The sequence below is a fragment of the Dama dama genome, chromosome 5 (assembly GCF_033118175.1).
Source record: "Dama dama isolate Ldn47 chromosome 5, ASM3311817v1, whole genome shotgun sequence".
NCBI lineage: Eukaryota > Metazoa > Chordata > Mammalia > Artiodactyla > Cervidae > Dama > Dama dama.
The window spans coordinates 74,622,412-74,910,769 of record NC_083685.1 but is presented as its reverse complement, the minus strand read 5'-3'; the positions used below and the strand labels follow the sequence as shown (position 1 = coordinate 74,910,769).

The 288,358-nt window shown below is 38.2% G+C and overlaps 1 protein-coding gene and 1 pseudogene across 1 annotated transcript; both read right to left on the bottom strand.

Annotated features, from left to right (window-relative positions):
- Window positions 1-4,011: 4,011 nt before the first annotated feature.
- LOC133055840 (large ribosomal subunit protein uL3-like) lies at window positions 4,012-5,159 on the bottom strand (annotated as a pseudogene).
- A 63,946-nt stretch (window positions 5,160-69,105) lies between these two features.
- LOC133055565 (uncharacterized) lies at window positions 69,106-259,853 on the bottom strand. The gene is given in 7 exon segments (XM_061140722.1): window positions 69,106-69,437; window positions 69,440-69,849; window positions 71,146-71,225; window positions 156,267-156,562; window positions 157,307-157,556; window positions 211,119-211,223; window positions 259,848-259,853. Coding segments are annotated over 7 exon segments (1,479 nt in total).
- Between the last annotated feature and the right edge of the window lie 28,505 nt (window positions 259,854-288,358).

Below are 288,358 nucleotides of genomic sequence, written 5' to 3'. Positions count from 1 at the left end.
ATGTGGAGCATCTTGGATAGAAATTTTTAATTAATTTCACTTTGAGAAGAAACGTTTGCATGGTACAAATCCAAAAGCTTTAAAAAGGAGCACAATAAAAATCTTTCCTTGGTTCTCATTTCCATAGAGATAAGGATGCTTTTACATTTACTATCAAAAACTTTATTGAGGTTAATGGATAGAGAAAATAATAAATTACAACTGGACAAGTTTGACATATACATGCACCTTTACAATCATCACCACAACCGAGATAAACATAGAACCAGCCTCCAAATTTTCTCTGGACCACTCGACATTCTCTCCCTGCTCACCTTCCCTGAATACCCTGGCCTCCAGGAATATGTGTTCTGCTTTCTGTAACTATGGGTTGGCATTCATTTTAAATAATTTTGTATAAATGAGATCATAACCATGTATTCTTTTTTATCTGGTTTCTTTCACTCAGCGTGTTAGTTTTAAGACTTATCTATATTATTGTATGCATTCATTCTTCATACTTTCCTATTGCTGAAAGGCATTTTGTTGTATGAATATGTCACAATTTCTTTATCTGTTAATCTTTTTATAGGCATTGGATTGTTTATAAGTTTGGATGTTATAGATTCCATAAACATCCCTGCACATATTTTCACATGGACTTTTGCCTTCAATTCACAGTTGGCACAGTGGTAAAGAATCCGCCTGCCAATGCAGGGCATGCAGGAGACCCAGGTTCGATCCCTGGGTCAGCAAGGTCACCTGGAGGAGGAAATGGAAACCCACTCCAGAATTATTGCCTGGGAAATCCCATGGAGAGAGGAGCCTGGTGGGCTATGGTCCATAGGATTACAAAGAATTGGACACAATTGTGTGACTGAGCATGCATACATGTTCATGAGTAAACATCTAGGAGTAGAATGACTGAGTCTGATCATAGGTATACGTATAATTTTTAAAGAAAGTGTCAAACTATTTTTCAAACTGGTTGTACATCCCTGAGAGCTTTGTATGAAGTTTCAATTGTCTCACTTTTTTTTTTGCCAAAGGTGATATATTCCTTTTTCCAAATTTTAGCCAGTTTAATAGGTATTCAGTGATATCTCATTACAGTTTGAATTTGCATTTTCCTGATGACTGTCAATATTGAATACCTCTCCATTTACTTGTGTGCCAGCTATACATCTTCCTTAGTGAAGCTTTTTGTTATGTCTTATGCCCATTTGCTATTGAGTTGTGTATACTTATTACTGAGTTTTTGTATGTGTGTATCTGTGTGTTTTAATTTAATTTTTATCTTTGTCCACATTGAGTCTTTGGTGCAGTGGGGCTCTTCGTCGCTGTGCACAGACTTTCTCTACTTGTGGCAGGCAGGGGCTGCTCTGTCACTGTGGAGCGCAGACTGGAGGGTGTATGGACTTCAACAGTTGTGGCAAGTGGGTTCAGCAGTTGTGGTGCATTGTCTTAGTTCTCCCATAGCATGTGGGGTCTTAATTCTCAGGCCAGGGATCTAACCTGCATCCCCTGCACTGGTCGATGGATTCTCAACCACTGAACCACCACCCTCTATTATTGAGTATTGAGAGTCGTCCTTCCATTTAAACATAGTCTGGATATAAATAGTTGATCAAACACATAATTTTATTTATTTATTTCTATTTTTTTCACTTATTTTTATTATCTGGAGGCTAATTACTTTACAATATTGTAGTGATTTTTGCAATACATTGACATGAATCAGCCATGGATTTACATGCATTCCCCATTCCAATCCCCCCTCCCCGAATATATAATTTTAAAATATTTCCTTCAAACATGGGGCTTGTGTTTCAATTATTTGTCTTTTGAAGAGCAGATATTCTCAGCTTTGATGAAGTGTTATTTAATAATTTTAATTAGATCTTGCTTTTGGTGTCTTATATAGCATTGCCTGGGGCTTCCTTGGTGACTCAGTGGTGAAGAGTCTGCCTGCAATCCAGGATACACAGGACACATGTGTTATATCCTTAGGTCAGGAAGATCCCCTGTAGGAGGGCGTAGCGACCCACTCCAGTATTCTTGCCTGAAGAATCCAACGGACAGAGGAGCCTGAGAGGCTCTGGTCCTTAGAGTCACAAAAAGTTGGACACCGCTGAAGTGACTGAGCATACACACATACATATCATTGTCTAACTAGAGATTTTCTCCTATTTTCTTTTAGAAGTTTTATAGTTTTTATTCTTGAATTTAGGTTTCAGTTCAGTTCAGTTGCTCAGTCATGTCCGACTCTTTGCGACCCCATGAACCACAGCACACCGGACCTCCCTGTCCATCACCAACTCCCAGAGTGCACCCAAACCCATGTCCATTGAGTCGGTGATGCCATCCAACCATCTCATCTTCTGCCATCCCCTTCTTCTCCTGCCCTCAATCTTTCCCACCATCAGGGTCTTTTCCAATGAGTCAGCTCTTTGCATCCGGTGGCCAAGGTATCAGAATTTCAGCTTCAACATCAGTCTTTCCAATGAACACCCAGAACTGATCTCCTTTACAATGGACTGGTTGGATCTCCTTGCTGTCCAATGGACTCTCAAGAGTCTTCTTCAACACCACAGTTCAAAAGCATCAATTCTTCAGCGCTTTGATCACTTATTTTTCCTCATCTTGCTCAACCTCTTGGCAATATCTTACTTAGTTGATAACTTCTTCATTAAAAAAAAAAAAAAAATCTATTTGGCTGCACAGAAGTCTTAGTTGTGGCATGCAGAATCTTTAGTTGCAACATGTGGGATCTAGTTACCTGACCAGGGAATGAACCTGGTTCTCTTGCAGTGGGAATGGAGAGTCTTAGCCCAGGAAAGTCCCACTTCTTCATTGTTGAAATCATCTCTTGTCTTGGCCTCTGTAGCACAATATTCTCCTGACTTTTCCTTTTATTCCTCCTTCTCAAACAGATTTATCTCTTTATTTGACCTCAAAATATTAAAATGTCTCAGGTTTAGCTCTATTTCTTCCATTTTTCTATTCTACAGTTTCTCATTTTGTATTCTTCATTAGCATTAAGTCTCATCTGTTTGCTGACATCTATAAAATCTGTAGATGCATAGTCAAAGCTATGATTTTTCCAGTAGTCATGTATGAATGTGAGAGTTGGACCATAAAGAAGGCAACACTGAAGAATTGATAGTTTCAAACTGCAGTGTTGGAGAAGACTTTTGAGAGTTCCTTGGACATCAAGGAGATAAAACCAGTCAATCCTGAAGGAAATCAACCCTGAATATTCACTGGAAGTATTTTTGCTAATGCTCCAATACTTTTGTCAACTGACACGAGAGCCAACTCATTGGAAAAGACCTTGATGCTGGGAAATATTAAGGAGGAGAAGGGGACGACAGAGGATGAGATGGCTGGATGGCATCATTGACTCAATGGACATGAGTCTGAGCAAGCTCCGGGAGTTGGTGATGGACAGGGAAGCCTGGCGTGCTGCAGTCCATGGGGTCACAGGAAGTCAGACATGACTGAGCAACTGAACTGAACTGTGAAACCAGATTTTTCATGATGGACTGTGTGTGACTTCTTAGATTATTTTTGTATATACTTAATCATTGCCTTGTTGATTTTGGTTCAAGGGACTTTAGCTATTTTAGAATATCACTCTAGCAAATCTTTGCAGCTTTAAATATCTAACTGATATTAAAATTATTATGTGATTTGAAAACCATTTTTCTCATCCAATCAGTGATTAAATAGTGCCAAATATAGGCAGAAAACTATAGTGTTATGGTAGAAGTTTTATTCAGAATCATCAATAGCCATAATCAATACTTAAGTATTCCTTTTAAGAGTACTATTGTTCAAATTCATATTTGTTACCTTATTTTCAAGAGTTTTATATGATATTTTCTTTGTTGAAATTAATATATTATCTTGGGAGTGTTTTGCTGATCAGTAACATTAAAAATTTATAGAAGAAAGAACATTTTTACATTTTTTTCTGCACTGGAAAATCATTTTATTGAGATACTACCAGTTGTACAATCTGTTCTGACATTAGGCCCCCTCTTCCTCTGTAATTCTGTCCTTCTTGAGTGGTCCCATGAATGCTTTCTTGTCCTCCACAGCCTGGAAGCTGTGAAGGCCAAATTTGGAGGTGGGATCAATAGACGTGAAGTCATCTTCTCCAGGACTCACCATTTGGTCTGCATCAGTAAGGACTTGCAGGTGAGCACTTGCTTCTTGGTTCCTATGATGCAGTCTTTTAGCATAACAAAGTCATTGGTCATGTCACTATAGCGGACAAAGCCACCAGGGGGTTGATGTTCTTGTCAGACAGATCATAATCAGTAGAGGCATTATTGATCAGTTTGCCCTCCTTGATGAAGTGTCCTTGGTTAATCTTGTAGATCTTGTTGATCTTGGTGTGTGATGGTAGCCTTTCTGCCCAGTCAGAGCTATAGGGGGGTTACCCAGGCAGGATAATACAACTCAAAGAAGGCAACCTTGTGCCGTCTTTGGTGGGTCTTACAGGGTAGCTTATTGGTGTGCCAACAGCTGGTCACCTCTTGTAGCCTTTGCCCTTGGTCACCCCAATGACATCAATCATCTGATACTGACAAATATTTGATTCTCATGGGCATAGCTCAGTTTTCAGCCATAGTGCCTCTGTTAATGTGGGTGTCTCCGAGGTAGGCCTTCTGGCATAGAGGAAGCAGGCACATCTGGGTGTGGGCGATGATATGGATGACCTGGCAGTACTTCTTCATGTTGCTGAAGTCTTTGTTCAGTTGCTTCTTGCCATCTATAGCCTGCCTTGCTTGCACTATTTGGTGAAGGCCTTAGGTTTTTGCCAGTTCCTACAGAAGGGTCTTTTGACCTTGTTGCTAATATGCTCAATGAAGACATTCTCAATGGTCCAGAGGCCTCTAGGTGTTTCCATGTAGTGCACAATGCCCACAGTCACAATGGGCAGCTTCTCCACTATGGTCCCAGCCTCCCAACTTCCTCCTTGCTCACCTTGGACTCTGGCATATCAATCTGCCTCACAATGTGGGTCCTGCCAGCCTTGTAGTTGAGGGAGGCTGTGAGGTTCACAAACTTGCAAGAGTCATCCTTGGGGAAGCTCTTCACCTTCCTGTGGTGCCAGCTGCTGCAGTTCCAAGGCAGGAAGCCCCGGGACTGGAGAACTTCCTGTGAGGCATCCTGCCATCTGAAGGTGCCAGTACAGCAACTTTATGTTACTTTGGATTGGTTTCCTTCCAGGGAACTCATATTGATACTCAATAATCTTCACTTTTCATCATATATGGTCATTGCCCACTACTTTAACAAGCTGTTCTTAAATTTATTAAAAATATCACACATGTTTCCAAAATCTACCATTTTGGAAATGGAGCTATGTATCTGTCTTTGGTCATAACATCATTCACATTTCCTGTGTTTTTCCAAGAATAATGATAGTGGCCATGAAATAATACCTTCAAATTCATTATTCTGAGAATAAATTTGTCAAGGCTGGAATGCATGGATTCATTCAAAGCAGACAGATAATTTCTTATGAGTTTTCAACTTCCTTTGAGCTAAAATCCCTTCTTTCTGATGTTTACTGTTTTCATTCCTATTTAAAAAAAGAAAAAAGCTAGGCTGCAGCAGGTCATAAATCTTCAAAGTGAAAGTACTGGCATGGATGCTACACAGATCTTATTTTGAACTTTGCTTTAAATTAAATTTCAGGTTTCATTGAAGGCAGAGAATTTTAAGAAATCGGATACATTAAAGATAAGCGTATTTCACATGTGAATTATCTTCAACTTTAAACATCACAGGACAGTTATGAAAGATATTGAGAGCAGTGAAATAGGATAAGCTGTTTGTTTTGATTGGTTGGAAAATCAGAGAAGAGGCACTAAGAAGATAATTAAGGGATTAACATTGATTCATTGATCCAGGATACATTGACTAAGTTGGCAAGAGTAATTAAAATGAATTATCTAAATAAAATTTTTTTCAAATAAAATTTTTCGTTGAACTTTAGAAAATATACTCATAAGCAAGGATTTATACAATTCATGAGAAACTTGTGTTGACAAAGAAATAAAATATATGTGAACAAATCAGTTAACAGTGAATGTAACCCTCACCTCCTGACAAACAAAAGTCCACTGACCGTAGAAAACACCAGATTTTGATTGACTAACACACAAAGAACAATTAAGAAAATGTTTTCTGTTAGAGAATTAATTTTATACTTTTTATCCTTTTGACTATTCATTTGCTAGAAATATCCAATATGCTGAAACATTTTCTTCAGTTATTTAGGCACTAACCTTCATAATAATTACTTCTTTCTTCAGTTATGAGCAATATTCATTAATTAAGACTAGAGTGTGCAGTAAAATTGACATGTATAAACATGAGCTCTGGAAGGGTAGACTCAACCATGGTAATGGAAGCAAGATTTCCTAATAAAAAGTCCTAAAAAATATTTTTGTTTGTTAAAATTTACTATGGATTAAATTTTGAGAAGTGTTTTTCCCCTACGTCTGCTTTTCAGTTCATGCACAAGAAATTTATGCAAAGTCTAAGAATTATTATATCATTTATTTCTAAAACTTGTCATGCTTATCTCTAAGTGAATTCGGGAAGGCTCAAGATTTATATAAATAAAACTGATAAACAAATTATAGACTATAAAAATGTGGAGAGAGGGAGGTCAATATGCTAAAACCTATAGTTTAAGATTTAAATAAGTTTCTTGTCTCCTCGAAGTCTTATGGAACATCTGTCCTACTCAGAGTTAGTTCTCATACAATGAAAAAATATCAAAATTTTAAAATACTTACATGTCTAGTATAATACTAGGCTTATATCAACCAAATAAAATAATTGTGTTAAGTATTTCCTGCTCAAATCCCTCTTGTAAAGATTCTGTTTAGGATAATTTACACTGATTGCATATACTAATTAAATTTATGAGATAATTGCTTAAAAAAATTTTTCTGCCATGGTTGAGTCTTAATTTTCCTATCCTTATTATTGAGATTTTCTGAGAATGCTTACTCTCTACCTTCTGATCCTTGCATTGCCACTTAATGAAAAGGTTGACAAGGCTAAATCTCTTAAACAGGAAGAGGAGAAGAAAAATGTAACTCCACGAATTCAATATTGAGAATTCAATTTGGAACTTGAGAGACTAATTTGAGGTCTTTGGAAAGAAAACCCATTAACATTTGAAAAGAATAAAATAAATAAAAACAAACATAGTCTTGAATTTTAAGATTCTATTTATAACAGAAATCCAGAGAATGACCTACAAGCTAGACTGAAAGCTTGCCCTATGACTGTCAGCATTTAATGGCTTTGAGCTGCCATGTTGTGACAGATTCTCATTGCAGAGTGAACAATAAATGCCATCAGTAGGGAAAGTTAAGAAAAATCATAAAACACAAGAAAGTTGCCTGGTTCTGCATGTAAATATTTTTTTTTTTTTTTTTTTTTACAAATTGCTTCTATGTAAAAATTTTCAGTGTTGTTCATCTTGCAAGAAGCCTCACAGAGCATGTTCTGCACTTAAACTACAGCTGTGACCAGCCTCTCTAAAGAGCCGCTGATCTGAGTAATCACTAAAAAGTCACTTTCTTCTGGGAAGAAATGTTTTCATGTTCTGCTTTCCATTCTTTGTTTTTAATTCATTTATTATAAACTAGACTGTGTGTCAATGGGAAGACATTATGAGATTTTTAGGTGAGCAGGCACAGGATCTAGTTCAGAGTGCCTTCAAGGTGAAGTGAAGTGAAAGTTGCTCAGTCGTGTCTGACTCTTTGCAACCCCATGGACTATACAGTCCACGGAATTCTCCAGGCCAGAATACTAGAGTGGGTAGCCTTTCCCTTCTACAGGGGATCTTCCTAACCTAGGGATTGAACCCAGGTCTCCCGTACTGCAGGCAGACTGTTTACCAGCTGAGTCACAAGGGAAGCCCAAGAATACTGGAGTGGGTAGCATATCCCTTCTCCAGTGGATCTTCCTAACCCAGAAATTGAATCAGGGTCTCCTGCATTGCAGGCAGATTCTTTACCAGCTGAGCTATCAGGGGAGATGCCTTCAAGGTGCTGGGTATTATTAAGGTACTGGGGTGTGGTAGGCAGAATTCTAAAAATGATCTGCAAGATTCCCTGAACAGTAGTATGGTAAATGGAATGAATGGATGAATAGAATTAACGTTCTTACTCTAATCTGGTGTTCTGATTTTCATCATTTGGCTTTGTATTATGATTATCTCTCTTTTCCAAGGCCATTAGGATGACCCTTTTGGATCAAGATACTACCTCAACTTCTGCCAAAATCATCTTTTCTCTGTTACTTTCTTCTTATAGCATAAAATTCTCTGCAGCAAAACACAACTCAGCATTTCCTGAATCATCACCCAATACAGATACAGACCATTGCTTCCATTTATTTGGTAATCTATCAATACAATTGGTCTAGTAAAGAAAAGAAAATATGGACAATCAAGCTGGGAAAATAGGAAGGGCAGAAATCTATTGCCCCTAATGAAGCTCTGTAAGAAATTACAGCTCAGGATGTGAGGACTGGAAGGTTAGACCATGAGAAATTGGCAATTTGGGTAGATTTAAGGAGATACAAGGCCATAAACAGAAGAAAAGTGTTGTTAGCAAGAAGTGGATCATAAGTGGGAGAAAGTGCAGTTGACATTAAAATTAGTGGCAATCTCAGAATGTACAGAATCAGCAACATAAGTAAGTAAAGTTGTATCCAATGCAAAAGTCTGCACAGTGTTCAGCTCAGCGCCCTCTGCCTGCAGATTTCTGTGCCCCAGTTCCTAACTGAAATATCTAGGTAGTGCGTGCGTGCATGCTGTCATGTCCAACTCTTTTTGACTTTGTGGACTAGTTGCTCACAGGGCTCCACTGTCCATGGGTTCTCCAGGCATGAATACTGTAATGGGTTGCCATTTTCTCCTGCAGGGGATCTTTCCAGCTCAGGGACTGAATCGGCTTCTCCTGTGTCTCCTGCATTGGTAGGCAGATTGTTTTACCACTGAGCCACCTGGAAAGCCCACATCTATGTAGAAGGCACTTTATAAAATGTAATGTTTGTATTTCCAGGTAAAATTTGAAATGTTTATTGGAGTAAATTAACTTCAATTTAACTTTGTATGGATTTTATTTTTCTTAAAGACAATAAAAATAGCACAACCATACCTCTTCTTAGAAGAATATATTGCTCATATGTGATAGAAGATCCTAAGCATTTTTGTCCTAAAGAATTCTCTTTTCACTTAGGGAAGTTTTAAGTTAAGTAAGGTAAAGCTCCATATGGGAGATTTATTAATACTGATAAAACAATGACTTCTCTAAGGCAACTTTCAATTCTTCAAGCTCCACTGAAGAGTCTGTGAAGAAATATTGCTGTAATACATGAAATAGCTCTCATCTCTCCAACTTAGGACAACTTTTCTAAAGCTCTCAAATGCGGTATGGAAAAAATTACCTAGAATGCCTTTTTATTTTCACTTCCTTCTTTCTTTTTGGGTAAAAATGAGATCTACTGATTTCAAAAACTGTTCATTCTATTAAACTTGAATTTTTATTTTGACTTTCTTTAGTTTTTATATCATTGCTTGGTGCTATATTAATTAATGTTTATTACCGAGTATGCCTTAAAAGCAAAGGATGTACTTGGTAATGTAAGTGAAGTTATCATAGGTTTATTTTGTGCTATCTATAGATTTGCAAGCTACAGGAAAATAGAGCTTTTGATTTCATATTCAAAGTTATCTAGATTTAACTACCCTCTCTGAGCCCTTGAATTCACATTTGCTTGAAGTTTAAGTAATACAGGAGCTTTTAAGAGTCAAGATGTTAAGTTCCCAGCTCTAACCTTTGCTAATTATGTCACCTTGACCAATTAATTTAATCTTCAAGGATTTCAATTTTTCATCTGCAAATTGGGGATTATAATAATGCTATCCTTAGAGGAATTTTTGTGAGGTTTAAATGAGATATTGCATGCTGAAGGTGTCACACATGTATAGCTTTTATTAAGGTTGGTATAACTCCCCACTATAAAGTAGGGAATTCTAGTAACTGTCTTAAGTTGTTATGAGACAATATTGTAGAATATCTAAACAAGTAATGGGTAATATTAATATTTGAATGCTCCTTTTTATTTTTTTTCTCTTCTTGTAGATTTTTTTTTTCATTTATTTTTATTAGTTGGAGGCTAATTACTTTACAATATTGTAGTGGTTTTTGCCATACATTGACACGATTCAGCCATGGATTTACATGTGTTCCCCATCTTGATCCCCCCTCCCACCTCCCTCCTTTTTAAAATGATCCTTCTTTTCTAATCCCCAATGCATGCAAATACATACGTTTTTAAACTACAACACCACAAAATGGATCCAGCAGTGCATTTTACCTCCTTAGTAGAATTCTGCTATGAAATGGTAAGGAGTGATAAAAGGTCTTTTAAAATGAACAGTGCAAAGAAACAGAGGAAAACAACAGAATGGGAAAAACTGGAGATCTTTTCAAGAAAATTGGAAATACCAAGGGAACATTTCATGGAAGGATAGGCATGATAAAGGACAGAAACAGTGAGAACCTAACAGAAGCAGAAGAGATTAAGAAGAAGTGGCGAGAATACACAGAAGAACTATACAAAAAAGGGCTAATGACTCACAAAACCATGGAAGTATAGTCACTCATCTAGAGTTGGACATCTTGGAGTGTGAAGCCAAGTGGGCTTTGGGAAGCATTATTATGTACAAAGCTATTGGAGGTGATAGCATTTCAGCTGAACTATTTAAAATCCTAAAAGATGATGCTGTTAAAGTGCTACATACAATATGACAGCAAGTTTGTAAAACTCAACAGTGGCCATAGGACTGGAAAAGTTTGGTTTTCACTCCAATCCCAAAGAAGGGCAATGCCAGAGAATGTTCAAACTACTGTACAACTGCACTAATTTCACACGCTAGCAAGGTAATACTCAAATCCTCCAAGCTAAGCTTCAGCAGTACATTAACAGAGAACTTTCAGATGCACAAGTTGGATTTAGAAGGGCAGAGGAACCAGAGATCAAATAGCCAACAACTGTCGGATCATGGAGAAAGCAAGAGTTCCAGAGAAACATCTTCTTCTGCTTCGTTGACTACACTAATGCCTTTGGCTGTGTGGATCACAAGAAACTGTGGAAAATTCTCAAAGAGATGGGAATATCAGACCACCTTACCTGCTTCCAGAGAAACCCGTGTGCAGATCAAGAAGCAATAATGAAGAGTATGTCAAGACTGTATATTGTCACCCTGTTTATTTAACTTAAATGCAGAGTGCATCATGTGAAATGCTGGACTGGATGAATCATAAGCTGGAATCAAGATAGCCAGGAAAAATATCAACAACCTCAGATATGCAGATGATACCTCTCTAACGGCAGAAAGAGAAGAGGAACTTAAGAACCTCTTGATGATAGTAAAAGAGGAGAGTTTCAAGTTGGCTTGAAACTCAACATTCAGAAAACTAAGATTATGGCATCTGGGCACATTATTTCATGGCAAATAAAAGGGGAAAAAGTGGAAGCAGTGACAGATTTTATTTTTTTAGACTCCAAATCACTCTGGATGGTAACTGCAGCCACAAAATTAAAAGATAGTTGCTCCTTAGAAGGAAAGCTATGTCAAATCTAGAGAGTGTATTAAAAAACAGAGAGAGTTCAGTTCAGTTACTCAGTCATGTCTGACTCTTTGCAATCTCATGGACCACAGCACGCGAGGCTCCCCTGTCCATCACCAAATCCCAGTGCTTGCTCAAACTCGTGTCCATCAAGTTAGTGATGCCATCCAACCATCTCATCCTCTGTTGCTCCTTTTCCTCCTGCCTTCAATTTTTCCCAGCATCAGGGTCTTTTCCAATGAGTCAGTTCTTCACATCAGGTGGCCAAAATATTGGAGTTTCAGTTTCAGCATCAGTCCTTCCAGTGAACATTCAGGACTGATTTCCTTTAGGGTAGACTGGTTTGATCTCCTTGCAGTCCAAGGGACTCTCAAGAGTCTTCTCCAACACCACAATTCAAAAGCATCAATTCTTCAGTGCTCAGCTTATTTCTTCCTCAAAAGCATCAATTCTTCAGTGATCAGTAAGAATCCCTTAGAAGAAATAAAGTAGCCCTCATAGTCAACAAAAGAGTCCAAAGTGCAGTACTTGGGTGCTATCTCAAAAATGACAGAATGATCTCTGTTTATTTCCAAGGCAAACCATTCAGTATTACAGTAATCCAAAGCTATGCCCCAAACAGTAATGCTGAGGAAGCTGAAGTTTAATGGTTCTATGAAGACCTACAAGACCTTCTAGAACTAACACCCCCCCCCCCCAACAGATGTCCTTTTTACTATAGGGGACTGGAATGTAAAAGTAGGAAGTCAAGAGATACCTGGAGTAACAGGCAAATTTGGCCTTGGAGTACAGAATGAAGTAGGGCAATTGCTTAACAGAGTTTTGCCAAGAGAATGCACTGGTCATAGCAAACACCGTCTTCCAACAATACAGGAGAAGATTCTACACATGGATATCACCAGATGGTCAATATTGAAATCAGATTTATTATATTCTTTGCAGCAAAAATGGAGAAGCTGTATATAGTCAGCAAAAACAAGACCAGGAGCTGACTGTGGCTCGGATCATGAACTTCTTTGCTAAGAAAGGTTCATACAGTCAAACCTATGTTCTTCTTGTTGTTTTTTATCCAGTAGTCTTGTATGAGTGTGAGAGTTGGACAGTAAAGAAGTCTGATGGCCGAAGAATTGATGTTTTCAAATTGTGGTGCTGGTGAAGACTCTTGAGAATTGCTTGGACTGCAAAGAGATTAAACCAGGGAATCAACCCTGAATATTCATTGGAAGGACTGATGCTGAAGCTGAAGCTCCAATACTTTGGCTGTATGATTCCAAGAGCCAACTCGCTGGAAAAGACTCTAATGCTGGAAATATTGAGGGCAAAAGGAGAAGAAGGTAGCAGAGGATGAGGTGGTTAGATATCATCACCAACTCAATGGACATGAATTTGAGCAGACTCCAGGAGACAGTGAAAGACAGAGAAGACTGATGTGCTACAGTCCACGGAGTCTCAAAGAACTGGACATGACTTAATGACTGAACAGCAACAACACAAGAATAAAATGGAATAGCACATGGACAAAGCAGTAACCTTCTTTGCTTTGTCCTCATCATAAAAACATAAATCTGTTACTTTTAGTGCATACTTGATGAAAACTATGGCGGGAAGTTCTACTTCTATGGTCATTTCCCATTATTTTGTTTTCTTTTAACTCACATAAAATAGTATTACTCATGGCATAGGATTGTGTCCGATAGTTGCATAGTTGCACTCACATCCAACTTTATGATTTCCACCCTGGATCTCCTAAAGTGGTGCAGATAATTCATTCAGAAGGAATGCTGGAGGTGCTATAAGCAGTCCACCCCTGGGAACTTATTCCCCTAGTGGCAGGAGTGTCCTCATGTAGTTTCATCAATGGAGGCTTTCAGGAGACATATGACCAGGCTGCTCATTGCCCTAGGAGCTAAAAAATTCACTTTTGGAGATGTGACCACAACCACTACCTTCTGATTAGTTTAAAGGGATTTCACCATCTTTCCTGAAGCTAATGAAAGGGGAGGAAACAGAGTCTCTAATTTGTGCCCCGTCTTTACAGTGTGTAGCAAGGGGAACAAATAACACATATGTAGTTTAAATACTTACTATTATGATTCAAGTACAGTACTCTGTAATTATTTATCACTTCAAAAATCAATTGAAGATGAATATTATCATGTCTCTCCTAAAACTTTAAAGCCAATTAAAATTGTTATATTCAAACAATGCCTGGAAATACAAAATTCAACTATTCTTTTAACAAAAGATATAAAAATAGGGTTTATAAAACCTGCTAATTGGCCTTAAAATTGTTGCTTAGAAGAGCATTACAAATGTCCTCTTAGGAGCATATCAGATCATAAGGAAGAGCCTACGGTCAAACAACTCCCACAGTCTGAAATTTATTGACTTTACCAAGTTATGCCCTACTTGTTACACACACGTGCATATATAATCAAGTAGCATGTGTGATATAATAGGCCAAGAGACTGTAATCATTTATGTACCACTTACTTTCTCTAAATGTCAGCAGAGCTCTGGCTAATAGTCTTGGATCAATTGATAATTGTAACAGAAGGAGAATGTTGTTAATTAAATAGGCACCATAGCATAATCATTAATAATTAGTTAACTTTGTGGGTTTTAAGTGTCAGACAAATCAGCCATTGGGATCCCCATTAACAATTGTGTCATCTACAAATTACCATCTCTGAACTTCAAATTTCTTCACTTATAAACTGAGAATAATACCTTTGTGTGGGGTTATTTTAAAGTTTAAACAATATTACACAGTAAAAGCTTGATAGGTGTTTGTTGTTATTTTTATTAATTATAATAGAATTTGGAACCATTCAAATTTTGTTCCACTAAAATTACATTAAGTAACTAAAGCATTTAAAGTATTGTTTACAAAGGTAGAATAGTTTGGATTCTCTGATTTCAAGTAATATTGAAAATTTGAATTTCTCAGTAGAAAAGGGAAACGTATATTTGATAAAAGAGATTAGAATCTGACTTACAAGTACCAGTATGGATATGTATTGTGAATACATTTTATGTTTATGAAGGAAAGCATTTCTTAACTCTGTACACTGGAAAGGTTTAGAGTTGATTGTCAGCTCAGTAGAAATGAGCAACCTAAGCAAACATTCTGTGGTCTCTAAGTATTATTTCCCACTATGAAGGAACCAAGGCTCATTAGAAGCCTGGCACACAGTATGTACAAGAAATGCATGGATTAATTTATAATGACCAGAATGCAAGCAGTCTATCATAGACTCTATGATTGTATTAAAAAGATTCAAGAGAACAACAGAAGCTTCCATTGGCCAAGAATGGGACAAATTGAGCATTAGTAAGCATAGTAAATCTAAAGGACAAAATATATCAAATTATATAAAACCCATGGGATCATGATAATATTAAAAGGAGAAGTGATACTGTTTAATAGTGATTTCACTTATTTTAAAATTGCCAAGTAAAGTATCAAGCACTTTCCTGAATTTTTATATCTACTCTTCCATTGGAAATCAAGTAGTAGATAATATTTTTCTCTTTATAGATCTATTCTAGCTAATAAAGGAAAAAAGAAATGATGGTACTAGAATATCACCATTTCTCAGCTCTAAAGGATGAATGGATTGAGACATCTATTAGCAATGGCTGCCACTATCACAAAAAAGAGAAACAACCAAATATATCTATACCTGTTGATAAGGGGACACAACACTGTCATTCAAATACCTTTGCAAAATAATTCCATGAAAAAATAAAACTTGGATTTAATCAAATTCTCAACCCAATTTACAGAAAATACAGAGACTTCTGTTGAACATCAATATAGCACCATAGGGAAGTATCAAAAAGGACACAGTATGAGATGCTTAAACTGAACAACCTGTTTCTTCAACAAATAAATGACAAAGTTCAAGAGATAAAGAGATCAAGAGAGGAAGAGAGGAAGAGCAGGGCATCTGTAGACTAAAGAGACATAAGAGCTTTATCAACCAATCAAAATGAACAGAACTTATTTGTATTCTGACTTTAAATAACAAACAATGAAAAAAGAAAGAATATCATTTATGTGATGATTCAAACACTGAGTAGTCACTGGGCGATATTAAGAGATTGGTTAACATTTTTACAAGTGATAATGTTATTGTGCCTGTTTTATTAAAAATGCTAATTATCTTTTGAAATTCCTGTGATTTCTTTTCAGATAAAGTGATAAAGAAACACCGTCTTCCTATAGAAAATTATTTGGCATGTATTTTTCAGATACTTTTTTCACTTAAATTCATTTTTTTAAATGACAAAAATTTACTAAGCTTTTTATAATGTGGAACTAGCCTTCAGACCATGCGGCTATACTTGGAACAGCAGGTTGACATGTGTGCTTTAAGGCTCTCCTCAACTCCCCAAGGACACGGACTGTGGCTCATTCACTCTCTATCCTGAGTGCTTAGAATAAGGCTGTTATAGTTGGTGCCGAAGAAATATTTGTTTGAATTCATGCTCAACTCAGCTGTGTACTAATCATATTATCACAAATAATAAATATTCTTCTATATGAGTGAAATACACACTAAGCTTTTTAAATAGATAAATAAATAAAATATTTTATAATAAATAATAGTAAAATAATATATAACAATTATATAAAATACATAACAAATATAATAAATAAAATGTATTTCTTTTATAATAAATATAATAAATAATATATATTTATAATAAATGAAATGAATAAATATTTTACTTATTTTTGTAAAATAAAGTAAAAAATAAATAAAATTAAATTAAAAGTAGAATAAAATAAAAATTTACTAAGCTTTTAAAAATGTGGAACTAGCCTTCAGACCATGAGGCTATACTTGGAACAGGTTGACATGTCTGCTTTAAGCCTTTCCTCAGCTCCCCAAGGACAAGGACTATGGCTCATTAACTCTCTATCCTGAGTGCTTAGAATAATGCTGTTATAGTCGGCGCTGAAGAAATATTTGTTTGAACTTGTGCTCAACTCAGCTGGGTACTAATCATATTATCACAAATAATAAATATTCTTCCATACGAGTGAAACACACACTAAACTTTCCCATGTATTTGATCACAGGACAAGATGCTTTACAAAAGCAAACATATAAGTTTTCCTACAAGAAAATGTATTTCAATTGTTTTGAATTAGACTTAATTTCTTGCTGTGTATTTTTCAGGACAAGAAAATAAAATGGGAAAAAGATGCACTTAACCCTTGCTCTGAGCTGGGCTCCTTGTGTATAACTATCATTTAATCCTCACAGGAGTGGTTGGTGACATTTTAAACATTCTACAGTGGAGGAAGCAGTGGACTGGGGAGGGGGTATTGGTGAGCTTAACAGACTTTTAAACTTACCGCAGGAGTATTAAGTAGATTCACACCAGTTTGTCTGATTCCATACCTATATATGCTCCTTGCAGTTAGAATAAACCTCTTGGAATAGGGAAGTAGGTGACTATTCTCCTTATGGCAGCCAAAAGGATCCATTAACTGTTTTTCATGTTGTATTAGACATCTACACATGATATAGAACCCAGAAAAACTTGGGTTATGTTTCAAAGGAAACCTGTCCAGAGAGAAGTTGAAGGTAATCATATATTCAGGTAATTTATAGTCATTGTGGACCAGAGTATTATCTTTTCTAATGCATTTTTAAAAATCACAAAGACAAGCAAAATTAGGAAAATGTATATAAGGCCCTTTATAAATATAAGAAAGTCATCATACTGATTCTTAAGGTCAATTATGTCATAAATGAGTTGAAAATGTGATCTTACCAAGAAGCCTATATTTAAAAGCCATATTTCTGATAAATAATTAACCTATTCATAACACAGCCAGCTTTATCATTTGGACATACTTCTCTAGCCAATCATTGCATCACTTATTCATTTAACTAACTTGTACTTTGCCTTGTCTGCAAAGAGCTTGGAGTACATTTATGAAATCCTGCAGTATTCAATCTATGGCAGATAAAACAGTTTGTGGTGTTACCTTCCTGAGGCAATGTTGATTGTTATAAAGATGTATCTATATTAAATTATTTTTATATGAGATAGTCTATGGTATATCTAAGGGTTTTATCTACGTATATATTTGTTCTTTGTCCATTTCTCTATGGCCCAGTTAAGAAATACAATATGATTACAGCATGTTCCCCATTTTGCTGTCTTTACACAAAGAAATTCCCTAGTTTCCTTTTAAAGCAATTAACAGCAACATTGTTAGTTGCTGAACGTCTCAACTTGAGCCAAAAAATATAGTTCATAGTGCAATAAAAGCAATATTCTTAATTTAAATCTGAGGTCCCTGGGGCAGTGTGTTATTGTTATCATTTCTGGATACAAATTTAAAAGCTATATATATATATATATTTTTTTTTTTTTCTCACGCATTATTCCTTGGGCATATATTAAAAGATCTGATTTTCATAAACAGAACTCTCCTACATTATGGTTCAAATAAGATGACATGCTGTGAAAAGTTTCCTAATGAATAATTTGTAATCTCAAGGGTCAATTACACCTTTAGAAAAGGTTCTATAGCTCGATCTGTGGAGTGAGGCAGAATTTTAGGAAATACCATACCAAGTTGTCAAAGGAAACAAAGTCTAAAAACTGGAGAGAAACAAGCCAGTCCGAAATGTGACTTGCCTAATGTTAAATTAATGTTAAGGATTAATTAGAAAGATAAATTGCTTAGCAGTATGTTGCTGTTTTTGCTGTTTAGTCACTAAGTTTTGTCCCACCCTTTGTGACCCCATGGACTGCACATCAAGCTTCCCTGCCCTTCACCATCTCCCAGAATTTGCTCAAACTCATGTCCATTGAGTCGGTGATGCCATCCAACCATCTCGTCCTTTGTTGACCCCTTCTCCTCTTGCTTTCAATCTTTCCTAGCATCAGGGTCTCTTCCAATGACTCAGCTCTTTGCATCAGGTTGCCAAAATATTGGAGCTTCAGCATCAATACTTGAGATGAATATTCAGAACTGACTTCCTTTAGGATGGACTGGTTTGATCTCCCTGCTGTCCAAGGGACTCTCAAGAGTCTTCTCCAGCACCACAGTTTGAAAGCATCAGCCTTTTGGCACTCAGCATTCTTTATGGTCCATCTCACTTATCCTTGCATGACTACTGGAAAAACCATAGCTTTGACTATGAAAAGACTTAATAGTTTGGACTTGTTTAAATTCGATTAACAAATGTGAGTTTTCTATATAAATTTGTATTTTCTTTTAAAACCAAATAACTTTCTTCACAAAGCTGATATACCCAAGTATCACACCTTGGGGGCTTCCCTGGTGCCTCAGATGGTAAGGAATCTGCCTGCAATGCAGGAGACTCAGGTTCAGCCCCTGGATTGGGAGGATCCCCTGGAGAAGGGAGTGGCTACATGCTCCAGTATTCTTGCCTGGAGAATCCCATGGAGAGAGGACCCTGGTGGGCTGCAGTCCATGGTGTCACAAACAGTCAGGCACAATTGAAGGGACTAACACCTTACTTTGTTTTGTCACAAAATGATCACTCTCAAGGACAGAACCACAATGTCTACATTTGTGGGACAGTAACATCTACAGAGATTTTTTTGGTAGCAATTCTGACAACGTGACTCACTGGGAAGATGTGGCTGATATATCCATGTCTATGTTTTGGTGCTCCAGAGAAATTTGGTATCAAAAGCATCCTAGAATTCCTTGTGCTACTGCTTTTAATTTATGCAGCAAAGCAGATTTTGTATTTTAAACAGCTTGAGCCAAAATTCCTCTTGAGGAGAGGACTGTCTTTGGCTATGAACACATCTTGGCTAGGTTTTGAAATTGTGAACACAATATTAACAAAAAGCATGATCTAAAGAAAGATAGCACTAAAAGAAGTAACTAAATACTCTGCATAACAGGTTAAAAGAACAACATGGGGAGCAACATGTTGGAACAACATGGGGAACAGCGTGGGGGAACGGGACATGTGAGCAGAGCAGAGTAGATGAAGGTAAGATGGTGAGAGAGGGAGGAGGAAATAAACTACATGACAAAGGGTTAGAGCTGGCAAGGAAACAGAGTAAGGGAGAAACCCTATGCAGGGTGTATGCAGACATTTTGGAGCAGGAAAGACTTCTTTTCTGGGAGACAACTTAATCTTTCTCTGCCGACCAAAATTTTTAGTGAAATTTGCTACATGTACACATTTTTGATTCAGAGTTATGTTAAGAGGATACTGTCAGAGCGGTTGCCAGGATGATTCAGAGATGAGAGGAGTGATTCATATACAAAAAGAAATTCATTTATACCTGCAGAAAATATTGAGTTATCTGTCAAGCACTTTTCTAAATTTTGAAGATGCAGTAGTGACTAAAATCAATGAAAGTCTCTGCCCTTAAGAGGAGATTATATTCTAGTGCAAAGACAGAAAATAAATACACTGATCAATTAGTAAGTTATCTGCTAAGGCTATGAATAAAAATAAAATAGCATGTATAATTGGAGCTGGAAAAAAGGGGGATAGATGTTTAAATTATGTAGGAAGGATCTCAGAGAAGGTGAAGTTTGAGCAAAGGTTTAAAGATATAAGAGTAAGCCACACTAACGGTCAGTGAGAGCATTTTAGGCAAGGAAAACAACTGTGGTCTGTTAGGATGTATTTCTGGGGCAGCAAAAAATCAGTGTGGTTGGAGTGGAGGGAGTGAGATGAAGTCAGAGCAATAATGAGGCCAGATAATGCAACAGCGTTTCTAAGCTACTATAAGAACTCGGGCTTTTACTCTGAGTGAAACAGGATGCTAGCAAAATGAAAACTACCCTTTTTAGTTGTCCCACCGTCTTTGGATATTCTGTTGTATTATGTTTGTTAGTTTTTTCTCTTTGCTCTTTTCTTTTCTGAGGATTGTATTGATACGGCCTCTAGCTCAGAGATTCCTCAGCCATGTCCGGTTTGCTAATGAACCCACCAAAAGTATCCTTCATTTCTGTTACAGTATCTTTTTTATCTCTAGCTTTTTTTTTTTTTTTTTTTAATTCTTGAGATTTCCATCTCTCTGTTTACATTATTAATACAAATCTGATCCTGCATGCTGTCTACTTCATCCATTAGAGCCCTTACGAAATTAATCGTTAACTGTTTTAAATTCCTAGTCTAAGTCCATGTCTGGTTCTGATGCTTGCTCTGTCTCTTCAAACTGTATTTTTTGCCTTTCATATGCCTTGTAATTTTTTGTTGATAGTCGGACATGATGTACTGGCCCACTATAATTGATCTTCAGTAGTGTTGTGGTGAGGAGCAGGGGTAGGAGACCTATGATTAGGTATCAGTCTTTTAGTGAGCCTGTGCCTTTGGAATGTGAACTTCACGTGTTTCTCAGTTTTTTTCCCTCTTCCCCTCTTAGGTGTAGCAGAATGGCGAGAGTGTGTTGGAGCTGGATATTTTCCTTTTCCCATATGAAAGACTAGAATCAGCTGCAGTTGAGTATTTCCCTTGCCCAGTGTCAGTCCAACAGACTAATATAGTTAAAATGATATTATGGTTAACTAGTTCCCCTGAGGTCAAACCTTGTTAAGAAGAGTGTTCTGATGTGTTTTAAAATGGTTACTTTTCTTCTCCTCCTATTAGAAGCACAATAGAATTTTTCTATAATGTTTCTGTGGCACCTGGTCAAACTCCTGTAGGCAAATCTCACAATATTGTGGGGTTCCCCTCAAGACTGGGTCCCTCTGGAGTTTCAACTCTCAGTTTTGCCTACACTAAGCCTCCAGCAAATCATCAATTATAGTTCAGGCTTTTCTACTCAGGCACTAGCTTGCACTGTGGTTTCTATTGGCAAGCCTGTGTTCCTGTAAGCTAGGACTCTCTGTATTTGCTCCCATATAAACTATAGAATTTTTTTTTCTATTTCTGTGAAAAATGTTATTGACATTTTGAAAGAAATTGCATTGCATCTTTGCTTTTGCTCATTTGTAGATTGCTTTTGGTAGAATGGACATTTTAACAATATTAATTTTTTCAATCCATAAATGTGGAGCATCTTTTCATTTATTTGTGTCTTCTTCAATTTCTTTCATCAGTTTTATTGTTTTCATGTGCAGATCTCCAAAATCATCCCCCAGAAAAAGAATTGCAAAAGGCAAAGTGTTTGTCTGAGGAGGCCTTACAAATAGCTGAGAAATTAAAATGAGCTAAAGCAATAGAGAAAGGGAAACACATACTCAACTGAATGCAGAGTTCCAGAGAATAGCCAGGAGAGATAAGAAAACCTTCCTCAGTGAACAATGCAAAGACATAAAGGAAAACAATAGAATGGGAAAGACTAGAGATCTCTTTAAGAAAATTGGAGTTACCAAGGGAACAATTCATACAAAGATAGGCACAATAAAGGACAAAAACAGCAAGGACCTAAGAGAAGCAGATGAAATTAAGAAAAGGTGTCAAGAATACACAGAAAAAATGCACCAAAAAGCTCTTAATGACTGAGTTAACCACGATGATGTGGTCACTCACCTAGAGCCAGACATCTGGAGTGTGAAGTCAAGTGGGCCTTAGGAAGCATCACTATGAACAAAGCTAGTGGAGGTGATGGGATTCCAGTGGAGCTATTTCACATCTTAAAAGATGATGCCATTAAAGTGCTGCACTCATTATGACAGCGAATTTGGAAAACTCAGCAGTGGCCACAGGACCGGAAAAGGTCAGGTTTCATTACAATCCCAAAGAAAAGCAATGTCAAAGAATGCTCAAATTACTCTACAATTGCACTCATTTCACATGCCAGCAAGATTATGCTCAAAATCCTTCAAACAAGGCTTCAGCAGCACATGAACCAAGAACTTTCAGATGTACAAGCTAGATTTAGAAAAGGCAGAGGAACCAGAGATCAAATTGTCAACATCTGTTGGGTCATAGAAAAAGCAAGAGAATTCCAAAATATAAATCTACTTCTTTTTCACTGACTATGCTAAAGCCTTTGATTGTGTGCATCAAAACAAACTGTGGAATATTCTTAAAGAGATGGGGTTGCTAGACCACCTAACCTCCTCCAGAGAAACCTGTATGCAGGACAAGAAGCAACAGTTAGAACTGGACATGGAACAATGGACTGGCTCAAAATTGGGAAAGGAGTATGTCAAGGCTGTATATTGTCACCCTGCTTATTTAATTTATATAACTTTTGTGTGGAGTACATCATGAAAAATACTGGGCTAGAAAGCATTTCCAGGCTAGAAAATACCTTGGAAGAATAGCTATGTCAAATCTAGACAGCATTTTAAAAAGCAGAGACATCACTTTGCCAAGAAATATCCTTATAGTCAAAGCTATGGCTTTTTCCAGTAGTCATGTATAGATGTGAAAGTTGGACCATAAACAAGGCTGAGTGCTGAAAAATTGACACTTTTGAACTATGGTGCTGGAGAAGACTCTTGAGAGTCCCTTGGACAGCAAGATCAAATCAGTCAATTCTAAAGGAAATGAACCCTGACTATTGGAGATGGTTGGATGGCATCACCAACTCAATGGACATGAGTTTGTGCAAACTCCAGGAGTTGGTGATGGACAAGGAGGCCTAGCGTGCTGCAGTCCATGGGGTTGCAAAGAGTCAGATATAACTGAGTGACTGAATTAAACTGCTTCATTGGAAAGACTGATGCTGAAACTGAAGCTCCAATACTTTGGCCACCTGATGCGAAGAGCTGACTCATTAGAAAAATCCTGATGCTGGGAAAAATTAAGGGCAAGAGGAGAAGGGGGCGACAGAGGATGAAATGCTTAGATGGCAACACTGACTGAATGGACATGAGTTTGAGCAAACTCAAGTAGATAGTGAAGAACAGGGAAGCCTGGTGTGCTGTATTCCATGAGGTCTCTAAGAATTGAACTCAACTTAGTGACTGAACAACAGATCTCTCACCTTTTGGTTTATTCCTAGGTATTTTATTCTTATGCTGCTATTGTAATGGTATTATCCACAATAATTATGATATTTGTCTTAGATATATTTATAGAAGTGAGATCTGTGTATATATTTATAGAAGTGAGATCTGTGTATATTCTGAATTTACTGGATAAAGGTTTGAGAAAGAGAGGACTCAACATAACCATAACTCTCTCTAAGATTTGTACTTCTAGAAAGTAGGCAGTTTGAATTGTCATTAGATAAGATGTGGAAGAAAGATGTAAAGATGAAAGTTTGAGGGAGAAACTTATGAATAGAGTCTTGGGCATGTTAACTTTAATATAACTATTTGGTATTCAAGTGGAGATGTCAAGTACACATTGGATAAATGAGTCTGGAGTTCAGGGAGAGGAATGAGATAAAGATATAATTTTGGGAACTTGGATATGCATATGATATTCAAAGTTTTGAGAATATGTAAGATCCCAAGGGAGTGTAAATAGAGGAAAAAATGCAGAGTAATTCAAGGTTAAGAGATTACAAATTTTGTAAAATCAAAAAGAATGAGAAATAGATACAACAATTTATGACTCTGAGAAAGAAAAGCCTGACAAGAATATTGGAATTCAAGAAAATGAAAATGCGAGGATTGAGCCATTATGACTTTATTTTATCTCTTGACCCTATGAGAATACTACATGAATTAATTGCTAGAGTTTCTTTCTACCTTAACCATTTGAATTCAACCCCAGTGGGATAAATACAAGTTTGTTTGTTTGTTGCATTAGTTCAGTTCAGTTCAGCCGCTCAGTCATGTCCGACTCTTTTGCACCATGGACTGCAGCACACCAGGCCTCCCTGTCCATCACCAGCTCCCGGAGTTTACTCAAACTCATGTCTATTGAGTCGCTGATGCCATCCAACCATCTCATCCTCTGTCATCCCCTTCTCCACCCACTTTCAATCTTTCCCAGCATCAGGGTCTTTTCAAGTGAGTAAGCTCTTTGCATCAGGTGGCCAAAGTATGGGAGTTTCAGTTTCAGCATCAGTCCTTCCAATGAATATTCAGGACTGATTTCCTTTAGAGTGGACTGGTTGGATCTCCTTGCAGTCCAAGGGACTCTCAAGAGTCTTCTCCAACACCACAGTTCAAAAGCATCAATTCTTTGGCCCTCAGCTTTCTTTATAGTCGAACTCTCACATACATACATGACTACTGGAAAAGCCATAGCTTTGACTAGACAGACCTTTGTTGGCAAAGTGATGTCTCTGCTTTTTAATATGCTGTTTAGGTTGGTCATAACTTTTCTTCCAAGGAGCAAGCATCTTTTAATTTCATTACTAATTTGCATTAGTAGTCCTGCCTAAAATGCAGGGTCTTATGGATTTGTTGAAGGCAGCAGTGGTAAAATCCATAAATGCCATTCCCTAGAATTTGTGAGCAAGTTTCTTATCTCATCAAAATAGCCAAATATGTAATTTACTCAGGAATCTAGAGAACATACCTTGCCCTTGATATGGGTTAGAGATAGATAATTTCACTGACTTGTTGCTATATCAATTTCAGAGTCAAATGGCAAGGAATTAGGGGGTCCAGGCAAGTTATTTCATACAATAAATGAGCTCTACTAGATACTGCAGTTCCATAGAGTGCTGAGGTACCACTGATTAAATTAAACTTTATTGTCATTATTTTAGCATTTACTCAAAAGTTTACACTTTATGATTCTTAAGGGGGAAAGCAATACATGTGCTTTCTATAGCTTGAGTGGATTTATCAATAATACCACTATTATTTAGCTCTGACAATTATAGAATTTTAAGCAAATTTTTGTTTTATTTATTTTAATTTACCTATAGGACCGTGTTACTCTTTACTGTGAAAAAGATGAAATAATATGTTTTGGAATGAGACAAGTCTCTGGACAAAATATACAACATGAAAAAAAAGGGGGCTTAGTGTTTAGGGATCAATATTCTTCTGTTAGGCAGAGAAATAAGTTAAAACTATCCTGGGGTGGTCATAACTTCATTGAATAAAATCAGTGCTTTTGTTAACCAGACATTCTCAACCTCAAAGCACTCAAATTTCCCTCTAATTGCCCAAAGGAAGCCTAGGAACATGACCAATATTATTTTCCAATATTGTGAAATTAAAAATAAACATTTTTTGCTGTTTTATATTTCCTTAGTGTGTTACATCTATTTGACTTGTAAAAACACTATCTTGTGTAGATTTTAGCTTGAAATAGTTTTCTACTAACATACCTTGACATATTTTCAATATACATATTTTCTTTGATTGCTTAAATTTGTTCAAGAAACGTGTCAAGAAGATTGGTCAGATGGAAATCTCATTGAAATATTCATTGGACTTTATTTAATTCATTTTCCCTTTGCAGGTTACTGGAATGATTGCATAAGATATGGATCAGAGGGATGAAGTTACGCTCTGATGAATTAAAATGTCCTTATAAAAATACTCAAATTGTGACAAATCAAGATAGTTGACTACAAGTCAGTGCTTTTAGAGAGAAATTAATGTCACTTACAGGTCAGTTTGAAGACTACAAGAGGCTATGTCAATCTTTTAAAACTCTGTTTCCAGTTATTTGGCACCTACTATACCATCAGTAAGTAATTACAGATGAATGAACAAATAAAATACAATGACACCAAATCCAAGGAACAGTAAATGAAGACTCTATGGAATTTGGAGACAAGAATCAAAGCCATACATAAAATCAAATCAGAAAGTGTATTGGAGACAGCCATGAAGACCACAGGGAAAGCCATGGTTTGATTTAGTGGTCCATATATATTGTATCAGATGTGCTTAAAGGAAGAAGGCTGACATAAATAAATTGTGCTACTTATTTTCTAGACTCTTTTTCTCCTGTCATGCAAAGTCATTTCAATACAGAGATAATTTGAAGTAAGTGTTTGGTATGCTTATGAGATTACCAGATATATTAGCATTATAAGTTGACAACAAAATACTAAAGTATAAATGCCACTGTGAATTAAAAAAATATACTCCTTTGAAGAATTACAAATTTTGTATGTTTTTTTAAAATTTTTATTATGAAATAATTTCAGCCTTACAGATAAGTTTGCAAAATTATTACAAAGAATTCTCATATACACTTCACCCAGATCACCCAAATATTTTACCATAGTTTCTTTCTATCTCAGATATACCATTCCCTTACCTGTAAATATGTAATACTCTAATATATTTAACTTAACCATAGTACGATTATCAAAATCAGGAAATTAACAAAGACATAATACTGTTATCACAGGCCTTATTTAAGTTTGACCAACTGCCTCCCTATTGTCCTTAATCACAAAAGATTGTGTTTTTTTTTTTTTTTTCCCTGACATAGAATCTAATCTTGACCATACTTGGCATTTATTTGGCATACCTGGCATACTTAGCATAATATATTTGAAAACTATAGAAAAATCAGAATTACACAAGAATCTACACAGTCAAGGGAACAATGAGAAGACTGCCAATGAGTCATGGGCCAGGGCTCTATTCATCATCTGACCCATTCCTCACACATTTCTATTCTAACTACAGCAGCATCAACTTAAGCCTGTATCCAACAACACTCAAAAGGTCAGGTTTCCCCTCCTCCAGGGCTTGGCTACCGGAGGTTAAAGTCATGGGTCCTTTGGGGGAAATCACTACTGCCTGCTCTTGTTGTAGTTTTGTAGGGTCTTTTTTCACTGAGATGCCACCAGGTTTTCAACTGTTTGGTTCTGGGTTTAAGGACTTCTTAGTGCTGGGGATTGGACAGGGGTCTGTGGCTTTCTACAGGGAAGCTGACCTCAGCTTTCTGCCCAATTATTCTGAATTTCTTTTCATTCTATGTATTAAAAAGTGCCCATGTTGGCCCTTATCTATCTGTTGCTAAGAATGTCCTTTTCTATTAACTGTCTCCATACATCTCTGTGAGTAAGCCTTGCAGCTACCATGCTGATATTGACCATTATAATTACACCCACTTTGCTTCTGACATCTAAGTGTTGCCACCTGGCCTCTGTTTTCCTAGCATCTTATCATATCCACTGTTACTAGAGGGTGCAGTTTGTGATAGTTTCGCCGTTGTTGGATCTGCTTACATAGCTCAGCTACCCCAAGGCTCTAAATCACACTGGCAGCCCTCTCCTCAGCACTCCTTATCAGCTTTGTAAATGGAACGGAATGTACCCTGGGGCCTACTGAGAAATGAGTTAACTAATTCTTTTTGGCTTTTTTTTTTTTTTTTTTGATCTTATACAGCAAACTTATTTTTAAAGGGATCACTTTCTGAGCCTGTTGATCTTTTTCTTCATAGTCTGCTATTGGCACTTCTGGCATCTGTACTTTTACTTGTTCTGAGCTTCCAAGCACCATTCCAACAGCATACTAGAATCCTCTCCTGAAGCTCTTGCTAGAATATTAAATCCTGTGTCACAATGTAGGCAAAGCTCAGGGATATTGACAGTTTTGTTCCATATCACCACAATAAAGCAAAAATTGCAACAAAGTGAGTCACATGCATTTTTTTGGTTTCCTGGTGCGTATAAAAGTTATGTTTATAATATGATGCAGTCTATTAAGTGCAATACCATTATGTCTAAAGTTATTTTTTTACATATCTTTGTTAAAAAGTATTTTTCCTAAAAGATGCATTTGACAATGCAGGGTTGCCACAAACCTTCAATTTGTGAAAAAAAAAAATTCAATATTTGTAAGTGCAGCAAAATAAAGTGCAATAAAATGAGGCACACCTGTGGTGCTCCCATATTAACAAAAATCTTTCTTATCTAGGTATATACTTTAATTTCCACGAGCCAGGTCTCTCAGAATTCACTCTTTGATATACTACCTTGGTTCCTGCCAGTCTATTAGCCAGGAATGGAAGTTCATGTACTTATATTCATTCTTATCCCATAGTAGACCCAGGTAATGCTGAGATTTGACCTTTATTTTGGGTCTAGTAGCTAGGAGGGGAGATGGCAGCACCCTGAGAAAGGCAAGCATTGTGCTATATGGCAACTGTCTAATTGAGGCTTCTGTGTCATCTTTCAGCAAAAGGCAAGGGCTTTATTTTCCAACAAGGGGCAGTGGGAAGTGGGATCAAGATAACAGAATAGGAAGACCTTGAACTTGTTTCCTTCCACAAACACATTAAAACTGCAGCCACATATAGAGCAACTTTCTCTGAAAATGACCAAAAGACTTACAGAATGGCTCTTCTACAACAAAGAATACACCATCCAGACAGAAAAATCAATAAAGATACAGAAAATACAGAACATACAATAAGGAAGCAGTGTATAAAATGGTATATGATACCAGATGTACTTAAGAGATATCTATAGAATGTGCATGTGTGCATGCTAAGTTGCTTCAACTGTGTCTGACTCTGTGAGACCCCATGGACTGTAGCCTGCCAGCCTCCTCTGTCCATGGGATTCTCCAGGCAAGAATACTGAAGTGGGTTGCCATATCCTCCTCCAAGAGATCTTCCTGACCCAGGGATTGAACCTGTATCTCTTACATGTCTTGCATTGGGTTCTTCACCACTGGTGTCACCTGGGAAGCCCATCTATAGAACATTCCTTTCAAAAATAGCAGAATACATATTCTATTCTACTGCATAAGAAACATTCTCCAGAACAGATCACATCCAAGACCACAAAACAAGTTTCAATAATTTTAAGATGGAAATCACATTGAGCATCTCTTCTAACTACATGGTATGAAATAGAAATCAAACACAGGAAATAAATGAAAAAAATCCAAACACCTGGAGACTAAACAACATGCTACCAAAAATCAACTAAACAAAGAAATCAAAGAGGAAGACAAAAATGACTTGAAGTGAATGGAAATAGACATATAACTTTGCAAAATCTATGAAACATATCAAAAGCAGTTTTAAGAGGGAAGGTTATAGTGATACAGGCCTACTTCAAGAACATGAAAAAAATCTTGAATAAAATTAACTTTCACCCTATAGGAACTAGAAAAAGAACAAACAAATTTCAAAATAAGAAGAAAGAGGAAAATAATAAAGATCAGATTAGAAATAAAAAATAGAAACCCCAATAGAATGGACAACCAAGAAAAAAAATGGACAAATTCTTAAAAATGTATACCCTGCAAAGACTGAAACAAAAACAAATACAAAATGTGAACAGACCAATTACCAGCATCAGACAAACAAAACAAAACAAAACTCCCAACAAATGAAATTTCAGGACCAATGGCTGTGCAGAGGCATTCTATCAAAACTTTTAAAGAAGAGTTAATGCTTATCTTTCTCAAACTACTCCAGAAATGTGAGGAGGAAGGGACACTCCCAAACTCATTTTATAAGGTCAGCCTGATGTTAATACCAAAGATTCTACAAAAGCAAAACAACTAACAGGTCAGTATTACTGGTGTATGTAAATGCAAAACTCCTCAACAACTCCTCAACAATATTAGTAAAACAAATTCACTCACATATAAAAAGGACCATAATCATGATCAAATGGGATTTATTCCAGGTTTGCAAGAATGTCAATATTAGGAAATCAATGTGGTACACCACATTATGAAAATGAAGCATAAAAGTCACCTTATCATTTCAATAGAGGCAGAAAAAGAATGACAAAATGACAAAATTTAAAAGCATTCATGATAAAAACCCTCAACAAAATTGGTGTAGTGGGAACATATAACATAGTAAATGCCATTTATGATAAACTCACAGCAAACATTATACTCAATGATGAAAAATGAATGCTTTTCCTCTAAGACAAGAAGCAAGACAAGGATGTGAACTCTCAGTAATTTTATTCAGCATGATATTGGGAGTCCTAGTCATAGTAAGCAGATGATTAAAATTAAAAAAAAAATTAAATGCATCCAAACTTGAAGAGAAAAAATAAAACAGTAACTATTTGCAGATGACACAATATTATTGAAAACCCTAAAGACACTAACAAAAACTATTAGAACTAATAAATGTGGTAAAGTTATAAAATATAAAATTAATATATAGAAATAAGCTGCATTTCTATACACTAAAAATGAACTACCTGAAAGAAAAATCAAGAAAACAATTCAATTTGCAGTCAAACCAAAAATAATAAAATGCCTTGGAATAAATTTAACCAAGTAGGTAGAAGACGTATACTCTGAAAACTATAAGACTGAAGGAAGCTGAAGATGATACAAAGAGATTAAAATATATTCTATATTCAAGGATTTGATTAATTAATATTGCTAAAGTGTCCACACTACTCAAATAATCTACAAATTTAATGCAATCCCTATCAAAATACAGCATTTTTTCACAAAACTAGAACTAAAATTTGTATGGAAACACAAATTACCCTGAATAGACAAAGAAATTTTGAGAAAAAAAGAATAAAACCTAACATATTACAGTCCCTGACTTAAAACTGTATACAAAGTTACAGTAATAAAATGTGTGGTACTGGCACATGTAATGGACGCTAGGTCAATGGAACAGAATAAAGAGCTGAGAAATAAACCCTCACACATATGGTCAATTAATCTAGGACAAAAGAGGCAAGAATATAAAGGAGGGAAAAGACAGTTTCCTCAATAAGTGGTACCTGGAAAACTGGACAGTTCAATTCAGTTGCTCAGTCGTGTCTGACCTTTTGTGACCTCATGGATTGCAGCATGCCAGGTTTCCCTGTTCATCACCAACTCCCAAAGCATGCTCAAACTCATGCCCATCGAGTTGGTGATGCCATCCAGCCATCTCATCCTCTGTTGTCCCCTTCTCCTCCTGCCATCAATCTTTCCCAGCATCAGGGTATTTTCCAAAGAGTCAGTTCTTCTCATCAGGTGGCCAAAGTATTGGAGTTTCAGCTTCAGCACAAGCCCTTCTAATGAATATTCAGGGTTGGTTTCCTTTAGAATTGACTGGTTTGATCTCCTTAGAGTCCAAGGGACTCGCAAGAGTCTTATCTAACACCACAGTTCAAAAGCATCAATTCTTCAGTGCTCAGTTTTCTTTATGGTCCAGCTCTCACATCCATACATGACTACTGAAAACATAGCTTTGACTAGATGGACGTTTGTTGGCAAAGTAATGTCTCTGCTTTTGAATATGCTGTCTAGGTTTAGCATAGTTTCTTTTCCCAAGGAGCAAGTGTCTTTTAATTTCATGGCTGCAATCATGAAAAACTGGACAGCTATATGAAAAAAAAGAAAGAAAGAAATTAGAACATATTTTCTCACCATAAAATTTAACTCAAAATGTATTAAAAATTTACATTTAAGACCTAAAGATGTGAAACTCTTAGAAGACAATATAGACAGTATCCTCTTTGGCAGTCTTAGCAATAATTTTTTGGATCTGTCTCCTCAGGCAAAGGAAACAACAATAAAAAGAAACAAATGGAACCTAATCAAACTGAAAAGCTTTTGTCCAGCAAAGAAAACCATCAATAAATGAAAAGACCACTTGCTGAATGGGAGAAGATACTTGCCAATGATATATAACATAAGGACTTAATATTCAAAATATATAGGGAGTCATACAACTCAACATCAAAAGAAACCAAACAATCCAATTAAAATGTGGGTAGAGAATTTAAATGGGCATTTTTCCAATGAAGATGTATGATGGCCAACAGACACATGAAATGATGCTCAACATAATCATCAGAGAAATGAAAATGAAAGCCACAGTAAGATACCATCTCACACCTTTTAGAACATCTATTATCAAAAGATAAGAAATAACACTTGTTGGTAAGGGTGTGGATAAAAAGGAACCCTAGTACACTGTTGCTGGAAATGCAGATTGGTGCAACCACTATGGAAAACAGTATGGAGTTTCCTCAAATAATTAAAAATAGAACTACTATATGATTCAGCAATCAGACACCTGGGTATTTATCTGAAGTAAATGAAAACACTAATTAGAAAAGATATATGTACCATACTGTTTACAGCAGCATATTTACATTAGCCAATATATAGATGCAATCAAAGTCCATCAAAATATGCATCTATAAAGAAGACATGGTGTGTATGTGTGTGTGTGTACACATATACATATAAAACACATGCACATATATATATATATAATCATTTCAATTCAGTCACTCAGGAGTGTCTGACTTTTTGCAACCCCATGTACTGCAACATGCCAGACTTTCCTGTCCATCACCAACTCCTGGAGCTTACTCAAACTCTCATCTGCTGAGTCGGTGATGCCATTCAACCATCTCATTCTCTGTCATCCCCTTCATCTCCCGCCTTCAATCTTTCCTAGCATCAGGGTCTTTCCCAGTGAGTCAGTTCTTCGCATCAGGTGGCCAAAATATTGGAGTTCCAGCTTCAGCATCAGTCCTTCCAATGAATATTCAGGACTGATTTCCTTTAAGATGGACTAGTTTGATCTCTTTGCAGTCCAAGGGACTCTCAAGAGTCATCTCCAACACCACAGTTCAAAAGCATCAATTCTCTGGTGCTCAGCTTTCTTTATACTCCAACAATCACATCCGCACATCCAACTACTGGAAAAACCACAGCTTTAGCAATATATTTTTTTTTCCCCAGATACTTTGTAAAATCTATTGTAAAATCTTTTGCAATAGATTTATACATATATATCACATATATATTTTATATATGTATATGTGCTATATACATAATAATACCACAATATTTAAACAATATATTTAATATATATTATTATACCAATATACATTAATAATACAATCAATAATTGTATCCTTATAACATATAACAAAATTAATATAATATATTAATATAGTATAATTATATTATTTTATATAATGCACATACATATATAAAACATATATACAAAATATATGTATAAAACTATTGCAATATTTCTCAACCATTAAAAATAATGAAATAGTGCCATTGGTGGGAACATGTATGTACATGGAGTGTATTACACTTGGTGAAACAAGTCACACGGAGAAACACAAACATGCTATGTTTACATTTGTACATGGAATCTAAAAAACAAACAAAAACTGAACCAATATAAGAAAACAGAACCAGACTCACAGGTACAGAGCAAAAACTAGTGGTTACCAGAGGAAGAAGGGCGGAGGGAGTAGTGAAATAGGTGAAAGGGATTTAGAAGTACGAGTTACCAGTTATAAATCAATGCTACAAGGATGCAATGTGCAGCAGAGGGGATGTAGCCAATAAAATAACTTCATATGGCATGCAATCTTTAAAAATTTTGAAAATTACTGTTGTATACCTGAAAGTATAAGTAAGTCATGCAAGCGTGCTGAGTCGCTCCAGTCAAGCATGACTCTTTGCGAACCCATGGACCATATCTCTCCAGGCTTCTCTAGCCATGGGATTCTCCAGGCAAGAATATTAGAGTGGACTGCTATTTTCTTCTCCAGGGGAATCTTCCCAACCCAGGGATCGAAACAGCATCTTTTACGTCTTCTGCATTGGCAGGCAGGTTCTTTACCACTACCACCACAACTAAGATAATGACATATGGTACAACTGAACAAAAGGTGGTGAGGGGGTGAGGAGTGGCTCATTTCTGCAAACCTAGCAGTATCAGAGTAATCAGAGGACTTAACTTTAAGTGCATCTACCCATCCCATGTCAATACCCTAACTCTTCCCTATCCAGGCCCTGACTTTAGCACAGGAGGCTTACCGAGGCTGAAAGTTCAGCCTTCTCTGACATTGTTACTGTTATAATGGAGTCCTGTGCCTAATCTTTTTTTGCCTTTTCATACTGTTTGTGGGGTTCTCAAGGCAAGAATATTGAGGTGGTTTGCCATCCCTTTCTCCAGTGGACCACGTTTCCTGAGAACTCTCCACCATGACCCATCTGTCTTGGGTCATGGCCCCACATGTCATGGCTCACAGTTTCATTGAGTTAGACAAGGCTGTGGTCCATGTGATCAGTTTGATTAGTTTTCTGTCATTGTGGTTTTCATTCTCTCACCCTCTGACAGGTAAGGACAAGGGGCTTACAGAAGCTTCCTGATGGGAGTGACTGACTGGGTCTTTTTCTGATGGGCAGGCCATTCTCAGTAAATCTTTAATCCAATTTTCTGTTGATGGGTGGGGCTGTGTTCCCTCCCTGTTGCTTGACCTGAGATTGAACTGTGGTGGAGGTAATGAAGATAATGACGACCTCCTTTAAAAGGTCTTGTGCTTACTGCTGCACTCGGTGCCCCTGACCTTGCAGCAGATCACTGCTGACCCACGCCTCTGCTGGAGACTCCTGGACATTCACAGGAAAGTCTGGGTCAGTCTCTTGTAGGGTCACTACTCCTTTCTCCTGGGTCCTGGTACACACAAGATTTTGTTTGTGCCCTCCAAGAGTCTGTTTCCCCAGTCCTGTGGAAGTTCTGTGATCAAATCCCACTGGCTTCCAAAGTCAAATTCTCTGTGGGTTCTCAATTCCTTTGCCAGATCTCCAGGTTGGGACATCTGTTGTGAGTCCTAGAACTTTTCTAACAGTGCAATAATTTCTTTGGTATAATTGTTCTGCAGTTTGTGGGTTGTCTGCTTGGTGGGGTTAATGGTGACCTCCTCCAAGAGGAAATCAGTCTTGATTTCCTCCTCCAAGGAAATAAGTCCTGAATATCCACTGGAAGAACTGATGTTGAAGCCGAAACGCCAATACTTTGGCCACCCGATGTGATGAACTGACTCATGTGAAAAGACCCTGATGCTGGGAAAGATTGAAGGTGGGAGAAGGGGGCAACAGAGGATGAGATGGTTGGATGGCATGACTGACTCAATGGACATATTTGAGCAAGCTCCAGGAGTTGGTAATGGACAGGGAAGCCTGATGTGCTGCAGTCCATAGAGTTGCAAAGAGTTGGACATGACTGAGTGACTGAACTGAATTGTGCCTAATCTTTACCCCTGATTGTCCACCAACTGCAGATGGGGATGTCTATAATGAAGCCAAAGAGGCCCTTCTAAACTTCACAAATTGCTTTATACTGCTGATTAGTATATCTGAGCTTATCATTTGCACTTTAAATGAATTAAAAATACTTAACAACACACATCCATTACCATCATCCTTATATTCTTTTCTCTATACTCCTCAAATGCAAGAGACATTCCCCAGATAATACATTCCCTCCACATTTTCCAGTCTCTTTTCACCAGCAATGACATCTTAAAAATTGTGAGCCACAGCGCATCAATACCTCACCTATCACCAGTGACGGGGTTCCCATTACAAGAGATCCAAGCTCATCTTTAGAATCTATTCTTTAAGATTTGTTCTTGTACCAATGGTATTATGTCAAATTCTTGAGTGTCTGAGACAGGTACTTTTGGGCAGTCAATTTATTGAGAGAGTGGTCTTAAGAGAAAGGTGAATGAGCAAAGCAGAAAAGAACAAGATAAAAGCTAAGCAACTGTGTGGCTATAGCTGGAAAGAAACTTCAGCCAGATTCTGCATGGAGCTCTGGAGCACTAATTACCCACAGAGTTGATTCTACATGGAAGGAAGGAGGGGTTAATAATTTTTTTTTTTTTTTATTCTGCTTCAGTCAATGATTGTCTTTTGGTTCTCCCTGGGGGCGCAGGCATAATTTCTTTAGTAAGGTGATTCCTGTTTGGTAAATGCTACAGCAAAGCCAATGCTGTAGACAAGGGGTAGCAGTTTGCAACCAATATAACAGCTGGGGGATGGACACACTATTTCAGTAAAGAGAATTCAGAGCAGGTTTCATTACTTAGAGAGTCACATTCAATACACGGTAAGCAGGAGAAAGGCAACTGGGGACCAAATGACTTAATACTACTCCTACAATTCCATCTTCTACCAGTGCCTCCCATCAGCTCAAAGCAGTTGGTTGCAGAGGGAGACTGTGCCTGTTGATGCCTTCCATAAATGACATCAGCAGGGAGGTGGAGTGGGGAAAGTGATTCTGGAGGGGAAATGAAAACTCTACTACTCAATGTTTCAATCACTAATCACTCAAATATATGTTTTTATCCTAGCAATCAAATATATAAAAACTCAGCAAAATTTAAGTACCTCTATTCAGCCTTCAAACTCAACAGGATAAGTCCATGTTTGAGAATTCTTATACATTTTGATGGGAAGGTGAATTTAAAAAAAAAATTCTGAATGAAAGTTTGGCAATCCATTTCAAATGTTTTAAAATTGCACATACCATTTAAACTGGAAATTATAAAAACATAAATTTACCATATGAAAATGTTATGGAATTTCATAAATATTTATAGGAATTCCATCTAAGAAAAATATCATAGAATTTGACAAAAATTTAAGTCTTAGAGGAGTCATTTCCTATGATTGTTTATAGTAGGAAAATACTTCACAGTAGATATTTAAGAGAAAAAGCATGTCTTAAACAGTCAGTATAGAATTGTCAAATTTCATTAATTTTGAATTTTCAGAAGTAACAAGATTTTTAAAAAGCTAATGTTTGCCTTACCTTTGCAAATGGAGAAGGTAAATTCGGCTTCAGTGTGCAAACTTAAGTTCAAATATTAGGAGGAAAAAAGATAAATAACCCTGACAGAAAATAAATCAAAACACATTTTTTGAGGCAACCTGTGCTAAAAATTTGAACTCTTGATCAATTTTTTTCTCACAACCTGAGACTTACAAAGAAGCCCCAATCCATACCAAGCTTCATATATAGGAGTACCCTCATCAAGATAAGTGCAAAAAGTATTTTCTAATCTCAGAAGCCTGCAAAATGTCTTTAGCTCTTTCAGGTTTTCAAGACATCACGAGAGCAGTGACATTTGTATTTTACCCAGGACTATTTTCCCAGCTTTGCTCAGAAAGCAGTTACGCTTCTTTTCTGTGTCCCTGACCTCCTTGATGCTGCTATTTGTCTAGTGGAGCCTGCTTGACAACAGTGGTATGGCCTTTAATCAGAACTGTTTTTAACCAGTGATATCCCAACCAACAATTTGTTGTGAAAACTTGAGATCCACATGGTCTCTATTTATCTAATTTAATAAATTTCAGCTATACTTAAGTCACTGTCAAAATATTATGAAAATTTGGAAGTGACAAAAGAGATTATTGGGTATTCTTTCAATGCAGTGCTCAGTGTGTTCTTTTGATTGACTGTCTATTGACTGGTATATTTTTTAAATCCAAGGGAGCACAGATTAACTTGCAGATTTATGTAGGGTAGAGATGTAAGTGATTTTTCCACAAGAATAGATAGCCACAGAAGCAATGATTTAGTAAGCTATTGTTCATTAATCAGCCTTGTATCTCATCCAGCTATCTTATGTTAACATTTGTTTATATAAAAAAATCTTTAAATTCTTGACTAAGCCAGCCTTAACATTGTTTCATTAATGAGTTAAATGATATCTCTGATGTGTTCATTTACATTTTTATGAGAGATATAGTATTTCCTTTAGAAAATATACTTTTGCAAGGCTATCTTAGGTGCCATGTCTCTGGTTACTTATTGAAACAGAACAAATCAGAAATTCTGAGTGATAATAAAACAACCTATCATCATGTTGAAGATGATGACAGTGATGGTGGTGTTTGCATGTAAGAAGATAAAAGAGAGACACCAACATGATAATTGATACAAGTTTAAAGAAAATATGCAGGTTGGAAAAAGTAGTGTGTCTGTCTCTTTATCATTTTTGATGATTATTATTTTTATACTGCACATACGAACAGAGTTTTCAGTTACCATTGAACTTTGATAAATTCTACCTATGTGTATTCTTACATATTTTCCTATTGCTGTTTTCCTCAAAACTTTAAAAAGATGTGGGAAGAGTAATTACATCTGCATATGGATGAGCAAATAATGCAGTGATATAAGGTAGTTCCCACCTGCATGGAGGAAAATGCTATAAAAGGATAATATTCCCTTTAAGTCAACATAATTCATGGTCACAACAAAAGTTTTCACAACGAAATTTCTGGATGGGAAGTTATTAAATTACTAGATACTTTTTAAAGCAATAAAGTTACAGCTCTAACCATTGAAATCAATTTTGTGAAATAAATGCATACATAGGCCTTTATCTAATGTGAGATAAGAAAATTATGCACCAAAAACTAATAAGGCTTGAATCTCCATCAGAGGTAACAGACTGAATTTAATGCAAAGGATTTTACTATGTCATCAGCCTGTCCTTTCTGTCAAGTGTTTTAATACTGAAGAGTTTTCCACAGAATGATTACATCTGTGTTTCAAATTTAGATTTCTGTTTCTGGATAGTTAACTATCACAATTGCTTTTAATTTAATGATCTGCCAGTGTCTGGATATTGCATTCGTTCTTCTCCTGGAGGAATAGGGTGCATCTATATTCACTCTTTTTTCATTTGAACAATTGTTTCAGCAGAAGAGGATATCTGCAAACATTGCCTGAAGATGTGCTCATTTAGACTATTTCAAAATTCTTATTTGGCAAAGGTCTTTTGGTTCTTTCTTCTTGCAACTGTTTCACCTCTTCCTGTTGAACAATTCTTTAAGTAATACCTTTTACATTTAAAGCATTGTAAATGGGATATGATTAACCAAGATATTTTGACATAAACATTTAGTAATTTTCTTTTGTGTATGTAGTTTAGGCTTCAGAGTCTTAACAATTCAGTTTTATGACTAATCTCACAAATTATAATACTATGCTTTTAAGAGAATACTGCCCTATTTTGTGAGATCTTTTCCCCTTACTTACCATTTCAGACATTTGATGAAGGTAGATGTTGACTAACTGACAATTACAATCGTGAAAAGAAAAATATCAGTAATGAGGGCATGATGTCTTCTAGAAAACAGAGGGTGAATAAGAGACATCTGAGAGACAAGTGTAATGATACACTTATCTGGTTATGAGAAAGGATGTCAGGGTAAAAACAAATGTTTGTTTAGTTTTTCTTATTTAAACATTGCATTTCAGAACAATCATGAGAAAATGTCTGCTATTTGCAGAACATCTGGAATTGGCTACTTCTGTCCCCTGGTCATGTTAAATAATTAAACTTGAAAAGGTAGAAAAGAGGGATAAGTTATTGGAACCCTGTGTCTTAAAAAAAAAAAAAAAAGTATTTAGGATTTCTGACAGTCACCATCCAAATTGAAGTCTTTGATGGAATGTCATCATTTAAGCTTTTATGGAAGTTGAAAATATTCCCAAGGTTTTGGATAATTCTAAAGTAACATATGTAAAAATCAAAATTTCAAAGTCAAACTTAAAGATCCCACCCTATTAGATGTTTGGATATCAAGTAAAGCATCTCAAATAGTATTTTTTTTTTTTTTCAGAAAGTCATTCTTTTGAACCAAAATATATTTTCTTACTAATTCTCTTCTGCCTTTTCCATATCTGTACCAGAATAGAAGACAGCAAAACTAGCTGATGGCAAACTAATTATTAAGAAGATGCTGAAAGAGAGCAAAAAACAGAGGGACTAATGATAGTAATAATAGTAAAGCACAGACTGAAGGGCAATGAAACCACATTCCAGTTTCTGAATTTCTCTTCTTGGATGATTTCCTGTCTACAGTATTGATTGTTGTAATAACCACCATCCATAATTAACTCCAATTAGTTTTACAAAGACTGTATTCTTGTTAATAACAAAGACCTAGCTAAAACAACCTGAGTACTACTATAATGTTGGACACTAGTTTTCATGTCCCCATGGGCTTTCTCTACCCTACGATAAATATTTCGGGACACTGTAAAGATTAAAGGCAAAAGAAGAAGGAGGCAGCAGAGGGTGAGATGGTTAAGTAGCATCACTGACTCAGTGGCCAAGAATTTGAGCAAACTCTAGAAGATAGTGGGGGACAGAAGAGCCTGTCACACTGCAAACCATGGGGTCACGAAGAATCTGACACAATTTACAGACTGAAAAGCAATTTGCTGCTCAGTCAGATCCGATTCTTTGTGACCTCATGGACTGCAGCATGCCAGGCTTCCCTGTCCTTCACCATCTCCTGGAGTTTGCTCAAACTCATGTCCAAGCTTTGGACCTTAGACTACAGAAAAGGAAACGTCATCTTTTCTTGGGCTGAGGCAATTGGAGGGCTGGACTTTGTGCTGGGCAGATGTCTGGCGGGGTGGGGCTGGACTTCCCTATGGAGAGAGCTGGGCTGAGATATTGATTTCAAGCCTCAAGAGTTGTTGCTCAGTTGCTCAGTCATGTCCGACTGTTCACAACCGTGTGACTGCAGCATGCCAGGCTTCTCTGTCTTCCTCCAGTTCCCAGAGTTTACACAATCTCAAGTCCATTGAGTCGGCAATGCCACCCAACCATCTCGTCCTCTGTCATCCCCTTCTCCTCTTGCCTTCAATCTTTCCCAACATCAGGGTCTTTCCCAACGATTCAGCTCTTTGCAACAAGTGAGCACAATAAAATTATTCTGAATGTATGGAATATGGAATAAAGTGACCTGCTTACTAGACCGAGAAACTCAATCGTAAAGCTAATCAATTATCAAATATCATTATTTTGGATTCAAGGTGGAGAAATATAGACCAATTTATCCACCCATCTAAAGCAATCAAAATGTTGGACAAGATATGTAAAACATGGCTTTTCAGGCAACAAAGGACAGCGATAATGAATGACAGAGCGGAAATGAATAAGGTGAGTTATATGATAGCCCCAGACTACTTCTTGAGAGGCTTTCTAAGCAATAGCATGGGTTGTGGCGGGGGGCAGGTATGGGCAGAATACAGGATCTCCTTGAGTTCAGAATGGAGAGCATTTGGAATTCAGAGAGCCCAAGGCATTTCTTTTCTTTTCTTTTTTTTTTTATTAGTTGTAGGCTAATTACTTCACAACATTTCAGTGGGTTTTGTCATACATTGATATGAAACAGCCATAGATTTACACGTATTCTCCATCACGATCCCCCCTCCCACCTCCCTCTCCACCTGATTCCCCTGGGTCTTCCCAGTGCACCAGGCCCGAGCACTTGTCTCATGCATCCCACCTGGGCTGGTGATCTGTTTCACCATAGATAGTATACATGCTGTTCTTTTGAAATATCCCACCCTCACCTTCTCCCACAGAGTTCAAAAGTCTGTTCTGTATTTCTGTGTCTCTTTTTCTGTTTTGCATATAGGGTTATCGTTGCCATCTTTCTAAATTCCATATATATGTGTTAGTATGCTGTAATGTTCTTTATCTTTCTGGCTTACTTCACTCTGTATAAGGGGCTCCAGTTTCATCCATCTCATTAGGACTGATTCAAATGAATTCTTTTTAACGGCTGAGTAATATTCCATGGTGTATATGTACCACAGCTTCCTTATCCATTCATCTGCTGATGGGCATCTAGGTTGCTTCCATGTCCTGGCTATTATAAACAGTGCCGCGATGAACATTGGGGTGCACGTGTCTCAGAGAGCCCAAGGCATTTCAAGCTCACAGAATACTGATTTGTAGAGAAGAGCACTGCGCAGAGAATTTCAGAGGTCCACGCAGGGTCCCGTTAGCATCCTCACTGATGGAATAGTCCAAGATTTTGAGAAAGAAGCAGGAGCAGTTCTCAGAGCTCATATTGTGCCAGTGTTTGTATCTCATTTCTCCAGATTCTCTGACGTCACCAAAGCAGCTCAAAAGCCAGCTCTGGAGTAATCAAACTGACTCCTTGTAACTTAACCATGTCTCAGATACAGATAAAGATATTTATAGGACATATAAATGAGCACACAAAAGGTGAAAATCACAACGTCTTTGTCATCTGGTCACAAATGTCTAGGCACAACAAGAAGCAGGAAAATATGACACATAATGAGAAAGTCCAATCAGTAGAAACATGCAGAAGTGACAGATGACAAAATAAGTAGATAAAGACATTTAAGTAGTTATCATAATTTTAGTTATCAAAAAATTAAAAGATTGAACTTGTTAGAGGCATAGGAGACATAAGAAGACCCTACTAATAGTTCTAGAAATGAAAACTACAAAATTGAAGTAAAAAAAAAAAAAAAATGCCTTGGAAGGTATTAATAGTATTTTTAAAATGTAGATGAAATCTTAATGAACTTGAAGAAGAATCAGTAGACACTATGTAAGATAAAGCACATAAATAATTTTTAAAAACTAAAATATGAACTCTTCACTTAACAAAACATAATATACATTATTTCAAGTGCGCATGGAACATTTACCAAAATTCAGAATCATAAAATGCTGCTGCTGCTGCTGCTAAATCGCTTTAGTCGTGTCCGACTCTGTGTGACCCCATAGACGGCAGCCCACCAGGCTCCCCCATCCCTGGGATTCTCCAGGCAGGAACACTGGAGTGGGTTGCCATTTCCTTCTCCAATGCAGGAAAGTGAAAAGTGAAAGTGAAGCCGCTCAGTCCTGTCCGACTCTTAGCGACCCCATGGACTGCAGCACGCCAGGCTCCTCTGTCCATGGGATTTTCCAGGCAAGAGTACTGGAGTGGGGTGCCATTGCCTTCTCCATCATAAAATGAGCCTTATTCAATTTAAAATAATTTAAATCATACGAAACATGCTCAATGATTGGAAAATCAACCAGATAATATATTTAGAAAATGCCCAAATATTTGGAAACTAAATAACACATATCTAAATAACTCAAGTCAAAGAGAAATTGAAGGGAAAGTACAGAGTAAGTTGAAATTAATGAAAATGAAAACAACACATCAAATTTTGTGAGATGATGATAAAGTAATGTCTGCAAAGAAATGTATAGCATTACGGGCCTCTTCTTTTATTTATATTTTTTAAAGAAGATTTTGAATAACCTGAAATTCACCTAAAGAAGGAGCTTCCCTGTGTGGCACAGATGGTAAAGAATCTGCCTTCAGTGCAGGAGACCCAGGTTTGATCTTGGTCAGAAGATCCCCCGGAGAAGGGCATGGCAACCCACCTCAGTTTTGACGCCTGGAGAATGCCATGTACAGAGGAGCCTGGAGGGCTATAGTCCACAGTGTCACAAAAGAGTTGGGCACGACTGAATGACTGGCAGTTTCATCTTAAGAAACCAGAAAATACAGGAAAAACCTGACCTCAAAGTAAGTAGCAGAAAGTAAATTTGAACAGAAATCAATGCAGGCAAAAATAGGGAAGCAATAAAAAGCAAACAAACAAAAATCAATGAAATTTTAAAAGGATTTAAGAGAGCCAGTAAAGTTTATAAATCCTAATCAGACAGATAGGGGAAAAAAATTAGAGAAAGCATAAGTTACCAAGTATTAGGAATGAGAAAGTTGCTATCCCTGTAGATTCTATAAATATTAGAAGAATTCTAGGGAAATATTATAGAAAACCTTATATCAATAAATTTGAACATCTTAAATGAATGGGTAAATTCTTTGAAAGGTGAAAATAACCTGGATGACTTTATACTGAAAGATATAAGCCAGATAAAGAGAAATATTGTATGGTACCACTAGCTTTACAAATAGCTGAAGGAAGAAGAGAAGCAAAAAGCAAGGGAGAAGGGAAGGTACACCCAACTAAGAACAGAGTTCCAGAGAATAGAAAGGAGAGACAAGAAGGCCTTCTTCAATAAACAATGCAAAGAAACAGAGGAAAACAACAGAAGAGGAAAGACTAGAGAAATCTTCAAGAAAATTAGAAATATTAAAGGGAAATTTCATCCAAAGATGGACACAATAAAGGACAGTAATGGGAAAGGCATAATAGAAGCAGAAGAGATCAAGAAGAGATGGAAAGAATACACAGGAGAACAGTACAAAAAAAAAAAAAAAAATCTTAATGACCTTGATAACCATGATAATGTGGTCACTCACCCAGAGCCTGATAATCTGGAGTGTGAAATCAAGTGGGCCTTAGGAAGTGCTTCTGTCAAAAAAGCTAGTGGAGGCAATGGAATTCCAAGAGAGCTATTTAAAATTCTAAAAAATGATGCTTTCAAAGTGCTGCACTCCATATGTCAGCAAATTTGGAAAACCCAACAGTGGCCACAGGACTGGAAAAGATCAATCCTCATCCCAGTTCCCAAGAAGGGCAGTACAAAAAAATGTTCAAACCACCGGGCAATTGCACTCATCTCCCATGCTAGTAAGGTTATTCTCAAAATTCTGCATTCTTGGCTTTAGCATTACGTGAACCGAGAACTTCCAGTTGTTCACACTGGGTTCAGAAAAGGCAGAGGAACTAGAAATCAAATTGCAAACATTTTCTGGATCATACAAAAAGCAAGGGAATTCCAGAAAATATCTACTTTGTTTCACTGACTATGCTAATGCCTTTGACTGTGTGGATCATAACAAACTGGAAAACTCTTAAGGAGATGGGAATATCAGCCTGTCTTACATATCTCATGAGAAACTTATATGCAGGTCAAGAAACAACAGCTAGAACCTTGTATGGAACAACTGATTGATTGGTTCAGGATTGGTAAAGGAATACGACAAGGCTGTTTATTGTCACCCTGCTGATTTAACTTATGCACAGAGTGCATCATGAGAAATGCCAGGCTGGGTGAGTTATAAGCTGGTATCAATATTGCTGGGAGAAATATCAACAACCTCAGATATGTCCATTCTAGTGACATAAAGGGAAGAGGAACTAAAGAACCTGTTGATGAGGGTGAAGGAGGAGAGTGGAAAAGCCAGCTTAAAACTCAAGATTAAAAAAAACTAAGATCATGGCATCTGGTATGATGGCAAATAGAAGGGGAAAATGTGGAAGCAGTGACAGATTTCCTCTTCTTGGACTCTATAATCACTGCAGATTGTGACTGCAGCCAAGAAAATAGAAGATTGCTTCATGTAAGGAAAGATTTAACAAACCTAGACAGTGTGTTAAAAAGCAAAGACATTACTTTACTGACAAAGCTTCATATAGTCAAGGCTATAATCTTTCCAGTAGTCACCTACAGTTGTGAGAGCGGGACATAAAGAATGCAGAGCACCAAAGAATTGATACTTTTGAACTGTGGTGCTGAGAAGACTCTTGAGAGTTTCCAGGACAGGAAGGCAGTCAAATTAGTCAATCTTAAAGGAAATCAACCTTGAATATTCATTGGAAAAACTAATGCTGAAGCTGAAACTCCAATACTTGAGACACCTGATACAAACAACCAACTCATTGGAAAAGACCCTGATGTTGGAAAAGATTGATGGCAGAAGGAGAAAGAAGGCAACAGAAGATGAGATGGTTAAATGGCATCACTGATGCAATGCATATGAACTTGGGCAAACTCCAGGAGATGTTAAGGGACAGGGAAGCCTGGTGTGCTGCAGCCCATGGGGTCACAAAGAGACATGACTTGGACACTGATAAACCACTTATATGTGGAACCTTTAAAAAAGCAGGGCAGTGGGAATAAAGGGAAAAAAAAAAAAAGTGAAGTTGAATTCAGAAATAAGATAATGATGGCTGCCAGAGGCTGAGGAATGGGGGAAATGAGTAGATGGTCAAAGGATATAAGGTGAATAAATTCTGATGATGCATTGTGCAGCATGGCCATTAAGTTAATAATACTCTATTTCAAATTTGCTGAGAGTAAATCTTAAGCATTCTGACTAAAAACAGTAATAAATAAGTAAAAGTTAACTGTGTATAGCAACAGGTGTGTTAATTAACTTGATTGTAAGAATCATTTCACAGTGTATATGTATATCAAATCATTACATTGTATGTTTAACATACATTACAATTTTATCAATTGCACCTTAAGAAAAACTGGGAGAAAAACTAATAGATAGCTTAAATATACATGTTTGAAGGGGAATTTGTACTTACAAACCTTCACAGCACTATTCCAGATCCAGAAGCATACATAGTGAATTCTTTTTTTTTTCTTTTTTTTTTAAATTAGGATGTCTGAGAGTAGGACAAAGTGTTTATTAGAGCTCTTTGAGTGACCAAGATGTGCTGCCAACACTGAGAATTACTTCTGTTTTTTTTTTTTTCTTCATTACTTTTTTTTTTTTTTTAATTAGTTGGAGGCTAATCACTTCACATCATTTCAGTGGGTTTTGTCATACATTGACATGAATCAGCCATGGATCTACACGTATTCCCCATCCCGATCCCCGCTCCCACCTCCCTCTCCACCCGATTCCTCTGGGTCCTCCCAGTGCACCAGGCCCGAGCACTTGTCTCATGCATCCCACCTGGGCTGGTGATCTGTTTCACCGTAGATAGTATACATGCTGTTCTTTTGAAATATCCCACCCTCACCTTCTCCCACAGAGTTCAAAAGTCTGTTCTGTATTTCTGTGTCTCTTTTTCTGTTTTGCATATAGGGTTATCGTTACCATCTTTCTAAATTCCATATATATGTGGTAGTATGCTGTAATGTTCTTTATCTTTCTGGCTTACTTCACTCTGTATAAGGGGCTCCAGCTTCATCCATCTCATTAGGACTGCTTCAAATGAATTCTTTTTAATGGCTGAGTAATATTCCATGGTGTATATGTACCACAGCTTCCTTATCCATTCATCTGCTGATGGGCATCTAGGTTGCTTCCATGTCCTGGCTATTATAAACAGTGCTGCGATGAACATTGGGGTGCACGTGTCTCTTTCAGATCTGCTTTCCTCAGTGTGTATGCCCAGGAGTGGGATTGCTGGGTCATATGGCAGTTCTATTTCCAGTTTTTGAAGAAATCTCCACACTGTTTTCCATAGCGGCTGTACTAGTTTGCATTCCCACCAACAGTGTAAGAGGGTTCCCTTTTCTCCACACCCTCTCCAGCATTTATTGCTTGTAGACTTTTGGATAGCAGCCATCCTGACTGGCGTGTAATGGTACCTCATTGTGGTTTTGATTTGCATTTCTCTAATAATGAGTGATGTTGAGCATCTTTTCATGTGTTTGTTAGCCATCTGTATGTCTTCTTTGGAGAAATGTCTGTTTAGTTCTTTGTCCCATTTTTTGATTGGGTCATTTATTTTTCTGGAATTGAGCTGCAGGAGTTGCTTGTATATTTTTGAGATTAATCCTTTGTCTGTTTCTTCATTTGCTATTATTTTCTCCCAATCTGAGGGCTGTCTTTTCACCTTACTTATAGTTTCCTTTGTAGTGCAAAAGCTTTTAAGTTTCATTAGGTCCCATTTGTTTAGTTTTGCTTTTATTTCCAATATTCTGGGAGGTGGGTCATAGAGGATCTTACTGTGATTTATGTCGGAGAGTGTTTTGCCTATGTTCTCCTCCAGGAGTTTTATAGTTTCTGGTCTTACATTTAGATCTTTAATCCATTTTGAGTTTATTTTTGTGTATGGTGTTAGAAAGTGTTCTAGTTTCATTCTTTTACAAGTGGTTGACCAGTTTTCCCAGCACCACTTGTTAAAGAGGTTGTCTTTTTTCCATTGTATATCCTTGCCTCCTTTGTCAAAGATAAGGTGTCCATAGGTTCGTGGATTTATCTCTGGGCTTTCTATTCTGTTCCATTGATCTATATTTCTGTCTTTGTGCCAGTACCATACTGTCTTGATGACTGTGGCTTTGTAGTAGAGTCTGAAGTCAGGCAGGTTGATTCCTCCAGTTCCATTCTTCTTTCTCAAGATTACTTTGGCTATTCGAGGTTTTTTGTATTTCCATACAAATTGTGAAATTCTTTGGTCTAGTTCTGTGAAAAATACCGTTGGTAGCTTGATAGGGATTGCATTGAATCTATAGATTGCTTTGGGTAGAATAGCCATTTTGACAATATTAATTCTTCCAATCCATGAACACGGTATGTTTCTCCATCTGTTTGTGTCCTCTTTGATTTCTTTCATCAGTGTTTTATAGTTTTCTATGTATAGGTCTTTTGTTTCTTTAGGTAGATATACTCCTAAGTATTCTTTTTGTTGCAATGGTGAATGGTATTGTTTCCTTAATTTCTCTTTCTGTTTTTTCATTGTTAGTATATAGGAATGCAAGGGATTTCTGTGTGTTAATTTTATATCCTGCAACTTTACTATATTCATTGATTAGCTCTAGTAATTTTCTGGTAGACTCTTTAGGGTTTTCTATGTAGAGGATCATGTCATCTGCAAACAGTGAGAGTTTCACTTCTTCTTTTCCTATCTGGATTCCTTTTACTTCTTTTTCTGCTCTGATTGCTGTGGCCAAAACTTCCAACACTATGTTGAATAGTAGTGGTGAGAGTGGGCACCCTTGTCTTGTTCCTGATTTCAGGGGAAATGCTTTCAATTTTTCACCATTGAGGGTGATGCTTGCTGTGGGTTTGTCACATATAGCTTTTATTATGTTGAGGTATGTTCCTTCTATTCCTGCTTTTTGGAGAGTTTTAATCATAAATGAGTGTTGAATTTTGTCAAAGGCTTTCTCTGCATCTATTGAGATAATCATATGGTTTTTATCTTTCAATTTGTTAATGTGGTGTATTACATTGATTGATTTGCGGATATTAAAGAATACTTGCATTCCTGGGATAAAGCCCACTTGGTCATGGTGTATGATTTTTTTAGTATGTTGTTGGATTCTGTTTGCTAGAATTTTGTTAAGGATTTTTGCATCTATGTTCATCAGTGATATTGGCCTGTAGTTTTCTTTTTTTGTGGCATCTTTGTCTGGTTTTGGAATTAGGGTGATAGTGGCCTCATAGAATGAGTTTGGAAGCTTACCTTCATCTGCAATTTTCTGGAAGAGTTTGAGTAAGATAGGTGTTAGCTCTTCTCTAAATTTTTGGTAGAATTCAGCTGTGAAGCCATCTGGTCCTGGGCTTTTGTTTGCTGGAAGATTTTTGATTACAGTTTCGATTTCCTTGCTTGTGATGGGTCTGTTAAGATCTTCTATTTCTTCCTGGTTCAGTTTTGGAAAGTTATACTTTTCTAAGAATTTGTCCATTTAATCCAAGTTGTCCATTTTATTGGCATAGAGCTGCTGGTAGTAGTCTCTTATGATCCTTTGTATTTCAGTGTTGTCTGTTGTGATCTCTCCATTTTCATTTCTAATTTTGTTAATTTGGTTCTTCTCTCTTTGTTTCTTAATGAGTCTTGCTAATGGTTTGTCAATTTTGTTTATTTTTTCAAAAAACCAGCTTTTAGCTTTGTTGATTTTTGCTATGGTCTCTTTAGTTTCTTTTGCATTTATTTCTGCCCTGATTTTTAAGATTTCTTTCCTTCTGCTAACCTTGGGGTTCTTCATTTCTTCCTTCTCTAATTGCTTTAGGTGTAGAGTTAGGTTATTTATTTGGTTTTTTTCTTGTTTCTTGATGTAAGCCTGTAATGCTATGAACCTTCCCCTTAGCACTGCTTTTACAGTGTCCCATAGGTTTTGGGTTGTTGTGCTTTCATTTTCATTCATTTCTATACATATTTTGACTTCTTTTTTGATTTCTTCTATGATTTGTTGGTTATTCAGAAGTGTGTTATTTAGCCTCCATATGTTTGAAGTTTTAACAATTTTTTTTCCTGTAATTGAGATCTAATCTTACTGCACTGTGGTCAGAAAAGATGACTGGAATGATTTCAATTTTTTTGAATTTTCCAAGACCAGATTCATGGCCCAGGATGTGATCTATTCTGGAGAAGATTCCGTGTGCACTTCAGAAAAAGGTGAAGTTGATTGTTTTGGGGTGAAATGTCCTATAGATATCAATTAGGTCTAGCTGGTCCATTGTGTCATTTAAGGTTTGTGTTTCCTTGTTAATTTTCTGTTTAGTTGATCTATCCATAGTTGTGAGTGGGGTATTAAAGTCTCCCACTATTATTGTGTTACTATTAATTTCCTCTTCCATACTCGTTAGTGTTTGCCGTACATATTGCGGTGCTCCTATGTTGGGTGCATATATATTTATAATTGTTATATCTTCTTCTTCGATTGATCCTTTGATCATTATGTAGTGTCCTTCTTTGTCTCTTTTCACATCCTTTATTTGAAAGTCTATTTTATCTGATATGAGTATTGCGACTCCTGCTTTCTTTTGGTCTCCATTTGCATGAAATATTTTTTTCCAGCCCTTCACTTTTAGTCTGTATGTTTCTCTTGTTTTGAGGTGGGTCTCTTGTAGACAGCATATATAGGGGTCTTGTTTTTGTATCCATTCAGCCAATCTTTGTCTTTTGGTTGGGGCATTCAACCCATTTACATTTAGGGTAATTATTGATAGGTGTGGTCCTGTTGCTATTTACTTTGTTGTTTTGGGTTCACGTTTATACAACCTTTCTGCATTTCCTGTCTAGAGAAGATCCTTTAGCATTTGTTGAAGAGCTGGTTTGGTGGTGCTGAATTCTCTCAGCTTTTGCTTATCTGTAAAGCTTTTAAATTCTCCTTCGTATCTGAATGAGATCCTCCAGTAATCTAGGTTGTAGGTTATTCTCTTTCATTAGTTTCAGTACGTCCTGCCATTCCCTTCTGGCCTGGAGGGTTTCTATTGATAGATCAGCTGTTATCCTTATGGGAATCCCTTTGTGTGTTATTTGTTGTTTTTCCCTTGCTGCTTTTAATATTTGTTCTTTGTGTTTGATCTTTGTTAATTTGATTAATATGTGTCTTGGGGTGTTTCGCCTTGGGTTTATCCTGTTTGGGACTCTCTGGGTTTCTTGGACTTGGGTGGCTATTTCCTTCCCCATTTTAGGGAAGTTTTCAGCTATTATCTCCTCGAGTATTTTCTCATGGCCTTTCTTTTTGTCTTCTTCTTCTGGAACTCCTATGATTCGAATGTTGGGGCGTTTCACAGTGTCCCAGAGGTCCCTGAGGCTGTCCTCATTTCTTTTGATCCTTTTTTCTTTTTTCCTCTCTGCTTCGTTTATTTCCACCATTTTATCTTCTACCTCACTTATCCTATCTTCTACCTCCGTTATTCTACTCTTGGTTCCCTCCAAAGTGTTTTTGATCTCATTCATTGCATTATTCATTTTTAATTGACTCTTTTTTATTTCTTCTAGGTCTTTATTAAACATTTCTTGTATCTTTTCAATCTTTGTTTCCAGGCTATTTATCTGTAACTCCATTTTGTTTTCAATATTTTGGATCATTTTTATTATCATTATTCTAAATTCTTTTTCAGGTAGATTCCCTATCTCCTCCTCTTTTGTTTGACTTGGTGGGCATTTTTCATGTTCCTTTACCTGTTGGGTATTTCTTTGCCTTTTCATCTTGTTTAGATTGCTGTATCTGGAGTGGGCTTTCTGTATTCTGGAGGTCTGTGGTTCCTTTTTATTGTGGAGGATTAACCCAGTGGGTGGGGTTAGTCGATTGGCTTGTCAAGGTTTCCTGGTTAAGGAAGCTTGTGTCAGTGTTCTGGTGCATGGAACTTGATTTCTTCTCTTTGGAGAGCAATGGAGTGCCCAGTAATGAGTTTTGAGATGGGTCTATGTGTTAGGTGTGACCTTGGGCAGCCTGTATGTTGATGTTCAGGGCTATGTTCCTGCGTTGCTGGAGAATTTGCGTGGTATGTCTTGCTCTAAAACTTATTGGCTCTTGGGTGGTGGTTGGTTTCAGTGTCAGTATGAAGGCTTTTGGACAGTCACTTATTACTTAAAGTTCCATGTAGTCAGGAGTTTTCTGGTGTTCTCGGGTTTTGGGCTTAAGTCTCCTGCCTCTGGATTTCAGTTTTATTCTTCCTGTAGTCTCAGGACTTCTCCAACTATACAGCCCTCCTTTCGAAGACAATGGGCTGCTTTTCTGGGCGCCTGATGACCTCAGGTAGCGATCATAAGTTGTTTTGCGAAGTTTGCTCTGCGTTCAGTTATTCTTTTGATTTGTAGGAGAGAAAGTGGTCTCCCCGTCCTACTCCTCCGCCATCTTGGCTCCTTCCCCCATAGTGAATTCTTGCTTGTAATGTTTGTTTCAGGGAGATAGACATATGTCAAAACTTCTAATATTGTATGCATTAAATTTATACAGGTTTTGTGTGCTAATTGTACTTCAGAAAAGTTGCAAAAAGAATCAACCATTTCTAAAAACAGAAAATTAAAGATTATACTCAGGTTCATGTAATTATTTTTACTTTTGACACTTAAGAGAGCAGCTTTTCCTTTTTAGGTTTCTCAGTCTGGCTTTTTCCTGAGGCTATCCATTCCCACATTTTGCAAAGTACTTAAATCTTCAATACCACCGTATTTTCTGTAGTAGTCACTCAATAAAATATTTGTTGAATGAATGGTTGTTTGAATGAATGCATGGTAAACTGAAGTAAAAAAATATTCATTATGTATCTTTATTTCAAATATTGCCTTTTTTTCTTCAGTATTCTCTCACTAGGATTTTAAAATTTTACTCTGTAACACCTTTTCTTATTTGTCAAATATGGGCACATCTCCAGGGCTTACCCTTTACACAAATGTTCTATTCCACTGGTTTCGAGTTACCAGACAATCTTGCATAGTATTGTGTCTCAGCTGCTATAGAGAAGCAAATGCCCACTTGGATTTTTCTTGATAAATAATTTATGTCTCATTCTTGTGTAAACCCTAGAGAACTAAACGAATTTTAAAAGCAGTTTTTTCTTGCTTTCTGAATTATTTCTCTTGTGGCTTGGCATAGGGAACATGACTTTTAGAAGTTTCAGTCTGTCTGAAAATGACATGAGTATTGTTTGAGAAAAATGTGAAATATATTTAAGTGACAATGGAATAGCAAGAAATAGTTTTTTTTCCAATTTCAGATATAATGTTTCCATAAAAAGACTGTGGCTGTATAGGGAGACCCAAGATGAACAGGTCATGGTGGAGAGTTCTGACAAAACATGGTCAACTGGAGAAGGGAATGGCAAATCACTTCAGTATTCTTGCCTTGAGAACTATTAACAGTATGAAAAGGAAAAAAGATAGGGCACTAAAAGATGAACTCCCCAGGTCAGTAGGTGCCCAATATGCTACTGGAGAAGAGTGGAGAAATAACTCCAGAAAGAATGAAGAGATGGAGCCAAAGCAAAAACAACACCCAGTCGTGGATGTGACTGGTGATAGAAGTAAAGTCTGATGCTGTAAAGAACAGTATTGCATAGGAAACTGGAATGTTAAGCCCATGAATCAAGACAAATAGGAAGTGGTCAAATGGGAGATGGCAAGAGTGAACATTGACATTTTAGGAATCAGTGATTTAAATTGAGAACTTCCCTGGTAGCTCAGATGGTAAAGCGTCTGCCTACAATGCGGGAGACTCGGGTTCAATCCCTGGGTGGGGAAGATTTCCTGGAGAAGGGAATGGCAACCCACTCTAGTATTCTTACCTGGAAAATACCATAGATGGAGGAGCCTGGTATGTCCATGGGGCCACAAGAGTCGGACATGACTAAGCGGAATTAAAATAGACTGGAATGGGCAAATTTAACTCAGATGACCATTATGTCTACTACTGTGGGCAAGAATCCCTTAGAAGAAATGGAGTAGCCCTCGTAGTCAACAAAATGCAGTACTTGGGTGCAATCTAAAAAAATGACGGAATGATTTCTGTTTGTTTCCAAGGCAAACCTTTCAGTATCACAGTAATACAAGTCTATGCCCCAACCAGTAACACTGAAGAAGCTGAAGTTGAACGAGTCTATGAAGACCTACAAGACCCTGTAGAACTAACCCCCCCCCCCAAAAGATGTTCTTTTCATTATAGGTGACTAGAATGCAAAAGTAGCAATTTAAGAAATACCTGGAGTAACAGGAAAGTTTGGCCTTGGAGTGCAGAATGAAGCAGGGCAAAGGCTAACAGAGTTTTGCCAAGAGAATGCTCTGGTCACAGCAAACACGCTCTTCCAACAACACAAGAGGTGACTGCGCATGGACATCACCAGATGGTCAATACTGAAAACATATTGACTATATTCTTTGCAGCCAAAGATGGAGAAGCTCTATACAGTCAGCAAAAATAAGACCTGGAGCTGACTATGGCTCAGATCATGAACTCCTTATTGCCAAATTCAGACTTAAATTGAAGAAAGTAGGGAAAACCAGGAGACAATTCAGGTATGATCTAAAGCAAATCCCTAGCAAATATACAGTGGAAGTGACAAATAGATTCAAGGGATTAGATCTGATGGACAGAATACCTGAAGAACTATGGACAGAGGTTTGTGACCTTGTACAAGAGGCAGTCATCAAGAAAATCCCCAGGAAAAAGAAATCCAAAAAGGCAAAATGGTTCTCTGAGGAGGCCTTACAAACAGCTGAAAAAAGAAGAGAAGCTAAAGGCAAAGGAAAAAAGGAAAGATATATCCATTTGAATGCAGGGTTCCAAAGAATTGCAAGGAGAGATAAGAAAGTCTTCCTCAGTGGTCAAATGCAAAGAAATAGAGGAAAGCAATAGAATGGGAAAGACTAGAGATCTCTTCAAGAAAGTTAGAGATACCAAAAGAACATTTCATGCAAAGATGGGCTCAATAAAGGACAGAAATGGTATGGACCTAACAGAAGCAGAAGATATTAAGAAGAGGTGGCAAGAATACATAGAACAGCTATACAGAAAAGATCTTCATGACCCAGATAACCATGATGGTGTGATAACTCACCTAGAGCCAGACATCCTGGAGTCCAAAGTCAGGTAGGTGTTAAGAAGCATCACTATGAACAAAGCCAGCAGAGGTGATGGAATTCCAGCTGAACTCTGTCAAGCCTTAAAAGATGATGCTGTGAAAGTGATGCACTCAATATATCAGCAAATTTGAAAAACTCAACAGTGGCCACTGGACTGGGAAATGTCAGTTTTCATTCCAATCCCAAAGAAAGGCAATGTCTAAGAATGCTCAAACTACCGCACAATTGCACTCATCTAACACACTAGCAAAGTAATACTTACAATTCTCCAAGAGAGGCTTCAACAGTACATGAACCATGAAATCCCAGATGCTCAAGCTGGATTTATAAAAGGCAACAGAACCAGAGATCAAATTGGCAACATCTGTTGGATCACTAATATAGCAAGAGAGTTCCAAAAAAACATCTACTTCTACTTTAGTGACTCTGTCAAAGCCTTTGCCTGTGTGGATCACAACAGACTGTGGAAAATTCTTCAAGAGATAGGAATACCAGATCACCTTACCTGACTCTTGAGAAATCTCTATGCAGGTTAAGAAGCAACAGTTAGAACTGGACGTGGAACAGACCAGTTTCAAATCGGGAAAGGAGTACTTCAAGCCTGTATATTGTCACCCTGCTTATTTAACTTATATGCAGAGTACATCATGCAAACTGCCAGGCTGGATGAAGCACAAGATGGAATCAAAATTGCCAGGAGAAATATCAATAACCTCAGATATGCAGAGGACACTACCCTTATGGCAGAAAGCAAAGAAGAACTAAAGAGCCTCTTGATGAAAGTGAAAGAGGAGAGTAAATATGTTGGCTTCAAACTCAGCATTCAAGAAACGAAAGTCATGGCAACCAGTCTCATCACTTCATGGGAAACAATGGAAACAGTGAGAGTCTTTATTTTTGGGGGCTCCAAAATCACTGCAGATGGTGACTGCAGCCCTAAAATTAAAAGATACTTGCTCCTTGGAGGAAAAGCTATGACCAACCTGGACAGAATATTAAAAAGCAGAGATGTTACTTTGCTACCAAGGGTCCTTCTAGTCAAAGCTATGGTTTTTTTCCAGTAGTCATGTATGGATGTGAAAGTTGCACCATAAAGGAAGCTGTGTGCCAAAGAACTGATGGTTTTGAACTGTGGTTTTGGAGAAGACTACTGAGAGTACCTTTACTGCAGGGAGATCAAAGCAGTCAATCTTAAAGGAAATCAGTCCTGAACATTCATTGAAAAGACTGATGCTAAAGCTGAAACTCCAGTATTTTGTCCACCTAATGGGAAGAACTGACTCACTGGAAAAGACCCGATGCTGGGAAAGATTGAAGGCATGAGAAGTAGGGGACGACAGAGGATGAGATGGTTGGATGGCATCACTGACTCTATGTCATCGAGTCATTGGACTCGATGTCCCTCGACTTGAGCAAGCTTCCGGAGTTGGTTGTTGATAGGGAAGCCTGGTGTGCTGCAATCCATGGGGTCGTGAAGAGTCAGACATGACTGAGCAACTGAACTGAACTGAAGATGACAAATTTGTTTTCTATATCTGTCGAGCTGTTTTTCTGTTTTATATATACATTTTATTATTTTTGATTCCAAATATAAGTGATATCATACACTATTCTGATTATTCTTTATATGATGCTAAGTACGGTTATGTACAATGTAACATTCTAAAAGTCAACAAGTGTTGATACTCATGAATTGGCCTCTCTTGTGTGGGTTTCTGATAAACATCATTTCAACTATGATTAACATAGCTAGAAACGTTATAAATAGCTGTGAAACTATTACCACTCCCAATTAAATTGTGGCTCCAGATGTTCCATACTCAGAACTACAGCTCTACAAGGTGGTTGGTGCATGAAACTGATTACATCAAAGCTGTCAGTTTTGAGACATCTTGTGAGTGTTTACACTAGGCTACCATTAGTTCTCACATACTTACAATGTAAGGTTCAATATAATTGTCATCATAGCTCAGATAACCCAGGAAAAAAGCAAAAGAAACATTTTAAAGGGATCTACCCTACACTGAGGCTCTCAAGGATTTTCAATAGAATGGGACGCGGTTGGAAGCAGCCTTTCAAGTCACCAGATATGTTTCCTGCACATTGCACCTTCCTTCCTGGCCAGTTGCTATCATGATTTCAGAAAATAAGCAAACCACTCATCAGAAAGAAGTTTGTCAGCATTCTGTTTTTATCTAAAAGAATATTCACCAGGATGTCCCTGGTGATCCAGGGGCTAAGCCTCCAAGTCCCAGTGCAGGAGTTCAGTCCCTGCTGAGGAATGAGCTCCCACATGCTGCAGCTAGAAGATCCTGTGTGCAGAAAGTAAGACCTGGCACAGCAAATAAATAAATAAAAATGAATATTAAAAAAAGAACATTCACTTACAGAATCTGTGGGGATATAGAAAACAATCTCACATATACCTTCCTTCAATGTCAGATGAGTGTGGGGTTGTTGACCAGAAATTTATATGACCTAAGAAGAGAACAATATTAATTGGCAAAGTTTTGACCAATATTTTTGTAAATATCAGTGGCTACACATTCTGACACTGATAGGTCCCAAAGTCCAGCCTCAAATTCAGAAAATTAATAAAGAGATCCAGATAAGCAGGTGTGTGCTTGTTGGTGTTCACAGGGCACAGAGGGTTCTCTGCCTCATACTGTAAACGATGATTCCTCTTGTAAACAGAAGTCGAGTATGTACGGCATTTGTAAAGATCATTATTTTCCTGGATTCAGATTGCACAGTCACTAAGAATTGATATTTGCTATATAAGAGCTATTTTTATGTTTCATGTTTTAATATTTATCTATTGGAAAAGCAAGACGAATCCTCATCATGAATTTCGATGGTGTCAGAGTCTTGCTTGGTAACATCCATTCTGGGCTGTTCTGCTAAAGGCTTGGATCCCCTTCCCTTTCCTCCCTCCTCTCCTCTCACTCCTCTGTGGTGTGAAAACTGGCCAGTAATTTAGGATTCCTTCACTCTGGGCCTCATCTGTGCTCTGCAGCAGGGGTGGGTGTTGGAGATATTGGGGTGAGAGAGTAACTGAAGTACAGTAGGTATTTATCCTGTGTTTGAAAAGGAGAAATGTGCTGCCCTTCTAGAGATAAGTAATATAAGGCTAAGAGTTGGGGGTTGTTAATAAAGGGACTTAGAAAACAACAGTTTTCTTGTTTTCAGTTTTTTCTTATAACCCCAAGAAGGACATATTAAACAGGTTTAAATATGTCTTTTGTTTCTACTTCACAGAGAAATCTGACATCCTGACATATCCTCTATGCTGTGCGAAAAAAAAAAAAAAATCTGAACCATTAAAAAAAAAAAAAGAGAGAGAGAGAGAGATGACTTCCTCCATACATCATGGTCCCTGTCCCACTGATGCCCATCTGGAATAAGCAATAACCTATTAAGGGGGCAGATTCATAGCAGATCGAGGCAGTGACCCGATGTAAATTGAGAAATGACACTCAGTGGAGCTGAGACAACAGGGAGGTAGACTTGCTGTCATGATTTCTGTATCCAGTGAAACCAGAGAAAGCTCTGCTTCTCCTTCTGCACCCTGAACCAACATCACTGCTGGGACACAGACACAGCCCTGGGTGGAGGCTGTGAGGTATGGAAAAGCTGGGTGTTTCTAGAAATTAGAGCATTGTTTCTAGAAAGGAGAAGGTTGCAATTTTCTGTTATTTTCTATCTATACTCTTTTAGTAGTTAGTTAACTTAAAATGATCAATTTCTCCTCCTCCCCAAGATGGAATTCTTTATCTCACAGATCCATGCAGATGACTTTGGGGAAGAAAGAGGAGCTTGGAATGGATTAATACAATTTTGATGACTCCTTTTTTGCTGCAAATGAAGTAATTTGTATTCTCCTAAATTTCTGAGAGTCCCTTGGACTACAAGGAGATCCAACCAGTCCATCCTAAAGGAGATCAGTCCTGGGTGTTCATTGGAAGGACTGATGTTGTAGCTGAAACTCCAATACTTTGGCCACCTGATGCGAAGAGCTGACTCACTGGAAAAGACCCTGATGCTGGGAGGGATTGGGGGCAGGAGGAGAACAGGACGACAGAAGATGAGATGGCTGGATGGCATCACCAACTCAATGGACACGGGTTTGAGTAAACTCTAGGAGTTGGTGATGGACAGGGAGGCCTGGTGTGCTGCAGTTCATGGGGTGGCAAAGAGTCAGACACGACTGAGCAACTGAACCGAACTGAACTGAACTGAGGTTTCCAATAACCAGTCACAGAATAAGAAATTTGCAGACTTATGCTAAGGGCTTTCTACTGCTCCTGCTTTCTTGACAGGCTGACCACATGTGTTTCACAGGTCACTTTCAGGAAGAACTCACACTATTTCTGACCATTTTCTCCATCCTGAGCTTTCCAAAATCACTTTGTATCAGTTCTCTGTTGCCACTGTAAAAGTTACCACAGGCTTAATGGTTTAGAAGAAACACATTTATCACCTTACAATTTCTGTAAATCAAATGTCTGATCTGGGCCTTATTTTTGTTGGCAGCCATGTTCCTTTCTGAAGGGACTAAAGGGTAAGTCCTTTTCTTTGCCCTTTCCAGAGTCTAGAAAACCCACATTCCTTGGCTTGAGATCCCCTTTCTTGTCTTCAAAGCCTGCAATGGCTAGTTGAGTTCTTTTCACATTATGTAACTCCAACAATCCCTTCTGCCTTCCTTTATCATTACCTTTGTGATTATAGGGAACCCACTCAGGTGATCCAGGATAATCTCCCAGTTTAAACTTCAGATGATTATCAACCTTGATTACATATCCTTCCAAATTTAGTTACTTTTTGCTGTATAATCTAACATATTTACTGGTTTTGGTCATTAGGATATGAATATCACTAAGAGCAGAGACATTACTTTGCCAACAAAGGTCCGTCTGGTCAAGGCTATGGTTTTTCCAGTGGTCATGTATGGATGTGAGAGTTGGACTGTGAAGAAAGCTGAGTAGTGAAGAATTGATGCTATTGAACTATGGTATTGGAGAAGACTCTTGAGAGTCCCTTGGACTGAAAGGAGATCCAACCAGTCCATCCTAAAGGAGATCAGTCCTGGGTGTTCATTGGAAGGACTGATGCTGAAGCTGAAACTTCAGTACTTTGGCCACCTGAAGTGAAGAGTTGACTCATTGGAAAAGACCCTGATGCTGGGAGGGATTGTGGGCAGGAGGAGAAGGGGACGACAGAGGATGAGATGGCTGGATGGCATCACCGACTCGATGGGCATGAGTTTGAGTAAACTTCGGGAGCTGGTGATGGACAGGGAGGCCTGGCGTGCTGTGATTCATGGGATCGCAAAGAGTCAGACACTACTGAGTGACTGAACTGAACTGAAGAGTTGACTATTCTGTCTTCCACATGGCCTATTGTCCTTACCTCTTTCCCTGGCCACAAATGCACATATTCAGTGCTTGCAGGGTAACTTAACCAAGAGTTTTCACCAGTTGCTTGAACTTAACTCATGTTCTTTCTCAGGAAAAACTTTTCTTAATCAAGATTTTCTTTTGTTGATAACTACTATCCTACTTGGCACTTTCCCGGTGGCTCAGATAGTAAAGAATTCTGCCTGCAGTGCAGGAGACCTGGGTTTGATCCCTGGGTCAGGAAGATCCCCTGGAGAAAGGTAATGGCTCAGTTCAGTTCAGTCCCTCAGCTGTGTCTAACTCTTTGTGACCCCATGAACAGCAGCACACCAGGCTTCCCTGTCCATCACCAACTCCCGGAGTTTACTCAAACTCATGCTCATTGAGTCAGTGATGCCATCCAGCCATCTCATCCTCTGTTGTCCCCTTCTCCTTCTGCCCTCAATCTTTCCCAGAATCAGGGCCTTTTCAAATAAGTCAGCTCTTTGCATCAGGTGGCCAAAGTATTTGGAGTTCACCTTCAACATCAGTCCTTCCAATGAACACCCAGGACTGATCTCCTTTAGGATGGACTGGTTGGATCTCCTTGCAGTCCAAGGGACTCTCAAGAGTCTTCTCCAACACCACAGTTCAAAAGCATCAATTCTTTGGTGCTCAGCTTTCTTTATAGTCCAACTCTCACATCCATACATGACCACTGGAAAAACCATAGCTTTGACTAGACAGACTTTGTTGGCAAAGTAATATCTCTGCTTTTTAATATGTTGTCTAGGTTGGTCATAACTTTCCTTCCAAGGAGTATGTGTCTTTTAATTTCATGGCTGCAGTCACCATCTGCAGTGATTTTGGAGCCCAGAAAAATAAAGTCATCCACTGCTTCCATTGTTTCCCCATCTATTTACCATGAAGTGATTGGACTGGATGTCATCATCTTAGTTTTCTGAATGTTGAGCTTTAATCCCACTTTTTCACTCTCCTCTTTCACTTTCATCAAGAGGTTCTTGATGATATCCAGGAAGATCCCCTGGAGAAGGGTAATGGCTACCCACTCCAATATTCTTGTCTAGAGAATTCCATGGACAGAGGAGTCTGATGGCTACAGTCTATGGGGTCTCAAAGCATCAGACATGGCTGAGCAACTAACACATTCTCTTACTCACTTGGTCTTAAACTTCAGAATTATGGTAGAGTACTTTTTTTCTCCATTTCCATCAAAATGAAGTGTGAAATCTGTTTTGTATAATTCTGTAATGTTTCTGAAGTCTCTGTTTATTTCAAGCCCATTGTTGGTACTAGAGTTTGGATCCTCGTTATATCTCAACCAAATTTAATAAACTATTAACGCATTTCCCAGTCTTTAACCCTGCTCTTCACATTCCAGTTTAACCTATATCTGCCTCTGGACTGGGCTCTAGGCAATTCTGGTCATGCCACTCTCTAATTCTCCTTCTCAGAAGTCTTTAGTGGCATCCATTCCATATGATAGTCACATATTTCTGCAATATGGTCACAGGTCACAATCAACATTCTGCAACATTTGGATTCTCATTTAATCCTCAAAACAACAGTGTTAGGTGGGACTTTACAAAACCACTTAAAGCCAAGAGAGATTATTGATCTTGATCAAGGTCCTCCAGTATGTAAATAGCATAAGTGAGACTTGACTCTCTTCTCCCAGGTTCATTGCTGTTTGCATAACCATCTTGGTAACTTTATTTCCTGCTACTCCTCTAACATGCAGACCATGATGGGCTTTCAGTCTTCCCCAATCTTTAACAAGTTCTCAGTTTTTTGTTGTTGCTTAAGATATCTAGTCTTTGTAAATTCATGTGTCCTCAAACCATCACTGCTTACAAAAATTAAATCTAACCTTAAGACCTATTTTAAAAGTTGTGATCTTCCTAAAGCCTTTGCCATCGCTCATTACTTTGATCTTTCTTGCCATATTGTTTTGCCAAAACTTATTGAGACTTGTATTAAAGCTATTTGGCCCCTTGACTTAAACCATAATCTGCTTGTTGGCTTGCAGTCTAAAGGTTAGTACATGTGTTACCAAACCCAGGCTTGCACTGCTCACTGCACGCAGGCCAATATACAGAGAGATGAAGCGATGGGGCAAAGAATAGAGACTTTATTCAGAAAGCCAGCAGAAATAGAAGATGATGGATTAGTATCCCAAAGAACCATTTTACCAGAGTTAGAATTCAAGCTTCTTTTGTACCAAAAGGAAAGGGGATGCAGTTGGTCGTTGCAGACCTCCTGGTGCTGACCAGCCCCCAGAGGGAATGTGATAATCCTTTGTTCTTGCGGCTTTCCTGTTAGGTCTGGTCACTGTGTTCCTGCAAACTCTCACCAAGGCAAGTGTTATTTTCTGTTCTCCAGATTTTTATCTATATGTGAATGAAAAGTGTTATGGCTTAAAGGTCAAGCCTGGGAGGCAGAGCTCTGAGAAAAGGCTATTATGTATATCTTAAGCTATAGGGAACATTCTTTTACTGTTTGACTAGACAAAGCTGCAGACCCAGCATGACTAAGCACAGGCAAAGGAGCACTAAGGTTAGAGCTGGTCAAGTTTGTTCTTCTCCATTAGACAGGGACTTTGGAGCCAGACTTCCTGGATTTAAATTCTGACTTTGCTCTTATCCATTGTGTGACCTTCAGAAAATTAATCAGTATTTCTGTGCCTATCAGTAAAATGGGGTCAATTATTGGTGTGTATTTTATAGACTGGTATGAGGATCAAGTGAATTTATATTCATAAGCCTTTTAGAATTATCTGTCTCAAAGTAAGCACTTAATAATTTAGCTTATTATTGCGGTTATTACCTTCTTAAGTTTTGCATTATATGCTTCTTCAACACATAGATGCAGATACAATGTAAATAAAAATTGCATAATTAGATCCTTTATCTTGATTTCTCTACAGCAAATTATTTTATTCCAATATTCTCAAAACAATCACTGCCTGCCTTTCGGATCAGCTCCCTTTTCTGTGACACAACTACAATTGAGTTTTGTGATGCTGATGGAGATACAGAAGCACATGTCATTTTTTTGCATATGATACCAAGGTAGAAAGAGTTACCAGTATGATAGAAAAATCAATCAAGGTTTAAAATTTTCATTAAATAAGAATGCTGATCAGAATCTAATAAAATTTTTATAAGGCAATTCAAATCTTACAATTTTTATTCCATAAAATTTTATTCAATTTCTATCCCAAATTATGTAAACATTTCTTTTTTCTTGGGAATGGTTTTGATCACTGCCTCCTGTACCATGTCATGAAACTCCATCCATAGTTCTTCAGGCATTCTGTCTATCAGATTTAGTCCTTTGAATCTATTTGTCAATTTCACTGTATAACTGTAAGAGGTTTGATTTAGGTCATACCTGAATGGTCCACTGGTTTTTTCTACCTTCTTCAGTTCAAGTCTGAATTTTGCAACAAGGAGTTCATGATCTGTATCACAGTCAGTTTCCAGTCTTGTCTTTGCTGACTCTATAGAACTTCTCCATCTTCAATTGCAAAGAACATAATCAATCTGATTTCAGTATTGGCCATCTGGTGATGCCCATGTGTAGAGTCATCTCTTGTGTTGTTGGAAGAGGGTGTTTGATATTACCAGTGCATTCTCTTGGTAAAACTCTATTAGCCTTTTCCCTGCTTCATTCTGTACTCCAAGGCCAAATTTGCCTGTTACTCCAGGTAATTCTTGGCTTCCTACTTCTGCATTCCAGTTCCCTATAATGAAAAGGACATTTTTTTGGGTGTTAGTTATAAAAGGTCTTGGAGGTCATCATAGAACCATTCAATTTCAGTTTCTTCAGCATTAGTGGTCAGTGCATAGACTTGGATTACTGTGATATTGAGTGGTTTGCCTTGGAAATGAACATAGATCATTCTGTCATTTTTGAGATTGCAATAAAGTACTGCATTTCAGATTCTTTTGTTGACTATGAGGGCTACTTCATTTCCTCTAGGAGATTCCTGTCTACAGTAGCAGATACAAGAAAAGAAATGCAAAAAGGCAAAATGATTGTCTAAGGAGAATAGCTGAGAAAAGAAGAGAAGCGGAAGGTAAAGGAGAAAAGGAAAGATATACACATGTTATTACAGAATTCCAAAGAATAACAAGGAGAGATAAGAAAGCCTTCCTCAGTGGTCAATGCAAAGAAATAGAGGAAAACAATAGAATGGGAAAGACTAGAGATCTCTTCAAGAAAATTAAAGATACCAAGGGAATATTTCTTGCAAAGATGGACTCAATAAAGGACAGAAATGGTACGGACCTAACAGAAGCAGAAGATATTAAGAATAGGTGGCAAGAATACACAGAAGAACTATACAAAAAAAGATTTTCACGACCCAGATAACCATGATGGTGTGATCGCTCACCTAGAGCCAGACATCCTGGAGTCCAAAGTCAGGTGGGCCTCAGGAAGTATCACTATGAACAAAGCTAGTGGAGGTGATGGAATTCCAGCTGAACTCTGTCAACCCCTAAAAGATGATGCTGTGCAAGTGCTGCACTCAATATGCTGGAAAATTTGGAAAACTTAGCAGTGGTCATAGGACTGGGAAATGTCAGTTTTCATTCCAATCTCAAAGAAAGGCAATGCCAAAGAATTTTCAAACTACTGCACAATTGCACTTATCTTACACACTAGCGAAGTAATGCTTACAATTCTCCAAGAGAGGCTTCAATGGTACATGAACTGTGAAATTTCAGGTGTTCAAGTTGGATTTAGAAGACGTACAGGAGCCAGAGATTAAATTGCGAACATCTGTTGGATCATCAAAAAAGAAAGAAAGTTCTATAAAAATCTCTACTTCTGATTTATTGACTATGCCAAAGACTTTGATGGTATTCATCACAACAAACTGTGGAAAATTCTTCAAGAGATGGGAGTACCAGACAACCTTACCTGCCTCCTGAGAAATGTGTATTCAGGTCAAGAAGCAACAGTTAGGACTGGACATGGAACAATGGACTGGTTTCAAATTGGGAAGGGAAGGAGTATTTCAAGACTGTATATTGTCACCCTGCTCATTTAACTTCTATGCAAAGTACATCATGCAAAATGCCAGGTGGGATGAAACACAAGCTATAATGAAGATTGCTGGGAGAAATATCTATAACCTCAGATATGCAGATGACACCACTCTTATGGTAGAGAGGAAAGAGGAACTAAAGAGCCCCTTGATGAGAGTGAAAGAGGAGAGTGAAAAAGTTGGCTTAAGACTCAGCATTCAAGAAACGAAGATCATAGCATCCAGCCCCATCACTTATGGCAAAGAGATGTGGTAACAATGGAAACAGTGACAGACTTTATTTTCTTGGGCTCTGAAATCATTGCAGATGGTTACTGCAGCCATGAATTAAAAGACACTTGCTCCTTGGAAGAAACGCTATGACCAACCTAGACAACATATTAAAAAGCAGAAGGTCCTCTGGGTCTTCCCAGTGCACCAGGCCGGAGCACTTGTCTCGTGCATCCCACCTGGGCTGGTGATCTGTTTCACCATAGATAGTATACATGCTGTTCTTTTCATCGGGTGGAGAGGGAGGTGGGAGGGGGGATCGGGATTGGGAATACATGTAAATCCATGGCTGATTCATATCAATGTATGACAAAACCCACTGGAAAAAAATAATAATAATAATAATAAAAAAATAAAAAAAAAAAGAAAAACTGGCAAAAAAAAAAAAAAAAAAAAAAAGCAGAAGGTCCTTCTAGTCAAAGCTATGGTTTTTCCAGTAGTCATGTATGAATGTGAAAATTCAACCATAAAGAAAGCTGAGCACTGAAGAACTGATGCTTTTGAACTGTGGTTTTGGAGAAGACTATCAAAAGTCATTTGGACTGCAAGGAGATCAAGCCAGTCTATTCTAAAAAGTCAGTCCTGATTATTCATTGGAAGGACTGATGCTGAAGCTGAAGCTCCCATATTTTGGCCACCTGATGTGAAGAACTGACTCATTCTGGAAAAGACCCTGATGCTGGGAAAGACTGAAGGCAGGACGAGAAGGGGACAACAGAGGATGAGATGGTTGGATAGCATCACGGACTCGATGGACATGAGTTTGAGCAAGCTTCAGGAGTTTGTGATGGACAGGAAAGCCTGGCATGCTATAGTCCATAGGTTTGTAAAGAGTCAAACACAACTGAGCAAATGAACTGACCTCAGTTTTCTCATCTGTAAAATAGTAATTTCAAGACTATAGTCAGATGCTCTTTATTAGTATCTAAAGAAGTTTTGGCTCTAGAGGAAGGGTGGAAAAATCAGCAAAATGTAGAGATAAGGTCCTGGCTTTGAATTAGACATGAATCACATGCTAGTTACATCTCTACTGGCTTCACATAAATTTTTCAACCTAAATCTCGTTCCATATGTATAATTATCTCATTTTCACTAAGGGCTAAATAAATGATATTATATATGAAATACCAAATGTGGTGATTGGCACATAGAAATAACTAGAACTTCTAAACATAATTTTAATGTTACCATCAAGGTATAAAAAATGAGAAACAAACAAATGTTTGCATTAATGTTTTTAGAGTAGAAAAAATGGACTTGACCCTTTTGGTTATAGGACCCATGATATATTTGGTACCGAGGAAGGAAGTGATGACTTTTCCTGCTAAATGGATGGGAAGGGTAGTGGGAGGGAGGTTCAGGATGGGGAGCACATGTACACCCAAGACTGATTCATGTCAATGTATGGCAAAAACCACTACAATATTGTAAAGTAATTAGCCTCCAATTAAAATAAATAAATATATTTAAAAAAATGGAAGCTGTGAATAAAAAACAAGATAACTTAACTCCATTTGGGCAACATAAATCTGGGAACAGCATATAATGGTTCAGCTTTTCAATGTTTGACACAAAAGCCATTTATTCAGACTGGAAATGTCTGGTTATTTCACCCAGAACTCACTGTTACGGTCATACCATTCCAGTTAGTCATCTTTGGAGAGGAAATCTCACCAGATGATACAGTTAGACCCGATTTGTACAAGTACCAAACACTTGGAACATATTAAAAATGACATTTCCACTTATTTTATAGCATAAATGTTTGTCTTCTGGCATTTCTCAAATGTGAGCATTTGAAGGAAGTATTGAAACAACTTTTCAGGATGGAAGGTTAATGATAAAGAAATGACACAGGTTACACAGTGTAAGAAAGCAACGTTTTAACAATTACTTTTTGACATCTCAGACAGTGACTTGCCCCTTACTGCAGTCATTTCCAAATACCAATCTTTCTACCTGAATGAGGCAGAAAGAAAGAAATCAAAGTCTACAGTATCTTGGCTAATCTTTAAAGGTATGTAATTACTGCTACCAAACTTAAAATACCCATTCAACAAAAGCGAGTTCAGTCAAAAGGTCCAGGAAGTATCTACTCAAGGCCAGGTTTTAGGGAAACCATGTTGAACTAGACACATGGCTATAGTGACTTACTGTTTAATTGTCATTTCTCACACTAAGATGTGCTAATTAACAAGATAAAGGTAATAAAGAACTTAAAGTTCCACAGGAGAGGAATATTAAAGGAGTATCCGTGATTAGATTTGGTTTCCCATATGTGTTCCCAGTGTATGCTGATGATCTATCTGACACCTGCCATGCTCTACTTTAGAGGTTTCTCAAGCCCACCCTATCTGTCCAAAGTCAGGTTGGAGAAATGATCCCTCAGGAAATGTTCTCAGTCAAAGAGGGAGAAAACATGGAAAATGAGTAGCCAGCTAATTTGCTTTGTGTGTGTGTGTGTGTGTGTGTGTGCGCGCGCACGCACATGCGCGCATGCGTGTGCTTGCACACATACACATTTAGTTTTATTGTAACAAAGCAACTTGTACACTTTTCATGTTGTACACTTGTACACTTTTCATGTTTAAAACTGAGCATCATCTTTCTTTTCCAGTGAAACAAAAAGAAAAATTTATAAACAAACAGGATCAACTGCAAATAAGATCCTACAGGCTCTGCTGATGCTCCCATTGAGTGGCAGGGCTCAAGTCATCATTAGGGAAGAATTTTATTTTAAAAGTATCATCTTAAACTGCAGGGATGTCCATTAAACACAGCAATCAAACATGCCAAACGAGAAGCCATGTTGTCAAAATGCCCACTTAACCCACTCAGACGTCTCAAACCGACCATTTGCTGACCTTCTATAACCCCAGTTTCATTTTTTTTTCTCTTTTTAAACAAGAGAAAGTAGACAGATACATGTTGGTAAATGCTAACTGTCCAGATTCACATAGAGACAGTGTCTTAAGACACAGATAACACTGTGTCTTATCTCTGAGCACAATATACAGAGAAAGGAGGGGAAAAGCTAGAATTTCACACATTACTGCATAGGGCCTAACACCCTCCCGTTTCCAGCAGGGCTAAAGGAGCAGGAGGTTTCTCTCTTTTTTTCCCCCACAGAGCATGGTGGTGTTGATCCCAAAAATTTTTGTTGAGACAGGAAGGGATAAAAATGAATTTGGAAAAGGAAGGGGTAGAGATTCTTTTCCCACTGAATTCTGCTGAAGATATTTCCCCTCAAAATAAGTTGTGAACCTTGGTATAAAGGAGAAAAGAGACATCAAAAACATGGCAACTGAGCACAAGAGAAGGGGAGAGGGGAGACTGCAACTTGCTCCCAGGGACTGGAGAGAATTTTAAAAGGTTGGAATCCATCAATGTTCCATCAGTCATCTTCTTCACCTTTCCTCATCCTCATCCCCTTCTTCATCAATATCTTCCAATCCTTCTTCCTCTTCATTGGCATCATCATCTTCTTCTCCTTCCCCTTCCTCATTATCCATGTCAGGAACCAAGCAGTACTGTAACAGATTTGGCCAAATATCATCTTTGATGATCTTTCCTAACTCATCTGCAGCTGCATCAGAATGATCAGTAAACCAGGTGAAGAAGCTTTCTGGTTCCTCATGCTGTCTCTTCCTGCTGGCTTGATTCTGTGTTTGACTTGATCGTTTCATCAAATCCTTTCCAAGTTTCCATTTGATTTCAGTGGACTTTGAAGATAGATCACACTCTTATTCAGATGAAATTCTTTGGAGAGAAGTTTATTTTTGAAGTAAGGGTTTTCATCAAAATAAAAATCAATTCTGTAACCTGATTTAATGTCTTCAAATTCTGTCTCTTCAACTCTTGTCAAATAATGCAGCACCTCTTCATCCTCTTCCCCAAGCAGTGCAGACACTTGTGGATGTTTAACAAATGTTGTTATCCCCAAATTTGGGATTTTGACAGTCAATTGCCACCTCTTCTGAAAAAATGGTTGGCAGAGTTTGTTATATTTCTGTTCTACTTTTAAAATCTCTTCACTGGCTTGTTCATTAAGTCTGTCTATTTCATTTTGTACTTTATCAATATGTTCAATTGCTTCTTGCTGTTCTTTTTCTTCCTTTGGCAAGTTTGAAGAAGCAGATGCCTCATCTGTCCTGGAGGCAAGAGTCAGCTTCACTGTTTGCAGTTTCTTAGCTTGGAGTGGAAGTGAAAACTAGTGTTTGGGGGCCATGCTGGGAAAAAAGCCAAGAGCCCTCCCAGGGGAAGAGAAAGTTACTGCAAGCTCAGAGAATTCTAATTTGCTTTTTATATGGGACTGTTCTCAGATGTACTCTATGTTATATACCAAAATTTCCCAGTGGAATCGAGTTCCCACTGCCTATAGTGGTAACATGTTCACTAAGATACTGTTTCACCATTCTTTCCTTCTGTTTCACCCACTTTTCTACCATTTCTTTTGAGATTATCTTCAAGAGAAACCTCTTGAAATCAAGTCCTTGTCTAGAGTCTACATTGTGGAAGACTAAACTAAGCCTTCTTAGGGAAAAGAATAAGTAGATTATTCCAAAGAAAGTGAAAAGCATGCCTAGAAGCCTAGAGGTAAGAGAATGCACAGCATGGTTGAGAAACTTGCAGTACATCTTGATTGTTTAGTACTAAGGAAGAATAGCTAGAGTTGAAGCCAGAATGGTAAAGTAGGACAGTACCTGAAAATTCTAAATTGTGTGAAGTTTGGGCTTCATATTAAAAGAATCAGGAGATTACAAGAAGGAGGAGGAGTTGCACGGAAATTGGGAGGAGGATGGGACTATGAGAGAATTAGTAATTGGAGTTGACAGTGCTTGACAGGGTGTCATGGAGAGCAGAATCCAACATAACATATGGGATTTTAACTCAGATATAGGATAGATTACCATATTATACAAATCTTGGGGGAGGCACCTTTAAGTTGAATTTTATATTAACTGTCCTCCTTGCTTACTGTAAAATGAATAATGGCCTCTGGAGTTCTTCACTGGCCATGCTATGTAAGGTTGAACTAAAGAATATGCGATCAGCTTAGGGAGGCCAGAGATGAGTTAATTTTTATATGTGCTGAATGTAAGATTCCTGTGGAGATTTTAGTAGCTGAATTGATCTGGTACTCAGGAGATAGGCTTCAGCTGAAGACCAAGATTCATAAATAATCAGCAAATGTATTGAGGGCATACAGATAGTAAGATCAGGGAGACTTAGAGGAGAATTCTGAGGAACCTGACATTTAAGATTTTTTAAAACACTGAAATTTTCAAAAGAAAATGCAAACTATAGTAAGAAGGAATATCCAACATGTAGAAGAAAACCCAGCGTGTGACTGCACTGAAATAAAAAGAATGGAATGCTATAGGAGGTACAAATGATCAGCAATGTCAAATACTGCCTAAAGTCAGGAAAGATACAGACAGAAATACCTGTTCAATTGAGTAAATGGCTCAGCAAGAACATTTTGCCAAACATTTGACATGGCTGCCAGATCGCTGAGACTTGAGTGCTGAGACAGAGATAAAAAAGTAAATGTAACTTGTATTCAGTCTTCTCAGGAAGTTTGGCTTAACTAATAATATTTAGAATTATAATATCCAAGACTTATTAAGTAGCTTATCTTCCAGGCATTTTTATATATATATATATATATATATATATATATATATATATATATATATATATTCAGTCTATCTTATGTGGTATTACAGAGGAGGAAATCACAGTCAGTTAAATGAGTTGCTAAAAACATCACATTAATTGTAACTAACTAATAAGTGGCAGATCTGGGATACACACAGAGATAATCTGTCTCTAGAGTCTCTCTATGAGCAAGAGGAAAGAAATAATATAGTATCACTGACTCAAGGGACATGAATTGAGCAAACTCTGGGAGATAGCAGAGGACAGAGAAGCTTGGCATGCTACAGTCCATGGGGTCTCAAATAGCTAGACACAACTCAAGACTGAACAAAAACAGCAAAGAGGGACCTGGGATTAAAAGGGACTTCTGAGAAGAGAGGCTTGAATATATTTAGATTCTAACAAAAAAAGCCACTAGAGGGAGAATCTTTGAAGAGACAGAGATAGAGAGAATACATTTCACAAACTTGGGCAGAAGGAACACATTTCTTTGTTGCAGGAGAGATGGGCAGGATAAGTGCTATTATTGGTCTGTTCGGTGGTAGAAATAGAAAAACTTATCAGTTGATGACTGTCATTCAAAGAAAGATGTTGATTAAGAATGAGATAGTGAATGAAAGAGTCAGTTATAAGAAGAAAGTGAATATATTTGACATAGTTTCTGTGGTAAATGGGAAAGGAACAAAACATAAGAAACACTGCTGTGATGTGGTAAATTGAAGTCTCATGGGAAGCTGTGAATCATAAATTTCAGTGTCACTAATCTGAGTAAGGTGCTATTTCTGTCCAACGCTTAGCAGCCTACAACAGAGAAGATGAATAGATGGAAGCCAAGTGGCATGTTTTGTTTTGTTTTGTTTTGATACAGTAGGGTGCAAGGAGTCAAGTAAATGTGATTGCTGAGGGTTTTGGCAAGAATGTTGTTGAAATGGAATCTGATGCACAGTAAAAGAAATTAACTCAGAAGGAAATGATAGGGAGACAGTTGATATAAATATGTACACATTAGAGGTCCTACAGAAGTCAAATGACTGAAGATCTGGGAGCAACTGAGTAAAAGAATACAGTCTATTTTGAAGACATAGTTGTCTGAATTTATCATTGAAGACGTAAAATATATTTCAAGTGATGACAAAATCCAGAGGGTAACTATAAAAAAGAGTCATAGGCCTGAAGAAGAATAAAAAGCCTTTGAAGAGAAACATATCAAAGAACTGAGGATGTTTTATGTCACTAGATGGATGTTGATATCTTTAAAGATATTGATAACACAGGAGATAAACCAGAAGTCTATAAACTAGGAGTTAAATCTTTCAATAAGTGAACATTTAAGACTAGAAAAACATTTATTGACTATTATAAGGAGGTGCTATGTGTAACAAAATGGCTCAAATATAAAAGGAACAGGGGATTTTATATTTTACAAAGATCCTGAGATAAATAAGGTGAAAGAGTAGCTTTAGGACTTCTCTAATCCATGACCAAGTTCCTAGTTTCAGATAAGTTCTCCCACTATAAAAAAAAAAAAAAAAAAAAAAAAAGAAAGAAATCTGGGAAAACGATATGAAGCAACTGGTTTCAGACACTGAGCAATAGACAGTATCCATCTGTGATTCCAGACACAAGAAAAACACATGGGATTAGGCCTACAATTGCATTGATTTTTCTGCTTGGAAGAGCTTCTAAACCTCAGTGCAGGGAAGTGGAGCCTATATTAAGCAGAATATTTTGCTAAGCTAAGAAGACAGAGATGAGAATTTGGAGTTACTGAGAAGATATCTAGCTTTCAGGCAGAAAGGAGGAAGCTGCACAGAGAAGGGGATCCAGAAATCTTCATAGGAATTGTCTTGATTATTCCATGAAATGTTAAGCAATTAATGTTCAGGATGATTCTCTATCTATAGATTTTGCAAATAATAGATAAGGGGGAGCTATGAGATGAACTAAGATTCTAAGTTGAACTGAGAGTCCAACTAAGACATTGGAGTTCTAAGAAACCCAAAAAATAAAACCAAAAAATGGAGTTGATGTGCTAATAAAGTAATTCTCTAACAAATCAAAACAAGGCAACAAAGTCTATATTATCAACAATATAGCATATGCAATGTGCATCAAATGATAAAATATTACCAGACATGTGAAGAAGCAAGGAGATATGATTCAAAATCAGGACAAAAAATTGATGGGAACATACAGCAAGGTGACAGAGATCTTGCAATTATGACAAAGACTTCAGATAGATCATAGATATGTTCTTAAATTTTATAGAAATATATGAACATAGTACAGAGATGAGAGGATATCAGTAAAGAATTGGAAATCCTTAACCTGAAAACTATAAAATCTAAAATGAAAAGTTTAGTGGGTGAGTTTAACAAGTGGAAAACCCAGGAAGTAAAGATTGTTAAGCTTCAAGAACTTGAGGACAGAATAATGTTAATAGAAACTATCCAAACTGAAGCATAGAAAGAGAAAAGGTTGAAAAATCGTTAGTGAATTATGAGGTATTAGGTAATATAATATATACACAGTATAATTGGGATTACAGATTACAGAATAAAAGAGAGAGGTTGGAACAGAAAGCTATTTTAGGAAATAATGGCAAAAAATTTTCCAATTATTACGAAAAATGTCAACTCTCAAAACTGCGAGTCTGATCATGCCATCTTGGCTAATTTTCTCTTTCCCCACAAGAACCAAAAAAAAAAAAAGAGAGAGAAAATTTGAAAGCAACAGAGCAAAAAAGATTATTAACATTCCTGGGGGAGTGGTTTCTCATCAAAATATAAGCCATGAGACAATGGGCCATGGCTTTTTCTTCAATGTTGAAAGGAAAAAAAAAAAATCTCAGACTAGAATTTTAAGCACAGGATTGTTATTGTTTAAAAATAGAAGTCAAATAAAGGCATTTTCAGATGAAAGTTATGAGAATTCATCACCAGCATACTTGTACTCTGTGTGTGTATGTGTGTGTTAGTTGCTCAGTCATGTCCAAATCTTTGTAACCCCGTGAACTGTAGCCCGCCAGGCTCTTCTGTCCATGGAATTCTCCAGGCAAGAATACTGGAGTGGGTTACCATTCCCTTCCCTGGGGATCTTCCCAACCCAGGGATCAAACCTGGGTCTCCAGAATTGCAGGCAGACTCTTTACCATTTGAGCCACCAGGAAAGCCCAGCTGTATTGTAAGAGATGGTAAAGGGTGTCCTTGGTGTTGGTGAAACATGATTTGCACAAAGGAATGAAGAAAGGCAGACTGGTAAATACATAATAGATTATAAAAGGCTTTTTTTTTTTTTTTACTTTTTAAATTACTTAAATAAGAGATACTTATTTAAAGTGAAAATAATAATGTGCGGTTTGATTTAAAACACATGTGTAGGTTGAATGCATTTCAAAGTAGCACAAAAGATGGTGTGGGAGTATTAATTTAATTATCAATATATTGCTGCAATATTCAAAAATTTCAAGTGAAATGCCATTAGTTTGTAGTGGACAATAATAATTCAAAATAACATGTTGTCATCTTCAGAGCAAACATGGACAAAACTGTAAGTCAGAGTGATAAAATGGAAACTAAAATAAAGGTATACATTCAAAAAGAAGGCAGGAAAAGAGGAAGCATGGAACAAAAAATAGAAATAGCTCAAACATAAGACAGTTGGCAAAACAGTAGTCTTATAGTCAACCACAAACTATATTCATTGTAATTAGATAAAGCTGCCTAATTAAAAAACAGAGATTATCAGATTGTATAACAAAGCAAGATCCAACTAATTACACGCTGTTTACAAAAGGTGGCCATTACATACAATACCACAGATAGTTTAAAAAGATAGGAAAATATCATAAAAATGCTAATCATAAACATAGTGTCTATTGACATTGAGAATATAGACTTCAAGCATGAAGTATTGTCAGAAGTAAACATAAGCATTTCATAGCATTGAAACTTTATGCTGTCAATTCACCAGGAAGACAAAATAATTATAAATGTGTATATATCTAAAAATATACCTTCACTATATATGAAGTAAAAACTAACATGAGCCAAGGGAGAAACATTAATAAATATATAGTTGGAAATGTTAGCACTCCCAATAAATGATAAAACAGATGAAAAAAATCTGGTAAGGATATAGACTATTCAAACATTTTCAGCCAACTAAATTTTTTTAACATTTATAGAATACAATAATAACCAACAGCTGCAGAATACCCGTGTACATGGTACATGAAGCAAGATAAGACCATATGTTGAACTAGACAAGGCAGCTTTGGCTTGAGAGGTTTCAGTCTAAGTGACAAGCTTTATGGAGCGCCAAGTTTCACATACAACAAACAGTGTGAATGTGCTATTGTTCTGGGAATACATTGTTTTGTTGTGCTTTTTTGCTATAATATGAAGTTTCCAGATACCACTAGATATATTAACATGAAGCAGAATAGTATGGGATTGGATCTGGGAAGGAGAAACTCAAAATAATACCCATAGCAGAGGGTATAAATGATAATAAAATGCCAGAGGAGATGCTGCGTTAAGCACTGACCAAGAATATCTGGGATGCAGCGTATGGTAAAATATACTCCGTAGCAGGCATTAGAAGCAAGGCTGACTAACTCATGCACCGTGGCCTTAAAACCCAGAGCACTTTCACCTTGCCAGAGGCCTGGAAAAGCCTAGAAAGAGGTCCTCTCTTCTTTCCCCTCTCCCTCTGCCTTCAGATGCCTGTGCGAAGTCCAGGCAGTGAATCATGGTGCATGCTGGTGGGCCAGCCCTTTTGCAGGAGGGCAGCGTGGTGGGAGAGCACGCCTGCCCCCTGGGTGGTCTACTCTCCAACCCTGGAGGGCAGCATTGCGGGGTCTTCCCTTGCAGTGACAGCTTGAGAGCAGAGTATGAACTGTGACAGTTGATGTCCTGGAGGACAGGCATTTAAAAAGTTTCTTCCCTCTTTGATGCAGTATTAGTTGAAACAAGTGCAGCCACAACTGTAAACAAAGGAGGCGTTAGGCTTCCAGAATAATCAAAAGGGAAAGTATTGCAAGACCTCAGCACTTTGTGAATGGAGAACTTCCAGACATTCAAGCTGGGTTTAGAAAAGGCAAACCAACCAGACCTCAAGTTGGCAGCATATGTTGGATCATGGAGAAAGCAAGGGAATTCCAGAAAGACATCTACTTCTGCTTCATTGACTACACTAAAGCCTTTGATTGTGTGGATCACAACAAACTGTGAAAAATTCTTAAAGGGACCAGTACCTTACCAGTACCAGTACCAGTATTCTTAAAGTACCAGAACACCTTAACCTGTCTTCTGAGAAACCTGTATGCAGGTCAGGAATCAACAGTTAGAACCAGACATGGAACAACTGACTGGTTTAAGATTGGAAAGGGAGTATGACAAAGCTGTATATTGTCATCCTGTTTCTTTAAATTTTATGCAGAGTACATTATGCGAAATGTCAGGATGGATAAATCAAAAGCTGGAATCAACATTGCCAGGAGAAATATTAACAACCTCAGATACACAGGTGATACCACTCTGATGGCAGAAAATGAAGAGGAACTAAAGAGTCTATTGATGAGGGTCAAAGAAGAGAGTAAAATGCTGGCTTGAAACTCATCATTCAAAAAACTAAGATCATGGCACCTAGTCCCATCACTTCATGGCAAATAGAAGGGGATAAAGTGGAAACAGTGACAAATTTTCTTCTCTTGGGCTCCAAAATAATTGCCAATGGTCACTGCAGCCATGAAATCAAAAGATGCTTAATTGATGCTTTTGAATTGTGGTGCTGGAGACTCTTTGGACTGCAAGGTGGTCAAAACAGTCAACTCAAAAGGAAATCAACCCTGAATATTCATTAGAAGCACTGCTGCTGAAGCTGAAGCTCCAGTACTTTTTGGCCACCTCAGGCAGAGAGCTGACTCACTGGAAAAGACTCTGACCCAAAGTGTGAAAGCAAAAAGAGAAGGGGTTGAGTCGGTTGGAGAGCATCACTGATTCAGTGGACATGAATGTGAGCAAACTTTGGGAGATGATGAAGGACAGAGGAGCCTGGTGCGCTGCAGCCCATGTTGCAGAGTCAGACACGACTTAGCTTCTGAACAAAAACAACAAATGATATCCAAATGACATTCAGTGTCTCTAAAATTTAGTTTCACTGTGCTCATATAAACATTTCAAAGTAAAAAATATAAGAATGAAAAAAAAAAGTCCAGACTCAGAAGCATCAGGTGACCACTGCCCCTCCCATGTCATTGGATGATCTCATCTTGGTGCTGAAGTTTTGCAGCATTCTCCAATTTTCATCAGCCCTATGGCAACCCCTAGGTTTACCTCAAAACTCAAACTTTCTTTCTGATGCCGGAATCTTTGTTCTGATGCCTGTTTGTTTTCAAAATTATTGTACACATCAAGCTTTTGTGAATATATTGCATATAATGTTGCTTGTTTTCAACACTATGTCAATTTTAACCCAGTCCTGGGAGATTAGCCCACATTCTCACAAGAGTGAGGATGAATGGCTTCCAAAAAAAAAAAAAATAAATAAATCTATGTAGTTGCTAGGAGTGTTGACTTCTTGGGTCAGAATATTTTTTTACTTCCTATACATCAGGGCTGAGGAGTAGTGTATATCATTCAGTAATATAAAAAAATATATAAATACCTCCCAATTCAAGATGGTATCTTGAACATACAAGCTTAATCTGTCTTATTATCCTTAGGAAGAAAATGCCAAAATTGAAATGTCAGAAAAAAGATAGTTGGGAAAGAATAATTTCATAACAGTGCTGAAACACAGGGAAGGGAAGGGAAGACAGGAAATTTTGAAACAAACGTGCAAAATAGAGGGCAGCTTTGATCTGACTAAAGCAATACCAATCATAATGATAATAATATATTTTAACATTAATAGATGCTAACACTAATGTAGCAGATACTATATGTCAAGAAACATTCTAAATCCCTGTTATACAGTAATATGAAACTAGTAACAACTTCATGAAGTAAGAAAAGTTTCCTCATTTTAAAGTTGAAACAAAGGCACAGAAAGGTTATACTACTTTAGAAAGAGCAATAATAGAGATCAAGGAGCAGGTTATAGTTCAGTGATGTTTGACTTTTTCTTTTCCTTATCACTGACAGTTAATCTGTCAGGAAGTCCTGTTTGTTGTATCCAAATAATATACCTAAGCCTGCTCTATTTCTTGCCCTCCGCAATGCCTCTCTTCTTGACTTGCATTGCTTGAATAAGCTAATGGAAGGGCACCCTACCTTATCTGCCTGCTTCATTCTTATTCCCCTAAAACTCAACCTCCATGAAGCAACAAAGATATATTTTTAAAAACAGAATTCAGGTTATAATGTACTCCCTCTCCCTTTAAAAAATCCCCTGATAGCTTCTTCTTGCAGTTAGAATAAAATCATCTCATTATCGTAGCTTGATGGTTTTGATCTCTGCAGACCTTCGCCATCTTACCTAACGCCATTTTTCCTGTTACTTTGCGCTTGTGTTTCATAAGCCTTCTATGCTTTCAAGAGCATGTCAAGTGCTCGTGACTTTGTAAGGACTTGAATCTGCCGTACCCTAGTTACGAAAAGGGTCTCTCCTCAACTATTTGCGTAGCTGATTCCATCCTATTTTTCTGATCTCTTTTCAAAATTTACCTCCTCTTCTGACAGCCCTATCTAGAGTATGCTCTCCTGATGTCTTTATCACAATCTCTGATTGGTCACATAATTAATAAAAATCTGTTAATATTTTGTTTTCTTGATTCTAATCTGTTTTCTCTACAATAATTTAATCTCTCCAAGGACAAGGACTTGATCTCATTTTCTCTCTCTACAGCCCTTTGCACAATATTGTGTGTTTAGTGAATATACAATAAATATTTATTAAATGGAAAAATACATTGGAAGAGGGGAAAAATACTCTCCCCAGAAATGTTCTGGAGAAATTAACATATTAAAAAGGGCCATCTCTCATACTGTGGTGGGAAGCTTTGTAATTAGAAGTAGTTCTGGTAAAGTGGCATTCATTAGCAGGTAATATAAGATGTTTTGCAAAGTAATTCAGTACTAGGAGGAGGGGAAAATCTCTCTTATAAAAAAGGCCAAGGAAATTAGTGCATGGGAAAAAGGATCAAAATAACTTTAATTAGAGGGGTAGAAATTTTTGTTGTAGAGCAGATGTGAATTTTCTGAAGGACATTTGTCTTCCTTTTGGCAAGACACCTGACTTTAGAAACTCTCAGAGACTGGCCACAGAGCTGTGTGAAGCTTCTCCCCCAAGGTCCCTAGTAATAAGCTCCATCCTTTGCAGCACACTCTAATGGGTGTGCTTATTGTGTGTGAGGGGATAGTTGTGTGAGTCTCAAACAGGAAGAGTGCATTCACTATTTTCCATTACAATGCACAGCGCCCTCCTCCATGTAGAGCAACTTGTTCTCCAAGAAGTAGGTGAGAGAAAGTCATTGGTATTCATGACAGTCAGTGGACCCTTTGATCTGTGAAGTCTTCAAGAATCAGCAAGAGATTAGATGAGGAGTAAAAAAAAAAAAAAAAAAAAAAAAAAAAAAAACCCAGAAAGTAAAGAGAAAGGAGGACTTGAAAAAACCAAGGTAGGAATGAATGGCAGATCAGAGCATGTCCCATGAGAGGCCAGGTCAGAGGGATTTCTGAGAGGGGCGCCACATGGGGGCTTCTACCCTGGTCTTAGGTACTGAGCCTTGTGCGGCCTTGGGCACGGAGCAGGCAGACCAGTCACAGGACCTGGTTCCTTTTTGTTCCAGCTCTCACACATCCCTTGTACTTTGAAATATGCATCAAGATCTCCAGAGATGAGCTAATTAAACTTTTACAGACATCCAGACGGCATTCAGTTTGGAGAGAGGCAGCCCAGAAAGAGCCAGAATAGTTAAGGATTCACTCCTGAGCCTTGAAAGAACCTCAGCAAAGACAACTGACCTCAGACAATGCTCAGGTTTAAAAGCAAGGTGATCGATCCCTCCTGCCCATGTATTTTCTACTTCCTCCAGCTATTAGTGACACACATGAGGAAGTAAGGAGAAACATACTTTCATGAGTTCAAGAACCACCTGCCACATAGCCAGTGAACCGTGCCCCACCCCTTCCTGGGTATATAGAATGCAAGTTCTGCCCTGAGATTAAGACAATGAGAGTTTCCTAAATAAATAAAAAATTCTCTCTGGAAGAGTCTGTAGCATTATACTGAAAGACTAAGCAAAAATAAAACAGCCACCAGCAAAGCAAAATAAAGCAAGCAAATACCAAAATACATATTAGAATTCAACAAAGTTAACTCTGCTGAGTAAATACCTTGAAGTATTTTACCCCTGAATTTGCTGTTTAGTTGCTGAGTCGTGTCCAACTCGTTTGCAACCCCATGGACTGTAGCTCACCATGGGATTTCCCAGGTAAGAATACTGGCATGGGTTGCCATTTCCTTCTCCAGGGGATCTTCCTGACCCAGGAATTGAACCTGCATCTCCTGCATTGGCAGGCAGATCCTTTACCACTGAGCCACCGGGGAAGCCGTGTCGGCTTTGTGTGTGCATGCTCTGTCGCTTCTGTCACGTCTGACTCTTTGTGACCCTATTCACTTTAGCCTATCAGGTTCCTCTGTCCATGGGATTCTCCGGCAAGAACTGGAGTGGGTTGCCATGACCTCCTCCGGGGGATCTTCCCAACCCAGGGATCAAACCTGTGTCTCCTGTAGCTCCTTCATTGCAGGCAGATTCTATACCACTGAGCCAAAGTCACCTTTAGGACTGGATTATTTCTCTCCAGTTTTTAGACCTTGTTTCCTTTGACAACTTGGTTTGGCATTTCCTACAATTCTGCCTGAGCCATGGCTCAATCCACAGATCGAAATATAGAAGCATTTCTAAAGGTGTAATTGACACTTGAGATTACAAATTATTCATTGTGAAATGTCACAGCATCTTATTTGAACCATGATGTGGAATTGTTCTGTTCAGGAAAAACAGATCTTTGGACATATATCAAAAAGTAATGCTTGAGAAAAAAAAAAAAAAACATAGCTTTTAAAGTTGTATCTGGAATAGAAAGTTCCAAAACTGACAAGGGAAAGAAACTGACAGCAAAGAATCTGCCTGCCAATACAGGAGACATGGGTTCTATCCCTGAGTTGAGATGATCTCCTGGAGAAGAAAATGGCAGCCCACTCCAGTATTCTTGCCTGGGAAATCTCATGGACAGAGGATCCTGATGGGCTACAGTTTATGGGGTTGCAAAGAGTCAGACCCTAATTGGCACCTAAACAACAACCCAACAAATTGACAATAAAATTGAACTCCGTGTTTCCTATTTACTCTCCACCAATGCTGCTTAAAAGGACAACTGCCTGCCTGGATATGTCTGGGTCATTTACAAAGAGTTCACAACACTCCAATTTAAGGAGGCCTGCTGTGGAAACCTGTGTTAAAACTGTCAAGGCAACACAGACCTATAATAATGAACCTGACACTTCATTTACAAATACAATCAGAGAAATTCAGGACTGTGATACAACTTAGAGAAAACAACTCGAATGAACAAAAGAAAAGTAATATTAAAGAATATTTCTTAGCATCACCTTTAAAAGTGTGTGTGTGTTAGTCACTCAGTCATGTCTGACTCTTCGTGACCCCATAAACTATAGCCCTGCCAGCTTCCTCTGTCTATGAGATTCACCAGGCAAGAATACTGCAGTGGGTTGCCATTCCCTTCTCCAGGGGATCTTCCCGACCCAAAGGTCAAACCCAGCTCTCCTACCTTGAAGGCAGATTCTTTACCATCTGAGCCACCAGGGAAGCCCTAAAAGTAAATACCTTAATTACAAATCATCTTTACTATTTTGAGTAGTAACCATGAGGATTAACTTAGAAATGGACAACTGATTCAAGCCAGGCCAGGGGAAAAACCCTCTTGACACTTTTCCTGGAACTATTGGGAAAAAAATGTCAATTATGCATTAACAAGTTGTAAGGTTATGCCAGAATCTGAAAAAATAAAGATTAAAAAAACTAGCCTGTGAGCGAGGAAAAAGCAGGAGAAAGTGAAGTCTAGCAATGGGGAGAGAGAGCGGGAGCATCTTGATGTCATGGTTGGAACAGATGAGTATAATGCTTCTGAACAACAGGGCCGCACTCCTGGGAATTTTCCACTTTTATTACAGGTGGCAATGGCACTTGAAAACTAGTTTTAATCAGCTTTCTGCAATTAAAAAAAAATAGACTTTAGTGTCCAAACATCCCTTACTGCAGAGGCTGTTCCCAATCATCCTTGATAATCAAACTTGCTTACTCCCACATCTATTCATGCCCCTTAATCTGTGATGTTTCTCGGTAGAAAGAATCTCCACTGGATGGATTCTGATTGTTATTGACTGTGTTCACTCACTAGAATGTGAGCCCCATAAGGGAGCTAATCACATCTGCTCCGTCCCTGCTATGTCCCTCATGCCTACAGCAGTGCTTTTTGTTCATGCAGGGAGTATGAAGAATACCTATTATTGAATGAACTATTTGGTTTACACAACTGTCTTGTTCTATAAGAATCACAGTACAGATTTTACAGGACAAAAAGCAGATTTTAGAAAAGTCTCATAATGTGTGCAAGGTTACACATTAGCTCATTGTACTTTTAAAATTAGAATCTAGATTTGCAGATGCCAAGTGCAACATATTTCTGTTATTCCATACCCATGCAATATGGACAAAATAGACTTCTGAGTTGAGACAAAATTATGAATTAAAGAAATGAGTTTATTGAGTGAAAAGATTTCTAATGTTCAAGTCTTCATGCAATTTTGCTTTAGATTCAATTACATTTTAGCTGAAGATAAAAATTATTTCTGAATGAGTTATGACCCAGCTCCTCTTTCTATGTTGCTCCACAACCTGCAGTGGTGCCCTTACATCTATAGTCCTTACCAAGCCTCCCAAATAAAAAAGAAATAGATTAATTTAAATTGCTTTTATTGGTGATGAATGAGTGCAGAATAAGGTTATATGGCTTTTAAATCAGCACTAAAAGTTGAAAATGAAGTGTGAAATGAAAAATAGGAAGAGACAGAAAATAACCTGTATTACAAGGTTAAGCCTGACTGCTTGTGCTATTTTTTGAGCCAGTGGCTGTGTGCCTCATTGTTAGGCAACCCATAAGCTGTTGCTTGGCCCTCCAGATTGCACTTTTAAATAAACAAAAATAGAATTTATATTTTGAAAATACAGGATTATTTTCTCACTTTTTCCTGAACTCTGGCAGAATTTTAAATTTTACCTTAACATACTTCTCCCACCTCAAATATTAATTACCATCACTTTTTAATTGTCAAAAAAGAGTATTCATATTTTAATCTTACCGTCTAAATTCTGTGTGCTTGTTATTTCCATGAGCAATGATATCTACTAAGCATATAATGCAGCATATGTCATTTTAAAAAGATTTGAAAACCATTGATCTGGTCGCATGTCCTCAACTTAAATGTGAGGACAAGTGTGTGTGTGCTCAGTCATGTGTGACTATTTGCAGTTCCATATGGACTGTAACCTGCCAGGCTCCTCTGTCCATGGAATTTTCAAGACAAGAATACTGGAGTGGGTTGTCATTTCCTGCTCCAGGGCGTCTTCCTGACGCAGGGGTCTAACCCGTGTCTCTACTTCCCCCGCATTGGCAGGCGGGCTCTTTACCACTGAGCCGCCTGGGGAGCCCCAGCTGAGACGAGGACCATGAACACAGGAACCATGGCCTGTCCCCAGTCACACATCCGGTTTGTGCAAGTGGCTCTCCGCCTGTGCTCCCCAGCCTCAGGCGCAGTTGCATTCTTACTCAGTCACACTATATTCCTAGTCTCTCACTTCTTGAGGTTGAAAGAAAATACTTGAGTCATGACCACTTGGTAAGGTTCAGAGCAATGAATACCCATTCATGTTCTCAAGAATATCTCTTATTGTTGAATTGAAAAGTACTCCCTTGAACTGAGAAAGAAAGTAGTAACCAGGCGCAATCAGAACCAAACGCCTTCATAGACTCACCTTGTCTTTTAAAATAAAGTGAAAGGGATTTGAATCTGAATATCCCTTATGGTAGAAACTTGACATTACTCCATGTAACTCCAGGGACAAATGGAAGACTTCCTACCTCAAAAACTTACATTCTGATTATTTGGTTTGTGCTTCTACTACATTTTCGTTCTTTCTTAAGTCTCTCCTTTCAATGGATCACTGTTCTCTGGCTCAGCACACACCCCACCTGAACCCACTATAGCAAGAAAGTGTCCTGGCCTCCTGCAAGGTGTGGAGCATCTCTCTCCCTCTGTCCTCCTCCTCTGTGTTTCACCAAACAGCTGTTCCAAGCCTCCCAAATCATTTGAAAAACTTAACCCAATATAAATCATCAATCCATTTCCCTGAACATTGTGCTATCAACCTTACATTAATATATTATTTTCCTAGCAGATAGTTTTTCCACAGTCAATTTAAGAGTTGTTTTATCCCTTCTCCACATTAATAAATTTTTCAAAGTTCCATTTCTTCTGTCTGATTTTTGCGACCATCTTTCTATTTTGACCCTCCTGCACTTGAAAGAATTCTCCTCCCACGAGATATTTATTTTGCAATTTGGATCAAGGGTTTTACTTTCAAAGGATAAATCTTGATGAGTAGAGTTCCAGAGAATAGCACAGAGAGAGGAAAAAACCTTCCTCAGTGATCAACACAAAGAAATAGAGGAAAACAATAGAATGGGGAAGACTAGAGAGCTCTTCAAGAATATTATAGATACCAAGTGAACATTTTATGCAAAGATGGGCACAATAAAGGACAGAAATGGTATGGACCTAACCGAAGCAGAAGATATTAAGAGGTGGCAAGAATACACAGAAAAACTATATGAAAAAGATCTTCACGACCCAGATAACCACAATGGTGTGAACACTCACCTAGAGTCAGATATCCTGGAATGCGAATCAGGTGGGCCTTTGGAAGCCTTGTTACAAACAAAGAGAGTGGAGGTGATAGAATTCCAGTTGAGCTATTTCAAATCCTAAAAAATGATGCTGTGAAAGTGCTGCACTCAATACGCCCACAAATTTGGAAAACTCAACAATGGCCACAGGACTGGAAAAGGTTAGTTTTTGTTCCAATCCCAAAGAAAGGCAATGCCAAAGAATGCTCAAACTACTGCACAATTGCACTCATCTCACACACTAGTGAAGTAATGCTCAAAATTCTCCAAGCCAGGCTTCAATAATATATGAACTATGAACTTCCTGACATTCAGCTGGTTTTAGCAAAGGCAGAGGAACCAGAGATCAAATTGCCAACATCCTTTGGATCGTTTAAAAAGCAAGACACTTCCAGAAAAACATTTACTTCTGCTTCATTGACTATGCTAAAGCCTTTGACTGTATGGATCACAATAAACTGCGGGAAATTCTGAAAGAGATGGGAATACCAGGCTACCTGACCTGCCTCCTGAGAAATCTGTATGCAGGTCAGGAAGCAACAGTTAGAACTGGACATGGAGCAGGAAAGTGAAAGGAGTATGTCAAGGTTGCATATTTTCACACTGTTTATTTAACTTATATGCAGAGTATATCATGTGAAATGCCAGGCTGGATGAAGCACAAACTGGAATCAAGATTGCCAGGAGAAATATCAATAACCTCAGATATGCAGATGACACCACCTTTATGGCAGAAAGCCAAGAAGAACTAAACAGCCTCTTGATGAAAGTGAAAGAGGAGAGTGAAAAAGTTAGCTTAAAACTCAACATTCAGAAAACTAAGATCATGGCACCCGGTCCCATCACTTCATGGCAAATAGATGGGAAAACAGTGGAAACAGTGACAGACTTTATTTTCCTGGGCTCCAAAATCACTGCAGATGGTGACTGCAGCCATGAATTAAAAGACACTTGCTTCTTGGAAGGAAAGCTATGACTAACCTAGATAGCATATTAAAAAGCAGATATATTACCTTGCCAACAAAGTGTCATCTAGGCAAAGCTATAGTTTTTCTAGTAGTCATGTATGGATGTAAGAATTGGACCATAAAGAAAGCTGAGCGCCAGAGAATTGGTGCTTTTGAACTGTGATGTTGGAGAAGACTCTTGAGAGTCCCTTGGACTGCAAGGAGATCCAACCAGTCCATCCTAAAGGAGATCAGTCCTGATTATCCACTGGAAGGACTGATGCTGAAGCTGAAGCTCCAATACTTTGGCCACCTGATGTGAAGAACTGATTCATTGGAAAGGACTCTGATGCTGGGAAAGATTGAAGGCAGGAGGAAAAGGGGAAAACAGAGGATGAGATGGTTGGATGGCATTGGTCGATGGACATGAATTTGAGCAAGCTTCGGGAATTGGTGATGGACAGGGAAGCCTGGTGTGCTGCAGTCCACGGGGTCTCAAAGAGTCAGACACGACTGAGTGACTGAACTGAATTGAGAGGTAGAGGTGATGGTGGTAGAGGCTATTTACTATTTCCTTTAAAGATTTGAGCTCTTCTATGATCCTGCACTCATAATAAACATATAAAACTATTATATGTATAGCTTCACAATACATGACTCCTAAATGGCAATTTCCCTGTCTCAGTGATCTGTCTACTTTACCAGAAGGACTCCCATACAAGTTCGATCATGTCCACCGTCATATTAATAAAAAACATGAAATAATTTTTTTCTCAGAATTGGAATCTTATCTGAAACATAAATCTGCTTTTAAAATTGTAAAGAAACCAGACAATGAAAACAATTTTTTTAATATTGATTTTCAAGATTTATCCCATTTTGTTTAACATAATCTTTTTTAACTGTTTCCTTTGGCCATGCTAAATTCTGCTTTTAATGCTGCTAATTCCTGTGACATTATGCAGTCATTTTAAACCAGTTATTTCCACAGTTTCCTCATCTGTAAAATTAAATGGTTGAATGAAATTACCTTTATGGGTTTTTCCAGCTTTATAAAGTTTATACTTATAATTTATCCTTTTTTTTTCTCTTTTTTGGATGGGATTTACACTACTACTAATGATAATCTTAAGATTTTATACTTGAAAGTCCATTAGGTATATTTCACATGCTTACCACTTTATACCTTATAAATCTACAGACATTATTAAAACCTGCAGTAAATGTAAAGCATAAAATAATACTGTAAAGTTTCAAATGAAAATTTGTTTCTGAAACTTTGATTAACTTACAAGAGCTTACACAACAAGCTAGTAAGTTGTAAAGCTGAAACTCAAAGTCTGATCTGCTGATGCATCCAGTACCCCTTCTGAAACCTCATGCTTCATTCTCCAACCTAAGTAGACAACCGTAAAACATGCACTATAAAACACTGCTGCCACAGTCCAGTGAGGAGAGAGATGAGCAAACAAGTCACACTGCAAGGTGTTGGGGTAGAGATTATTTCAAGTATACCTGGTAGACACTATGGTGTAGAGAGGAGAGAAGTTATTTTTGGACCTGACAAAGACTTCAGGGAGACCAAGAGGTTTGAATAAGAAATCAAAATAGAGAAGGGCATGTTTGGCCCAGAGATCCACAGACACCAGGGAAATAAGGGCTACATCCTGGGAAATCATGTGCTTTACTATGTCTACATGTGGCACAGTTGTTTGGTATAAATTGGGAGGCACCTTTTGGAATTTCATGATAAATACCCACCAATGTCATGCTAAGAGTTTAAACTTCACTGAATGCATTCTGAAAATTTTCAGCATAATGGTGACAGTGATAAGTTTACACTTCAGAAAGATCATCTTCCATGGTGAAAGGTAACTCCATGGTGGAGTGAATGAAGGCTTGTACTGGGTCAAACACTTGCACACAGGTATGCTATACTCGTTAAACAATTATCATAGCAACTTAGAACCATATAACATGGCACACAAAGATCTGCATGCAAATATCTACATAAGCTTTATTTATAGTCTTAAACACTTAGAAGCAATCAAAATGTCCCTGAATAGGTGAATGAATAGACAGACCTTATTACATCCATGTGAGCTTCCCCAGTGGCTCAGGGAACCTACCTTCAAAGAAGGAGACTGCCTGCAATGCAAGCGATGTGGGTTTGATCCCTGGGTTGGGAAGATCCCCTGGAGAAGGAAATGGCAACCCACTCTGATATTCTTGCCTGGGAAATCTATGAACAGAGGAGCCTGGTGGGCTAGAGTCCATGGGGTTGCAAGTTGGGCATGACTTAGTGACTAAACCACCACCACCAGCACATCCATGCAATGGAACATTATTCACAAATGAAATGAGCTATTAAGCTAAAAAAAAAAAAAAAAATGGAAGGAATGTTAAATGTATATTGATAAGTGAAAGAAGCCAGAATGAAAAGGCTACATACTATATCATTACAACTATATGAACAATAGGATCAGTAGTTGCTAGGTTACATGGGCTAAATATAGAGGAACAGTAATATAAGGAAGAACTAGACTTTGGTAGACAAAGAAAGGGGATTATCCATATAATGGGAAGATTCTCAGTTTATTATTCATATCATCAATTATAACTGTACAAAAAATAAATGAAAGTCATAGACAGATCTGCATGGAAGTGAGGTGAGACACAGTGGAAATCTATTTCTTAGTTACACTTTTCCTATCTAAGGTGATTTATCCTAATTTGATACAAAAACTGTTGCAATTTCTGTTAAGAATCCATGATATAGCATTTTCTAAATTACAATATAATGTCTTATCCTATTATTTTATGAGGAAATGGTCATATGTATAGAGAAAGTATTACCCTTGAAACAGTGTCCATAGTATAGTTGCTTTGGAATAATTTGAATTTCATGTTAGAAATTCAGAGGTATGAGTCCTATTATAGACTTCTGATACTACTTTTTGGTGTTGGAATTAAGAATATACATTTAAGACTTTAGGAAAAATGTTTCCTGTGCACATTATATTCACTATTCACTTTAAATGTCTTAGGAGCTGCACATATACCTGTGAACAAGAGAGCAAAAACTTTCTGCTTCCTTGGTGAATATTGTAGGAGTAAGATGAAAAATAAGTGCACAGATAGATATATAAGGCAATTTTAGACAATGGAAGCACTAGTGAAAGTGTGTAGGGAGGTTGCTTTCTGCAAGGTGATTTGGGGAAAATGTCTCTTAAGGGGAGCCATTTAATTGAGCCATCAAAGATTCTAAGTATTGATATACAGCCATGCGTAGGTATAGAGCTGTATAAGAAAGGGTTCTGAGCAAAGGGCACAGCAAGAATAAAGGTCCCCAGATAGAAAAACCCTTTTGTAGTATAGGTGCCAAAGGAAGTCATGGTACCTGGAGCATGACAACTGAGAGAAGGTCAAAGAGGTAGACCGATCTGGTTACTTATGGCTGTTTAACAATGCAGCCCGAAGCAGGTGGTGTAAAACCTGTGGTGTAAAAGAATTTTGTTATGCTCACAAGTTGGCAGGTCAAGGTTTTGGCCAGGGAATAGCAAAGATGTCTTTTCTCTGCTCCACCATTTCTGGGGCTTCATTTTAGAGACATCTGGATGCTTCTTTATTCTCATGTCTGGAACCTGGACTGAAGAGAATTGAGCCCTGGTGGGACTGTTGACCAAAGTATAGGCATATGCCCTCTCCATGTGGCTTGGGCATCCCACAGTATGGAGGCTGATTTCTAAGGAGGGTCCCAAAAGGAAACATCCAGAGAGTAAGCATTTCGAATGATCTGAACAGAAGTGGTATGGACTTTGATGGCCCAGCCTTTGAGGTGAGGTAGCATCATTTCAGTATTCTCTTGTTTGAAGAAATCATTTGGGTTCAAGGGAAGAGGATATAGACCCTGACTCTCAAAGGAAGAAGCATCAAATAATTTGCAGGCATCTTTAAAAACTTATAATAGCCAAGAGCCAGATAATAAAGGACATTTTAGGCCACTATAAGAAGTTGGATTATAATATAATCACTAATCTAATTGCCTTATGTAGTTAATCACTTGATCAAAGATGAAGTAATTAACCTAATTAATCAAAATTATAAATATGATCAAATCCATAAATATAACTTTGCAAACAGGCATCAGTTAATTGAGAAGAAGCTTACATTATTTCTTAATTTTTTCAAACAGCATTCCATAATAGATTGTTTAACTTGTTTTATCACAGAATTTTAAAGGATAGAAAAGATCTTCATATCATCTAGTAAAGCACCCTCATTTATAGGATGAGAAAACTGTGATGAAGTGACTGTCTTGCTAAAGGTTACATAGCCAATTATTGGGTTATCTAGAATGACACATTTTAGTAGGGAATGGGGAACAACACCTTGGTATTAATATTATGCTGTAGTACTGTAATAATGCAATTTCCCCCTACCATTTTCCAGTTATAAAGAATTTTCATGTAGATTATTTGATTGTGTTCTCATTATTTCATACAATGGTAAAGACTGGTATTAATGTCTCCATTATATAGATCAGGTCACAAAGCCTATATAAAAAAGGTTGGACCAGACATGCAGGCTGCCTGCTGTTCAGTTCAGGATTTTTTACTCAAATGGAGAGGAAAGTGATATTTTTATCCAAATAAAAGAAAGTAGATATAAAGTTTCTATCTACTCAGTGCCTAACAGGCTGATGCTAAAGCAATTTTCAAGGATTCAAATATTTCAAAGCATTCATATGCTTGGTATTTTATATGCTAAGTATGGAGAAAATTAGCTGCTTTTTCCCTTTCAATCAGATTTTCTGACATATTATTAACACATTTATGCCAATATGCAACAAAATGTTAGAAACATTGATATCCACATGGGGGGGAAGTTCATACTTCTTTGTAGAGTGTTATTACTTTACCTTTAGACCTGCTTTAGATACTTGGTATCTGCTTTTGTGAATACACAGGATCTGCTGTGTCCTAGATTCTCAGCAGATGTCATAAATGAATGAAGCAAAAATTTTTCAAAGAAGAAAATAGTATAGCCATTAAGAATATTTGCTGAAAGTGTCTTAATGGCTATTGATTCCTTATCTGTAACATTTGGCCAACTCCCAGGTTTTATCAATTTTTATTCTCTACTCTTTTAAGCCATGTAAGTTACTAAACTGATTAACTTGGGTTCCTTAGCTGAAAATCAAAATATCTGGGGGAAAGTAACTTATTTTGAGGTAAATGAAAATGTAATAGATATCTCATCTTGCATATTTTTATAATAAATGATGAAAAATCATATCTAGTATTTTATGGAAGCATACTTTAAAACCATTTAAAAGACTCAAGAAAAACCACTGATAAAGCATAAAATAAAGAGTTCTAGTCTTCAAGGGATTTGCTTCTAATTATGGAGAAAAGATAAACTTTAAAGAAGTGGTTAAATAAGATCCTAGTGAGTTTAAGATTGAGAGCAACAGTATGAGCTGCAGTGAATAGGTACTGTCTGAAGTGAGGAAATTCAGTAGCAGATAACCCTTTTGAAAACAGCTGTATACAAGTGATTTGGCCTTGAGCCACGTTCATTTTCCTTCAGAGTAACAAAAGTCCATATACTCAAAGCTATGGTCTCTCCAGTAGTCATGTACAAATATGAGAGTTGGACCATACCGAAAGCTGAGTGTTAAAGAATTGATGTTTTTGAACTGTGGTGTTGGATGAGACTCTTGAGAGTCCCTTGGACAGCAAGGAGATCAAACCAATCCATCTTAAAGGAAATCAACCCTGAATATTCATCGGAAGGACTGATGCTTAAGCTGAAGCTCCAATACTTTGGCCACCTGATGAGAAGAGCCAATTCACTGCAAAAGACTCTGATGCTGGGAAAGATTCACTATCTGGGAGGTAATGAAAGACCATGAAACCTGGTGTGCTACAGTCCACGGGGTTGCAAAGAGTTGGACATAACTTAGCTACTGAACAGCAACAACAGTAAGAAAAAACTGAATATAAAGTAGAGCTTATGCTAAACATTGAAGGATGAGCAAATCTCACTTGCAGAGAGATTTTAAAGGAATTTTATGTAAGTCTCTGTCTAAAGTTTTAATACTAGGGGGTAGTGGAAAACAAGGTTGAGTGGCACAGACTGGGGAAAAATATTTTGAGTCAATTTTAATCATTTAAACTTCATCTTAAATTAGTGGAGAGTCTAAAAGCTTTATCAAGAAAACAGTGTCCTGATTGCAGTTATTTCCTCTTTTAACAAAGTGCAATTAAGAATATTTTGCAGATATAACTATCAACTGAAAAAGTCTGATTCTTTATCCTTTGAATCTGGGCTTGTCCATGGGGCTTGTTTGACAAGGTGGGGTATCAGTAAATTTCATATAGGTAGAGGCTTAAATAGTTCCTACAAACTTGGCCTCACTCCCTCTTGATTTTGCTGCCACATGAACAAACCTAAGCTAGCCTATTAGATCAGAGACCAGTCATTCTAGATGCTCCAGCAAGCCTAGCTGAAGATGCTGGCATGTTAATATGGCCGCTACAGAGTGTCTAGCCCCAGACAAGTTGACTGCGGACAGCAGTTGAGATAAGCTGCCTGAGAACAGAAGAGCCACCTGGTTGGCCCACAGAATTGTGAGCAAATAAATGGTTGCTCTTTCAAGTCCCTTAATCTTAAGGTGGCATGCTGCACAGCAAAAGCTTACTGACATGCAAATAATCATGGAAATGGTAAATATGTTACACTTGACCTTAACACTGTCAATGTACTGTGAGCAGGATTTTTGACCAGATGCCCTCCATCCCTAAGACTAGGTAAAGCACCAATCTTGTTGCACTTTTTATTCTATGTTGTATTTTTTTTTTCCCTTTGTTCTTCCCCAACTATAAACTTACCATATAAATGACTCCACCCTTATGGCAGAAAGTGAAGAAGAACTAAAGAGCCTCTTGATGAAAGTGAAAGAGGAGAGTGAAAAAGTTAGCTTAAAGCTCAACATTCAGAAAACTAAGATCATGCCATCCGGTCCCATCACTTCATGGCAAATAGATGGGCAAACAGTGGAAAGAGTGGCAGACTTTATTTTTTTGAGCTCCAAAATCACAGCAGGTGGTGATTGCAGCCATGAAATTAAAAAAAAAAAAGACGTTTACTCTTTGAAAGGAAAGTTATGACCAACCTAGATAGCATATTAAAAAGCAGAGACATTACTTTGTCAACAAAGGTCCATCTGGTCAAGGCTATGGTTTTTCCAGTAGACATGTATGGATGTGAGAGTTGGACTGTGAGGAAAGCTGAGCACTGAAGAACTGATGCTTTTGAACTGTGGTGTTGGAAAACTCTTGAGAGACCCTTGGACTGCAAGGAGATCCAACCAGTCCATCCTAAAGAAGATCAGTCCTGGGTGTTCATTGGAAGGACTGATGTTGAAACTGAAACTCCAGTACTTTGGCCATCTGATGTGAAGAGCTGACTCATTGGAAAAGACCCTGATGCTGGGAAAGATTGGGGGCAAGAGGAGAAGGGGACGACAGAGGATGAGATGGTTGGATGGCATCACTGAATCAATGGACATGAATTTGGGTAAACTCTGGGAGTTGGTGATGGACAGGGAGGCCTGGTGTGCTGCAGCCCATGCAGTCTCAAAGAGTCAGACACGACTGAGCAACTGAACTGAACTATAAACTCTGAGGAGCCAAGATCATTTTTCCTTGATTCCTGCTATATCACATTATTTTTCACAATATCTGCCAATAGCAAGCACTCAATAAATGTTTATTAGATGAAACAACTTAGATAACTGCCATGATCTAAGACAAAAAAGACATACATAGGTTTTGCAGGTATCTTAACATTAACTCAGAATCCTAACTGTATAGATGACTGCCATAGGACCATCAAGTAGAACCTGCATCCCACTGCCTAGTAACAATCTGACTCCTGCCATTGTCTTTCCAGCCACTGTCTTAAATTCTCAGCTGAGATGAATCCAGTGCTCTGTTTTGTTTAAACCATCTTCTAGGCTTGATCTGTCTCAGGTTTGACCCACATGGACACTAATAGTTGTCAATGACTCATAGACAAAAACTGGATATTAATTTCTGTGCAATGTAAAAATTGCAGTAAAATGGATATTAATGTCCTCAACTATTTCCTGAATTTATAATTTTGCTCCATAATCAAACAGTTTTCATTATATCTAAAATACTGTGTAAATTGCATGCTGAACTTAATTTAATATCAATTATAATTAACATCTTTTCAATGCAAGCTAGAAAATGTTTTATTCCATCCAGTAGCAGCATAATACCAAACAGAAGTCTACTCAGTTTAATTTTGCTAAAATCTGATTTCTACTACTTTGCTTTTTTCAGTGAGGGATTCATTTTTGACTTTCATTTATGTAACTTCCTCAAGGAAAACTCAGTAAATACACTTAACACTGTGTTTCTTCTTGGATAACATGAAGAAAATGCTATGTTAGACCCACATTTTTTCTTTTAGGTTAAAGAAAAATCTTTAGTCAGTCAATGATAATAAACATGAAATTAGAAAACACATTTCTTCAGTTCTGTAGCCTGGAATGTCATTTGTTCTCTGTGATTTCAGTTCTCTTATTGTTATACTTTGAACTGATGTCATGTGTGTTCCAAATGTAATTGCCCTGCGTTGGTTCCTGCTAGATGAGGATGAACTTCAACAGTTTTCCAAAAACAACTCCATATCATCATCTTTTCTGCTCAGGGGCAGACCATTCCCTGAAGACAGTGTGGATGCCGCCTTCTCATTTGTATGCACAGCTCTTATAGGGAAGCAGAAATATAGGAGCTTATCCAAATGCTGTACTGCTTTCTTTTTTTATAGCTATAGTACATTTGATTTATAGCTACTTCAGCAAACTGTCACACTCATTATCATTGTAAGTTAAGGCACTTATATCCTTTTGATTTTTCACATGCCTTATATTATTGCAACTTTTAAGAGACTCTAGTTATATATCATGGACAAAATCAGAATTACGTTAAATTTTTCAGTCCGTAATGATTCCAAACTGGATATAAAAGATGTTATATCTTAGTGCTGCCAATTATATCAGATTATACTGATAAAATTCTAAAGAATTAATTTAAACAAGAGTTAGGCAACTGTTATTCTAAAAAATATAATGCCAAATGCACACTGTCTAAAATAGTTCATGTACTAATACTAGGAGTAAAACTTTATATGGAATGCCTGCGGACAAAAGCATTGATCTTAGATTTAGAGAAATATCTATATCCACAAGAGAAATGGCTTCATTAATTTGATGGCATGCTTATTTGCATTTCATTAGCTGAAAGGGTCAAAGTTAAGCAACTTGAAAACCCAGAAATGAATTAATTCACATATCAAACGATCTATGAGTAAATCTTAGAAAATATTGATTGACTATTTTAAATTATCTCAGCTTGCCTACTCAATTTATAAGCCAAATCACAAATCCACTGAATAAACGGATTCATTCAGAGAGCTAAGTCTTTTATCATGTGTTCAGACAAAAGAATATCCACACTTCAACAAGTTCCAGGGATCTATTGTGCAGCATAATGACTATACTTAACAATACTATATTGTGTACTTGAAAGTTGCTGTGATAGTAGAAATTTTTCTCACCATGACAATAAGAACAACAAATTGGTAATCATATGAAGTAAAGGATGTTGCAACTAACATTATTATGGTAGATATTTCACACCATATACATGAATCAAATTATCACATTGTATGCCTTAAACTTCAATAATGTTATGTGTCAATTGTATCTCAATAAACCTGGGGAAAAGATCATCTTGTACATCCAGTCTGTGTGCTTCTGAATTTAGAATATGTCTAGCAGTTAAATTGGTAAATACTCCAATTTAATATTTTAATTTCATTAATTAAACAATTTATTGATATATAATTGACATACAATGCATTAGTTTAAGGTAAAATATAATGAGTAAATATAATATTTACTTATATTACAAAACAATTAACACAATAAGTTTAGAGTTAACATCTACCACCCCACATAGTTATAATTTTCTTTCCTTTGATGAAAAATTTTAAGATCCATTCTCAACATTAACTTAATTTGGCCACATTTTATCACATTCTCACTCTGTTATTACATTTTCAGTGAATATTATGTGGAGAGTTGATGGAAGGTGCTTTTATTTTGGGACCTGACTACAGAGTTCTTTTGTGGGGTAGAAACATTCACGTATACATGTTAGAGGGGTTCTTTGGTCATGATAAAGGAGCACTCTGTGATAGCCACAATGGGTTTGCATTTGAAATACTGGTATGATTGGTGTTTAGTCCTTAACTCCTGTCCAACACTTTTGTGGCCTCATAGACTATAGTGCCCCAGGCTCCTCTGTCCATGGGCCTTCCTAGGCAATAATGCTGAAACTGGTCGCCGTTTCCTTCCCCGGAGGATCGTTCTGACCCAGGGATCAAAGCCGTGTCTTCTGCATCAGCAGGAGTATTCTTTTACCACTGAGCCACCAAGGAAGCCCGTACTGGAATGGAGATCTACATAAAGACATGCACATATTAGGAGGATGTGTGCCAGAGAAAAAAGTAGTGCAAGGAGAACCTGGTGATTTGGGATTCAGAGGACTCTTAGCCAGCAGAATTCAGAAGAAAATTTTGCCAATAGGAACTGTTTCCAAAGTTACAATGTCCATTTGATCTAAACTTGAGTTAGGCCATATCATGGTTCAGTGAAATCATGCCTTCTCCAGCCTAGTGCTGTCTACCTCAGATTTTACTTAAAAGTTGTGCACACCTGAATGCCTGTGGAAATGGGGAGGGAAGGTTAAAGAAGATGGTCTGGGACCACCTGTCAACTCAAGAGACAGGAAAAAGGAGCACCTGGAAATGTTTCTTTTAAAAATTGTTTTTCTTAAGCCTGAAAAAAATCAAACATTCAGAAACATTGTATATATAAGGAAGACTTTATTTCTGAAACAATTTGTGCATAAGTTGCATATTACTTAATTGCACTGGAATATTTAGTGCATATTTTCTATAAACAGAGGTATTCTCTCCCATTACCCAGTAAAAACATCAAAGGCAGGACATTAACACTGGTGTACTGTCACTAAATACTCCTTAGATCTCATTCAAGTTTTGTTAATTTTCACAGTGTCTTTTTTAATGCAAAGATCTAGTTAAGCATCACATTTTGCATTTTGTTGCTATGTTCCTTTAATCTCCTTCAATCTGGAACAATTTTTCAGTCTTGATTTTTTTCTATTAATCTCCAAAACTTTTGAAGAATAGAAGCTATTTTATAGAATATGCTTCAGTTTGGTTTGTCTGATGTTGTTTTACAATTATATTTAGATTATACACCTCTGGCAGGAATAGCTCTATAGTGATGCTGTGTTTTGTTTTGTTTTGATCCTATTATGTGTCACACAATTTAAGTGTGTTCTCTTATTGGTGATATTGACTTTAATTATTAATCTAAGATAGAGTCAACCCATCTTATCTCTTATAAAACTATTCATTTTCCATTTGAAATTATAAGCATTTTTGTGAAATACATTGTAAATATGTAGACATCTTGTTTCTCACCAAAATTTTAGTATGTAAATATGTTTAAGTCTGTAAAGAGTCGTGGATTCCTATTCCATTCAATGGGTTATACTTGTTATTTACTTTGATGCCAAAATGTTTTAGATTTGTTAGTAGGAGGTCCTTCATCCTGGTTCCTGTGTCTTTAGGCATCTCATGCTTACAACAATATTTGAGAACCTTATTTTCTGGCACAATAAATGTTTTAGGATTATGCTCTGTTTTATATATACCAGACATAGAATCAGTTATTTCTACAAAAGCTTTTCTTCCTTTTAGGTCGATCACAATTTGAGAAAATATCTGGTACAGGCTGTGATTATTGAAATTGGGATATCACCACATGTGGGCTCTGTTTGTGTACAAGGTCAGGGTGTCTATGTATATACATATATACTCACTTACAGCCAGAAATCCTGGAATGTGAAGGCAAGTGGGCCTTAGGAAACATTACTACAAAAAAAGATAGTGAAGGTGATGGAATTCCAGCTGAACTATTTAAAATTCTAAAAGATGATGCTTTTAAAGTGCTGTCCTCAATATGTCAGCAAATTTGAAAAATTCACCAGTGGCCACAGGATTGGAAAAAGTCATTTTTTTTTTTCATTCAAATCCCCAAGAAGGGGAATGTCAAAAAATGCTTAAACTACTGTACAATTGTGCTCATTTCACATGCTAGCAAGGTAATGCTCAGAATCCTTCAAGTTAGGCTTCAATGGTACATGAACTGAGAATTTCCAGATGTACAAGCTGTATTTGGAAATGGCAGAGGAACCACAGATCAAATTGCCAACATCCATTGGATCATAGGAAAAGCAAGGAGATCACAGAAAAACATCTGTGTCATTGACTATGCTAAAGCCTTTGACTGTATGGATCACAACAAACTGTGGAAAATTCTTAAAGAGAAGGGAATACCAGACCACCTTATCAGTCTCCTGAGAAACCGGTACGCAGGTGAAGGAACAATGATTAAAACCGGACATGGAACAACTGACTGTTTCAAAATTTGAAAAGGAGTATGTCAAGGTTGTGTATTGTCACCCTGCTTATTTAATTTATATGCAGAGTACATTATGCAAATGCCAGGTTGGATGGCTCACAAGCTGGTATCAAGATACTGGAAGAAATATCAACAACCTCAAATATCCAGATGATACCACCCTAATGGTAGAAAGTGAAGAGGAACTAAAGAACCCCTTGATGAAGATGAAAAAGTAGCGTGAAAAAGCTGACTTAAAACTCAACATTCAAAAAACTAAGATCACAGCAACCAGTCCCATCATTTCATGGCAAATAGATGGTGAAACAATGGAAATAGTAACAGACTTTCTTTTCTAGGGCTCCAAAATCACTGTTAACAGTGACTGCAGCCATGAAATTAAAAGATTTTTGCTTCTTGGAAGAAACACTATAACAAATCTAGACAGTGTATTAAAAATTAGAGATATTACTTTGCTGACAAAGATCCATATAGTCAAAGCTAGGGTTTTTCCATTAGTTTAATACAAAGTGAGAGTTGGACCATAAAGAAGGCTGAGTGCCAAAGAATTGATCCTTTTGAACTGTAGTGCTGGAGAAGACTCTTGAGAATCCCTTGGACAGCAAAAAGATCAAACCAGTAATTCCTAAAGGAAATCAACCTGGACTATTCATTGGAAGGACTGAAGCTGATGCTGAAGCTTCAATACTTTGGCCACCTGATGCAAAGAGCCAACTCACTGGAAAAAACCCTGACGCTGGAAGATTGAGGGCATGAGGAGAAGGCAGCAACAGAGGATAAGATGGTTGGATGGCATCTCCAACTCAGTGGACATGAAGTTCAGCAATCTCTGGGAGATGGTGAAGGACAGGGAATCCTGGTATGCTGTAGTCCATAGGATCACAAAGACTCAGACACAACTTAGTGACTGAACAACGACATATACTTTTGTATCAATTATCTATCTATCTGTCTATCTATGTCGTCTGTATCTATACACACACATGGATATTTCCTGTTTAAGTTCAATACCGTATGCCTGTGGTACATTCTAGTTTTCCCATTTTCTGTATTTGTAACTTCCTTCAACAGTGAGAAAGTTGAGTCCTGTTGTCTCTAATTTATGTACTAATTTTCACACTATACCAATACACAATCAATCTCCTATTGTAATCTCAAGTCCCCACCTTGATCATTATGTGAACACCCCCTTTCCATCTCAACTTTCCATGTGCTCTTATCTAGTGACTTTAAGACAACTATTCAGGTGGGAAAAGGAAAGGAAAGAAGAGAAAACCTAACAGAAAAAAAAAAAAAAAAAAATGAATAATGAGGTCAAAGGTAACTGAGCGGTAAATCATCATGAGAGGGGATCAGGTAAGCAGAAGCTTTTTGTCCATTTCTCTCAAGATGTGAGGTAGGAAGAAATCCAGGAACAGTTGTTAAGATGTGAATTAAAATTAGATCCAGAAGAGTTTCTATAAGGAAACATTCTCTGAAGTAACGGAAAAATTAGATGTTACCCCTGAGATACCTCTACATTCAAATGTGAGTGAGACAAAGGTTATTGAACAAGTTTCATTTATTTATTCATGTACTCACATGATTCATATATTCATTGAAGTATTTGAGTGGTTATAATTTGTCAGACATATCATAAGACATGAGGAATACAAAGATAATGATTGGTTTTCTGGGCTTTCTTCCTCTTCTAATTATTTTCCCTTCAGACTATTCCCATCTCAATAATTTAATGTTACTATATCTCTCTGGCCAAAAAGAACAAGGTCTAGTAAACTGCACATATCTTAGTGAGCATTATATTAGTTCTTTACCTATCCCAGGTAGGTTTGAATTTTATAGTATGACAGTAGGAGGAAGATGCAGAGAGACTGTGAAAAATCAACCACTGTAACATTACTGTTACTGTTGAAAGTGTTTAACAATTAGGATGGCAGAGAACAAATAAAAAGAGGTGGCAGTTATCAACAAGTGGTACCTCCATGTGGATATACTGGCCAAATATTAAATATGAATTTGCAGTAATTGAGAAACGAAAGCAAAAATTTATAATACAGTATAGATGGGAGACTAAAGTCTGGATCTGTGAATGCATGAGTACAGAGCACACGCTTTGATTTGGAAAAAGCCAAAGAGTTTATAACAAGAGTCCTAAGGCACAGAGGGTAGATGAATTAAGGAGGTATAGTGGTAGAAGGGTTTATCCAGTTGAGGAGGTAAGATCTGTGGCCCAGACAGTGAAGTTTCCACCTGTGTAGTGACAGAGTAAAAAATAGATACTGAAGTTTGGAGATCAAGAGAAGATTTCTTACTTTTTCAAGCTCTGTTGATTTATGCTTTATATAGAAAAGTTTCACACATTTAATGTGTACATTTTTGTGAGTTTGGATGTCCAAAGAGAGAATGTTTTCTATGTGTAATTTCCAAATATGTTGTTTAATAAATTGTGTGTGTGTGTGTTGGTAGCTAAGTCATGTCCAATTCTTTGTGGCCCCATGGACTGTAGCCCGCCAGGATCCTCTGTCCCATTAGTTAAATCTCTTCCTAAAACTCCTATTGCGTTTTTCTATCAGGGAAAATAATATCCATTGCCCTGAATTCTATGACTCCCACATGTTTCGCGTGTTGTTAGTGCTAAGATGCAGGGTAACATTCCAGAGAGTTCCCAGGATCCAGGGGCAGAAGTTTATCTACTTTATGTTTTAAAAATGTTGACTTCATCTACTCATTCAGCAAAGTGTATATTATGTACCAGACTAACGGTATATGCATAGACTTCAGGGGAGATAATGATCAGGTCGGTTTAAATCTTGGATTCTCTCTTTCTCCAACTCTAACCAGTCTTCCACACCTAGAAACAGGCTGCTGAGATCTGCAGGCAGATGGCTGAAAGAGGAGTGCCTTAGGGAGAGCCTGCATGGGGAGTGGTACTGTTTGCCAAAGTGACTCAGATGGTAAAGAATCTGCCTGCAATGCAGGAGACCTAGGTTCGATCCCTGGATCAAGAAGAATCCCTGGAGAAGGGAAGAGCTACCCACTCCAGTATTCTTGCCTGGAGAATTCCATGGACAGTGGAGCCTGGTGGGCTACAGTCCATGGGGTCCCAAAGAGTCAGACATACTGAGCGACTAACAATCTTCATTTTCATCTTACGTACTTATTTAGGGCTTCCCCGATGGCTCAGTGGTAAAGAATCTGCCTGCCAATGCAGGAGACACAGGAGTTATGAGTTTGATCCCTGGGTCAGGAAGATCCTCTGGAAAAGCAAACGGCAACTCACTCCAGTATTTTTGCCTGAAATCCCACAGACGGAGGAGCCTGGAGAACTAGAGTTGACAGGGTCACAAAGGGTGGGGCACGACTGAGCGACTGAGTATGCATCTTGATTTTACCACTTGAAGTTCCATGCTCCCAGGAAATTGCTTAGTAGCCCCAGGCAAACCAGACAGTCGCCCGCTGCAGTAGAGAGGGCTGAGCAGACTTTCCCCACTATAGGTCAGGTTGGAGCCTGGAAGGTGGTGTAAAGAGCCTCCTGGATGAGATCCTGCATACATCATAGGAAAGAGCCTAGCCGGCAGAGATGAGTGTACTTCCATTGGCAAGGCTGATATAGTTCACTTTATAAAGATTAAAAACCTTTATATGGCCAAAATGTTATACACAAAGTTAATGGTCAAATATTAATCTTGAGAAAGCTTTATTTCCAATTAGATGCCAAAGGGTTATATGCTCAGCTGTGGTAATACAATATTTACCATGTAGCTTCCAGAGCAGTCAGGGAGAATGAAATAGTCATGTAATATTAATTCTTGATGCCAAGACTCTGAGAAATTGTGTGAATGAAATATTTTGGGAGCTATGTGACTAGATAGCTAAGTCTTGAGGTTAGGCAGAGCTTCTCTGAAGAGGTAACACATGAGTTGATTTAAGGATATGTCAGAAGGATTCTGGTGAAAATTTCTGGAATGGGGTGGGGAAAAACAAGAAGAAAAGAAGTCCAATGTGATGCCAAAGCATAATATGAGGTCCACAGAATCCAACTCCTTTAATAATAAAATATATAACAGAATATGATTTGGTGATTTTATGAATGTATAAATGTTTTAAATCATCAAAAATGTATTTAAATGCATGCAGTTTATTATAGGTCAATTAGTCCTGAGTGAAGTTGTATGAAACACCATGCAGACTAGATCATAGCTTACCAGGGAGAATGGCTTACATAAAGCTTTGGGTTTAAACCCAAAACACTGAGAAGACACCAGACACCTTTAGGAGAGGGAAGATCTGACTACATTTGTGAACATACAGTACATGTGTTTCACCCATGCTGACCATCTGCCTGAAATTATTCCAAGCACTCAATTAAGTCCTTTTGTTCCACACAACCTTACGAAGCTCTATTATCCTCATTTTCATTTAGAGAAACTGAGACAAAGTGAGATTATAGAGCTTATTAAAGCTCTTCTGAATTCAGAGTCCATATGTCAACCATTATGTCCCTACTTTCTCAATTCTGTATTAGCTGCTGAGGGTAGAATACAATTGCCTTGTGCAAAGCTTGCAGCACTTAACAAGGTGCTTTTACATGATCTCATTTAATGCTTCTGATGACATAATAAGGTTTGGGTTTTTTGTACTCCTTTTACAACTGTACCAATTAAGCAGCAGACATTTTTAGCAGTTTTCCTGCAGGTCACATGAATTGAATCTCGGTCTTGTGGTTTTATAAGCCTACTGCTCTCTTTCCAACCCATGCTTACTAATGTCAGAGAAAACTTGCAGGGAGTGGAGCAGATAGGCAAGGAAGATTTTATTTCAGACTAGATAGAAGTAGGAGAGAGACTAAACTCAGCTCCACTGAAACAAAAGGCAGGAGAGGTTTTTAAGCACTGGGATAATCTAGTGGAAGAGGGAATTAGGGGGAAGGTGGTCAATATAATTAGGCCACCTGGGTTTGCTTAATACAAGTTGGGCTCCTTCTCCCCCACAGAGACTAGGAGATAAGGGCACTTTCTTGATGATTCAAAAAAATGACTCTCAGGTCCTTGGAAAAGACATTGTTGGTTTGTAAAACTAGAAAGTGACTGGGAGGAGACCTACATTTCAAGGGGGGAAGGTGGCAGAAATTCTCTAAGGGAGCTCAGAGGCTTGTAGTTAGGAAGAAGCCCATCTAATGTTTAGTCAGACTGAAGAGAGCATTACATCCATCTTGTTCACTAGCTCTGTGGCGTCCACTGTGGTTAGGGATATTCACATTCCATGATGCCAAATAACAGTCAGGAGGGCTTAAGAGACACCACTAACATAAGTGCACACTTTGGGAATCTCTTCCTTTTTTTTTCTAGATCCGACTTAATTACCTTTCTTCAGGAAACCTTCCCAGTCACATTATAAAGTGTCCTTGTAGTAGCCTCATTCCTTTCAAAACAGCACATCTACAATTGGTTGTTTTCTGACTGCCATCCTGTTAGGCAGTCAGCTCTCACAACTGGCAAGATATCATCCATTGCTTAGCACTATGCCTGACATTTCATAACTGAGCCATTCAGGCTGCCCTGGTGAACAGATAAGCAAGTGAGTCAAAGAAGGATAAACATGAGAAAAAACAGAGAAGGAATGAAGGATAAGTCGAATTTCAGCTCCTCTGTCCATGGGATTCTCCGGGCAAGAATACTGGACTGGGTTGCCATTTCCTTCTCCAGGGGATCTTCCCAACCTGGGAATCAAACCTGGGTTTGAATCTGCACTGTATGCAGATTCTTTACCAGCTGCTACAAGCCAACCACCACCACCAGACTTTCAGCTAAGCCATTACAGATTTCTTTTAGTCAAATTTTAACTCTTTCTATAAATCCATGCTTTCGGTATATGTCTTATCACTAGTAGACTGGGGATTCTAGTGAGGAAAGTACTACCTTTTCCATCAGATTATAAGTTCACAATAACAAGGAGCTTTATCCCCTCTTACTAGACTCTGGGTAGCAATCTGTAAAAGCACAAAATTTAATAAGGTATATCACTGAATGGTTTTTTAATGAAGAATGAATAAATACAAATGTGAATATAAATGAATCATTTATAGGGTTGCCTTTCCATCTGTTTTGAGAAACTTAGTTCTTCATAAAAATATTTTCTGGTGAGAATACTAGAATCTTGTGTGGGGGTCATTTTATAAAGAATGCTTCTGGAAAGCAAAACTGTTACAGGGCTGAAATCAGAAAACCTTGTTGAGTGTCTTATAGGTTAATTCCATGACATGCTGCAGTCCATGGGGTTGCAAAGAGTCAGACACAACTGAGTGACTGAATTGAACTGAACATGACATGACAACCAAAATAATAAAAATTCAGGCTTCTGAATCACAACAACAAATACTATTTACTCTACAAGATATTCAAAGCAGTATACTATTGGTGAAAGGATTCATAGACTAACAAGGTTGGCTCTCATTAAAAAGTCTGACTTTCCAAGTATTCCACTGAATCTGGAGGACACTTAAGAATTTCTTCAAACATTTCTACTTTGATTCAGGGAGTGGTACTTCAGTTCAAGGAGTTCAGAGCTGTGAGCACTTCATTTTTTCCATTTTCCTCCTGTTCCCTACCAATAACACTCAGCAGTTTATAGAATCAGCTGAACAATTCAACACTTCTTCACAGGCACAGAACTTTTTCAGTATTTGAGCATGATGTGAAGTATAATAAGATAAAAACAGCTAATTAAGTAAAACTATGACAAAACCACCACACAACTGACATCTGGCACTTTAATGGTTGTCAGGTGTCAGCTAAGGCAAAGGAGTTTTATAGTCTGGTTTCAAAAATAGCAGTGGTGGTATCTTCTTATTAGTTCAGAAAAGATATATTTCATAAAAATGACCTCATTTATTCTTCCCATTTATCAAGAATAATCAAGTAACCATGGTTAAGAAACATAAGGGAAGCATCCATGCCCTTTAGTTTGAATCCAAGATATTTAAATCAAGTTGAATAGACACAGATTTAAATTGAGATAATTGGAAGCAATGTATTTTAGAGTATTGTATTTTTGTAAGTATTAATGAGAGTGTTTAATAGGAGATGTGAGGCTTCTAATAATAGAATATCCAATTCACATTGCCTTTAAAACTATGAACTCTCACGTAACAATCAATCATTCTGGTAGTAGATGACTGCAGAGTTCATTAATTTTAGAGTATAAGTATAATGGTATGGAAGGTACTGGTAAGCTTCTGTGCCACTGTCTTGGTTTTCTCTTCATGATCTCACGATGGCAGTTATAGTACAAACTAATGTTGATTCTATGACAAGAGCAAGAACAGTTGCATCATTTTTGTTGTCGTTGTTCAGTTGCTAAGAAATGTGACCCCGTGGGTTGTAGCCCACCAGACTCCTTTGTCCATGGGATTTCTGAGGTAAGAATACTGGAGTGGGTCGCCATTTCCTTCTCCAGGGGATCTTCCAGACCCAGGGATTGAACTTATCTCTCTTGCATTGGCAGGCAGGTTTTCTTTCTTTCTTTCTTTCTTTTAACCACTGAGCCATCAGGGAAACCCCCTGCATCACCTTACCCAATTATATTTACCAGAAAAAAAAAAAGCTTATTCTGTGGAAATCTCAAGCTATTTACCCTCATTTCATTCACCAGGTTTTTAATGCATACCTGTGGATAGCTCATTCACTAGAGAAGGATGATGCCTGCCTTAGTTACTTATCATCACTTGCAGGGACTGTGGAGAACTACCTTTCTTGACTATATTGAAAAAAATGTGGTTGTACCATGAAGAAAGAAATGAGGAAAAATATTAACTATTGGACAGGCAAGAAAAACAGGTGCTGCTGGGAGTATCAAATGAGATGATATATGAAAACATGAATTAAAATGTAAGTCCACTTACAAACCCATAGTCACATTATTAATGACCTGAATTAGCTAACAGATTGCCAGAATCAGTAGTGTTTTGCTAAGTTTATGCACACAAATAACTAAATTATATAAAACTATAACATCCAGGTCCCACAGGATATGAGAAACTTCCCCATGTGATCTTTTAAAGTTTATTTATTTTAAATTGAAGGATAGATAACTGTTTTACAGAATTGTGCTGTTTTCTCTCAAACCTCAACATGAATCAGCCATAAGTATGCATACATCCCCTCCCTTTCAAGCCTCCCTCCCATCCCACCTCTCTGGGTTGATACAGAGCCCCTGTTTGAGTTTCCTGAGCCTCACAGCACATTCCTGTTGGCTATCTATTTTACATATGGTAATGTAAGTTTCCATGTTTCCCCATGTAATTTTGATGTGAATCCTTTCTTAAGAACTATTGATTTAGATAATAGTGACAGAGAAAGAGATAGAGAAGACAGAGAATGCATGAGTTCTACCAAAATGCAGCAGATTAGGCACCAGATAAACATATATCTTTCTCTGTTCCCTTTTAAAACCCCAGGTAAAATGAAGACATATAAACAGACAAAAAAAGAGAAGTATTCAGTCAATGAGAGGTATCTGCATCATTTGGTAAAATGGAAAGCAGATGGGTGAAAAGAGCAGGAAGGGTTGTAAAACAATTGCCTACAGCTCTTCTATGAAATGTCACAAAAATACCAGGAGATTTGCAAAACAGAAGCATGAAAATGCTGATGAATTAGAAATCCCATGCAGTGTTGAAGTCAGGGGCAATGAAGTATAGGTCCAAAAGAGAAAAATTAGATGTAGGTTTTTATAAAGAAAAATTAAGTGCTCAAATCTTGTCCTGTTGAAGCTAGACAACTGTCTCTGTCTCAGTGTGACTGAAGAATGGATGACTGTTCTCTGGTTAAGCCTAGAGGCTCTGGGAACATCAGACAAAGATGAATATCAAATAAAGCAATATAGTATTAGCAACAAGCAGATTAACTGAAACTCTAAATAAGGAATAGTGATATGCCATTTCCCTTATCCCGCCAGTCGCCAAAATGTTGCTATCCATGTCAATGCCTTCCACCACTACCCCATCTCAAACAGGAGACTGGAGGATTGTTCTCTGGGAAAACAGGCTAGCCTAGGAAAATGCAAGGAACTAATAATAATATGGGCTCAGCACTCACTCTCACATTGGTGTAATCTTCCCATTGACCAAGTTCACTCCAAAACACACAAAGCTCCATAGTACCTTTTCAGGGTCTCACTCTTAAGTCTCATTCTTAGTTATGAGCAAAAATCAATGATCATTTGCAATTTAAATACTTTTTTAATGAGAAAAAGATGTAAGCAAACAAATATAGAACTAAAGAAAAGGTGAAATCAAAGGAAACAGGGTCAATACATGGGACAAAGCCAAATTGGGGGGGCGGGGGTGAAACGGCTATGGAGAAATAAGAAAGAAACATTGTAGCCACAGAACAGGATAAAAGATCATATTTAAATTAACTATGAGAAAAAAAAGGTTCTTAGGAATTTTGTATTAATATATGTATAAATACAAGTAAAGAAATGCAATCGGAGAAAGGTTAAGGATAAAGTTGAGACAGTATCATAGACAGTGGTAAAAGAAATAGAAAATAGAAAAACATAATCAGAGGTTCCTCAAAGAGATCCCATATCTGACTGACAGAGATTCGCCTTCCTGGATCACAGACTAGTCATGGCAAAGGTGTGTATAACTCGGTGAATCTCTGAGCCCTGCTGTGCAGGGTTGCCCAAGACAAGACAGATGGGCCTTAATGAAGAGTTTTCACAGAACGTGATCCCTTGGAGCAGGGAATGGTAAACCACTCCAATATTCTTGCTGTTCGAACCCTGTGGACCGTATGAAAAGGCAAAACGACATGACACTGAAAAATGAGCCTGACAGGTTGGATGGAAGGTGTCTAATATGTTATTAGGGAAGAGTGGAGGGCAATTACTAATAGCTCCAGAAAGAATGAAGCACCTGGGCCAAAGCGGAAAACATGCTCAGTTGCCTGTATGTCTGGGCTTCCCTGGTGGTTTGGTGGTGAAAAATCTCCCTGCAGTACAGGAGACCCAGGTTTGATTCCTGGGTTGAGAAGACCCCTTGTAGAAGAAAATGGCAACCCACTCCAGTATTTATTTCTGGAAAATTCCTTGGACAGAGGATCCTGGCCCGCCTACAGTCCATGGAATCACAAAAGAGTTGGACATGATTTGACGACTAGAACAAAACAGAAACAAACTGGTGGTGATGGAAAATTCCAATACTGTAAAGCACAATATTGCATAGTAACTTGAAATGTTAGGTCCATGAGTCAAGGTAAACTGAACCTGGTCAAACCATACAATTGTGCTCATTTCACAAAGGGGAGAAGGCAAGAATGAACATCGACATCTTAGGAATCAGTGAACTAAAATGGGCAAGAATGGGCGAATTTAATTCAGATGATAATTATACCTACCACTGCAGGCAAGAACCCCTTAGAAGTAATGGAGTTACCCTCATGGTCAACAAAAGAGTCTGAAATGAATTATTTGGGTACAATCTCAAAAATGATAGAATGATCTTGGTTCATTTCCAAGGCAAACCATTCAACATCACAGTAATCCAAGTCTATGCCCCAACCACTAATGTCAACGAAGCTGAAGTTAATCAATTCTATGAAGACCTACAAGATCTTGCAGAACTAACGCTACCACCACCAACAAAAAATGTCCTTTTCATCATTAGAGGTTAGAATAAAAATGTAGGAAGTCAAGAGATACCTGGAGTAACAGTCAGGTTTGGCTGTGGAGTACAAAATGAAGCAGAGCAAAAGCTAACAGACTTTCATCAAGAAAACACGAGACAGCAAAAGAGACACAGATGTATAGAACAGTCTTTTGGACTCTGTGGGAGAGGGTGAGGGTGGGATGATTTGAGAGAACAGCATTGAAACATGTATATTATCATATGATCATATGATCATATGATCACCAGTCCAGGTTCAATGCATGAGACAGGGTGCTCATGGGATGGGGAAGGGGGTGGGAAGGGGGTTCAGGATGGGGAACACATGTATACCCATGGCTGATTCAAGTCAACGTATGGCAAAACCACTACAATATTGTAAAGTAATTAGCCTTCAATTAAAATGAATAAATTTATTTAAGAAAAATCTAAAAAAGAAAAAGAAAGCACACTGATCAATCACAACAACCACCCTCTTCCAAAAACACAAGAGATGATTCTACACATGAACATCACCAGATGGTAAATACCTAAATCAGATTGATTATATTCTTTGCAGCCAAAGATGGAGAAGCTCTATACAGTCAGCGAAAACAAGACCCGGAGCTGACTGTGGCTCAGATCATGAGCTCTGTATTGCAAAATGCAGGGTAAAGTAGAAGAAATTAGGGAAAACTAGTAGATCATTCAAGTATGACCTAAAACAAATCCCTTATGATTATACAGCAGAGGTGACAAATAGACTCAGGGATTAGATCTGGTAGACAGAGTGCCTGAAAACAATGAACAGAGGTTCATAACATTGTATAGGAGGCAGTAATCAAAACCATGCCCAAGAAAAAGAAATGCAAGAAAACAAAATGGTTGCCTGAGGAGGCTTTACAAATAGCTAAAAAAAAAAAAAAAAAAGATGAGAAAGCCATGGGGGAAAGGGAAAGATATACCTAAATGAAGGCAGAGTTCCAGAGAACAGCAAGGACAGATAAGAAGGCCTTCTTAAATGAACAGTGCAAAGAAATAGAGGAAAACAAGAATGGGAAAAAAGAAAGATCACTCCAAGAATTGGAGAGGTCAAGGAAACATTTCATGGGAGAATGGGCATGATAAAAGGCAGAAAGGGTAAGGACCTAACAAAAGCAGAGGAGATTAAGAAGATATGGCAAGAATACATAGAAGAACTCTACAAAAAAGATCATAATGGCCTGGATAACCACGATGTGTGGTCACTCACCTAGAGCCAGACATCCTGGAATGTGAAGTCAAGTGGGCCTTAGGAAGCATTACTATGAACAAAGATAGTGGAGGTAATAGAATTCCAGTTGAACCATTTGAAATCCTAAAAGATAATGCTGTTAAAGTGCTGCCCTTAATATATCAACAAACTTGGAAAACTCAGGAGGAACACAGAGCTAGAAAAAGTCAGCTTTCATTCCAACCCCAAAGAAGGGCAATGCCAAAGAATGTGCAAACTACTATGTGCTCATTTCACATGCTAGCAAGGTTATGCTCAACATCTTTTAAGCTAGGCTTTAGCACTATGTGAACTGAGAACTTCCAGCTATACAAGCTGGGCTTAGAAAAGGCAGAGAAACCAGAGATCAAATTGCCAGCATCCGTTATATCATAGAGAAAGCAAGGAAATTCCAGAAAAACATTTACTTCTTTTTCATTGATGATGCCTTTGACTGTGTGGATCACAGCAAACTGTGGAAAATTCTTAAAGAGATGGGAATACCAGACACCTTCCCTGTCTCCTGAGAAGCCTGTATGCAGGTCAACAAGCAACAATTAAACCTAACATGGAACAACAGACTGGTTCTAAATTGGGAAAGAATACGACAAGGCTGTATATTGTCACCCTGTACTTATAGGCAGAGTACATCATGCAAATGCAAATGCCAGGCTGGATGAATCATAAGCTGGAATCAAGATTGCTGGAAGAAATATCAACAACCTCAGATATGCAGATAACACCACCCTAACGGCCGAAAGTGAAGAGAAACTAAAGAGCCTCTTGATAAAGGTGAAAGAGTAGTGTGAAAAAGCTGGCTTAAAACTCAACATTCAAACAAAAAAGATCATGACATCCAGTCCTATCACTTCATGACAAATAGAAGGGGAAAATTTGGAAGCAGTGACAGATTTTATTACCTTGGTCTCCAATATCACTTGCAGATGGTGACTGCAGACATGAAATTAAAAGACTTTTTTGTCCTTGGAAGGGAAGCTGTGACAAATCTAGACACTATATTAAAAGTAGAGACATCACTTTGCTGATGTATAGTCAAAGTTATGATTTTTCTAGTAATCATGTATGGATATGAGATTTGGACCATAAAGAAAGCTGAGCACTGAAGAATTGATGCTTTTGAATTGTGCTTCTGGAGAAGACTCTTGAGAGTCCCTTGGACAGCAAGGAGATCAAACTTGTCAATCCTAAAGGAAGTTAAGCCTGAATAGTCATTGGAAGGACTGATGCTAAAGCTGAAGCTCCAATACTTTGGCCACTGATGCAAAGAGCTGACTCACTAAAAAAACAAAACAAAGCAAAACAAAACAAAAAACCCTGATTTGGGAAAGACTGAAAGCAAAAGGAGAAGGGGGTGGCAAGATGGTTAGATTGCATCACTAGACTTTACTCAGTGGCTCAATGGACATGAATCTGAGCAAACTCTGGGAGATAGGGAAGGATTGGGGACCTGGCATGCTCCAATCCATTCAGTCGCCAAGGGTAGGACTTGAATTAGAGACTGAACTATAACAAAGAAATTCCAAAAAGATAGGAATTTGGGGAGTAGAATGTCCAAAATATAAGAAAATTTGACTTTCCTGAAAGCCAGTCATTCCCAGAATGAAAGTTTTCACAAAATAATTAGCACATGGAATGAAGAATGATCCACATAAGTTTACATGATGGGTTGGTTGGTTTTTTTCTCTAAGTCATGTCTGACTCTTGCAATCCAATGGACTGTAACCCCCTAGGTATCTCTGTCCATGGGAGTTTCCATGGACAGGAATTCCATGGCAGGAATACTGTAGTGAGTTGCCATTTTCCTTTCCAACGGATCTTTCTGAGCCATGGATTGAACCTGAGTCTCTTTTGTCTCCTGCATTGGCAGGTAGGTTCCTTACCACTGAGCCACCTGGGAAGCCCAATTTGCCTGATAGTAAACGCAAAACACCAGAAATATTGGGGATACAATGAAATGAAAGCTTGTTGAAAGGACACAATTACCACCACCACCCTAGAAAGAATAACAACAAAAAAGAAAACATGTAAAGGATCTCAAAACAGATTGTGTCAGGGTTCTCCATTACCCATTGAAAACTAGAATGGGACATTAAGTTTGGAAACTGATCAAAGATAATATCCAATTTACACTTTTATAAATAAATCATTAGCCACATGTGACGAAAAAATGAAGATGTAGACAGCTTAATCTCAAAAGTACCTCTGATGTGCCCTTTATCTGTAAGCTTTCAGAGGATTTCCTCTATAAAAAGGAGGGAATGGATTAACAGAGAAACATAGGTTTCAGAAAGCAGAGAAACCAAATATGATTGATGTAGAATGATTCCACAATAATTGTGAAAATTATATCCAGAATTACAAACTGAAACTCTAATACTTTGGCCACATGATGCAAAGAGTTTACTTATTTGAAAAGACCCTGATGCTGGGGAAGATTGAGGGCAGGAGAAGGGGACGACAGAGGATGAGATGGTTGGATGGCATCACTGACTCAATGGACATGAGTTTGGGTGGACTCCAGGAGTTGGTGATGGACAGGGAGGCCTGGTGTACTGCGGTTCATGGGGTTGCAAAGAGTCGGACACAACTGAGTGAGTGAATTGAACTGAACTGAGTAGGCCTGGAGAGAAACTGCATCAGATTGGAACAGAGTAACAGAGAGTACTCTCAAGGAAAAATAATACTTTGTAAATTATCTAATGTATTTGATTTTATTAGACTTGATAATTTTACAATTCTCTTGGAAAGTTGAATAAAGAATTCATGATAGGTACAACTAAAGTTAATGAAATGGGGGGAAAAGATGATAAAAAATTTAAAAATCAATACTGATATTCTTGTAGGGAATATGGAGGAAATGATTTAATATTGAAGGCAGCTCTTCTGCCTCTTTTCTGTTTGTCTATTTCTGTCCCCATCTAGGTAAAGAATCAACCTATCAATGCAGGAGACATAGAAGAGGCAGGTTTGATCCCTGGGGTTGGGAATACCCCCTGGAGTAAGAAATGGCAACCCACTCCAGTATTCTTACCTGGAAAATCCCATGGAGAGAGGACCTGGGTGGGCTACAGTTCATGGAATCACAATGAGTTGGACACAACTGAGTGACTAGGCATGCAGGCACTAATCTTAAACACCTAATTATAGGAATGAGATCACTAAGCCATGGAAGCAAACTATGGATTTATGCTTTACTAAATACACGCCATGCCTTGCCTCACTTGTTGATTCTTCTCCTAGCTAAAAGGAAGAAAGAATGATCAGCTCTCTACCCCTAACAACCCCCTAAAGAATCCTGGAGGCAGATCACACAGAAAAGATAGCATGCGAAGGGAGTCAGCCACTTTGCACACAATGAAGAATAATGCAGAATGCAAACTCCTGCTGAATGGTTCACTGAAATTCTTCCCCCACAGTTTTCCCGCCAAAAATTGTCATGACTGAGCAGAATCTTCAGAGTTGGTCTCTGGACAGGAGTCTACCTTCTCCCCAGATTGTGGGCTCTTCTGAATAAAGCACCTTTCCTTTATAGTGGCACCTGCCTCTCGAATTATTGGCTTTTGAGTGGCCAGCAGCCAAACCTGAGTTTGATAACAATGTGAAGTGAAAGTCTCAGTCGTGTCCGACTCTTTGCGACCATATGGACTATATAGTCTATGGAATTCTTCAGGCCAGAACACTGGAGTGGGTAGCCTTTCTCCTCTCCAGGGGATCTTCCCAACCCAGGGATCAAACCCAGGTCTCCTGCATTGCAGGCAGATTCTTTACCAGCTGAGCCACAAGGGAAGCCCAAGAATACAGGAGTGGGTAGCCTATCCCTCTCCAGTGGATCTTCCCCACCCAGGAATCGAACTGGAGTCTCCTGCATTGCAGACAAATTCTTTACCAACTGAGCTATCAGGGAAGCCCTGGCTAACAATATGGGAAGTAAAAACAAAAGCAGTGATTTCAGCACTAAAACTTGTTTGCTTCTTAAACAGAGAATCATATTTCTGATTTTGTACTTTTCTTTCTGAAAGGACATATATTGTTTCCATGTACAGTATTAACTCCATAAGTATTAAAATTGAAGATAATGAATTAGTAATATTAGGCAAAAAAAATACACATGCAAATATGTACATAGAGTAGTTATAGTGGTTAGCTCTAAACTGCTATTTTTTCTTCATAAGATTTGTGGGTGATATTTGTGTGTTTTTTTTTTAAAGTGCTATATACATAACATTACAAAAACAAAATTGAAAATAGAAAAAAAATATATAGTCAATTTCAAGGCAAAAAGCAGAAAATTATAATACTGTGGTACAGAGACAACATCTTGAAATACTTTATCATTTTATGCTTGTATGTATTTTTTACAAAACTAAGATCATACTACATATTTGAATCTGGTTTTTCAGTTCTTACATTGAAAATATACTGAACATTGTCCATGGCATTATTTATAAAATATGTAATACATGGAAATTAGCTCCGTGCTGCCTTACATAACAGAGTTAGTTTCTTCTGTGTATTGATTCAACAAATTGTTTGATTTCTTACAAAATTCAAAGCACTGTGCTTGGCTCTGGGGATAGAGACACAAACAAGGAAGCTGTGGTCTGAGCTCTCAGAATGCTTACAGTCTATTGAAGAAAACAAATCATATAAATCATTATCCAAGTACTATTGGTACCTCAAAGCAAGCTTATAATAATAATAGATTAATTATTAATAAATAAATAAACTAAAAATTGAAACTGATTTGAGAGATCCGAGATCTCCTAAAGAAATTTATTTTATCTGAGACCTGACAGAGGATTCTGCAAACAGGAAATGGCACCATTCTTTGTTTTTGATCCAAATATTTAAAGCAAAATGATTGTTTTAGGGATTCTAAAAAAGGGGCAATTTATGTACAGTTGATCTGAATTATACCTGAGAAGTGCACTTGTACCATATCTTCTCCTATAGCCTAGTCTCAAGATGCTGGGTGACTAATAATAATCTGGATTAGTAAATAAGAGAACTAAGTAAATTTATAAATGATTATAGCTCCAGATAAACATAAATGCTTACATTGTAGTTTATATTGCAAGGCATAGGTTAGGTAATGTAGGGATTCCCTGGTGGCTCAGTGGTAAAGAATCCCCTGCAATGCAGGAGATGTAGGTTCAATACCAGGGTCAGGAAGATCCCCTGGAGAAGGAAATGGCAACCCTCTCCAGTATTCTTGCCTGGGAAATCCCATGTACTGAGGCGCCTGGCAGGCTACAATCCATGAGGTCTCAAAAGAGTTGGACCCAATGTGCCAGCTAAACACAACAATGGAGGAGTTAAGTATCATATGTTTCCTGACTTTAAGGAGCTTTAATCATGCTTTCTAGCCAAAAGAGATGTAATCTAAGAGAATCACCCCAGAATTTAAATGAGATATAACAATTTGTGAATTTTTATTTTACCCTTGTTATTCTATTGATTATCATAAAAGAGGCAGCATATATTCCCATAATGAGAGCATTTTGTCACAATCATATTTCTCTCACTATATTTCTCACAGATTCAAATAAATTTATACTCATGTTTAAAGAATAATTAATAACTGAGATCTACAAATAATATTCAGATACATACTTGTCATGACCAAGTAAATTAGTTCACTTCAGCAGAAGAGAAAATAATGAAACTAATTTTGCTTATTGCAGTTTCAGTGCTAAATATTAAAAAGGAAATCTTAACTATTAATTCAATTGATTTGTCATGTGGATCTTTAAAAATGTTTTCTCATAAATAAGCAACTTTAATTAGCATTCTACTTTTGCAAGTAAACTCGGATTTTAAAAATGTGCAGTTTCTCCTAGTTCAGGGTGATAGATGGCCCAATTACTCTACAAAGACTTGCTGTACAAGCTTTAAAGAGCAAATCATTATTTGCCATTTGAAGAGGAATGCTTGCAAGCTTCTTGAACATAAGGCCAAGACTTATGCCTCTTTTTTATTCCACTAAGTTGGATAGTGAAGTAGTTAAATGTAAAACCCCAGAAAATGAAGTCCTGGTGGAATATTTACAGTGGGCCCATAATATAAATGTATTTCCTGCTTTATTCTCTTCTTCTTTCTCCTCTTCTTTTTTTCCCCTTCCTGTTTACTCTACTCATTCTAGTTTTTCTTCTTCTAATATTTTATGTAGTTTCAGTAATTTTGGAAGATTTACTGATGTAGTTTTTAGCCTGAAAATATGTCCCTTTCCTCCTAAAAGACATGCTAGCCTCAGTCATCACAGGAACTGGAGGCAGAGGTAAAAGGAGAAGAGAGAGAAATCCATTCTTGAGCATTAAGAGGTATTCGTAGCAGGCAGTTTTGTATTCTACACTTAAAAGTAAATGAGCCAAAATAGCTTCTAGCAATATAGTAAAGTGTAAATAAAAACACAGAACAGACTGGATGTAGCAGATGTAGATGTAGATGTAGATATAGATGAAGATGTAGCCAAAGAAATGGTGCTTCTGAACTGTGGTGTTGGAGAAGACTCTTGAGAGTCCCTTGGACTGCAAGGAGATCCAACCAGTGAACCCTAAGGGAAATCAGTTCCGAATATTCATTGGAAGTCCTAAATATTCATTCATCAGCTGAAGCTGAAACTGCAATACTCTGGCCACCCAATGTGAAGAGCTGACTCATTTGAAAAGACCCTGATGCTGGGAAAGATTGAAGGCAGGAGGAGAAGGGGACGACAGAGGATGAGATGGTTGGATGGCATCACTGACTTGATGGACATGAGTTTGAGCAAGCTCCGGCAGTTGGTGATGGACAGGGAAGCCTGGCGTACTGCAGTCCTTGGGGTTGCAAAGAGTCAGGCATGACTGAGCGACTGAACTGAACTGAGCAGATATAGATCCAAAGATTACACAAACTCAGGTTTTCAGTAAAATAATTTAAATTATTTTTTCTAAGATATACTTTGTACATGCTGATGCTTTTTACTGCCAGTTCAAAAAAAGCTGACTAAAAGATGATTTAAATGATGATGAATTTACTATTTCCCACACCAAGGCACCCAGAGCTATGTGGCCCCAGAGTTCATGAATTAGAGGCTGAATGATGCTCTCATGCTCTTTCCTTCTTGTTTCATCATGTTTGGAGTTGACCTTTGTCATCAGGCCTTTAAGTGATCAGAGTTCTAAAAAGAAAACCATCTAACATTGGAAGTAGAGAAAGAGTAGTTTCTTTTCAAATGCTTTTTCAAAGCAGGGAGGTGAACTGTTTCCAGACTTTATAGACAGCTGTGTACATTATTTAAAATTTACTTATAAGAATAATCTTCTTGAAGAAGGAAGCTCAAATGGTGCTTACTTTGTGCCCTTACACTCCCCTTGCCTCTTGTTTAATTTTTGATCCTTTTGATAAAGAACATCATGCCCACTATACATGGGAGGATCATAGTACTGTTGTCTTGCCTCAACCAATTAAATTTTGCACAGTTAAATACTGACTCATCACATTCTTGACAGTAAATCAGAGTAACACTCATATATACTGCATTTATGTTAATTACAATAATTACAAAGGGTCAAATGACCAGAAGAGTACAAATATAATGATTATTACAGAAATAAGTTAGGTCTTTCCTATATATTATCTTGCTATGATACATGACATCAAGCTAGGAATAGAGAAAACATGTGTTAATCAAGTAAGGGTACGCTATGATTTGTTTGATAGTTGGAAAGATAAGCTCAATAACTTCTTCTAACAAATTTATGTTGAAAACAAACAAACAAAAAGTGATAGAACCAATACATGAAAGAGTTTAAAGTGACTTCAGGTACTCTTTTCCATCATTACCAGTTTTGTTTTCCCACCATCAACATGTCAAAATTTATCTCTAGTTTTGATGACTTTGTAAAATACTATGGTATTTTAGTATTATAGTACATTTAATACTATAATATGCTATTATTACTATATTAAACTACATATGAAAGCAGTTTTTGTAAATCTTCCCCTTGTTTTGGCATAAAATATTTTACTTATCTTCACCTCAATGAGATTTAAATATTTTAATATACATTTTTGTTGTTCAGTCCCTCAGTTGTGTGACTGCATCACACGAGGCTTCCCTGTCTTTCACTATGTCCCAGAGTTTGCTCAAATCTGTGTCCATTGAATTGCTGACACCATCCAACCCTCTCATCCCCTGTTAACCTCTTCTCCACCTGCCCTCAATATTTCCCAGTACCAGGGTCTTTTCTGATGAGTTGGCCCTTCCTATTAGGTGGCCAAAGGATTGGAGCTTAGGCTTCAGCATCAGTCCTTTCAAAGAATATTCAGGGTTGCTTTCCTTTAGGATTGACTGGTTTGATCCCCTTTCTGTTGAAGGGACTCTCAAGAGTCTTCCCCAGCACCACAATTCAAAAGCACCAGTTCTTAAGAATTCAGCCTTCTTTATGGTCCACTTCTCAGATCCACACATGATTACTGGAGAAACCTAGCTTTGACTCTACAGACTTTTGTCAGCAAAGAGATGTCTCTACTTTTTAAAACACTGTCTAGGCTTGCTCTCCAATGGAGCAAGTGTCTTTTAACTTCATGGCTGCAGCCACCATCTGCAGTGATTTTGGAGTCCAAGAAAATAAAGTCTGTCACTGTTTCCATTTTTTCCCCATCTCTTTGCCATGAACTGATGGGACGAGATGCCATGATCTTAGTTTTCTGAATGTTGAATTTTAAGCCAGCTTTTTCATTCTCCTCTTTCACCTTCATCAGGAGGCTCTTTAGTTCCTCTTCACTTTCTGCCATAAGGGTGGTGTCATCTGCATATCTGAGGTTATTGATATTTCTCCCAGCAATCTGATTCCTGCTTGAACTTCATCCAGCCTGGTATTTCACATGATGTACTCTGCATTTAAGTTAAATAAGCAGGGTGATGATATACATTAAATAATTAATAAATGTACACTGTCCCGTTCTTATTTTTAGAGTTCTAATGACTAAGTTTCTGAGTTTCTGTCTGAGTTTCTGACTAATGTCTGTTTCCTAATGACTGCTGTATATAACTGGAGAACAACCAAGGCAAAGGCAGGTTGCCTGGCAGTGTTCCATTTCCCGGATGCGTGCTTAGTCATGCAGTCGTGTCCGATTCTTTGCGACCCCATGGACTGTCGCCCACCAGACTCCTCTGTCCGTGGGATTCTCCAGGCAAGAATGCTGGAGTGGGCTGTGGTGCCCTTCTCCAGGAAATCTCCTCAACCCAAGGCTGGAACCTGCATCTCTCATGTCTCCTGCACCGGCAGGCAGGTTCTTTACCGCTAGTGCCACCTGGGACCTTTTTTCTAATAATGTTTTCAGAGAAGAATTTTTTTAGAGCTGTCCAGCCATTTACCATTTCAAAAAATTTTCCCACACTTAAGAAATATCAAGTATATAATTGTGATAGATTTACATGTGTAAAAGTTAAATCTGAGTAATTTCTGGTGTGAATGAGAGTGTGAAATTGTCTGCTCACCTGAATTTATGTAATACTAGGAGAAGAGCACACATGTGCTAATATTCTTTGTGTTCCTGTACATATTTTTGCTGGCTTAGAGTTTATATTTCTAATTCAAACAAACAAAAATTCTGTTTTTTATTTGGTCTTAATACTTTCATCTAACTTGTGTTTGTAAAATGCCAATTCTGCCACATCATCTGTATTGTGTGTATATATTTTTTTCTTTTTTTGAAAACTGACTTTTAGAGAAGTTTTAGGTTTACACTGAAAGTGAGGGAAAGGCACAGATATTTCTCATAGTATCTCTGCCCTACACGTGCACAGCCTTCCCATCATCAACATGACTCACCGTAGTGGTGCATTTGCTACAACTGATGGGCCTACATTGACTCATCATATCAGTCTAATTCCGTACTTTACCTTAGGGTCCACTCCTGATGTCGCATATTCTATGTGTTTGGACAAAGGTGTAATGACAGGCATCCATCACTTGTGATACCATGCAGAGTATTTTCAGAAATACTAAAAACTCTGTGTGCTCTACCTAATCACTCCCTTCCTGCCTCTATTTTTAACAAAATCTATAAAGGTAATTGTAGAACTACTTTGCAGAGTTGCCCATAAACAGTAACTATAAAGTCGTTAGGCACACTCTGGGCATTTAACAATGAAGTTGTTGTTATTGTTGTTGTTATTATTATTATTCAGTAAGCAAAATTGATCAGTTTTCTATTATTCTAGCTTACATCATTTAATGTCACTCACCAGATGGGAATCAGAGAAAGAGGGAGTTGGGAATAGAATTGAAGATTGGTAATACTGGAAAGGATCTGAGAGATCACCCAGTCTGTCTAATCTGAGATCCTTTAATCAGATAAAGAAACTGAAACACAAACTTGCTAAGTGTCTTGCTCTAAATATCATATAGAAAAATATTACTTAAAATTCCTTTCATATATGAACACATTGTAATAAAATAACATTATAATATTAACATTTTGAATTATTAAAATACTATGTCTATCAGCATAGTGAGAAACTGGACCAAAACTTAGTCCTTGAATCTTTCACTTCAGATTTTTTTTCCACATGAATAAAACTTCTTAAATAGGCATAATAACTTAACATTCCCAAACTATGAACACCTATCCTCTCATAGAGAGCTTTGTGAATTTAAATGCATGAATAAATTTTGTTCAAATAGTTTAAATTTCATACCTACCTAAAGAATATATTGTATATTCTCTTAGGGATGTGTTCTATAGAAAGGGAAACTAGTGTCAACCAATATTGTAGCAAATTTAGGAAGAAAATACTTGCTCCAATTTTTTTAATGGCATACACTTGTATCATAAATGCATCTGGTAGATTTGAAATGACAAATTCACATTTTCAGTCCCCTAAAATAAAATTCTGCTAGAGTAAAGTAGAAATCATTAGACCAAGCAACTTGTTTCCATGATCTTTCATTCAAACTTAGTGTTCCTGTAAATCTGCATTCCATTTCAAGATTCATTGTGTGGGGCTTAGAATAAGCTATGTGCATAACTGAGGAGCAGAGTTTTTCACAAGCATTTCCTCAGGTAACTGATAGACTTAGTGCCATCCTAGATGTATCTTGGGTGCAATCAACAGTCTTAAGATTGAAAAGGCGGGGGGAGGATTTATACCTTTCATTATTGCTAAATGATAGAACACTTTCTGTATAAAGTCATCTGCTAATATGCTTGTGTGAGTGTCAAGTTCCTCCAGCTGTGTCTGCCTCTTTGCGACCCTATGGATGTGTAGCCCACAAGGCTCCTCTGTCCATGAAATTCTCCAGACAAGAATACTGGAGTGGGTTGCCATGCCCTTCTCCAGGGGATCTTCCCAACCCAGGGATTGAACCCAGGTCTCTCACATGGCAGGAAGATTCTTCACCCACTGACTTATCAGGGAAGCCCCAGTGGTAAAGAACCCAGGAGATGCAAGAGATGCAAGAGACGCAGGTTTGATCTCTAGGTCAGGAAGATCCCCTGAAGGAGGGTGCAGCAACCCACTCCAGTATTCTTGCCTGGAGAATCCCATGGACAGAGGCACCCTGCAGGCTACAGTGCACAGGGTCACACAGAGTCGGACATGTCTGAAGCGACTTAGCATGCTTGCATCAAAGTATCCAGAAAAGCAGAAAAGACCCCTGATAAATGTAGCATTCTTTGGGATTGGAATGAAAACTTACCTTTTCCAGTCCTGTGGCCACTGCTGAGTTTTCCAAATTTGTACATATTAAGTGCAGCACTTTCACAGCATCATCTTTCAGGATTTGAAATAGTTCAACTGGAATTCCATCACCTCCACCAGCTTTGTTCTTAATGATGCTTCCTAAGGCCCACTTGACTTCACATTCCAGGATGTCTAGCTCTAGGGGAGTGTGAGTGATCACACCATCATGATTATCTGGGTGGTGAAGATATGTTTTGTAAAGTTTTTCTGTGTATTCTTGCCACCTCTTTTTAATATCTTCTGTTTCTGTTAGGTACATACCATTTCTGTCCCATTGAGCCCATCTTTGCATGAAATGTTCCCTTGCTATCTCTAATTTTCTTGAAGAGATCTCTAGTCTTTCCCATTCTATTGTTTTCCTCTATTTCTTTGTATTGATCGCTGAGGAAGGCTTTCTTATCTCTCCTTGCTGTTCTTTGGAACTCTGCATTTAAATGGGTATATCTTTTCTTTTCTCCTTTGCTTTTTGCTTCTTTTCTTTTCACAGCTATTTGTCAGGCCTCCTCAGACAGCCATTTTGCTTTTTTTGCATTTCTTTTTCTTGGGGAAAAACCTTATGGCAGAAAGTGAAGAAGAACTAAGGAAACTCTTGATGAAAGTGAAAGAGGGGAGTAAAAAAGTTGGCTTAAAGCTCAACATTCAGAAAACTAGGATCATGGCATCCAGTCCCATCACTTCATGGCAAATAGATGGGGAAACAGTGGAAACTGTGGCTGACTTTATTTTTCTGGGCTGCAAAATCACTGTAGATGGTGATTGCAGCCATGAAATTAAAAGACGCTTACTCCTTGGAAGAAAAGTTATGGCCAACCTAGATAGCATATTAAAAAGCAGAGACATTATTTTGTCAACAAAGGTCCATCTAGTCAAGGTTATGGTTTTTCCAGTGTCATGTATGGATGTGAGAGTTGGACTATAAAGAAAACTGAGCACCCAAGAATTGATGCTTTTGAACTGTGGTGTTGCAGAAGAATCTTGAAAGTCCTTTGGACTGCAAGATCCAACCAGTCCATCCTGGAGTACATCTCCATAAAGGAGATCAGTCCTGGGTGTTCATTGGAAAGACTGATGTTGAAGCTGAAACTCCAATACTTTAGTTACCTGATGCGAAGAGCTGATTCATTTGAAAAGTCCCAGATGCTGGAAAGATTGAGGGCAGGAGGAGAAGGGGACGGCAGAGGGTGAGATGGTTGGATGGCATCACTGACTCAATGGACATGGGTTTGGGTGGACGCCAGAAGTTGGTGATGGACAGGGAGGCCTGGTATGCTGCAGTTCATTGGGTCACAAAGAGTCGGACATGACTGAACTGAACTGAAATGTAGCTTGCTTGTCTTTGATTTGTCCCAGCTTTTTTCTTCAAATAAACCTGCTAATAGAAAAGTAAAATTAAAATTGAGGCCCCTGGTTGTTATGCCAACTAAAAATTGGCACTTGCCATTTACCTCTACAATGAATAAACTATGAGCTGCTTCAGCTGCTGACCTTCAACGCTCCCTGAAAGGAGTTCAAGGTGGAGATCAGGGATGAGGCACTTGTGCTCTGAGAAAATCTGGCAAATCTTCAGACAGATAATTTCAGAAGAAGACTTTATGAGCCCAATTCTTGCATCTCCTCATATCTAGAAAAGCATTAAAATCCTTCATGGTGACATCTGCTCCTCCTCATGACTAGCAATAACTTTCATGAGACTAGCAGAAAAATTCAGCAAAAAACATGGGCTAGATTACACGCCCTTCATCAAAACCATATATATGCAGCAATTTCCCCCTACCTCTTTGGGGGAGTTTCTCCGAGCTATCTGAAATGCTGTCTATAGGCACGAGTCTATGGACTATAGTCCTCATTTTGCCCAAAATAACTGACAGCTCTCACATTGTCCATTTTTTTCCAGTCAATAGTTAACTTGCACATAAATTCTCATAATCTATGAAAATTGGAGTTCCACAAAGGTGAATCAATCTACCATACAAATGCACATGTGAGAATGACTCTAATTAGAAAATAACCAAAAAGAAGTCAAGAAAGACATATTTTATTTTATATGGAATGTGTGTGTGTGTGTGTGTGTGTGTGTGTGTGTGTGTTTGTGGGAGAGATCAATATTGAAAAAAAATATGAAGAATAATCTTTTAAAAACATATGCAGCATTAACAAAACAATATATTTTCCCATAGATGCATACAAATGCAATAAATAAGATATATTATAAATTAATGACAATGATTTTCTCAAGAGGAAAAAAAAAGGGGCCTGAAAAAGTGAGAAGAGGGAATTTCTACTTAATCATATTTTATACTTCACTTTGTGTAAAAATATGTGAAGCAAATACCTTTGTTAGCCAGATTCTAGAAAAGTTGATAAAGATGATATAACTGTTTTTGAAGTCCTTCCTTTTCATTTTGAGTGAAGATATAAAGCTCCATGTCTTTTTTTTTCTTTTTTTTCTTAGCAAGAAATTTTCCTATGGTTTTCTTTTTGAATTTTAATTCTTGAAAGCAATCAATCAACTAGATAAATCCCCTCATTGTCTGTCTGTTTGTCTATCATCTCTATCATCATTTACTTTTATCTGTTTATTCACTTATTTAGTGCATTTTTACATATAAACTTTTAAATCTCATCTTGTCTTTCTTCTCTTGGGGCATAGAGCAGTTCTTCATTTACTTATAAAGCAGAACCAATTCAGCTTTCTTGAGGAAGAAAAAAGCCCAAAGGTACATTGGAATGGGTTTCACTTTCACCTCACCCACATCTCAGTGGATGTGCTGAAGGCATAAGACCTAATTCAATAGTTCTTATTGTCACTAGAGGCATTGTTCAGAATTATTTCTTATTGCATTATTTACATCAAGAATAAGTAAATGGGAAGTCTATACAAACACACACACATATACATACATACCACACAATTGTTCATCTAGACAAAATTAAGTTAAAGATTAAAAAGATCAGTTGATCCCAAGTGGTCTTTTACTTTTAATAATCTATGTGGCTGAAATACTTATAACTGAAGGATCTGATCATTTAATCTAACAAACTGCTTTTAACAAATGAATATGATTAAATGACTTAATACAACTGAAGTAAGTTATTTACATAATAGAATGAATTGCATAATTTAGATCAGGGGTCCCAAGTGTACAGGATCTAAAGCCTGATGATCTGAGGTGGAGCTGATGTAATAATAATAGAAATAAAGTGTGCAATAAATGTAATGCTCGTGAATCATCCTCAAACCACCCTCCTCCCCATCTGTGGAAAAATAGTCTTCCACTAAACTTGTCCCTGGTGCCAAAAAGGTTGGGGACTATTGATTGACAACATATTTTCTGAATGAAATAGATGAGATTAGCCACTCTCTGGGGGTGGGATATGTGGGAGGGAAGACCAAGAGAATGAGAAGGAAAGTGACTTTATTCAAGTGCTTAATCTTGTTCTCATTTTGTAAATACCCCACCTCATCTCAGCACTTCATATTCTGATAAGAAATAATAACCTTGAAGGATAATTTGGAGAGAGTATTTGAAATCAGGTCTGTCTTCGCAAGCCCACGACAATCAATGAAACTGTAGGACAATGTTTCTCAAAGTGTGGTCTCTGGAACAGCAATGTTGGCACAACTGAAAACCCGTTGTTGCTGTTGTTCAGTCACTAAGTTGTGTCCAACTTTTTGTGACCCCATGGACTCCAGTATGCCTGGCTCTCCTGTCTTTCACTGTCTCCTAGAGTTTGCTCAGATTCATGTCCATTAAATTGTGATGCTATCTAACCATCTCATCCTCTGCCACCCTCTTCCCTTTTGCCCTCAATCTTTCTCAGCATCAGGTCTGAGAGTTATCAAGGAGCTGACTCTTTGCATCATCAGGCCAAATTATTGGAGCGTCAGCTTCAGCATCGGTCCTTCTAATGAATATTCATCAGCACCACCTTTCTAGATTCCATATATATGTGCTAAGATGCAATATTTGTCTTTCTGTTTCTGACTTACTTCACTTTGTATAAAAAGCTCTAGGTTCATCCACCTCATTAAAACCAACTCAAATTTCCTTTAGGATTGCCTGGTTTGATCCCCTTGCAGTCCAAGGGACTCTCAGAGCTCTTCTCCAGCCCTCTAATTTGAAAGCATCCATTTTTCAGCACTCAGCCTTCTTTATTGTCCAACTCTCACATCTGTATGAGGCAAATGGAAAAACCTTAGCTTTGACTATATGGACTTTTGTTGGCAAAATAATGTCAGACATCAATTTTCTCTTCAAGAAAGGAAACCTATTAGAAATGCTAATTCTTGATCCAGAGTCTCTGGGAAAGACCTAGCAATTTGTGTTTTACCAAGGTGATGCAGATGTTAAGCCCAAATTTGAAAACCACTTGTATGGTGTGGTCTGCTATGGGTGGAAAGATTTGAGTGCATGCATGCTAAGTCATTTCAGTCATGTCTGACTCTTTGCAACTCTGTGAGCTCTAGCCCACCAGGTTCCTTTCTCCAAGGAATTCTCCAGGCAAGAACACTGGAGTGGGTTGTCATTCCTTTCTCCAAGGTGTCTTCCCAACCCAGGGGGTCTAACCGGGGTCTCCTGCATTGCAGGCAGATTCTTTACTGTCTGAGCCACCAGGGATGCCCCTTGAATACATAGTAGACTATAAATAATTAAAAGGAATTTGGTATTGAGATCAGAAGACAGAGGATGTACTGAAACGTAAGAGGTAAGGTGTAAGGGAGGTGGGTGTGCACGTATTTTGTTTTTGACTGTAGGTCCTAGTAATAAGAAAAAAATAACCAATCCTTGTGTATATCCTAGATCTGCCTGCTTTTGTTACATTATCAGGCTGTTTATTCCATTTTTGTGTTCATTTTTGTGATATGATAATTATGTATGTTGTTTAGGCAATAAAAATTAAATTATAATTTTAAGTTGAATTATTTTAAGGATTTATAATTTGAAGTGAATGTAAAATGCAATTGCTGCCTTTTAGGGAATTTTTTTTCTTCCTTTTTTCTAGCCCAAGACATGCATATCAATGAGTTTTTACTGATGTAGCCAAAATTTTGAGAGTGATGTGGATATATATCTATGAATACTGAGTGAGAAGTGCAGCATATTAAAAAGCAAAGATGTTTCTTTGCCAACAAAGTTCCACATAGTCAAAGCTATGGTTTTTCCAGTAGTCATGTATGGATACAAGACTTGGACCATAAAGAAAGCTGAGCACCAAAGAATTGATGCTTTTGAACTATGGTATTGGAGAAGACTCTTGAGAGTCGCTTGGACAGCAAGGAGATCAAACCAGTCAATCATAAAGGAAATCAGTCCTGAATATTCACTGGAAGGACTGATGCTGAAGCTGAAACTCAAATACTTGGCCACCTGATATGAAGAACTGACTCACTGGAAAAGACCCTGATGCTGGGAAAGATTAAGGGCAGAAGGAGAAGGGGATGACAGAGATTGAAATTGCTGGATGGCATCACTGACTCAATGGACATGAGTTTGAGCAAGCTCTGGCAGTTGGTGATGGACAGGGAAGGCTGGCATGCTGCAGTCCAAGGTGTTGCAAAGAGTTGGACACAACTGAGTGACTGAACTGAACTGAACAGATTTTATTTTCATCTACTTTTAACTATGAATGAAGCTTAAAAGATAAACCATTAAAAAGTCTGCTATAGGACTATTTAAATTTTCTTTCAAATTAAAAGGAGTCATCCCATTACACTGAAAATGTAATAAAAAATGTGTTGTGACCAAAATGAACTGCATATGGCAATAGTATCCATTAGCTAAACATAATGCATAAGGCTAATAGTTCTATTTGATGTGCTGGAATACAACTGCTACAGTAGTTTATTTTTTTATTTTTTTTTACAGTAGTTTATATTATATTAACTTATATTGTGATTTTGTCATTTAAGAATATTACTGTTCATGCAAAAATCTGTAGCTCTATTTTTTATTCCCCAAGTGTAAATGTAACTAAGAACAAGGATGAGCCTAGTGAATCATTAAAATGGTTGATGAAAAATCATGAAGAAAATATTCATGTATTTGATGAATGACAGTAAAAGGAAAGGCTAAATTCAAGCTTCTGTAATGACTTTCAGTATCTTTTGGTTACTAATACTCCCTGTATCACCCTGAATGTGGTTTTGAAGCTGATAATCTTATGGAAGCATATTTGTTCACTGATAGTTATTTTTTAATCTACTCACAAGTTCAATCCAACTATTTCACAGGTCTCCAGGAGTTTTCAGATTCATTGGTCCAGGTACACTATGAAAAAAATAATATATTTCTTCTTAAGATCCATCTTCCAATTCTCATCAAAATTAGATGGCCAAAAAATAAAAGAAAAAAAAAGAAGTTATAGGGGAGAAAACTTGAACATTTAAAGTTTCTGTAAAACTGACTCAAAAACTGGGCTGAACTTACAACTAATTTCAATTTTTTTTTTGTATAGTTATGTATACATAACTTTTTATGTATAGTTAATCTATCCTCAGGGCAATTTACTTGAGACAAAAGCATTCTTTTCCTTGACTTGGCTCTTAGAGCCTATTTTTGTCAAGTACATTTTTTGTTACCAACGTCCAACTATTAATTGGCAGACAAAGTGTCAAATACTTGGTGAAAATGTATTAGAATTTGCTGAGTTGATCATATGCAAATTTCACTCTGGTATCATTGAAAACACTTTATGTATCTGCTGGAATCCTGTTTTTAAATGAAAGGAAACTGAGTTCTTTGTGGAACTTGAATGTATTTTTAATCTGCTTCCTTGGATCTTTCACTTTTGAGATAGAGGTATTTAAAACAGCCTTATACCTCCAAAAGCAGCAGCTCTCCAAAAGAAATACTGTATTCTAGACTCTCCACTATTAAAATATTTAGCTAAATTGTTGGAAATTCTTAAACAAAAGTCATCAGCATAATAAAAATACAATTTGAAAAATTGCCCTAAATGAGAAGTGAAAGGGTACCCTTAATAAACTACAGTGACATTTCTTGTCAATTATGTTCTGGGTGATTTACAAAGTCAAAAAGGTTTTTGTTGGCTATAGACAGTGCAAGGTCAGACTTCGAGAAGAAATGGTTAAATTTGAAAATCTTCCTTGAAAGAGCAATTTGTATTTCTCTGGAAACAGTGGATTTCCAATAGTGAAGTGTCTGGCCTCAGGATGGAAGAAGAAGAGAATGAAAGAGAAGGTTTTTTTTTTTTTTTTTTAATTTAATTTAATTTTTAAAGGGAGGATAATTGCTTTACAATATTGTGATGGTTTCTGCCTTACATCAACATGAATCAGTCATAGGGATGTGTATATATATATCCCTCCCTCTTAATCTTCCCTCCCATCTCCCACATCCCACCCCTCTAGGTTGTCAACAGCACCTGCTTTGAATTCCTTGTGTCATATGGCAATTCCCCACTGGCTATCTACTTTTCTTATGGTAATGAATGTTTCAATGCCACTGTCTCATGCTATTCTATTCTCTCAAATTACCCTACCTTCTCTCCCCTCCACTGTATCCAAAATTCTGTTCTCTATGTCTGCAATCTCTGTTGCTGCCCTGTAGGTAGATTCATCAGTACCATCTTTCTAGACTCCATACATATGCGTTAATGTATGGAATTTGTCTTTCTCTTTCTGACTTACTTCACTATGTAAGTCTCTAGGTTCATCCGCCTCATTAGAACCAATCCAAATGAATTTCTTTTTACAGCTAAGTAATACTCCAGTGAGTATATGTACCTTTATCCATTCCATAAGTGTATCCATATGTATCCATGGGCATATATCCATATGTACACAACTTCTTTATCCATTCATCTGTCGATGGACATCTAGGTTGATTCCATGTCCTACCTATTTTAAATAGTGCAGCAATGAACAATAGAGTATATGTGTCTCTTTCAATTATGGTTTTCTCAGGGACCCAGTAGTGGGATTTACTGGGTCATATGGTAGCTTTATTTCTAGTTTTTTAAGAATTCTTCATACTGTTTTCCATAGTGGCTGTATAAATTTGCATTCCCACAACAGCGCAAAAGGGTTCCCTTTTCGCCACACCGTCCCCATCATTTATTGTTTGTACTTTTTGAGGATGGCCATTCTGATTAGTGTGAGATGGTATGTCACTGTAGTTTTGATTTCCATTTCTCTAATAATGAGTGGTGTTGAGTGTCTCTTCATGTTTATTAGCCATCTGTATGTCTTCTTCGGAGAAATGTCTGTTTAGGTCTTTTGTCCACTTTTTGATTGGGTTGTTTTTTTCTGGCATTAAGCTTCTTGAGCTGCTTGTATATTTTGGAAGTTATTTCTTTATCAGTTGTTTCATTTGCTATTATTTTCTCCCATTCTGAGGACTATTTTTTCACCTTGCTTATAATTTCCTTCATTATGCAAATGTTTTAAGTTTATTTAGGTCTTATTTGTTTATTTTTGTTTTTATGTCCACTACTTTAGGAAGTGGATCATAGAGGATCTTGCTGTGGTTTATGTCGAAGAGTGTTCTACCTATGTTTTCCTCCAAGAGTTTTATAGTTTCTGGTCTTAAATTTAGGTCTTTAATCCATTTTGAGTTTATTTTTGTGTATGGTGTTAGGAAGTATTTTAATTTCATTCTTTTCATATAGCTGCCAGTTTTCCAAGTACCACCTATTGAAGAGACTGTCTTTTCTCCATCTTGTATTTTGCTTCCTTTGTCAAAGATAAGGTGCTCATAGAGACATGGATTGATCTCCAGTCTTTCTACTTGTTCCATTGGTCTATATTTCTATTTTTGTTCCAGTACTATGCTACCTTGATGACTGTAGCTTTGAAGTAAAATCTGGAATCAGGAAGGTTGATTCCTCCAGCTTCATTCTTCTTTCTCAAGATTGCATTGGCTATTAGGGGTCTTTTGTGTTTCCACACAAATTGTGAAATTATTTGTTCTAGTTCTATGAAAAATACCATTGTTAGTTTGATAGGGATCACATTGAATCTATAGATTGCTTTCAGTAGTATAGTTATTTTCACAACATTGACTCTTCCAACCCAGGATCACGGAAGATCTTTCCATCTGCTTATATCATCTTTAATTTCTTTCATCAGCATCTTATAATTTTCTGTATGTAGGTCTTTTGTTTCTTTAGGTAAGTTTATTCCTAAGTATTTTATTCTTTTTGTTGAAATGGTGAATGAGATTATTTCCTTAATTTCTCTTTCTGGTCTTTCATTGTTAGTGTATAGGGATGCAAAGGATTTCTGTGTATTAATTTTATATTCTGCAACTTACTATATTCACTGATTAGTTCTAGAAAATTTCTGGTGGCATCTTTAGGGTTTCCTATGTAAAGAATCATGTCATTTGCAAACAGTGAGAGTTTTACTTCTTCTTTTACAATCTGGATTCCTTTTATTTCTTCTTGTTCTGATTGCTGTGGCTAGGACTTCCAAAACTATGTTGAATAAGACTGAGAATTTGCACCTTTGTCTTGTTCCTGGTTTTAGAAAAAATATACTGTCAATTTTTTTTGCCATTGAGAACAATGTTTGCTGTGGGTTTGTCATCTATGTACTTTATTATGCTGAGGTATATTCCTTCTATACTTACTTCCTGGAGAGCTTTTATCATAAATGGTTGTTTAATTTTGTCAAAAGTCTTCTCTATGTCTATTGAGATGATCATATCTTTTTAACCTTTCAATTACTTAATATGGTATATCAATTGATTGACTTGTGTATATTGAAGAATCATTGGATCCCTGCAATAAAGCCCATTTGATCATTATATAGGATCTCTTTAATGTGTTGTTGGATCCTGTTTCGTACACTCTCAAGCATGTTCTCCAGCACCACAGTTTGAAAATGAAAGTGAAATTCACTCATTCATGTCCAACTCTTTGAGACCCCATGGACTATACAGTCCATGGAATTCTCCAGGCAAGGATACTGGAGTGGGTAGCCATTCCCTTCTCCAGGGGGGGCCTTCCCAAACCCAGGGATCAAGCCCAGTTCTCCCACATTGCAGGAATTCTTTACTGTCTGAGCCACCAGGGAAGCCCACAGTTTGAAAGCATCATTTAAAACCTGTGTTTCCTTATTAATTTTCTGTCCGTATGATCTGTCCATTGATGTGAATGGGATACTAAATCCCCTACTATTATTTCACTAGCATCAATTTCCCAAGCATCATTTAAAACCTGTGTTTCCTTATTAATTTTCTGGCTGTATGATCTGTCCATTGATATGAATGGGATACTAAATCCCCTACTATTACTTTGTTACCATCGATTTCCCCTTTAATAGGTGTTTGCACTTGCCTTATATATTGAGGGGCTCCTATGTTGGGTGCATATATATTTATAATTGTTATATCTTTTTCTTAGATTGATCCCTTGATCATTATGTAGTGTCCTTCTTTGTCTCTTGTAATAGTCTTTATTAATAAAGTTTATTTTATCTGACTCTTAAAATTCCCTTGGACAGCAAAGAGATCAAACTAGTCAATCCTAAAGGAAACCAGCCCTGAATATCCATTGGAAGGACAGGAGCTCCAATACTTTGGCCACCTGATCCAAAGGGTTGACTCACTGGAAAAGAATAGGATGCTGGGAAAGATTGAAGGCAGGAGGAGAAGGGGGTGACAGAAAATGAAATGGTTGAATGATATCACTGACCCAATGCACATGAGTCTGACCAAACTCCAGGAGACAGTGAAGAATAGGGAAGCCTGGCGTGCTACAGCCTATGGAGTTGCAAAGTCAGACATGACTGAGTGACTGAACAAGAACAATTTTATCTGATATGAGCATTGCTATTCCTGCTTTCTTTTGACTTCCATTCGCATGGAATATCTCTTTCCAGCTCCTCACTTCCATTATGTATGTGTCCCTAGGTCTGGGGTGGGTTTCTTGTAGACAGTATATATAGGAGTCTTATTTTTGTACTCATTTAGCCAATCTGTGTCTTTTGGTTGGAGGATTTAGCCCATTTACATTTATGGTAGTTGTTGGTGTGTATGATCCTGTTATCATTTGCTGTATTGTTTTGGGTTTGTTTTTGTGTGTGCTCAGTTGCTCAGCCATGTTCAACTCTTTGTGACCCCCACGGAATTTTCAAGGCAAGAATATTGGAGCAGGTTGCCATTTCATCCTTCTGGGGATCTTCCTAACACAAGGATCAAACTCATGTCTCTTGCATCTTCTGCATTGGCAGGCAGATTCTTTACCTCTAGCGGCACCTAGGTCTCTTCTTTTTGTGTTTCCTGTCTAGGGAAGTTCCTTTAGTATTTGTTGTAGAGATGGTTTAGTGGTGTTGAATTCTCTTAAATTTTGCTTATCAGTAAAGCTTTTGATTTCTTCTTTGAATCTGAATGAGATTCTTGCTGGATAGAGTAATCTTGGTTGCTTCTCTTTCATCACTTTAAGTATGTCCTATTCTGGCCTGAGGAGTTTCTATTGAAAGATTAGCTGTTAGCCTTATGGGGATTCCCTTTTATGTTATTTGTTGCTTTTCCCTTGTTGCTTTTAATATTTGCTCTTTGTGTTTAATTTTTGTTAGTTTGATTAATATGTGTCTTGCATGTTTGCCCTTGGGTTTATCCTGTATGGGACCCTCTGGATTTCCTGGATTTGGGTGACTATTTCCTTTCCCATTTTAGAGAAATTTTCAATTTTGAACCCCTATGATTCAAATGTTATTACACTTAATGTTGTTCCATAGGTCTCTAAGGCTGTTCTCATTACTTTTTATTCTTTTTCCTTTACTGTGTGGTTTCAGAACACATTATTTCCGCCATTCTATCTTCCAGCTCACTATCTGTTCTTCTGCCTCAGTTACTCTACTGTGATTTCCCTCCAGTGTATTTTTAATCTCAGTTGTTGTGTTCTTCACTGTTGATTGTTTATTCTATAATTCTTCTATGTCTGTGTTAAACATTTCTTGCATTTTCTCAGTATGTAACTCTAGTCTATTTATCTATGCCTCCATTTTATTATGATTACTCTGAATACTTTTTCATGTAGATTGCCTATTTCTTCTGCATTTGTTTGGTCTTGTGGGTTTTTACCACGTTCCTTTATTTGCTGGATGTTTCTCTGTCTTTTCATTTTGTTTAATTTACTGCAATTGGGGTCTCCTTTCTGGAGGCTAGAAGGTTGTAATTCCCCTCAAATGTGGAGTCTGTCTCCCCTGGGTGGGACTGGACCAATAATGTGTGAAGGTTTCCTGGTTGGGGGGATTTGTGCCTGTTTTCTGATTGGATGGAGCTAATTCTTGTCTCTCTGAAGGTCAGTAACAAGTCCAGTACTGTGTTTTGAGGTGTCTATTGGTTTGATATGGCTTAGGGCAGCCTGTCTGGTAATGTGCAGGGTTGTGCTCTTGTTTTGCTGAAGAGTTAATGTAGGGTCTCCACCACTGGTGCTTGCTGGCTTTTGGCTGTGGCTTTATCTAAGTGTTGAGATGGAGGCCTTTGGGAGGGCTGTCACCTATTAATGTTCTGTGTGGTCTTGTTCTATGGAGTTGGGATTTCTCTAGTCGTCCGAATTCCTGGGGTCCAGTTTGCTACCTCTGGAGTTCACGCCTGACCACTTACTGTAGCATCAACATTTCTCTGGCCACACAGCACAGAAGACAAAACCCCTAGACTATTGGTGAAGTAACTCTCAGCAGTCAAGATCACCCAGAGATTGACACACTTACATAGAGAAGAAATGAGGGAAAAATGAAGAAAGAGTGAATAAAAAAGATATAAATAAGAGTCAAAAGAGAAGAGAGCAATCAAGCCAATAATAAAACCTCTAAATGAAAATGGATACTGAAAATTATTAACAGACTTTCAAAGATACAAAGTGAAAAATGAAAGACAAAAAAGCAAAGCCATGGAAAAATTGGATTCACAAAATAAAAAACATCTAAAATAAAAATCAAGAACATGAAATTTATTTTAAAAATAAAGTGCTTTTTTAAGAGGAAAAGGTAAGTTATGAAAAATAATAATTAAAGGAGTAATAAAGAACCAGATTAGGACAATATGAGAAAAGAAATAAAAAGGTGGAGAAAAGAGGGAGGGAATATATAGAGTGGTAGTGAGAGGAATGTGCAAGTAATTTCTTCACTTTCTTTCTCCATTTGATTTGCCTACTCAGAAAGTCCTCCGACATACCTAGGAAGGTCTCTGAACCTGTTGTGGGCAGTGCGGGGGTCTGCTCAGATTGAGGTCTTGTCTTGCTCCATATTGTACTTTCTCTCAAAGTCTGCAATTGCCTCTAAAGTGCAGCTTCAGGTTAATGCTGGAATTTAAACCACTGCAGCTGTAATTTCTGGGAGGGTGTCTTTCGCCTTCTTTTCTTTGCTCACGCAGACCCTGTGTTCCACATTGGTTTTGAGCCCGCCTTGGCTTTTTTGTCTCTCTCCCGTGTCTGTTGACCACCAGACACAAGGAGATGAAAGTAGCCGCTTATTTGGGCTCACTTGGTCAGTTGCGCCAGGGAGAGAGAAGGGTTTAGCAGATGCTCTGGGCTGTGTGGGGGAGCTCAGGGAGACTGGGCCACGGTTGCTGTGGTCTGAAGCGAGTCAGGCCTCCCCAGGGGAGTTGGCTCTGGGTCGTAGGGCCTTTGGCAGACCCAAGTCATCCAGGCTCCAAAGAAGACGGTGGCAACGATAGCTGGGAGGTGGTTGCAATCTCTGGGACTTAGATCGTAGAGGTCTCCTGTCTTCTACCTCTGGCACCACGCTGCCTCTCTGCCTCTGGCCCTGCAGCCTACAGCTGGCTAGCTCTCTTTCAGTGTTCACTTGGGTGCGTTCCCTTGTTCTGAGCTCTTGCACTCAAAGTGCAGAGTTAGTCTTCCTGCAGGAATGATTCTTTGTTTTTCTGGCGGACCCGCAGTTTTTCTGGTCTGCCTCCGCTGTGCTGTGCCAGCCCCCTCAGGGTATCTGAGAGGCAGTCAGCCCCAGCCCTCTGCCTGACGCCCCATCCCTGAAGCCCGCGCCTCCGCACGCGGGCCCCCCGCTGGCTGCAGGCAGACGTGAGCACCTGAGCTGCTTCTCGGTTGGGAAGTACCGTTCAGCACAATCGTTGTGGTCATTTTCTCCGTTTTGTCTTCAGAGCACATGTCTCACTGTGCCCCGCTCTGAGGTTTCTCTGACCCCGTCTGTGAGGGGGTTTCCTATGTGTGGAAACCTCCTCTCCTCGTGTCTCCCTTCCCCAGGGTGCAGTTACCCATCCCAAAATCGTTTGTCTCCCTTTTCCCTACCTAACTCCGATGAAATTGATTTGCCTTTCTGGAAGTCTGAGGTCCTCTGCCAGCATCCAAAAGATGTTCTGTGGGAGCTGCTCTGCACGTAGGTGATTTTTTAATGTATTTGTGAGGGAGAAGGTGTTCTCCCATCCTATTCCTCTGCCATTTTGAAGGTCTTCTGAAACAGATGATTTAGAAACACTCACCGGGCCCTTAAATCTGACCGCTCTGTTAATGGTGTAGTACTTGTTATGACATTCTGCGAACTAGTGATGGCTAGTTTGTGTGTTAAGGATCATGGGCAGCACTATACACAGTTATACACTGTGGTCCTCTTTGGAACAGACCTTTCTTGTTTTTATTGTCCCGTGCATTTAGTTCTTCTCTTGACATACGAATTGTTTGGGATTCCTGTCTGCAATCTCTTAGCATCCAAACCTTTAATTGTATACTTTCCATCTTTGTATTTCTTCTCTCACCTCCATCCTAACTGTTTGTCTTAAGCCTGGTCTCCCAGGTAGGTGAAATAAAGCATGAAGGAGGTGCCTTTAATGCCAATGATACAAACTTAAATTGAGGAGACTGACCGATGACAAAAGCTTCATGGAAGTGGATATCATCACCTAATAGAATTGCTTCAGACCCCCAGGTTATTAAAATGACTGTAGCTTTGTGTGGAGATAAAAATGAGATGCTCTTGAGGCAAGGGCTGCAGGCTTTCTATTAGTTTTCTCTGATGACAGCGTTTCTACTGGGGCAGGGTCATTCTAAGGCAGCACTTAGGATAACAAGGTAGTTTGTATAATGCTGTACTGAATAGAAAATAAATATGTCTATATACCTTTTTTTGAAGCTCAAATCTAACTACAGTGTTTCATTTCTTTCAAAACACAAATTAAGTATATTGTATAATTATTCTGAATGTTAATTATATGTTTCAAGGTATTCAGGGGCTCTAAATACTGATTTTTTTGTAAGGATAACTTCAAATTCCTGCTATTCTGTTTGTTTATTTCCCTTTGAATTAAATCTGTCTAATTACATGACTGTGCCTAATAGCACAATGAAATAATGAGCAGGGGAAAAATAAAGGGATAGATCATTTCAACAGAAGTGTGTCAACCTTTATGCATAAAAATGGTCAAATCAAATCAAACAAAAACAAACATAAATACAGAGAACAGAGCAGAGATTTCCTCAGGGGAAGAGGCAGGGGGAGGGTGAAATGGGTAAAATGGTCACTCAATGGTGACAAATAGAAACTCAGCTTTTGATGATGAGCATGCTGTAGGGTATACAGAAGTGAAAATATAATGTTGTACACATGAAATTTCTATAATGTAAACCAGTGTTATCTCCACAAAAAACAAATCTAAAATAAAAAAGGAAAAAAAAATGACCTTGAGATTTCCTTCCCCTTTGTGGAAGTTGATGCCCATTGCTTTTGTCTGCCCAAGCCTTTCTACCTTTAAAAGAAACTGTAGGTATTTGTAACATGGCCGAGTGCGTGGGTGGGAGGGCTGTCTATAGCTTTCACTTCCTCTTTACATCACTTTACAATCAAGCTTTCAAGAAGGAACCTCTTTCAAGTGACTTTAGAGAAATTGTCCAGGATATTTAAAAACACAAAATCAATAAATTCCTTGGTAATTTTCATGAGTGTGTAGTGAGTGTTTGATAAGAAAGAGAAATACAACATCACATGTAATTTAAGGATGACTGCCAATCAATAAGTCTCAACAAACAGAACAGTACAGAAAGCCAAGGACATCTCTAATACAATGCATATGCTAGGAAGAAAACAAAGCTACTTTTACATCGTGGAGTGAAAAAACAAGAGATTTTCTAATGTCATCCTCACAATGGCCACAACTTTTTTCAAAATCTAGATATCTTGCTACCCTTGATCTAGTTTAGTGCAGTTCAATACACACTAAAAATCAACTAATGGATTAGGTGCTTGGAGAGTTACTAGCTATACAAACATGAAGAAGGTATGATTCCTGCCGTGAAAAAGTTAAAAGTGGAAATATGATACATAACACCTTAACATATAAATTCATTAGTCTTGGGTTTCAGGGAGATATAGAAGCAAGGAAGAGGCAGTTAATATGAACAGCTATTCTAGGTAGTTTTAATTGCTTCATCATCCCATAAAGTGTCCAGTGTCCATTTAGGCTTCCAAGGGGCCAGTGGTCAAAGAAAGCTGTTGCAACTGGTGTGCAACACAGCAGCATGGAAACCTCTTCACTGTGCGGGGTGTGAGGTCCCTGCCCCAAGATGAACATGCAGTGTGCTCAGATGGAAGTGGCGTCACTCACAGTTTCTTTCTCTAGTAAACTGTCCAAGAGTAGTTAGTGGGTTGAATGGTGGCCTCTAAAAAAGAGACATTCATGTCCTAATCCCTAGAACCTATGTACCTTATATGACATAATAATAAATGTTGCTTTAAAATGGCACAAGATGTCATTGAGATAAGGATTTTTGAGAGAAGTAGCTCTGATCGTCTAAATGGATTACCATATATCTAAGAGATGGGCAAAAGTCATATTGAGAGAGAAGAGGGGGAGGCAAGATGCATGTTGAGGCAGAAGCTGAAATGGTGTGACTGTAAGCTCGGAGACACCTGAACCCCTAGGACCTGGGAAGAAGGAGGGACAGATTTTCTCTAGGAAGAAATGATTTTCTCGTAGGAGGGAGTATGGCCCTGCTGATACTGTGATTTTGGGATTTGATGTCCACAACTGTAGCAGAATAAATGTCTGTCATTTAGCCCACTCAGTTTGCGATTTGTTACAGCAACCATGGGAAACCAATACACCGAGCAAGGGCAGACCAACCTCTAACAGAAGGAAAAGTACCAAGGAGAAAGGAGGGGTGAGCTCCTTCTCCTGGTTGAGTCAGATGCCATTCTTTAATTGCAGGGGAAATGTGAAAAATGCTTTCTATTCAGTGTACCTCAGGGTTTGCCGCAGGAGGAGAAGAGTGGAGGGCTTTTAGACTTTGGGGTCAGTTTTCATTAGAGATTCCATGATGGTGGCTAAATGTGTTTTGAGTCCTATTTTTAATTTTATTTTTAATTGGAGTATATTGCTTTACAATATTATCTTGGTTTCTTCCGTAAATCAGCATGGATCAACCATAAGTACATACACATCCCTTCCCTCTTGAGCCTTCCTTCCAACTTCCAGGTCATATATTTAAAGTCTTCTGGTTTTACACATTGAACTTGGGCCCTAACTCGCATTTTCTGCCTATTTCTATCCACATTTTCTAGTCCAATCACCGTCTCTCACAGTCTGAACCAGAAGAGACTGATGCAATTTATGGTGATATTTCTCTACCTCTTTTACCAGAATCCTTATAAATCACATATTTCTTTTCCAAACAAGCCTTAGACTGCAATGTAGCAAAACCTTATCATTTCTATTAAGACTATATTAATTAAAGTGAATATATTAACTATGCTATGTGAATATCAAACTTTAATGAATTTATTTTACATTTGAATTAATTCATGCTAGCAAATAATCCCAAAACAAATTTTCATTTGAAGAAAAAGACTTCTTGATTGCCTTGGAAGAGGACAGAATTCCTTTTCTCCCTGACCTTTAAGCTAGGCTTAATCTCTGTCAGCGGGATCTCAAGTTGGAAGGGAGCAGGCATGGGAATGGGTTTTTATTTATATTCATTTGAATATTTTTTGCTAAGACCCTCGAAAGAATGTTATGATACAGCCACTACTGTGCATTAACAACTTTGTAACAGAACGGAGCCTTCTTTTCTAGAGATCAACTTTCCATTCTCATATATTTAATTCTAATCAAACTTTTCCTTTACCCATTCAGTCATCAGTATTTATCAGTCTCCTACTTAAAATGCAAATTATATTAATTGGGTTTACAGGACTCAGATTCAGAGTGGGCAAAAGTTATATACAATTTTATTACTTGGTGAAAAAAGCTACTATCTTGGAATATGCTCAGTAAACATTAATACATAGGGGAAAAGGAATTCCTGTGTTGGGCTAAGAAATTAAGGAGATGTTTTATGGGCTGTGGATGCCAATTGCAGTTTGTTATGAAAATTAAGGAAAGATAAAAGACTCCCATTTAGAAGAGTGAGATGGATCATTCTAGATGGAGGGAGGAGGTTTGCAAAGCACAGTCATAGAAGAAAGAATATCTCATTTTATAAATGCTGGTAATATGATATGACTAGAACTAGGTGTATGTAGGATGCAGTGATAGGAAGTGAGCTAACTTTATTGCCAGGGGTGAAACCCAAGGAGGCATTACAAGGAACAGTCATGAGCACATTTTATTTTTGAAAATTTACTGTTTAGCAGTGTTGGGTAACCCTATAATTATATGTGATGAATAATACTTTAATATCTGCTTTGCTCAATGAATTATAAATCTTTTTCCGTTTTTTTCCCCTTTTGTCTCTACAACTTAACATGGTATCTGGTGGGTAGCAGGAATACAAGCATTTGCTGACTTAATAAAAATGAGGGGAAGAGTCTGGAAGAGGAGAGGAAAAGAAGATGAGAGAAGGAATTCATTAGAATGCTTTTTATAGAAATGATATCAGAGGATGACATTGATGTGTTAGGCTAAAGTGAGAGTGATTTTCCAAATTCCTGGCACGCGAAACTTTACTCATAAAAGACTTCAAGTAAGGCTCATTTTCTCTTAAATTTTAATGTTCTTCATGTTCATGGAATACTTCATCTCCTACCCAGACTGCAAACTCCTCAAGGAGCTTATTATTATGTTGAATCTCTAGTGCAGCAACATAACAGTCATGCCCACTTCATTTTATGATCACAAATGAATGAATCAAGGAATAAATTAACTCTAACTACTGATGTATAATTGAGTGTGGAAAGAGGGAAAACCTACAACATGGCCGAACTTCAAAATTTCAACTTCAAATTTAAGTGATCATACACAATACTGAAAACTAAAAGGAAAGGGAATTGGACAAACTTTTATTTTCCTTCTACTAAAGAGGACATATATATATATATATGTGTGTGTGTGTGTATATATATATATATATATATATATATATATATGTTTTTTTTTTTTTTCTATCATGTGCCTTCAGCAAGATAGTTTGAGAACTAAAGTTAAAAAGGGATAGTTAGGAGTGGCAGACATATGGTGAGTTTTCCAGTAACACAGATTTTATTTTTCACAGCCTAAAGTGTGAGGCTCCCCAAACTCAGTTTCCATTAAAAAAACAGAAGGAGCAGATGTTTACCTAGAGCTAGTCATATGACCACGTGTGATTCACTTGCACAAATTTACATTTGTCACATTCACAGAAGACATCTGAAGTCTGCCGCTATGTCCCCACATGAAACAGCCTAATTCTGAGGAGAATTTCAATGAATTCCCTTATTGAAAGAACCCAAGGTCAGAGCTCCATTCTCCATGCTATCTAGGTTCAAACCTTACAGAATTAGTAGGGAATTGTTAGAGATGGGAGTGCTGTGTAGGGACTTTATTTGGTTCCCGTTGCCAGGGCAACAACTCTCTTTGTTTTCACTCAAAGCTGCAGCTTTATTTGAAGCTTGGGTCTCAGGTATGCTGGAGAAACAGTTACAAAATCAAAAAGAAAAGAAAGCAACTGTATTTTGAGGAAACAATTTTTAAGCTAAACCATTACTTCATTGGCCCTTCTTTTTTAAATTTATTCAAGGTGGAAACTTAGATTTCTTTTCCTTCCAAATATATTTATAATATAAAAACTAAAATTTTGCAAAGTTTATGTACAAATTTTTTTTTACATTACTGAACAATATTATCAATTTATGACAATAATTTCAGGGAAGATTTTTGAACTCTTTCTGAAACTTCAAGATATTGCCTATAAATCTCAAAAATGTTGGGGTTTTGAAATTTAAAGGAAGAAGAAGTATATAAAGATCAATTGGCTGCCTATGGGGGATGGGGAAATATATGAAGAAAAGTGCTTTAGTCAAGAAGACAGCTAGCTGTCTAATTTTCTAGCTAGAAAATTAGAATGCCACAATACACCAGAACTACATAGGGTTGAAGAAAATCTTAGCCAAAGCCCCAGCTGTTAGTAGTAGCCCACTACTTCTTGTGAACCCCATAAATGAGATTAGGCTTCTATGGGTGTGGTTTTCTCTTTTAAAAAATGTATCTTAGACAAGACCATGTTCTACAGGCCATTAACAGGTAAACACACACACATACACACACAAGGTCAGTTAATTTTGAGAAATGACAATTGAAGTGTTCTGTAATGTTTATAATATGTTGTATATGAAGCCTGTTTCCATATATATTAAGTCACTTAAATTCTCACAAGAATAGAATTACAAGTAGGTATTATTACAAAATTTAAGGAAACAGATGTTGAGAGGTTAAGAAATCATCTGAAGGTCACAAAACTACTGAGAAGCAAAGCTGGGCTTCCCCTGTGAAGTTGAGTTCTAGGGTCCAAGGTCTGTTAAACTATCATGTGTATTTCTTTATAGAGTTCCTCATTTCAAGATTTCCCATTCATTTGATATGTCTATTATTGTATAAAGCTTTAATATGGAGATGATATTATGCAAAGTTTCTTAAATGTATTAACCACTGAATATTTTTTTCCACAGAGTATTATAAGGGACTGTGGAAGATATGCTGAGAAATGCTGGGCTGGGCAACCCATGTTCTTGCATTTCTATAATAAGATGATTCTGAGAATAAGCAGAGAATTTCACACTTTACAGTGCTCTATAAATTGTTTGCTTCTAATATTAGCATTTTGTAGAGTATTTTAAAGAATACTAAATTAAGAACTTGCAGTTTTATGAATGATAAAGTGAAATGGAAACAAGGAAGTTGTTTTACTTCCATATTTATTGAATTTTTAAATTTTCTATAATTATTTTAAGGACATATTATTTAAAACTGTTTTATTCACCCAAAATTTCCAAGTGAATTCAACTATGAAACAATAAAAACAAAAAAGATCAATGCATTGTTTCTATAAAAACATATTCTATAGACAAATACAAATATATTTTTCTCATTCATTCTTTTCAATTTACTGTAGAACTTTTGCACCAGGTAACTAAGTATGATGAGCATAGATAATGTAGATTGAATGAATCTGGGGAGAATGTATGGGGTAAATTGAAAAGATTATTTAAAAAATCCTTTATGAGAAAATGTGCCTAGTCTTGAGGTGCTGGTCTTGATCTCTAAGACTACTGCTGAACATAAATGCCTTGGCATGTATGTGAGTGAACTGCGTATGTATACTCAAGCTATTGCCTCCATTAAGTTTTTGTTATTCCTTATGAGGCTGCTGCCTAAAATTTCAGGCTATAAGAGGTTCTGTTCAGTTCAGTTCAGTCATTCAGTCATGTCTGACTCATTGTGACCCCATGGACTGCAGCACCCTAGGCCTCTCTGTCCATCACCAACTCCTGAAGCTCACCCAAACATGTCCATCGAGTCGGTGATCCCATCCAAACATCTCATCTTTTGTCATCCCCTTCTTCCACCTTCAATCTTTCCCAGCATCAGGGGCTTTTCCAGTGAGTCAGTTCCTTGCATCAGGTGGCCAAATATTGAAGTTTCAGTCTCAGCATCAACCCTTCCAATGAATATTCAGGACTAATTTCCTTTAAAATGGACTAGTTAGATCTCCTTACAGTCCAAAGGACTCTCAAGAATCTTCTCCAACACCATAGTTCAAAAGCATCAGTTCTTCGGTGCTCAGTATTCTTTACAGTCCAACTCTCACATCCATACATGACTACTTGAAAAAAAAAATAGCTTTGACTTGATAGATCTTTGTTGGCAAAGTAATGGCTCTGCTTTTTAATATGTTGTCTAGATTGGTCATAACTTTTCTTCCAAGAAGCAAGCATCTTTTAATTTCATGGCTGCAGTCACCATCTGCAGTGATTTTAGAGCCCCCCCAAAATAAAATCTGTCACTGTTTCCCCATCTCTTTGCCATGAAGTGATGGGACCAGATGTCATGATCTTAGTTTTTGAATGTTGAGTTTTAAGCCAACTTTTTCACTTTCCTTTTTCTCTTTCATCAAGAGGCTCTTTAGTTCTTCTTCACTTTTGGCCATAAGGGTGGTGTCATCTGATATCTGAGGTTGTTGATATTTCTCCTGGCAATCTTGATTCCAGCTTTTGCTTCATCTAGTCCAGAATTTCTCATGATGTACTCTCCATATAAATTAAATAAACAGTGTGATAACATATAGCCTTGAGTACTCCTTTCCCGATTTGGAACCAGTCTGTTGTTCCATGTCCAGTTCTAACTGTTGCATCTTGACCTGCATAGAGATTTCTCAGGGAGCAGGTCAGGTGGTCTTGTATTTCCATCTCTTGAAGAATTTTCCACAGTTTGCGGTGATCCACACAGTCAAAGGCTTTGGCATAATCAGTAAAGAAGAAATACACGTTTTTCTGGAACTCTCTTGCTTTTTTGATGATCAATGGATGTTGGCAATTTGATCTCTGATTCCTCTGCCTTTTCTTAAATCCAACCTGAACACCTGGAAGTTCACAGTTCACATACTGTTGAAACCTTGGTTGGAGAATCTTGCGCATTACTTTGCTAATGTGTGAGATGAATGCAATTGCGCAGTGGTTTGAGCATTCTTTGGGACTGCCTTTCTTTGGGATTGGAATGAAAACTGACCTTTTCCAGTCCTGTGGTCACTGCTGAGTTTTCCAGATTTGCTGGCATTTGAGTGTAGCACTCTCACAGTATCATCTTTTAGGATTTGAAATTCATCAGCTGTAATTTCATCACCTCCACTAGCTTTGTTCATAGTGATGCTTTCTAAGGCCCACTTGACTTTGCATTCCAGGATATCTGGCTTAGGTGAGTGATCATACATAGTGATTATCTGTTTCATGGAAATCTTTTTTGTATATGTGAGTGAACTGTGTATGCCTCTTCTAGCTGCCTCTTCTTAATATCTTCTGCTTCTGTTAGGTCCATACCATTTCTGTCCTTTATTGTGGCCATCTTTGCATGAAATGTTCCATTGGTGTCTCTAATTTTCTTGAAGAGATCTTGAGTTTTTCCCATTCTATTGTTTTTCTCTATTTCTTTGCACTGGTCACTGATCATTAAAAGATTATAGTATGCTATGGTATAGTTATAAGAGGTTAAAGTATGCTATACACTGGCATGCTTTAGGTATCTAAGGTATTATAATAAACAGTTTTATACACTTACAGTGGAGACTTGGGTGTATGTGTCTCCAGACTAGTAATCCAAAAAACTATTGATCTTAACTTTAAGTCAAATACAATACTGTTGAGTTTCTTTTATCATCTCTATTATTCAAAGTCTCTTTCTGAGCCTTACTGAGACTGTAGGTACCTCTATTTATCCATTTCCACCACCATATGGAACTCATAGTTCAATGTATCTTCAATGAAATGACATGCAGCTACAAGATTTTTTACTTTATTTAGAAATTTCCAAAGTAATTTTCTTTCTATGATCAAAATATAAACTTAGAAAGCAAGGTAGTATAAACTCCAAAGAGGTGTTGAGTTAGAAATTTTTCATTTTCTCTTTTTTTAAACTAATTTTTAAAGGATATTCAGATCTTGTTATGTTTTATTAATTCTTGAGAATAAAATACAGTTCTGTTATGTTGTGATAGTGTCTCATAACACTGGTTGGTTTGAATATTAAAATTTTGGACTTGTGCTACAAACTGTGAGAGAGACCTGACCTAATCAAAATAGATCAGTGCTACAGATCAGTGCTACAAACTGTGAGATCAGTGCTACAAACTGTGAGAGAGACCTGACCTAATCAAAATAGAATACCTGTATTTGAAATTCTTAATTATTTATCTGGATAATGAAGGTGATCAATCTGAGGTTAATTTCTGGTTTATATAAGAAAAGAGAAAATTAAACTCTAAAGCATTTGATCTTTTATTTATGAAAAAAATCTCTCTGCTGTATGATATCATCAATATTTGTCAAATATTTCTTAAAAATTCAACAACAACAGGAAGCACTGGTTCACCAAATATTTCCTGTTTGTTCACTACTAATCTCAGAATGTGGATGATAAAGGGAAGGAGACTTGATTTAGAGCAGCTGAAGAGCAGTGGCTATAAATACACATGGCAAAGGCACAAAATAAGATTGTCATTGTGAAAATGCTTTAGAGGTGATATTTCCTGGTCTGAAATTATTATCTTTGTCCCATAATATGGCTTTACAAAAGTTAAATTTGCTCATACTGATGTTGACATTTTCACTTAGTAACTCATTAAGCTCGCCATCACTTTAATGCAGTCAAGTTTTAAATGAAACTGAATATCAAGTTTCTGGTTCAGTTTCAGTTAATTTTATAGCAAAGATACCTGAACCTTGATATGATCAATTAAGATCTTTATGATGTCTTTCCTTGATTCACATTAAGGTAGTATCCAAAGCATGCTTGTCTGATAGGACTAGACATTGAATCTGAATGTTGTGCTTTTCTAAATTAAGAATAATAATAATTAAAATTTGCATAAAATAAAACTTTCTGGAGAATTGGCTTAAATAATAAATAAGCATGACCCCAGGTCAGTTTCTGATTGTACAGTTGTCAAAACCTAACAGCCTTGGCAGAGTGATTTTTTTGTTTCATAAATCTTGAATATACCACCATGTGTGTGCAATGTAATATCTCATTGAATTTTTTAAAAAATCCATAACTATGATCAAAAATTCAAAAGCAATAGTGTGAAGTAAAGAATTCACTCTTGTGAAATATAAAATTCAGAGTATTTTCTCTTTAGAAGTGAACAATAAAAGCATCATAAGATCCACATGAACATATTGCCTAAATTAAAGGCAGCCAGTAAATGAATTCAAAATCAGTAAGAAAATTGCTTTATCCTGGCAGTGGAATAATTCTAAAGGAATATATTATTTATATATTATATTATATTATTATATCTATATTATATATATTACAGAATATATAGAATATACATTATATTATAGAATATATAGGATATATATAGGATATATATAGAATATATATATTATATTATATATAATATATATATATATAGATATAGAATATATTATTCTAAAGATATATATATATATACCCTCAAAAAAAAAAAGTCACATTTGTCCAATGGATAGTAGTGTCAGGAGTCCCTTCTGCTGACCTCTGTAATTAAGAAAGTAGCATTCCAAAACAGTGATTGTTGAGGAACATCAACCCTTCCCTATTTAAGCATCTATCTTACTGGAGAAATGAACTGTGATTCTGCAGCAGTGTTGAATCAAAAGATGCTTTGTAATAATTCCTTTCAACTTCTAAGCCTGACATACATATGACTCCATTTAAATGAATTTGTCCTGTTTAAGTGATATGTATTAGTTAATTTTTCCTTTTATATTGAGTCTTTAAATACATAGATTTACACTCTAATACATTCTTTCTTTATATATATATATTTCAAATATTGATTTGGTTTCATGGTGCTATTTTCTTCATTATTGTTCAGTCACCCAGTCCAACTCTCACATGCATACATGACTATTGGAAAAACCATAGCTTTGAGTAGACAGACCTTTGTGGCGGGATACTGTTTGCTAAAATTTTGTTGAGGATTTTTGCATCTATGTTCATCAGTGACAGTGGGCCTGTACTTTTCTTTTTTATGTGTTGTCTTTGTATGGTTTTAGTATCATGGTGATGGTGGCCTCGTAGAATGAGTTTGGAAGTTTTCCTTCCTCTGCAATTTTTTGAAACCATTTTAGAAGGACAGGCATTAGCTTTTCCCTGAATGCTTGATAGAGTTCTTCTGTGAGGCCATCTGGTTCTAGATTTTTGTTTTTTGGGAAATATTTCATCACAGCTTCAATTTTAGTGCTTAATTGGGTTGTTCATAATTTTTATTTCTTCCTCATTCAATCCTGGAAGATTGAACTTTTCTAAAGATCTGTCCATTTTTTCCAGGTTATCCATTTTATTGCTGTATAGTTGTTCATGGTCTCTCATAATCCTTTGTATTTCTGTATTGTCAGATGTAACCTTTCCTTTTTCATTTTTAATTTTGTTGATTTGATTCTTTTCCCTTTTTTCTTGATGAGTCTGGCTAACGGTTTGTCAATTTTGTTTATCTTCTCAAGGAACCAGCTTTTAGTTTTTAATCTTTACTATTGTTTCTTTCTTTTCTTTTTCACTGATTACTGCTCTGATCTTTATGATTTATTTCCTTCTGCTAATTTTGGGTTTTATGCTCTTCTTTCCCCAGCTGTTTCAAGTGTAAAGTTAGGTTGTCTATTCAATGTTTTTCTTGTTTCTTGAGGTAGCATTGTATTGCTATAAACTTCCCTCTTAGAACTATGTTTGCTGCATCCCATAGGTGTTGAGTTGTAAAGTTTTCATTGTCACTTGCTTCAAGAAATTTTTTATTTCTCTTTTGATTTCTTCAGGAACCTGTTGGTAACTTAGAAATGTATTGTTTAATCTCTGTGTGCTTGTGCTTTTTAGGTTTTTTTTTTTTTTTCTTGTAACTGATACCTAGTCTCATAGCCCTGTGGTCAGAGAAGATGCTTGATTTCAATTTTCTTAAATTTCCTGAGGTTTGATTTGTGACCCAAGATGTGGTCTATCATGGAGAATGTTCCATGTGCACTTGAGAAGGTGTATTCTTTGGCATTTGGATGGAATGTCCAGAAGGCATCAATGATATCCATCTTATCTAATGTATCATTTAAGATTTGTGTTTTCTTATTAATTTTCTGTTTTGAGACCTGTCCATTGGTATGAATGGGGTGTCAAAGTCTCCTACTATTACTGTGTTATTCTCAATTTCTCCTTTTATGTCTGTTAGTGTTTGTCTTATGTATTGAGGTGAATCCAAGACAAATTGTAGTAACAAAATCAGGCAAATAATAATTAAAATAATGGAATATACACATATAAATATACACTCATTGTCAAAATCAAAACAGACCAATAAAAATAAAGTAGGGAGAATTGACATGGCAAACAAAGGAAATAAAAAATTATATTTACCAGTTAAGAACACAACTAACTAAAGCACAAACTAGAAAACAAAACTAAAGCAAGGAGGCAAGTGGGGAATAAAGCAATGAAAACAAAACTAACAAATATATTGAGAGAAAATGAAATAAAGTAAAGAAAGAAAGAACAGTTATGTAAAGTTAAATAGAGGTTAGATGAAGAGGATTTGTATACATTACAGATTAACTGCAAGGGGAAAAGAACAGTAGGAAAAGCAAACAAAGGAATAAATGTATAAAAATGTAATAGATTTGAAAAGATTAAAAATTAAAATTAAAAAAAGAGAAAATAAAAAAAAGAAAAGAAAAAGAAGAAAAAGGAAAAGGAAAACCCCACAGAACTGCAAAAGCCCAATGTAGAGGCAGAGGTTTATATCAATAATAAAAAGTGTGGCTGAATATACACATATACACAAAGACCCATAAGCAAAATCAAAACAGTCCAACCAAAATAAAGTACAATATATTGAACTGGCAAACAAAGCAAACAAAAAAAGATTAAAACCAGTTAAGAACAAAACTAACTAAAGCACAAACTGTCAAACCAAATTAAAACAAGATGCCAAGTTGGGGGTAAAGCAATGAAAACAAAGCTAGCAAATATGTTGAGGGGAAAGGAAAGAAAGAAGACACATACAAAGTTAAATCGAAGTAGATATAGTAGATTCATATACATTAAAGATTAACTGTAAGGGGAAAAAAACAGCAGGAAAAGCTAACAAAAGAATAAATGTAGAAAAATAATAATATGTTAAATTAAAATTAAAAAAACAAAAATAAGGAAAGCTCCACAGAACTGCAAAAGCCCAATGTACAGGCACAGGCTTATAACAACAATAAAAAATGTGACTGAGGGGGAAAAAAAGCTCAAAACTTCATTAGATTTCATAGTGCCAATAAAATCGACAACTACAACGCAGGGGCAGAGGAGGGGGGCAAGAAAAAAAGAAATCCAAAAAAGTCTACAGAACAAGTCAAAACACAAGAATAATAAATGTTTGTCTTGAGTCACTGCTGTGAGTCCTTTCCCTCGCTGGGAGTCACAGCCCACCTCACCTCACTAGGATGCCCTCCAACACTGTGCTGGTCTCTGGACCTGCTGTGGGGACAGCTCAGATTCTAATCTGGCCCTACTCCTGTGTGTTCTTGCCTCCAATGTCCACAACTATAAGAGCTAGTGTGTTTTCTTTTGTGAGAGTTCTCAATGTCATTTTATATATTCCATAGACACAGAGTTGATCATATGGATTTAATCTGCAGCTTGTACACCTGGTGAGAAGGTTTTGGGTCTTCTTCTTTAGCCACACTGCCCCTGGGCTTCAACAGTGATTTTATTTCCACCTATGCATGTTGGTCATCTACTGGGGTTTAGCTCCTTAGGCTGCCCTGGAGGACTTGGGTCTGCCTCAGTCAAGGCCAGGTGTGGAGAAGGTGCAGCTGCTTGGGACTCAACGGTTCTGGCAGCACCGGGTACTCACAGGGGAGCTGGTGGCTAGGGCAGAAGGGAATATAGTGCTCTAGAAGGCTATGGAAATCAGTTTTGGCCAATACACTCCTGTATTCTTGTCTGGAGAACACCCCTGACAGAGAAGCCTGGCAGGCCACAGTCTATAGGGTCTCAAACAGTAGACACTACCGAAGCAACCCTGCATGCATAGACCCAAGACTTTCTTTTTTTTTTTTTTATCCTGTGGCAGCTCTGCCCTAGTGAGGGTTGAATGTGAAGATGGAGCAGCTGCTTGGCTTGTGGGGACCCTGGCGGCGCCAAGTGTGCAGGGACACAGACTACCTCCACTGCAGGAGTTATGGCCCTATCAGAGTCTTTTTTTGAGCCTCTTGTAGCTGGTGATCAGAAGGCCTCTGTGGCCAGTCTTTCTCTGTAGCTCCACCCTCTCAGGCACTTAGAGGGCTCCCTTGCCTGGGGTCCTTCTCTGTTGTTTGGGGCATCAGGCACTAAAGGGGCCCCCCTGGTTGAGCTCCTACTCTGTAAATTGGCATGTCAGGCACTTAAAAAGGCACTCTGGGTGGGGTCCTACTCTAGTTCAGGGCATCAGGCATTCAATGGGCCAGTCTCTCTATTGTTCAGCTGCTGATGCTGGCTTTTGGGGAGAGAGAGGCTGTGGTGATGGCTCCACCCGCTATGCATGACTCAGCAGTCTCACCTTGCTTCCATGTCTGCCTGGCTTTCCTCCATAGGCATTTCCCACCACAGTCTCCTCCTTTACGTCCCCTCGATCCATCTCTCTGCAATCAACAGCAGCCCTCACCCTGGGAATGCTCCACAATCCCTAAACTCCTGCACCCAGCCACCGTGTCTTCCAGGGGACCAGCGGTCCTATCCGGGGGCTGTATAGCTGTGGCAAGGACTGTCTTATTCTCATTCCATTTAGGCTTCCACAGATCAGCTGTTTCACTCTCAACCTTAAATGTTTCTCCTCTGATTCAAACAATGGCCCTGAAGTGGGACTCGGACCCCTGCTTCAGTTCCTCACCCAATGAGGGCAGGTCCAGTCCTAACACTCCTTCTTTTTCCCCTAGTTCCTTCATTCTACCAAGTTTTGCATGGTTCTATATATTCTTTTCCACTGGTCAGGCACACCTGTCTGCTCTCAGCTGGTGTTCTGCATGCTCTTCTGTGTCTGAAGGTGTATTCCTGATGTATCTGTGGAGAGAGATGTACTCCACATCCACCTACTCCTCCACCATCTTGTTTCCTACAGCTTACTTTCTTTTATAAAGAACCTGATTGAAGAATGAAGACAAGTCTCATAGGACACAACCACCTTCTTGATTTGTTTGTCCACCTCTCCTTTTGTTACTATTCTTGCTGCTTTGAAATTGAAAGTTGTTCAGTCATGTCTGACTCTTTGTGGACCTCATGGACTATACAGTTCATGGAATTCTCCAGGTAGAATACAGGAGTGGGTAGCCTTTCCCTCCTCCAGGGTATCTTCCCAACCCAGGGATCGAACCCGGGTCTCCTGCATTGCAGTTGTATTCTTTATCAGCTGAACCACAAGGGAAGTCCAAGAATACTGGAATGGGTAGTCTATCCCTTTTCCAGCAGATCTTCCCAACCCAGGAATTGAAGTGGGGTCTCCTGCATTGCAGGCAGATTCCTTACCAGCTGAGACACCAGGGATGCATTTTTGCTGCTAGGGCTTTTTAAAATAGCATTTTTATAAATATGAATATATATACACAGAAAAGTTTTACTCCCTATTCATCACTACTACCCTGACCCCATGCCCCACTTCTTCTTTCCTAGCGATCCCTACTGATAGTCTCTGTAGCTTCTGGTTTATCTGTCCTGTATTTATCTTTTCAAAAGTAAGCAGGAATGTGTGTTACTCTTTATGTCCTTTCTTTTCTTATATGAAAACAACATGCTATAATACACTTTTATGCTTTGTGTTTTCATTTAACAGAATGTTCTGTAAGTTATCCAACTCATAGAGATCTTTCTCATTATTTTTTACAGCTGTGTGGATATATTATACTTCATTCAAATATATATATCTATATGCAACTAGATTATTTCCAGTATTTTACATTTACAAGCATTCTTGCAATAAATTACCTAGAGCATATGTATTTTTAAAATGTTCTACATGTAGTTTGAGCATAGATTCCTAGAAGTGAGACTGCTGAATCAAAACATTGATGCATATAAAGTCTTATTAGGCATTGACAATTTTCCTACCAACGCGTTGGACAATTCCCATTTGAGGATGAATGTTTTCCAACATTCTCACCCATACAATATATTATCATAGATTTTTAAAAAGTTATACTAGTCTGATAGGTAAGAAATGGTATGTATTATTCTAACTTGAATTTATATATGAGTGAGTGAACATAACTTCATATGTCTAAGGACCATTCTTACATTTTTTATGTAAATTGTCTATCAATGACTTGTCACTGTTTTTTTTCAGCTTCTTAAGCCTGGATCTTTTAATTCTTAATAATTTTTAATTAAAAATAAAATGGACATATTCTCTCTGACAATCTTATCTTCTCACGTTCGATGGAGGAATAAACATTCTAACCAGTGAGCAACCAAGAAGACAGAAGGACCAAGGATGAGGAGCATTGGTCCAAGAGGATACTTGCCTCTCAACATAGTGTTCTTTGCAATGCACTGCTTCTTTGTGCTTGATGAGAGTTCCATGCCAGATGGCACTTTTTATTGTATAACTGTCATTTTAGCTAGCCACCACCCAAGATGATGTGGCTGTGTTTGTTTTCCTGATAAGTGCCTTTGTCTTCTTTGCCAAGAGCATTTGGGAGAAAAGGCATCATAATACGTAATATCAGAACACCACAAAGTTCATTATTTTCCCCTAATAAGTTCATTATTTTCCAAATGTAAGTCTTTTTGATGCATATTTTAATTCCAAAAGAAATAATAAAGATGAAATGATTTCAGATTAAACATCTATATGTTCCTTCTTTACAAAGTTATATTACAGAAAAGAAATTCAAAAGGATAAATAGTAATAACAATAGAAAATAAGAAAATACATGATCATTGGTTCATATATTTTGAAAATTCCTGAAAGATAAAAAAAAAAAGGAATGGATTGATAGATAAATAAGGGTAGAGGAAATCTGAACTAAAACATACATAAGAAAGAGGAATTACTCCCCACAAAGGATCAAAAATACCCAAAATAAAAGGTGGTTTCTGGACAACTGTCATAGAAACTAATTAAAGGAAAGCATTGTGAATATCTGGGTCACAAGGGCTACTACCCTCCTTCCAATATCATCACTATGCAGTGAAAAGTTACACTCAGAAAACACACTGATTCCACTTAGTATGAATTTGGGCTAGAAACAGAGACCAAAGCAAGTCTTAAGAAACACAACAACTGTGAAGGAAGAAGACAGGAAAAAATGTCAACTTCAAGCTTTATTTAAGGTCAGGACTTACTGCCATTTTGTTCATTGTTTTCTGACTGTTGTGTAGGTCCTTTGCTTTTTTCTCTCCTTTTGCTGTCTTCTTTTGTAATCCGATGACCTTCTGTAGTGGTATGCTCTGATTACTTTCTCTTTATACTATGTGTATATACTGAGTATTTTGCATTGTGTTTACCATGAGGCTTACATGAAATACACTTATAATAGTCTATTTTAAGCTGATAACAACTTAATTTTGTTGCACACAAAACCACTACACTTTTATTAATTTTAGCATTCAAGTTTTTGATATCACAATTTACATCCTTTTACGTTGTGTATCCATTAACAAATAACTGTTACTATAGTTATTTTATTTATTTTTACCTTTTATTTTTTTTATGTTTACCTTTTAACATTTATACTACAATAATAAGTGACAGCATTAGTGTCTTCTGAATGTCAGTAAATTTTTAACTTTGTAATGTGTTTTCACTTTCATATGATTTCATATTCCTAAATATCTTTATCTCTCCTTCAGTTTTAAAGGATAGCTTTATTATTTAAAGTATTCATGGTTGATACCTTGTTTGTTTGTTTGTTTTTCTTTTAGCATTTTGAATATATCATGTCACTTTTTCCTGGTCTGCAAGGTTTCTGCTGAGCAATATACTGGTAACCTTATTGGCGGGGAGAAAGGTATGGATTTCTTAAATGTGATGATCTTCTTATCTCTTCTTGCATACAAGCTTCTTTCTTTGTCTTTAATTTTTGACAGTTATTGCAATTGTGTCTCAGTGAAGTCTACTTTGGATTGAAACTTATTGGAGTATTTTGAGCTTCATGTACCTGAATGCTCATATCTTTTCCCAGATTAGCAAAGTTTTATGCCAGTATTGCTTTATAAAAAGTTTCTGTTCTTTTCTCTCTTCTCCTTCTGGGATTCACATAATGCAAATATTATTTCACTTGATGGAGTCCTTTAAGTCTCATAGGCTTTCTTCATTTCTTTTCATTCTTTTTTTCTTTTTTTCCCTTTGACTGGATAATTTCAAATGAATTATCATTGAGTACACTGATTCTTCTGCTTGGTTGAGTCTGCTGCTAAAACGCTCTGTTGCATTTGTTTTTTTAAGTTTCATGAATGTATTCTTCAGCTCCAAAATTGTTTGATTCTTTTTATATGTTTTCTATTTCTCTTGGAACTTCTTATTTTGTTCTTGTATTGTTTTCCTGGTTTTGTTAGATTGTTTATCTGTGCTCTCTTATAGCTGTCTGAGCTTATTGTGACCGATTATTTTGAATTATTTGTCAGGAAACCCATTTATCTCCATTTCTTTGGGATCAGTACTGAAAGTTTATTGCATTGCTTTGGTGTTACGATGTTTCCCTGATTCTTTGTGAGCCCCGTTGCCTTGCATAATTGTCTCACATTTGAGGAAACTCTCACCTACTGCAAATTTTATGGATTTTGATAAGTCCCCTGTGAGTGAAATCTGAGGTGTACTACTGTTCTGGGATTAGTCACGAGGGACGTAATGCAGAGGGGCAGATGTTGGCTCCGGATTTGAGGGGGCATGGTGTCCTGTTGGTTCAGCCAGCTGGGGTCCATGACGTCACCAACTGCGTGATCCTGTGGTGAGACGTGCGGCAGGTCCATGGTCGCCACAGGACTGTTGAAGCCAGATGGCAGTGGTGGCTGAACCTGCAGGTGTGCATACTTGACTGTTGGGGCTGACTGTAGGTGCCCGTGTGGTGGCAGGGGATGGCTGTATGCCCACGTGCAGTAGTGAGTCCCAGAGCCAGCTATCGAGGAAAGAAAGTGAAAGAGGAAGTCGCTCAGTCCTGTCTTACTCTTTGCGACCCCATGGACTGTCCATGGAATTCTCAAGGCCAGAATACTGGAGTGGGTAGCCTTTCCCTTCTCCAGGGGATCTTCCTGACCCAGGAATCAAACCGGGGTCTCCTGCACTGTGGGCAGACTCTTTGCCAACTGAGCTACCAGGGAAGCCCTGAAGGGTGAGTCTGCATGGGACAGGAATCGAACCTAGGTGAACTGCTTGGAAGGCAGCTATGCTCACTACTACACCACCGATGCCACACTATGGGGGAAGTCAGGGCTAACTCTAGGTGCATAAGCAGCTATGATGATCCAGGCCGTTGAGACAGCGGGGGCTACTTGTATGCATGCATGGTGGCATAGGTCTATGAAAGTGCTTGGAACCAGCTCCTGGCACATGAGCAGCTGTGGGTGTTTTGGCTGTCAACAAGCACTAATGTGGGTGCAAGGGCTGGTCTCAAGGGTATTCAGGGCAGTGGAGTCTGGGGGTAGGAGTTGGGGCTGGAAATATGCAGTACACTATTGCAAAGGATAGCCCCAGGCATGCCTGGCAGTGAAATCCAATGACAGTACTTAGGGCTGGCTCTGGGTGTTTGGGCAGCTTCAGGGACCTAGGTTATGAGTACATACTCTTGTGGCTATAGGACTAGCCGTGGGTGCATGCATAGTAGTGGGTGTTGACCACAGAGGCCTGGACTAGCATTGCATACTTGTATAGGCACGAAGGCCAGGACTGTCTGCTGACATGGATTCCAGGGCCCAGGACACCTGTGGCAGGGCCGGTTGGAGTAGCTCTGGCAGGTGGGATGGAGAGGAACTCAAATAGCTGAAGTCTGTGAACACAAAAGTTTGTGGGCCCTCAGTTGTGAAATCTTCAGGGAGTGTGCGGCTGCTTTGCTGGCCACTGCTTTCTTCGGTGGAAAAAGCAGTGGGGTCCTCAGCAGAGCTGTACGCTGCGTACTACAACAGGGTTCTCATGGATCTAAGCTCTGGGGGTCCACAGCATTGATAAAGGCTCTTGAGATGCTCAGCAACAAAGGCTGTCGTGGTCCTCTTTGCAGCAGGCCATCAGGAGTCATGGTCACCATGCATGCCTGATCTGATCGCCCGTGCCCTTTCCCCTTGTTCCTTTTAGTCTCTAGATGTCTCAGCTGGTCTCAGGGCATGATGAAACTGAGTCAGGTCTTTTGTGCAGTGCCCCCAAAATCTGAGGAAGCTGGTCACTCATCCCACTCTCCTTTCCCCAGTGAGGGGAATTTCCATCTTGGCCATGAGTAGTGCCTGCCTTTGGGGGCAGGGGCTCATCAAGCCAAAGAAACTGTTCTTCCTACTTTCTGTGTGGTTAGTCACAAGTTTCTTTCCTTTTTTATTTTTTGGCTCTGCTGTGTTGCTGAAGCTCCTTAAGTGGATTCCTGAGTTAGCTCAGAGCTATTTTCGTTGGTGGATAGCTGTCTAATTGTTTATCTTTCTTGAGGGATAGAGGCTAGGATCACCTTCTCCACAATTTTGGTGATGTTAACTCATTTAACTTGCATTCTAAGTAAAATGAAGCTAGAATATAGTAGAGATAGAACTTTTAAGGTTATGAGAAAAATAATTTGTGCTTGGATTTATATAATGAACGTCAGCTCACTGGCTTAGGGGTATGATTCTCATTTTGTGTGCGAGGGTCCTGAATTCAAATTCCGGGTGAGCCTGGCCTTTAAGTTTGGCTTCCCTGTTGGCTTAGACATTAAAGAATCTGCCTGCAGTGTGGTGGTCTTGGGTTTGATCCCGCAGTCAGGAAGATCCCCTGGAGAAGGGAATGGCTACCCACTCCCGTATTCTTGCCTGGAGAATTCCATGGGCAGAAGAGAATTCCATGGGCAGAATACAGTTCATAGGATCACAGAGTGGGACATGACTGAGCCAGTAACACACATACAGAGAATTATATAAGTGCTAAACCGTGTCTTGACAGGTTTCCGAGGTGGCTCAGTGGTAAAGAATCCTCCTGCCAATGCAGCACATGCAGATTGGATCCCTGGTTCGAGAAGATCCCCTTGGGAAGGAAATGGCTACCTGCTGTAGTATTCTTGCCTGGAAAATCTTGCACACAGCAGAGCCTGGCAGGGTGTTGCAAAAGAGTTCATGGTGTTGCAAAAGAGTCACATAAGACTTAGCGATAAACAACAATAATAACAAGTTACGTCCCAAGTGGAACAGAAAATGAAACAAAAACAAACAAATAAACAACAAAAAGCCTTAGGCATAAGAATAACCCAGAAAATTGACCTCAGTAGAGCATTTTTGGAAAAAAAAATGAGTGAATGAGGTTTCCTAAAAATAAATATATATTTTTTTGATTTGCAAGAACTGATGCCAAGAACTACTTATATTTTCTTTATGGATTTTTTTTTTTGTGTGTGTGTGTGTGTGTGTTTCTTCTAGAAAACCAGTAGAACTTTTCTTTATTCTTGGAATTCAGGAATTTTACCCACAAAACCTGTCCAGAATTCTGTATATGCTTTAAAACTATAAATTCACATGCTTCCTCAACTTAGAGAAGTTTCTGTCTTATATTTGTTTAGTAATATTCTTTTGCCTGTCTATTCTTTTTTCTTCTGTGATACATTTTTTTCTTTTTTTGGTCAATTAACTTTTCTTCAAATGCTCCAAATATCTGACTCTTTTTCTTTATTATTTCTATTACTTTTCATTTATGCCATCTTTGACATATTTCTTTGATTTTGTCTTCTAGGCCACTAAGTAAGATTTTAGTAGTGAATATTCTTTATATAATCAACTGTATTTAAAATTATAAATATATAAACATATATTTCCTGAAATAAGCTTTATGCTCTGATTCAGTTTTGCTAAGTGGTTTTGCTTCTTTTGAGTTTATTCCAGCTGGTGTCTTCTCTTTCCAGGAGATCTATCTTTCTATATATTGATTCTATTTTCATTTCCTGTCTCTAATGGCTGAGCCCATTCATAAGTGCTGGCTCTCTAGGGTTTACTTATCAGAAAACTCTGACAGGAGTCCTGCAGTTAATGGAAAATATAGAATTCACTGTTACCTCTCAGTGATGGTCAGTTACCAAGGCATGACTCCCTGACTGTTTGCATTGCCCCCAGATATTTAATGGTGGAGAAATTTTTTTTTTTTTTTTTAAAGAAATTTCAACTAAGCTTTCTCAATTACAAAAGAGGGAAGAGGATATAGCTTACTAATGTTCATTACTCCGGAACGTATATCACATTCAGCTGAACTTGGATAGTTTTGTGAATAATGGGGCTAGAAGGCCTTGGACGATGGCGCCTTTCCTGTCTTTGTAGTGTGTTGTGTGATGAGCCAACGTGGCCATCCCAGATCCTGCTTCCTCTGTTGAAAACTGTGTGCCGATCCTCATTATTTTGGCCCATCAGGAGGTTTGGTCACTTATTTCCTAGAGCAGAATTACCCAATAGTGAGAGATCTTAGAAATGTTCTTTGGCAGAAAATGATGTTAGCCATCAACAACATGTATACGTGAAATAGGACTTAGTATGACTGAGGAACAGAATCTTTAATATTTCAAATTTTAATAAATTTAAATTTAATAGCCACAAGTGGTTAGTAACTTTCATATTAGTAGTATATCCCCAGAGCATGCTTTAGGATCCATCAGCCCTGTTCCTTTTACGAGCATACAAAAATTGAGGAATTGCCTTGGGCATATGCGTACCTTGGCATTTTTGAGGTTGTCTAACAATCTAACCTTCTTAAATCCAACTTAAATGTGAGATGATTTCATTGTGTGAGGTTCGGCTGGTGAATGACAACTACAAAAGATTAGCCATAATCTTTTATCTTGACTCTATTTGTCTCATTCATGCTTTGAAATAGTAACTGACTCCTGGAACTTCCCTGAGTTTTTATGGCCTTGGATTAAGAGTTTTTCTCTTTGCCTCAGCCTCTGCTTCTGCCTTGATTGGGATACTGATACAGAACTAATCTGCTCTCTGCCCCTAGGCTACCTCCAATTCTATCAGTGCAGTTTATAACAAGGCGTTATTACCTCTGCCTGGCAGGGGATGCTTGGTAGATGTCTGCTGAGATCATGCTTTGCCAAATCCTCCGGCTTTTTCGTATCCACATATCTGAATATCACATCCATTTGAAATGTAGAAGAGGATTTGGCACATGTAATTTAATAGGCACATAATTCTCTAATATTACTTACTCTGGGATCATTGACCAGAGTCTGAAAAGTGAGGAAAATAGTTCTGCTCTTTTCTGTCTGCATTCAGTAGTGCTAGCTTCTCTCCCCCATACTAATGGACACAAGACAAAGGCAAAAGACTCCAACATCTGGTATTTTTCTACCAAATACTGTACGGCTTTAGCTATAAGGAACCCAGTGTTCGTGTCCTTGTATTAATTGATGATAGTCTCAATAGTGATTTCATTATTGCATATCATAAATTCCCCAGGATGGATGTATCACTTGCAATAGTTCTTTTTGCAGGCATTCATTTTTATATTCTTTAGGATTTCTTGTGCTTGAGATGAAGAAGAGATAATAACTGACTTAGGGGAAAATTGAGACCTATAAACATATTGAAATCTATAAGCCTATAAACAGAAAATTGAGATCCATAAACATAAATTGAGATCGTATAAGCAAAGGGCATGAAACGTGGGGGCCCTTGAGCTATGGACTGAACGCTGTCAGGACTCCACCTTCATCATTCATCCTGCTTCTGCCTTGTCGGCCTCATTCTCTTGAGTCAATATTCTCAATGAGCCTGTCACTTCTCAAGCTCACATTTTTCAACTTTGTTGCTATAGAAAAGATATTTTAAAATTTATTCTAAATTAAAATTTTCTGAGAAAATACTCTGCTTGAATCATATCTTCCCACCACCATTCTCTTCCTCTCTTCTGTGACCTCAGAAAGCATGGCAACTCTTACTAAAACTGCTTATTTTTAGTTGGAAAAGAGATACAATTTCCCCAAATGAAGGATTCTATTTCTAGAAAGAAGAGAGGTTTTCATAAGAAATTTACTGAGAAATAAGAAGACTGAATCTAGACTACTTGCTATACTAGACTTCAATCAGCGGTCCCTGCAAAAAGAGTGTATAAAAAAAAGGGGGACATTTCCATTTAGATCAGACATCTAGAATTTTTTGTGACCTTATCCTTTCTCTTAGTTGAAAACCTAAAGAATGGAATAGATTTAGGATACAGCGTAATCTGTCTCACTCAGCCACCTAAAAACTGTCTATCTAGGCATTTTTGGTAGCGATAGGGGAATTTTTGCTCTTTGTTCAAAGTCATTGTGAAGTTTCCAGAAAATTCTTTGACTTAAAATGAATATGAAGAGAATTACTGAATTTGCTCTGTGAAACAGACCTGTGAAGAACGTAGTCTACAGCTCCAGCCCCAATGGACTCTGTTCACTAGTAAACAGGACTCCCAGTTCTTAATTCTCTCTCTCTTTCCCAGTTACATCTTTGCCTTTGAGCTTTCTGTCTCTGATCTTAGTCTATCTGCAAATCACTCATACATACTTTTTTTTTTTGCACTTCTGTTTTGTTCCTGCTCTTACATTTGCTAGCTGAACCCTATCCACCTTAGCCACTTGAAGACTTAGTCTTTGCAATTACTCTTGCTGTTTCCTGTATCATTATTTTTTCCTCTTCCATTGGTTCATTCCCATGAGCCTTAAAGATATTGCAGGGTCTACTATCTTACCATCTTTTTCTCTGTTCCTTGTAAGAGGATGTGACTCAAAAACTACACCCCCTGGTTCTATTCCTAATTGTCACTTTAAGCCACTTCAACTAGGTTCTGTTCCCATTACTCCACTAACTGTCACGGTCACTGTGCCCAACATTTTCTCAAATCCACTATTCAATTCTCAGTTCTCATAATACTTGAATGTTTATGAGCATTTATTTGGTCAGTCACTTTACCCTTTTGGAAACACTTTTGTTCACCTGACTTCTGGAATACCAGGCTTACATGGTGTTTCTCTTCTCCGTAAGTCTTGTTGCTAACTCCAAGTCTACTTTTTCTTCAAGATTTTGAAGTGGAGAGGACTCAGTACTTTTCTCTTCTTGGTCTATATTCCCTTTGTTACATGATCTCATCTACCTCCATGGTTTAAACAAATTAGTAAATGTATATCAATATATTGATGACTTCCAAAGTTACATTCTCTATATCTATCTCTGTATTTCACATTACTTCATAGATATCTAATAGGTATGTTGAATTACTATATCCAGAACCAAATCTCCCAATATGCTTTTCCTTAATCTTCCCAGTTTCACTAAATGACATCACTGTAATCAGTTGTTAAGATTAAAAATCTTGGAAGCATTTAATGTCACTTCTACCCTCATACCCGTATCTAATCCAACAGCACTTTGGATATTTTTAGATTGCTTTCTTAATCTAATCAATTTCACCCCTTTCCCAGCTAACAGCGTAAGCTAAGCCTCTCTTGTTATTCACCTGCACTAATATACTAGACCTCTAACCAATGTCTTTGCCTTTACATCTGATCTCTTAAACACTCCTGGTCCAAAAGTCATATTAATCTTTTAATTTATAAATGATAACCCTCTACTCCTTTCTCAAAACATTCTAATGGCTGATTTTGCACACAAATAAACTTCAACTCTCTTCCATCACCTCTAAAGTCTGCGTGATCCGACTCCTGATCACCTCCTCAATCTCACCTTTTAGCCTCAATAAGGTTTCCCATTGGTTACATCTCTCCAGTCCCATAGTGCTTGTTCTTTGCCTCACTTGCAGAATTTCTTTCCCAGGAACGAGATCCACTGTGATTGCTCTTTCTTTGTTTGAAACAATTATTCCTCAGATGACTTTTTTTTTCAGGACTTGCTTCCTTCATCAAGGTCTCTATTCAAATGTTGTGTCTCCAGAGGTTTCACCTGACCACCCTATGTAAAATAGAGGCCAACTCCCAATCCATCCCTTTACGGAAGAATTCTCCAGTCTATGAGGCATAAATTGTACCAGTTGCCAAGTATAGGTCCCCTTACTTCTTGGGATGAGCAGACAATGCCTGGACAGACTGTGTCTTCCTGTCCCCAAGCCACCACCAATTCCTTTTGATGAAAAACAGCCTTAGGTCACTTAATCAATGTGCTGTTAAATATTGTCATTATTTACCATTACGTGAATGAGTTTGGAAAGCACACTGTTTTAGCCTGCATTATTTCTTATTGCACTTCTTAGTATGAATGACTCAGCCAAATGCAATTGTATCATGTGTTTACATATTTAATTGTCTGCTGTCCATTTTCTCCAGCATCATTTGTACTCTAAAAAAGAGGGACTTTGTCTGATTTGTAAATATCTGCAGTTCAAATGAGAATCTCTTTTTACTTGGTACAGTGAAGTTCAACATCTTTGGTGAATAATTCTATGAGACTTAATATATACATAAAATCATACAGCAACCTTAGAAAAGGTTGTGATCAGATCCGCTCTCCACCACAAGCCTCTGGCAACCACTAATCCTTTTTCTGTTTCAACAGTTCTGCCTTTTCCAGAACGTCATATAAATGGAACCTTAGTTATTTGCAAATATTTTCCTTCTACCCTATGACTTGTATTTTCATTCTCTTAATATTTTCATTTGAAAAGTAGAAAATGTTAATTATGATGAAGTCCAATTTGAAATTTATTTAACAAGTTGTGAGTTTCGTGTTGTATCCAAAGTATCTAACTCAAAGTCACAACATTTTCTCCTAATTTTTCATCTGGAAATTTTATATGGTTTAGGTTATTCAAGTTACTTTTTTTTTTTAGTAAAATTTTTCAATTTGTACCTTTCAAGGATTTTTTTTTCATTTTATCTATATTGATGGATTTTTAACATGAAAATACTCATAGTATTCCCTTACTTTTATTATAATGTCTGTAGTATCTACAATGATATTCCTTTTCTATCTCATATTGCTTATGTTTGCTTTGTTTTTTCCTGATCAGAATGGTTAAGATATAAACCTATTTTAAACCATTTTAAAATATTTTATTGATCTTTTCAAAGGGATAGATTTTGATTTTATTAATTTTTTCTATTTTCTGAGAATGTTATTTTTATTCCTTTGTATGTATATTATTATTAGTATTTTATTATTATTATTATTTTTTACTGGCTACATTTCATAGACCATTATTGAGAGAGGTAGCTGTTGGGTCAGTCTAGTCAGAAGACTAGTTTTGGGTTTTAGTGTTACTTTTGGTTATCTCCAGTGAGGCACCTACTTACAAGTCCTCTAACCTTACCTTGTGTTTAAGGGTGCGATGGTTTGTCAGAAGACTTTCCTCAATGATTTTGCTCCACCCTGAGTTTTAAGGCTTCCCTGTGTGCCTGCACCTCTGAGAGAGTCTCTCTCCTCTGTCTTTCCCCTCACAGCGTTGCATTTCTGTTCCTTGTTCCTCAGTATCTGGTAGCCTGGTGTGCGGTGGGCAGCAGGTGTGTGTTACAGGTGCTCCGGTTGAGCTTTGCCTTAAAAAGCTCCTGTGATCTCTCTCCTTCCCTTAGTGGTAAGAGACTGTGCCCAAAATGATTAACTGACCTCCTCCAAAAGGGAAAGATGACTTCCTCCTCTTCCTCCTCTTCCTCTCTCTCATTCCTTTATATTTTCCTACTGCAATGAGCCTGTGCCTTGGGAATGACAGAACTGACTCTCACCTATTTATTCAAGGGTTTTTTTTCCCCCACTTAGGGGACAAAAGTTCATGTGGGATTATGCTACATAGCAAGCCCATGTGCCACAGCTACTGAGTCCACATTCTAGAGCCCCCTTGCTGCAACTAGAGAAAACCTACACAGTAGTAAAGAACCAGCACAGCAAAAAATAATTAAATAAATAAAAATTTTGAAAAGGAAAAGGCAAAGATATTTCTCTTAATAAAAAACCCTGGGCATGCATCAGGAGAAAAACATGATCTCAAAGGATATATGTACTTTGATGTTCATTGCAACACTGTTTACAATAGACAAAACATGAAAGTAACTTAGGTTCATCGACAGAGGAATGGGTAAAGAAGCTATGGTACATATGCACAGTGGAATATTACTCAGCTGTTAAGAAGAATGAAATAATGCTATTTACAGCAACATGACCAAGAGATTATCAAACTAAGTGAAGCAAATCAGACAGAGAAGGAGAAATACTGTATAATATCCCTTATATATGAAATCTAAAAAGAAATGATACAAATTAACTTACAAAACAGAAAGAGATTCACAGACTTAGATAACGAACTTATGGTTGTGGGGGATCAGGGACAGTTAGGCAGTTTGGGATGAACAAGTACATAGTGCTATATTTAAAATGTATTACCAAAAAGGACTTATTATATAGTACTTGGAACTCTTCTCAATATTATGTGGCAGCCTGGATAGGAGAGAAGTTTGGATGCATATATATGTATGACTGACTTCCTTCTCTGTTCACCTGAAGCTATCACAACATGGTTAATTGCCTATATCCCAATATAAAATAAAAAAGTTTTTTTTTTTTTTAAGTTAAACACCGAGTCATCGTCTTTAAAAAGTTCATGTGGGATTATATGACTCTTTGAGTCCCGAGTCATGGAAGGAGTACTTCTCTGGCCTTCTGCCCTGCCCCTCCTCTCTCCCCGAACACTTCGTGAAGACCCACAGAGAGGAATACCCCAGTGGGCATGCACTTCTCTTGTGCATGAGTCTCCCAGGCTCTGTCATCTTCATACCAGCCCAGACTTGGCCTTTGGAAATTCATTAATAATCGCAGTTGAATTGGTCTCACCAGTTGTTTGCTGGCCTCAACTTTCCCCCATGTTCTTCTCAAGGTCAGTCAGTCATTTTGTTCTTCTCTTCATGGATGTACTTATATTTCTTTGCATTTCAGGCAAGTTATTCATCCTGCAACTCTAACTCTTGGACAAATTCAAGAAAAGCTATGATTTTTAGATTATTTTGGCTTTTAAGAACTTTTGTTAGGCCAGAATTTTTCAACTTTCTACATCCTGGGTGGAATCTATCAATGAAGGTATTACTTGAACAAATGAGGTAAGTTTAATCTAGTTACTGTCATTTTTGTTTTTTGTTTTTTCTGGAAAAACACCCTTTCTCCTATTTGGGATACTGTTGTAGTTATTTATCCACACTAGGTCCTCAAGATTTGGGAGAAAATGAGTATTTGAAAATCTATAAACAGAGATTTCTATATTGTGTAGTGATAAAAAACTTAATTCTAGTCTAGCCTTTCTACACGAGTTTCCCACTGCTTCTGTAATAAATCACCACAAACTAGGATGGCTTAAAACAACACAATTTTTGTCTTATTGTTCTGAGGTCAGAAGTCCAAAATGGGTGATTAAGTCAGCATTCCTTCTGGAAGCTCTATCAGAGAACTGTTTCTTTGCCTTTTTCAGCTTCTAATGACAGTGGGGTTTGACAAAGGATGTACAATTCTGCATCCTTTGTCAGATTTCTGTCTTTCAGACTCTGATCTTCCTTTTTTATTCTCCTATGAAGACTTTGAAATTACATTGTGCCTGCCCAGATAATGTAGGGGAATCTCCCTATCTCCAGATTATTAATTTATTCATATCTGTCAATTCCCTTTTGTCCTGTGTGTGTTATATGTCCGACTCTTTGTGACACCATGGACTATAGCCCTCCAGTCTTCTCTGTCCATGGAATTTTGCAGACAAGAATACTGGAGTGGGTTGCCATTTCCTGCTCCAAGGGATCTTCCTAACCCAGGAATCAAACCCCATCTCTTATGTCTCCTGTATTGGCAAGCAAGTTCTTTACCACTAGGGCCACCTGAGATGTCCCTCCCCCAAAATCTTAGTTGCTCAGTTGTGTCCAATATTTGAAACCCCATGGACTGTAGCCCATGGGGCTCCTCTGTCCGTGGAATTCTCCAGGCGAGAATACTGGAGTGGGTTCCATTCTTCAGGGGATCTTCTCAACCCAAGTATTAAACCCTGGTCTTCTGCATTGCAGGCAGATTCTTTACTGTCTGAGCCACCAGTAAGTGGTAATATATTCAAAATTCTAAGGATAAGCTCACAGACATCTTTAGGGAGGCATTATTCAGCTTATCATACCATAAATGACTATGAAATGATCTAAAATATTTGATCCAACTAAATGAAGATACTATGCAAGAGGCAAGGTAGGACTAGACTTCTGATGAGATCTCATAGATGTACTTTTTGGACAGAGGCAGGGGAAGGGAGAACCCAAGCAGATCTGAATTTAAAGAAGAGAAAACTGGAGTCTTCTTCCTTGTTTCTTGTCCAGCTTCTTTTTCTTATCTGTTCCCTCTTAATGTCCCTTTGCCTAATTGTATGTGTTTCTATTTCAATCTGTATCCACCTACCTAACATTCTTTTCCATTACAGGCTTTATACTGCATCAAAATATATATTTTAGGATTTGTTGCATTTATAAATAAAGGATGTGTTGCGTGTTCTAAATGTTCAAAGTAAAGCACAGTGAAGATGCTAATTGTATAGGTTTAAAAGTTAATCTAAATGAATCTGTTTTAAACTTTGTTGCAGATCTCAATCGATATTCCTCTCCTTAAGTCTATAGTCCTTCATAGAAGAAAATAAAGATATTTACCTGGTTGAAAGAGATTTTAAATATACATGTGAGACCAATCCAGTTTCAACAAGTGGTAAATTTTTTCCAGATTTAATAAAATCAATTTTATCAGGTCAAGCTGCATTTAATGCACTGTGCATAAAATCACAGAAATAGACTAGCATTAATATCAAATGTAAATTTAAGAATATAAAATCCATTAACTAAATTTATTCTGTTAGCAATTAAAATATAAAAACAATTCTTTCAGGATTTGCTCAGTTGCTTAAATTATACTTCTTCTTTAGTAATATGTCTGTAATGATTTTGACTTTTGTAGCACTATTTCTGGGTTCCCATAAAAAGCAGTGACTTTGAATTATCCTTCTTTTAGCAAATTTTCTTGCCTAAGCAAGAAGTGCCAGTTAGAAATCATTCACAGACCCTATAGCTGTCATTTGCTTTTCACCAGTGGAGATTTCATTAACATACTCAATTTCCTGTGAATCTTTTTTTGTCCCCCCATGAAAATACTTACCATTCCTTTAACACTTGCAGTGATGATTAAGTGCACAGGCTCTGGAGGTAGACTGCCTGGGTTTTAATCTCCATTCCAAACCTTTCTAGCTTTGTAATCCTGGACATATTATTTAGACTCATTCTGCTTCAGTTTCTTTATCTGTTTCCTTACTATTCATCTGTTTGAGAGGTGGCTGTAAGAATTAAATAACTTACTCTTGTAGAAACACTTAGAATCATATCTGATACATAATAGAAGTTCAACAAATGTTCAATTTAGTTCAGTCACTCAGTCGTGTCCAACTCTTTGCAACTCCATGGACTGCAGAACGCCAGGCATCCCTATCCAGAACCAACTGACCAAACCTACTCAAACTCATGTTCATCGCATCAATGATGCCATCCAACCGTGCCATCCTCTGTCATCCCCTTCTCCTCCTGCCTTCAATCTTTCCCAGCATAAGGGTCTTTTCCAGTGAGTCAATTTTTTACATCAGGTGGCCAAAGTATTGGAGCTTCAGCTTTAGCATCAGTCCTTCCAATGAATATTCAGGACTGATTTCCTTTAGGATTGACTGGTTGGACCTCCTTGCAGTCCAAGGGACTCTCAAGAGTCTTCTCCAACACCACGGCTCAAAAGCAACAATCTTTTGGCCCTCACCTCTCTTTATAGCCCAACTCTCACATCCATACATGACTACTGGAAAAACCTTGGCTTTGACTAAATGGACGTTTGTTTCTGCTTTTTAATATGCTTGGTCATAGCTTTTCTTCCAAGGAGCAAGCATCTTTTAATTTCATGCCTGCAGTCACCACTGGCAGTGATTTTGGAGCCCCAAAGAATAAAGTCTCTCACCTTTTCCATTGTTTCACCATCTATTTGCCATGAAGTGATGGGACTAGATGCCATGTTCTTAGTTTTCTGAATGTTGAGCTTTAAGCCAACTTTTTCACTCTCCTCTTCCACGTTCATCAAGAGGCTTTTTAGTTCTTCTTCACTTTCTGCCATAAGGGTGGTGTCATTTGCATATCTGAGGTTATTGGTATTTCTCCTAGCAATCTTGATTCCAACTTGTGCTTCATCCAGCCCAGCATTTTGCATGATGTACTCTTCATATAAGTTAAATAAACAGGGTGACAATATACAGCCTTGATGTTCTCCTTACCCAATATGGAACCAGTCTGTTGTTCCATGGTCAGTTCTAACTGTTGCTTCTTGACCTGCATACAGATTTCTCAGGAGGCAGGTGAGGTGTTCTGGTATTCCCATCTGTTTAAAAATTTCCCACAATTTGTTGTGATCCACACACAAAGTGTGTTTGTGATCCACACACAAAGTCAAAGGCTTTGGTGTAGTCAATAAAACAAAAGTAGATGTTTTTCTGGAACTCTCTTGCTTTTTGATGATCCAGCAAATGTTGGCAATTTGATTTCTGGTTCCTCTGCTTTTTCTAAATCCAACTTGAACATCTGGAAGTTCATGGTTCACATACTGTCGAAGCTTGGCTTGGAGAATTTTGAGCACTACTTTGCTAATGTTAAGTATCACAATTGTTACTCCTGTGACCACTACTGATATATCTGTGACCACCACAATTCTCCTTTGAATCAATATTTCTAATCACTACACTTCTATCAAGTATGATTTATTTCCACTTGAAGAAGAGACAACTAAAGATCAAAGATGTTAAATAACTTTTTTGAACTGCAAATACATTGTCAAGTTGAGATTTGAATATGGCTCTATCCACTTTATTCTACAAAGACTTGCTTTTCCCTCAATATTAATGAAATGATAGATGTATGAATGGCTAAATATGTCCTTCATCCCCAGGAAGTGTAAATAATGATTTGAAAAGGGCCTCTGCTGCTCAAAAGGCAAAGGTATGGCTTCTAATACAGGAACATTGCCTGGCAGCAGGTTCTTCTCTAAATTCGGACACCCTTGGCAGAGCTTCGCAATGGCAGGTGGGACAGTATGTAGCAGCTGTTTTGACAGCCTGCTGAGAGAATCTGGTGCCATATGCCAAGACTTGGGGTATAAGCACAACCTCTTTGGTTGCCTGTATTCATATCCATCTGTTGCTGTGGCATTCTGCCAAATCCTAATGAAGGAACCAACCAAAGAGAATTTTCTGAAAAAGAACCTTTTTTTCAATTTCTTCCTTCAGCATGTGGCCATCTGGCTGGAGCATGGAGATACCCTGGTTTTATAGGACCTGCTTACAAAGTCACACTGAACTTTTATTTCACAGAAATGTCTGATTGATGAGTATTTCTGGAAGATACACAGCTTCAGTTTTCAGATGTTTCAAAATATTTGCCTTAAAATGAATAGGCAAGCAATTAAAGTATTTAAATTCTGTTAAATACTATTTACATATTATTTCATCTTCCCAATGATTTTAAGAATCAGGAACTAATATCTTCCTTTACAGATAAGAAATCTCAGATTCTGAGAAGCCTTTTACTTGAACAGTGTCATCACAGAGCTATGAGTGCTAGAATTGGGACTGGAATGCAGGTTCTTATGGTCTTTAGGAGCATGCTGATTCCCCTAGCCACAATGACTCTCCACAGCTGGATCCACAAGGAACCATAATCTATATTTTTCCAGAGTCTTGTTTCTTACATTTTCTGCTCTAACTTTCCACACAAGCTCAATTTCCCATATGACTTGCTAGTATTTATAGCTATTTTAGAAGACAAGCTTACTGAATAAAAGTTGGTCCTGACTCTAATAGCTTATTTTCAAAATAAACAGGAGTGAAAACCCTTGCTGCCTAGATACCATAAGACATCCTTTGAAGTCTATGGATTTTTTTTACCATTAGATTAAGACATTAAGACTGTTTTTATATGAACATGTTGGTAAGTAAGATGGATGGGTGTGAATATGTGTGTATAAGGTAAAGGTTTTTAATGGGAATCAAGGGTAAAATAAATCCATATAATCTATATCCTAATTGGGTTCATAAGCCTGAACAATAGTGAAAAACTAGCCTGAGACATACTTTGTCTGGCTTGAATAATTCAAAAGTCTTTGTAAGAAGGTAAGGCAGACAATGCTGAAACTATAGAACTGTCACTTGTCCAATATATCCAGTACAAGTGGATATTGAAATTTAAATTAACTGAAATTAAATACAATTTTAAAATTCATTTCCTCAGCTGCACTATCCATATTTCAAACACTTAATAGTCATATATTGGACAGAGCAGCTATAGACTATTTTCCACATTGCAGAAAGTTACATTCTACAGTACTATGGATTTTCAGGTTGTTTAGACTTTATGCACTAAGCGCATTAGCTTCTTGGTTATTATGGGATAACATTGGAGCAGTGGATCATTTTCAAACAGTGCAAAAGTGGAGATGCTACTTAAAGATTATTCTGCCTTAGCACTTTTCAAGGGCAATTCTGTTCCATCCTTACTGCTCCAAGACTTTTCTTTTTTTTTTTTTTAAAGGACTAAAGGGATATTAAAGACTGGTTTTCTCTTTCCCTATTACCTAAATAAAATTTTAAAAATGATTAAAATAGATTATATAACAACATACACTGATTTATCTGTTTCCTAAAGATAAATGTTTATTTAGCATGTTCTTTAAATGAAGTTAGCAAAATAATGGAATTCAATAGCATCTTAGTTCAGGGTACTATAAAAAATCACAACAGACTGGGTGATCTGAACAACATTAATTTATTTCTCTCAGATCTGGAATCTGGGATGTCTAAGATCAATGTGAAAGTGAAGGAGGAAAGTGAAAAAGTTGGCTTAAAGCTCAACATTCAGAAAACTAAGATCATGGCATCTGGTCCCATCACTTCATGGCAAGTAGATGGGGAAACAGTGGAAACAGTGTCAGACTTTATTTGTTTGGTCTCCAGAATCACTGCAGATGGTGATTGCAGCCATGAAATTAAGACACTTACTCCTTGGAAGGAAAGTTATGACCAACCTAGATAGCATATTAAAAAGCAAAGACATTACATTGCCATCAAAAGTCCATCTAGTCAAGGCTATGGTTTTTCCAGTGGTCATGTATGGATGTGAGAGTTGGACTGTGAAGAAAGCTGAGTGCCGAAAAACTGATGCTTTTGAATTGTGGTGTTGGAGAAGACTCTTGAGAGTCCCTTGGACTGCAAAGAGATCCAACCAGTCCATCCTAAAAGAGATGAGTTCTGGATGTTCATTGGAAGGACTGATGCTGAAACTGAAACTCCAATACTTTGGCCGCCTGATGTCAAGAGCTGACTCATTGGAAAAGACCCTGATGCTGGGAAGGATTGGGGGCACGAGGAGAAGGGGACGACAGAAGATGAGATGGCTGGGCATCACCGACTCGAATGACATGAGTTTGAGTAAACTCCAGGAGCTGGTGATAGACAGGGAGGCCTGGCATGCTGCGATTCATGGAGTCGCAAAGAGTTGGACAGAACTGAGTGACTGAACTGACTGCCTGAAGATCAATATGCTAGCAGAACCAGTGTCTGATAAAGGTCCACATCTTTGTGGTTGAAGTCCACTTTTCCCCTGTATCCTTGCATGGTGGAGAGCAGAGAGAGAGCCACACTCTGCTGTGTCTCTTTATATAAGGGCAGTAACACCATAACAAGAGCTTTTCCCTCATGATTGTCTGGCATACTTCTGAGGCCATTTCACTTAGCTTTCCATTTGCTCATTTGACACCCTACTCTTAAGCTTTCCTAATATCTGGATCCCACACCTCAGTTCCCACAATCTGTCCAGGTCCTCTACACTGGCAAGGGAATTTGTGTTTTACCAGTTTAACCTGACAATTTTAAGGCTACTTGATCCTAAATTGAACTTCATAATCAAGAAGAGGTGTGTTACCTTAAGCCCACTTAGACTCACTAGATGATGAGTCCTAGCATTGTCCACCCTTTCTTAAACCCTCTACTTGACATGAAAGATGAATGGGAAGCATAATTCAATCTCTGAAACTGTGGATAACAGAAGATAAAGGATTTGATTTGGGGAGGAAATTGAATGTCAGCAATGAAAGCAAACTTAGAGATTTCAGATTTAACCTGCAAGAGTTGATGGACATGACTGCAATGACCTTGAGTAAAAGAACATGATGTCAACAGAGTCATAAAATGGAGGAAAAAAAATATTTCTCTGAAGTTCTTTGCCTGCTATTTACCCAAGGCAACTATTTTCCCATCACCTGTCTAGTTATGCCACTTTTAATTTAGGCAATTAGCCACTGAGCCTCACTAGACAATAAGCAATGGAAGGAGACACTCAAGACATTTCCCCTGACTATGAAAGATGCATTAACATTTTGACTGTTGAAAACCAAGCAGGAAAGTGTATCTGATGCACAGTCAAGTTTTAGGTTGATGTTCCTAAGAATGATTTTCTCTCAACTTTATTTCAAAGATTGGTTGAGCAATACAATAAAGAAGTTGGAAATCAAAGTTGTCTTGGTCCCATAGTGAGAGAAATGAAGACTTCAAATGAACTGTCTTCTCTATCTATTACTGTTAGGTAAAGTTTCCCACATCTAAATAAGCATCACTGAAAAGCTCAAGGAAGTCACGTGGTCTTGCTAGACCATGGGAAGTCCACAAATTAAGAGGACTTTTGAGTCTCTCCCATGTGCAGCACACTTTTCTAGGGTACCTGTGTTTAAAGGGCTTTTGGTGTGTGTACATTACAACCGTGAAATGTTTTTAATGGTTAAAAGAGAAAGAGTAAAGTATTGATTTTGATATTATAAATTAAATTGTTTTGGAAATATTATCTTCTGGGAATAGGTAATAAAAAAATAAAGCAAGAAGAGATTAGTCTTCCTGATGAATCTCCTTATGATATTTACTTGTGTGACTTTCATTTATTTTTGACACAGGAAAAATATCATTGCTAAACACAGCCAATATGGTAAAGAGAGAATCATGGAAAACTAACTAATAGATTGAATACTAGAAAGGACTGCTCACAGGAGTTAGATAGATGGTAGCTTTAAATACAAACTTCCTAAATATATATTCTATGTGCATTCATTGTTCATCACCATATGGAAAGTCTGGGACATGGAGTAGCTTGACGTTTTATACATCTTGCAAACTTTTGCTTCTTTGAATAAAAACTTGTTGTTCTCCTGGCCTTAGGCCCATTCTAACTTCTGCAAGAATGATTAGCAATCAATGAAACAATAGCTGTTTATGAAAGTGATGTTGGAGAGCTACAGGAATAACTCACAGGCTAGGCAGCTCCAGAGTCGCAATCAGATGCAAGGGTGATTTACTATTTCTGCAAGATGTTCTAACTGCATTAATCTTTGCTTGAAACTCAGTTACTGCAGAAAGTGACACAAGATATAAGTAGTTTCAGTCAAACACTGGAATAGAGTACTGTCAGACAACCTCCAGAAGCTACGATGAATCATCCTGCTTACTTATTTTGAGCAGCCGCACAAATACAACAAGGAGGTAAGAAGCAATGCAGTGCCTTGATGGCAGGTCTTGGATTCATTTAGACTTTTCGTTTTTTTGTTGTTGTTGTTGTTTGTTTTTTGTTTTTGTTAATGCCTATAAAATTAGCATCCTTAAAATAAGACAAGTGAAAGGAGAGGAGGAGATAGGGGTGATTGATGTCATCTAAGGACTCTGCTAAGGCCATTGCATTGTATAACTTAAGGGGCAACACTCCTCCTAGGTTAGGCAACATGGCATTTTAAAAGAGGTTGGCCCATTGATGTGGCATTCTGACACTCCACCACACCATGTTCTTAAACTTAACTGTTTTATCTTGTCTTGCAGACCCACCAGTGTCTCCCAAATCTGTTGTAACTTTTCATATTTCTCTACTTTTCATTGGTAAGTGTGTAGGTATATTTGTTCATGTACACATGCATGTCAATACGATGTGGGGAAGGTATCCTTAACACTGACCTCACAGTTCTACTCTAATGAATGGGACATCACAAAAGAAAGACTTCTGACACATCTTCACCTCTTACCCACACCTCTCTGTCTCACTGAGAGTGAGGGAGTGTTGTGCAAGTGATTGGAATGGGCTACATAGCTTAACAAGCCATAAATTGTAAAATATTTTACATTGGGGGAAAAGATCTCTCATAAACCAGAAACAAGAAGACAGAGTTTTATGAAATTCTGCCCCCCATTGCCAGTGTATCAACTAACCCAGAATGGGTTCTGCCCCAGTGGAACAACAACCCAACCCCATGAATGACACTTATTCTAAGATAAGCAAGAGAAAGGGGCTTTGCCAGTGGAGAAACACATAGATTACTTGCCACTTTGTGGTCTGGATTTGTACTGCTTGCTGTTTACAATATCCTCTGGAAAACCAGCTACCCTGAACCTGGAACTTGAGATCTGTGGGATGATATAATATCTTAGATCATGAAAAAACTGGTCCTAGTTCTACGGAAATTTAAATGGTTTCCACTTTAGTTGGGAGAAGGGTGAGCTTCCACATTCTAGCTATCTTGTTGTCTGAACAACATATGGTCATATTTGGACAATTTTAATATTAAATAATTCTTTTCAGGGGAAAGTGAAATATTTATCTAATCAGTAGATTTGGGAAATAAAAGCAGGGATGAGTGGCTAAGCACGTTCTGGTTTTTGATTTCCTATAGACTCAAGTCTCTCCTTGCATATAGGGATTCTTTCCTTATACATGAACATTATTTTTCAGATGATACTGTGTTTTCTGTAAGTTTATTAGTTATCCATTCCTAGTCACTTAATATTTACTATATCACAATTTTGTGAACCAGCCATTCAAGATTTGGCTTATCCTCAGCTTCACTATCTCCTAAGTGTTGAAATCAAACACTGGCCAGGGCTGCCATCATCTCAAGGTTAGTTGGGGAAGGATCCACTTCCCAGCTCACTCATGTCATTACTGGCTGTTGGCCAGAAACTATTTTCAAGTCCATTCTATGTGTGTTTCTCCAGTTACAGCATCCAGTCCTATCACTTCATGGCAAACAGATGGGGTAAAAGTGGAAACAGTGACAGACTTTATTTTCTTGAGCTCCAAAATCACTGCAGATGGTGCCTGCAGCCATAAAATTAAAGGATGCTTACTCCTTGGAAGAAAAGCTAGGAGAAACCTATACAATGTATTAAAAAGCAGAGACATCACTTTGTGGACAAAGGTCTGTATTGTCAAAGCTATGGTTTTTCCAGTAGTCATGTAAGGATATGAGAGTTGGAACATAAAGAAAGCTGAGTGCAGAAGAACTGATGCTTTTGAACTGTGGTGCTGTGGAAGACTCTTGACAGTCCTTTCGACAGCAAGATCAAACCAGTTAATCCTAAAGGAAATCAACTCTGAATATTCATTGGAAGGACTGATGATAAAGCTGACACTCCAATACTTTGGCCACCTGACGCAAACAGCTGACTCATTGGAAAAGACCCTGATGCTGGGAAAGATTGAAGGCAGGAGGAGAAGGGGGTGATAGAGAATGAGACGGTTGGATGGCATTATCAACTCAATGCACATGAGTTTTGGCAAACTCTGGGAGAGACTGAAGGACAGGCATGCTGGCATGCTGCAGCCCATGGAGTTGCAAAGAGTCAGACATAATTTAGTGACTGAAAAACAATGTGTGTTTCTCCATAGGATAGCTCTCAACAAGGCATCTTGTTTCATCCCAGTAAGCAAGCAGAGAAGAGCCAGGAACAGAAAGAATTGAATAAGAGCAGATGCAAGTCAGAGCTTCTTTATAACACATTCTAAGAAGTGATGTCTTATTCTTGCTGTACTCTATTTATTAGAAGCAAGCCACTCTCCAGGTCATGTTCCAGGGGAGAGTATCAGAAAGTATTTCCTGGTCACACATCTACATCACATCACTTTCTTCAGTATAGTCTTCATCAGAAATACAGCTGATATTTCTATCTTTTTCTACACATCTCCAAGTCTTTCTCTCAGTGTAATTTGTATTCAGATAATATCAGGTGCATTCAGGGTGGTATGGCTGTAAACTATAGTCCATAGGGTTTCAAAGAGTCACACACAACTGAATGACTTTCACTTTTCCTCTTCCTAGGTCTCACCCACACTTATAAAACTTATTATATTTTTCAAGATTCAGCCTCAAATTCATTGTGTTTAAGAAACTGTTATTAAGACTGTAAGGAGTAAATATTAATGTATGCATTAATTTCTGGGGGGACGAAGGAGGAAGGGAATGATAATTAGGGTTATTTTCCTTAAACCTCAATAGAGAAGCTCTTAGAGACTAGAGGTATTTCTTTTCAGTAAACTCCATGCTTAACCAAGTTCCATGGAGGTGAAACCCAATGTACGCTCCTGTTTACACCTAACTTTTGTTAGCTTATCTTTTTTTCTTTTTCCAGCTTTACTGAGCTATCAGTAACATGCCATTATGTAAGCTTAAGCTGTACAATATAATGATTTGATACATGAACATATATTGAAATGTTTACCACAATAAAGTTAGTCAACACATTCATCACCTTATGGTGTGTGTGTGTGTGTGTGTAGTATGGAGAAGGAAATGGCAACCCACTCCAGTGTTCTTGCCTGGAGAATCCTGTGGATGGCGGAGCCTGGTGGGCTGCCGTCTATGGGGTCGCACAGAGTCGGACACGACTGAAGTGACAGCAGCAGCAGCAGCAGCAGCGGTGTGTATAGTAAGCTCTTAAATCTCTTTTAGCAACTTTTAAGTATACAATGTGGTATTATTAACTATAGAACATATGCTGTACCTTAGATTCTCACAATATATTTATGTTGTAAATTGAAGTTTGTACTATTTTACCAACATTTTCCTCACCCTCTAGGACCTGGCAATTATCATTTTAATCTCTATTTCTATGAGTTCAGATTTTTTTATATTCTCCATATCATTGAGATCACACAGTTTTTGTCATTTTTTGTCAGAATTATTGTATTACCAAATTTCATGTCTCTCCAGGATAACTTCATCCCTTTATGATAAAATGGTTGTAGTGCCATCCATTCTGCCTCCCACTCACATGGTGAGGTCTAATAGTCTAAAGAGTGCTCCAACTTTTGTAGGATGAGCCAGTTAAAATAACTACAAACTTCATTATCTTTTTAATATTTGTGCTTGTTACTTTCATGAAGGTATATTTTGATTTAGCCTTTGGACTTAGCAGTCCCATTCTTGTGAATGAAGTGTGGGTGTGTATGTTTGTGTGTGTGTGTAAAATTATTATGAATTTCTCCCATTATATTAGCAAGCAAAACATTTTAAAATAAATAAGTTAAGTATTCAATAAAATCAGGTAAAGAGAGAATATGAAAGAGAATAGAAGGAAGATATTTATTAAGGGGAAAAACATAAAATTGTAGGCAAAAAGATGAAAATAAAGTTAAAAACAAAATAAAATGCCACCTGACAGTAAGACTATAAGATAACACACTTATGAATTGACATCCAAACATCTAGACACTATTAAATGACAAATTTAAGAAAATCATCAGTTCAGTTCAGTTGCTCAGTGATGTCCAACTTTTTGCAACCCCAAAACTGCAACACTCCAGGCTTCCGTGTCCATCACCAACTTCTGGAGCTTGTTCAAACTCATGACCATCAAGTCAGTGATACCATTTAACCATCTCACCCTCTGTCATCCCCTTATTCTTCCTCTTGAAGGAAATCATAATTGAATGAAATAACTCAAGACATATGATTAACCATAAAACAAAATTGAAAAGTTCTAATTCTAAACATCATTCTACATTGTTATTGGTGTTTTTTCAATAAGCCTACAAGACACTGTTTATAGTTATGATGAATGAATTCCAGAGTAGAGGAAAATAAATATTTGCAAAATTGTTTACTATATAGGTTACAACATATACATTCCAAAATCAAACATACATAGAACATGTACAGTTCAGTTCAGTTGCTGAGTCATGTCCAACTCTTTGTGACCCCATGAATAGCAGCAAATCAGGCCTCCCTGTCCATCACCAAGTCCCAGAGTTTACTCAAACTCATGTCCATGGAGTTGGTGATGCCATCCAACCATCTCATCTTCTGTCGTCCCCTTCTTCTCCCACCTTCAATCTTTCCCAGCATCAGGGTCTTACTCAATGAGTCAGGTCTTTGTGTCAGGTGGCCAAAGTATTGGAGTTTCAGCTTCAGCGTCAGTCCTTCCAGTGAACACCCAGGACTGATCTCCTTTAAGATGGACTGGTTGGATCTCCTTGCAGTCCAAGGGACTCTGAAGAGTCATCTTCAACACCACAGTTCAAAAACATCAATTCCTCAGTGTTCAGCTTTCTCCATAGTCCAACTCTCACATCTATTCATGACTACTGGAAAAACCATTTCTGTGACGAGATGAACCTTTGTTGGTAAACTAATGTCTCTGCTTTATAATATGCTGTCTAGGCTGGTCATAACTTTCCTTCCAAGGAGTAAGTGTCCTTTAATTTCATGACTGCAGTCACCATCTGCAGTGATTTTGGAGCCCCCAAAAATAAAATCAGCCACTGTTTCCCCATCTATTTGCCATGAAGTGATGGGACCGGATGCCATGAACTTAGTTTTCTGAATGTTGAGTTCTAAGCCAACTTTTTCACTCTCCTCTTTCACTTTCATCAACAGGCTCTTTAGTTCTTCTTCACTTTCTGCCATAAGGGTGGTATCGTCTGCATATCTGAGGTTATTGATATTTCTCCCTGCAATCTTGATTCCAGCTTGTGCTTCCTCCAGCCCAGTGTTTCTCATGGTGTACTTTGCATATAAGTTAAATAAGCAGGGTGACAATATACAACCTTGACATACTCCTTTTCCTTTTTGGAACCAGTGTATTCTTTCATGTTCAGTTCTAACTGTTGCTTCTTGACCTGCATACAGGTTTCTCAAGAGGCAGGTCAGGTGTTCTTGTATTCCCATTTCTTTCAGAATTTCCCTCAGATTATTGTGATCCATACAGTTAAAGACTTTGGCATAGTCAATAAAGCAGAAATAGGTGTCTTTCTGGAACTCTCTTGCTTTTCTGATGATCCAGTGGATGCTGGTAATTTAATCTCTGGTTCCTCTGCCTTTTCTAAAACCAGCTTGAACATCTGGAAGTTCACGGTTCATGTATTGTTGAAGCCTGGCTTGGAGAATTTTGAGCATTACTTTATTAGCGTGTGAGATGAGTGCAATTGTGTGGTAGTTTGAGCATTCTTTGGCATTGCCTTTCTTTGGGATTGGGATGAAAATTGACCTTTTCCAGTCCTGTGGCCACTGTTGAGTGTTTCAAATTTGCTGGCATATTGAGTGCAGCACTTTCACAGCATCATCTTTCAGGATTTGAAATAGCTCAACTGGAATTCCATCACCTCCACTAGCTTTGTTCATAGTGATGCTTCCTCAGGTCCAGTTGACTTTGCATTCCAGGATGTCTGGCTCTAGGTAAATGATCACACCATCATGATTATCTGGGTCATGAAGATCTTTTTTGTGTAGTTTTTCTGTGTATTCTTGCCACTGCTTCTTAATATCTTCTATTTCTGTTAGGTCCATACCATTTCTGTTGAAATATTCCCTTGGTATCTCTAATTTTCTTGAAAAGATCTCTAGTCTTTCCATTCCTTTTTTTTTTTTTTTCCATCTCCTCTATTTCTTTACACTGATCACTGAGGAAGGCTTTCTTATCTCTCCTTGCTATTCTTTGGAACTCTGCATTCAAATCGGTATAACTCCTTTTCTCCTTTGCTTTTTGCCTCTCTTATTTTCACAGCTATTTGTAAAGCCTCCTCAGACAGCCATTTTGCCTTTTTGCATTTCTTTTTCTTGGGGATAGTCTTGACCCCTGTCTCTTGTACATTGTCACAAACCTCTATCCATATTTCATCAGGCACTCTGTCTATCAGATCTAGTCCCTTAAGTCTATTTCTCACTTCCACTGTATAATCATTAGGGGTTTGATTTAGGTAATATCTGAATGGTCTGGCGTTTTCCCCTAATTTCCTCAATTTAAGTCTGAATTTGACAATAAGAAGTTCATGATCTGAACCACAGTCAGCTCCCAGTCTCATTTTTGCTGACTGTATAGAGCTTCTCCATTTTTGATTGCAAAGAATATAATCAATCTGATTTCGGTGTTCACCATCTGCTGATGTCCATGTGTAGAGTCTTCTCTTGTGTTGTTGGAAGAGGGTGTTTGCTATGACCTGTGCGTTCACTTCCAAAACTCTATTAGCCTTTGCCCTGCTTCATCCCATACTCCAAGGCCAAATTTGCCTGTTACACCAGGTGTTTCTTGACTTCCTGCGTTGGCATTCCAGTCCCCTATAATGAAAAGGACATCTTTTTTGGGTGCTACTTCTAGAAGGTCTTGTAGGTCTTCATAGAACTGTTCAGCTTCAGTTTCTTCAGTGTTACTGGTCAGGGCATAGACTTGGATTACTGTGATATTGAATAGTTTGCCTTGGAAACTAACAGAGATCATTCTGTCATTTTTGAGATTGCATCCAGGTATTGCATTTTGGACTCTTTGTTGACTCCACTTCCTCTAAGGGATTCTTGCCCACTGTAGGAGATAGAATTGGTCATCTGAGTTAAATTCACCCAATCCAGTCCATTTTAGTTCACTGATTCCTAAAATGTTGACGTTCACTCTTGTCATCTCCTGTTTGACCACTTCCATTTGCCTTGATTCATGGACCTAACATTCCAGGTTCCTATGCAATATTGCTCTTTACAGCATTGGACCTTGCTTCCATCACCAGTCACATTCACAACTGGGTGTTGTTCTTGCTTTGGCTCCATCCCTTCATTCTCTCTGGAGTTATTTCTCCACTGATCTCCAGTAGCATATTGAGCACCTACCAACCTAGGGAGTATGACCACTATGAAAACCCAATGAACAGTATGAAAAGGCAAAAAGATAGGACATTGCAAGATGAACTCCCCAGGTTGGTAGGTGCCCAATATGCTACTGGAGATCAGAACATTTACAGAAGAAGACCATAGGAAGGAAGTTTCCAAGTTGGCATAAACGCAAGTTAGGAATAGTAGCTTGTTACTATGGTCTATTCCTAACTGCCAGTGGCTAGAAAAGAATGAGAAGATTCCTTGGACTCTGGCAAAAGAGAAGGTTTTAATGAAAATTTTGACTCTGATATTGAAAAAGAAAGTGCTATGTAGCTAAGTAGATAAACACATTGTTTTGGCAGCTAGTTTATTTTATAGAAGAAAATATGTCTATTTAATTTAACCCAGTCCATTCCCCCACATGAGAAAGAAAATTTATTAATCCACGGTGCATCTTACAATAGAGGGCATCTTAGAATCTAAGAAAAATGGCAGCAGAAGCGGTGGAGTCAAAGAGGAAATTCAAAAGAAGAAGCCTTGGAGAACTAATTAAAATCTTGCAAATAAAAGTGAAGTAGAACTTCAAGTAGGAATGTTTGCTTGAAGGAAAGCTTGAAGGATTAATTAAAATCTCACAAACTGGGTTAAACATCACTTTGATTAGGCCTGAACGGTGTAGAGTGCAAGGCTGCAGAAGGCTAGAACTTTAGCCTAGGGGTACTAACAGAAAAGAACCAGAGGAATATTCACTTGAGAAATAGAACAATTTGAAGAAGAGTAATTATTTCATGTAAAAGATTGTATTTTAGTCATTCCTATTAGTTAGATGAAGACAGGCATATCAAGATGGATTTGTTCATAACTTGTACATGGAAAGATACAAGATTGGAAAGGAGGAGATATTCTTACTATCATTAAGGCTAGGTTGGCAATTAGCTTCATTGAGTTTTAAGCCAGCTTTTTCACTCTCCTCTTTCACTTTCATCAAGAAACTCTAGTTCCTCTTTGCTTTCTGCCATTAAAGTGGTGTAATCTACATATCTGAGGTTACTGAAATTTCTCCCCTCCTGGCAATTTTGATTCTAGCTTATGATTCACCCAGCCCAGCATTTTGCATGACGCACTCTGCATGTAATTTAAATAAACAGGATTATTACATACAGCCTTGACATACTCCTTTCCCAGTTTTGAAGCAGTCCCTTGATCCATGTCCTGTTTTAACTGATGCTTCTTGACCTGCATACAGGTTTCTTGGGAGGCAGTTTAAGTGGTCTGGTATTCCTATCTCTTTAAGTAACTAGTCCTATCACTTCATGACAAATAGATGTGGAAATAATGGAAACAGTGACATTTTATTTTCTTGGGCTCTGACATCACTGAAGATGGTGACTGCAGCCATGAAATTAAAAGATGCTTGCTCCTTGGAAGAAAAGTTATGACACACCTAGACAGGGTGTTAAAAAGCAGACATTACTTTGCCAACAAAGGCCCATATAGTCAAAGCTATGGTTTTTGAAATAGTCATGTACAGATGTGAGAGTTGGATCATAAAGAAGGTTAAGTGCTGAAGAATTGATGCTTTAGAACTGTGGTGCTGGAAAAGACTCTTGAAAGTCCTTTGCACAGCAAGGAGGTCAAAATATAGTCAATCCTAAAGGAAATCAACTCTGAATATTCATTGGAGGGATTGATGTTGAAGTGGAAGCTCCAATACTTTGGCCACTTGATGTGAAGAGCTGACTCATTGGAAAAGACCCTGATTCTGGGAAAGATTGAGGGCATGAGGAGAAGGGGGCAACAGAGGATGAGATGATTGGATGGCATCATTGATTCAAATGGACACGAGTTTGAACAATCTCGGGGAGATGGTGAAGGACAGGGAAACCTGGTATGCTGCAGTCCATGTGATTGCAAAGAGTCAGACATGACTGAGTGACTGAACAATGACAATAGCAATTAACTATGAGGCTATGTCTATGTCCAAGAGAACTGTTATAAGAAATATGTTTCAGCTAGGGCATAACTCCCCTGAACATAAGAAAACAAATTTTAGGAAATATGATGGTTAATTTATGGGTCAACTTGGCTGGGCTGTGAGGTAATCAGTTATTGGTTAAACATTACTGTAGGTGTTTTTAGATGAGATTAACATTTACATTTGTGAACATTGAGTAAAGCAGGATCTGAGTGGGTCTCATCCATTCAGTTGAAAGCCTGAGTAGAGCAAACAGATTAACTCTCCCTGAGGAAGAGAGATTCTTCAGCAGACTTCCTTCAAGACTTCATTTACAACATCTGCTCTTTCTGGCTATACTGTAGACAGCCTTTAAAAACAAAAAGAAACGTCATTTTTCCTGGGTCTTCAGCCTGCTGTCCCATTCTCTGGATTTTGGACGTATCAGTCTCCATAATCATGTGGACCAACTCCTTAGAATAAAATCTCTTTGTGCAAACATACACACCTTGCTGGTTTTTCTTTTCTGGAGAACCCTGATTAATATGTGAGCTAAATATACAAAAATTTATTTTTGATTCTAGAAGATTAGATATAGACAGTAAGGATATAGGAATGAAAGTTTGTTTATCTGTTTCTTTGTTTTTTTTTTTTTGGTTCATATTATACATGGTAAAATGAAGGTCTAAAAATGGAAGATAGTGGTAAAAATTATCACATTTTTATATTCAATATAACTTTGAGATATTTTTAAAACATACAACACAGATATATAAATTGTTTTCTTAGGTTTTTATATATATTTATGTGCTCTCTCTATATATATATGTGTGTGTGTGTGTATAAAATGCCAAAAAGCATGCATGAGAATCATATACACCAACTTCAGGATATTAACTCTGAAAAGAGAAGGAAGGAGGAAAAGAAGAGTGAAAGATATTGAGGTTTCAGTTATATTTATAACATTTCATTTATTTTAAACTACTGCTGCTACTGCTACTGCTAAGTCACTTCAGTCGTGTCCAACTCTGTGCGACCCCATAGACAGCAGCCCACCAGGCTCCCCCGTCCCTGGGATTCTCCAGGCAAGAACACTGGAGTGGGTTGCTATCTCCTTCTCCAATGCATGAAAGTGAAAAATGAAAGTGAAGTCTCTCAGTCGTGTCTGACTCTTACCAACCCCATGGACTGCAGCCCACCAGGCTCCTCCGTCCATGGGATTTTCCAGGCAAGAGTACTGGAGTGGGGTGCCATTGCCTTCTCTGTTATTTTAAACTAAGAAGATGTGAAAAGCAAGGAGTGCAAACTATTAAAATCTTTTTAATCTGAAGAGATGCATGAATGATTTTACTTTTGCGACTGATTAAAATAGCATACAATTAAAACTAAGTAAAATGAAAAAGAAATTAACCAAAATGGAAAATAGATTTGAATTGGTTTTCTTCTGAGGAACAGCTACACAGAGAGGCATCCATTGACCAGCTATGAAGTACTCTAATTTGTGCTAAGTGTTTGAAATCTCTTGTGTTGTTGGAAAAGGGTGTTTACTATGACCAGTGTGTTCTCTTGGCAAGACTCTGTTAGCCTTTGCCTTAATAGATGATAATAAAGGAAAGGGGCTCCAGCTGACCAGCCCCCAGAGGGAATGTGATAATCCTTTGTTCTTGCGGCTTTCTGTTAGGTCTGGTCACTGTGTTCCTGCAACCTCTCACGAAGGCAAGTGTTATCTTCTGTTCTCCAGCTTTTTATCTATTTGTGGATGGAAAGTGTTCTGGCTTAAAGGTCAAGCCTGGGAGGCAGAGCTCCGAGAAAAGGCTATTATGCATATTCTAAGCTATAGGGAGCATTCCTTTACTGTTTGACTAGACGAAGCTGCAGACCCAGCATGACTAAGCACAGGCAAAGGAGCACTGAGGTTAGAGCTGGTCAAGTTTGTTCTTCTCCATTAGACATGGACTTTGGAGCCAAACTTCCTGGATTTAAATTCTGACTTTGCTCCTATTCATTGTGTGACCTTCAAAACATTAATCAGTATTTCTGTGCCTATCAGTAAAATGGGGTCAATTATTGGTGTGTATTTTATAGACTGGTATGAGGATCAAGTGAATTGATATTCATAAGGCTTTTAGAACTATCTATCTCAAAGTAATCACTTAATAATTTTAGCTTATGATTGTGGTTATTACCTTCTTAAATTTTGCATTATATGCTTTCTCAACACACAGATGCAGGTACAATGTAAGTAAAAATTGCATAATTAGATCCTTTATCTTGATTTCTCTACAGCAAACTTTTGTACTCCAATATTCTCAACACAATCATTGCCTGCCTTTCAGATCAGCTCTCTTTTCTGTGACACAACTACAATTGAATTTTATGATGCTGATGGAGATACAAAAGCACCTGTCATTTTTGCATATGATACCTAGGTAGAGTTACCAATACGATAGAAAAATCAATCAAGGTTCAAAATTATTATTAAATAAGAATGGTGATCAGAATCCAATAAGATATTTTATGAAGTAATTAAAATCTTACACTTTTTATTCCATAAAATTTTATTCAGCTTCTATCCCAAATTACATATGCCTTTCTTTTTTCTTGGGGATGGTTTTGATCACCACCTCCTATACAATGCCACGAACATCTATCCATAGTTCTTCAGGCACTCTGTCTATCAGATATAATCCCATGAATCTTTGTGAATTCAAGTGAATATTTGTCACTTCCACTGTGTAATTGTAAGGGATTTGATTTAGGTCATACCTGAATGGTCTATTGGTTTTCCCGACCTTCTTCAATTTAAGTCTGATTTTGCAATAAAGAGTTTATGATCTGAGCCACAGTCAGCTCCCAGTCTTGTTTTTGCTGACTGTATAGAGCTTCTCCTTCTTTGGCTGCAAAGAATATAATCAGTCTGATTTCAGTATTGACCATTGGGTGATGTCCATGTGTAGAGTCATCTCCTGTGTTGTTGGAAGAGGGTGTTTGCTATGACCAGTGTGTTCTCTTGGCATAACTCTGTTAGCTTTTGCCTTAATAGATATTCATAAATCAGTGTTGTCAGACACTTGAAGGAATAGTTTTGCTTGAGAGTAAGGGCAGGGAGGGCCTTGTAGAAGTAATATCTGAGCATGAGCTTTAAAAATGAATGAGAATTTCCCATGATCAAGGTTAGGAGTGGGTTATTGGACACAATTGAGTAAAGACAAGAAATTACAATTTCAACATAGACTAAAATACAGATTGCATTACAGTGATAACAAAAATTAATTTCTTAAGAGTTTAAAATTTGGCAGATATAACTAGTGCAAATTGGAATTAAAACCAGAAAAAAAGAAAAAACAATTGGATGTCTAATACGAGTTAAAGATATCAAATAGAGAAGGTAGAGCAGGATTGCATTGTCAATCTATGATGTGAAGAGACATTTGAGTATAGAGAATAAAACCAAAGATTGAAACAAAATAATAGCTATAAATAACCTAGTCATTAACAGAAGAGTACCCCACAAAAGAAATGAAAGAAACAGTAGAGAAAATTTAAAAAATAAATAAGGGGGAGAATAACTTCCAAGGCAAAACCAAATTAATGAGTGAAAAACTAAAAGGTCAAAGAGAAATAAATTCACTACCAAATAAAGTGTTGAATATTATGAAGATTATTACATAAATTGTGCTAGGTCCACATCCTGCACTGTTATGAAGTTGTTATAAAAAGGGTTAGGAAATCCCTGCACTATAATATAAAAAAGTATTGATAGTATAGCAGAGGGCACAATTGTTTGTACACTGTGATTATAATTTATGACTAATAAAGGCAGAAATAACCCTGAGATGTGCAGACCTTGGACAAATATATATATATATATATATATATATATATATATTGTGAACCCTGTCTATAGACATAATTTTATTTAAATTGATTTACAAAATTCAACTGTTCATGTGATATATAGTGATTAACTGATGAAGACTTAGAATAATCAGTAGGAAAAAGGTTGCTACATATTTGTAATTATGTCATCAGTACATGCCCAGCTATCTCATCTCATCCCATTCAGGTTCCAGGAATTATATCTTTGTTCTTTTAATTATTAGATACACCTTTCTGGCTATTTTAATATCTCACCTTACGAGAAAACAGTAGCAATGAAATTGCCCACAATGTCTGGTGTGGTGGTAGACCCTCAGGAGCCCAGAGCTCTGATCACATCTTGTGTTAGCATAAGAAAGTATAGAACTCATTGGTAAAATAAGTGTCTAGGTAAACACAGAATGATGTGTTACTGGAATGGTAGAGAGTTTGAGAAATTAATTTTGAGAAATTAATTTTGGTTATTACTGTAATACAATCTGTATTTTATTCTATGTTGAAATTGTAATTTCTTGCCTTTAACTTACTTGTGTCCAGGAAGCCTTGACTATGAAACATTCTCATTCATTTTTAAAACTCATGCTATTTTTAGTTCTATTATAAAACTTCAAAAGGTAAAAGTATTAAAAATAACCATAACTAAATTATTTTTAATGAATACACAAATTAGATCTAAATTGTGACATCACTAATGTGTAATGTGAGCAGAGAAGGAAAAAGGTACAGTTTTGCATGCAAGTGAAATTGTTATCAGGATAAAATATACTACTATAACTATATTTTCTGTAAGCCTCATGGTTATCAGTGTCCTTTATAATTTTCTTTAATTTGTTTCTTGCAAGACTTTGACATTTTGTATCATTCAGTAGCCACACACATAACCATTGGAACTATTCTCAAAATCTGCAAACCAGGGTCATTTATTGGATTTCTCTCATGTGTACTGTTAACAAAATGTGCTGTGTTTAGTTGCTCAGTCGCGTCCGACTCTTTGTGAGCCCATAGACTGTAGCCTGCCAGGCTTCTCAGTCCATGGAAATTCTCTAGGTAAGAATACTGGAGTGGGTTGCCATGCCCTCCTTCAGGGGATCTTCCCAATCCAGGGATCAAACCCAAGTCTCCTGCATTGCAGGTGGATTTTTTACCAACTGAGCCACCAGTTAACAAAATAATAGATACTAAAATTACATGGACCCTACATGTTCTATAGGGGGAAAGAGTTATTCAGTCTACATTCGCTACTCTAGATATAATGAATACATCAAGGAAAAGCAAACAAACAAATTTGTGTATGCCTGAGGTTTATATTCTATGGAGAGAGAAAGATGGGTCATAAGCATAAAATTGTTTTAACATGCAGACTCTGTGCTGAGGGGGCTTGAAGGAACATTTATGACTATTTTTGATTTGAGGCTTCTGAATGTGAGAAGTTTGAAGGAATAACATAAGAGAAGGCAAGAGGATGTGGGGAAAATTCCCTTTTAATTCAAGGTCTCTGGGTCTTTGGAGGCTCTCATTGAAAAGAATCTGAACAGTTTATGTAGTTCCATGTAAGGGAACACTGGTCTGCCTAGAAGTCATCAGTCCAGAAAAGTGAATCTCCTACCCAAAGGACTGCTATTGTATGAGGAACATGGTGGTGGTCCACCACCAATGGACCAATGGTTGAGGGAGCTTTCTTCAAATCATATGAATTTAAATTTCTGAACATCCCTTAAAATTTGGAATAGTACTGTAAAGCATAGACAAAAGTTTTTACCCTGATATTAAATAAATCAATGGTAATGTTAGGGGAAGCATACTGATTGAAACCGCCCACCCTGACCAGGCATCATAGTAACCATTTGCATGAGTTGTTTTATGACAGGAGATCCTGATAAGGAATATGGAACTAATAAGCCACCACCAACCAGAAGAGTTCGGGAAAGGTGGAAAGGAGACACCGAGTGTCCGTCCACTTCCCAGGATCCCTCTCGTTAGCATCCATCTTGTCTGAGCGGTGCGTGCACCACCAGGAAAGACTCTAAATTAGAATGATTGGCCAAAGACCAGCCAGAAACTAATCCTGTCACCATACAACCCAAGACTGTGAGCCACGCAGCAGAGCAGTTCTCCTGGGTTCCCTCACCCTCCTGCTCTCCACCCGGGTGCCCTGTCCCAATAAAATCTCTCACTTTGTCAGCACATGTGTCTCCTCATGTGACAACTCATTTCCGAGCATTAGACAAGAGCCCAGTTTCTGGCCCTGGAAGGGGTCCCCCTTCCTGTAACAGTAAAAGATGGTTGGATGGCATCATAGACTCAATGGACATGAGTTTGAGCAAACTCTAGGAGATAGTGAAGGATAGGGAAGCCTGGAGTGCTGCAGTTCATGGGGTTGCAAAGAATCAGATATGACTGAGCAACTGAACAACAATAGCAAAAGCATACAGAAATTTTATTTCTCAAGTTCACCATTTATACTGCAGGTTAAAACTGGTGTCAGATTTCAAGTTCTGAAGTCTGAATAAATGAAGCCTTAAGTTTTGCAAGAGAACCTTTAAACAAGCAAATAAACTGCAAAAACAATTATAGCAAAAAAAGAGTCCACTTGCTCTCTTCTCCTATAAGAAAGAAAGTTTGTCTTATTGCTGGCTGTTCATGATATTCAAATTATATCTGAAATTCAGAATAATTTTGAAAATGCATTTTGGAATTGCCTCCTGGGTCTGAAGAAAAGTTTTAAGGAAATAAATTTATGACAATTTTTTAACCTAGGAGAGTAAACTTGACTTTGGTAAGCAGTTAAAAGTGATTTTTACTAGAAGGGTGGGATGGAGAAGGATACGGGAGGGAGGTTTAGGAGGGAGAGGGCATGGGTGCACCTGTGGCTGATTCTTGCTGATGTTTGACAGAAAACAACAAAATTCTAAGAAGAAATTATCCTTCAATTAAAAATTAAATAACATTTTTAAAAAGGATACTTTTAATTATATGATTAAAGAGGTCAATGATCAAGATGGATATGCCATCTTTGAAAATTGTTTCTTTGGGAAGCATAATGGTGATGAGGAGGAGGAGGAGAAGAACTTCAACCAGTACCGTTCACTTCTATTAGTGCTTCCCAGAAGCAAGCTCTGGGTCAAACTCTATGGACATTATCTCACATACTACCTTTGATAAGATCTAGATTACATATTATTATCATAACCATTTGTTTGTTGAAGCTGAAATTGAACTTTAAGGAGGACAGTGTCGCTGGAATCAACGAATAAGGACAAATCAACAGGAGATAAGGCAGTGGGTAACAGGGGCAGATTTTATAGAGCTCTGTACCTCAGGGGGATTGTGAAGGACAGAGGAGTCTGACAGGGTACAGTCCATGGGGTCACAGAAAGCCAGACACGACTTTGCAACTAAACAACAACAACAAAATCTCATATTAAGAACTTTGGAGTGTTAGTCTTTTCTCTGAGTAGAAACACAATTATGGCTTATGTTTAGGGAGATAAATGTGGCTACTGTCAACTGGAAAAAATAAAAAAAAGCCAAACCTACAAGTAGAGAATTGTATTTCATTTGGGGTATTACTGTGAATTTACACAGAAAGGCAGCCTCTTAGAAAACTCTGAGAGACTGTTTCAAAGAGGTAAGGGAGGAGTCAGAATATAGAGGAGGGGTTTTTGTTTAAAAAAAAAAAAACAAAACCCAGATAGTCAAAACGTCAAAAGATAATTGCTGACTAAAGAAAAACCAGCCATCTCAAGTTAATGAATTTAAAACTTTTCTATGTATGGGAAGATGCAAGAGTCTTAGCTTAATGCAATTATTTCTTTGCTATGCATGTAACTATCTAGGGCTATCCTGATAGAACTATCCTGTTCTTCTCTACCTTGAATCCCCTCAGGGTACATTTGTGGGTGGCTATAGTGGTTGATGGCTTAATAGCTGCATCCTTTGTTTTCCCAATATGCAGCATTCTTTTCCACACTACTGTTTGAGGACAGGCTTCAGGAACAACACTGACTGAAACAGAGAGATCAGTAAGACCATATTGCAATAAGAGGTGATAATGACTTCGATCAATAAGAGGTGATACTGATTTAGATCAGAGTGATGGCAGTAAGGATGGTGGAAATGGTCAAATGATAAATATTTTGAAAATTAGATATAACAAAATCTGCTGATGAATCAGTTGAAGTGTCTGAGAAAAAGTGAGGGATCAAACATGACATCAGATACTCGGCAAGAAATATGGAACAGTCCATGAAAAGCTATTTTTATGGGGGAGGTCTCCTTTGGAGCCTAATGTTGGATATGCTGAGTTTGCCGGATCCAAATGGAGCTATAAAGCAGGCCACTGGATGCACAGAACTATAGTTCAGAGAAGCAGTTTGGGCTAAAGTTGTAAAACCATGAGGCATCTCTGTGTAGATTATATGTGCTTTCAGTTTAGATGTTATATAACTCACTCAAGGCCCAGGTGGTGGAGTCATCTGACTCTGAAGCTTATGATCTTTCTATTAAACCATGATACTATTAATTTTTTATTTGAAAATTCACCTACTCTGTTAAATCAGTCATTCAATAAGTAATTATTAAGCCCTCCTTTGTGCTGGACAATTGGCAAGTTGCTGAGGATGAAGTGATAAAAACTAACTGTTTGATTCTTTGTCTCAAAACACGCACAGTCTAGTCAAGAGCCAGTCTCAGGCAACCTGAGAAGATCACAGCTTAAAAGAGCTAATAAGCTCCTATTGTCTCAATGACAAACAAGGCAGCAAAGAAGAAACTTTAGGCCAGCTGTTGTGTTTTTGAGTCAGAATGTAAAATTAAAATTCAGCACTTGCTTTGACTGAATCAAATAGATGAATTGCTGTGAATCGCTTTTGGAAAATAACCAAGCTATCATTAAATTTTATGTTAACTGTGAAAACATAATGGTCATATTTGAGTGAGATCCCTAACAAATAAGAATATCAATATTTGTTAGGTTAAAATAAACAGTTTTATCCAAGAGAGGATAATTTGCTTTGTTTTTGAGTTAGTGCTGCCTTGGCATCTGGCAAAGCCTGTCTTCTCTCAGGTCCACTTTCTAGTTCTGTTCCTACTTCCCTCCTACTCACTCTCGGAGACTCTTAAACTCACATTAGCTCTGGATGCCCTCTGTCTATCAAAATCTGTTCCAAAGAGATGATGAACATTTATAATAAACATCTTAGTGTGCATTTAAGGCAGCTCAACCTTCCTTGGGGCTATATTTAGTTTGCAATGTGGCATTTCTGCCCCACTGAACAAGTGTTAGGATAGAACGTAAATGGGTGGTAGCTCTGAAATGTGTTAACTTGGCTTTGCTTTCCAGAATTCCCTGGCTTGTATGCATCTGTGTAGGGTGGACCATAGGCAGGTGAGATTCTTGTGGAGATTTGGGAGGCAGGAGTGGAAGAGCAGCTGTATTGTAGTTGACACCTGTTGTCACTTACCTACTGGTTCGCCTTGTTAACTCAGAGCAGAAGAAGGGCCTGCAACTGCCCCTTGTGGCCCTTGCACCCCTTTCTGTTCCCCGGATCCACCTCCAGCTGCTTAGACTCCTGGGAATGTGCCTGTCCCTCCATGGTGAAGGTCTAACCACACAGGGTGCACACACTCATGCCATCAAGGCCAATGGCAATGAGAACTTACACAGCTCTCAGTTCATCCTTGTGGACCATAGCTCAGGTTGTGGGGTCCAAATCACCCTTTTTTTAAATAAACTTTTAACTTTAGAATGCTTTCAGATTTTCAAAATTATTGTGAAGATAGAAATTCTATACACCACACATCCAATTTTCCCTATTAACATCTTATATTAGCATTATACATTTGTCACAATTAATAAACCAACATTGATACATTATATTAGGCTCCTCTTGGTTATAGCAGTACTTCAAATTTTCTTTGTTTTTGCTAACTTTGACAGTTTTGAGGATTATTAATCAAGTATTTTGTAGAAAGTGCTTCTATTTTGAATTTTCTGATTTTTCTTTCTCATAATTGTTCTAGAGTAATGGTTTCTGGGGAAGAACACAGAAGTAAAGTAGCATTCTCATCACGTGATTTCAATCATACAAACTATCAATATGACTTATCACTGTTGTTAGCTTTTATCTCCTGGCTTGTGGTAGTATTTGTCAAACTTGTCCACTGTAAAGTTACTCTTTTTCCTTCTCCCTTCTATACTGAATTCTTTGAAAGGAGGCCATTGGTTCCACCTCTTTAAATGGAGAATAGCAACATCTTTTAGTTGGGATCCTTCTGCATGACGGATTGGTCTATTCCCCCATTTATTTTTCTTCAGTCATTTACCTGTGTTAGTATGGACCCATAAATATTTATTTTATTCTTTGGGTAATAATTAAACACCACTTTATTTTGTTGCTTGAAGCATTCCAGTGTTGTTCGTCAGGAGCTTTTTCAGTGGCTCCTATGTTTCTTTAACAAATCCCAAACAGAGTGACTTTTTGGGGAGAACTTTCTTATTTTTTTGAAGTTAAAAGATGCTTCAGGCTTGTATTGGAAATTTTCTGCCCCAGTTTTAGAATAGCTGTTTTTCCAAGGAATTCTGATTCCTTTTATAGAGAATGATACTAGAAATCAAGATCTGGGCCCTGGGGGTCCTCATTGTTACTGAAGTGTTTTTACTTCTTTGCCCTCATAACTAATTGGGCCAGAAGATATTTGTGTTTATACTAGCCAGTGTTTAGAGACTTATCTACAAATGTTTCTATATGTGTTAAGCTAAACATGAGTTCATATTGCTACCAATGATCTGCCCTCACCCACTCTATATTGCTCTCACCCATTCTTTATCTTTCTTTTCCAACTGCCTGCCCTATACACTTCAAGATCCAGCATCAGATAGGCAAATAACAGCATTAAAGAGATTATTAAACCAGCTTTCACAATTGTGCAAGATCAAATCCCTGCAACAAAATAAACTCATTTATTTATCTATATCCATATCTATATACCTATATGGAAATATAGGTGTGTGTATATATATATATATATACACACATATTTGATTCAAACAATGTGGGAATTAGGACCACTGACCACCTGAGCAGTAGAAAATCTACAGAGTCAACCAAACTAGTAGTACATATTTATTGCAAAAACTCCATGTACAAGTGGATCTATGCAGTTAAAGGGTCAATTGTATATCTATGTAGGGAGAGAATGTATAGCCAATGCTCTTAAGTAAAGGACCACAAGAACACCAAAGTTGAAGAAGTGTTTATTATTCATTGAAGTGTGTGTGCTAAGTCACCTCAGTCGTGTCTGATTCTTTGCAACCTCATGGACTGTAGCTCACCAGGCTTCTCTGTCCATGGGATTTTCCAGGCAAGAATACTGGAGTGGGTTGCCATTTCCTAATCCAGGGGATCTTCCTGACCCAGGGATCTAACCTGTGTTTCCTATGGCTCCTGCATTGCAGGTGGATTCTTTACTGCAAGTGTTCATTACTCACTGAAGTGAGAGAGACTATATACCATGGAGGGTATCTCATGTGGGGTATCTCAGTAAGACGATATCAGAAAGGTCCATTAGGAGGATTTAGGTTTTGGTTGAGCAATTTTGGGAAAAGTCTAAAGTATCAGAGGTTGGTACAAATTGGATTTATTGGAAAGTGAAAGTGAAGTCGCTCAGTCCTGTCTGACTCTTTGCAGCCCCATGGACTGTAGCCTACCAGGCTCCTCCATCCATGGGATTTTCCAGGCAAGAGTACTGGAGTGAGTTGCCATTTCCTTCTCCAGGAAATCTTCCCAACCCAGGGATTGAACCGTGGTCTCCCGCATTGCAGGCAGATGCTTTACCCTCTGAGCCAGTAGGGAAACATTGCATTGGTGGTATAGTAGGATATTATTGGAAAGCAGAGGCAAATTAGGGTGCATAAAAAAGGAAAGATTAAGCTGTCCTTGGTAAAGAATTAGTAATCTCTCATTTAATAGTAGGGAAATGCTAGATATTTTGTGTTGCACAGAGACCTTGTTTGAAGTAGATGTTCTGTGAGATTATGTACAGCAAAGCAACATGATTTAATTATAAGCATCAGATCAGTTTGTAATAACACTGAGGCTTAGATATGAATGTCAGATCAGTTCCAAAATGTCAGGTTGCTTTAAAAACACTCTATTTGTCATCTATCTATGTCTAGCTAACCAACTAGCTAGATATCATATTCCTGCTTTTTGAATTGAAATTTGACTACTAAAATGTGAAAAGGAAAATTCCTGAACTCCTAGGCATTATACTCTTCAGCTTTCCTGAGCTCCCAGCAGTTCCCGATGAAGAACAAAACCAATCACAAAATTACATGCCAGAGAATCTCATGAGGGCAACAACTTAGAGCAAGGAAATTTTGTAACTCAGCTCTAAAGTATATCCACCACTGGCCAGGATTGGAATAGGGCTCAGAAATCTCTCCTTGGCAGGTACAATGTGACACTACATTACCATGGCACATTCTGCCACAGAGCCAATATTGAAAACATTTGTTCTCTTGTTTATTGGGACAGAGGGACAACTAAAAGCATTCATTCTTGTAGCTCTGAAGCCTTTGATCTTGAGACACCTGCTGGGTGCCATCTGACAGGTTTTACTCATGCAAAGAGGAAGTTTGAGTGTTTTTAATTAGTGTGGGACTATGTGGCAATTTAGGTTTTCTGGTGGGACATATTGTCATTTAGCAGAAAGAGGGCTGGGCTGGGAGTTGTGAGAGGTAAAGATTAACTTTCACTCTCCCCAGTAAACTGTATGAGCTTGGAAAGATTATTCGATCTCTCTGCACTTCTGTTGCCCTCAGCTCTAAAGTCAAGAGGCTTGGCTGGTTTCTCTCTTATCATCTCCCTGACTCTGATTTTCTTCGTGTTTTGTAGACTGCCACAATGTATTAACTATAAAAAGAAAATAAATATTCTCTATTTCATTATATCTATGGAGGAAGAAGCAGAATTTTAAGGTTAAAAGCAAAAATATAAAAGCCAGGGTCATTCTGAGATATTTGATAGGAAATTTAAAATTCTCATTTTCTAAAAAAGAATATTTGAGATTCCTAGCTACATCTCTATCTTAAGAAACATTTTCAAGATGCTTCTTATCTTATAGGAAATATGAAAAGGGAGTGGGAAATAGGAAAAAGAGGATCCCTCATTTTTGTTTACAACTAATGCATGCATTCTGTTGAAAAATTAGAATATACTTATAAATTGAAAATATACTTTTTATCAGTCTGAAACACTGCCACCTGTACAGTGTGTGTTTATATACATACACAAAGGCACACAGGCATTTTACACATTAAACTATATACCTTTTGCAAAATATATACTACATAAGATTATGATTGTTTACTTTCTCCCAAAAATTTATTGTAACTCTCTCTCCACATCAACAAATATAAAATGGCATCATATTTTAATGTCCATTTAACATTCTATCACATTAGCGACTAAACAATAACATAGATGTATATGATAATCTGGGTTCACACCTTAACTTCACCTGTTGCTCTCCGTAATATTTTGGACACATTTAATAATCTCCCTAAGTTTCAGTGATTTTATCTGTGAAAATAGGAATACTTATTTCATAAAAAAACTATTATAAGATTAAATGAGTTTTTGTCATATCTGTGTAGTACTTCCCAAACTAGTGTTTAGGAAAATACTGGGGGAAAACTCCTGAGGATTTTAGTGGATGTTATGTGTGTATTAGTCATTCAGTCATGCCCAGCTCTTTGTGACTCCATGGACGGTAGCCCACCAGACTACTCTGTCTCTGGGATTCTCCAGCCAAGAATACTGGAGTGGGTAGCCATTCCCTTCTCCAGGGATTGTCTCCTGTATTGTAGGCAGATTCTTTCTGGTGTGAAGGGAAGCCCTACTATATTAGTATGTATGGTAAGGCAAAACAAACAGAAATAGTCTATCCATGGGCAAATATGTTTTACCATAATTTAATTGTTTGTATTTTACTGTAGGATCCCTCAGAACTTTTAATATGCCAATGTATTTTTGTAATGTTTCCAAGCTTACTTCTCAAGGAAGTAGTTTTTTTTTTTAAACACCATTCTTGAGATATAATTCACATACCATACAATTAAATGACTTAAATTCACTGGCTTTTAGCATATTCACAGTTGTGCACCCATCATCACAATTGATGTTAGAACATTTTCATTATCCCTGAAAAGAACTCCACCATTACCATTCACTCCCCCTGCCAATGTTCCCATATCCCTTGGTAACTACTATTCTACTTTCTATCTTTCTAGATTTGCCTCTTCTGGACCTCTCATATAAATATAATCATATAATACATAGTCCATGGAATATTTTGGATGGGAAGGGGAACGTGTGTGCTCAGTCATGTCCAATGCTTTGTGACTCCATGGTCTATAGCCCACCAGACTCCTCTGTCCATGGAATTTTCCAGGCAAAAATACTGGAGTAGGTTGCTACTTCCTATTCCAGGGGATTTTCCTGACCCAGGGATTGAACCCTTGATCTTTTGGACACTGAGCACAGATTAAAATCTTTCAAAACAGTGATGGACAGGACACATTTCCTTAGGACCTCTAACATCAGATGTGTAGTCAACATTTAATAAATAATTGTTAAGAGAACTGAGTTGTTAGGTAATGTTCAAAAGTAGATATATAAAATTATTTTTGCTTCTGAAAAATATCAAAGAAGGCTCTTGGTGGGAGGGGAGAGATGAGAAGAAAGAAGGATCTAATTAGTTTTGTTAAGAACTTACCGGGCAAGTGATAAGAAGATGGGAAAGGAACGCCTGAACTGATGCCTTAGGAGCTACACAGGACCTTAACCTTTCGTGAGAAAGGGCTCTTTTGAGTGAAGTGTTGATGCTCTTCATGACCTGACCACTGTGGCATATTTAAAGCTTTGCTAGATATAAGAATATGCAAGATAGGAACTGGATACGAAAAATCTGTGGATAGTCCACAATTTGGGCCAGCAAGCACATTACCCAGAAATGGACAAACAACATCCATTCCATTGACTGGGAAGGGCTATCTTCCCAAATGATTATTCACTCTTTCTGCCTAGTGTTTGGATATTTCACTAGACTGAGAAATGCCAAAAGGGAAAGTGTGGACAATTTGCTAGTAAAAGCAGATAGATGTGTAATCAAATAAGTAGAAGCATAAAAGAAATTAAATTCTTTTTCCATAATTTGGAAACCATTATGCTAAATTATTTGTGTGCATTATCTAATTTGGAAATTAAAGCATTTCATTTACTCTACAATTTTATTATCCAGTACCCACTGCATTATGTCAAACAATGTTCTAAACATTCAGAATGTATGAGTAAAGAAAAGACACCAGATCTCCACCTTGAAAGAGATTATATTCCAGCAAAGTCATCTTGGAGTTGCTCTTTTCTCACTCCATATTCAAACTTTTAGATATAACCTGTATTCATTATTAAGAGGTTTAAGACAAACTGAGACTTCTTCACCCCATTTATGTTTGACAATCTCCTCCAAGGCTTTAATAAGTATATACACCAGTTTCTCTCTCTGGTGATTCTGAGTTTGTGTGGCTAGGGTGGTTTTGAACATTTTCATATTTTTCAAGTTCCTCTAGGACTTCTGAAGTGCATCTGGGGTGGGGCCACTGTAATAAGCATCTGCCGTTAGTCAACCAGTGAAATCAGAAAGAAACAGGGCTGTTATATTTTTCTTCTATTCTTCTCTAATATTATAAGAATGGTCTTGCAGACCTCACTGGGCTATTCCATATCAACATGCATACAACAAACATTAAGTATGTAAAGTGTGTTGCATACTCTGTTGGTAATTACATGCTACATTAAAGTGTCTGCCTGGAATGTGGGAGACCCCGGTTCGATCCCTGAGTTGGGAAGATCCCCGGAAGAAGGAAATGGCAACCCACTCCAGTACTCTTGCCTGGAGAATCCCATGGAGGGAGGAGCCTGGTAGGCTACAGTCCATGGGGTTGCAAAGAGTCGGACATGACTGAGCGACTTCACTTTCACTTTAAGTGTTGTATACGCGCATGTTTTAAACAATCTGACTCAGATTTTGATTTAATGACTTCTAGAAATAATTGAAAAACGTATGTCTCCCTTACCAATGTAATGAGCAATGCAAGCTTTTTGATGAAAGATAAGTATCATCTTTATTCTTCATGAAGGTTCCTAAATTTCTGATAATAATGGAGTCATATCAAATTAACACAACATATCTTCTCTGCTTATGGATAGACAATTGTGCTGGACATCATCTTTTGTCTCCTTCAAATTCAAATTCACCATTTTCACCCTGTTCTGTGCCTTGGGAGTCTGACCTCTGTGTAGTATATCAATGGGCTACCTTGACCTCTGACATTTGATTTAATTTCCATCTGAGAAGAAAAGAAGTAAAGGAAGAGAGTGTGAGATAGCCCTGACCACTCTTTCTGGACTCGTTCAAGTTGACTGTGTTCTTTGAATGAAGGGACTTTTACCAAGCAACTCCGTAGACAGTCATTTCTGAATCTGGGTTTCTGTAACCTCTTATTCCTTTTCCTGTCTGGGCTTAGGGTTAGTGACACTTCCTCCTGATTTTATTGACTCTTGAAACTTCATTAATCCTTTGTAAATAGTCATTTTATCAACCTTTCCTTGAATTACCCAATTACAGTGTGCCACATCTACTTTATGGCAATGCTGTGACTGATGTGGCAATTCACATGGCTCTGGGCTCAGTCAACTTTCATGGAGCAGAAAAAAGCAGACAAGACACTGCAAAAGATAGAAATGTTTTTTATTCTCAGTCTAGCACTCTTTAAAAGTGACCTCTGCCAAATTATTTAATCCTTGGAAGAATCAATTTCTTTACCAAACTGAGATAATGATAGACTCTAACCCACAGGTTTGTTGTGGTTATTAAAAGCAATAAGAGTGTAAAGGGGATTATAGATAAGTAAGATCAGGTATACCTTGATAATTATTTATGTGTTGTGATATATAACGGAGAAGGCAATGGCACCCCACTCCAGTATTCTTGCCTGGAAAATCCCATGGATGGAGGAGCCTGGTAGGCTGAGGTCCATGGGGTTGCTAAGAGTCGGACACGACTGAGTGACTTCACTTTCACTTTTCACTTTCATGCATTGGAGAAGGAAATGGCAACCCACTCCAGTGTTCTTGCCTGGAGAATCCCAGGGATGGGGGAGCCTGATGGGCTGCCGTCTACGGGGTCGCACAGAGTCGGACATGACTGAAGTGACTTAGCAGCAGCAGCAGTGATATATGAGAATTCATTACTATCATTCTCTATTTTTTGTTTATTTTTTGAACTGCTTATATATTTTAAAAGGAGGATATACATATATACATATATATATGTATATATATATAAATTTTATTTACAAAGAATGTTTCTGGAATACTCTAAGAGCTGAGATTGACCAAGTATAGAAAACTAGTCATTACAAGGCTTTGATTCAGTTTTTGGAAGCAGAAGTCCAACAAAGGATGAATGACTTTTCTGCATAAGCATACGTATTAGAGAGCATGACATCCTATTGAGGACTTCTCTGATGGCTCAGATAGTAAAAAATCTGTTTTCAATGCAGAAGACCCAGGTTCAATCCCTGGGTCAGGAAGATCCCTTGGAGAAGAGAACAGCTACCCACTCTAGTATTCTTGCCTGGAGAATCCCATGAACAGAAATGGAATTTCTGGTGGGCCAGTGGTGGTCCAATGGGTCGCAGAGTGAGTCCAATGGGTCAGACGACTGAATGACTATACATAGCAAACCACATAGTGCAACTCATCATTTAAATAGCATGGATAATGCTATTCATACTGCTCACAGAGGCTCTGGGGGGCTAGGTAATATTTAGGGGCTGTTTCTCTTCCATAATATAAAATTGTCATGAACTATTTTCAACATTCCATGTCTTGCAGATTTTGCTAGTGTAAATTATTATACAGGACTTGATTGATTCCAGAATTTTGGAAATGTTGGGTCTAAGCCAGATCAGTTGTGCACATGACTTTGAGGAAAGGTGGACTCTTTGGCCACATGGCCGGCCAATCTTTCCCAGCTGATTTCTTTGGTCTTTCACTTTCATTTGCCAATAGGAACTTACTGTGTTATAAAAAATGACACTTCAAAAGCCCTTTACCTGGTAAGTGAGGAACTAGACAGTGCTTCTTTTACTTTAGATTGTATTGACTTTTTTGTTGCTAAAATTTTGCCTATTTATTTAATCTTTGGCTGCCCTGAGTCTTTGTGGCTGCGCACAGGCTTTGTCTGGTTGCGGTGGGTGGGGGCTACTCTTCCTTGTGCTACATTGGCTTCTCATTTTGGGGTCTTCTCTTGATGCAGAGCATGGGTTCTAGGTGTGCAGGCTTCATTAGTGGTGGTTCATAGGCTTTAGTGCATAAAGGCTTAGTTATTCCACAGCAGCATGTGGGATCTTCCTCAACCAGGGATTGAACCCATGTCTCCTGCATTGGCAGCAGATTCTTAATCACTGGACCACCAGGGAAGTCCTACCTTAGATTTTAGTGGAGACTATTCTTAGAAATGAGACCAGCCATATTACGTGGTTGAGTGAGTAGTAGTAGAAGATTGAGTCACTGAATCTACCAGCTTCAGGTGATCAGTTCCGTAATAATAAAGGGGTCCATTATTAGAATGCTTTAATGATCTCATTGCATTAACAAAATGTTGGGAGTATGGGAAATTCAAATGTCTTGGAATGGATAGTTTCAGTTACGAGTAACAGGGAAAGTTCAGCTTTCCTCTTGTCAAGTATGAGTCTCGATATTGTCATTTTTTACTGCAAACTATAATATAAAAAATTAAACAGATAATTGCTCATGAATTGCTCATGGCTTCTTATTTACACTCGACTTGTTTGAGCATATAGTGATAATTTAGGATGAAGTCCCTCATATTGTCATTAGTGTCACTATAATTATGTCATTATTGATAATATTACCATAACATAATTTTTTAGGAGTTTTTCCTTTAGATCCAATAATGTTCTAGTGTCACAGAGAATAATAACTTAGTATAATGACTTTGAAACATAATTTTAGTTAATATGCTTCATTAAAATGTCAAGAATGTGCTGAATGCAATAATCTCATTTATTTCATGAGATTTTAAAATCCAAACCTGTATATTAATTTAGGTTTGTGTGCCTTTGAAATGAGTTGATAATACTTTAAAAATGAAAGTCTAAATTCCTCTACATTCAAAGATAGACAATAAAAATCACTCTATTTGCTCCAACTCTTCAACACTCTCAATTCATGATATAACATTGAAAAGGGGGTAACATGCAAGGATAATTGAAAGAGCGCTGACTGACAAGGACAAAGACCAAGATTCACATCATGTTATGCCATTTCTAGGCTCATCCAAGGCAACCAGCCATCAAAAGTCACAGTCTAGTGACCTGGATCATATTCTGAAGGCTGAGTTCTGGAGGCATATCTGTATCACTCATTTTAAAAATTTGATTCTGAGTGCCTTCCTGTGATGTGGTCTCTTTCCAGTTAATTAAATTTTCTGCCACTGCTTTTTCTCTGACCCTTGAAAGCGTTTAAGATTTTTCAGTCAGTCCTTAGTCTGTTGCAGCTATGGAAACTTAGGAATTTTGGTTCCTGCTAGGACAATATATAGTTTGCACCATTTCTATATTTAAGCTGTAAATGTCTGAACACACTAGGTTTTCCTCTATTGGCTCTATTGTGGACTTTTTTCTCAGAAGGACTGCACTCTCTGTATCATAATATTTGCCTCATTTGTTCTCATGATGCTATGTAAATTGTATGTAATAAATATTACTTTTATGTAACAAATATCGACATAACATATGCTTTTAGATTGTTGACACATTTTAGGGTTTATGATCTTCAGATGGACTCACTTTCACATCTTTCACTGTCTTTGTTAAGTAGATATTTCTTCCTCACAGGCACATTTTTAGAACTTTCTACAGCAGGCAGATATTATTGCAAAAATGTTTCATTTTGTTGATTTTAGTATCTTGCTTCAGCCTACCCACAGACATCTCCAGGAATTATTGTTCACAACAGCTCATGTTCATGCATGTGTTGTTTCTCCACTGAGTTCCTAAAAACATACATAGTGATTATTTAGAGGTTTCATTTCCACATTGATCCTGATTATTCATTCTGTATTTTATGATAACCATAAATTAAGTAGCAGTAGTTATACAGTCTGAGAAGGCAATGACACCCCACTCCAGTACTCTTGCCTGGAAAATCCCATGGATGGAGGAGCCTGGTAGGCTGAGGTCCATGGGGTCACTAAGAGTTGGACACAACTGAGCGACTTTACTTTCATGTTTCACTATCATGCATTGGAGAAGGAAATGGCAACCCACTCCAGTGTTCTTGCCTGGAGAATCCCAGGGACAGGGGAGCCTGATGGGCTGCCGTCTACGGGGTCGCACAGAGTCGGACACAACTGAAGTGACTTAGCAGCAACAAAGAGAAGCATGGTATGACAAAGCAGAAAGAGACTAGATCTTTTATACAAGAGACCAGGCCAATGTGATCTTAAGACCACAGTGGCTGGGTTTTCTAACCCATGTGTATATTTGAAAATTCATTTCCATGTAGAATATTTAAAAATGCAGACAATAAAAAAGAGTAGTAAAACATAGAGACTAATTAGAAATCATTCAAGTATCTAACACCTTAAGACAGAGTATATTCCCATTACAGATAAATTCTCTGTGCATATCATTCTGGTATTCCTAGGTGGTACTAGTGATAAAGAACCCTCCTGCCAATGCCAATGCAGAAGATGTAAAAGGCATGAGTTTGATCCCTGGGTTGGGAAGATTCCCCAGAGGAGGGCATGGCATCCCACTCCAGTATTCTTGCCTGGAGAGTCCCATGGACAGAGGAGCCTGGTGGGCCATAGTCCATAGCATCACAAAGAGGTGGACATGACTGAAGCAGCTTAGCATACATATGCACATCATTCTGCCTTCCTCATAGAGATCATCACTGGCCTGGCCTTTGTGAGAACCAGTTTTACCATGTATGTATATATCCTTAGAAATAGGTTGATTTTTGCCTCTTTTAACATTTTACATAACTGAAATAATTCTGACTTATTCTGTGATCTGCTGCTTTCACTTAATGTTGTTCATGAAATGCACTGGTGATAAGGCATTAGTTAAAGACAATTATTTTAATGCTATGTTTGTGTCCCAGTGCATGGGTTCATCACACTTTTTGTATTTATAAACTCAATTACTATGTTATTTAATTTGGGCTTATTACAAACAATACGTCTATGAACATACTTGTATATCTCACCCAAAAGCGTTTTTCAAGTGTATCTCTCAAGAGTATCCTGGAAAAGGAATTGTTGCATCCTGAATTGTACCCCTTCAATTTCTCTAGATTATGGAAAATTGACTCTACAATATTCATTTTATTCTATATCTATGACACACGAGAAGTAGAATTTAAAACTTGCCAATCTCTTTGTTGTGTGGAAATATTAAATTGCAGTTTCAGTTTGCCTTTTTCTGAGTATTAATGAGGCAACGTATCTAAAAGGCCTAGTCTTCCACCTGGGAAATCTATGGTTCCTTGGAACTTTGACAACACATTTTCAGCGTTGTGCTGTTTTACTATTTTCTTTTTCTGTCTTATATTATACTTATTTGCTGAATGGCATGATTCCTGATAGCAGAATGCAGGTGTTATTTTCTTCACGTTCTCTGAAGTTTCTAACAATCCCCAGTGGTGGGCTATCTGTTATCTGCTGAATGAATCAATGGATGTCTAAATGTATGGATTGCAGAGCAGACATGCGATGGGGCTAACAATACAAGCTTCAACATCAGAGAGACTGGGGATAAATACTAGCTCTTCTACTCACTAGCCATCTGATCTGAGAAATGTTATTCCGTCTGAATAAATACAGTTTACCTGTCTGCAAATGTGAGATAGCTGTAACAACATCCTCATAAGATTAAGTGAGATAGTTTATGTAAACCATAACTGCACTTGCTCCATCTCTGGTAACTGCTATTAGTAGTGGTAGCGGTAGTAATGTTACTAAAAGCTCAGCCTCTCTCTGTATGCCGGTGTTGAATCAAATCCTGGAGACAGAGTTTTGGGTGAAGTAGAAAAGGGTAACCTGATTGCTCAGCCAGGCAAAAGGAGACACACCAGGCTTTATTGTGTCCCAACCCCAGAGAATGAGGGTTTTGTAACAGTGAGTCCCGGTCTCTGTCAAGATTAGGGTGTGAGCAGGCTTTGCACCCCCTTAGTCTCATGTCAGATGATGTCTCCTAATCCTGATGACCTTCTCTGGTCCCTTCAATCTCTGCCCCTCTGTGATTTCTGGGCTGCTCCCTCCTTGATCAGCAACTGTTCAAATCTGCCCTATGGAACTCAAGGAAGGTCACAGAGGCTAGAGTCTTGCCTACAGGAAACAAGGGGCAGAAAAGCCTCCATCCTGGGGAACCCCACAGAGCCCTGCTTGGTTTCAGTAATAATAATATTATTATTCAGATCGTGTTCTAAAGCTGTAATTTCAAAAAGTGAAACGTTTGATAAGTCCATTCCTTCAGTGTTGGAGGTCAGTCAAAATATCTTCCTTCTCTGAGAGCCTTGCATGAAGTGGGAACAAATAGTAGAACAAATGTGGAAACCAAATAGAGAAAAGAATTTAGATCAATCTTTTCCACTGTTCAAAAGTATATGGGGAAGGTGTTGGCAGGGATAAAAAACAGGAAGATGGACTGGGAGGAACTATGCCTGACTTTTAGGATTCTTTTCCTGCTAACACAGCCGAGAGGATGTGAGATGCCATCCCTCCAACCTAACAAAGGCAGAGGATTAAAATCTCCCAAACCACCTTGTAAATGGTAGCCAACTGCCACATTTTAGAATCTAGTTAGAAGAGAAATATAAAAAATGTATGAGGGAACCTCAGAACAATTTAAAGTCAGAGAATATGCTAAAGAAAATGAAGCAAAGACTCAAATGAATATGCAAAAAATAATTGGGCAGAGAAATGGCAGGGACAGGAACAGATCTGCATAATTCTAAGAGCATTTTAGGCAGAAATGTAAACTAAAGCCTCTAGTGCCTTGTTAAGTAAGAGTCCGTAAAATGTAAGCATTACTAAATGAGCTATGTGTTTGCCAGTGATTTCATCACTGGCAAACACTCAGAAAGAGGTCAACATTTAGGAATCTGGATTTCTATGTAAACGTATATGCTTTATAATACTCCACAGCAGTATTTGCAAAGTGTTTTTGGAGTAGTTGCATTGATAGCACTGGTATCATATAATTTACATGTATTTTTCTATAAAAACCTCTTGATGTGCAACTGTAAATAGCAAATTAGAAGCAGAGGTTTACCCAAACAATCATTTCAAGATATATGCAAAAATAAGCAGAATTTATGGAGGTAGATTACTTCTCAGCTTAAAATGCTTCAAGGGTTCTCTTGTAACTCATAGAATAAAATCTAAATGCCTTAACATTAGCATAAACTCCTGCCAAGACACATTCTCATTCTTCAGCTAAGTTCCCAGTCTTTCTGCATAGACTTCACATATTACACTTTGGTAATAACAAACTGATTGTAGTTTTACCTCCTTTAGAGTTTAAGTAATTTTCTCATTTGAAAAAAAAAAAAAATCCATTCCAGTTCCTTTACTTTGCTAACTCTTACTTAATTTTTATAAGTACACATGTTTAATGTGTATTTCCATGAAACTTACTGAAAGCATCTAAATTTCCTAAGGATGCCCCAACACCCCACATGGATGCTTGTTTTTCTATTTAACTGTGTTGCATTTATAGTACCTATCTATGAGTCTGACTCTTCCTCAAGATTCTCTGCTCATAAAGATCAATCAGTCTTTCTACTTATCTGTGTAACCTGTCAGCCTGATGCATAGCAGACACGCTATGAATTATGTGCTTGTTGTAATGAGCCTTCACAAGTCATTCCTAACTCAAACGGGCAAAATTATTTCTTGACTGTTATCAGTACAGAACGACTAGATTCAAAATTGAGCCCTTTCATTCTGAGGACCTTCAGGGTGGAGGCATGAATGGGAATGAGAACAAAGCTCATGAGAAGGGAGAGTTGAGTGTGACCCTGGGGGACCCCACTGCCAAGGCACAGCTGCTCTCTCAGCTACATTGTTCAAAGAAGGACTCTCTGCCATAGACTCTATTTTGTTCAGAGGTCAAGATGATTAGCATGGGGACCCAGCAATTTTCCTTAAACACCCATATTTCCAATGGAGGCATGTGGTTATTTTCTAAGGCCTGCCAGATGGAAAAGGGAGGAAGAAGAGTTGCTATGAATATATGTTCTATCTCTGCTTAAATTGACTGAGACCAGCATTTGGTTGGGAGCAAAGTGTCTGGTTAAAGGATGTGATCAGGGATCTATGTGCTCTTTATGAGCAGTATAAAGGTGCAAGGGCAAGAAAGCCAAGCCAAGACGGAGGAAAGTTAGTCTACTCTGAAAACTGAGAAAATTTAAGCTGGTATTACAAGACTTCCAAGGTCATTCAGCTTAATCAGTCAGTCAGTTCAGTCACTCAGTCATGTCTGCCTCTTTGTGACCTCATGGACTGCATCATGCCAGGCTTCCTTGTTCATCACCAGCTCCTGGAGCTTACTCAAACTCATGTCCATCGAGTCCATGAGATCCAACCACATCTTCCTCTGTTGTTTCCTTCTCCTTCTGCCTTCAGTGTTTCCCAGCATCAGGGTCTTTTCCAATGAATCAGTTCTTTGCATCAGGTGGTCAAAGTATTGGAGTTTTAGCATCAGCATCAGTCTTTCCAATGAATATTCAGAACTGATTTCCTTTAGGATGGACTGGTTGGATCTCCTTGCAGTCCAAGGGACCCTCAAGAGTCTTCTCCAACATGACAGTTCAAAAGCATCAATTCTTTGGTTCTCAGCTTTCTTTACAATCCAACTTTCACATCCATACATGATGACCATAGCTTTGACAAGACGGACCTTTGTCAGCAAAGTAATGTCTCTGCTTTTTAATATGCTGTCTAGGTTGGTCATAGCTTTTCTCCCAAGGAGCACACATCTTTTAATTTCATTCTGCTTAATAGCTTTTCATTTTACAAAACCCACTAACAGCAATGTATCTAATTTCAGACCAACAATCCTATGAATTTGAGTTAAAGAATTTTGAGCTGGATCTGACTTCAGAATGCAGTGCTTTAAAATATGTTTGGCTGGGAAAGAATCTCACAGGAAGATATAATATGCAAACCTAAGACACTGTGGGTGAGGAGGAGAAGAGGGCTCAGGACCTTGCTGCTTGTTAGCTACACTCCCCTGCACCCCCTCCTCCCCTGAGCCTTCTTTGCCCTTGAGAGTTCTGATTCAGAGTAGAGATTGAGAGCCATTGATCCAGTAGCACAATTTCAACTTTTAAGATGAAGATATTGAGGACCCAGAGGTGAGGTCCTGTGTCCCACAGATAGTATATACTGCTATGCTAGCAATACTTTTGAGTTGAATTGACTATGGAAATAAAGACAGCATATTATTAATCCTATTTGCCAATGAAAATCCTAAACCCTGGGGCAACTATATGTCTGCCTAAGGTCACAGGGCTAATAAGGTCTAGGATCAGAACTACAACCAAATCATCCAAAGTCACATGTAATAGACCTACCCTAACATCAATGTTTATGAATTTATAATGGCAATTATATTATAACTAATTATAGTTGTAATTCATAACCAATTCATCAGAATCAGCTGGAGGTTTTGTTTTCAACATGCACGTATTAAGGTCCAATCAGGCTTACACAAAGTCAAACTTTCCAGTGTTGGAACTTTAGTGTGTATGAGTTGGAAAGCTCCCTGAGCTATTCAGATGCAACTGCATGGTAAGAAAATTCAGGACAGAGGTTTAGTATCTGCTTCATTATGAAGCTTCGGCTTCCAGAGAAGATGTTAGAGGGTAGCATGTGTCAACGCTTAATAGAGGATTTTGAAGATAGATGCCATCACAGTGTGGTCTACCTTGGGCATAGAAATGGAGAGCTGAGGATCACACACCATATTTTTATCCTCTCTCCCTCTTACTTAACAGCCGATTAGTAATGTTATAAAATTTGCAATCAGTATCTGGTCATTTGGGTCAGTGTGCAAGAAAATACATATATTCTGACTGGGATCAGTCATAATACATTTAAATATGTTTCCAATGTCAAAGAAAAGTGATCTTCTTTGCAACAATATGGTCTCCAGTATTGCAGTACTTATATTACAGAATATTTCATATAACATCTGAGTTTATTAAATGCTAATTTATACTAAAATCATGCTACTGATGTAAAATTTAATATTGCATAAATTATAAATCAATTATATAAAATTAGAATATTATAGAACAAATGGATGCTACTTTGACCGCCAACCTCAATCCACTCTCTCCCAAGGATAACCTCTATTATTGGTGAGTTACTTTATCCTTCCCAATTTTCTATGCCTTGTGAAAATCGAGTACTTATTTATGATGAACTCTGAAACATAAATGACTCCTTGTTAGGAACTGTTGCCAATCAAGAATACTCATTTTTCACAAGTTCCTCACTAATTGATTATGCTAAAATCACCTCAAAGATTTTGGGAAACATTCAAAACATCCAAGAACAAGATGGCAAGGCTGGGGCTCACTTACAGACTTTGAAGCATTTGCCTGAGGGTTGGAGGAACTAGAAGTTGCCCTGACAGGCCCCAAGCCAATTTGGTTTTCTTCCAGAGCAGCTGGCTGGCTGACCTGAGGCTGAAAGTGGAGAGAAAAAGCAGGGAGATGTAACAAGCTAGCTGCTAATATCTAAGAATTAGAGGAAAAACTCAGTCTTTATCTTGCAGGGTTTCCAGCCCACAGGTAAAATATTTGAAGGATGGCAATAATAGAAATTCAAAAAGATTTCTGTTCCAAATGTTGAGTATCTTACTAGAACCCCACTTTTGTGAAGTTTCCTAAAATGAAGGATATCAATATATTTTGCTAGTTAGTGTCTATGATGATACCCCAAAGAATAAAACCTTTTTATATGGAGCAGAGAAAAAATTTTGATAACATTTGTCCCTGCTTTCTGAACCATTAGTATAAGAAAATAGAATTTCAAAAACTCAGTACATTCTCTACCCTTTTGGATTATTTTTTTTGGTCATGCATAATTCACACAGTTCAGCTCATATTTAATCCTCCATCCTACTCAAACCTATTTTTCAGGGATTGCCTGAATGTCAATGGTGATTTTGCACATTATACAGTCACTTCCATAAAATGGTAAATGGAAAAAAAAAAAATCTGTTTTCTATTTTATGGAAGGCTATTTTTTTTAACCTTCATTTGCAAAAAATGTCCAAATCTAAAACTCACACTTTAGAAGTGCAATTTTTGGTTCTAGCTGTATTTTTAAAAATTTACAGATGGAGTTAGTTGCTCATTCTGTCCATTTACTTTCTCTAAAGCAATCTAATTTCTGGAGTGTGAATGAGAGAGACTGGTGCAAGAAATAAATCTGGTTAAACTTTGTCCTCTTGAGTATAAATTATGTATTATGATTCTAGTATTCTACTAAAATTAACACAATCAATGCACAATTCTAAAGGTGTTTGTTCCTCTGCCCTTTCATCTTAAAATCTTCTGAGGGAAGAATATACTATTTGATGGGCTACAGACTTGCACATCTCTACTTTGCAAATCAAATTGCTCACCAAATTGAGCAATGGAGCTTTTTAAAATATACTGATGTCAGGCCCTATCTGCAAGTTCTTGGCTTGGGCATCTCATGTTTAAAATTTTGTCCAGTGATCATAATACATGAGTGATCATTAGTTTGTATGACAAGGGCAAATAAAATATTAACTGCATTTAGCCCTTTGTAAGGAGAAGCATTATTTGATGAAAACACTTCAGTGATAAACCACATAATCCCTTAAACTGAGATTCTTTAAACTTATTTTTAAGATTTTAGGCTAGAATATGTACAACTCAAGTTTCCCTCCAAATATATAACATTTGTAATCTTTCCCTGTAAAATGTCAGCAACTGTGTCAATCAACTGCAATATTAATTGAGAAATCCAGGAGCCTAGACTTATGGATTAAGTATTCTCTTTAATTGAAATGCTTTCAACATGTTTGGAATATATGAGAGACATTCAATGAATCACTGATACTATTCAAAATGGAAAATAAATCTTTCTTCCCTCCACCTAGAATAATGCCTCTGGATATATATTAATGCATCGAGTAGCCCAAACATGACAAAGTTATTATAATTATTTTCTTACTTATCTCTTGACTCTTCCTTTATGAATATATTACACTACTGAAATTCTATTTAATAGTAACCTAGCAACAACATGCCTGAAGGAGGTTGTTATTTCACTGAAGATGGAAAGCTTTGCAATTGATAGACTGTGTAAGACTCACATTTTCCATGCACTAGGTCTCATGAAAAAAATCTCATCATCCTCCTCTTCAGAAAGGAGGTAGGCTAATGATGGAAAAGGTCTCAAGTTCCTCCCTTTTAGGTTTTTGTTAATAATTATGAAACATATGTGATAAATCTCTATTTTAAAAATTTAAGAAAAGAGCAATGAGCAACTCTTATAGATTTTATTTTTATTTCTGAAAAACCAGATGCATATCTCAAGATGGAAAAGCCTAATCTGTGGATCTTGGTTACTTTCTGGGGTCAGTTTCTCCCCAACTCAAGCTCTGATTGACACGACTCCTGAAGAGTTCACAATTCTTGAGATTTTGACTTTCTATCATAAAAAATTGAACTGCCTTGCAGGATAGGTGAAAATATAGTTATTGTCTTCCATTCCTGAGATAATTTGTTAAGACAGGAAGTTGAATAATTCCTGCATTTATTATTAGTTGGAACATTTTATTGATCATTATGATGAAATATGCATTAAGAATGCAAAGTGTTATTAAAATAATGCATCATTTTTTCTTTAATGACTTTATTTTTGAGCTTGATACACCAGAGCTGCTTTATTTTCTCACATGGTAAACATAACTTGATATTACCTTTAATATATTTTGCCCTCAACAGAAAAAAAACATCTCCAGAGAAACTTTGTTATTAGCATACATATGGGGTATGCAAATACAAAAAAATATTTAAACAAGACTTTCTCTAAGGATTTAAAGATCCTTTATACCTATTTTCTGCTGATTCTTTGACACAGTCCTGAGATGTGGGGAGAGACTCAGTATTATTAAAGGCTTTATTTGTTCATTTGAAGCATCCTTTTTATTTTTGAGTATCAGTTGAGAGACCTAGTAAGCATTATTAACTGTTTCTAGGTTTTCAGAGGAGCTTGTACAATTATGTACTTTCATACACTACAAATATATATATATATATATATATATGTATATATACACACACACATATAATCTCATACATTTAATATGAATGCAAGTACATAACATATCATGTATATATAAATATGCATCTCATGTATCCTAAATCTATGTGTTCATATTTGTTGAAGAATTGTTTTTTGTAGTTTACTTAGATATTATTGCACATTATCTTTAAACAATAAGATGGTTCAAATGAATTAAGCAATATTTAATGAAGAGCATTTGAAAAGATAAGAAATTGTTTATTTTAGCTTAGTTTAGTTTTGGAAAGAGATTATACTCCTAAACCATAGGTTAAAATAAATATTGACCTCAGATTAGAAGGTTCATTTGAATACAGACAAGCGTGTCATCAAGATAAATGTGGCTTGTTGGACTCAATTGACACTTGGGTTTTGGTCACTTGAGATGATTCTCCTTTCCTTCCCCAGAAAGTGCTAGAATGATAGGGTTGGGTATCAAGGTGTTATCTGAAAGGGACAGAAATTACCTCAGCTACAACAACCTAATTTGTAGATGAAGTTAAGGCCTTCTTACTTAGGAAAAAAGAAACAGCTGCTTACTAACTTCTCTTACACAGCACAGTACATCAAAGTGGCATGCTCATCCAACGTGTCCAAATGTTTTCCCCTTAAGGTTGAAAAGAGGGGAAGGATATTTATGTTCACCACTTCTCTTTAACATAGTACTCTTATTCTTAGCTAATGCAAAGAGGCAAAGAAAAGAAATAAAAAGCATTCAGATTAGAAAGGCAGAAATAACATTATTTCTGCCTATAGTCACCATGATTATGTATGTAGGAAATCCCAGGAAATATATTTAAAAAAAAAAAAAACCTCTAACTTAAATGTGAATTTACCAAGGTCATAGGATATAAAATCAAAACACAAAAATCAATTGTGTTTCTATACACTAATGTACAACAAGAAACCAAAATTTAAAATAAACCAATTACAATAACTCTAAAAAATGAAATTGTATATATCTCACAAAACATATGCATAATTTGTATGCTGAAAACTAAAAAAATAAATAAATAAATAAATCCTGGTGTAAGAAATCAAAGAAGACCTAGAGACACATACAACATTCACAGCTTTGAATATTCAGTATACTAAACATGACAATCAGAATTTCAGGAAAAGATCTTATAGATATTCACCAAGTGATTGTAAAATTTAAATGGAAAAATTTAAATGGAAAAGGCAAAAGTACTGCAACAGCTACAATAATTTAAGAAAAGTAAGTGGGAAGAATCACACTATCAATTTTGTTTTAATATAAAGGGCTACAATAGTCAAAATATTATGGCGTTACCAAGGGAATAAAGACATAGATTGATGGAAGAGAATAATCTAGAAGTCGATTCAAGCAAATATGAGCAATTACTTTTTGACAAGGGTGCAAAGGCAAGAAAAGAAAAAAAATGTTAGCTTTTATTCTTGAAATGATGTTGAGACAGCTGAGCGCACATATGTAAAAAAACCCAAACTGTCCTCATACGCCCACAAACTTAACTCAAAATAGACTATAAATAAAATACACAAGAATATAAAACACATAGAAGAAGACTGAGGAGAGAAACTCTGTGACTTAGGCTGAGGAAAAAACTTCTAGTTGTTGACCAGCAGCTCCGTTGTCTCTCACACTTTGCCACACTTTGGACTGCAGCACACAAACCTTTCCTGTCCTTCACCATCTCCTGGAGTTTGTTCAAACTCATGTCCATCGAAAAGGTGATGCCGTCCAACCATCTCATCCTCTGTCATCCGCTTCTCCCCCCGCCTTCAATCTTTCCCAGCATCAGGGTCTTCACTAATGAGTCGACTCTTTGCACCAGGAGGCCAAAGTATTGGCACTTCAATTACAACATCAGTCCTTCCAGTGAATATTCAGGACTGATCTCCTTTAGGATGGAGTGGTTGGATCTCCTTGCAGTCCAGGGACTCTCAGGAGTCTTCTCCAACACCACGGCTCAAAAGCAACAATCCTTTGGCCCTCACCTTTCTTTATAGCCCAACTCTCACATCCATACATGACCACTGGAAAAACCATAGCCTTGACTATACACACCTTTGTGGCAACATGATGTCTCTGCTTTTTAATACACTGTCTAGATTTGTCATGGATTTTCTTCCAAGGAGCAAGCGTCCTTTAATTTCATGGCTGAAGTCACTGTCTGCAGTGACTTTGGAGCCCAAGAAAATAAAGTCTGTCACTGTTTCAATTGTTTCCCTATCTATTGGCCATGAAGTGATTCGACCAGATGCATAACCTTCATTTTTTGAAAATTGAGTTTTAAGCCAGTTTTTTTACTCTCCTCTTTCACCTCACAAAGAAGGGGCTCTTTAGTTCCTCTTCAATTTCTGCTATATGGGTGGTGTCATCTGCATATCTGAGATTATTGATATTTCTCCTGGCAATCTTGATTTCCAGCTGTGCTTCATCCAGCCCAGAATTTCTCATGATGTACTTTGCATAGAAGTTAAATAAGCAGGATGACAATATACAGCCTTGTTTGTTCTATGTCCATTGTTCCATGTCTGGTTCTAACTGTTGCTTTTGACCTACAAACAGGTTCCTCAAGATTCAGGTAAGATGATCTGGTATTCCTATCTCTTTAAGAATTTCCACAGTTCATTGTGAGCCACACAGTCAAAGGCTTTAGCACAGTCAATGAAGCAGAAGTAGATGTTTCTCTGGAATTTCTTGCTTTTTGTATGATCCAACAGATGTTGGCAATTTGATCTCTGGTTCTTTTGCAGTTTCTAAATCTGGCTTGAATATCTGGAAGCTCTCAGTTCACGTACTGTTGAAACCTGGCTTGCATAATTTTGAGTACTACCATGCTAGCATGTGAAATGAGTGCAGCTATGTGACAGCTTAAACGTTCTTTGGCATTACCTTTCTTTCAGATTGGAATGAAAACTGACTTTCTCCAGTCCTGTGGCCTCCGCTGAGTTTTCCAAATTTGCTGGCATATTGAGTGCAGCGTTTTCACAGCATCATCTTTTAGGATTTGAAAAGCTTAGTTGGAATTCTATCACCTCCATTACCTTTGTTCATAGTGATGCTTCCTAAGGCCCACTTGACTTCACACTCTAGGATGTCTGGCTCTAAATGAGTGATCACACCATCGTGGTTATCCAGGTCATTAAGATCTTTTTTGTATAGTTCTTTTGTGTATTCTTTCCACCTCTTATTATTTTCTGCTTCTGTTAGGTCCATACCATTTCTGTCCTTTATTGTGTCTATCTTTGCATGAAACGTTCCCTAATTTTCTTGAAGAGATCTCTAGCCTTTCCCAGTCTATTGTTTTCCTTTATTTCTTTGCATTGATTACTGAGGAAGGCTTTCTTGTCTCTCCTTGCTGTTCTTTGAAACTCTGCATTCAGGTGCTTATATCTTTCCTTTTCTCCTTTGCCTTTTGCATCTCTTCCTTTCTCACCTATTTGTATGGCCTCCTCAGACACCTATTTTGCCTTTTTGCATTTCTTTGTCTTGGGAATGATTTTGATCACCACCTTCTGTACTGTGGAGATTCAGCAAACTAGCCAAGAACATGTTGTGTAGGCTCTCTCGCCCCACGTTTTGTAAATAATTACTATGTTACAGCTGAGAGCATTTATAACTCTGCATCGTGAGATTTATGCAACTTTTGAGATCACTTATAACACTATGCATGCGAATCATGAGGTACTCACCTGGTCACGAGTTACTTTGTGCAGTAAGCCTGTATGAGTTCAGCAAGAAAGCCCTGGCTGCTTTTGCACTGGGGCTACAATGGAGTGACACCATGGTTATGTTGTATGAGGTTATGTAGTGACTGTGTTATTGCTACATTATGACTATGTCGTGCCTGCTGCTAAGGCTGCTGTGTCTGCCAGGAAAGAGGCTGTGTTATGGCTGCCGTGTCAGCCAGGAGACAATAAGCGTGTCTACTGTTCCTACATCTCCTCACATCTTCTTCCAGCCTCTTAGCTTGAGTATTGCTGATCCTGGGTTCAGTGACCAGTACAGACAATGTAAACAGAGAGACATTTGGCACTGTGAGAAGGATCAACAGTACAGGTACAGTGATGTGAATCTCTGTCCACAGTTCTTCAGACACTCTGTCTCTCAGATCTAGTCCTTTGTGCCTATTTGTCACTTCCACTGTATAATCATAAGGGATTTGACTTCCCTCATACCTGAATGGCATAGTGAGTTTCCCTACCTTCTTCAATATAAGTCTGAATTTTGCAGTAAGGAGTTCATGATCTGAGCCACAGTCAGCTCCCAGTCTTTTTTCTGCTGACTGTACAGTGCTTTTCCATCTTTGGTGCTGCAAAGAATGGCAAAGATGGCTGCAAAGAATATAATCAATATGATTTCAGTGTTGACCATCTGGTGATGTCCATGTGTAGAGTCGTCCCTTGTGTTGTTGGAAGGGAGTGTCTGCTATGATCAGTGTGTTCTCTTGGCAAAACTATGTTAGTATTTGCTCTGCTTTATTTTGTACTCCAAGGCCAAACTTTCCTTGATACTCCAGGTATCTCTTGACTTCCTACTTTTGCATTCCAGTCCCATATGATGAAAAGGACATCATTTTCTGATGTTAGTTCTAGAAGGTCTTGTAGATCGTCACAGAACCGTTCAACTTCAGCTTCTTCGACATTAGTGGTTGGGGCGTAGAATTGGATTACTGTGATACTGAATGGTTTGCCTTGGAAATGAACAGAGATCTATCATTTTTGAGATGCACGTTTGGACTCTAATGTTATCTAAGAAGGTTACTCTATTTCTTCTAATGGATTTTTGCCCTCCTTGGTAGATATAATGATCATGGGAATTAAATTCTCCCATTCTGGTCCATTTTAGTTCACTGATTTCTAAAATGTCAATGTTCACTCTTCCATCTCCTGTTTAACCACTTCCACTTTACCTGGATTTTTGGAGCTAACTTTCCAGGTTCCTATGCAATATTGCTCTTTACAGCATCAAGCCTTGCTTCTATCACCAGTCCCATCCACAACTGGGTGTTGTTTTTGCTTTGGCTCCATCCCTTCATTCTTTTTGGAGTTATTTCTCCACTGATCTCCAGTAGCATATTGGGCACCTACAAACCTGGAGAGTTTATCTTTCAGTGTCATATCTTTTGCCTTTTCATACTGTTCCATGGTGTTCTCAAGGCAAGAATGCCGAAGTGGCTTGCCATTCCCTTCTTGGACCATATTTTGTCAGAGTGCTCCACTACGACCCATCCATCTTGGCTGGCCCTACACAGCATGGCTCATAGGCATGACTCACACTTTGATAGAGTTAGAGAAGGCTGTGATCCATGTGGTCAACTTGCTTAGCTTTCTGTGATTGTGGTTCATCCTGTCTGCCCTCTGGTGGTTGAGGGTAAAAGGCTTGTGGAAGCTTCCTGACTGGCTCTGGGGACTGGCTCTGGGGAAAACTGGGCAAGGTCATGCTCATTTTTTTTTTTTTTTTCTTTGAAAAAAGCATGTTTAAAACATGAAGACAAGTGGTCAAATCAGAGAAAATATTTGAAAGTCACATATCCAGCAAAGGACTTGTATGATAAACATATAAACACAGAAATAGCTCAATAGTAAGAAAATAACCAAGTGTATGGAAGACTAGCCAAAGGATTTGAGCAAAAAGTTTGCCACAGAGAATATAAAAATAGTAAATGCACACATGAAAAGATGTCTGGCATTATTAATCTTTAGAAAATTATGAATTATAGCCAGTATGAGAAGCCATTATATTTCCTATTATATATATCTTTGCTCAGTTGTGTCTGACACTGCAGCCCCATGGACTATAGAGTCCGTGGAATTCTCCAGGCCAGAATATGCCAGTGGGTAGCCTTTCCCTTCTCCAGGGGATCTTTCCAACCCAGGGATCGAAGCCAGGTCTCCCTAATTGCACGCGGATTCTTTACCAGTTGAACCATAAGGAAAGCCCAAGAATACTGGAGTGGGTAGCCTATCCTCTTTACCAAATGAGCTATCTGGGAAGCCTGTATTTTCTATCATAATGGTCAAAGTTGAAAAAAATACTGACAATAGTTTCTAGTGATATGTGGAATAACGATCTCTCAGACACTTCTACTGAGATCATTATATGGTTTCTTGTAAGTTTAAACATACACCATTTATATAATCCAGAAATCCTGCTTATAGTCATTTACCTTAGAGAAATGAAAACTTACACTCACAATAAAAAATATGCATATTAAAGTTTACAGAAGCTATACTATACTGTCAAAACTAGAAACAACTCAATGTCTTTCAATGAAGGAATGAGAAAATATATTATGATAAATTCATAAAATGAAGTACTATTGAGCCATAAATGCAGTCCATGTGATTGCAAAGAGTCAGACATGACTGAGCGACTGAACTGAACTGATTGAGCAATAAAAATGAATGATTTTAGCCATTGTTTTTCTCCTTTTGTTTATATGTTTAAATTCCATTAGATTATAGCTGATTTACAACGTTGTGTTTGTGTCAGGACAAGTGATTCAGGTATGCACATACGTATATTCAAGGAATGAACTATTGATACATGCAAATTCGATGAAACTTACAGGCATTAAGCTGGGTGAAAAAAAGTCAGTCTCAAAAAGCTAAATGCAATGAGTCTCCATTTATATAACATTCTCAGGACTCTAGCAAGAGAAAGCATCATTGTTCTGGGTTGGGTTTTACGAAAGAGCATGACTGTGAAGAGATAGCCCAAGAGAATGTTTTTCTGGGGGGAGTGATAGAACAGCTTTTTTTGTCTTACTGTGGGCATAGCAACATGTGTGTGTTCTGTGCTATGAGTGCTGTGTTTAGTCACTCAGTCGTGCCCAGCTCTTTATGACCCCATGGACTGTAGCTCACCCAGCTCCTCTGTCCGTGGGAATTCTTCAGACAGGAATACTGGAGTGGGTTGCCATGCCTTCCTCCAGGGGATCTTCCCAACTGAGGGGCCAAACCCAGTTCTTCTGCATTGCAGGTGGATTCTTTACTGATTGAGCCACCAGGGAAGCCCAAGAATACTGGAGTGGGTATCCTACCCCTTCTTTAGGGGGCCTTCCCCACCCAGGAATTGAACTATGTCTCCTGCATTGCAGGCAGATTCTTTACCAGCTGAATGTGCTAAAATTCATAAAACTGTGAACAGTATGCGATATTTTAAAAATATCTAAAAACATTGAAATCATCAAAATTCATACTAATATTTCTAAAATGTCTCTTTTCTGATGTTTCACAAATGTATGCAAAAATCCTACCATATAAAAACAAAAAATGATAAACTAGAACACAGTAAGAATGGAAAGCAAAGGAGCAATGAAGCATTTATAAGTGAATAGCACTGAAAAAGCATATTGCTGGAATGCTGTAATTATGACACACAATATCAATCTTTATCAATATATTCTTCTTTTAGGTTTATTATTGACGAACTTAGCTCTGTGTAACCACTTGACCTTTACTTTAATGTTGATGTTTTTATTAATAGATTTTTATTCTAGGTAGATATTCACCAGTTACTTCTGAAACTTTTTTTGAGTCTTATAGACAACCCATATGCATAGTAACACTTGAATTTTAATGCACTCTGTAAAAATTGTCCAAAAGCACTTAATGAATACTCTGGTTCATGTAATAAGATATTACTATTCACATCTAGGGACTCCAGAGTGAATACATATTGAATAGGAATGAATATTTATGGCTATTCCCATAATTATTCTATGAAGGCATTATCTGATTATTGACCTAATGAGATCCAATTTGAAATGTATTTACTTCACATATTTAAGAGTAATGACCTCATTTTACAAGGAAGGTAAATTTACACTCTTCACATACCTGATGCATCTAAGACTAAATACTGTACTTAAAAATATTTGAATATTTAAAATCATGCATAGGTTTTAGATTCAAGATTTATCTCTTTTGTTTCTCTGACTGAAAATTTATTGGATTGTCCCTTGTTGAGGTGTTCATTTAAAAGAAACCTACCTGAATCTCTCAGAGAAAACTTGGCTGTTTAATATTTGAAAGCCAAAAACAGTATTTTTACTGTAACAGTTTTTGAAAAGCTGTTTTGCAAAGTTTCTTCAAAAGTGGTTTGTTTCTTATTTCTTTTAACTGAACAAAGAAATATTGCACTAAATTATTCATGTATTTTATGAATATTTTTTAAATAAAGGCACCTATTATACACCAACTTCTGGAAAATGTACTGGTAATATATTGGTGTTATGGATGGCTTTATATCCCTCCCCCAAAGAAGTCCTAACATCAAGGACTACAGAATGTGACTGCATTTTGGAGATAGAGTCTTTAAGAGATAATTAAGTTAAAATGAAATTTATAGTATGGGTCCTATTCCAATATGGCTGATGACATAAAAAGAGAAGGTTAGGAAATAAACATTCACAAGGAGAAGACCATGTTCTGATACAGGGAGAAGACAGCCATCTACTAACCAAGCTATTAGAAGAAATCAGTCCTGTGGGCAACTTGACCTCAGATTGCTAGCCTCTGCAACTGTGCGGAAATAAATTATTGTTTCAGCCACCCAGTCTCTGGTACTTTGTTAAGGCAGCCTGAGGAAACTAATACAAAATGGCAGAGAAAATAGATACAACATGTATTTTACAAACAAATCAAGTAAGGGAGCAGAAATAAAGATACTACACAGGTAAAGATTAACATAGATACTAAGGAAATGACGAATGCTGCAGGGGTGGTGCTCTATTCTTCAGGAATGTGGAGGTGATCTTTAAAAGTGAGTCATTCAATTAAATAAAAGGAAAATTATTAGAGGCAGCAAGTGGATAAGCAATGCCAGTGTAGTTGTTGGAATTTTCTAAATGAATAGGAGAGCAGTGGGTGGTGGGTAGAGAGGCAGGCAGGGTTGGATCAAACAGAGTGTTTTAAGATTCACTTCAGAATCTTCAGCGTTATTATTATTATCATTATTTGGTCTCATCTTTAGCCTTCGGCAACTTGCAGGAGAAAACTTCTGGTCTTTCCCCTGTGGATTTACTTTTTAGAATTGCTGCTCAGTGGGGGCCCTGTTTTTGTGTTTTAAGCATTGTCTGAATCTTTTAATACCTTTCACAACCCTCTAGGAAAAAGCAAAATATTAAACCAAGGTATTTTAAATCCCTTTGGACTTCAATATTCTGTGACTCTATGAATATTTTTGTCTATTAATTATTACATATTGCTTTGATATATGGATACAAACTCAGTAGCAAGACAGACTAAAAAATGTATTTGCTATAAGACTTAGGCCTTGACTCTTTATAAAAGAGTCTTTGAAGTGTGCTTTTATTAGTACAGATTGTATGTATGTATACTTTTATATTTGGTTGACTGCCTGCATCCATGAAATTAAAAGATGCTTGCTCCTTGAAAGAAAATCTGTGACAAACATAGATGGTGTATTAAAAAGAACAGCCATTACTTTGTTGACAAAGATCTGTCTAGTCAAAGTTGTGGTTTTTCCAGTAGTCATGTATGGATGTGAGAGTTGGACCTTAAAGAAGGCTGAGCACCAAATATTGGATGCTTTCAAATTTTGTTGCTGGGGAAAACTTTTGAGAGTCCCTTGGATAGCAGAGAGATCAAAAGAGTCAATCCTAAAGGAAATCAACCCTGAATACTCATTGGAAGGGATGATGCTGAAGCTGAAGCTCCAGTACTTTGGCCACCTAATGTGAACAGTCAACCAATTGGAAAAAAAACCCTGATGCTGGTAAAGATTGAAGATGGGAAGAGAAGGGGATGACAGAGGATGAGATGGTTGGATGGCATCACTGATTCAATGGACATGAATTTGAGCCAACTCCTGGAGACAGTGAAGGACAGGGAAGCCTTGTGTGCTGCAGCCCATGGGGTCACAAAGAGTCAGACACAATTATGTGACTGAACAAAAACAACAGCAAAATATCTGGTTATTCACATACTCTGTAATTATTGACTGTGCATTGTGATTACTTTCTCCTAGATGCTAAGTGGTAAGTTAGTACTAGCCCTCTTTCTTTGTTCTCAGCATCCAGAAAGTACAAGAGATGACACTACACATGGACATCACCAGGTGGTCAATACCAAAATCACACTGATTATATTCTTTGTAGTTGATGGTGGAAAAACACTATACAGTCAGCAAAACAAGTTGGGGAGGTGAGTGTGGCTCAGATCATAAACTACTTATTGCAAAATTCATGCTTAAATTGAATAAAATAGGGAAAACCACTAGACAATTCAGGTATAACCTAAAACAAATCCCTTATGATTATCAGTGGAAGTCACAAATAGATTCAAGGGTTTAGTTCTAATAGACTGAGTGGCTGAAGAACTATAGCCTGAGGTTCATGACATTGTACAGTAGGCAGTGATCAAAACCATCTACAAGAAACATAAATGCAAAGAGGAAAAATGGTTGTCTGAGGAGGCCTTATAAATAGCTGGGAAAGGAAGAGAAGCAAAAAGCAAAGGACAGAAGGAAAGATATACCCATCTGAATGCAGAGTTTCAAAGAATAGCAAGGAGAGATAAGAAACCCTTCCTCAGTGAACACTGCAAAGAAATAGAGGAAAACAATAGAATGGGAAAGACTAGAGATCTCTTAAAGAAAATTAGAGATATCAAGGGAACATTTCATGCAAAGATGGGCACAATAAAGGACAGAAATAGTATGGACCTAACAGAAGCAGAACATATTAAGAAGAGGTGGAAAGAATACACAAAAGAACTATACAAAAAAAAAAAAAAAATCTTAATGATCCAGATAACCATGATGGTGTGATCACTCACCTAGAGTAAGGTATCCTGGTGTGAAAAATCAAGTGGGCTTTAGGAAGCATCACTAAAATCAAAACTAGTGGAGGTGATGGAATTCCAGTTGAGCTATTTCAAATCCTAAAAGATGATGCTGTGAAAGTGCTGTACTCAATATGCCAGCAAATTTGGAAAACTCAGCAGTGACCACAGGTCTGGAAAAAGTCAGTTTTCACTCTAATTCCAAAGAAGGGCAATACCTACGGATGTTCAGGGTACCACAAAATTACACTCATTTCACATGCTATCAAAGTAATGCTCAAAATCCTCCAAGCTAGACTTCAACAGTAGGTGAACTGAGAACTTGCAGATGTTCAAGCTGGATTTAGAAAAGGCAGGGGAACCAGAGATCAAATTGCCAACATCTGTGGGATAATAGAAAAAGCAAGGGAATTGCAGAAAAAATCTACTTCTGCTTAATTGACTACACTAAAGCCTTTGACTGTGTGGATCACAACAAACTGTAGGAAGTTCTTAAACAGATGGGAATATCAGATGATCTTACCTGCCTCCTGAGAAATCTATATGCAGGTCAAGAAGCAACAGTTAGATCTCGATGTGGAACAACAGACTGGTTCCTAATTGGGAAAGGAATATGTCAAGGCTGTATATTGTCACCCTGCTTATTTAACTCATATGCAGACTACATCATGCAAATGCCACGCTGGATGAAGCACAAGCTGAAATCACAATTGCCAGAAGAAATATCAATAACCTCAAATAATGCAGCTGACAACACCCTTATGGTAGAAATCGAAGAGGAACTACAGATACTCTTGATAAAAGTGAAAGAGGACAGTGAAAAAGCTGGCTTCAAACTCAGCTTTCAAAAACTGAAGGTCATGCATCTGGTCTACTCACTTGATGGCCAATAGTTGGGGAAACAATGGAAACAGTGACAGACACTATTTTGTTGGGCGCCAAAGTCACTGCAAATTAAAGGACACTGCTCACTCCTTGGAAGAGAATCTGTGACAATTTAGACAGTGTATTAAAAAGGAGAGACATCACATTGCCAACAAGCAACCATAAGGTCAAAGTTATGTTTTTTTTTTTTTTTTGTAGTCATGTATGGATGTGAGGGTTGAACCATAAAGAAGGCTGAATGACAAAGAATTGATGCTTTTGAACTGTGGTGTTGGAGAAGACTTGAGACTGATACTGAGGCTGAAGCTCCAATACTTTGCCAATTGATGGAAAGATCTGACTTATTAGAAAAGACCCTGATGTTGGGAAAGATTTAAGGCAGAAGGAGAAGGGGGTGACAGAGGAGGAGATGGTTGTATGGCATCACTGACTCAATGGACATGAGTTTGAGCATTGACCAAGAGATGGTCAAGGACAGGGAAGCCTGGTGTGCTGCAGTCCATGGGGTCGCAAAGAGTCGGACATGACTGGGTGACTGAACAGCGGCATCCAGAGAGACTGATATTAAGATATCCAATAAATAAACATGTAATATACAAATTGTGATGCATGCTTAGAAAGAAACAGACTGGATACAGAAATTAAAATGCAATTAAGGAAAGAAAAAATCTATTAAAGTGGAACATTTTCATCTTTGAAAGATGGGAAGAAATCAGCTATATGAATGGATATAAAAACATTCCAGGAATAGGTAATTATAAATTTAGAGACACTGAATTGGGACTGACCTATTTTCTAGAAACTAGACAGCAGTCAGAATGGTGGGAATATAGTGTGGTACCAGATGAAGTTAGAACGGTAAATATGAAACAGATTATGGCTTTATAGTATATGGCCAGGAGTTTGGTTTTATTTAAAGTGGAATGGAAAGCCAATGAATGCTAGAAGGGTGGTTAATGAGTTAAACCAGAAGTTATAGCAGAAAAGTTATAAAAATATTCAGTGGTCTAGAGCTCAGATTGTTTTGCCCCTTTATCTTCTGTATTTTAACTGTAAGTGCATGATTAATTTGATTCTGTCCAGGTTGAATTTTATTTGAGCTACTATATTTGTTTCATTCAGTTTAAGGGATTTTAGAGCAATATTGTATGTTAAATGGGAGAAGAGAATGTATTTCCCATCATAAAAATGCCTTCAGTAAAAAAAAAAAGAGTAAAAATTGGTGGAATGACTGCCTTTACTCATTATTATCTTACATATATATATATATAGATAGATAGATAGATATACATATACACATATATATAGTGACTGATCTTCATCATACCAAATCTGATTCAAAATGCTTGAATGAAAACTTTTTTAGGACAGGTTTCAATAAAACTCAACTCTATTTTGGTTTCTGTATCTGCAAGCGAAGAAAAATTCTTTTAACAAGTAGAACTAAACCAGAAAAGAATAAAGTCATTGTGCCACAGATTTATTTTGAAGTTTCATCAGTGGTACAATTAAAGTAGAATTTCTGTAGGCAGAACGCAGGAGAAAGAGCAGCAAATCAGCTCATATGAGAGGGAGTACCATTAAAAACTTGCAAAAAATATTAAGATCAAAATTATGTAAGCAGCCCAAGTCTTTCTTGCCTATTAGAGAGTTTTATTTCTTTGAGCTCTTTCAAAGGCCAGGGGAAGACATTAATAAAAGAAAAAAAAATATGTAGGATAAAGAATAGGAATAGTTTCTTGATGGTACAATGTAAACAAAATAAAGCAAGTAAGATAAACATTTGAAGTTAAAACAATGAAAGTGCTTCTCATTTGAGACATTAAAAATAGATTGAAAAAGAACCACATGATATAAGGTGTCCTATAGTTTGATAACCATCCTTTCCTCCAATGAAATCACAGTTATATAAACATTTTTCCATTATAAATTGAGATATTAAAGAATATTCTATGATTTCTACCTTCTTTAGTACTTTTTAGTCTTTTTCTCTTGTTTTTTAAGAGTTATTTATATATGAAGTATATTAACTATATTCCTGTGGAAATAGTTTTTAAATATTTTTGTTGATCTACTTTTAATTTACTTTCAGTGTTTTATTACATGGAGAAGTGTTCAGTGTTTACATATTGAGAGTTTTTCAATATTTTTCTTTTATGATTTCTTCTTTTTATTTTTTTAAATCTTGTTTGGGGAACATACTAGAATCTAAAATCTATTAAATATTCATGAATTGACCTCCTAGATTTTCTCATAGTTTTGATTTTTTTAATAGTTGATACTTTTTATTTATGAATGCATTTGTTAAATGTATACACTCTTATTGAAAACAGTTCAAGAAATACCTAAATCTTGAGAAAATATGAGAATTTAATTGCTTCCTTCCTATTTTCTTTCTTCTTCCAACCAAAGTCATAAAGTTAACATGTGGTGTATATCATAAATATTTTTTCTAAGTATTTGTAAATATACATGCCCATACTTTCCTGGTAGCTCACTCACTAAACAATCCACCTGCAATGCAAGAGACTGCCTGCAATGCAGGAAACTGCCTGCAATGCAGGAGATCTGGGTTTCAATCCCTGGGTCAGGAAACTCCCTTGGACAAGGAAATGGCAACCCAATCCAGTATTCTTACCTGGGAAATCCCATGGACAGAGGAGCCTGGCAGGCTATAGCCCATGGGGTCCAAGGATTGGACATGACTTACCAACATGTAAACACATGACTTACCATACATATATACACAAATACATATTTGTGTAAATTGTATTTTATTATGCACTCTCTTTCATGCCTTTTTAAAAAAATTAATAGCAGTCTCAAATATTCTTAGCAAGAAATAATTTCCATTATTTTTCACAACTGTAGAGCATTCTATAATGTGGATGCAATATAAACTATTTAACTCTTCCCACATTGAAGGTTATTTACATTGTTTGTATTTAGTTTTGTTAAACATTTTTTGTAATGAAAATTGTTTTATAAACATCTTGGTAAATTCATGTATAAAACATCTGCAAGTCTTTAATTCAAACTACTAGACAATTGAAATTTCTGTGTCAAATGGTTATCCTTTAAGTTTTGATATATACTACAGGCATCCCTCAGAAAGAATATAACACATTTCAGTTCCACTGTTATAGTCACCACTCCTGGATACTTTGTATATTGTCAAATAAAATAATTTTCACCTTTATGAGTGAGAAATGATATCTCCTTTTTGACTGAATTTGAATTGTTCTGATAGATAATGAATTTAAAAAAGTTTTAGCATTATTTGTATTGATTATTTGTTAATTATTTGTATTAATTATTGGCCCTTTTATGTAGTCATTTGCACATGTGTGTCAGTTATCTACTGTAACAACTGTGCTGCATAACAAACAACCAGAAAACAGTCATTAAAGAGAATAGCTGTTCATTTAAGCTGTGAATAATTACTGTGAATAATCAGTCCACAGTTCTAGGTGGCTGGGGATCTCTAGTCTAGGTTTATTCATGCATCTACAGTCAGTTCTATTTGTGAGGAGGCATGGCTGATTTTGCCTGGGCTGTCTCACAAATTGGAGGGTGGGTTGAGTTTAACTATTCAGATGCCATTGGCTGTGGTAACAAGGTTAACTCAGTTCTGCTTCTTATGCTTCATCTTCCAGAAGGCTTCTCTAGGCATTCCACCTGCGCCCCCCCCCCCCCCCACCAATGGAGTAAGCAGGAAAAAAAAACAAAAAAAAAAAAAACAGAGAGAATAGAAGCTTATAAGCATTTTCCAAGCCTCGAATTATATCATGTTTCAGTTCAGTTCAGTCGCTCAGTCGTGTCCGACTGTTTGCGACCCCATGAATCGCACCACAGTTCAAAAGCATCAATTCTTCAGTGCTCAGCTTTCTTCACAGTCCAGATCTCACATTCATACATGATCACTGGAAAAACCATAGCTTTGACAAGATGGACCTTTGCTGGCAAAGTAATGTCTCTGCTTTTTAATATGCTGTCTAGGTTGGTCATAACTTTCCTTCCAAGGAGCAAGTGTCTTTTAATTTCATGGCTGCAATCACCATCTGCAGTGATTTTGGAGCCCAAAAAAAATAAAGTCAGCCACAGTTTGCACTGTTTCCCCATCTATTTGCCATGAAGTGATGGGACCAGATGCCATGATCTTAGTTTTCTGAAAGTTGAGCTTTAAGCCAACTTTTTCACTCTCCTCTTTCACTTTCATATCACGTTTATTAACATACTATTGACCAAAGCAAATTACATGGCTAGACCCAGAAACAGAAGCAGGTGGTCAGGACTGTGGGTGCAGAGACTGTCCAGAATGGAAGAATAGTGCAGAATTATGTAACACAGAACATGTGTACTGTGTACCATAGAAAAAGGAAAATTGGGGCCATTTTTGTAACCCATATACCATACCATATTTCTCATGTATGTCTGATCTTTTCTTGATAATTTTAAGAATTTCTGTCTGTTTTAGCATCCAGAATATGGCAACTTTTGCAAGTCAATAAGAAAAAGACAAGCTCCTTCCCTCCAACTAAAGAAAAAAAGAAAAAGAAAAAGAAAATGGCTTAAAATCTTGAACAGATTTCAATAAGAAGATGTCCAAATGGTCAATAAGCACATGGAAAACTGCTCAGTGTTACTCTGTATCTGAGACATGCAAATAAAATTCAAGTATGATATTATTAGAAAGTGAAGTCGCTCAGTTTTTCCGACTCTTTGCAACCCCATGGACTGTATGTAGCCTACCAGGCTCGTCCATCCATGGGATTTTCTGGGCAAGACTACTGGAGTGGGTTGCCATTTCCTTCTCCAGGAGATCTTCCCGACCCAGGAATTGAACCCAGGTCTTCCACATTGTAGGCAGACGCTTTACCATCTGAGTCACCAGAAAGGCTAGGTCTTAATAATGATATCATAATAATGATATTATGAAACCCCCAAAGTGTGGTTCAGAATGTAAGGCAGAGGATTTTCGTGCACTAATGCTATAATATGGTAAACCACTTTGGAAAACTATTTAGTACTTCCTCACACAGTTAAGTAGATAGCACTCCTATAATCCCCAAATCCCACCTTTAGACATAACTCCAAGATACAGTAGTGAGTCACATCCATCAACATCTATCATTATTGTTTCTGCTGTTGTTCAGTCGCTCAGTTGTGTCTGACTCTTTGTGACCCCATGGACTTCAGCACACCAGGCTTGTGTGCCCTCCACTATCTCCTGGAGCTTGCTCAAGCTCACGTCCATTGAGTTGATGATCCCATCCAACCATCTCATCCTCTGTCACCCCTTCTTCTCCTGCCCTCAACCTTTCCCAGCATCAGGGTCTTTTACAATGAGCCAACTCTTCACACCAGGTGGCCATATTTATCATAATAGTAATTAAAGCTGAGATTTTTTAAATTATATATAATTAATAAAATAATGATAAAACATTGTATGTTAGCACAAAGAACACCATTTTTAAATAAAATTCTTTGGTTGGACAAAAGGTTCATTTTTTTTTTTTTTTTTTTCTGTAAGATGGCTCTAAGTGTTTAGTTGTTTTTAACTTTATGTGAAACAATTTTGTTAGGTTGTATAATGACAGCTGTCATATTGGCATGCATTAAAAGAAATCAAAATTGGTAAATTTTTGTGTAGCCATTTTAATATTGAAGATGGAAGAAAAAGCAGCATTTTCAACATATTACGCTTTATTATTTCAATAAAGGTAAAAACACAACTGAAATGAAATTAAAAAAAATTATGTACTATGGAGAAAGAATGCTATGACTGATCCAACATGTCAAAAGTGGTTTGGGAAGTTTATGCTGGAGTCTGTGGTATCACAAAAAGTTGGATACAACTTAGTGACTGAATAACAACAACAAAATGTTTTACCTTTTCAAACGATGCTCCAAGGTCAGATAGAACAATTGAAGTTGATAGCAGTCAAACGGAGACATTAATTAGGACAACCAATGTTGTACTACGAGGGAGAAATATCCAAATCAAGTGTTGATGATCATTTGTACCAACTTGCTTATGTTAATCACTTTGATATTTGGGTTCAACATAAATTAAGAGAAAAAAGTCTTCTTGGCCATATTTCCACATGCAATTCTCTACTGAAACAGAAGAAAATGTTCTGTTTTTAAAACAAATTTTGACAGGTGATAAAAACATGGATACTGTACAATAATGTAGAAGGGGAGAGATCATGGGGTAATCAAAGTGAACTACCAGCAACCACACCAAAATCTGGTCCTCATCCAAAGGTAAAATTGTGTGTATGGTGGGATTAGAAGGGAGTCCTTTGTTATGAGCTCCTTTGGGAAAACCAAGCAATGAATTCCAGCAAGTATTGCTCCCAGTGAGACCAAATGAAGGCGGTACCTGACGAAAAGCATAGTGAATTACTTAACAGAAAACACAGAATATTCCCTCAAGATATTGCAAGAACACATGTTTCTCTGACAAAAAGGCAAGTACTATTATAGCTTGTCTGGGAAGTTCTGATTCATCTGTCATATTCACCAGACATTGCATCTTTGGCTGTCTTTTTAGTCCTTATAAAATTCTCTTAATGGGAAAAATTTACATTCCTGTAAATTCCTGAAAACTGTAAAAGGCACCTGGAACAGGGTTTTTTTTTGTTTGTCTGTTTGTTTTGTTTTTATCTTTTTGAAAAGATAAAAAGTTTTGCTGTTGTTGTTCAGTCACTAAGTTGTAGTCCAGCTCTTTGTGACCCCACTCCAGCATGCCAGGCTCATCTGTCTTCCACAATCTCTTAGAGTTTGCTCAAATTCACATCCATTGGGTTGGTGATGCTATCTAACCATCTAATCCACTGTTGCCCCCTTCTCCTCTTGCCCTCAGTCTTTCCTAGCATGAGGGTCTTTTTCAATGAGTCAGTTCTTCGCATCAGGTGGCCAAACTATTAAAGCCTCAGCTTCAGCAACAGTCTTCCAATGAATATTCAGGGTTGATTTCCTTTAGGATTGACTGCTTTGATGATCTTGTAATCCAAGAGACTCTCAAGAGTCTTCTCCAGCACCACAGTTTGAAAGCATCGATTCTTTGGCACTCAACCTTCTTTATTTTTCAGCTCTCACATCTATACATGACTACTGGAAAATCTTTGACTATATGGACCTTTGTTGGCAAAGTGATGTTTCTGGTTTTTACTATGCTGCCTAGGTTTGTTTTATCTTTCCTTTTAAGGAGTAAGGGTCTTTTAATTTCATGGCTGCAGTCACTGTCTGCAGTGATTTTGGAAGCCAAGAAAAGAAAGGTCTATCACTGCTTCCACTTTTCCCCTTTCTATTTGTGGTGAAATGATGGGAAAGTATGCCATGATCTAAGTTTTTTAAATGCTGAATTTCAAGCTAGTTTTTCACCCTCCTCTTTCAACCTCATCAAGAGGCACATTAGTTCCTCTTCACTTTCTGCCATTAGAGTGATATCATTTGTATATCTGACAATCTTGATTTCTCCTGGAAATCTTGATTCATCCAGCCCAGCATTTCTCATGATGTACTCTGCATACAAGTTAAATAAGCAGGGTGACAATATACAGGCTTGATATACTCCTTTCGCAATTTTGAACCAGTCTATTTTTCCATGTTCTGTTCTAATTGTTGCTTCTTGCAAAAATTTTGGGAAGATGGAATTATGAAGTTGCCTAAAAATGGCACATATTAGTGGAACAAAATGGTGAATATGCTATTCAATAAAGTTCTTAGTGAAAATGAAAATGGAAAAAATGTGTCTTTTATTTTTACTTTAAAAACCTAAGGAAATTTTTGGCCAACCCAAAAGCTATATTTTCAAAATGAAAAACATGATTAATAGGAAAAATGACTTTGCTTCCCTCTTTCCACATTTAAATATTGAGTATGGTCTTAAGCTAGATATGTTTCCTTGGTTGTCAAAATATCTTTGTTTTCCTTATTATAACTGTTATAATAAGAAATGGTTATGTGCTTCTCAGGTGGTATTAGTGGTAAAGAACACATAGGAAATGAAAGAGACAAGGATTTGATCCGTGGGTTGGGAAGGTCTCCTGGAGGAGGGCATGGCAACCCACCCTAGTATTCATGCCTGAAGAATCCCGTGACAGAGGAGCCTGGTGGTCTACAGCCCATAGGGTTGCAAAGAGTCAGACACGACTGTATATGGTGCACACGCAGCTGCATATGGTAACATTAGCTTGACATTAGCTCCTACAACCTTTGCAAGATAAATTTTACCATCTCGATATTGATATAAGGTATTATTTTCAAATTTTAAACAACACTTGCATTCTTGGAATTTACTCAGTCATTATTGTTTTACTTTATTTCAGTATCTATTTTGCTTGGTTTCGATTTTTTGAAATTTGGATGCAAACATTTTTGCATCTATATTTGTAAAATATATGCTTGTATAAATGCTTTATTTTGTACTGCCATTGTAATTTTCTTGTTAATGTTCAAGCTATATAATCTCAATAAAGTGAATTAGAAAAAATTTAAAGTATTCTGGAACAGTTTAAGTAGCATGAAAATTTTCTATCCCTTAAAAACTTGAAACAAAGTAGGTATATTTACTTATCCTGTGTTCTCAAAATAGAGTTGAATCTCTTCTCATTTCTGACACTTTTTTTTGAAAATATCATCAGATTTTTATTTAATAGATTTTTACTGTACACATCTTTTTTTTAATGTGTTTTTTTTTAATTTTTTGTTTTTATTAGTTGGAGGCTAATTACTTCACAACTTTTCAGTGGGTTTTGTCATACATTGATATGAATCAGCCATAGATTTACACGGGGTCTTCCCAGTGCACCAGGCCCGAGCACTTGTCTCATGCATCCCACCTGGGCTGGTGATCTGTTTCACCATAGATAGTATACATGCTGTTCTTTTGAAACATCCCACCCTCACCTTCTCCCACAGAGTTCAAAAGTCTGTTCTGTATTTCTGTGTCTCTTTTTCTGTTTTGCATATAGGGTTATCATTACCATCTTTCTAAATTCCATATATATGTGTTAGTATGCTGTAATGTTCTTTATCTTTCTGGCTTACTTCACTCTGTATAATGGGCTCCAGTTTCATCCATCTCATTAGGACTGATTCAAATGAATTCTTTTTAATGGCTGAGTAATATTCCATGGTGTATATGTACCACAGCTTCCTTATCCATTCATCTGCTGATGGGCATCTAGGTTGCTTCCATGTCCTGGCTATTATAAACAGTGCTGCGATGAACATTGGGGTGCACGTGTCTCTTTCAGATCTGGTTTCCTCAGTGTGTATGCCCAGAAGTGGGATTGCTGGGTCATATGGCAGTTCTATTTCCAGTTTTTTAAGAAATCTCCACACTGTTTTCCATAGCGGCTGTACTAGTTTGCATTCCCACCAACAGTGTAAGAGGGTTCCCTTTTTTACTCTTCTCTCTCCATTTTTTAAAAAGCATATATCTTTGCTTTAGTTACCAAGATAAATCTTCCATTACATATTGTGCTTTCCTTATTAAGAATAACTTATAAAACTCAAATAACAGTACTGCAGTATAATATTTGAGTTATTTTCCATATTAAAATTGCTTTGAAGCTTTTGCTTTATGTAGTCTTAATATTAGGAATCTTATCATTTTTCATTTATTGTTCAAGTAGACACAGAAAGTATAAGATATTGAATGGGGCAGATTTCTAATTGAATTACCCTTCAGGGTATAGTTGGAGACTCTTTTCAATGACTCAGTCCACTACCAATAAAGTAATATAATTATACACCAAAAAAATGACAGGATAACACATGGAAAACCTATTATGAGAACATCAGAGACCAAACTACTAGTGCCAGAGGGGTGGTGCTGCCAATCCTGCAGTCTGATCAATACTGAGGAAAATAGAATTTGAGTTTTGTCTCAGCCAGAGTGCTAGGGTTAAGATAATAGGATATAATGCTCAAAAGTAGAAAAAAATCAAAACATATTCCAGTAACTTAACAGGATCTGAAGCTTTGTTGGTGCCATTACTGAAATCTCTGAATATGAGGTTCTGTCCAAACCATAAGAAAGCAAGAATAGGCAGTATTGCTAGTGAAGTATAGCAGAGATGGACTGCTCTGCTATAGACAGCTCAGACAGAGCTGGAGGGCCATATAATCCCCATCCTTTGCTAGATGGGTGGCTCTGAGCATTCAGTTCAGTTCAGTCACTCAGTCATGTCCGACTTTTTGCGAACCCATGAATTGCAGCACACCAGGCTTCCCTGTCCATCACCAATTCTGGAGTTTACTGAAACTTTTGTCCATCAAGTCGGTGATGTCATCCAAACATCTCATCCTCTGTCATCCCCTTCTCCTCCTGCCTTCAATCTTTCCCAAAATCAAGGTCTTTTCCAATGAGTCAGTTCTTCACATCAGGTGGCCAAAGTATTAGAACTTCAGCATCAATCCTTCCAATGAATATTGAGTATTGATTTCTTTTAATTCAATGCTCTGAGCATTACCAAATCATTTATATTAGGAAGTTGAATCATATATGACTTTTTGAGACCCTATGGACTATGCAGTCCATTGAATTCTCTGGGCCAGAATACTGGAGAGGGTAGCCTTTCCCTTCCGCATTGCAGGCAGATTTTTCACAAGCTGAGCCACAAGGAAAGCCCAAGAATACTGGAGTGGGTAACCTGTCCCTTCTCCAGAGGATCTTCCTGACCCAGCAATCAAACTGGGGTCTCCTGCATTGCAGGCAGATTCTTTATCAACCGAGCTATCAGGGAAGACTTTGACCCACCAAATTCCCTTCAAAAAGCATTATATAGCCCTTGTTGCTGTTGTTATTCAGTCGCTAAGTCCTGTCATCTCTTTGTGATCCCATGTACTGAAGCACACCAGGCTTCTCTGGCCTTCACCATCTCCTGGACTTTGCTCAGATTCATATCCATTGAGTTGGTGATGCCATTCAATCATCTCATTCTCTGTCCTCCTTTTGCCCTTTTGAACATCAAGGTCTTTTCCAATGAGTCAGCTCTTCACATCAGGTGGCCAGAGTACTAGAACTTCAACTACAGCATCCGTCCTTCCATGAATATTCAGTGTCGATTCCCTTTAGAATTGACTAGTTTGATCTCCTTGCTGTTCAAAGGACTCTCAAGAGTCTTCTCAAGCACCAAACTTTGAAAGCATCACTTCTTTGGTGCTCAGTCTCCATTATGGTCCAACTCTTATATCTTTACATGACTACTGGAAAAACCATAACTTTGACTATAGGGGCTTTTGTTGGAAAAGTGATGTCTTTGCTTTTTAATATGCTGTCTAGGTTGGTCATAGCTTTTCTCCCAAGGAGCAAGTGTCTTTTAATTTCGTGGCTGCAGTCATCATCCACAGTGATTTTAGTTTCATGTATAAAATGGTTTTTATGGAAATTTTAAGATTTGATGTACAGCATTAAAAATACTCTTACAGGCAAGATTCAGTTATTTCAGTCGCTCAGTCTTGCCTGACTCCTTGCGACCCCATGAACTGCAGCACGCCAGCCTTCCCTGTCCATCACCAACTCCCAGAGTTTACTCAAACTCATGTCCATTGAGCCGGTGATGCCATTCAACCATCTCACCCTCTGTCGTCCCCTTCCTGCCAAGATTAGTTTAATGTTTTTCTCAAAACTGTAATGATTTTATTTGTTTGGTGTAATGAAATTTTACTGACTGTTTAAAATATATTTTATTAACCTGATGACTATGCTTTTTGCCACAAAAGAGAAAATTCCATCAGTGGTAATTCAAGAGAGAAATGTTCTAATGAAGTGAAATCGATTCTAAAGAAGATTCTGTATTCTCATTGTGTCGATACAATGTTTAGGCAATAAATATTCCTCCCCTTATTAAAAAAAAAAAAACATTAAATTTACCATTATGCTATTGGAATAGGAAATGTTGAATTGGTTAGTGTTTGTTTAAATGAAGAGATAAAGAAATGACTTGCTATGTGAGATGTATGGTTTCTGTGGCTTGAAAAAGCTGTAAGAGCTGAGATGGGCTGATTCTGATTTGAATAACTCTTCATTTCTTGTATTTCAAAGAGAAGTCAAACCTCGGATGACTGGATGCTACTGAGTTTAGGGACTGTTCAAAGGCAGATAAATGTTTTGCAGTTTTGTCCATAGATGTCTTTTTTGGCAGATCTACTCTTGGCATAATGTGTGAGCTTCCTTGAAACAAATTTTGAAACTACCTAGAGTTATCACAGCAGGAAAAAAACCTTTGCAAAAACCCTTCAACTTTCAGAATTTGGTAATGGAAATGTGAAAATCCCTTCTCTGGGTCTGTGCCTTCTTACCAGCCTACCATCCTATTTGGCATATAAACATTTTCCCATAGCCCCAGAGACTCCCATCGACAAATTTATTAAACTTGTCTTATCCAGAATGTTAATGTTTCTGTAAATCTTCACCATCTGTTGTACCGTCTAATTGCAAATGTGGAGCAAACATAATTCATGATTTTATCATAATAAATTTAGATAAGTGATTTAAATGCACTTGAATATTCTGTATTCAAAACAACACGGAAATTTCAGCCTTTCCTTCCCTCCTAGGAACTGTTGTGAAACTGTCCTTTCCCATATTTTGTATTGCAAGGGAGTTTTCTTGAAAAAGACACTCTCTTCTCTAGACCTGCTAGACTACCTGGTCCAAGTGTAACAGACAGTAAATGAGATGCCATTAGGTTAAACTGAGCTGCCTCCTAAGAAACATGAATAATTGAAATCCTTTACATACATGTTTATTTCTTCCTCTCTGCTTGTCAATCACTCACCAGGGGCCACTACTGCAAACATATCCACCTAAGACTCAAGTGTGTTATTTGACTTCCACCTTGTCACATTTATTTCAATTATAAGAGGATTTTACACTACCTATTTAAAAAATACATACAATTCCTTATTATCAGTATAAAAAAATCATCTTTGAGTTAGTTGTCAAAATATTTTCATGATGCTATTATTAAATCACAGGCTTATATTTTCTACAGTTCTGAGGTTGACTCTGCACTTGATTTGATATGTGTACCATTTAATAGGTAGAGTAATTAAAATCCAAAATAAAAGAGTTGTTTACACAACGGGAAATGTTCACTGAGAAATAAGTGGACAGATGGTCTAAACTTTCAAATGAAAATCTATCCATAGCAACGTTGAGCTGCTAAGCCCTTTTGGAATCCAACATCAAATTCCTGAGCCAGACTCTGCCATTCTCTTAGGCCTTAAGCAGTCTGCTTAAGTGGACTGCAAATTAGGTCATCTGATATCGTGGGCTGTTTCACTGGGGGATTACAGTCATCAGGCTTCTAGCTCTCTGGGTTCCACTCAAAACCTTTTATGCCAACATTGCAGAAGTTATGACACTTTATCAGATTACTATTCTGTTTATTCACTAGAAGAGGGACAATAAGAAGTGGGATTTTGCCTTTTTTTTCCAGAATTTTCAGGGGTTAGCATAGAAAAAACATGAAGGAAAGTGGACAGCAAATGTTTATTTAATTATTGAATTACCAGTAGATTAGTAAACCACAATAAATGTATGTTGAATGGATGAATTAATAGAAAATGTCTCTGATGAGAAAAGAAAGGTTAACTTTTTCAAGTAATCTTTTTTCTTCTAGATTGATAAAAACTAGGACAACACCAGCTCATCTGGTCAGATTGTATAAAAACTTACCTGTTGAGAAAGATTGCTGAAGAAATGGTAGAAAGCAAACACCTTAAAGGGCTGGTGGGTTTCTTGTGAATATTTTCACTTAGGAGGATGTCATCCCTGTGGATATGAAATACTACTCTTAACAGTAAAGAACATTGGAGGTGCTTGTGATTCTGTGGAATACCACTTGGACCTTTGGATCCCCAGTGAATGAAGAAACCAGATTTGGTTGGAATTGTTTTCAACTTTGAAAGCATTCCACTTGAAAACACTCAAGGTCAGCTAATTCATCTAAATATTTTTAGGTAAATACATATGTAGAACTTGTAGTATCTTTCAACATGTCAGATTTTTTAAAAAAATACTTTAGTAAAGAGAGAAGATGAGTAAAAAAAATCTTTAAACAAATAGCTCAATATTGAAATGCTAGTGTATCTTACTACAGCATTAATGTATGAGTACAGAATGTAGTAATACCTAGAAAATTATTTTTTCAAATTCTTCTACTAAGTTATTTTGTTTAAGAGAACTATGAATGCTAGTGATAAGTTATCTTGGTTTTTTAATGGTTTTGTGATAAATTCAGGGAAGACGTTACAGACAATGGTCTTGCTCACTCTACTGAGTGAATTTCAAAAAATCAGCACCCACATCTAGTCTAATCTTGAGCCTTTGACTCTGGATTCCTCAGCCATGCAGCAAATGACCAGTTGTGTCTGACTCTTTGAAACTCCATGGATTATAGTCTGCCAGACCCCTCTGTCCATGGAATTCTCCAGGCAAGAATACTCGAGTGGGTAGTCATCCCCTTCTCCAGGGACCCCTCCTGACCCAGGTATCAAACCCAGGTCTCCTGCATCGCAGGTGATTTCCTACATTGCAGGTGGTCTCCTGGATTGCAGGCAGATTCTTTACCATCTGAGGCCACCAGGGAAGCCACCAAATGGCCAGTTCTCAATGAAACTGTGCTCCTTGATCAGCTCTATTCACAGCTGAACACTTCGTCCTTCTTTATATATTCATATATATTCTTCATTGCATCCATTTATCCCACATTTCCTCTGCTTTGAAAGCTATTCAATAAGGAGCTAAAAGGTGATGGAAGTTGTTTCTCCTTTTGTTTTTGACCTTGGATATGATGACTGTATTCACAGCCATCTTTTCAAAATGTAATTCTGCTAATGTCATTCAGGTGCTTTTCCAATGGCCAGTTAAAAAGTTCTATTCAAAAACCTTTGAATTTTCTATTCAAAAATCTGAGTGTCTTCTCAGAACGCCTATAGGTTGCTAGGGAATTAGGTTCTGGTTTTAAGATTTGACCTATATTCAACCTATGTGAGTTTACTTTTCTTTTCTGCTAATGTGTCATAAGCAAAAGTAATAATTAAAACACTAAGTCTTAAAACAAGACATCTTATTCATCTAAATAAAAATGTATTTATTGCAAGAATACAAAATGATGCACAGATTCAGCCACAGCTAGGTAGTTCCCCAACATTCAGTTCAGTTCAGTTCAGTTCAGTCGCTCAGTCGTGTCCAACTTTTTGCGACCCTATGAATTGCAGCACGCCAGGCCTCCCTGTCCATCACCAACTCCCGGAGTTTACTCAAACCCATGTCCATCGAGTTGGTGATGCCATCCAACCATCTCATTCTCTGTAGTCCCCTTCTTCTCCTGTCCCCAATCCCTCCCAGCATCAGGGCTTTTTCCAGTAAGTCAACTCTTCGCATGAGGTGGCCAAAGTACTGGAGTTTCAGCTTCAGCATCAGTCCTTCCAATGAACACCCAGGACTTATCTTCTTCAGGATGGACTGGTTGGATCTCTTTGCAGTCCAAGGGACTCTCAAGAGTTTTCTCCAACACCACAATTCAAAAATATCAATTTTTTGGCGCTCAGCTTTCTTCACAGTCCAACTCTCACATCCATACATGACCACTGGAAAAACCATAGCCTTCACTAGATGGACCTTTGTTGGCAAAGTAACGTCTCTGCTTTTTAATATGCTATCTATGTTGGTCATCACTTTCCTTCCAAGGAGTAAGCGTCTTTTAATTTCATGGCTGCAGTCACCATCTTCATTGATTTTGGAGCCCAAAAAATAAAGTCTGACACTGTTTCCACTGTCTTGCCATCTATTTCCCATGAAGTGATGGGACCAGATGCCATGAACTTAGTTTTCTGAATGTTGAGCTTTAAACCAACTTTTTCACTCTCCTCTTTCACTTTCATCAAGAGGCTTTTTAGTTCACCTTCACTTTCTCCCATAAGGGTGGTGTTGTCTGCGTATCTGAGGTTATTGATATTTCTCCCGGCAATCTTGATTCCAGCTTGTGCTTCTTCCAGCCCAGCATTTCTCATGATGTACTCTGCATAGAAGTTAAATAAGTAGGGTGACAATATACAGCCTTGACATACTCCTTATCCTACTTGGAACAAGTCTGTTGTTCCATGTCCAGTTCTAGCTGTTGCTTCCTGACCTGCATACAGGTTTCTCAAGAGGCAGGTCAGGTGCTCTGGTATTCCCATCTCTTACAGAATTTTCCACAGTTTATTGTGATCCACATAGTCGAAGGCTTTGGCGTAGTCAATAAAGCAGAAATAGATGTTTTTCTGGACCTCTCTTGTTTTTTTGATGATCCAGTGGATGTTGGCAATTTGATCTCTGGTTCCTGGGCCTTTTCTAAAACCAGCTTGAACATGTGGAAGTTCTCGGTTCACGTATTGCTGAAGCCTGGCTTGGAGAATTTTGAGCATTACTTTACTAGCATGTGAGATGAGTGCAATTGTGCGGTAGTCTTTCCAAACAGGAAATCCCTTTTAGTTCTTGCTACACATTTGTAATAGGCAGTATTTATTATTTTCTGGTAATAGATAAAATCATAAGCCAAAAACAGTTCTTGTGTGCTTGAGTTGGAAGAACAGTAGGGGTAAAGAAATGTAAAAAAGCAGCAGTAAGACAACTGTCTGTAGCTTATTGTATGAATTTATCACAAAAGCCATTAAAAATCCAAGATAACTTAAAATTTTAACAAAAGTTTCAATTATTATTAAAGAGAACCACAGTAATCCCATGAAAACAAAAATCTCAGTGCATCATCTCAACTGATATCATCTTCAGGTATCCATAAAGATGTGCTTAAAATAAATAATACAGAATGAAGAGTAGATAAGGACTAGTATTGTTTGAGAATCTTCTATGTGGAAGATTCTATGTGAAACTCTTTGATCATAACAGACTGTGTTTTTTGTTTGTTTGTTTTGTTTGTTTTTAATCAATTTTATCACTAAGTAAGAATTCAAAGGATATCTTACATAATAGGTAGCTCCATACATTTATGTGAATATCAATTTTGGACTAAGCTGTACTTTATTTTTATCTTATATGTGAGTTCTTCCATTCTTATCTAACTTTTTCATTGTCTTCATTGTTGTGAATTTAAAAGAAATGAAAAAAAATCTTTAAATGGTCATCTAAATTGTATATGTTTATTTACTAGTATGGGGTCTTCCATGGTGGTTCAACAGTAAAGAATCTGCCTGCCAATGCAGGAGATGTGAGTTCCATCCCTGAGGAGGAAGATCCCCTGGAGAAGGAAACGGCAACCCACTTCAGTATTTTTGCCTGGGAAATCCCAATGACAGGGCAGCCTGGTGGTCTACAGGCCATGGGGATCTCAAAAGAATCAGACACAACCTAGGAACTAAACAAAACAAATCTTACTAGTATAGTTAAAATTTTAGAAATAAGTGTAGGGAAATCCAATAAGTAAGTACTATATAGTAAGCATATATATAATATTAATAATAATTAATTTATACAAATACATACACACAGTAAAGTTATATGTGAATTTTGATTGCACTGAGGGTTTGTGCCCTAACTCCCAACATTGTTCAGGGGTCAACAATATATATATATATAGATATATCATTTACTTTAATATGATAGGTTTATACTTATGTCAACAAACAAGTGTTTTGAAAACTGTAGTCTGTAATCTCATGACTTTAATGAGATAGCATCAATATTATTATTATTATTATTAAAAACCACACACATAGAAATATAAGTGAGGTGACCCAAGGATGAAAGAGCAGATGAAACCAAGGAGGGTCTTGGAACACAGGAATGGAAAACCCAGACCCTCATCGACCTTCCCTCCCATCCCCAATGTTGGAACTATTAATGAGTTTCAAGTCCTCCTGATCAGTATAACCTGTCTCCTCTCCTACACTACACAGGGAAAATGCATTTGCCTTACTTTTCCCCGACCCAGAATACATGCCTCATCCAATCAGCAAATGACCCGCAAGGCCCCTATCCCACTCCTTGGACCCTGACTATAAAAGTGAACTAAAGATCCCCATTCAGCTTCGGTTCTCCCTTGAGCTGGCCAGCTGTTCTAACAGCTTCTCCCACGCTAATAAACTTTATTTCCCTCTCATTCTGTCTCATGCCTGGAAATTCTTTTCCTACTCACGCAGAGACCATGACAGTAAGTGTTGTTTCTTGAAGCTTTTGTTTCACATAGAAACATTTCATTTTTTTGCAAAAAGTTTTCACTTTTGTCTCAGTTCAAAGGATTTGTTAACAAAATAAGCCGCTCGCTATATACAAATAAATAATACCAATATTTATTAGAGAATTATCTAGCTTACTTTCAATATACTAACACTAAAAGAAAAGAGAAATAGAAACATCACCAAAGGGGATACATCACCAAATTGGGTTTTGACCAACGTCCAGACTTAAACAGCTCTGGGAAGTCACGTGAGACAGCATGTCTGGAGTCCCAGTTGGGAAAAGGTCCCAGGCAGCATGTCCACTCCATGTGTGAGACTTCAAAAATTGTAGTTCAGGGTTTCCACTTATAATCCCAGGACTCGAACTGATATCATTATCAATCTGTGACCATATTGCACCTTTGGTTTCATGTTAATGCTGTTTGTTTTTTCTTAATGTAAAACTTGGAATAGTCTTAAGCTTGGGACTTGGTTAGCCAGACCCCCTCCAGAGGCTCAACAGTTTCAAGATTCCTCCCCTATCTTTCCTATGGGGCTGAAGTCTGGCACTCACAGCAGTCAGGGCACTCACAGTCAGGACAGTGTCCAGGAAGGTTAGAAGCAAGGTCAGAGGCCTTCCCTCTTTGTCCCTGAAGCCTAAGCAAGGCTATTTATTTAATTTCTCTTATATTCATGCAGTGAAGTACACACACATATGCATAAATGCATGTAGATGTGTATATGAATATAATTAAAATATATTTCTTATTATAAGAAGCAGTTAAAAATTTTGGGAAAACAAGGCTATGAAGGATGCATAAAACGGTTAAAGATTCAAAATATCTCTTCCACTGAAATAATATGAAGAAAAGTAAAGATATTATAAGGGACACTGAATTTTTCTCTGAGATAAAGATTTAAACCAGTTTACTGCAGATTCTTTCCCTTTATTAATTTATAGGGATATATCTATAATCATAATGGGTATTAATTTAAAACCAAAATCAGAATTTGGTAATAAATGTTGCTTCTGTACTGAAGTGCAGCACTGATTACATCAAATTCATATCCTGACCCAACATGTTGTTGTTGTTTAGTCACTCAGTCATGTCTGACTCTTTGTGACCCCACTGCAGTGCCAGGCTTCCCTTTCCTTCACCATCTCCCAGAGCCTGCTCAAACTCATGTCCATTGAGTCAGTGATGCCATCCAACAATCTCATCCTCTGTTGTCCCCTTCTCCTCCTGCCTTCAATCTTTCCCAGCATCAGGGTCTTTTCCAGTGAGTCAGTTCTTTGCATCAGGTGGCCAAAGAATTTCAGCTTCAGCTTTAGCATCAGTCCTTCCAAAGAGTATTCAGGACTGATTTTCTTTAGGATGGACTGGTTGGATCTCCTTGCAGTTCAAGGGACTCTCAAGAGTGTTTTCCCACACTACAGTTTGAAAAGGCAAAATGGTTGTCTGAGGAGGCTTTACAAGTAGCTGAGAAAAGAAGAGAAGAGAAAGAAAGGCAAAGGAGAAAAGGAAAGATATACCTACCTAAGATATACCTAAGAATAGAAAGAAGAGATAAGAAAGCCTTCCTAGGCAAACAATGCAAAGAAATAAAGGAAAACAATAGAATGGGGAAGACTAGAGATCTCTTTAAGAAAATTAGAGATACCAGGAGAATATTTCATGCAAAGATGGGCTCAATAAAGGACAGCAACATGGATGAGTTCATTCGGTTTTATCCACCAACACAGATCAGTTTTGGTCTCAAGCAACCATCTCTTAAACCATTTTCGTAGAGAAGATTTAGATGATAGTCTTAAGACAATCAGAATATTTCTATCTAGAGACAGATACAAATACTAAAGGGCTTGCATGGTGGCTCAGCAGAAAAGAATCTGCCTGCAATGCAGGAGCCAGAGGAGGCACGAGGTTTTGATCCCCGGGTCAAGAAGATCCACTTGAAGATGACAGAGCAATACACTCCAGTACTGTAGCCTGGAGAATCCCATGGACAGAGGAGCCTGGGAGGCCACAGTCCATGGGATCACAAAGAGTCAGACCTGACTGAAGGGACTTAGCACTCAGGCAAGCACACATAAATACTAAGGAAAAGGCAGCCAGTGAGAAAAGCCCAGGGAGACATGAAGAAAGAAGATCATGTGAAGATAAAAATTAAGAGCTAGAGCAAAACCATTCTCCAGTGGTTGAAATCATCCCCAAACCTTCCAAATCACAGCAGCAGCCTTAGACCCTAAAGATGAATACAGGAAAAAAGTGAAAAGTTAGGATTAAACAAAAAAACCATCAATACTACACTTTTCAATTTCAGAGTTGGATTTGCTCTCAAGAGAGAACCTCTCTTCAGAGTCTTCCTAATTTCAGCCTTGCTGAAGAAAAAACATCCTGGGGACAGGGCATTTCCAGAGGAACCTAGGCATTTCACTTCTGTCTCCACATAATTAAAATTCCAACCACAATCACAATGGCTACAAAGTATCTTTGTCTTGTGACCTTGTGCTAATTTGCATAATTTACATAAATGGCCTGAAGGAGAATCAGCCTAATTGTCCCTGTCTTTTCAGGTATTTTTTGACTCTTAAGCACATTCACACTGAAAAATTTAGTTAGGAGAAGCACCACCTATGATCTTATCCTAATTTAGAAGTATTCCTGTGCCATAATATTTTTATTGTTCAAGTTTTGTGAATTGGTTACTTCCCTGTGGTTAGTTTACTTTTTCTGAGCTTTTATTGGCTTTTGCTGCTTTTCAGCTAAATAATTTTAAAGATCAATTATTTTTCATGTACAGGAAGCTAAATACTTGATTTTGGAACTCTAAAATATTTACTGAATAACTAACCTTCCAGTACTTGCAGAAAAAATTTCTTTTTTATTAGGTCTTTTTTTGTTTTACTTCTTACAGATGCTTTTCTGGCATATAAGTGTCAGTTGTTATTATCAAGGGCCGTTTTGAAGGACTTTGAAGATCACTTGGAGACAAATATACACTCGGAAATTAAGGGGAACAATTTAAAAACAGTTTGGGTTGTCTTTCTTTTGAAATTAAAAAAAAAAAATACTTCAAACATAAGAAAAATATAAAAAGTAAAATAATAGACAACAATGGACTGCCAAAAAATAAAACAGATTATTATATTTTACCATATTAACTTCAGATCTCTCAGCCACTTTTTTATTTCTTATTTTTAATAATAATAATATATATATATATATATATCCTCCCCTTAATATCCGTTCTCACTTCCCTTCTTCCCCTCTATAAAGTTGATTGCTTCCTTGCAGGATTTTATTCTCTCTCTTTTATTAAATAGTTACACAATTAACCTAGTCTCAGTGTCCTTCTCTATAAAAATAAATGTAATGATATATCTACCTTATGGGACTATTCTGAGGATTAAACAAGTTACTACATGTAAAATTCTTATAATAATGTTTAACACATTTTATGATCAAGAAATTTATTTAGCTAGTAAGTTGTTAGCTAGATGCCAATAGCAATATCCACAAACAATATATATTACTATTTAAATTATTTCAAATCAAATTAGGCTTAACCCATGAAATCAATGGTTCGCATGCTGTGTGCTTCGTCACTCAACAGTGTCCAGCTCTTTGCAACCCATTGGACTATAGCCCACCAGGCTCCTCTGTCCATGAGATATCCCAAGCAAGAATACTAGCATGGGTTGCCATTTCTTTCTCCAGGGGATCTTCCTGACCCAGAGATCAAACCCACATCTCCTTCAGGAAGATTCTTTACTCATTGAATTATTGGGGAAGCCTGAAATTGATGATAGCTGACTTTATCTGATGCATAAAAAACAATTTTATTTAATTCAACCTGCTATTAATATATAATGATTTCACTTTTATATGTATGTTGCATTGCATGCAACTTTTCAAATCCAAAATTATTTTAAGATTATTTTCAGATCTGCATTATTAATATTTACTGCCTTGTAGAACTGTATTTTGCCACTATATAGCAACTTATTTAGGCTTTATCTACTGAAGTTCACTTCAGTCCATCTGGTGAACTTCACCAGAGCTTCCCTGGGTTGGGAAGATGCCCTGGAGAGGGAAAAGGCAACCTGCCCCAGTATTCTTGCCTGAAGAACTGCATGGACAGAGGAACCTGGTGAGATCAGCCCATGGGGTCGGAAGAGTCAGAGACGATTTAGTGAGTAGCACACACACTATGTTACTTCCCCTATGTTCACTATGTTACTTCCACACTTTCACCATTAAAAACAGAATAGCAATGAATTTAATTGCATATACTTCCTTGAACATGCATTAGTTCATATAAATTAAAACCTAAAAGTAAAATTCTTAAGTTGAATGATAGTCACTTCAGTAGGAATGGCCAAATGATATACCAAAATGGTTGAACCAATATATTCTTATGTAATTTATTCATAGCTTCACATCCTCAAATACAAGGAAGCTTCTTTATTTTGCAAACCAAAAGGCTCTGAATTAGATCTCTTTTGTATTAATCTATAGTTTTCCCAATTAACTAATGAAGTAAAATACATTTTTATAAATTTATTTTCCATTTGGGACTTAACAATTCTTTTGTCTCTTGATTGTGTTTTTTTTTTTTTTCCCCCTTGATTTTTGTTGAAAATCAATCATATTTTGTAGGAGAGTCAAGACTGAGGTAAATATGTGCTATCTATCCCTGAAAATAGGCACATCTTTCCCTGTGCTAGTCCTTTGTGTGGGATTTAGTTCATCTAATAAGGAGTTGAGTTGGGTTTTAATTGTTTCTATAGTTAGTTTCAATTTACCACAAGCTACAAAAGCTTTTGGGGGATTTTGTGATCAGGATCAGGGCTGATTTGCTAAGGGATTTTTTCAGGGACTGCTCCATTCTCAGATTTAGGTCTTCCCTTTAATGTACACTCAGAGAGGGTATATATTTTTAGTTAACTTGTGGCTTGTTAGTCTTGGGGTGGGAATATGAGATTTTTTTAATGTATTTTATTAAGCTTTGCTGCTGCTAAGTCATGTCAGTCGTGTCCAACTTTGTGCAACCCTATAGATGGCAGCCCACCAGGCTCCCCCGTTCCTGGGATTCTCCAGGCAAGAACACTGGAGTGGGTTGCCATTTCCTTCTCCAATGCATGAAAGTGAAAAGTGAAAGTGAAGTCACTCAGTCATGTCTGACTCTTACTGACCCCATGGACTGTAGCCTACCAGGCTCCTCCGTCCATGGGATTCTCCAGGAAGAGTACTGGAGTGGGGTGCCATTGCCTTCTCCGTTATTAAGCTTTAGTCTTAGACAATTTTCCTATCCTAAGTTTCAGGGCTGTGGCATTCTCAGTACTCTTGCCCCTTTTTGGGTGTATCTCTGACTCAGTATATATTCCTGTGCCTCTGCAAGGTTAGGGATCACTTTATCCCTCTTGTTGGCTTCTGGCTGCAATAGATCTTCACCAGTATCCTAATTAGCACCATGTCTGTTGCATTTCCTCTTCCTTCACAAATTAATGCTTTTGTAAGAGATTTAGAGAACAATCCCAGTAGGAGGACTTCATGCCTTCCTGCAGTGGCTACTTTTATTCCCCTCCTTAATGTATGTAACATTAAAAAGACCTTGTGGGGTTTTTCTAATCATTTTAATGAGTTGGATTCAGAGAAACGCCTGCAAGACTGTGTGGACTCCTCTCATGTTTGCCGTTTCTAGATGCATCACTCTTCCTTGCGATTGTACAAACCAATCTCCCTCACTAAGCTATCCTCACGACTGTTTCTGCATCCCACTCAGTTAAGCCAGAATTTATGAATCTCCTCTTTCAGGTACTTGTCTCATTTTCAATTTTAGTCCAGTTCATTGCCCTACTACCTCAATTTCTGATAAGGTTAAAAAAGCATGAAATTTTTTTCCAGGTGTTTGTTGTTTTTATATCTTTAGGAACAACATTCTTTCCAGCTCCTTAGATTCCTGATTGAGAACTATATTAAGTCAATTTTAGATCATAAACTCTGTGCTTTTGGAACATATGATTATGTTCCCAAAGAAGAAGTTTCATTCTTGAATACTTGCTTAAACCATAAACAGTTGTATCAATTTCATAAAAAATTGGAAACTCATGAGACCAAGGAATTCTTTTAATTTTTCCTTGATAACTGGTTTCTGAAAGTTTTACATGACTATTAAACTTTCAAGGGTAAGTAAATTGACTCCTGTTCATGTTTAGTTAATGCATATTTATTGATTAAATTGAAATTTATTTTAGAAAACATTTATATCCTTTTTGAACTAAAATAGTGTATAAGCAAAAAGAATTCAGAGTTCAGGTAAACTTTACAGTATGGCCAAAGGTGATACATACACTGAATAACCATAGGGTCAGGATATGTAAGGTTGTGAAGTCCCTGGTAAAGAACTTGTGAAAAATAAGAAGGTAAATCCTGAAGCATAAATGCCAAGGTATATTTTTGACCTTGCAAGGAGAAAGCTTAGAGGAATGGATTATCTTGATACAAAAGAACAATAAAGAAAGCAGAATACTAATCTATGATTTGACTATAAAAAGGCCTCCTGTGACACCAAATATAAAACTGTCTTTGTTTCTGCTATCACAGGGAAGTTGAGGATGATTATTTTATTGATGACCCCTTATGATCATGAAACCATTCTGTATCCTTACCTGTTGAGTTTCTTGACCTGGAGGTCAAGAAAAATATAGTGATAACTGACACAGGTATAATGTATCATTTCTTTTTTAGGTTTTTATCTATTGATTTAGTCTTTTTGTTTTGAGTTCTGAGTTTAGAGATTATTTTAAAATTTTTGATAGAAGTTTGAATGGGTCTGTCTGAACCTTCATGGATCCAGCTCTAATAATCCTGCTAATATGAGTGGATATTTTGATGCACAGAGAGTTCAGTTCTTTTGGAATATCTTCAATCTGAGTTGAATTTAGACTCAAGTAAGTTAATGGGCAAATCATCTAGGACCCTATTATGAGTAAGAAAGTCCTGAAGAATTTCAAGTAAGGAGCTATCAGAAGAATCTTGAGCCTGGAAATTTGAAGAGTACACCCCTCTCTATGAATTTATCAGTTGTGCTGTCACAAATGAGGAAAGAGTATCAGTTAAACATAGGAGAGTGAGTATCTGAGGATTGAGACACTTTACCCCTGAACAGCTTATTAACTTTAAAGCAGAGTTTGTATAACAGTGCAAAACTTTATGCTTAGTAATTTTACTATGAATGTCAATCAAAAATTTACAAGGCTGTCCTCAAATATTTAGATACATTTCTTCTTGTAACTTTAAAAATTAAACAAACAAAAAAAATGAGCATTTGACTCCTTATTTCACATAAAGAAGCCAGAGCACCAAAAAAATTGATATTTTTGAATTGAGGTACTAGAGAAGACTCTTGAGAGCCCCTTGGATAGCAAGGAGATAAAACCAGTCAATATTAAAAGAAATCAACCCTGAATGCTCATTGGAAGGACTGATGCTGAAGCTGAAGCTCCAATACTTTGGCCACCTGTTGTAACAGCCAACTTATTGGAAAAGACAATGCGGGAAAGTTTTCCCAACTGATACTGGGGAAGATTAAAGGCAGAAGGAGAAGAGGGTGGCAGAGGATGAAATGGTTGGATGGCATTACTGATACAATGGACATAAACTTGAGCAAACTCTGGGAGATGGTGAGGGACAGGGAAGCCTGGTGTGCTACAGTCCATAGGGTCACAAAAGTTGGACGTGAGCTGATGACACAATAATATGTCACTTTTATTGATTGTCTACTTTATTTTGTTTTCTTTTACTTTCTTAGTTAACATTGGACAATTGTACTTTTTTCCCAAATGTCATTTTTGTTTATGGTATATGCAATGGTGTCCTAAGAAGACATTTCTTCTTATGATCCTTAAAATGAGTGAGATTGGAACATTTAGTTGCTTTATTTGTAAGACACTGGTTTATTTTAGGTATTAGTCTATTTTTGCTTTCATAAAAATGCTCAATGAGCAGGAGATTTGAGAAAGGGATTATTTTTCATTTGAGTTTTTTTTCATACTAAATCTTCTATTTCTGGTTAAATCTTTTTACCAAAAAAAAAAAAAAAAAAAATGAGGAGAAAGCTATGTTCACATTTGCTTCAGGATATACTCCTGAGTATTATCTGAAGTTGTTAAAGAGCTTATTCTTTATGTCTCCAGTGGATTTATCCTTTCCTTGCTCATAGTATTTGATTAGAGTCAATCTATTTTCATCAGAAGGATTTCAGAGATTAAACTTCAAAATTTTTGTTCAACATCTAAAGCTTTCTAACCCCCTTTACTTTTCTGTGCAATTTTGGCACCCTTCACTCTCCTTCAGAGTTTTTCTAACTCTGCCTTTTCAATCCCAATTTATATATATATGAGATTCTTTCTATTATGAAACTAACTGATACAGCTCTGGTAACCCTGTCATAAATAAATAAGTGAAAAGTGTTTATCTTAATCTCTATAGAAAATTTTTAAAAATACAAGTCACTTAATAGGAAATAAGAAAGGAATAATAAGATAACCAAATATTGATAGAACTTATAGAAAACAAACCACAAGACAGGAGACTTAAATGCATCAATGTTTACAGTAAATGTATCAATGTTTACAGTAAATGTAAATAGATTAAGCTCAAATTAAAAAGCAAGACTCAGCTGTATGATGGTTATGGGAAATATGCACTTTGAATATAAAAATATAGAAATTTGAAAGTAAATAATTAGAAAACAAAATTCAACACAAATCCTGAGCATATATATATAAGCTGGCATACAAAGTAGATTTTACTAGAAGATATATTGTAAGAAATTTACTACAAGATATATTTTTTCATTTTATAATGAAAAAAAGAGTCAATTCATAAAGAAGACATAATTTCTAGAATGTGTGTATGTTTTGTCCTTCACTTTGGTCCATTTTATTTCTATTCTCTTACTGTCTCTGTGATCCTCTAATCAAAATATACACACTTAAGTACAGTAATCTCTTTCAAAATTATATTCTTCATGCACTTGGGACCTTGATTCTTTTTTCTATGTTTCTATTTTATTACATTCTTACTTTTTTTAATGAATGCTGATTTCTTAATTCTGATGGATAAAATTCTTTATTTCTCTGGGATACTTTTGTCATCCAGCCTTACATAGACAGATTTATATTTGTACTGGCTCATTAGAACTCTCAATTCAGCTTCAGCTTTATACCTCTCAAGAATACAAATAGTTATTTTCTTCTTTCCTATGACCACAGAAGGCAAAACCCACAGTTTACCCCGTTTGATAGCAAGTTCCTTCCAGCTTCCTCTATAGTCCCCCTCCCACCAAGTTAATTTGAAATCTAGTTTATCTATGAAAAAGATAAACTAAGCAGATTATATCTATATCTATATATAAATGGCAGCATAAAAGAATTTCACACTAAACTTTGTCGCATCCCAAATTTAAAGTGAGGAAAATTTAAAAGGAGAGAGTAAAAAACTAGAGAAGTGTCATCCTCTCCTGAGACTAATATTTCCATTTTTTGCTCTCAGTCTCATGGTTTTTCTCATGGTTTCTCAGTCTCTTTTCCAGAAAGTCACAATATCAGTTTGTGTTTCTCCTGTTGGCCACCTCTTCTTTTCTAATTTGGTGTTTTTCCTCAATATGTACATAAGCTTAAATCCCCCCTCCCCTGACATACTCACCATTCACAGAACTAGAGAAACAACAATTGAAAATAGATTTGAAGATTAGATGGGGTGAACTGGAGGAAGGACAGAGGCTGCAGTTGGGATCCTCCTGGACCTTGTCTATAGGCCTTGCAGTGGAGGTGGCGGAGGTTGGGGAGTTGGGGATATCACTCATTTCAAAGAACCAAAAGCAGAGCAGCATGCATGGAATGGTGAGGTCAAGGTGACAGTTGCATCCTGTGAAATTGGAGAAATATACACAGGATGGATCACCAGGGTCTTGGTCGTATTATGGATGTTGCTGTTTATTCTAACAGCAAAAGAAAATTACAGAAGTATTTTAAGGTGGAATCCTAATCAAATTTCAAAATCATGTTTGAAATGGGAGATTCCAAAGCAGATCCCCTGATTATATAGTTTCTGCATAGGAATTTTAAAATTAGTGTCCTGTTGCTGCTATTAGTATCATTGCTTTCCACATCTCTTTTTGCTTAAAATAACACATATTTAAGCCCAAAATAGGTTTTATTTTGTTGAATTCAAATATCAGCAGGGCTGCACAGTCTGTGAAAGCTCTTGAGAAGAATCTATTTCCTTGCCTTTTCCAGCCTGCACAGTTTTGCCAACATTTCTTAGCTTATAGCCCCTTCCTCTGTCTTCAAAACCAGCAGCACAGCACCTTCAAATCTCTCTTTGACTCTCACCCTCTGCTTTCATTATTACATCTCCTTCTCTGTCTCTGACCCTCCTGCCATTCTCTTTTTAGGTCCCTTGTGATCACACTGGGCTCGTATAGATAATGTTATACCACCCTGTGATTCTTCATCATATCTGCAAAGTCATTTAAGATAATGTGTTCATAGGATCTAGGTATTAGTATGTGAGCATCTTTTGAGGGAAGAGGGCATTTTTCTGTCTACTACCTCTTTCTTCATACTGTTCATGGGGTTTTCAAGGCAAGAGTACTGAAGTGGTTTGCCATCCTCTCCTCCAGTGGATGACGTTTTGTCAGAACTCTCCACCATGACCTGTCCATTTTGGGTGGCCCTCCACAGCATGGCTCATGGTTTCATCAATTTAAACAAGACTGTGAATCAAGTTCATACAAGTACATGGTTTTAATACCAGTGAGTTGCAACACAACATTACCAGTGTAAATTATGATGTATTTTTATCCAAAGCAGTTTTTCAGGTGATGTTTTCAAAGAAGTAGTAACATACAACATCATACTAATCATGAGGTTCCTTCTTCTGGGTTTGGTTAGTAAGAATCACAGTCAGAAAAGAGCTGTGCAGAGCTCACCTACAATTATATCATTACTGAGAACTGAACCACGAGTGACAAAAAGCCAAATATTACTAAATATTATTCAAAAGACTGTGGTGAGTGGTAATTTTTATTATTATTATTTGCCTAACTCTTATAAAAAAATAATCCATAAACTACCCCAGGTTGGTAAGTGCCCAATATGCTACTAGAGAAGGGTGGAGAAATAACTCCAGAAAGAATGAAGAGATGGAACCAAAGCAAAAATAACACACAGATGTGGATGTGACTGGTGATGGAAGTAAAGTCTGAGTCTATAAAGAACAATATTGCATAGGAACCTAAAATGTTAGATCCATGAATCAAGGTAAATTGGAAATGGTCAAAGAGGAGATGGCAAGAGTAAAGATCAGCATTTTAGGAATCAGTGAAAAAAATGAAAGGGAATGGGTAAATTTAATTCAGATGATGAATGTATCTACTATTGTGAGCAAGAAACCCTTAGAAGAAATGGAGTAGCTCTCATAGTCAGCAAGAGGCCGAAATGCAGTTCAGTTCAGTTCAGTTCAGTTGCTCAGTCGTGTCCGACTCTTTGCGACCCTATGAATCGCAGTATGCCAGGCCTCCCTGTCCATCACCAACTCCTGGAGTTTACTCAGACTCATGCCCATCGAGTCGGCGATGCCATCCAGCCATTTCGTCCTCTGTCGTCCCCTTCTCCTCCTGCCCCCAATCCCTCCCAGCATCAGGGTCTTTTCCAATGAGTCAACTGTTTGAATTAGGTGGCCAAAGTACTGGAGTTTCAGCTTCAGCATCAGTCCTTCAATGAACTTATACAGTACTTGGGTGCAATCTCAAAAATGACAGAATGATCTCTATTCATTTCCAAGGCAAACCATTCAATATCACAGCAATCCAAGGTTATGCCACAACCACTAATGCCAAAGAAGCTGAGTTGAATGGTTCTATGATGATCTGTAAGACCTTCTAGAAATAAGACCAAAAAAAAAAGATGTCCTTTTCATCATAGGGGAATGGAATGCAAAAGTAGGAAATCAAGAGATACCTAGAATAATAGGAAAGTGTGGCCTTGAAGTACGGAATGAAGCAGGGAAAAGGATAACAGAGCTTTGCCAAGAGAACAACTGGTCACAGCAAACACCCTCTTCCAGCGACGCAACAGGCGACTCTACACATGGACATCTCCAGATGGTCAACACCGAAATCAGACTGATTATGTTTTTGCAGCCAAAGACAGAGAAGCTCTATACAGCCAGCAAAAACAAGACCAGGAGCTGACTGTGGCTCAGATCATGAACTCATTATTGCCAAGTTCAGGCTTAAATTGAAGAAAGTAGGGAAAACTGCTAGACCATTCAGGTATAACCTAAATCAAATCCCTTACAATTATAGAGTTGAAGTGACCAATAGATTCAAGGGATATGATTTGATAGACGCAGTGCCTAAAGAATTGTGAATGTAGGTTCATGACATTGTACAAGAGGCAGTGACCAAGACCATCCCCAAGAAAAATAAATGCAAAAACACAAAATGGTTGTATGAGGAGGCCTAACAAATAGCTGAGAAAAGAAGAGAAGTGAAAGGCGAAGGAAAAAAGGAAAGATAAGCCCATCTGAATGCAGAGTTCCAAAGAATAGCAAGGAAAGATAAGAAAGCTTTCCTCAGTGCCCAGTGCAAAGAAATAGAGGAAAAGAATAGAATGGGAAAGACTAGAGATCTCTTCAAGAAAATTAGAGATATCAAAGGAGCATTTCATTCAAAGATAGGCACAATAAAGGACAGAATTAGTATGGACCTAACAGAAGGAGAAGACATTAAGAAGAGGTGGCAGGAATACACAGAAAAACTATACAAAAGAGATCTTCATGACCCAGATAACCACGATGGTGTGATCACTCACTTGGATCCAGACATCATGGAGTCTGAAGTCAAGTGGGCCTTAGGAAGCACCACTACGAACAAAGCTAGTGGAGGTGATGGAATTCCAGCTGAGCTATTTCAAATCCTAATTGATGATGCTATTAAAGTGCTGCATTCAATATGCTAGCAAATTTGGAAAACTCAGCAGTGGCCATAGGACTGGAAAAAGTCAGTTTTCATCCCAATCCCAAAGAAAGACAATGCCAAAGAATGTTCAAACTTCCAAATAATTGCACTCATCTCACATGCTAGGAAAGTAATGCTCAAAATTCTGCAAGTGAGATTTCAACAGGGCATGAACCAAGAACTTCCAGATGTACAAGCTGGAGAGGAACCAGAGACAAATTGCCAACATCCACTGGATCATCGAAAAAGCAAGAGAGTTCCAGAAAAACATCTACTTCTGCTTTACTGATTGCACCAAAGTGTTTGACTGTATGTATCACAACACACTGTGAAAAATTCTCAAAGAGATGGGAACCCCAGACCACCTTACCTGCCTGATGTATGCATCATATGTAGGTTAAGAAGCAAAAGTTAGAACCAGACACGGGACAACGGACTGATTGCAAATTGGGAAAACAGTGTGTCAAGGCTGTATATTGTCACCCTGCTTATTTAACTTCTATGCAGGGTACATCATGAGAAACGCTGGGCTGGATGAAACCCAAGCTCTGATCCAGATTGCCAGGAGAAATATCAATAACCTCAGATGTGCAGATGACACCACCCTTATGGCAGAAATTGAGGAGTAACTAAGGAGCCTCTTGATAGAAGTGAAAGAGGAGAGTGAAAAAGTTGGCTTAAAACTCAACATTAAAAAAACTAAGATCATGGCATCCGGTCCCATCACTTGATGGCAAATAGATGGGGAATCAATAGAAACAGTGACAGATTTTGTTTTCTTGGGCTCCAACATCTCTGCAGATGGTGACTGCAGCCATGCAATTAAAAGATGTTTGCTCCTTGGAAGAAAAGCTATAACCAACCTTGATAGTATATTAAAAAGCAGAGACATTACTTTCCCAACAGAGGTCCGCCTAGTCAAGGCTATGGTTTTTCCAGTAGTCATGTATGGATGTGAGAATTGGACCATAAATAAAGCTGAGCATGGAAGAATTGATGCTTTTTAACTCTGGTGTTGGAGAAGACTCTTGAGTGTCCCTTGAACTGCAAGGAGATCCAACCAGTCCATCCTAAAGGAAATCAGTCCTGAATATTCATTGGAAGGGCTTGTGCTGAAGCTGAAGCTCCAATACTTTGACCACCTAAAATGAAGCACTGACTCATTAGAAAAGACTCTGATCCTGGGAAAGATTGAAGGCAGGAGGAGAAGGGGACAACAGAGGATGGATGTCATCACTGACTCAATGGAGATGAATTTGAGCAAGCTCCAGGAGTTGGTGATGGACAGGGAAGCCTGGTGTGCTGCAGTCTGTGGGATCACAAAGAGTCGGACAGAATTGAACAACAGAAATGACTGACATCTTTCTTCATAAGTTTTATTACATTGTGTCATTTCAGGTTTTTGTGATTATTTAACATCCGTTTCCTCCTCTACACTATAACTACAGAGGTTATGGTTTTTGCAATTGTATCCTCAGCACTAACTAGCACAGTGTCTGAATCTAAATAGCTGCTCAGTAGCCATAAGTTACAGGATTCCCTGATGATCATTGCATTAAGAATCCACCTGCAATACAGGAAGCACAGGAGAGGCAAATTCATTCCCTGGGATGGGAAGATCCCCTAGAGAAGGAAATCGTAACCCACTACACTTCTGGCCTGGAAAATCTCATGGACAGAGAAATCTGGCAGGCAACCATCCATGGGATCACAAAGAGTTGGACACGACCAAGCAATAGCTGAATATATTCATTAGTAGTGTATTAAATTAATCCCAGGTGGCCCATTGGTAAAGAATCTGCCAGCCAATGCAGTAGACACAGGAGATACTGATCTGATTCCTGATTCAGGAAGATCCCCTGGATGAGGATGTGGCAACCCTCTCCAATAATCTTGCCTGGAGAATCCCATGGACAGAGGAGCCTGACAGGCTACATACAATCTGTGAGGTCTCAAAAAGTTGGATACAACTGAGTGACTGAGCAAAACAAGGTAAGATTGGTTTATTCTTGGAATAATGGATACTCTTATTCAAATATGGTAAATTCCCCCCATACAAATGAGTTCCATTTTGAGAGCATGTTGGTAGGTCCAATTTGTTCATAAGTCCTGTAAAGTTAGCCTATGTACCCAACTAATGCAGTCTGTCATATAGTACTGTATGGCAATTGGTTTATAATATTTTAATATATAAATAATACATTAAAAAATAAAGAGAACATTTTAAATCTTATAGTACAGTGAAGTACACAAAAGCAACCACTTGTAGGGGATGAGCACACATGTCAATGTACACCACACATCTGAACTATCTTAGGTGGGCATGTGAACACAGGTCCACATCTTGAAAGCTGGCAACCTGAAGGTTCATATGTAAGGGACTTACTGTATTTTTATACATCCCTAGAGAGTGCTACTTACTCTCACAAGCACATTTGTAGTTGACCTTACCTATTTTAAGTAAGTGAACTGATGGTTCAGTTCAGTTCAGTTCAGTCACTCAGTCATGTCCGACTCTTTGCGACCCCATGGATTGCAGCACTCCAGGCTTCCCTGTCTCTCACTAACTCCTGGAACTTCCTCAAATTCAGGTCCATCAAGTCGGTGATGCCATCCAACCATATCATCCTATGTTTATCTACTGTCTAAATTCAACTGATTACAGGTAACAGTACTCGGCTCTATGATGTAAGCAATTGAGCTAATTGCTTAATTTTAATTCATACACTATCCTGTACTATAAACTGGCATTGACTGAAACTATTTTTCTGGCTCTGTAGCTAAACCAAGTGTCCCACAGACTGTAAATTATATACTACAATTGTAGACTCTGCAGAAATTGCTAGCTTGCCAACTTCTAACACAAAGTACATTTTTCTGATGCCAAATACAGTATCTGAATCAGACTCACAACATTAAGTCTAACATTTGTTGATTTGGTTTGAAGCATCATGCCAAACTGAACATTTCTAGAATATTACCTGTATTTCCAACCTTAACAAAAGAATCTACTGTATACTGTATACTTCATCACCCAAGTAAGAAATGTGAATCATCATTCCTATCTTTCCTTTTCGTCTCACCTCCATTCTGATCAATCACCTAGTTCTGTTAAACATCTTTCACACCATTTCATTCTCTATATCCCTCTATTTGGTGTGTAATCTAATTCTCTCACAGAGTGTTACAATCTTCTATGAACTGTCTTTCTGAATCATTGAGATGCAACACTCTGAACTTTTCTTTACATAATGTAGCTTGAATTTTCTCCTTTTTATGAAAGTGTCCATTTATTATTAAAAATAATAAATCTCCTTAAAATTCTAGCCCAGTTTTGGCTCCTCCTCTATAAGTTTTCCAAGACTGACCCTTTGCAAACATGCCCCAGCAGTATTGGTCATGATTACCTTTCTGCCAACATTATATCTTATAACACAGATCACATTATATTTTTGGGTTGGTTTTCCTGATAGACTCTGACACACTTGGTTATTAAAGCTACACATGTATGTTTTTGTGTCCCAGTATTTAGGCCAGTCTTTTGCACACAGACAGTGCCTAGTAAAGATCTTCTGAACAAATGATTTCTCACTTGGATCTAGGCTGACTGCCATACCATTTTGAGGAATATCTTCAGTAGGCATTGAGGTGTTACAAATCTAAGTGAGAAGCCCTATGGAGGACCAGGATATTTCCTAATGGCTTTCAAAATCAATAATATATAGTGGTAATTAGTTCATCCAATGGTCTTTCTTTAGATAATAGCATAAAGTATTTTAAATACTTTAAAATGTCAGCAGATAGCCCTGCTTCTTGAGATGGAGATATTTTTCTCACCAATGGGAAGAAAGTTCTGATAAGTGGACTGCACCATGGATGTGTATGAAAAAGACCTATTTCTCTAAAAGCAAAATGCTCTCAATGCAGGTCTTTTATTTCAAGGAAGTGTGGATCCACTGTAGCTCCATGTTTAACTGTTAAGTGATCACCTGATGCTTATGAAAAACCCTCCTCATCAGAGTAGGCTGCATCTCCACTCTAGTCTTCTTGTTGGCAAAGTCAAATAGCAGGGACATTTTAAATAATTGCAAAGATTTTCTTGAATCCCTGGAGCTTTCAATTCTGAGACACTCCATTTTTTGTGTACTGCTAAGAAAGAAAAATAGAAGGTCAATTAAACATTAATATATTGCTTTTATTTCTTCTTGCTCACAAATTTGCTACTAAATTCTCACAAATGTAGGGCCTTAAAACAGCATGAAATTATTATCTCACAAGATCCGTGAATCTGGAGTCCAGACTTCTGGTTAGCAGAGTCATCTCTCAGGTCAGGGTGTCACCAGGCTGAAAGAAAGGGATCCAGGTGCTGCCTCTGATACCTGCCGTGGGCACTTTCACAAAACCAGAGTTTTTCTGCTGCCATTTCCTCTCACACTTTAGGGCCCGTTTTGCTCTCTGTGTCACTAGCTCCCAACTCAAGGTATAAGCTATATGCATCTGACTGTCAACTCTAATTGATATGTCTCTGCCTTTGCTGCAAAGTGTTAGAAAACGCCGCGGGAGAAAAAAAAAAGCCGCCTCTAATGACCGGTAGTAAAGGCCTTTTATTGAGCCCCGCTCTCGGGCAGAACTCCCGGGGGTGGGTGAGTGAGGAGACAAAGGGAGTCTGCAAGGTATGAGGGGTGGGGAGGGGTTTTATAGTCCAGGCCGGGCGTCCAGGCCAGGTCTTTTCATATAAGGAAGAAAGCACGGGCTACAGTGGTGGTCAGTGTCCGAGGGCTCTGTGTTGGTACCTGATTGGACAAGGCTGCAGGGGGCCAGCCCCTGGAAGTTTAGCCGGCCTCCAGAATTTGCCTTGCAGCACTTTCCCGGGGCATGCCCCGACCTTTCATCCCGGCCTTTTAGTTATAGGACAAGGGGCGCCGGTTCTCTCTGGCTTCTTCCTGCTGAACGGGGGCGGTGAGGGGTAGGGTGTGGCCGGGATGACAGGGAGCGTCTGCCGTTAATTTTGTCACAGAGTGTCCGTTGGAAGCCCTTGGTACTGCTGTCGCAATACCATCAGCTGAACCGTGTTGAGCCGCTGTTTGACGAAGGCCAAGAGCTTATTTAAGAGACAGGGCCTGAAAGTTAAGAGCAACAAGAGGATTATGAGTGGTCCCATTAAGGTCGAGAGCAGGGTGGTCAGCCAGGGGGAGTTTTGGAACCATGATTCGAACCAACCTTGCTGGGCTTCCCATTCCCTCTTTCTGCGTTCTAGTCCTTCTCTTACTTTGGCCATGGACTCTCTTACTACCCCTGTATGGTCTGCGTAAAAGCAACACTCTTTTTTGAGGGCTGCACAGAGGCCCCCTTGTTGTAAAAAAATCAGGTCTAGGCTTCGTCTGTTCTGTAACACCACTTCTGACAAAGAGGTTAGGGATTTTTCCAAGGCCATCATAGACTTTTCTATTCATGCAATGTCTTCATCAATGGAGACTCTCAGGGTGATTAGACCCTGATGTTGTGTAGTCAGGGAAGCAATGCCCGTACCCGTTCCGGCCGCCCCCAGGGCGAACAGTGTTGCTAGAGTAATAGCTGTAACGGGCTCCCTCTTATGTCTAGGAGCTGGGGTATCTTGGTCCCAAAAGTTGTAGAGGACCTCTTCTGGGTGGTATGTAATTTTGGGTACTACTACTACCATGACACAGAATTCTCTACTCTGGTCGAAGACAGCCAAATGGAGACAGGGTGTCAGCCCAGTCCGTGAGCATACCCACCACCCCCCGATTTCAGGAATGACGTAGGTCTTATCGGTGAAGTTGGTGTCATTGTCAGTCTGGGTGCACAGGGTTTGTTTATCTGTAGGAACCGTGCCTAAGCAGGTCCCCGAACCCCATACTTGTTTCATGGTAAGGCCCACCTTGCGGTCTCCCCAAGAGCACTGTGGTGGGTTAGAGAGAGTGGATAAGTTGTAGGTGGCATTTAAACCCACGGCCTCGTAGTAAGGTGGGTGTGAGGTGTAGCAAAGCCAGCAGGATTGAGTCGCATTAGGATTGGAGTGGTTAAGGGCCCCGTAGGTTTCTTTGATCAAGGCCCACAGGGGTTCTTGGGTTTCTGGTGGGTCTGTCTGGGTTAGCTGAAGAGAGGGGGTAGGGATAGGCGAGGTCACAACATTTGCGGCATTTGTCCCTTGTGGTGAGGGGCGGGGGGTGTAATAATCTGGTTGGGCCCCATAACATGGGTCTGGGCAGGTTGTAGGACTTGCTGAACATACAATGTTGCACTATTGCTTCCCGTACCATACCATAGGTATCATATATCACTACCCCCCAGGACAGCCCGGAAATCCATCTATTTTCAGTCCGTCCCTGCTGTGTGAATGATAGTCGGATCTGGTCGCTGCATTGCCCTGGGTTGGAGGGTCGTCCCTGCCAATCTGATTTTGGAAGAGGACCCGTGAAGGACATATTGATCAGGTCTGGCCTGGTCACCGACCACTTCCGATACCCATCATTGGAAGTGACACAGCCCCAGGATTTACAGTAGCGGCTCACCATTCCCCCACAGGTTTTTATGTTTTCTCGCTGATGTCCCGGGCAGGCATAAAACCCGAGAGACCTGACCCTACACTTGGAGTATCCTGATTGTTCGATTAACTTTGCAAGGTTAAAATATAAGTCCGGCCACCACTTATCTTTCGGTTGGGTGGCTGTGGTCCGGTTTAGCTCTTCATAGGTCTCTCCATTTTTTAAGATCCATGTGACTTGAAAAGGCTGGTGGGGGTTTTGGTAGGTGTGCCCCCTTTTTCCAGGACCCCCAGTACCCCCAGAGTAACCCAGAGTAGAGAGTCCTGCATTGTTCTGAGGTTGGGGTGAAGGGGGTGTGGTGGACAACCAGCCCTGTGGGTCTCGTAGGGTTGGAGCTGGTAACCAGGTCAGGGTGTCCCAAGCGAATAGCACCTCAGGAGTAGGAAGCAGATGGCTAGGTATGTGAGGGCCAGGGACAGTCGAAGAGTGGAGGACCAATCGCAGGGGGCCGCGGCCGCTAATCTAATGGCAAAAAGTATGGCCAGAGCTGTGATTGTTAGCAGCCACAGCGGATGATGCCAGGTCAGCATCGGATATCGGGATGTGGTCCCCCAATTATTTTGGGATTGACGACAGAGGGGTTCGGGTGATGGTCAGTTTGGTCGGCCCCGTGAAGGTGGAGCGGTAGGAGTGATTAGGAGGAGGGGCCTGGGCCGGGGCTACCCCTGTCTCTGGGAGACCCGGGGGAGCTCGTTTGAGCCGGGTCAGGTGATACCAGGGCTCGTGTCCCAGCAGTTTGGCTGCCGTGGGAGTGGTGAGGATTACAGTATGGGGCCCCGTCCAGCGAGGTTATAGCAGGCGGGGACTCAAGGTTTTTAGCAGTACCTGATCTCCCGGGGCCAGAGGCTGAGTTGGCCCCTCGTCGTCTGTCGGTTGTGGCAGGACCCGGTTTGCGTGTTCTCTCAGCAAGGATCGTAGGAGGGAGAAGAGGGGGAGGTACCCCGCCAGTGGGGGAGCCTCTCCCTCTGGGAGGTGAGTCAGGAGATAGGGCCTGCCGTAGAGCAGTTCAAAAGGGGTCAAACCTGTTTTGGAGTGTGGTGTGGTGTGAATGCGAGTGAGCGCCAGAGGAAGGAGGTCGACCCAAGACAGCCGCAGTTCTGAGGCAAGCTTGGTCAGGTGCGTCTTGATGATGCCGTTCACCCGTTCTACTTTGCCTGACGATTTGGGCCGATAGGGGATGTGGAGATGCCAGTCGATGCCCAGAGCCGTAGCCACCTGCTGGGAGATCTGTGAGATAAATGCAGGCCCATTGTCAGACTGGAGAGAGTTTGGCAACCCAAATCTGGGAATGAGATGGGTCGTCAAGACTTCTGCCACCGCTGCTGCCGTCTCTCGGGCGGTGGGGAAGGCCTCGACCCATCCTGAGAAGGTATCCACCAAGACCAGCAGATAGCGGTAGGTTCGATGTCTGGGCATGTGGGTGAAGTCTATCTGCCAATCTTGTCTGGGCATATGTCCCCTTAGCTGGTGAGTCTCCTGTGGGGGTCGGAGTCCTCCTTGAGGAGAGGTGGAAGCACATGTTAGGCAGGAGCGGTGGACCGCATATATGGTCTGTCTGAGATGCAGGGGAGAAAAGACAGGGCTGAGAAAGGAAAAGAGAGCCCTTGGCCCGATGTGGAGGGTACTGTGGATTTGGGATATTATGGCCTTAGCCTGGCGCTCAGGAAGCACTGGTTTATTATGGAGTAGTATCCATCCCGACGGGTGCCTCTGAGACCCTTCCTGTGCCAGCAAGGCTCTGGCTTCTTCGCTGGAATAATCTGGGTTGAGGGTGGATCTCAAAGTCAGCAAGGGCTCGGGGGTTTGTTGTAAGGTGATTTGTCGAGCCACTTGATCTGCCATATTATTACCCAGAGCTACACTGTCATGAGTATTTTGGTGTCCCTTGCAGTGTATGATAGCGACCTCTTTGGGCAGAGATAAGGCATCTAACAGTCGAATGATGTGGGGGGCATTACAGTTGGGGGATCCTTTAGTGGTCAGGAAGCCCCGCTCTTTCCAGATTGCAGCGTGAGAATGGGCAATCAAGAAGGCATATTTGGAGTCTGTGTAAATATTGGCCCTTTTTCCTTTTACTAGGTGTAAGGCTCTAGTTAGGGCTGTTAATTCAGCCTTTTGAGAGGTCGTCCCAGGTGGCAAGGGCTGAACCTCCAGGACTTCTCGGGTGGTTACCACAGCATAAGCCGCCCTTCGGTTTCCATCAGGATCTCGCTTTGAGCTCCCATCGACGAACAAAGTTAGCTCTGGATCTGGTAGAGGTTCGGAAAACAGGTTATGAGGTGGTTGCATAAGGGACTCAAGGACCTCTGAGCATAAGTGGGCTGGGGGTTCTGAGGAGAGGGGGAGGGAGGGCAACGAAGAAAGCGGGTTTAATTGTGGAGAGCGACTCACGGAAACTTGCGGATTGTCCAAAAATACCAGGTGAAACTGCTGGAGCCTGGATTCGCTGAGGTCAGAGAGAAATCTAGAGGCTAAAAGATCACCAAGGCGATGAGGTGAGAAGATGGTCAGGGGCTGACCATGAATCAGCTTTTTAGCATCAGCGTACAATGTTGCCGCTGCCGCTAGTGCCCGCAGGCAGGGGAACCATCCCCTGGTTGTGGGGTTAAGTTGTTTGGATATGTAAGCAACAGGCAGCAGTTCGGGGCCAATCGGTTGCACCAGGGCTCCAAAGGCTATACCTCCCTTTTCATCAGTGTATAGATGGTGTGGATAGTTGGGATTTGGGAGAAAGAGAGGGTGTGCAGCCAATAGGGTTGAGCGTAAAGCGTGGAAGGCCTTAGTCACTTCGGTGGGGGAAGACAGTGGTCCTGTGGGAGTCTCTTTAGCAGCGGCATATAGGGGTTTGGCCAGGGTGGCGTAGTTTGGGACCCAGTGTCGGAAGAACCCCATCAGTCCTAGGAAGGACAATATCTGGTCTCCGTTGGCCGGAGGACAGATGGACCTGAGAAGGCTACACCGATCTGCCGTCAGGGCCTTAGTGGTAGGGATGATTTGGAGGCCTAGATAGACAACAGAAGTCTGAGTCAGTTGGGCCTTGGATTGTGAGGCTCTGTAACCCTGGGAGCCGAAGAAATTAAGAAGAGTTGCAGAATGTTGTCGGGAGGTTTTTTCTGAGGGGCTGCAAAGGAGCAGGTCGTCTACATATTGGAGGAGGGTGCTAGGGCGGAGCGAGCATCTGGCCAGGTTTCGGGACAGAACCTGTCCGAAGTAATGGGGACTGTCTCTGAACCCCTGAGGGAGTACAGTCCATGTGAGTTGGGTGGTCAGCTGAGTGTCGGGGTCAGTCCAGGTAAAAGCAAAGAGGAATTGGCAGTCGGGGTGGAGTGGGATGGTAAAAAAGGCATCTTTGAGGTCAATGACGGTGAAATGAGAGGTTTTGGGAGGTATGGAAGAAAGGAGAGTGTAGGGGTTAGGGACAAGTGGATGGGCAGGGACCACCGCCGCGTTGATCAGGCGGAGATCCTGCACTAGCCGGTAGTCTCCTGAAGCCTTTCGAACAGGAAGGATGGGCGTGTTACAGGGGGAAGTCGTGGGGATCAAAAGACCCTGTCCTCTGAGACGGTCGATGATGGTCTTTAGTCCCCTGAGGTTATGAGTAGACAAAGGAAACTGGGGCCTGGCTGGGAAGCAGGTGGGGTCTCTTAGCCGGATGAGGACTGGAGGGTGGTGCCGAGCCACCACCGGGACTCGGGTGTCCCAGACCTCAGGATTAACAGAAGAGGTTGGAGGGTCAACAAGTAACATTAGGAAGGCCCCTGACGTGGGAGCCGATCCTGGAGTCAGGTGAAGGGTGGCCTTCAGCTTAGCGAGTATATCTCTTCTCAAGAGAGGAGTAGGGCAGGAGTGGATGACCAAAAAGGAGTAGGTAAATAGGCAGGAATCTAATTGGCAGGACAGTGGTTGGGTTTGGAGTGGACACGAGGGTTGGCTGTCAATGCCCATAACCGAAACCTGGGAAGGACGGAAAGTGCCCCTGAAAGAGGAAAGGACCGAATAGGTAGCCCCCGTATCAACTAGAAAGTTGATGGACTTACCCGCTACCTGGAGCATTACCCTAGGCTCGGCTTGGGTTATTGGGGTCCCCGAGTCTGGGCAGCATCAGTCATCATTGAAGCTCAGCAGTTCTGAGGCCGGAGGAGGGCAGGAGGTCTCCCTGGGGCACTCTGGTCTCCGGCCCCTAGAGGTCGGAGCCCGAGAGGCCCGGGGACAGTCACTAGCCCAGTGTCCTCGTTGTTTGCACAACGGGCATGGCTTGGAAGGAGGCCGCGGATTGGGGAACATCTTGGCCCAGTGTCCTTCTTGGCCGCACTTGAAGCAGGCCCCCAGAGGGGGGTTCTGGGGCCCTGAGCCCGCCGCCGGCCGGAGGGCTGCTACCAAGGCCTGGGTTTGCTGGTTTAGGAGGCTTGCCTGAAATTCGGCCTTTTGTTTGAGCCTTGCCTTTCGGCTGGCCTCAGCAGTTTCTTCACGGGCGTTATAAACTTTAAAGGCCATTTTTACCAGGTCTCGAATAGGGGTCTGAGGGCCGTCCTCAGCCTTGGCCAGTTTTTTTCGGATGTCAGGTGCGGATTGGGAGATAAAACGATTGGCCAAGGTAGCTGCCCCCATGGGGGACTCAGGGGACAGTCTGGTGTATTGAACAAGGGCCTCAGTCAGCCGATTAAGAAACATGGCTGGGTTTTTGTCGGGCCCCTGAGTCACCTCATCTAGTTTGAGGAGGTTTACAACCTTATGAGAGGACGTTTCCATCCCATCGAGGAGACACTCTATCATATAGCGTACCCGCAGCTGGCCGCCACCCCCTTCCTGGTAGTTCCAATCAGGGTCGGTGTCAGGGACTGCCTGAGCTCCCGGGGGGCGCTCGGGGGAGGGGTTAGCACTGTGCCGCTGGTCGGCCTTAGCCCTGGCTGCCATCCAAATGGCCTGTCTCTCTTCGGGGGTGGTGGTAGATCCCAGGATGACATATATGTCCTGCCATGTTAAGGCATAGGCGCGGGTCAGACCAGTAAACTGCTTAATGTACTGAGTGGGGTTGGAGGAAAAGGATCCCAGCTTGGCCTCAATCTGTGCTAAGTCCTGGAGAGAGAAGGGGACGTGGACCTGGGCTAGACCCTCAGCTCCGGCTACTTGTCGCAGAGAGAGTAGCGGGGCTGGGGGAGGGGGCAGGGAGGCCCCTGGAGGGTTGCTATGGGAGCGAGTGTGGGAGCTAACCGGAGACGAGAAGGGGGTGACGGGGGGAAGAGGAGGATACAAGTTAGGGTTAATGGCTGGAGAATCTGGGGCCGGCGGTGAAGCCTCAGGGGCGGGAACAGGAACAAAAGAGGCTGGAGTAGGGTTAGAGGGGGAGGGGTTAGGAGGGGCCGGAGAGGAGGGGGAAGAGGTAGGAGGGGCCGGAGTGGAAGGGGAGGGAGTAGGAGCCGGAGAGGAAGGGGAGGGGGCCGTGGGAGAGGCGTAGGGAGGGGGGGCCACCAGATCTTCTGGGGGAACAGAGAAAGCAGGGGACTTAGAAGTGGGAGGGGTTGGCTTAGCTCGGGAGGGTGGAGTCGGGGGGGTTCCATGGTGAGTAGGATCTGGCTAGGAGCACACGTAGTGCACAGGGTGGGGCGAGAGCGCAAAGCCCAAAAGGCCTGAACACAGGGGACCTCAGACCATTTTCCCGTTCTCCGGCAGTAATTATCCAAATCACGGAGGACGTCAAAGTCTAGTGTCCCTGTGGCTGGCCATTGTGAGCCATTATCTAGGGAATACTGAGGCCAGGCCTGTGAGCACAGAAAAGTGAGCTGCTTGGGGTGGATATCTCTCTTTAGCCCTAGAGTCCACAGGTTAGCTAGCAGGCACTCTAAGGGGGTGGAGTATTGGGGATCGGGTTTGGAGGCTGTCGATCCCATGGCGACCACGGGGCGTGGAGGCAACCCCCGCTGTCCGAACGTCTTCCGACTAGTCGAGGGGAGCCGGAGGTCCGTGTAGTCGCGGGGAACGTCTTCCTCACGACCGCAGGGACCCAGAAAGGCCGAAGCCGGAGGCCGAAGCCGGAGGTCTACTCAGCCGCTGGGGACATCTCCCCACCAGCTGGTGACCGGGAGGGCCCAGTAAGTGCGCACTGGTTACGGAGCCCTAGGAGGTGATCGCCAGGGAGGGCAGGCCCCAAAGCCGAAGGGACTTACCCCGTATCCTGCCGTCCAGGGGGTTGGTCAGCCACCTGGGTCCGGGGCTACCACGGCGGTGGAGCTCGAGGGGGGCCTCAGCGGAGAGTGCCGGGGGCCCCTCAACCCGAGCCCCACGTTGGGTGCCAGATGTTAGAAAACGCCACGGGAGAAAAAAAAAGCCGCCTCTAATGACCGGTAGTAAAGGCCTTTTATTGAGCCCCGCTCTCGGGCAGAACTCCCGGGGGTGGGTGAGTGAGGAGACAAAGGGAGTCTGCAAGGTATGAGGGGTGGGGAGGGGTTTTATAGTCCGGGCCGGGCGTCCAGGCCAGGTCTTTTCATATAAGGAAGAAAGCGCGGGCTACAGCGGTGGTCAGTGTCCGAGGGCTCTGTGTTGGTACCTGATTGGACAAGGCTGCAGGGGGCCAGCCCCTGGAAGTTTAGCCAGCCTCCAGAATTTGCCTTGCAGCACTTTCCCGGGGCATGCCCCGACCTTTCACAAAGGAGACTGGAAAAGCTGGGATATGAACTGAGCTCTTCATTACACACCAGAGTCCCTTCAGATTGTTTACACAAAGAGGAATTAAAAAACATTAAGTTACTCTCAGACTTCTTAGGAGGGTCGGAAGAACCAGGTGTGAGAGCTAGATGATCAGAAAATAAAAGCAATGCACTATTTCCAGTGAGATATTTCTATGGGAACACACTGTTACAGAAGGCTATGGAGCACTGGCTAACAGACGCACTACCAAAGTCTACATGTGTCTGCCTCTGCCAGCAGGCCTATGAGAGTACATGATCACTACATATCTGCCCTTCACTTCACACGCTTCCTAGTCTTCTGAGAAGCTGTAAGGTTGGTAGTACCTAGTTATGCGCCTGCTCAGTAGTCACAAGAAAATATAGGGGAATGAGTTTTTTAGTTTCTCAGGTTCTAAAATAAAGGAAGACAATATATAAGCCCATCAGAATGGATGTGGAGTGAACCAACCTACTGTATCCACCCTAGATGTAGCTGGCATTTTCTGTTAGCAAATGAAGGTGGGCTCTGTTTCCCACCAAGATATGCAGGATACATTTTCTGAACAGAAGAATAGAATTCAGATGCTGGACAGATTAAAAATGAATAGTGTTGACCAGGGCCAGGAGAGTGAACCACTCATCTTGGGTGCAATGAACAATAATATTTTAATGTTATATTTAAAGAAATGAATGCAAAAAAGTCATAATGAACTAAAGGTCAAAATTTTAAATAAAAGAGCAATATTCAGGCCTTATGAGTCCAACTGAAGGCTGAGAAAAAAGGAAAGCCAGTAAATGGATCCTGACTTCAATCTTGTGCCTGAGGCAAGGTCCGGATGGCTTTGTTCACTGTATCTGTTTTTAAATGGCTTCCAGCAGCCCTCTTCGTACAGATCACCAATTTGGCCACTCCAATGAAAAAGAGCTTCTCTTTTCTAGTGCATATCCTTGAATTCCACAGAATATTCTGAATATGCTGATTGAGTCTCTGCCTCTTCGTTAGCCAAGCACACTGACTAGAGAGATGGGGAACTCTGAGCAAACACCCCTGGGCACCAAGACTGAGAATTTCCTCCCGGGCATGCAAACAGGGAAAAGCAATTTACCAAAGGAACTGGAAGAACAGAAATGCAAAAGCCAACTATTTAATGCATGCAGATTTCTATAAAACCTGTGTCTTCACCTTTTCACTTCTATCCCTATGCTCTACTCACTATGTACCAGGTCAAGCATTAAATACAAGCCTTTTCATATTTTTTAGCTGAAAACCCCTCAATAGCTTCTCAGTGCCCTTAGTATACACCAAATCTTTGCATGATTTACTAAACTCTGCATGACCTTGTTTCAGTTTTATTCTGTTTTATTTTATCCAACACTCCTCTTTACTTACTATGCTCCAACTCTAGTGCATTTATGATGGTCTAGTATACTGACCTCTTTCACATTTCAAGGAGTTTACACATGCTTCTTACCTGGGTACCTACACATTCTTCACATCTAAGTTTAAATGCCACCTTCTGAGCTGTCATGCTGATTTAAAATTCTTCTATTTCTCTCTTGGGCTTCCCTGGTCCTGCAGTTGGTAAAGAATCCACTTTCAACGCAGGTAGACCCCAGTTTGATCCCTGGGTTGGGAAGATCCTCTGGAGAAGGACAAGGCTACCCATTCCAGTATTCTGGTTTGGAGAATTCCATGACAGTCCATGGGGTCACAGAGTCAGACATGATTGAGTGACTTTCACTTTTTATTTTTATTTCATAGCACCCTGCATATCACTTATCACATTTCATAATTATGTAAGTGCTTTTGGGGAATATTTCATATATATTCCCTCTACTTCTGACCCATCTAGACTTTGAGAACGATAAAGGCAGACAAAAATTATTTTATTTAATTATCTTTCCTCAGTTCCCAGCCTTCTGCAGTGTCTGATACATAGCAGGTGGTGAGTATACTTTTGGTGAATTATAAGAGAGCCCCTATTGAACATAAAACTGACTTCATTGCTACTTCCTTCTGAAGTGAATTTTCTATTTTTTCTTTTATAGGACACCGACATTCTTCCAGTAAATTGTCTTTTTAAGCTTTTTGAGTTTTATTATTTATAACCAAAGAAGCAACCTTAAATGTTACAATGCCCAGCAAGAAACTGAGATATTTGGGAGCAGATTGGAGGTGATAGGAAGTAATTTGTTGATCTCAATATTCTTTTTGGTCCCTCAGTCTCTGCTTGCACTTAATTCACCCATCCTTTTCTGGAATATCTCCACCTGCTTTGTTGTTGTTGTTCAGTCGCCAAGTCATGTCCAACTCTTTGCAACCCCAAAAACTGCAGCACACCAGTCTTCCCTGCCCCACACCATTTCCCAGAATCGATGATGTTATCCATTCATCGCATCCTCTGTCACCCTTTTCTCCTTCTGCCTTCAATGTTTCCCAGCATCAGGGTCTTTTCCAATGAGTCTGGCTGTTGGCATCAGGTGGCCAAAGTATTGGAACTTCAACTTCAGCATCAGTCCTTCCAGTGAGTATTCAGGGTTGATTTCCTTTAAGACTGACTGGTTTGAATGCCTTGCTGCAAGGGACTCTCAAGAGTCTTCAGCACCACAGTTTAGCCCTCTGCCTTCTTTGTGGTCCAGCTCTCACATCCATACATGGCTACTGAAAAGACCATAGCCTTGACGGTACAGAACTTTTCCAGCAAAGTGATGTCTTTGTTTTTAAACGCACTGTCTCGGTTTGTCATAGCTTTCCTACTAAGAAGCAAACATTTTCGAATTCATGGCTGCAGTCAGCATCTGCAGTGATTTCGGATCCCAAGAAGAGAAAATCTATCACTACTTCCACCATTTCCCCTTCTATTTACCATGAAGTGATGAGATTGGATGCCATGATCTTAAGTTTTTTAAAATGTTGAGTTTTAAGCCAACTTTTTCACTCTCTTCTTTCACATTTATCAAGAGGCACTTTGGTTATTCTATGCTTTCTGCCTTTAAAGTGTTGTAACTTGCATATCTGAGGTTGTTGATATTTCTCCTGGCAATCTTGCTGCCAGCTTGTAACTCATCCAGCCCAGCATTTCACATGATGTGCTCTACTTATAAGTTAAATAGACATGGTGACAATAAACATCCTCTTCCTACTCCTTTCTCAATCTTGAACCAATCAGTTTTTCCATACAAGGTTCTAACTGTTGCTTTTTGACCTGCATACAGGTTTCTCAGGAGACAGTTAAGATGATCTTGTATTCCCATCACTTTAGGGGCTTTCCACAGTTTGTTATGATCCACACAGTCAAAGGCTTTAGTGTAGTGAATGAAACAGAGGTATATGTTTTTCTGGAATTCATAGAGAAGTGATCCAGCAAATGTTGGCAATTTGACCTCTGGTTCTTCTGCCTTTCCTAGACCCAGCTTGGACATCTGGAAGTTCTTGGTTCATGTAATGCTGAAGTCTAGCTTGAAGGGTTTGAACATAACCTTACTAGCATAGGAGATGAGTACAATTGTCTAGTAGTTTGAACATTCTTTTATTTCCCTTCTTGGGAATTGAGATGAAGGTTTACCTTTTCCAGTCCTGTGGCTACTGCTGGGTTTTCCAAATTTGCTAGCATATTGCATACAGCAGTGTCTTTTAGGATTTTAAAAGAGTTTTAAAATTTTTAAAGATTTTAAAATAGATGCTGAAATTCCATCACCTCCACCAGCTTTATTGGCAGCAGTGCTTCCTAAGGACCACTTGACTACACACTCCAGAATGTCTGGCTCTGGGTGATTGATCACACCATCATGGTTATCCACATTATTAAGATCTTTTTTGTACAGTTATTCTGTGTATTCTTGCTACCTCTCCTTAATCTCTTCTGCTTCTACTAGGTCTTTACCATTTTTGTCCCTTATTGTGTCCAGCTTTTGATGAAATTTACCATTGATATCTCTAATTTTCTTGAAGATGTTTCTAATCTTTCCCCTTCTGTTGTTTTCCTCTATTTCTTTGCATTGTTCATTGAAGAAGGCTCTCTTGTCTCTCCTTGCAATTCTCTGGAATTCTGCATTTAGTTAGGTGTACTTTTCCCTTTCTCTCTTGCTTTTCACTTTTCTTCTTTCCTCAGCTATTTTTAAAGCCTCCTCAGACAACCACTTTGCCTACTTGCATTTCTTCTTTTTTTGGCAGGGAGGGGGGGCGGGGAGGATGGTTTTGTTTCCCTTCTCCTGTACAATATTATGAACGTCTGTCCATAGTTCTTCAGGCACTCTGTTTACTAGATTTAATCCCTTGAATCTATTTGTCATCTCCACTGTATATTTATAGGGGATTTGATTTAATTTGTACCTGACTGGCCTTGTTGTCATGGGTAGCCTTTCCCCTTTCCAGGAATCTTCCCAACTCAGGGGTTAAACCCAGGTCTCCCGCATTGCAGGCTGACTCTTTACCAGCTGAGCCACAAGGGAAGCTACCTGCTATAGTGATGTGATAAAGACCTATATAACCAGTGCTGCGATGAACATTGGGGTTCACGTGTCTCTTTCAGATCTGGTTTCCTCAATGTGTATGCCCAGAAGTGGGATTGCTGGGTCATATGGCAGTTCTATTTCCAGTTTTTTAAGAAATCTCCACACTGTTCTCCATAGCGGCTGTACTAGTTTGCATTTCCACCAACAATGTAAGAGGGTTCCCTTTTCTCCACACCCTCTCCAGCATTTATTGCTTGTAGACTTTTGGATAGCAACCAGCCTGACTGGCGTGTAGTGGTACCTCATTGTGGTTTTGATTTGCACATGGAATATTACTCAGCCATTAAAAAGAATTCATTTGAATCAGTCCTAATGAGATGGATGAAACTGGAGCCCATTATACAGAGTGAAGTAAGCCAGAAAGATAAAGAACATTACAGCATACTAACACATATATATGGGATTTAGGAAGATGGTAATGATAACCCTATATGCAAAACAGAAAAAGAGACACAGATGTACACAACAGACTTTTGGACTCTGTGGGAGAAGGTGAGGGTGGGATGTTTCGAGAGAACAGCATCGAAACATGTATATTATCTAGGGTGAAACAGATCACCAGCCCAGGTTGGATGCATGAGACAAGTGCTCGGGCCTGGTGTACTGGGAAAACCCAGAGGGAGAGGGTAGAGAGGGAGGTGGGAGGGGGGATCGGGATGGGGAATACATGTAAATCCATGGCTGATTCATGTCAATGTATGACAAAAACCACTACAATATTGTAAAGTAATTAGCCTCCAACTAATAAAAATAAATGAAAAAAAAAAAAAAAAAAAAAAAAGACCTATATAACATGGTTGGGAGTGAGGATGGCGTGGAATGAACTTTGAAAAAGTTTAGAAGAGAAGATTTTGGTGACAGTTTCAGATGAATTGAAGAGGAAAATCATTTAATGTAGAAAAGTCCATGAAAGGAAGTGTTGTAGGGTACAATGGTGCTATGTGTGTACCAACCTAATAAAAAACATAATACATGCACATATTTCAAACTTTTGGCCATAATATTTTTATATTCTTGCAAGACTTTCATTAAAATATTTCTATGTATTATGAAACTGCTTCCCAATGTGTCCACTTTAGTTCAAGATCTCTCTGAAAGTAACTGAAGGTGTGTTAGCATGCCCTTTTAGTAGCATGTCCCTTGCCCTGTATTCCCTAGTCCTGGATTTGTAATAACTTTTTTGAAGAAAGGATTTGTCAAGCTTTAGCATTAAATCAGGATAGTTTTATGTATTTTTTATTAAAACAATGTAATTAAAGGGCTTATTTGAAATGTCATTTGTATTAATGAAACTATTAAATATTACTTTTTGAAAGATGTCTTTGATGGTATATTGATAAAGTGAGTCCCACTTTAACTTATCCAATAGTTCAGAACCTCTGGTTCCTTATTTTTTTAAGAAATGGAAAATAAGAAAACTGAATTTAAAAAAAATCTATTTCTGGCATCAAGATATGATAACAAAGTATATTTTAAAATAGGAGTCATGAGAATTATTTTAAATCTGTTTTCTTTGGAATTTGGTCATTAAAATATTAGTTTTTTAGTGTTTCATTCCCCTAGCTTGCTTATGCTAAATGAAAGGTGTTCTAAGTTAAAAAAAAAAAAAGAAAAGAAAAAAAAAAAGTTACTGTGTGAGCCATGGTCTACATTTTAGTTAAAAAGAGCATTTTCTACTTTCCTATTGATCAAAGGAGTCTCTAGTGAAGTATTTTGAATCCCCTTCCCTTCTAAAATCTTGATTTTATCCTTGGGAGCAGTTATATATTTTACAATGCTGAAATCTTTTTAAAATAGTAAAATGCGTCAGATCTGCACTAATGCTGTAGAGATACCTTAAAAGATATATATTCTCAATAAAATACACAAAAGAATTTCCATATTATAAAAGCCATTTCCATTCTATTTTATGCTGGTAAACAGAGTAAAGATATAAAATACCCTATCTTATACCATTAATCTTACAAACAGAATCTATTGCATGCTATTAGTGCTATTTGCTGACAGATATCAGAGTTGGCCAGCTACTTAAATTGCTTCCAACTAGTTATCATTCTAGGGCATTTCTCTTTCTCTCCCCAAGCATTTCAGAATATATAGCTTTTGTACTGGAAGTATAATAAACAAGACAGAAACAACGAGAATGACTGTGTATTCCTTTCAAGTATTATGACTGCTAAAGAGTTGATATAGTTTCCAGGTTACTGCAATTTTTCTTTCTTTCTTCTATTTTTTGAGCAAGGAGAATTAACCTTAAATACAGGGATATCCAATATGTCAAAAAGCCTCATAATGCTTCCATTGTTTTCTATGTCTATGGTCCAATTCTTAGCCCAGTGTTTTTCAGCTTCAATCAACCACTTTAAAGCAGCATCACATCTACAACCATCAATGAGTTTGGGTTAGAGGAGTGATAATACAGATGCTTCATAATGTTTCATCATGGTGAGTTCTATAAGATTCTGTAAGAAATGTATTTCTGATAAAGTGACACTGAGTCACTGTGAGAGAAACTTCTTTGAGGTATTGCTTGGAATGAATGTAACTTACGTTCACATTTACCACAGCACAACTTTTTGCAGAATGATACTCCATGTGCTTGCTTTGTAAATTAGAGGAGCTATATTACCCACTGAATCATCTAGAACTTAGTAATTGTGAGTTTTTTTGTTTGTTTGTTTCGGTTTTTAATAAGAACCAACTTGGGTATTTTATTTATTTTCATTTGCTAAATGTTTTTTTATTTGTTAAATATTTGTAAGCAGAATGATGAAAGACTTTGTGAAGATATTAGTTGAGAAAATTGTGTGTGTGTGTGTGTGTGAAAAGAGACTAAACTAAAATTTTTGGAGATATTTCTGAGACAATAGATATCATAAATCATGAAAATGCATGCTATCTCAGGCTCTATTCTAAGTGCTTTACATGCATATGACTTCATGGGAAAAACAACATAATTATACTTATTTATCAGGGGAAGAAATAAAGGAATGAAGGGACCAAACGCCAAGTCCAATGTCATCTGATTAGTTATAAATTCTGGGGTGAATTGATAGTCTGATTTTAGTTCTGATGCTCTAAAGTTTTATGTATTTTGTCGGGTTTTACAGTGGAAATACTAAAGACTAGAAATTCAGTTTAAAGTATTAGAATATAGAAGCAACAGTAATAGTCTTTTAAAAAGTCTCCAAGTTAGGAACTACTATTGGGATGAAAGTGTTTTTTCATCCTGGTAATAATTTCCCATTGCTTTGCTTCATTTGCTCATGATTCAGTGCCCTAGTAAACAGCAGCACTTATCTAGTTTTGGATCAGATTCTTGCTTCCAACATGTGCCAGGCAGTGATAAGAAAGATCTACCATTGTATTTGATGAGATGGTTTTTCAAAAACAAGCCAAAGTATCATTAGGAAGGGGAAAGAGACCCTAGGTGGCTAAAAACCAACAGATATTCAGTTAGGCTGTTCATCCTTCTGCAGCCTATAAGAACTACATCAGCTATCTAAACATCTAAAGCTAACATAGTTCACCCTCTTAAATTCAGATCAAAGTTTATTATGCTTTTGAAGCATTAGCTGACTAGGCAAAATGTATTTCACTGAGTAATTAGCATGCCATAAGGTCAACAGGCAAAGAAGCAAGGGAATCTAGTCTATATCAGCAAGTGCTTGCTCTCAAAGGTGCCCACATTTCTCAAATCCATGCCCAATGTCATGGAGTGTCTTGGTGAAACAACACCAAGGAAAAGATCAAATGAAACATTTGAAATGCACAGTACATTACTGAAATAAAAATTCTAAATCATTTAATTAATGACATATGCAAAATACCAACTCATGCACAATGCACATGCCACTTATATTTATAACCTGCCTTGGTACTCTGGCCACCTGATGCGATGAGCTGATTCATTTGAAAAGACCCTGATGCTGGGAAAGATTAAAAGCAGGAGGAGCAGGGGACGACAGAGAATGAGACAGTTGGATGGCATCACCGACTAGATGGACATGAGTTTGAGCAGACAGAGAGGCGTGGTGTGCTGCAGTCCATGGGGTCACAAAGAGTAGGACATAACCGAGCAACTGAACTGGACATAACTTGGTAATAAGTTATTTTTATTATATATAACTAATTGTTTACACATTTGTTTTCAAGCACATCCATCCCTTTATGAATCTCTCTGAAACCTGTATAAATTACTGTCATTAGAAGTGTGCGTTTTACTTCATTCTAACATGCAATATCAAATGAAAAGAGTCTGGGTATAAAGGAGGCAGTAATAAAAAGGAGATGCAACTGGTGCTATTTCTAATGGTACCTCAAGTCTTTAGAAAGAGTGTGGCATGCTTAAATCCAGCTCAAATAATAGAAATGTAAGTAGAGAAATAAAAATAGATAAGCATTAAGCATTGAAAGCATAAAGAAACAGTTGAAAGATGACTAGAAAAAAGATGTAAATATGTACTTGGATATCTAGAACATTATAGGTGAAGAGAAAATGAATGCTTTGTGACAAAATAAATTCAAACATTGCAGCCTTATAAAAAAAACAAGCCACAAAAACATGAACATCATGATAGAGTTGCAAGGAATAACATTGTATCCAGCAGCTCTGCTTGAATTCCCACTATATTATTTAAGCATCTTGGGCTTGAAAATTTCAGGCATCTTGCCTTTGAAATGATTCTTCTTTGAAAACTCCCTCTAAATGCATGAGAAAGAATGTACTCACTTTTCAGGTAATTGTTTTGTTATAGGTTTTCTTTTGTGTGGTTTGTTTTTTATTTGAGAACTTCAATAGGAAGTGGAACACATTTATTGAATGAGAGTCATGCTTTCTTCTTCATGCACAAAAATGAAATATTCTCTCTTTGTCAAGTTGGTGTCTCACCAATTCAGGAGCAGAACAGGAATAGAGAGAGCCGCGTTTTAAAAGAGAGTTATGGCAAAATCACTTGCAGAAAGCAGTGAATCCAGGTTATTGATAAGTCAAATGTAAAGTTCGTAAAGTTGTTGTTTGTTTTTTTTTTTTAATAGGAGGGAGGAGAGATAGGTTTATGAATAGATATGAGAAACTCAGGTTTTTAATATGAATTAAATAAAAAACAATAATACAAGTTCAAGAGAGCAAATAGAATGAAAAGGCTAGGATATCCAAAATGTTAGACATAAAAGTTGGTGCTTTGCATGTAAATAAATCAATTCCACACCTCAGATATTTGTAAACCCAGCCCAGATCAGGTCTTTGTCCTCTGATCCAAGGGCAAAGGTTGTTCTCCTTTGGTTTCTCCACTTCTCTATAGTGAAAAGATGGGAATGAGATGGCCAATGCATATCTTCAGACAAGGATAAACAGGAAGATCAATCACTAGTAAGAGATTTAGATTATGCAGTAAGCAACATCTAAATCAAGTGCATAGGCAAAGGTTGCAAACGAAACGGTTGTAGAGTTCAAATAGGTAACAATGCATGAAGCCAGAAGGAACACACAAGCCCTTTCTTAAAGGAGATACCTCTGAACCAGTGTCTGCTTATTACTGTTAAAGGGAAGTGGATCCAGTTTCTCAGACCCTTTGTTTCTTGAAGCAAATAAAAAAACTCTGTGTTGCTATTATAAAATTATCCACATTTATGTTAGGAAATGATTCAATTTGCCTGTCGTAAAGAAATGACCCCCACTCACTGACCCCGACCTGTCTGTGAGTGTTTGAGGGTCTCCTGCAGAGGCATGGGTCAGCAGTGGCCTGCTTTGGGGACAGGGTCCCTGGCAGCAGCAGTCCTGGGGGGAGCAGCATGTGGCATACCTCCTCTTGGAGGAGGTCAGCGTTAGAGACACTGGGTGGGCAATCCACCAACTAGAGAGCAATTATACCAAAGAAATTCTATTATGAAGGTTATAGGCCCCTCAGCAGACTTCCCGACCTGAGGATCTGGCAAAAGGAAAGGACGGGGAATCCCCAGGGAATCTGACTTTTAGGTCAGCAGGATTCGATTGCAAAACTTCCACAGGACTGGGGAAACAGGCTCTTGGAGGTCACAGATAAAATCTTGTGTGCACCAGGACTCAGGGGAAAGGAGCAGTGACCCCACAAGAGACTGAGACAGACGTGCCTGTGAGTGTTTTGGGTCTCCAGCAGAAATGAGGGTTGACAGTGGCCTACCTCAGGGTCAGGGGCCCTGGCAGCAGCAGTCCTGGGAGGCGCAGCATGTTGGCATAATTCCTCTTGGAGGAGGTTGTCATTATCCCTACCACAGAGCCTATCATCCAACCATAGAGACTGTAGACTCTAGGACTGGGCCACCTCAGGCCAAGCTACTGGGAGGGGGCACAGCCACAACCATCAGCAGAAAATTGGGTTGAAGATTTATGGAGCATGGCCCTGCCCAGCAGAGCAAGACCCAGTTTTCCCCACAGGCAGTCCCTCATATCAGGAAGCTTCCACAAGTCTCTCATCCTCATCCATCAGAGGGAAGACTGAATGAAAACCACAATAACAGAAAATTAGCCAAAACTGATCACATGGATCACAGCCTTGTATAACTCAGTGAAATTATGAGCCATTCCATACAGGACCACACAAGATAGACGGGTCATGGTGGAGAGTTCTGACAAAATGTGGTCTGCTGGAAAAGGCAATAGCAAACCACTTCAGCATTCTTGCCTCAAGAACCCCATGAACAGTATGAAAAAGCAAAAAGATATGACACTGAAAGATGAGCCCCTCAGGTTGGTAGGTGTCCAATATGCTACTAGGGGAACCTGGACAAATAGCTCCAGAAAGAATGAAGAGGCTGAGTCAAAGTAGAAATAATGTCCAGTTGGGAATGTGTCTGGTGGTGAAAGTAAGTCCAATGCTATAAAAACACTTTTGCACAGAAACCTGGAATGTTAGGTCCACGCTACTGCTGCTGCTAAGTTGCTTCAGTCGTGTCTGACTCTGTGCAACCCCGTAGACGGAAGCCCAACAGGCTCCCCCATCCGTGGGATTCTCCAGGCAAGAATACTGGAGTGGGTTGCCATTTCCTTCTCCAGTGTATACATGCATGCTAAGGCGCTTCAGTCATGTCTGACTCTGTGTGACCCCATGGACAGCAGTCCATCAGGCTCCTCTGTCCATGGAATTCTCCAGGCAAGAACACTGGAGTGGGTTGCCATTGCCTTCTCCATGACTCGAGGTAAGTTGGAAGTGGTCAAACAGGAGATGGCAAGAGTGAATATAAACATTTTAAGAATCACTGAACTAAAATGAATGGGAATGTGTGAATTTAATTCAGATGATGAATATATCTACTACTGTGGGCAAGAATTCCTTAGAAAAAATGGATTAGCCCACATAGTCAACAAAAGAGTGTGAAATGCAGTACTAGGGTGCAATCTCAAAAACTACAGAATGATCTCAGTTCATTTCGAAGGCAAGCCATTCAATATCACTGTAATCCAAGAGCAATGCAAAAGAATGTTCAAACTACTTCACAAGTTCACTCATTTCACATGCTAGTAAGATCATGCTCAAAATCCTTTAATCTAGGCATCAGCAGTATGTGAACTGATAACCTCCAGATGTACATTCTGGATTTAAAAATGGCAGAGGAACCAGAAATAAATTGACAACATCTGTTGGATTGTTGAAAAAGTTAGAGAATTCCAGGGGTGGGGGGCGGGGGACACCTACTTCTGCTTCATTTACTATGCTTAAGTCTTTGACTCTGTGGCTCACAACAAACTGGAAAATTTTTCAAGAAATGAGAATATCAGATCACCTTACCTGAGAAATCTGTATGCAGGTCAAAAAGCAACAATTAGAACCTTGTATGGAACAACTGACTGGCTCAAAACTGGAAAAGGAGTATGCCAAGGCTGTATATTGTCAATCTTGTTTGTTTAACTTATATTCAGAATATATCATGAGAAATGCCAGGCTGGATGAATCACAAGCTGGAATCAAGATTGTCAGTAGAAATATCAACAACTTCAGATATGCAGATGATGCTGACTCAATGAACATACATTTAAGCAATTTCTAGGAGATAGTGAAGGACAGGGAAGCTTACTTAGCATGCTGCAGTCCCTGGGTCAACATGACTTAGGGAATAAACAACAGCAACAATAACCACTCTAATGACAGAAAGTAAAAAGGAACTAAAGATGAGGGTGAAAGAGGCGAGTGAAAAAGCTGGCTTAAAATTCAGCATTCAAAAAGCCAAGATTATGGCATCTGATTCTATCCCTTCATGATAAAGAGATGGGGAAAAGTAGAAACAGTGACAGATTTTCTTTTCTGGGCTCCAAAATAATTTCCAATGGTGACTTCAGCCATGAAATTATAAAACACTTGCTCTTTGGAAGAAAAGCTATTACAAACCTTGACAGCATATTAAAAAGCAGAGATATCACTTTGCTGACAAAGGTCTGTATAGTGCTATGGTTTTTCCAGTAGTCATGTACAAATAAGTAGTCATGTACAGGGCCTCGCTGGTGGCTCAGCTGGTAAAGAATCCACCTGCAATGTGGGAGACCTGGGCTCGATCCCTGAGTTGGGAAGATCCTCTGGAGAAGGGAACAGCTACTCACTCCAGTATTGTGGCCTGGAGACTTCCATGGACTATGTAGTTGGGCAAGACTGAGTGACTTTCATGTACAAATGTGAGATTTCAACCATAAAGAGGACTGATCACTGTAGAAGTGGTCCTTTTGAATTGTGGTGCTGGAAAAGACTCTTGAGAGACACTTGGACAGCAAGGAAGTCACACCATTCAATCCTAAAGGAAATCAACATTGAATATTTATTGGAAGGACTGATGTTGAAGCTGAAACTCCAATACTTTGACCAACTGTTGCAAAGAGCTGCCTCATTGGAAAAGACCCTGATGCTGGGAAAGATTGAGGGCAGGAGGAGAAGGTGGTGCCAGAGGATGAGATGGTTGGATGGCATCTCTGACTCTATGGACAAGAGTTTGAGCAAACCACAGGAGACAGTAAAGAACAGGGAAGCCTGACATGCTGTTGTCCACGCGGTTGCAGAGTTGGGCACAACCTAGTGGCTGAACAATAACAATAGCCAATTAACAAACAATGTTGTGATAGGTTCAGATTCACCTTAAGGGACATGGTCAAACATATGCATATATTCCTTCTCCTTCACACTTCCCTCCAATCCAGGCTGCCACATAACCTTGAGCAGAGTTCCACATGCTATACAGTATGTCTTTGTTGGCAGAGGTCATATATTTTTTGGAATTAGTTTTTTGCTTTCTTCAGATAAATACTGAGAAGTAAAATTGCTAGATCTAATGGCAGTTCTATTTTTCTTGTTTTATTTTGTTTAGGAACCTCCATACTGTTTTTCAAAGCAGCTGCATCAATTTGCAATCCCACCAACAACGAATGAGCATTCCCTTTCCTCTATATCTTTGCTAACACTTTATTTGTTGTCTTTTTGGTGATAACCATCCTGATAGGTGTGAGGTACTGTATCATTGTGGTTTTGATTTGTATTTCACTGATAATTAGTGATGCTGAAGATCTTTGCATGTGTCTATTGGCCATCTGTATATCTTCTTCAGAAAAATTTCTATTCATGTTCTCTTCCCATTTGTTAACTGGATTGTTTGCTTTTTTGAATTTTAGTTGTATGTATTCTTTGACTATTTTAGATATTAACCCCTCATCAGACATATCATTTGCAAATATCTTCTACCATTCTCTAGGCTGTCTTATTGTTTAATTGATAGTTTCCTCTGCTGTGTGAAAGGTCTTTAAATTTTTGTAGTGCGTTTTGTATACTTTTGCTTTTGTTGCTCTGGTCTGAAGAGATAGATTCACAAAATTTCCTATAATTGAGGTTAAAATAGAAAACACTCTGACCATATTTTTTTCTAAGATTTTTATGGTTTCAGGTCTTCCATTTAAATCATTTTTAAATTAATTAATTTTAATTGGAGGATAATTAATTTATATTTTTGTGATGTTTTTTGCCATACATCAAAATGAACTGGCCATGGGTATACATGTGACCCCTTATCCTGAATCCCCCTGCAACCTCCCTCCATACGTTGTCCCTCTAGGCTGTCCCAGAGCCCCAGCTTTTGGCGCCCTGCTTCATGTGCTGAAATCTCCATTTTGAGTTTATTTTTGTATATTTTATGAGAGAATAGCCTAGTTTTATTCTTTTGCATGTAGGTATTCAATATTCCAAACACGACTTATTGAAGAGGCTGTTTTTGTTTTTGTTTTTGTTTTTTTCCCCCTCTATATGCTTGCCTTCTTTGTCATGGTTTGACTGATCATATAAATGTGGGCTTATTTCTGGGCTCTTTGTTCAGTTCCATTGATCTGTGTGTCTGTTTTTGTGTCAGTACCATAAATTTTGATGACTGTAGCTCTACAGTATACTTTGAAATGAGGAATACCTCTGACTGATTGCCTCCAGTGTTTCAGTGTTGCTGAATTGTTTTTGCTTTTGCTTATCTCTAAAAGTCTTTATTGTTCTTTCAAATCAGAATGATAACCTTGACAGTTGGGGTATTCGTGAGTGTAGATTTTCCCCTATTATCACACTGAATACATCAGACCACTCCACTCTGGCCTCCACTCAAAGTTTCTGCCAAAAAATCAACTGGTTGTTTTGTGGGAGTTCCTTGCATGTGACTAGTTGCTTTTCTGTTGGTGCTTTTAACATTCTCTTTTACTGTAATTTTTGTCATTTTAAATATAATGTCTTATTGTGGTCTTCTTTGGGTTCTTCTTGGTTGGGACTGTTTCCTGGATCTGCATGTCTGTTTCCTTCTCATGATTAGGAAAGTTTGAAGCTATTATTTTCTCTAATAAGCTATCTTCCCCATTCTTTTCTCTTTCCGTTATGTTTGTGTATTAGTTGCTCAGTCATGTCCAACTCTTCATGACCCCATGGACTTTAGCCTGCCAGGCTCTTCTTGCCTGGTCTCCAGGCAAGAATACTGGAGTGGGGTGCCATTTCCTTCTGCAGGGGATCCTCTCAACCCAGGGATCAAACCCAGATCTCCTGCATTGCAGGTGAACTCTTTACAGTCTGAGCCACCAGGGTTTTCAAGACTTTTCTCTTTCTGGGGTTCCTATAGTGCCAATGTTATTACACTTTATATTGTCTAAGAGGACTCATGAACTATACTCATTTTTTTTTTTTTAATTAAAAAGAAATTGGTTCAGCTTGGGGATATCCACTATTCTATCTTCCAATTCACTGACCATTTCTCTATATTTACTATTTTCTGTATCTACTGTATTTAATCTACTGTTGACTCTTTCTAGTGTATTTTTTTTATTTCAGCTTTTGTATTCTTCAGGTATGTTTAGTTCTTCTTTATATTTTCTAACTCGGTTAAACATCTCACTATTTCCATCCATTTTATGTTAATCAAGCATCTTTATGGTCATTACCTTAAACTGCTTATCAGGTAGATTTCTTATCTCTATTTCTTTTAATTATTTTTCTGAGGTTTTGTCTTATTCATTCATTTGGAAGACATTCCTCTGTTTCCTCATTTTGCCTAATCCTCTCTGTTTATTTCTATGATAGGTCATTTATGTTTCCTGATCTTGAAGAAGTAGCATCATGTAGCAGACATCCTGTGGGGTTTGGCAGTGCAGTCCCCTCTGGTCACCAGACTTGTACAGTGCCAGTCTGTCGGTGGGTGGGGCAAGGTCCCACCATCACTGGCTGTGTGGCCCAGGTTTTTCTGGTGGTGGGTAAGGTCCTGGCACTAATTTGAAGGAGAGAGCACTCCATAATTGTGCTTACTAGCACCAGTGTCCTTGTAGTAGAATTTATAGTTGTTATTGTTCAGCCACTAAGCTGTGTCCAACTCTTGGCCACTCCATGGACTGCAGTACGCCAGGACGCTTTGTCCCTCACTATTTCCTGGAGGTTGTCCAAGTTCATGTCCATTGAACCAGTGATGCTATCTAACCATCTCATCTTCTGCCACCTTCTTCTCATTTTGCCTTCCATCTTTCCCAGCATTACAGTTTTCTCCAGTGAGTCAGCTATTTGCATCAGATGGCTGAAGTATTGGAGCTTCAGCTTCAGCATCATTTCAATAAGTATACATAGTTTATTTCCTTTAGAATTCACTGGTTTGATCTCCTTGCTGTCCAAGGGACTCTCAAGAGTCTTCTCCAGCAACACAGTTCAAAAGCATCAATTTTTTAGTCCTCAGCCTCCTTTATGGTCCAACTCTCACATCCATACATGACTGCTGGAAAGACCATAGCCTTGATTATACAGACTTTTGTTGGCAACATGATGTCTTTGCTTTTAACACTCTGTCTAGGTTTGTCACAGCTTTAGTTCCAAGAAGCAACCACCCTCCAATTTCATGGCTGCAGTCATCATCCACAGTGATTTTGAAGCACAAGAAGAAAAAAATCTGTCACTGCTTCCACTTTTACCCTGTCTATTTTCCATGAAGTAATGGGACTGGATGCCATAATCTTAAGTTTTAAGCCAGATTTTTCACTCTCCTCTTTCACCTTCATCAAGAGAACCTTCAGTTTCTCTTCAGTTTCCGCCGTTAGAGTGGTATCATGTGCATATCTGAGGTTGTTGATATTTCTCCTGGCAATCTCGATTCCAGCTTGTAACTCATCCAGCCTAGCATTTTGCATAATGTACTCTGCATTTAAGTTAAACAAATGGGGTCACAATATACAGCCTTGTCATACTCCTTTCCCACTTTTGAATCAGTCAATTGTTTCATGAGTGAAATAGCTGGCTTAAAACTCAACATTCAAAAAACTAAGATCATGGCATCCAGTCCCATCACTTTATGGCAAATAGATGGGAAACAATGGAAACAGTGACAAACTTTATTTTCTCAGGCTCCAAAATCACTGTGGGTGGTGACTGCAGCCATGAAATTAAAAGATTCTTGGTGACTGAAAACAACAACACAAATTCTTTGACATGTCTTCCATCAAGAAATGTGGTCTAATTTATCCACTTCTTGAATTTGGTCTAATCTGTAACTCCTTTCACCAAAAAAGGATAGCAGAAGTGATGCTATGCTAGTTCTAAATCCAGGCTTTAAGGACCAGCACCTTCTAACTCAGTTTTTTGGAGCCCTGAACCATCATGTAAGAAATTTGAGTACACTTGCAGAGACACCCAGTAGAGAGGTCTTCCAGCCATCCCCACCAGAGTGCCATAGATGTGACGGAAGCCATCCTGGATCTTCCAGACCAGATGAGCCATTAATTGAATACAATCAAATAACCCCAATCAACATGACATGGGATGGAAGAACTGCCCAGGAGAACCCTGCACCAAATTTATTCCCCACAAAATCATGAGATGCAATAAACGTGTTGCTGTTTAAGAGCAAAAAATAAATAAATAAATAAATAAAATAAAATAAAAGATTCTTGCTCCTCAGAAGAAAACTATAACAAATCTAGATAGTGCATTAAAAAGCAGAGACATTACTTTATTGACAAAGGTCTGTATAGTCAAAACTATGGTTTTTCCAATAGTCATGTTCTGCTATGACAGTTGAACCATAAAGAATGCTGAGAATCAAAGAATTGATGCTTTCAAACTGTGGCATAGAAGAAGACTCTTGAAAGTTCCTTGTACTGCAAGCAGATCAAATCAGTCAATCCTAAAGGAAATCAGCCCTAAATATTCATTTGAAAGACTGATATGGAATCTGAAGCTCCTATACTTTGGCCACCTGTAAAATGTGAGTTTTACATATGGCCTTGATTTTCCATAGCACTCTAGTGCTCTCAATTTCAAACCTCACATATCTTCAAACTCAGATATCCTGGGGTCTTGCTTTCCCAATGAAGAACTTCCAGGCTTGAATTCTTTG